Source organism: Symphalangus syndactylus, chromosome 23 (genome assembly GCF_028878055.3).
Source record: "Symphalangus syndactylus isolate Jambi chromosome 23, NHGRI_mSymSyn1-v2.1_pri, whole genome shotgun sequence".
In the NCBI taxonomy this organism is placed as follows: domain Eukaryota; kingdom Metazoa; phylum Chordata; class Mammalia; order Primates; family Hylobatidae; genus Symphalangus; species Symphalangus syndactylus.
In genome coordinates, this window is record NC_072445.2 from 53,351,033 (window position 1) to 53,612,500 (window position 261,468).

Here is a 261,468-nt window from a genome sequence, read left to right on the forward strand (position 1 = left end):
GGAAGACCACCTTCCCACTCCATTCCCTTTCTAGCTCCGCATCCAGCTGAGAGCCACTTCTACCACTCAATAAAATCCTCCACATTCACCACCCTTCAATTCATTCATGTGACCTTATTCTTCCTGGATGATGGACAAGATCCCAGGTGTGGGTACAAGAGGCTGTCACACTGACCCTCCACTGAGCTGTGTAACACTTAAGCCAACCGTGGATGGCAAAGCTAAGAGAGTGCACTCTAACACATGCCTCTGGGGCCTTGGGGTTGGCAGGCAACCCCTAGCTGCTGCCATGGGCTCTCACGGAGTTCTGCTCCTGCTGGTTACCCAGAAGCACTTGTCCTGGCCCCTGTACCCACTCGCCTGCATGCTCCCACTTCTGTAAGGGGTTGAGAGCTATAGGCTGAGTCCCACGAAGGGGTCAAGGGAATGATCCTGTTTCATTAATGCAAGGCTTACTTTACTTTTTTAAAGTTAATGAAGTATGAGCTTTTTTTTTTTCACTGAAGATGAACACTATTAGAAATATCTCTGGTGAGAGGTTGCAGCTTTTTTGAGAGAGACTTCTATAAACTATAGAGTATGGGGTTAATTTAATTTGAGAAAATGGTTGTCTAGTCAGTTGGTAGAAGCAGCCTGTAGACCATATTGCTGGCATAATTATTTTAGATGCTAACGAATGAGAGAACATTTTGATAACTCCATGAAAATCTCTCAGATTTTAGTTGTTAACGATGGGACATCATTCCCTGAATTCCACATTCACTAAATAGGCTTCCATTAAAATATTCCTTTTTTATTCTTCAGATACTTGTATATCAGCTTTGAGCAGTAGGGTAAGTGTTGACTACTTATTTGGTGAATTTGTACAGGTAATTTGGATAACTTAGATTTTCAAATACTATTTTTCAGTAGGCATGTATAGTTGCTTTTTGCTTAACTTTACCAGATAAATACCAAAATCTCTGTTTCGATTTGCCATTGTAGTCAGAGCTAAAGAAACAACTCATAATGGTGGTGGAAGTTCCTGGTTATTTCAGCCAGCTTTTCTCTTTATCCCAGAACATAAAGAATACAAATAATTTACAACTCCTTTAAAAATCATATTGCTATAAATTGATATCCTATTATTGAAGATAACATGTCATGCATAGTTCTTGTAAAATATTTCTTCAGACCTCTATACATCTTTTAGTAATGCTACAGGACAACATCTTTAAATATATGTAAAAGATCATAAATTTTATCATGCTTGATTGCAGAAGGTAATCAATTTCCTGGAACAGAGAGTCTGCATTCTCCTAACTCTGATATGTTCTCTACAGCTTTTAAATTGAAGAGGAATGCCTGCAGCAGGGGCTATCACAATATCAGCTGCATGCAGGGCGGGCTGCTGGAGGGCATGTGTCGTTAGCATCACCCTGTGAGGGGATGCGTACTACTCATTATGTGTGGACATTATTATGCCCCACAGGGACAATAAGCAGGAAAGATCAGTCTTCCCAAACCTCATTCTCCCAAAACAAATCTACAGAACTTCTATATTCATGGGAAGACTTCCTACTGTAGGTTTATTGACTTTTGAGTGAAAGAAATGAGGTCACAGAGTTATTATTAAAAATAAAAAAATTTTCAAATGCACACCTCTGATCAGTTGCTTGGATGAATTATTGAACTCAGGAAAGTACTAACTGATTTTCAATGAGAAAACCTTTGTAATATTGGTGAATGCAATTTAAAACCTGGCATTATAGTTTATTAAGTGGTGCATTTACTTCATCTGAATCTTCAGGTTATTATGAGGGTATCATTCTGCTGATGAAAAGAGTCAAACTCTGTAAAATATTTGAAGAGATTTATTCTGAGCCAAATATGAGTGACCATGGCCAATGACACAGCCGTCAGGTGGTTCTGAGAACATGTGCCCAATGTGGTTGGGGCACAGCTTGGTTTAACATATTTTAGGGAGACATGAGACAGCAATCAAATACTTTAAAGATATACATTGGTTCTGTGCAGAAAGATGGGACAATTCGAAGCGGGGAAGGTTGGAGGTCAAGGTCTTAGGTAGATTTTAAAATTTTCTGATTGGCAATTGGCTGTAAGAGTTATTATCAGTAGAAAGGAATGTCTGGGTTACATTAAGAGGTTATGGAGACCAAAATTTAATCGTGCAGATGAAGCCTCCAGATAGCAGGTTTCAGAGATAATAGACTGTAAATGTTTCTTTTTTCTTTTGTTTTCTTTTTTTTTTTTTTTTGTGATGGAGTCTTGCTCTATTGCCAGGCTGGAGTGCAGTGTCGCCATCTCAGCTCACTGCAACCTCTGCCTCCTGGATTCAAGCCATTCTCCTGCCTCAGACTCCCAAGTAGCTGGGACTACAGGTGCATGCCACCACACCCGGCTAATTTTTGTATTTTTATTAGCGATGGGGTTTCACCATGTTGGCCGATAGTGTCGATCTCTTGACTTCGTGATCCACCCACCTTGGCCTCCCAAAGTGGGATTACGGGCGTGAGCCACTGCACCAGGCTGACCGTTAATGTTTCTTATCAGACTTAACATGTTAATGCTGGAGGGTCGAAGGTAATGTCCAATCCCCACTTCCCATCCTAGCTTGAACCAGTCTTTCAGGTGAAATTTTAGAGTGCCCTGGTGGAGGAGGAAGTCCATTCAGATGGTTGGGGGACCCCAGAATTTTATTTTTGGCTTACATTCTGGCCTTATAATTTTATTTTTGGTTTATAGTTCTTTGACTATTGACAGTCCTAAAAAAACAAGGAAATAAAGTAGACTTAGGACTCAAATATTCAAAGTTGCAGTTTTAGGCAAGAATTATCTTTAAATATAAAATAATACATTGCCGGCTGGGTGCAGTGGCTCACGCCTGTAATCCCAGCACTTTGGGAGGCCGAGGTGGGCAGATCACGAGGTCAGGAGTTTGAGACCAGCCTGGCCGATATGGTGAGACCCCATCTCTAATAAAAATACAAAAATTAGCCAGGCATGGTGGTGTGTGCCTGTAGTTCCAGCTACTCGGGAGGCTGAGGCAGGATAATTGCTTGAACCTGGGAGGCAGAGGTTGCAGTGAGCCGAGATTGCACCACTGCACTCCAGCCTGGGCAACAGAGTGAGACTCTGTCTCTAAAAATAATAATACATTGTATTGGAGGGAAACTGAAAAAAAATTCTCTAACAGGCAAACATTGCCCTTTGTTAGTTGTATATTCTGTGCCAAGTTACTAAGCAAACAGTAGGGGAACAAAAACCATTTGGAGAAATTTGAGCTGGCTTACTCTTCACTTGTAGCACAGATACAAGCTGCATCATGTACAGAAACATTGAAATGGTTAAATATGCAAAAGAAATCTGTGACAGATTATAAAATCAGCTTGTCTCAGTTGAAGCAATTAAAGCCCTTAAAATTGCATCTGTATCTGAAGTGGTGCTGAAAGTGCCAATGGTTTAAAATAATTCTTTTGAAATGAACATTTTTAATGAAATTCACTTTTGGACTATTAAGTTTATGCAATAATTCCTAAGGATTTGGTAGAGAAGACAAGGGAAGGCTCCAGATCCATAGATCTGTGAAAGGAAAATATTTTGGGCCCCCAAAATCACTAAGCTAAAGGAAAAAGTCAAGCTGGGAACTGCTCAGGGCAAACCCGCCTCCCATTCTATTCAGTCACCCCTCTGCTCACTGAGATAAATGATATCTGATTGCCTCCTTTGGAGACGCTAATCAGAAACTCAAAACAATGCAACCTGCAGTGGTTTACACCTGTAATCCCAGCACTTTGGGAGGCTGAGGTGGGTGGATCACCTGAGGTCAATTCCAGACAAGCCTGGCCAACATGGTGAAACCCTTTCTCTACTAAAAAGACAAAAATTAGCCGGGCATGGTGGTAGCTTCTAATCCCAGCTACTCAGGAAGGCTGAGGCACAAGAATCACTTGAATCTGGGAGACGGAGCTTGCTGTGAGCCGAGATGGAGCCACTGCACTCCAGCCTGAGCGACAAGAGCAAGACTTCATCTAAAAAAAAAAAAAGAATGCAACCATTTGTCTCTTATCTACCTATCACCTGGACACCTGGAAGCCCCCTCCCTGCTTTGAGGCTTTGAGTTGTCCCGCCTTTCCAGACTAAACCAATGTTCATCTTACATATATTGATTGATGTCTCATGTCTCTCTAAAATGTTAAAAACCAAACTGTGGTCTGACCACCTTGGCCACATGTCGTCAGGACCTCCTGAGGCTATGTCACAGGCATGCGTCCTCAACCTTGGCAAAATAAACTTTCTAAATGAACTGAGACTTGCCTTGTCTCAGATTTTTGGGGTTCACATTTTGGTAACCGTGAAGAGATTCTGAGTAGAAGTGCCCCTGACCTTTGACAAATCTATTGGTGCTTGGTACCAGCTTGAGCTATCTTTATGGCTCAAACCAATAGGACAATTTGCTGATGCCTGGAAGCGCCCCCTCTAGAGAATCCCTGATCTCCCAAAATTGGATCGAGATCTAAAGTTTATTTTGCTGTAAAATTCCTTTTCTTTTCTTTTCTTATTTTTTGAGACGGAGTCTCGCTCTGTTGCCCAGGCTGGATTCCAGTGGCGTGATCTTAGCTCACTGCAACCTCCACCTCCTGGGTTCAAGCAATTCTCCTGCCTCAGCCTCCCAAGTAGCTGGGATTACAGGCGTGCACCACCACACCTGGCTGATTTTTGTATTTTTAGTAGAGATTTTTCACCATGTTGGCCAGGCTGGTCTCAAACTCCTGACTTCAGGTGATCCACCCACCTTGGCCTCCCAAAATGCTGGGATTACAGGTGTGAGCCACTGCACCTGGCCCATACAATTCCTTTTTTTTTTTTTTTGGAGTTTTACTTGTTTCCAACTCAAAGAAGGCAAGTTTTTCCTGCTTCCGTGATGATGGAAGGCAGTTAACTCCTTTATGGAGTTTGAGCTTGCTTCCAACAGGGAGGATGAGGGTTTTTTCCTGCTTCTAGGGTGGTAGAGAGTAGTCTACAGCCTGAGAACCATCCTTAGGTAAGTAACTGCATTGTGCTTTGTCTCAGTTAAAGTTAAAATTAACAATCAGCTGGTCTTAATTTCTCCTTACCATTAGAGTGCTCGGTAATGATGTAAGTTGTGCGATCATTTGTTTTGCTTGCCTCTTTTTTGCTGTTGTTTGTTTCTATTTTTGTTGTTGTTTTGGTCTTTTTCCCATTGGGTTTGATCAACTCTACCCGACTTGATCAAATCTGAAGGAAGTTCCTCCTAATTTTGGGGAACAAGGCCTCTGAAGTGGCTAAATTCCACCACTCCACCACACACACAAAAACGGTGGTGTGGTTGGGGGAGAAAAATGGCCAGCAGAAGGAAAAAAAAAGGAGGAAAGATTTTTTATTTTGACTAATAAGGAGCTTTATTTACGTACAAGTCCACTTTTTTTTTGCTAGCCAGGCCAAACTAAAAGAGCAGTGGCTGTACTTCTGAAATAGCAGCAATTTGTCCTAGCTGAAATATGGTAATGAGATTTAAAAAGATTTTTTCTAAAGGAACTCAATGCTTAAAAGTCAGCTGAATTAAAAACTAACATCCAAGATTGTGTGTGTGTGTGTGTGTGTGTGTGTGTGGGCATATGTGTGTGTTTGTATTTAAAAGGCTTTCATGTTTTTGTTTTTGTTTTTCTCCTAAGACCTTGTCTTTTTTTTGAGCAAAAGTTTTTTCTTCTCAGTTGGCTGAATTCTGGTTTCTTCATTTACTTCCGCTGTCTCTCCTTTTTCTTGCACCGTCTGCTGCATGGGGGACCTAAAATAGTTTATAACAGCCTCAGGTTCCTTAAAGAAAATGGAGAAGGCGCCGCCAGACTCCCTTTGGGGGAGAAACCTGTTTTTCCTTATGGAACCCCAAGAATGTAAACTGGTAAGTTCCTCTCAGTTTTTTTTTTTTTTTTTGAGATTGAGTCTCACTCTGTCACCCAGGCTGGAGTGCAGTGGCTTACTGCAACCTCTGCCTCCCGGGTTCAAGCGATTCCCCTGCCTCAACCTCATGAGTAGCTGGGACTACCAGCGCATGCCAGCACACTCAGCTAATTTTTTGTATTTTAGTAGAGATGAGGTTTCACCATGTTGGTCAAGATGGTCTTGATCTCCTGACCTTGTGATCTGCCCACCTCAGGCTCCCACAGTGCTGGGATTACAGGTGTGAGCCACCGTGCCCCGCCAAGTTCGTCTGAGTTCTTAAGCTGCTTACTTTTGTATTGTGTTACCTGTTTTTTTGTTGTTGTTGTTGTTGTTTGTTTGTTTTTTGACTAAAATAGTTATTGCAACAGAGGTTACTCTTGGATTTTAAGGAAGAGTGTGGTTTAGACACTTAGAAATGTCTTTGCTTAAAAAAAATTTTTTTTAAGTGCACTGTAAAAGCATCACATGGTTTAACCTCAATAATTCTTCCTTTTTGTAGACCCAGGATTCAGTGTGGGCTCTGCCCAGAGCTCAGAGATCCGCTTAAAAGATAGGTAGTCCCTATCTAAATAAAATGAGTCTCCTTATACAATCCTATGATAGCTTTCTGCAACTTTATGTTTGATTTGATCAAATAAATGATTAGATTTTTAATCTCCCTCTAGCATCACCAGACTTTTTCTCTCTGTACCTTGTGATGTAAATTTTGCCATTTGATTTGCACCTGAGTTGTTTCCTTTAATATGAAAATTTAAGGCTATTTAGCTGACAACTGCCTAGAGTTGTGAAACAGGTTATCGAGAATCTGAAAGTCTAAGATAGGAAAAAAAAGGTTTTTATAAATCTATAAGATGTACTTCTATTGGCATGCCTAATACATCTATGTATTTATGTGTTGTGTACACAATATTTCACAGCTGAAAATATATAAAAGAGCTCTAGTTAATTGGCTTAAGAAAAAAAGCACTTGAATCAAATAGTTTATCACAAAAAAAGACTAGACAAATGCTTTTTCAAGTTTACATAATTTAAATAAAATCTTTAATAAATAAGCTAGCTTGAAAATTATTGGTAAAGTAATATTAGAAATGTCTTAAGAATTGCCAGCATACATTTTTGTTTGCATTTATTAATCAAGCAATTTCATACTTATCCCTGCCAAATACTGTAAGGTGTCAAAATTTGGCACAGGGGTTACAAAACTATAAATCCAGCCCAAGACAGAATGATCTTTGCTTGTGTAATATTTAATAAATAAGATATTAATACTGGTTTAATAAAAATAGCAACATCTTGAATTTACTCAGACTACCATAATTTCCAATCTTGTGGCTTTAGGCAGTCTAGTCCACAGGCATTAAGGTTGGTTTTGAGAAAGGACTGTCATCACCTTTGTTCCAAAGCTAAACTATAAACTAAGTTCCTCCCAAAGTTAGTTCAGCCTACACTAGGAATGAACAAGGACAGCTTGGAGGTTAAAAGCAAGATGGAATTAGTTAGGATAAATCCTTTTCACTGTCTCAGTTATAATTTTGCAAAGTTATGGTGGTTCTATAACTTTAAATAATGAAATCACAATTTTTATACATAATCTAGGTAAATGATTAAAATAAAATAATTAGGTAAATGTAATGGGATAAATACTTGCAGAAAAACTCATCATAATTTAGAATTTAAAGTTATATTAAATTAAATAATAGATATTTCATTATTTGGTTATTTTTCAATAAAAATATATTTGTAAGAAAATCTTTTTTTTTTTTTTTTTTGAGAAGGAGTCTTATTCTGTCACCCAGGCTGGAGTGCAGTGGCATGATCTCGGCTCACTGCAACTTCCACCTCCTGGGTTCAAGCAATTCTCCTACCTCAGCGTCCCCAGTAGCTGGAATTAAAAGTGTGTGCCAGCCACCATGCCTGGCTAATTTTTCATTTTTAGTAGAGATGGGGTTTCACCATGTTGGCCAGACTGGTCTCAAACTCCTGACCTCGTGATCTGCCCACTTTGGCCTCCCAAAGTGTTGGGATTACAGGCGTGAGCCACCGTGCCTGGCCTCTTTCATATTTTTTATTACAGCAAATGGCTGGTTTTAAATCTATGATAAATGTGAGGGGGCCATTAACTGAAACCAGAAAGGCAGATAAGGAATAGATAGATATGTGTGAGAGATGTGCGTTAATTTTAGCCATGTTGCATGAGTTTGGGACAGGCAGGTAGAAATACTCTGTGGACACTTGGGAGTGAAGGCTCTGGGGAGGTGGATTTGGGTTGGGAATGTAGATTTGGGAGTCTTCTACATAGAGGTATTGAAATTAGGTATTTGAGCATTTGAGAGGGAAACAAAAAATGTAGGAGGGAGGGGAGCCAGAGAAGCACACTGTGAATCACAACATCAAAGGGAGTTTAATAAGATGAAGGTAGTGTCGAGAATCTCAGCCAATGAAGGATGAGATGAAGCCACGGGATTGATGACCTCTGAGACTGAGGCGTATGTTGAGACTAGAAGCTAAACTACAGTAGTTATACAAAGGTGTGCGTTGTGTTCTAGCCCAGGGTCTCAGCTTTCTCATCTTTAAAATGAAGGGATCCCCTAGATAAACCCATCTAGAGTCTAAGAAGTTGCAGCAGACATTTTCAATGAAGGAGAGAATAAGTGAATCAAACTACACGTATTTCTTGCCAGTTCTATATGTAGGGAGGAGTGGTTAGAATTGAAGCCGTACTTCAAGATGGCTTGCTGTGAGAGGTCGACTATCAGTAATAGATTATCTAAGGGGAGAGTATTATCAAAAAATGAATTTTCAAGACAACAAAGCCCTCTTTTGAATTGTCACTTTTATCCTGTAATGCTACAAAGTAACGAGATGTAGGAGTGCCCGATCTCAGCTCACTGCAAGCTCCGCCTCCCGGGTTCACGCCATTCTCCTGCCTCAGCCTCCCAAGTAGCTGGGACTACAGGCGCCCGCCACCATGCCCGGCTAATTTTTTGTATTTTTAGCAGAGACGGGGTTTCACCGTGTTAGTCAGGATGGTCTCGATCTCCTGACCTCGTGATCCACCCGCCTCAGCCTCCCAAAGTGCTGGGATTACAGGCATGAGACACCACACCTGGCCCTGACACTGATTTTCATTTTGACTTTTTGGGGATAGATGTGACAGCAATTCTGCTAAGTACAGATTTCTTAATGCTTTGACAATATTTATTAGGTCACAGCATTGGTAACACAGGAATTCAAAAGGTGCAAGAAACAAGGCACACTGGTGATGCAGCATTGTTTTTGGTAATTGCTTATACATTGCCAAAGGTTTTTCAACAAATTTAACCTTCTCTTATGTTACATAAGTAGATGGTTTAAGGCAGTGGTCCCCAAGCTTTTTGAACCAGGGACCAGTTTTGTGGAAGACAACTTTTCCACAGACGGTGGGGGGGGTGGGGCATAATTTCGAGATGAAACTGTTCCACCTCAGATCATCAGGCCTTAGATGCTCATAAGGACCAGGCAATCTAGATCCCTCGCATGCACAATTCACACCAGGGTTCACACTGCTATGAGAATCTAATGCTGTGGCTGATCTGGCAGGAGGCGGAACTCAGGTGGCAATTCTGGCTCGCCAGCCCTTTACCTTCTGCTTTGCCACCCAGTTCCTAACAGGCCACGGACCAGTACCAGTCCACAGCTTGGGAGTTGGGGACCCCTGGCTTAAGGAATACAGGGCTGGTAAAATAATCGTTGAGCCTCAAGTCCAGATTTTCAATACATATGGTGAGGCATGCTAAAAGACTGATGTCAAGTATGAGGCAAGTTGACAGATTCTAAGAATTATGGGTGGATTTATTTCTCAATACAAAATTATCACTATATTATGGGTATATAATATATCCATTTTAGGATCTTCTCAGTTTTTTTTTCTTTTAGGAGTTTCCTTATACATTTATTATGTTATTTATAGTTATATGTTTATAAGGTGTATATGGTATTTATAAAATCACTTATGTTCTGGGATGTTTACGTTAACAAAGATCTATGAGGAGGATTTTCTCAGTAAAGAGGACTTGATTTACAAAACTGAATTCTAGAATTTTCTGACAGTCAATCCAATTGCAAATGGCTTTATCTGATATCTATCTCAAAGGAGACATCATTCATCAGGGAAGCTGATGGCATCCTGGATAAATTCTCTAATTCAACCCAAAGGACTCAGCTGTCTTTTCTAAGTCTGACACATGAGCAAGGGGCAAATCAAAGTAGAAAAAAAATCATTTTAACATCCAGAATTCATCACAGTATTTAAACAATTAGAATTTTACTTTATTTCAGAATAAGTTTACAGTTGAAAAATGATTATTTACTAAAGCCACATTATTCATACAGACAAAACTTTTATAGCAAAACCTTGGTACATGAGCATTAATAATTTGAATACTATATGGATATAGAAGATATCTAAAAAATGGAAACGATGTATTCCAAAAGCTATAAGAGGCACAATATATATGCTTGTACTGGGCCTGCAAGCATTATACTATAATTCATTAAATGTGATCCAAGAAGTTGCAGATTTTTCAGCACTATGTACTGAAAAGATAAAAAGGAGTATCATAGCTACTCTTACGCTGAAGAAGCATCTACTATCAAGACTACAAAATAGGAGCAGCAAGCCAAACCAACAGATAATGCCTTAGGTTTTAGGAGAAATAATACATGTATGGCTTTTTCATGTTCATTTTTGAGCCTGGTTAGCAAGTCTGGCAGGTGGAAAAGAGGAAATTAGTCTATAAGAAAACATTAAAGACATAATTTACAAGGCATCTGATATTTAACATGTTCAAACTTGGAAAATAATAACTGAGCTTGATTTTAGAGCAAAGTTGCGAGGTATTACATAGCAAAAAAATGATTTCTTCTGTTTAATGTTTTGGCATAAGAATCTCTTATGCAGAAGAAAAGTAAGTTTTCAAATGACATGGTGGAAAAATATGTAAGATGAATAATTAGAATTGACTTTCAGTTTTCAGTAACTACAGAGAATATAGGTCTTCCAAGGACCAAGGAACTGAATTTGGTCCTTAATATAAACTCTACGTCTTTTAAAAGCGTAGGTTGAAATATGTACTCATGCTGACAGTATCCACGCTGATAAAGGTGAACATATGGTAACAATAAGAAAAAACGTGTACATTTTTCAGGGCACACTACTACTTCTACATTATATTGAAATTGCCTAAAAGGTAAAAATGTACATCTTAGAGTCTCAAAGGTTTTATTTTTTAACTAGCAATGAAATATAAGTGTAAAAGTGAATCATGCAGTCTTTTTACCTATCAGTTACTGTGTTCATGATATGAGGGGAACAGAATTCTTTTTTTTTTTCCTTTAAATCCATAATGTTCACAAGTCATCATGTGGAACTAAAATCACACACAAAGGCAAATCATGAGGAAACGTTAAATATTTCAAAATGCCCACAAGGCGTGCCAGAAACAGTGCTGTGTCTATAGCACAGAATCGTTGGAGGCCAAAGCTAAAGCAGTAGGGGCTACTGCAACTTCTAGCTCTTTACTGCTGCTTTTTTGTTTGTTTGATAGGGGGGATTCACGTGAGGGGGTTCGGTCTCTCGGGAAGTTAGGCCATAATTTCTGCAGGTTCAGTGATTAACTTGGATCCATCCCATGCTGTCTTGAACTGTTCAGGAACGGGAAATTCTCTCTGGAAAAGGGCAAGAACAACAAAGTTATTTAAACTACAACCAAGTTATTTAAACTAAGGCTTCCTTTTGCAAACAGATGGAGAGGCTGATTTGTGCCACATGATAGGCAAAGAAATTCGATCGAATTTCAAGCTGTGTCATGGGGAGGTCTTTGTCACGTGGAGACTTGTGTATGTCATGTGTCAGTTCTGTGACTTCAAGCCAGTATCATCATTAAAGCTAAAAGCATCATTTATAACAAACCAGGCATCCTTCTAAGCACTGGACATAGATGAACTCAGCAGATCTCCTATAATAACCCTATGAGCTAGGTGTTCTTGGGGATGCCATCTGTAGGAAACGGAGGCCCGAGAGATTAAGCAACTGGCCCCAAATGATGTGGCCAGTAACAGCGCAGCCAGAATTCAAATCTGGGCTCTATCTTACCTACTACTCTCCACTAAACTTTAACATGCACGTGAATCAACTGGGATCTTATGAAAATGCAGATTCTGGCCGGGTGCAGTGGCTCACGTCTGTAATCTCAGAACTTTGGGAGGCCAAGGTGGGTGGATCGCCTGAGGTCAGGAGTTCGAGACCAGCCTGGCCAACATGGTGAAACCCTATCTCTACTAAAAAAATACAAAAAAGTAGCCAGGAATGGTGGCACGCGCCTGTAGTCCCAGCTACTCGGGAGGCTGAGGCAGGAGAATCGCTTGAACCCAGGAGGCAGAGGTTGTGGTGAGCTGAGATCATGCCACCGGACTCCAGCCTGGGCAACAAGAGTGAAAACTCTGTCTCCAAAAAGTAAAATACAATACAATAATAATAATAATAAAATGCAGATTCTGACCCAGGATCTTATTAAAATGCAGATTCTCCCTGGCTGGGCTCCGTGGCTCATGCCTGTAATCCCAGGACTTTGGGAGGCCAAGGTGGATGGATCACCTGAGGTTGGGAGTTCGAGACCAGCCTGACCAACATGGAGAAACCCTGTCTCTACTAAAAATACAAAATTAGCCAGGCGTGGTAGCACATGCCTGTAATCCCAGCTACTTGGGAGGCTGTGGCAGGAGAATCACTTGAACCCAGGAGGCAGAGGTTGTGGTGAGCCGAGATTGCACCATTGCACTCCAGCCTGGGCAACAAGAGTGAAACTCTGTCTCAGAAAAAAAAAAAAAAATGCAGATTCTGATTCAGGATCTTATGAAAATGCAGATTCTGATTCAGTAGGTCTGGGGAATGGAATAAGAATCTGCATTTCCAGCAAGCTCCCAGGTGATGCCAATGCTGCTGGTTCCAATCACATGGAGTAGAAAGGTTTTATCTCAGAGGTAGCTCTCTACTCTTTGATAAATTGTAAAAATGAGCTTAGGGTTATATACACATTTGTTACACTTCACCAAGGCACTCTACTTCTCCCATTGGAAAATACACATACAAACGCGTACACACAAAGAATAATACAGAATAGTCAAAATAAAAGTCTGAGTCAACACTCTCCTTTCCCCGACAGTGATTCTCCAGTCATTTCAGAAGAGGATAGAAGACCTCCTCCAAGGCAAGGAAGAAGGACAGAAGACCTTCAGAAGAAGATAGAAAACCTCTACAAGGCAAGGAGGCCTTGGACCTGTCTCCTGGGCCTCCTCGGACTTCCAGTCCATGCAGTGCTTGTTGAAACCTCATGTGTCTGATAAGCTGATGCCCATGCTCATAAGCTGTGGTGTTTCCATGGAACACACATGGGTACCTATCTTCCTAGATGTAGGATCTAACTGTTTCTTTGGGATGAAGCCATTCATTCATTCAAAAGGAAAGGCCTGGGCCAGGCATGGTGGCTGACACCTGTAATCCCAGTACTTGTGAGGCTGATGCCAGCTGATCATCTGAGCCCAGAAGTTCGGGACCAGCCTGGGCAATGTAGCGAGACCCCACTGTATAAGGACAAGCTTTACATAGTGTAGTGCTGCTGAAGAGCCACTCTGATTCGGCATCTCTTTTGGCAGAGTTGCAGAGAAGGATTCCCAGGAGTGGGGATGGTAATCTCACCCTCTCCTTTGTCTCTGCCTGTCCTCAGGGACACTGTTTCTACAAAACATACAAAAATTAACAGGGTGTGGTGGCACATGCCTGTAGTCCCAGCTACTTGAGAGGCTGAGGCAGGAAGATTGACTGAGCCCAGGAGGTCGAGGTTGCAGTAAGCCATGATCGCACCACTGCACTCCAGCCTGGTCAATAGAGCAAGACCCTGTCTCAGACAAACAAACAAGCAAACAATAAATAAATAAAATAAAAGGCAAAGCCCTTGCTATAATGAGTGATTATTCTTCTTGAGTAAAATCTGCAATGGAAAAATCTTGAAGTAAAGAACCCACAATCTGAATAACATGTGTGTGTTTGTGCAGCCAATATTCCTTCTGGGGCTCTTCTGGATGGGTAGATGAGGCTTGGTGTTTGTTCTCAAGAACCAGGCCAAGTAGAGAATGTGCCAGATGAAGGCACCTCTTTGATAGTAATTGCACTACAGGTGTCCCAAATCTGTTCCTGGCAGTGAGGGGTTAGTAATATGCTAACGAGTCTTCTCTGGGAGACCGATTTCTTTCAGGACGAATCATCTCCTCCATCCATTCCCACACCATAATGCCCATGGCAGGTCCTCTGTGTTGTTCCCTACCAGCTCCAACCAAGAATATGTGAAGAGGGCCACAAGGTCATTGACCTGTAAGAGGCAAGATCTTGGTTTTTTTTTTTTTTGAGATGGAGTCTTGCTGTGTTACCCAGGCTGGAGTGCAGTGGTGTGATCTCGGCTCACTGCAACTTCTGCCTTCCAGGTTCAAGTGACTCTCCTGCCTCAGCCTCCCGAGTAGCTGGGACTACAGGCGTGTGCCACCACGCCTGGCTAATTTTTTGTATTTTTAGTAGAGACAGGGTTTCACTGTGTTAGCCAGGATGGTCTTGATCTCCTGAGCTCGTGATCTGCCCACCTCAGCCTCCCAAAGTGCTGGGATTACAGGCGTGAGCCACTGCGCTCGGCCAAGACCTTGGTTTTTAGCATGAACGCTCAGGTTTTGACTTACACTCATCCTTTAGGCCAGTGGATCTCAACGTTGGCTCCCCACTGGAATCACCTGGGAAGCTTTAACAATTACAGGTGCCTGGCTCCCACGCCCACAGATTCCAGCTTCATTAGTCTGCAGTGTTCATCCAAATCCCACTGCTTTTCTTAGCAGATCCAGTCCCATGCAGCTGAGCCTTCTGCTTAAACAGCTGCAAAGACCAGGCCTCCCTCCAATTTTTGGCTCTCCTACCCTGAAGCTGTTGGCATCACCTCTCCAGGAATTTTTTTAGGTGGAGGGCCCAAGAGAGGACTCTTCTCTATCTCAGGGTTAGACTGTCTATACACACTTACTAGGAAAGCATGGCCTGAGGCTTGCAGAGTTTTGTTTTTTCAAACTGAAATGATGAATTCTGGCCTGTAATGTATGACACGTGGCTGAGCAGAGCTGAAGAACTTACTGCCAGGTGGGGAAGGGAGAATGTGGCAGCAGTCACACTGTCTGCTTAAGGAGATCAACCTGTGTGTTGATTGCTGTGTAGGCCCTGGCAATTGATGCCTCAGGCCGAGGGAGCTCCTCTTCCAGATATTTGCCTGCTAAGTTGTGTTTTCTCCCATCCTTCCCTGGTTCACTGGCTCCCTGCACAGGCAGACTTAGAGGGAATTTTCTCTGTTTTTGTTTGTTTGTTTGTTTGAGACTGAGTCTCGCTCTGTCACCCAGGCTGAAGTGCAATGGCACAATCTCAGCTCACTGCAACCTCCGCCTCTCAAGTTCAAGTGATTCTCCTGCCTCAGCCTCCTCAGTAGCTGGGATTCACATGGCTAATTTTTGTATTTTTAGTAGAGACGGGCTTTTGCCGTGTTGGCCAGGCTGGTCTCAAACTCCTGACCTCAAGTGATCTGCCCGCCTCAGCCTCCCAAAGTGCTGGCATTACAGGGGTGAGCCACCGTGCTTGGCCTTCTCTGTATTTATTTCCCCACTTTCAAGTAGCAACTAGCAGATCCATCACACTTCATGAACCAGGAAATGTACTTATTTATTAACACTCCCTTTTCAAAGTGTGAGAATATGTGTATGCTTCTTTGAGAAAGTGCTTTGTTGAGGAGAGAAAGCTGAGAAAATAAATAGTGGCCAAGTCTCTTAGGCTAGTGTTTCTCAGAAGGGCCATTGGATGGACTTAAGGGATATGCCTGTTAAAATGCAGATTCCTGGGCCTCACTCCAGGCCTCCTGAATCCAACCTCCAGGTGGAAGATTTGGGAACTGGCATTTTCATAAAACTTCTCGATTCTCACACTTAACCTCTCACTTAAGCATAGCTGCACAAATAGCCCTACTTATTGTCTTTTCTCTGTCTTCACATTTTTTCCCCTAAGTATTTATTTCTCCTTCTTTCCTGTTTACCTCCACCAGAGCAAAGGAAAATATTTAGTCCTACATAAGACGAACTCAGATGCATTCTGTGCTATTTGATAAACGTTGGTCCATTAAATGAATTATTAGTACACTACCTTGAGAATTGGAAATCCAGGAGTGAGTACAGTCAAGAAGCTAATAGGCGGGAAGAGATGTGGAAGACAGCTCCCTGAATTCCTCGCCTGCCTGTGAATTATGCTACAAATAAAGCTCGCAGGTTGGTGGCTGATTAATCAGTCTCTAAGAATGTTAATAATGAAGGCTCCAGAAAAATTCTTGACAGGCTTTTGAAAGGTACTTACATAATCACCATCCTGAGGGATAAGTATGTTCATTTCAGATGACTTGGCACTCACGATCTCACAGTCTAAAGCATCTTCACTGAGGTATATGTGGCAACCTTCTGTCTTATTAATGGAAATTGTTGGCACTCTCCCCATTACCTGAAATAGGAAAAAATACCTGGGACCAAAGCAAAAAACAGAAATAACAATGCCCTCGAATAAATACAATCTCAATTCCTCTTGGCTTCAGCTTGGGCTTAACCAAGCATTAGAATTCACTGGGTCAAAGCTGGGGAGGTGGGTTAATGGCAAAGTCTTCAGGCAGAATAGGATAGGTGTCATTCGGGGACAGAATGAAAAGACCACACAAGGGGATTCTCAAACCTCAGGGTCTCTTTCCTGAGACAAAATTAAGGGATTAATTTGGAAACAGCAGCTAGATGTTCAGAAAAAGCCTCACAACTCTGTTAGTGGATTCGAAACATGTATTTGATTTCATGATAAAAGAAACAAGATGCATTCACATTCATTTGCTTGAAATATTACTTTTGACACATCTCTATGAAACTAGGATTAAAAGAAGTTCTAATGTTGTCACTTACAAGTAAAACTATTCTTGAGTAAAAACGGAGTAGATTTTTCCTGAACTTAAATAAGAAACACTACCATTCTTTTCACAGAAGTCCTTTGCCAGATAAAAATCTCACAGTGGCTGAATTTGAGGCTTACATGAGATGAATGTCTAGGTATTTTGAAATGTATTCATTTCAGGAGACAAAACTGGGGGCTTGGCTCAGGACATTCATTATATAGATAAATAGGATCATACAAAAGAGGAGGCCATTCTTTGTATTGTTTATAAATATCGAAGTGGTATAAAAATTCTGATCAGTTTTAAATTTCTCTTCTAACGGTTTTCAGACATCCCCCCAAAATCTCCAAAAGGGCGAACTGTTTCCCCAAAGACCATATTACAACTCTATGATTTTCCATCTTGTCATGGTAATTAAAGCGATAAAGACATCTCTTCTTTCACCGTGGAGAAAAGGCTGGATTGCAAACCAGGAGCAACTCTTGTTGATGGTGTGAGTGATGTAAAGAATTCCTTGTGCGGAGTCTGGCCAGGTCACTCTAGTTCTCTGTTTCCTCCTCTCTTTCCATAGAAACTGAACACTGAGTTGGAATTGAGCCCCATTGCAAAAAAAAAAAAAAAAAGGCAGGGGTAGTTCAAGGTCAGGTACACATAGGGCTCTACCACAAATAATAATACGGCACATATATCTATATTTCAAGAATGTATCTGCAGTAATGTTTTGGTAATTTCTAGATGTCCTTTCTAAACTTTTTATTTATTTTTATTTTTTTGAGATAGAGTCTCGCTCTGTCACTCAGGCTAGAGTGCAATGGCACCATCTTGGCTCACTGCAACCTCCACCTCTGGGGTTCAAGCGATTCTCCTGCCTCAGCCTCCCAAGTAGCTGGGATTACAGGTGTGAACCACCATGAATGGCTGATTTTTTTGTATTTTTAGTAGAGATGGGGTTTCGCAATGTTGGCCAGGCTGGTCTCAAACTCCTGATCTCAAGTGATCCGCTCGCCCTGGCCTCCCAAAGGGCTGGGACTACAGGCATGAGCCACTGGACCTGGCCAGATTTTGGATTTTTTGATTAGGGATGCTCTATGTGTACTGGAATTTTAAGAATACCTCTGGTATGTCAGAATTTAATTTCCACAGCATTTTGGGCAGTACTGCATTTGAGTATGTAATAAACACGTCTTTCTTCCCTGGTAGCCTGTGAACACTTTGAGAACAGAGATTGTTTCTTATCAGGAGAGCTGGGCCGAAGAATAGCTCCTCTGCTGAGCGATGGGTGACGTGTATTTAAACGTGTTTCTGCATTAATATTGTTTTTCATGAACTTCTTTCTCCATAAAATTTAAAAAATTTCCATTGATTATCTTAGTCTCTTCTCTCCCCCATAATTTGTACTATCATCCTAGGATAGTTTGCCAAAAATAGGAATGCTGGGCCAAATCATATGAACTTTCATCCATTCCCCTTCTCCCCTCTTTTCAGTCTTTTAGTGTTATTGAAGTGAAATCTGCAAACATAAAACTCACCCATTTAATTTAATTTATTTATTTTTTTTTTTTTGAGATGGAGTGTTTCTGTGTCACCCAGGCTGGAGTGCAGTGGTGTAACCTTGGCTCACTGCAACCTCTACTTCCTGGGTTCAAGTGGTTCTCCTGCCTCAGCCTCCTGAATAGCTGGGATTACAGCTGTGTGCCACCACACCCAGCTAATTTTATTTTATTTATTTATTTATTTTCTTTTTTTTTTTTCCACACCAAGCTAATTTTTGTATTTTTATTAGAGACGGGGTTTCACCATGTTGGCCAGGCTGGTCTCGAACTCCTGAGCTCAGGTGATCCACCCACCTCGGCCTCCCAAAGGAGGGATTACAGGTGTGAGCCACCACACCTGACCAAATTCACCCACTTTAAGTGTACAACCCAATGATATTTAATAAATTTACAGAGCTGTGCAATCATCACTACGATCCAGTTTGAGAACATTTCTATCAGCCCCCAAATATCCCTAATGCCCATTTATAGTCAATCCCCATCCCCACCCCCAGGTAACTGCTCATCTACCTTCTAGTCCCATTATGACCAAGCCCTTTTAAAACAATGTATTAAGTGTTTTAAATAGGTCGTGATATTCACTTGGTTTGAACATTCAAAAGTTCAAAAAATATTCAGAAAAATGTCTTTCTCTTGTCTCTGAGCCACATGGCCAAGTTTCCAGCCCTCCTGCACAGGTCACCATGGTTTATCCTTTCAGAGAGTATTTTTATAACACATGTCCATATCCTTAAAAATTATGATATATTTCAAACACAGAAACATATAGAAATAATATAACACGTACATAAGTACGTATATGTCCAACCACCAAACAGCTTTATAGACTATTACATTTTGGCTTATTTGCTTTTTTTTTTTTAGGACTAAAATTTAGCAATATAGTTGAAGCCCCCAGTCTGTACCATCCAACGCCTCATTCACCTTCTTCCTTCCCTCTCCAGATGTAACTCCTGTTCTGAATTTTGTGTTTGTCATTCACCAGGTCTGTCCATTAGGTGAGATGCCTGGGATGGCCACATGGAACTCTCATAAGCATATTTAATATGTATGTTATTGTTTTGCATGTTTTCAATTTTTTAATAAATGGATACATTATACAGAGCCTGCAATTCTGTAACTTGCCTTTATTGCTCAATGTCGTTTTTCAGATTTACCTATTTTTTTTTTTGAGATGGAGTCTCGCCCTGTCACCCAGGCTGGAGTGCAGTGGCATGATCTCAGCTCACTGCAAGCTCCACCTCCCAGGTTCACGCCATTCTCCTGCCTCAGCCTCCCGAGTAGCTGAGACTACAGGCGCCTGCACCATGCCGAGCTATTTTTTTGTATTTTTTAGTAGAAATAGGGTTTCACCGTGTTAGCCAAGATGATCTCAATCTCCTGACCTCATGATCCGCCTGCCTTGGCCTCTCTAAGTGCTGGGATTACAGGCATGAGCCACCATGCATGGCCTCTACTGCATTTTCTAAAACTTATTTGTGGTAGAAAGAAATGCTATTGATTTTTGCATGTTCATATTATACCATCTTGCTGAATTTTTTTTTAGTTTTATAGTCTCTTCAATCTCTTGGGTTTTATATAAAGGCACTTATTTTGTTGGGAAATAAGGACATTTTTGTCTCTTCCTTTTCCAGTTTTATCTCTCTCGATCATTATCTTATTGCACAGGTTAGAACTTTTTTTTTTTTTTTTTGAGATGGAGTCTTACTCTGTTGCCCAGGCTGGAGTGCAGTGGTGTGATCTCGGCTCACTGCAAGCTCTGCCTCCTGGGTTCATGCCATTCTCCTGCCTCAGCCTCTCAAGTAGCTGGGATTATAGGCACCCGCCACCGTGCCTGGCTTATTTTTTGTTTTTTTTAGTAGAGACAGGGTTTCACCATGTTAGCCAGGATGGTCTCGATCTCCTGACCTCCTGATTTGCCCACCTTGGCCTCCCAAAGTGCTGGGATTACAGGCGTGAGCCACTGTGCCGGGCCAGTTAGGACTTTTAATGCATTATTGAACAAGAAGCAATGACAGGAGGAATTCTCTTCTTGTTTCTGACTTTATTTTCTTTTTCTTTCTTTTTTTTTTCTATGCGTATTCATTGCTGCAGAATTTTAATGGGAATTTTGAAGTTTCAAATGAAGTGTAATTTTTGCTATAGGAGTTCCACAGACTCAGTTATGAAATGTAGTATAACCCTTCTGACTTTTATCTAGGGTTATCAGATATAGATATATCTATAGATATATGTGTGCATATATATGTATTTACATGCGTACATTTAGAAGAATGAAATCATGCTCTACATAATGGTATAAGACAGTTACTTTCTCCTAATAAAATACAATAAATGTATTTCTAGATCACTTTAAAAAATGGTTACAGTGGGGCCGGGCACGGTGGCTCACACCTGTAGTCCCAGCACTTTGGGAGGCCGAAGCGGGCGGATCATGAGGTCAGGAGATCGAGACCATCCTGGCTAACACGGTGAAACCCCGTCTCTACTAAAAATACAAAAAATTAGCCGGGCGTGTTGGCGGGCGCCTGTAGTCCCAGCTACTCGGGAGGCTGAGGCAGGAGAATGGCATGAACCCAGGAGGCGGAGCTTGCAGTGAGCCGAGATCGCGCCACTGCACTCCAGCCTGGGCGACAGGGCGAGACTCCGTCTCAAAAAAAAAAAAAAAAAAATGGTTACATGGTTTATAGTTCTCCTAGAAGAGGTCCTTCACATCCCTTGTAAGTTGGATTCCTAGGTATTTTATTCTCTTTGAAGCAATTGTAAATGGGAGTTCACTCATGATTTGGCTCTCTGTTTGTCTGTTATTGGTGTATAAGAATGCTTGTGATTTTTGCGCATTGATTTTGTATTCTGAGACTTTGATGAAGTTGCTTATCAGCTTAGGGAGATTTTGGGCTGAGACAGTGAGGTTTTCTAGATATATAATCAGGTCATCTGCAAACAGGAACAATTTGACTTCCTCTTTTGCTAATTGAATACCCTTTATTTCTTTCTCCTGCCTGATTGCCCTGGCCAGAACGTCACGTTGAATAGGAGTGGTGAGAGAGAGTATCCCTGTTTTGTGCCAGTTTTAAAAGGGAATGCTTCCAGTTTTTGCCCATTCAGTATGATATTGGCTGTGGGTTTGTCATAGATAGCTCTTATTATTTTGAGATACATCCCATCAATACCTAATTTATTGAGAGTTTTTATACCATTCAGGACATGGGCAAGGACTTCATGTCTAAAACACCAAAAGCAATGGCAACAAAAGCCAAAATCAACAAATGAGATCTAATTAAACTAAAGAGCTTCTGCACAGCAAAAGAAACTACCATCAGAGTGAACAGGCAACCTATAGAATGGGAAAAAATTTTTGCAATCTACTCATCTGACAAAGGGCTAATATCCAGAATCTACAAAGAACTCAAACAAATTTACAAGAAAAAAACAAACAACCCCATCAAAAAGTGGGCGAAGGATATGAACAGACACTTCTCAAATGAAGACATTTATGCAGCCAACAGACACATGAAAAAATGCTCATCATCACTGGCCATCAGAGAAATGTAAATCAAAACCACAATGAGATACCATCTCATACCAGTTAGAATGGCGATCATTAAAAAGTCAGGAAACAACAGGTGCTGGAGAGGATGTGGAGAAATAGGAACACTTTTACACTGTTGATGGGACTGTAAACTAGTTCAACTATTGTGGAAGACAGTGTGGTGATTCCTCAAGGATCTATAACTAGAAATACCATTTGACCCAGCCATCCCATTACTGGGTATATACCCAAAGTCGTATAAATCATGCTACTATAGACACATGCACATGTATGTTTATTGCGACACTATTTGCAACAGCAAAGACTTGGAACCAACCCAAATGTCCATCAATGATAGACTGGATTAAGAAAATGTGGCACCTATACACCATGGAATACTATGCAGCCATAAAAAAGGATGATTTCATGTTCTTTGTAGGGACATGGATGAAGCTGGAAACCATCATTCTCAGCAAACTATCGCAAGGACAAAAAACCAAGCACCGCATGTTCTCACTCATAGGAATTGAACAAAGAGAACACTTGGACACAGGAAGGGGAACATCACACATTGGGGCCTTTTGTGGGGTGGGGAGAGGGGGGAGGGATAGCATTAGGAGATATACCTAATGTAAATGACGAGTTAATGTGTGCAGCACACCAACATGGCACATGTATACATATGTAACAAACCTGCATGTTGTGCACATGTACCCTAGAACTTAAAGTATAATAAAAAAAATGGTTACACAGTATTCCATTGTATGGAATTCAGAAGTTTTAAATTTTTAGGTAGACATATCTGCCTATCTGTTTGAAAATTTCCTCTGTTTCTTCTTGGTTTAAGATTTTTTTCTCCCTCCACAAACATGATGAATATTTAGAACTTCCTATTTTCACGTTTTATACTTAATTTACTTGGTTGTGTATTTTGGATGTGATGTATTTACATTAAAAAAAATGCTAACTCCTTATATATGGTTTCACCATTGCTACCTAAGCTTAATTTCTGTAAGAATGAAAGGGAGCTTGAAATATACTCTCTAAAATTAAGGTGTGTTTGTGGTATGTGTGTTAGGTTGCATTCTTTCCAAGATACTTTTCAATTGTAATACTATGATTGCATGACTGTGGCTGAACATGTACTCTCACCTCTGCCATCAAATATTACTTCACTGTTGTTACTTCTAGTTTTTTAAAATTAAAAATAATGTAAAGTGGGAAAAAGCATGGTTCTTTTCATAGGAACTCCCACCATCCAAAATAGCTCTTCAGAAAGTGTGGTCTCATTAAGTTTCTATGAACCACGATAATCCTTGAAGTACCGGGCTTTTTCTGAAGATGAGTGACCTCCTTAAAATTTTCATGCATAATAGTTTGGAGAGAAGGCAGTGTTATTAAATGAATAAATGTAGTGATCAGAAATACTAAACTGGGGCTGGGTGCTGTGGCTCATGCCTGTAATCCCAGCACTTTGGGAGGCCGAGGCAGGCAGACCACTTGAGGTCAGGAGTTTGAGACCAGCCTGCCCAACACGGTGAAACCCTGTCTCTACTAAAAATACAAAAAATTAGCTGGGCCATGGTAGTGGTCACCTGTAATCCCAGCTACTCAGGGGGCTGAGGCATATGTGAATCACTTGAACCTGGGAGGTGCAGGTTGCAGTGCGCCAAGATTGCGCCACTGCACTCCAGCCTGGGCCACAGAGCGACTCCGTCTCAAAAAAAAAAAAAAAAAAGAAAAAGAAAAAAAAAGATAGAAGTTATAATTGGCCAAAACCAAGAAGTCCTTTAGATTTTGGCATATCACAAAATTCCATGTGGCTAAATCAAAATTATTAAAGATTTTAATTCACAGATTTTCTTCTGTTTTGCAAATTCAACTCCAACCCTACTTCTCAGGTTGTTTTTCTGATGATTTCACTGATTCTTTAGAAAAACTTTTCCTCCTCATGATCTAGGACCAATTTTTCCTGAGAAAAAAGTTCTCTTTGGAATGGTGCTAATCATACTAGGAGAGTGTCACAGTATTTTTATTTATGCATTAGTTGATTTACTCAAATCATATACTCATCAAACATTTACTGGACGCCTACTATGTGCAGGTACTGTGCAAGTTTCTGGGGCTATGAAGATTACTTAGCTGTCCTTTTTTTATTTTTCTTTATTTTTTCGAGACAGAGTCTCTCTCTGTTGCCCAACTGGAGTGCAGTTGTGCAATCTCAGTTCACTGCAACCTCTGCCTCCCAGGTTCAAGTGATTCTCCTGTCTCAGCCTCCCAAGTAGCTGGGACTACAGATGCCTGCCACCACGCCCGGCTAATTTTGTTTTTGTATTTTTAGTAGAGACGGGGTTTCCCTGTGTTAGCCAGGATGGTCTCCATCTCCTAACCTAGTGATCCGCCCGCCTCGGCCTCCCAAAGTGCTGGGATTACAGGCATGAGGCACCATGCCCGGCCTCAAGGCTCCTTCTTGCAGGCAGAGTGGACGGTCTGTGCAAGGCCGCAGCTTACAGCGTGGTTGGAAAGGCTGCTTATTACAGCGTGGTTGGAAAGGCTCTGCTTACCTGGATTTGAATGTCCTGGGAGTTGATCACTTCCACAATGCCCACCACATTGTCAAACACCAGGCCGAGCTTCTTACAGTTGTCTGCGGGGAGAAAAAACACACCAAAAAACCAACTCCACTAAATACATACAGCTTGTTTATAAAACATCATAATAACCATAGAGCCATAATTCTGCCCTACCAATTATAATGGAGTTTACTTTCCCTTTTATCTGAAGAGTTGATTTTTCGCATTTGAAAATGTAAGCCACTTGTTTCAGCTCAGTCTCTGAAATCACAAGGTCATTCCTGTCCTCTTGGTACTCCTAGAATTAAGACAAATACAAATATTAAACATCAGCATATATAAACAGAATCCACTGCACACTGAAATTACTACGAGCTCAGCATGAAGTATGGCTTTGCAATATATTCTTTCGGAACCATCTCCTTATAGATGAAACCACAGGTCTTACTCTGTCATTGTTAGGATGGGAAAAACGGAACCACTTCTTGGAAGCAAGTCAGTATCTCTTTGTAAACATCAGGCATCAGGCACCCTAGCAGGTGGGAGGCTGGAGCAGGGATGTGAGAGCTTTTTGCTGAGGCCTTGATACCAAGTCTGGACTTGATGCTGCAGCAAAACCTGCTGTGTCAAACAGGAGTTGGACAAACAGGCTGGTGAAGGGTCACAGCAGTGGTCTAAGCCCATTGTGTTTTCAAGGCGATGACAACTCTCCAGGGACTTCGGTCCTTCATCTTTAGGGAAGCCCTCCAGATCAGAAGGAGACAACAGCTTTCACTCCCATTTGAAGTGTCTATGTCCTGCTCATACACTTAGCCCGGGCAGTGGGGGGTGGCAGCAGTAGGGTACAGAGGTATCAATCCCTTCCATCCATGGGACTGAACGAAACATCTCACAGCACATCAGAGTGGGGCACAGACTTCCCAGTTCCATATATTAATGGTCTGTCTTGCTGCCTGATTAAAAGCTTATAGAAAGAATAGCTAAATTCATAGAGACAAAAAGTAGAATGGTAATTGCCAGGGGCTGGGAAGGGTGCAGGGGGAGAAATAGGCAGCTATTGTTTAAGGGTACAGACTTTTGGTTCCGCAAGATGAAAAGAGTTCTGCGGTGGGTGGTGGTGGTGGCAGCACAACCATGTGAACAGACTTAATGCCACTGAACTGGACAGTTAAACATGGTGAACAGCCCATTTTATGCTACGTGTATTTTACCACCACTTACAAAATAATTTAAAAAGTTGAAGAAAATAATGCATGAGAACCTGTGAAAATAAAGTTTATAGAAGCATTCAGAAACACCCTGGTTTCTACTCTAGCCAGTAGTTTTTGCCTCTGTCACTTCACTTTGGTGGTTAATGGGTACAAACGTATAGTCAGAAGGAATAAATTCTAACTTTCGACAGCAGAGTAGGGTAACTATAGTTAACAACACTGCCTTATATATTTCAAAATAGCTAGAAAAGAGGCCTCAAAATGTTTCCATCACATAGAAATGATAAATCCTCAAGGTAATGGACACCCTAAATATCCTGACTTGATCATTACCCATTCTTTTTTTTTTTGAGACAGAGTCTCACTCTGTCACCCAGGCTGGAGTGCAGTGGCATGATCTCGGCTCGCTGCAACCTCCACCTCCCGGGTTCAAGTGATTCTCCTGTCTCAGTCTCTCAAGTAGCTGGGATTACAGGCACGTGCCACCATGCCTGGCTAATTTTTGTATTTTTAGTAGAGATAGGGTTTCACCATGTTGGTCAGGCTGGTCGCGAACTCCTGACCTCAGGTGATCCTCCCAAAGTGCCGATCATTTCACGTTCTATACATGTAACAAAATATCACAGGTACCCCATAAGTATGTACAAATGTTATGTATCAATAAAAAAATTTAAAAAAAAATCCTTCAGATCTTGGTAAATGGTTTGGCTGTTGGTCCTTTCATTGGTGCGTGTCAGGAAAATAAAGGTTAAAATGCTTCACTTACTACTCTCCATTTCTTTCCTTCCAACTCCAACACTGGGGCATGTTTTTGAGAAGGATAAGATTTAGGAGATGTGGGACTTGGAGTGTGACTTTTGGTGGGAGATCGAGTTTGCCCTCCTTGAGTCCGCAGGCTGGGATTTTTGTATGTCTTCTGGTCATCTGTGACATGGCGGAGCCCTAGGAGGACAACACACATGGACACATTTATTTTATGCAAAGGGAAATGGCTCTAACTTGCTAGATCAACACGATGTAGATAAAGAGCACAATAACTTTTGGTAAAATGCCACTTTCAAAACAGTCTAGTGCTTTCTCCAAGTCAGGATGCAGGAGCTGAGTCCTGTACAAGTTTAGAGTTGACAGAAGCACTGTAAGTTGTTTTTTTTTTTGAAATGGAGTCTCGCTCTGTCACCTAGGCTGGAGTGCAGTGGCGTGATCTCGGCTCACTGCAACCTCTGCCTCCTGGGTTCAAGTGATTCTCCTGCCTCAGCCTCCCAAGTAGCTGGGATTACAGGCACGCACCACCATGCTCGGCTAATTTTTGTATTTTTAGTAGAGACGGGGTTTCACCATGTTGGCCACGCTGGTCCTTGAACTCCTGATCTCAGGTGATCTGCCCCACTTGGCCTCCCAAAGTGCTGGGATTACAGGTGTGAGCCACTGCTCCGGCCAAGTTTATTTTTTTATTTTTATTTTTTTAATTTGAGGAACCTCTTCTGTTGGGAGATAAAATAATAGATAAAAATTCTGCAAAGAGCAAACCACCTCATGAAAAAGGATCATGTCTTACTTCTTCTCTTACGGCTAAATCATTCTCCAGACACAGCCTAAAAGGCTAGGCCATTCCAGTGAGTATATATCAGGATATGGAATTGACTTTATGAATCCATTCCTTTATTTTGCAAATGAGTTTCACAGGGCACAGCAGAACCAGTTGGAGCCAGAGAAAAATTTAGAATTTTGGAGTCTTAGCTCCAAGCCCAGCATAGTGGGATATAATTCTTTGACAAGCCTGCACACTGCTTCAGGACAGAGGAGCTAATGTTTGCCATTTTTATTTATTTATTTATTTAGAGACAAGGTCTCACTCTGTCACCCAGGCTGGAGTGCAGTGGTGCGATCTCAGCTCACTGCAGCCTCCACCTCGTGGGCTCCCACCTCAGATTCCTTAGTAGCTAGAACTGCAGGTGTGTGCCACAATGCCCAGCTAACTTCTGTTAATTTTTGGTAAAGATGGGGTCTCACTATGTTGCCCAGGCTGGTCTTGAACTCCTGGGCTCAAGCAATAGGCCTGCCTTGGCCTCCCAAAGTGCTGTGATTACAGGCGTGAGCCACCATGCCCAGCCTGCCATTTTTATTTCACTTGATCTTGATGCCTTGGTTGTGGACAATGATGTGGAAGCACTGGGGGCTAAAGCAAGGATGCGGCACAGTGGCCCATTTAGAACCCAGAGTCTCTGAATACTTCTTTCTGGTCTACACAGTGACCCCCTGAGCCCGTCTGCATGGACATAAGGAACATAGCAGGCTCCTGTCTTCCCAGCACCAGCTCCCCCTCTCCCTGCATGCTGGAGGCAGGGATGGAGTGATGTATCCATCACTGGGGCTCCAGCGGCTCTTTGTGTCTGGGAGCCAGAGGGAAAGCGAGGCAGCTTCAAGGTCTTGTTTTCTCCCTTACCTTTTGTAATTGCTTCTCCCTGGTTAAGTTGGGCAAATAAAGCTGAGCGTGAAGGAGAAGATTCCTCTTTTTTGCCTTCATTCTCAAAAAGTGGAGGTGGCCCTGGAGGAGGCGGAGGAGGAGGGGGTGGAGGAAGGCCAGGCCCAGAGGAGAGGACAGAAAACACTGATACTGTGGATGCTACAGGACCCTGAGAAGACAGAAGACAGAGCGTTGCATTGAGACTGCGCCCTTGCTGGGATTTTGCCTGAGTGAGTCAAAACCTGCTGTCAATGAGGGAGTGGGGTTGAAACCTGAGCAAAGGCTCCCAGAGGGCACACCTGTGCATCATGGGTCTGTTTGGGAGGATCTGAACCATGGCAGCTCCAGCTTGGGAACGTGGAACATGACTTAGCTGTGTGGCCCTGTCAGTAGGATCTGTGTGGCAATGAGCCCTGCTGCCAAATCCGAGGCAAACGAGCCATACTCCCAAGTCCAGGTCCAAGGCTCAGGATCTAAATGACACTGGGCCTTGGCCAATTTAGAATCACAAGAAAAAAGTGATCCAACTGATAAAACGATTAGCTCTTTTGAGACACTGGAAACTGTAATCACCAATGGGGTGTGGGGAAGGGTAAAAATATTCAGTGGTGATTGGATGTTTCCGAACCTTTTTAAGCAGTGAAAGAGAGATACAGAAACACTCTGGACCTGATTTTCCAAATATGCCTGCCACAAACTGACCCCCAAACAAGGAGCATATGTGACCGAGATGCTTGTCAAACCCGAAGGTAATGAGGGTCCAGGATCCATATGACTTTTCATCAAATGTTGGCTGTTAGTGAACCAACTAAAAATTAGATTCTTCCTGATCCGAGAGCTATGGTTATTCTTATTTTCACTGCTGTGTAAAGCACAACCTTTATTTTCAGTATGAAAGCCTAACAAATTCAAATGGCAATAAGACGTGATAGACAAGAGAGACTTGCTTTAGTTCAGTTTTGCTTTTTTTTAAGGAGACGGTCTCACTCTACTGCCCAGGCTGTGTGCAGTGGCGTGAAAATAGCTCACTGCAGCCCCAAACTCCTGGGCTCAAGCGATTCTCCTGCCTCAGCCTCCTGAATAGCTGGGACAACAGGCATGTGCCACTCTAACTGGCTAATTTTTAATTTGTTTTTTGCCACTCTAACTGGCTAATTTTTATTATTATTATTTTTTTTTGGTAGAGATGAGGTCTCACTATGTTGCCCAGGCTGGTCTTGAACTCCTGGCCTTAAGTAATCCTCCTGCCCTGGCCTCCCAAAGTACCAGTTTTAATATTTTGGAAAATATCCAAAATATTGTATATCTGTGATATTTTCACAGAACTTAAAATTGGTAGGATAGAAACACACATATACCACAAACTTGGCCTATATACTGTTTTACTTTTATTTATTTATTTTTGAGATGGAGTCTTGTTCTGTTGCCCAGGCTGGAGTGCAGTGGCATGATCTCGGCTCCCTACAACATCAGTCTCCCAGGTTCAAGCAATTCTCCTGCCTCAGCCTGTCCAGTAGCTGGGATTAAAGACATGCACCACCAAGCCCAGCAATTTTTTCTTTTTTTTTCTTTCTTTTTTGAGACGGAGTCTCGCTCTGTCGCCCAGGCTGGAGCGCAGTGGCGCAATCTCGGCTCACTGCAAGCTCAGCCTCCCAGGTTCACGCCCTTCTCCTGCCTCAGCCAAATTTTTGTATCTTTAGTAGAGACAGGGTTTTGACATGTTGGTCAGGCTGGTCTCGAACTCCTGACCTCAAATTATCCACCCACCTCAGCCTCCCAAAGTGCTGGGATTACAGGTGTGAGCCACTGTGCCCAGCCCTGTTTTACTTTTGAACCCTCAAGTAGAACTGTATACCTATAATAGGAAACTATAAACAAATTCAATAGTCACGAAGCTTAAAAAATTGGGAGTAATGGAAATGTGGCTTGGACTCATCAATTTTCAATATCAAATATGAAAGGTAAAACATTACGTAAGTGCCAAATGTTAATGAAAACAGAATATCCTTATTGTCATAAACAATTTAGTATTATGCAGTATCAAAATCAGCGATTCTTAATCTGTAGTAGTTTTCAGTTAAAAACAAAACAAAACAAAACATGCTGGCTTGGGCATGGTGGCTCACGCCTGTAATCCTAGCACTTTGGGAAGCTGAGGAGGGTGGATTGCTTGGATCACTTGAGCCCAGGAGTTTGAAACCAGCAAAGTGAGACCCTGTCTCTACAAAAAATACAAAAAATTAGCTGAGCATGGTGACGCATGCCTGTAGTCCCAGCTACTGCGGAGGCTGAGCTGGGAGGATCACGTAAGCCTGCAGTGAGTTGAGATCAGCCACTGTACCCCAGCCTGGAAAACAGAGAGTGAGACCCTGTCTCAAAGCAAAACAAAACAAAAAAACACGCTATTTTCAAAGTACTTATATAATTCCTATTAAGTGTAGAATTACCCTGAAAATAAAATATAATTGTCTTATTCAGAATGCATGTTTTAGAAACCCTGCAGGCTGGAGGGCTCATTTCCTGAAGATTTAATTTGCAATGGTCTTTGTTTCTAAGAAAGAGCAGCCTAATTCCATCAGGTTTCTTAGGTCAAGTAGAAAATGATTTCACAGTTCCTGAGACTGACCATTTTTCTCACCAGTATTTGAAATGTTTTCTATGTTACTGGGATAAAATTTGAGAATTTGCTCTGAATCAGAAAGAGAGTATAATATAAGCTTTGGACATCAAACAGTATTCTAGTCCTCAGACACTGAGAACCACGAAGTATTACTTTTACTCATAAGCACATCATAACTCATACAGCCGGTGAAGGGACAGCCCCTTCCCCCAACATCTGAAACACTGCAGCTTTATAGTCCTATTTTGTGTAAAGGGAAGACGATGCTAGCTTCTAAATCTTAGAATGATTTAGATGGTTCCCTAGCTCTCAGAATTCAGAGTCTCTCTCCAAGAGTCATTAAAGGACACTGAAACTAAAAAGCCACATATTCAGCTTTTTGGAACTTTGATACATTCAGATGGCTGGCCCAGGAATGCGAGACAAAGGATTTAATGCTACAAAGTAGAAAATAAAAGCCAAAACATAAGGGAACTCAGGACCAGTTGAAACTCCGTCTTGGACTAATCCTTTGTATGTCCTGGCTCATTCCCATATCAGCCCCAGCAAGAGCACAATACCGGGCTCTTGTTTCCAAGGTTACTTTTCAATTAGTATTCAGGCGCTTTACCCTACAGTGGACTCGAAATCAAACTGATTAGATGTTCCCTTCACTGGATCTCCGTGAGCTGCCCCTTGCAGAGTCACTTATCTTTGCCTCCGTCTCTTCTCATTTTGTGGGAGATTACAGCACATGACACGGGAACTTTCTACATTCTCCTCTGTCTGGCCACAAGTGGAATCACAGCCTGACACTGTCTTCAGATGTCCCAAGAAAAAACAGAGAGGAGGCTGGGCGCAGAGGCTCACACCTGTATGTAGTCCCAGCACTTTGGATGGCAGAGCCGGGTGGATCACCTGAGGTCAGGAGTTCAAGACCAGCTTGGCCAACATGGTGAAACACTGTCTCTACTAAAAATACAAAAATTAGCTGGGTGTGGTGGCTCACGCCTGTAATCCCAGTACTTTGGGAGGCCAAAAATTCCAAAGAAGACTAGGTTGTGTCACAGAAATACTCTTGTGGGTGGAGGAGGCAGCGACATAGGCATCTGTATTTTTTGACCTTCCCTAGGTGATTCCAATCTGTAGACAAGTTTGGGAATAACCATTCTTTTCTATATGCTGAAATTAATCTTAATTATGACAACCATATCACTGGGACTGTACTGAAATATCTCTTTAACAGAAAATATGGCAGGAAATCAGAAAGGCTGTTTCAATTCAATATTAAATGGCCAGTCAATGGTAAAGACATTATTGAATCACATATCTGCTTGATTCTAAAGACTTCTTCAGGGAAATCTTTTATGCTATATTTGGACTTAAAAAAAAAAAGTCATGGCCAGGCACGGTGGCTCACGCCTATAATCCCAGCACTTTGGGAGGCCGAGGCGGTGGATCACCTTAGGTCAGGAGTTCAAGACCAGCCTGACCATCATGGCGAAATGCCGTCTCTACTAAAAATACAAAAATTAGCCCGGTGTGGTGGCAGGCACCTGTAATCCCAGCTACTCAGGAGGTTGAGGCAGAAGAATCACTTGAACCTGGGAGGCAGAGGTTGCAGTGAGCCAAGATCGCACCACTGCACTCCAGCTTGGGTGACAAGAGTGAGATTCTATCTCAAAAAAAAAAAAGTCATTAGCCAAATTAAGGAAGGTCTGGGCTACCTTGACTCATATGTAGCGCAGCCTGTGGGCCTCCAGATAGAATACATATGACAGAAGTATTGGGAAGTGGTGTAATATCTGGCTCAGCTTTTATCTCCACAACCGCTTGTTCCATCCCCCGATGCATTTTAGCAGTTGACTGAGCTCCTACAGCACCTCTGGAACCAGTCTTGATCCTATGGGAATATAAGATGTCTTGTGCTTTGACAATTAAGTCACCCTGGATGCTGGCTTTGTTGTGACTCTGTGCCCTGCTTCTAGAAACTGGCCTCTTGCCTCATTCATTTTTCCTTAGTACCCACTGGTTGCAGTAGTGGGGTACATGTACCCAGATCTTGACTCTCCGTCTAAGGCTCAAGTTGTTCTGAGATAGGGTTGTGACCTGTCTTTTGGAGACTAGAGATTGAACAACACGATCCCTCAGGGTGATTTCCTTTTAAAGATAGACTCTCATGGCAGAGGTAACGTATCAGGTTGTCTAGACTGGATGAGAAGGAAAGGATCAGATCAGAACCTGTAGCCTTGGGTGTCCATCGAGTGATCCACTACTTCTCCATCGCAGTGGGCAACTGTAGGAGAACAGGCTCTGTGGGACAGCAGAGCTCACAGGAGAGGGGGCACGGGCAGAGGGCATATTTTGTATCCTTTACAATCTGAGTTAGGTCAGTCTAGAGATACAGAAGGATCGCTCCCAGAAGGGCAAACTTGTCTAGGAGGTGCCAAGAACGAGGGCTAGGAAGAGCCTCTGAACTAACAGTACCTGCCCAGGAACCCGACTGAGATGGGTAAGACATGACAGGGTTCTCTTCTGTACCATTTACCAGTGATAGTCTTGAGAAACTGCAGCCATAGCCTGCAGACTGCATTCGGGCCTCTGCAGAATGAACACAAGCTATGTGGTTGGATCTGCACATGGAGAGTTCAACAAAGACACCAAATAAAAGATGTTGTTTACTTGTAAATTATCAGAATATTTCTGGTCCTTCTCAAAAGAAGCCTTTTCTTAATAACAAATTCTTTTACAGTATGTTTTATCCTAACAATTAGTTTCATTTTATTTCTACAATGTACAATCATACATCTAAAAGCTTCCAGGACCTACAGGATTCTGATGTCACGTGACTTGCACAAAGCCACAGGGACAGGAAAGTGAAGTTGAGAACTGAACGGAGGTATCCCGGCCTAGGAGCCTGAAGGGAGACAGACTTAACCTTAGTTAAGGAGCAGTGATCCATACACAAATGCTTTTTTAAAAAACAACTTTGTTATGTTGATGAAATGAGTCACTTAAGTATCTTAACGCCTCAGACTGGGAATAATGAAAAAGTACATTCTATTGGAGTCATTGTAACAATGGCTTACAACTTAAAAAAATGAGGCTGGGCGCGGTGGCTCACGCCTGTAATCCCAGTACTTTGGGAGGCCGAGGTAGGTGGATCACGAGGTCAGGAGATCAAGACCATCCTGGCCAATAGGGTGAAATCCCATCTCTACTAAAAATACAAAAATTAGCTGGGTGTGGCGCACACGCCTGTTGTCCCAGCTACTAGGAAGGCTGAGGCAGGAGAATCGCTTGAACCCAGGAGGCAGAGGTTGCAGTGAGCTGAGATCACGCCACCGTACTTCAGCCTGGTGACAGAGGGAGGACTCCATTTCAAAAAAAAAAAAAAGAAAAAAAGAAAAGCTGCACATCTATGATTTTAAATGCCCATATTCAGAGTACAAAAGTTCACTTCTGTTGCAAGAACACAGCACAACGCCTAAAAATGCTGCATTTAAGGTCTATTAAGATTAATTTTGAGAGCAGATATTCAATTATATACTTTTTTTTAAAATTGGCACAAAGACTTTTTAAAAAGCTACTGTACTGCAAATCCCTTTCTCTAAGTTAATTTCAGCTGTCCTGGGAACAGCTGCCTCCTCTATTTTTAAATATATGAACTGTAGCTATAAAATAATGAAACCAATATGCAGCGTGTGGAAGGTTTGTGATTTTTTTGGATACATATACTATATATAAGTATACTCTATTTAATATAGTTCTATACTAATGTACATCAAAATTTGCTTTCATTAAATGTTACTTCTTGAAATACTAATCGCTTTATTACTTTAGATTTTATTAGGAAAGGGAAAACACTTCCAAGTTCCTTTTTTTTTTTTTTTTTTGGTGGGGGTGTCGAGATGGAGTTTCACTCTTGTTGCTGAGGCTGGAGTGCGATGGTGTGATCTCAGCTCACCGCAACCTTCACCTCCCGGGTTCAAGCGATTCTCCTGCCTCAGCCTCCCGAGTAGCTGGGATTACAGGAGTGCACCACTACGCCCAGCTAATTTTTTGTATTTTTAGTAGGGACAGGGTTTCTCCATGTTGGTCAGGCTAGTCTTGAACTCCTGACCTCAGGTGTTATGCCCGCCTCAGCCTCCCAAAGTGTTGGGATTACAGGCGTGAGCCACCACGCCTGGCCAACACTTGCAGTTTTTTTTTTTTTTTTTTTTTTTTTGAGACGTAGTATCGCTCAGTTGCCCAGGCTGGAGTGCAGTGGCGCGATCTCAGCTCACTGCAACCTCCACCTCCTGGGTTCAAGTGATTCTCCTGCCTCAGCCTCCCAGTAGCTGGGATTACAGGTGCCCGACACCACGCCTGGCTAATTTTTTTGAATTTTTAGTAGAGAAGGGGTTTCACTATGTTGGCCAGGCTGGTCTCAAACCCCTGGCCTCAAATTATTCACCCACCTCGGCTTCCCAAAGTGTTGGGATTACAGGCGTGAGCCACTGTGCCCTACCTAAACTCTAAGATTTTCGAACCCAGCTGGGCGTGGTAGCTCACGCCTGTAATCCCAGCACTTTGGGAGGCCGGGGCTGGCGGATCACCTGAGGTCAAGAGTTCGAGACCAGCCTGGCCAACATGGTGAAACCCTGTCTCTACTAAAATACAAAAATTAGCCAGGCATGGTGGCACACACCTGTAATCCCAGCTACTCAAGAGGCTGAGGCAGGAGAATCACTTGAACCCGGGAGGCGGAGGTTGCAGGGATCCCAGATTGCGCCACTGCACTCCTGCCTGGGGGATAGAGTGAGATTCTGCCTCCAAAAAACAAAAAAAGATTTTCAAACCCAACAATAGAGGTAGTAGAGAATTTGGTTTGAGTAGAATCTAAGTCTTAATAGTTGGATTAAAAGTGAATTGAATAACTAAGGCTGCTTTGTCAGTCCACTGAACAAACATTTACCAAGGGCTACCTTGCTGGGAATGGGGTACTCGATGAGGAAACAGGCATATGTTCTGTTTTTTAAGAAGCTCATAATCTAGTGGAGGTGGCAAATGCACAAAGAAGTAATTGTAGATGAAGTGTGGTATGAGTCACACATCACATGAATGAGGGATGCTGGGGTGCAAAGGTGGAAGTGACCAGCTGTCCTCAGGACGGTATGGGTGATTTGCAGGTATCTTTATCCTAAAAGGAGAAGCTGAAGGGCTTTAAGCATGGGGGGAATGTATATAGATAACATTGATCTCCAACTTTAAGTACAGGTCAGGCAACCTATTAGTGTTCTTAACCATTTTTAAGAAGCAGAGGCCACTCTTTTTCTGGCTGGAACCATGGAAGGTGTAGAAGAGAAGAAGAAGGTTCCTGCTGTGCCAGAAACCCTTAAGAAAAACCGGCTGGGCGCGGTGGCTCACGCCTGTAATCCCAGCACTTTGGGAGGCCGAGGCGGGTGGATCACGAGGTCAGGAGATCGAGACCACAGTGAAACCCTGTCTCTACTAAAAATACAAAAAATTAGCCAGGCGCGGTGGCGGGCGCCTGTAGTCCCAGCTACTCTGGAGGCTGAGGCAGGAGAATGGTGTGAACCCGGGAGGCGGAGCTTGCAGTGAGCCAAGATCACGCCACTGCACTCCAGCCTGGGCGAGTGTGAGACTCTGTCTCAAAAAAAAAAGAAAAAGGGAAGGAATTTCGCAGAGCTGAAGATCAAGCGCCTGAGAAAGAAGTTTGCCCAAAAGATGCTTCGAAAGGCAAGGGGGAAGCTTATCTATGAAAAAACAAAGCACTATCACAAGGAATACAGGCAGATGTGCAGAACTGAAATTCGAATGGCGAGGATGGCAAGAAAAGCTGGCAACTTCTATGTACCTGCAGAACCCAAATTGGCGTTTGTCATCAGGATCAGAGGTATCAATGGTGTGAGCCCAAAGGTCTGAAACATGTTGCAGCTTCTTCCCTTTGTCAAATCTTCAACAGAACCTTTGTGAAGCTCAACAAGGCTTCAATTAACATGCGGAGGATTGTAGCGCCATATATTGCATGGGAGTACCCAAGTCTGAAGTCAGTAAATGAACTAATCTATAAGTGTGGTTATGGCAAAATCAGTAAGAAGCAAATTGCTTTGACAGACAAGGCTTTGATGGCTCCATCTCTCGGTAAATACGGCATCATCTGCAGGGAGGATCTGATTCATGAGATCTATACCATTGGAAAATGCTTCAAAGAAGCAAATAAATTCCTGTGGCCCTTCAAATTATCTTCTCCACGAGGCGGAATGAAGAAAAAGACCACCCATTTTGTAGAAGGTGGAGATGCTGGCAACAGGGAGGACCAGATCAACGGGCTTATTAGAAGAATGAACTAAGGTGTCTACCATGATTATTTTTCTAAGCTGGTCAGTTAATAAATAGTACCTGCTCTCAAACTGAAAAAAAAAAAAAAAAAAAAAAAAAGCAGGAGACCAAAAAAGTGAAAAAAATATCACCTGACGGTCTCTTTGAACAGGTGGATTATGTTGCTTACAGAACAATTTTTGTGAAGATGTTTCTTCCACAGAGCTAGCTTAGTGGTAGCACTGGTGTGAGCCACCTGTCTTTACATATTTGTGGAGATTGTACATAAAGCCACAAAATGAAACAGCTGACATGCCGTGGCACTGTTCATGGGCGTTTCCTCTCCCTCATCCCTCCTTTATGAGCCCCTCCTCAAACTGTCCTTCCTGGACACAAACATACACTCCCTTCTGTTTGTCGGTTAGATTCTCTTTAATTGCCCATCTCTGAACCATCCTGGCCCAATAACCACCCGGCTTATCATTAATGATCTCTAGGTAGCAGTGACAACTTATAGGTGTCCAATTATACACTTTAAAAGCAGTTTAGGCCCAGTGCAGTAGCTCATCCCAGTAAAGTAAAGTAATTCCAGTACTTTGGGAGGCTGAAGTGGGAGGGTCACTTGAGCTCAGGAGTTAGAGATCAGCATAGGCAACATAGTGAGATCCTGCCTCTACTAAAAGTAAAAAAATTAGCCAGGTGTGGTGGTTATGTGCCTGTGGTCTCAGCTACCTGGGAGCTGGGAGGGTTGCTTGAGCCCGGGAGATTGAGTTGCAGTGAGCTATGATGGCACCACTGCACTCTAGCTGGGAGACAGAGACCCTGTCTCAAAAACTAAAAGCAGTTTCAAAATCACAAAGCCATTTCAATCACAAGTACACTTACATCTTCATGCTACAACTATAGAGACTAACAATGCCTTACAACGGAACTTGTTTTTTTTTTTTTTGGTCTCACTATGTTGCCCAAGCTGGTCTCCAACTCCTGGGCTCAAGAGAGCCTCCCACCTCAGCCTCCCAAAGTGACAACTGAATATTTTAATAAAATACTGTTTATTAATTTTTCCAAAGACAAAGAATCCCAAATGGCCTTGTGTAATACGGAACATAAAACACGAACATGATAAGCCTCTCATATAGCATAATAGGAGGGAGTGATTAAAAGAAAGAACTGCCAGTTTTAGAACAGACCTAATGTTTTATACACATAAATCAGATGGTCTTCCTTCACAAATTCATATTCTAGGGTGTGTTTATATATATATATATAAATATATATATATATTTCCTTTTTTTTTTTTTTTTGAGACGGAGTCTTACTCTGTTGCCCAGGCTGGAGTGCAGTGGCCCGATCTCGGCTCACTGCAAGCTCCGCCTCCCAGGTTCATGCCATTCTCCTGCCTCAGCCTCCTGAGTAGCTGGGACTACAGGCGCCTGCCACCATGCCCGGCTAGTTTTTTGTATTTTTAGTAGAGATGGGGTTTTACCATGTTAGCCAGGATGGTCTCGATCTGCTGACCTCGTGATCTGCCTGCCTTGGCCTCCCAAAGTGCTGGGATTACAGGTGTGAGCCACCGTGCCCGGCCAGGGTGTGTTTATATTTTCAATGTCAAAACTAATTTCTTTCTATTTTATGTAAGATGTACATTGATCAATAACTTAGTGAAACTGACACCTTTCCAAATTTGTTAATTTCCATAATAACTTGCAAATTTTACATTCATATTTATAGCACACTTTTATTAGAAGACAACTATAGTCAAGTAAAAAGGCTGCACATAAAACTAAAAGATGATTATCCTGTATAATGTGAGTGTAACTGAATTTATGACTTTTGTCTCCGTTCTCTTATTTTTATCACTTACTGGAATTAAACATTTTTTTTGTAGAGATGGGGTCTCACCACATTGCCCAGGCTGGTTTCAAACTCCTGGGCTTAAATGATCCTCCTGCCTTGGCCTCCCAAAGTGCTGGAATTACAGGCGTGAGCCACCACACCTGGCTCCACTTCTTAGAATTTTGAGACTTCTGTCAATAAAAACAAAGTTTCTGGGGGCCTTTCCAAGAACACAGAATTGTTACTAATACCACAGTGAAGTGCTGTATAATATTTTAAATGTATGTTTATTAATAATTTTTAAAAAGTCAATTTGGGGAAAACACAACACTACTGGAATTTCAGATTTCCATGAAAGTACTAACGGTACTTAAATATAGTCAAAATAAAAAGACAGTCCCACAAATATGAAGGAATTGTGGGGCCCATTTGGATCCGTTTTCTTCAGAGGCAAAGCTCCAAACGCCCTTATCCCAAGATACAAAGACCAGGGGAAAGGTCATAAAAACTCAGATCTCATGGTTTTGTCGATGATTTCTGATGGTTTCATGACTCTCCACTCCTCCCACCCTCCTGTGGCCCCTGTATGTCATTCGTTTGTTGACCTGGAAAGATCTGAGCCTTGGCAGTAGATGAAAAAAAGACAGAAGAGAAAGCAAAGTTGCTTTGGAGAAGTAACAACAGCTTAAAATCAGAAAACAGCCTGGGAATAACATGTGCTGTCTATATTAGTACCTGTAAACCAGTAACTAAGTGTTTTTAGGGTTGTTTTTCTCTTAATTTATGCAGATGCTCCTTGACTTATAATGGGGTTTCGTCCCATAAACCTATTATAAGTTGAAAATATTGTAATAGTCAAATATGCATTTAATACACCTAATCTATTGAACCTCATAGCTTAGCCTAGCCTAATGTAAAAGTGCTCAGAACACTTACATTAGTCCACGGTTGGGCAAAACCTTCTAACACCAAGCCTATTTTACAATAAAGGGTTGAATATCTCAGGTAATTTATTAAATACCGTACTGAAGTCAAAAACAGAATGCCCGTATGGGTACTCAAACCGCTACCTGTATACCCAGATGTGGCCCTTCTAAAAACATAGGTGGTGATTTCTGTTCTACATGCTCAGAGTAAAAATTTTTGATAAAAGCAGACCAAGCCCTCAGAGCAGAGTCCAGAAGAATATAATGAACACACGGCCAGGCACAGTGGCTCACGCCTGTAATCCTAGCACTTTGGGAGGCCAAGGCAGGTGGATCGCTTGAGGTCATTACAAAATATATAAAAATTAGCCGGGCATGGTGGCACAAACCTGTAATCCTAGCTACTCAGAAAGCTGAGGCACAAGAATCGCTTGATCCCGGGAGGCGAGACTGCAGCGAGCCGAGATCGTGCCACTGCACTCCAGCCTGGGCGACAGAGCAAGACTTTGTCTCAAAAAAAAAAAAAAGAAAGAGAACAAAAATGAAAAAGAATATAATGAACACAATCTAATATGCTCAAGTGATCTATATATTCTGCATAAATTGCCTTGATATGTGGCCGTAATTATTAGTTTGGCTTTGCTGACATTTAGATCAAATCTGGAATTTCCAGATTGTCTTTTCTTCTTGTCTGCCAGCTTGAGAATACAATTTCTCATAAAAAAGGAAAGATAAAATTAAATTTTCCATGGGAAAACTTTCCAGGGTTAAAGATAGCAGAGTATACTCATCAAAGAAACAAACTCAAGAGGCCCAACAGTTATATAAAGACCAAGAGGGACATGTGGCTTGAATTAGCTGGACAGCTACTTCATATGGCCAGAAGTAGGCTGAACTACCACTAAATTCAGGTTTTTTTCTTTCAGATTTCAGGGGCATACAGAAACGACTGTACTTTCTCCAATTATCTATACTTAGTAGATAGTAGGGGTGGAGGTTAAGGCAAAATAATAGCTGTTAGAAAGATTAGTTACCTTTGGCTCCATATTATATATACATTTTGTTTATTTAGGGATGCTCAGTTTGCATCAAGGGTGCAGACTGGACCAATAAACCGTGGCCAGGGCTTGTCTGTGTATTGTATTTTTTTTTTTTTTTTGAGACAGAGTCTTGCTCTGTCACCCAGGCTGGAGTGCAGTGGCGTGATCTCAGCTCACTGCATTCTCCGCCTCCTGGGTTCCAGTGATTCTCCTGCCTCAGCCTCCCGCGTAGCTGGGACTATAGGCATGTGCCACCATGCCCGGCTAATTTTGTATTTTTAGTAGAGACGGGGTTTCACCATGTTGGCCAGGCTGGTCTTGAACTCCTGACCTCAGGGGATCTGCCTGCCTCAGCCTCCCAAAGTGCTGGAATTACAAGCGGGAGCCACTGCGCCCAGCCTGTGTGTTCTGTGTTATGAAGGGTTTGTTTTACCTTTAGAAGATAATCTGCACCTTCCCCCATTTCCCTTTTTAAGAAAATAGTTTTTGCTTAAGTTAATACTACCTTCTGTTTCCTGAGTTTATACCAACTGAGAATGAAAGACAGTGGGTGACAAGGGACAGGAGCAGAGGAGGTGTGGGCGGCCGATGGGTGTTCCTGAATAAAATGCATTGTCCATTCCATTCTATCACTGGACAGAAGGAAAGACACATTTTGGCTGGGTGCGGTGGCTGACGCCTGTAATCCCAGCACTTTGGGAGGCAGAGAAGGTCGGATCACCTGAGGTCAGGAGTTTGAGACCAGCCCAGCCAACATGGTGAAATGCTGTCTCTACTAAAAATACAAAAATTAGCCGGGCATGGTGGTGCGTGCCTGTAATCCCAGCTGCTCTTAAGGCTGAGGCAGGAGAATAGCTTGAACCGGGGAGGTGGAGGTTGCAGTGAGCTGAGTTCACATCACTGCACTCCAGGCTGGGTGACAAAGCGAGACTCCGTCAAAAAAAAAAAAAAAAAAAAAAAAAAAAAAAAAAAAGACACATTTTTATGCAGCTTTTGAAAAACAGACATGATCTATAGTTAATGGACTAATGCTTTGGAAATTTCATTGTGATGACAAATGAATACAGTGGATTTAGCAAATGTGTTTGAATCCTATCTGTTTTCAAGTCACTGCTGTCCCAGAACCAGGGTACCAGTCACTGCTACTGATCTCAGGTTGAACTAGAAATGGAGCCTGCATTCAATGAGCTCATAGCTTAGGAAAAGAGGATACTTCTGTGTTCCCAGATGTGGCAGGCACTTGGCTCCCAGACTTTGAGTCTTTGCTCAGGGTGTGCCTAGTTTGGAAGGCTCTTGCCCAATTGACTATCTGGAAAACACCCTTCAAGCCTCAACCAAAATGTGTCTTTCCTCCTTTTGTAGGGTTTTTGGAACTCTTTTAGGAGGGAATTCCATGTTTCAGTGTGGCACAGTGCCTGAAACATGGTAAGTGCTTCATAAACATGTTACTGAATGAGAAAATAGCTGCTGTATAAGGTAGGAAATGCTAAGCATCACAAAAGAAACGGAGAGTATAAGAAGTGCTATGCAGTTGCTGAGGATGGAAGGATAACTTCCAGCTTGTGGCAGGCATGGTGATAAGCAGAGGTTGGAGAAGCTTCTTTTTTCTTTTTTTTTTTGAGATGGAATCTTGCTCTGTCACCCAGGCTGGAGTGCAGGAGTGCAGTGTGTGATCTACGCTCACTGCAGCCTCCGCCTCATAGGTTCAAGTGATTCTCTGCCTCAGTATCCTGAGTAACTGGGATTACAGGCATGTGCCACGACACCTGGCTAATTTTCGTATTTTTAGTAGAGACGGGGTTTTGTCATGTTGGCCAGGTGGGTCTTAAACTCCTGGCCTCAAGTGATCCACCTGCCTCGGCCTCCCAAAGGTGCTGGGATTACAGGCATGAGCCACCGCACCCAGCCCAGAGAAGCTTCTTGAGTGAGGACTGTTTCAGTAGACCTTGAAGGATGGACAGGATTTGATGTAAAGAAGCAAGAGGAAGGGGATTCTAGGAGCTGGGGACATGAACACTGTCATTACGATAAATGAAATGGAATTGTTAACAATCACATAAGAACTTATGGATCCACATCAGTGTCGTCTTTCAAAGCCTGATCTTCGGATGCTACAGACTTCTTCATGAAACCACTACTACTCAAAAAAATGTCTTTTTGGTTGCCTTCAGACCTGTTTACAAAAACGTGCACACCAAATACTCACTGATGCCTTTATACTCTGCTCCTTTGGACTGAAAAGAGTATTACTCGAATTGATCCCTCTCAGAAGAGGGTCTCAATGGAGTTTGGCCATGTGACAAGATAAAATTCATTGTTAAAGAAAGATTATTTGCCACTCCTGAATGACCCCAAAGAGATGGGCCAAGGGTTTCATCTGCTGTTGCCCTTTCTTACTCCAGCCTTGGGAGGGACAGTGAGATGGAGCAAATCACTCAGCTGTGGCAGTGACTGCTGGGAGGCTCCACCTCGGGAAGTGGGGGTGGACTAGGGAGCAAAGGCTGGGCAGTTAGACGCAGAGTGTGGCATCTCAGTGACAAATGACAATACAGGGGTGCCAGCAGCTGGGGTCACTCAAGTTTTCCTCACACACAGTGACCCCCTGCTTTGCTCTGGGGGGCATCTCTGCCTGCCCCCCTAAACCACCACCTCCTGATGTTCCTAAGAGGGGGTGGAGGAAAGAATGGACAACAGGACACACTCAGTTGCACCACTGCCTTCAACGCCATGAATTAAGGAATTTTAAATGAATATTTTCCCAGAATGATGGCTTAAATAAATTAGAAATGTATATTAACTTGCTAGCCCTTATTTTAGAGAGTTTTGAATTCTTGATTATGAAAAAGTTTTGGTAAATAAAATAATACTGACCATTAAAGTAGGCAGCTTTAAAAACTACTACTATTTTGATTGATGGAGAGAGAGATTTAAATACTCTAAAATGGCCAGGCATGGTGGCTCAATGCCTGTAATCCCAGCACTTTGGGAGGCCAAGGTGGGAGGATCATCTGAGATTAGGATTTTGAGACCAGCCTGGCCAACATGGTGAAACCCCATTTCTATTAAAAAAAAAGTACAAAAATTAGCCAGGTATGGTGGCACGCACCTGTAATCCCAGCTACTCGGGAGGCTGAGGCAGGAGAATCGCTCGAACACGAGAGGCAGAGGTTGCAGTGAGCCAAGATCATGCCATCACTGAACTCCAGCCTGGGTGACAAGAGCGAAACTCCATCTCAAAAAAAAAAAAAAAGAAAAAAAAGGAAAGAAAAGAAAAGAAATACTCTAAAATATTTATGGATTCTTACTGAGGTATGAGGCAGGCTTGACAGGGGGTGGGCAGGACTTGAATGCCAAACCAGACTGAAGACTCGCTGCAGTGGGGGAAAGTGGTGAAAGCACCTCTCCAGAAGACATGCCCACCAGGGCCACGTCAGTTGACCACTGCCATAGCAACATCTGGAAGTTACCCATTTCCATGGCAATGACATGGAAGTTATCACCTCTTTTCTAGAACTTTCTGAATAACCCACCCCTTAATTTGCCTGTAATTAAAAGTGAATATAAATAGGACAGCAGAATGGTCCCTGAGCTGCTACTCTGGGCACAGTTCCTATGGTCCCTCTGCTGCTGCTGCACACTGCTGCTGCCATAGAAGCTGCTGTCTAATACCGCTGGCTCACCCTTGAATTCTCGCCTGGGCAAAGCCAAGAACCCTCCCAGCTAAGTCCCACTTTTGGGGTTCACCTTCCCTGCATCATTATCAACTGACACTAAAACTCAAAGGTATTTATGAGATAATAAAAACAGTTCTAAATAGAACACATTTACTTAGAGCTTCACAGTACAGCTCTTAATGACTGTGTGTGAAATTGGAGATATTTGACTATTTTTCACCTAAACTTATTCTATTGAAGATATAGCACAGATTAAAATGAAAATTCACAAATACCCCAAATTTCAAAAGGCAGAAATTGAAGCCATAAGAAATAATCCATCAAATTAGACAACTGGTCCAGAAATAATCAAGAGATCATTACAGGAAAAGTCCTTACTCCTTTTTTTTTTTTTTTTTGAGACAGATTCTTGCTCTGTCACCAGGCTGGAGTGCAGTGGCGCGATCTCAGCTCACTGCAACCTCTGCCTCCTGGGTTCAAGCCATTCTCCTGCCTCAGCCTCCTGAGTAGCTGGGACTACAGGCATGCGCCACCATGCCCAGCTAATTTTTGTATTTTTAGTAGAGACAGGGTTTCACCATGTTGGCCAGGATGGTCTTGATCTCTTGACCTTGTGATCCAACCGCCTCGACCTCCCAAAGTACTTTGATTACAAAAAGTTTTTACTCCTTAATTCTGTGAAACTGCATCTGCCTCCAGTCCTCCAGAAACTGCTCTTGGAAGGTTACTAATAACATGGTAAACATGGCTGATGACAGCCTTTGTCCAATCCTTATTCACCACAGCTTACTGCAGTTGTTATCACTGGCCAGCCTGTTTTTCCTATAGCTTTGAGACCCTCCATTCTTTTAGTTCTCCTATCTCTTGTCTCCTTGATTAGTTTACCCCATTCTTGAAATAATGGTGTTTTCCAAGGTTTTGTCCTTGATCTTACTCTTTCTTTTTTAATCATCTTATTCATTTGCCAGTCATTTCTAGGTAGATGACTCCCAACACGTACATCGGGGTCTCCCCCTCCAGTGAATTCCAGATCTGAATCTCACCTCCTGACTCCACGTGTTTGGACGTCTCTCCTATACCTCTCGCACCTCAAACACAATGCAGTGAAACCCCAGGTGAAGATTTTTCTTCCTTCCCTACCAGCTCCTCCTTGCGATTTCCCTATTTTTATATTACCACGATTGTTTCCCAGACTTCCAGATTGGAAATTTTGAGTTAGATTTTATGTCCCTCGTCCTCCAACTCAGTGGCCACTCCATCTCTTTGCATTGCCATTGTCACACTCTAGGTCACATACTAACTATCTCACCTTCTAGCCATCCCCTAAAGTCTCCTAACACTTATCAGGGCCTCTAATCTCTTCCCCTCTCCATCTGTCTTATGCAATTCATAAGTCATTATTCACAGTGTGTTGCTTTCTGCATAAGAACCCATGCAGGCCAGGTGCGGTGGCTTACACCTGTAATCCCAGCACTTTGGGAGGCTGAGGCGGGTGGATCACCTGAGGTATTAGCCAGGCATGGTGGCATATGGCTGTAGTACCAGCTACTCTAGAGGCTGAGGCAGGAGAATCACCTGAACCCAGGATGCGGAGGTTGCAGTGAGCCGAGATCGTGCCACTGCACTCCAGCCTGGTGACAGAGTGAGACTCTGTCTCAAAAACAAAAAACAAACAACAAAACCTATGGCAAAAGAAACAACTTCAAACACCACATGACCCCACCTTCTTAGCATGATGCATAAGGATTTCACCATCTGGCCCCAACCTGCCTTTCTGGCCTCACCTTTTGCCACATTCAGCTCTGTAAAACCACCAGCCTTTCTCTCAAAGTACATTGTTAATGTCTTACGTACACATGCTGAATTCTCTGCGCCAAAACTGCCCTTCCCTTTACTGTTTGCCTAGGGAACTGCTGCTCACCCTCACGATCCAAATCAAGTGTCAGCCCTTTTGTGGCTCTTCCTGCCCACCCAGGAAGGAGTCTAATTCACAAGGCTTATTTTCAAATCTAGCTTTGTATTGCTGTTATTTATTTATGCATCGTAATAAAAACCCTGCTGCTTCACGGAAGAACTGTAGTATCAATATAATGCCTGGTGTGTGTTTGGTACATGGTAAGTAGCCAATAAATAGTTACCAAGGAAGTGAATTACTAAATAAATGAACGTGTAAAAGTGAATGATTTCCCTATAACAACTCCTTTGGCCCAACTTAAATACAGTAGAGCAGTGCTTTTCGAACTTCACTATGCATATAAATTACCTGGGAATCCTGTTGAAAAGTAGGTTGTGATTCGGGAAGGCTGAGGTGGGGCCTGAGAGCCTGAGTTTTCTTTTTTTTCTTTTCTTTTTTTTTTTTTTTTTTTTTTTTGAGACAGAGTCTTGCTCTGTCACCCAGGCTAGAGTGCAGTGGTGCAATGCAGCCTCACTGCAACCTCCGCCTCCCAGGTTCAAGCGATTCTCCTGCCTCAGCCTCCTGAGTAGCTGGGATTACAGGTCTGCACCACCACGCCCAGCTAATTTTTGTATTTTTAGTAGAGACAGGTTTTCACCATGTTGGCCACACTGGTCTGGAACTCCTGACCTTAGGTGATCCACCCGCCTCAGCCTCCCAAAGTGCTGGGATGACAGGCTTGAGGTACCACGCCCGGTCAAGGGGCCTGGGCTTTCTAACAAGTGCCCAGGTTGCTGTTGGCCCCAGAACCACGCTGCACTACAGGATGGGCCATATCTTCCACGTTGTCCTGGTCTATGCAAGCGTCATGCCTTGTGTGGATTCCCTAGCACACTGCTCCCCCTATTCTATCATGCTGCACTGCTTATCTTCTTCAGCTAGAATGTGCGTTTCCGTGCACAGGAATCATGTCCACAATGCCATCTACCCATCTTTGTATTCTTAGCCCCTTGCCCAGAACTCAGTAGATGCTTAAGCCATATTGGTTTAATTATGTGGTCTCTGTCAGGCTGAACTCACAGCCACTTCCAACCTAACTTTATTATCTATTTGTGCATTTGAGGCTCCTTTGTTAGTTGATGACACTTCTTTTTTTTTCTGAGACAGAGTCTCGCTCTGTGGCCCAGGCTGGAGTGCAGTGGCGCAATCTCAGCTCACTGCAAGCTCCGCCTCCTGGGTTCATGCCATTCTCCTGCCTCAGCCTCCCGAGTAGCTGGGACTACAGGCACCCGCCACCTTGCCCGGCTAATTTTTTTTTTTTTTTTGTATTTTTAGTAGAGACAGGGTTTTACCGTATTAGCCAGGATGGTCTTGATCTCCTGACCTCGTGATCTGCCTGCCTCGGCCTCCCACAGTGCTGGGATTACAGGCATGGGCCACTGCGCCCGGCCAGTTGATGACACTTCTAACCCCTGCTGAGCAATGTGGAACGCTTCCATAGGAGAATGAGAGTAACTGGCCACCCAGAGCCCCAGAAGGGACCTAGAAGCCCAAACTGAGCTAAGTAGAACGAAGCAGCTGTGATCAAGTACACTGGCCAGAGCCACTCCAGGGGAAGAGCCATAGAGAATAGTGAGCTTGGTCTCATCCAACACATCATCTGAGGCGCTGCCCATTCACTTTGATTAATACCCCTAAGGTGTGGGTTTGGTATAAGTTCTAAATAAAAATTTGGATATAAAAGCTTAAGAACAGTGTTCTCTTGTAAATAGCAAGAGGAAGGTAAAGAGGCCTGAAGACTTGAAAACGTACAAGGCATACATATTCATATTTAATGCCATGCCACAGAGTCTACATTATTTATAATAAGTCAGGATACCCTCTGGCTGAGTTTTAATTTGATCAAAAGTAAGCTATTAAACTTTAACTTTGTTAACAGACATTTGGCCTTTACACCAAGAAACAGAAAGAAAAGAAATATCTACCTGGAGGAAAAGAAGTGATCCTCAAGCGTTTTGCTTTGGGAAAAACGAAACGCCACCTTGTCTGTAATTGTAACCACCCCCAACAACTTGCATTTTCCTGGAGGTTCAGGATAGGCTAGGATGGATGATAGTGTATAGGACGGATTTTTAAAACCCGTATTATTAAGAATTACATTGGCTGGGTGCAGCAGCTCATGCTTATCATCCTAGCACTTAGGGAGGCCAAGGCAGGCGGATCACTTGAGCCCAGGAGTTTGAGACCAGCCTGGGCAACGTGGTGAAATCACGTCTCTACAAAAAAAATATAAAAATTAGCCAGGCATGTTGGTGCATGCCTGTGGTCTCAGCTACTTAGGAGGCTGAGGCAGGAGGACTGCTTGAGTCCAGGAGGTCAAGGCTGCAGCGAGCTGCAATCGTGCCACTGTACTCCAGCCTGGGCATCAGAGCGAAACTCTGTATCAAAAAAACAAAACAAAACAAAAAACAGTAACAACAAAAAAAATAGAACTACATCACTATTACATAAGACTGTATATACATTCATCCATGTGCAGTTTTATTCTACTCTACAAATAATTATATCCTATTTGATCCCAAAGCTAAAGTAATTCAGAAATATAGGAAAGGACAGAAACATGTCAACAAGTTTAACAACCGAATGTTAATAAAATAATCATATTTATCCTAATCATAGAATTCTTTACATGACCTTTATCTGAGCAGAATTTTCTGAACAGACCCTTTTTTTAGAACAGAATAATAGTCTGCATTTATAGATTCACAGAAACGAACAGTTTCGTAGGAAAAAAATCAATTATTTGAGTAATTATAAGTGTAAAGACTAGGCCTTAGTCTTTCGACTTTAGTTATCTGATTTGAAGGAAATGCCAAGGAATATTACAGCTCTGACCAACTGCGAGGGATCCTAAGTAACAGTGCTGCTAATGGGTTTGTGCCCAAAGATCAATTTGTTCAACAAAGTGCATTTGAAACTTAGCACTGAGGAAATGACACAAACTCATATGAAAAAGAGGTCCGGTCCCAAAGATGAAACTAACTGAAAACGGCAAGTAGTTTCTGGTGTGGGGTCTTTCTAGTTGACAGCTGTCTTAATGTTGGAAAAAAGCTCATAGAAATGACAAGATTCCATTTACCATGGTAAATGTAAGAAGACATTCCAGACAGATTACTCCACAGCTGCTTCCTCCCACCCAACTCACCCCCACCCCACCCGGCACACTTGCACACACACATAGACTCTCTTCCAATCACTGGTCTCAAAGTTTGGCATTTCACCCTGACAACTGAACAGGGCAGCAGTTGCCTGACACAGCTGCGGTCTGGAGGCAGAGGTTAGGAGATGGGATCAGGGACTTTCAGCTCCAACTGTTAACTCAGGGAAGGATGATTTTGTAGAGCTACGTGCCCTTGGACAGTCCAGGTCTCAAACAGCATGCTGTCAGTCACTAAAAACCCCACAGAGTGCAAATCTCAAAATCCAATTTGAAAATAGAAAAAAACAACAATGACTGAAATTACTTGAGATGTTAAGTCATCATAAACTTTTCACAGTGCAAGTAGGAGTTTTGTGCAATGGACTGTCTGTTAAGATGGAATGGTTTTTTTTTAAAAACCTCTGGGCCAGATGCGGTGGCTCACGCCTGTAATCCCAGCACTTTGTGAGGCTGAGACAGGCAAATTCCTTGAGCTGAGGAGTTCGAGACCAGCCTGGGCAACATGGCAAAACTCTGTCTACAAAAAATAAAAAAATTAGCCAGGAGTGGTGGTGCAGGCCTGTAGTCCCAGCTGCTCAGGAGGCTGAGGCAGGAGAATCATTAGAGTCCAAGAGGTCAAGGTTGCAGTGAGCCATGATTGTGCCGCTGCATTCCGGCCTGGGTGACACAGTGAGACCCTGACTCAAAAAAATAAAAAAATAAATTAAAAAAAAATCTCTGAATACTGTGGTGTCCATGAACATCAACACCACATCTTTCTGTATTCTTTCATGATATTTATCATTTTATAAATACATAGTTTTTACAGAGCTGTGATCAGTGGGCAAACAAATGAAATGGTCTTGTTTTATTTTTTCCTCCCAAAGACCATTCAATCAGATGATTCTAGTAGTCCTTTTCTCTTCTCTGCAAGAATGCTGCAACTCTGGCTATGACTGTTTATCCTTCATTTTGCTGGAATGTCAACAGGCCATTGTAAGAGAGGAGAAATTAGCTTGATTTATGCTATGGACTATGCTTTGGACTCTTTAGGTAGTTTTTAATAATTCAAAAGAAATTTGATTTTAAAATTCAAAAATATAATTGTTATAATATACTTTTTAATAGCTTCCTAAACCTTGGAAGAATAAGACAAAAAATCAGGAAATATATTTCTAGGCATATGTTTTAAAGCTTGACAAAAGATTTTTAGTCATTTTTAATATCTGACCAAAACTTTATCATTTTACTCTTCCATTAAAGAAGTGAAGTAGATGCTTTGCTTTTACCATTTTGAATAGAATTTTCCCCTGGCATATTATGTGAGCACATAATATGTATAATATAAATAACAGCTGTCATGGCAATCCATGATGCCTGATGTGCTCTATGGATCATATTTATTTTGTATAAATGTAACACGTTTTATAACTATTTATTTATTTATTTATTTTGAGACCAAGTCTCACTCTGTTGCCCAGGCTGAAGGGCAGTGGCACGATCTTGGCTCACTACAACCACCGCCTCCCGGGTTCAAGCAATTCTCCTGCCTCAGCCTCCCAAGTAACTGGGATTACAAGTGCCCGCCACCATGCCTGGCTAATTTTTGTATTTTTAGTAGAGACAGTGTTTTGCTATGTTGGCCAGGCTGGTCTCAAACTCCTGACCTCAGGTGATCCACCTGCCTCAGCCTTCCAAGGTGCTGGGATTACAGGCGTGAGCCACCACACCTAGCTTATAACACATTTTTAAAAATGTGAGATGTGACTCACTAGTGGGGTCATGAAATCAATTTATTGGGTCTCAGCCAGAATTTTATAAAAAAATGAAATAAAAAATAAAATATCTGAATGTGTTGTATGTGGTAAGCGCAAGTATTGTTTTGTGAAGCTTGAACATAATATTCACTTTAGAACAAAGAAAAACAACTACATTTATATTTTTCTGTAATTAATCAATTCTTCTCTTTTATATTCATAAACACAATTACTCAGCTTTGCACATTGCATTAAAGGTATTCAAACCATTTAAAAGTAATTTTCTATTCATTTTCCATGGGCACCATTAGAGAATTAACAGGCTAGCATTTGTTGACACTATTTTCCATAAATGGATTCTCATTCCTCTGGCATTCATCTACCATGAAATAATAATAGAACCAAGGGCTCCTGATTTTCATTTTACTGTTCTCTAATAATGATCTAACTCCATTGCAAAGATGTGACACTTTCTCTTTATGATACACGGCTCTACAACAAAACACTATCTCATTGGAAATCGATAAAAAATAATTCCAATTAGTCTACATAAACACCCATCCATATCCACACATACCCTTACTTATTAAAACCCTTCACATGTTTTTGAACTCTCTTCTCAAAAGTCACAATGTTGTGGTCAGAAAAAAAAAATAATCCACTTAGTTGTATTTTGCACTGTGCATTTCAGTGCTATAGGAGAAAATAGGCAAAGTAGAATATAAAAAGAAACATTGGTCTTGAAGGGTCAATGTTAACATTTGTATAAGTGTTGGAAAATAAATGTAGAAGGCCCCACACTCTCTTGAAAAACCACAAACTCTCCTTTAGCATGAAGCCTGCTTACTATACCGACAGGGACATCCAGCACGGAGGGTTAGGTGCTGGGGTACTGCTTTCAGGACAGTGAGTTTTACCTCTGAATGGAATTCACAAAGAAGCTGTTTCATTCAAGTTAACATTAATTTTTTTATTTTATTTTGATTTCCATAGGTTTTTGGGGAAGAGATGGTGTTTGGTTACATGAGTAAGTTCTTTAGTGGTAATTTGTGAGATTTTGGTGCATCCATCACCTGAGCAGTATACACTGTACCCAATTTGTAGTCTTTTATCCCTCAGTCCCCTCCCACCCTTTCCCTCAAGTCCCCTAAGTCCACTGTAACATTAACTTCTAATGGAAAGGAGTTTCCATGAAAAGCAAGTGCAGAGATTCAAAATGGCAAGAAACATTCTAAGAGTCCCCTCACTGATCACTTAGTTCAAATCATTTACTGAGCACTTACTCTGTGCCAGGCACTATACTTGGGGCTGGAGACAGAGATGAGTTTCCAATCTAGTGGGAGAGTCCCAAAAGCACACAGTAAAGCACCATTCCACATGCTAAGGATATGGCTGAGGTATACTCAAGATGCAAAGGAGGCAGACAGAGAGCAGAGCCACTCAACCCAGATGGGGAGCTGATGGAGATCAATGGAAGTTTCTTAAAGAGGTGATGTGTGAGGTGAGCCTTGCAGAAGAGGTAGGGGTACTTCCCCGGGGGAAATTAGGTTATACAGCAGGATATAGGTTCATTGCAATAAAGGTTACACAGTATGAGTTTGGTAAATTTTGAAACAACATCAGTTTCATTTGGTGCAATCCAAGCACTGACTTTGTTCAGGATACCACAAGGAGTGAGGGGTTGCTGGAACACATGGTGAGACATGGGAGAGGATGTGAGAGATAAAGCTGAAAGGGGCAAAGGTCAGCGCAACATCTCACATGGGAATTAAAGTGGGAACAGACACAAGCCGGGATCTTATGCTGCTACTAAGATACCAAAGTCCTAGGATCGCCTAGGTATTCAAAAATACTATTCAATACACTTTAAAACACTAAAAGAGAAGTTAAGAACATTTAAAGGACATTTTAATCATAATTCCACCTCATTAAAATTATATCTATCTTCCTTTTTTTTTTTTTGAATAATTTCAACCTTTAGGTTCAGGGGATACATGTGCAGGTTTGTTACTTGGGTATATTGTGTGATGCTGAGGTTTGGGGGTGTGAATGATCCCGTCACCCAGGTAGTAGGCACAGTACCCAGTAAGTAGTTTTTCAATCCTTGGACTCCTCCCTCCATCCTATCTCTAGTAGTCCTCAGTGTCTGTTGTTCCCATCTTTACGTCCACGCGTACCCATTATTTAGCTTCCACTTGTAAGTGGGAACACATGGTATTTGGCATTCTGTTCCTGTGTTAATTCGCTTAGGATAATGGTCTCTAGCGGCTTCCATGTTGCTGCAAAGGACATGATTTTGTTCTGTTTTATGGCTGCATAGCTTTCCATGTACACCTGTCTTCAAACCTTCTTGTTCTCTTCAATTTCTATCACACATTTTTTTTTTTTTTTTGAGACAGAGTCTTGTTCTGTCACCCAGGCTGAAGTACAGTGGCACTATCTTGGCTCACTGCAACCTCTGCCTCCCAGGTTCAAGCGATTCTCCTGCCTCACCCTCCCGAGTAGCTGGGATTACGGCGCGCACTATCACGCTCGGCTATTTTTTGTATTTTTAGCAGAGACGGGGGTTTTGCCATGTTGGCCAGGCTGCTCTCGAACTCCTGACCTCAGGTGATCCACCCACCTTGGCCTCCCAAAGTGCTGGGATTACAGCCACCATGCCCAGCCTCTATCATGCAATTTCTAACATATACGTCATCTTAATACTCATAAACTTTTGCAATTGACTTTATTGCTTAATATTAACTGGTAAAGCATTTTAATGGCTGTAGAGTGTTTCACTGCATTCTTACTGTGGACTACTTAGCCATTTCCTTTTTTTTGTTGTTGCTGTTTGTTTGAGATGAAGTCTCACTCTGTGGCCCAGGCTGGAGTGCAGTGGCACGATCTAAGCTCACTGCAACCTCTGCCTCCCGAGTTACATGAGTCTCCCACCTCAGCCTCCCAAGTAGCTGGGAACAGGCATGTGCCACCACAGCCAGCTAATTTTTGTATTTTTAGTAGAGATGGGGTTTCACCATGTTGACCAGGTTGGACTCGAACTCCTGACCTCTGGTGATCCGCCCACCTTGGCCTCCCAAAGTGCTGGGATTACAGGCGTGAGCCACTGTGCCCAGCCAGCCATTTTCTTTTCTGTTTCTTTTCTATGTTATGTAGGCAGTTCTGAAATTTCTCCTACAACAAATGACATTTCCATAAACAGTTTCGACATGGTCTTTTTTTGGACAGAGTTTGCTCTGTCACCCAGGCTGGAGTGCAATGGTGCAATCTCGGTTCACTGCAGCCTCTGCCTCCTGGGTTCAAGCAATTCTCATGCCTCAGCCTCCTGAGTAACTGGAATTACAGACGTGCATTACCATGCCTGGATATTTTTTATATTTTTAGCAGAGACAGCGTTTCACCATGTTTGCCAGGCTGGTCTTGAACTCCTGACCTCAATGATCCGCCCAGCTTAGTCTCCCAAAGTGCTGGGATTATAGGCGTGAGCCACCGTGCCTGGCCCTCTACATGGACATTTAATCTTATGTTTTCCTTGAGGTAAGTTTTAAGGCGTGAGATCACTGGGCTACAAGGTGTATATATAGTTGTGGCCTTTTTTTACACAGGTGGAGGAAGGCCTGGTACTCACTGTTTTGCTCCATGTGAGGCCCGTGGTGTGGTGTTCCTTGATGTATGCTTGAAGCTCACTCCAAATGTTCAAATATGACTTCACCCAATCCACATGACGCAAATCACTTTGTTGTGAAAGAGAGTGGAAGAAAGCAGAGTTAGGATCTAAAATAAAATTTTAAAAAGATTGTGGGGGCACATGGTTATCTAGTGACTAGGGGCCCTGGAGCCCGGAGCAATTGTCCTTGCAGCCCAGTCACCGTGAAGGGCTTCAGAAGGGAACCCTAGGAGGAACCTGGCCCAGTACTCTCCTGAGGGGAGGGGGCAGGTGGCCGGATGCCCTGAGCTCCAGGTATGGAGCAGAGGGACCACAGAGAGGGGACCCGACAGAGCTAAGCTGACTTAAGTAGGGTGTCCTCACACTGTCCCAGTCAGCCCTCACGTGACGGGGGCGTGGAGGGGAGACTGTTTCTTTCTGCACTGCTTCTGATGCGAAATGAGAGACAATATGCTCCCAAGAATGAGAATGGTATTAAAAAGAAAAAAAAAGTCATTGGGTTCATTTTCTAATAATTCTGTTGAATTATTTGGTTAAAAGTATAACCAAATTGGAGAATTTTAGCCATTATGACTGATAAAGAAGTTGGTATAGGAAGAAAATTGATCTCTTACAAACAGTTTACACCCCTTACTTCTAAAGGGACATTTACTTAAATTCTCTTAATTTAATACTTTGAATGACAATACAAACCAGGCAGGGCATCACCAGTATTTTTATCTCTATTTTATTGAACCAAGGGCTAGTAAAATGCTTACCTTTTATAACAGGATTAACATACAAGATTGAAAGAATTGTTAGAAATATTAAGCTTATAGATAGGTAAAAATAGTTGCATTTCCTTTTGGCAATCTTAACCTATAATATATTTTTTCTCACTTATAGAACTGACATTTGAGTTAAGAAAAATTTAATTATGTTCCTGGGCCATTAATCTGAAGATAATCACGAATGGAAATCTCTATTATTAAAGCTCTTGTAATAATGACTTGTCTCTAGACATATTTTGTTTTCCTTGAAAAGCCCTAAAGTACCACCAGCATGTTTAGAATCCTATTGTATTAAGGCATGCCATTTAGAAAGAGTGAAATTGGGAACCGAAGTCATAATTATTCACTCCACAAACAGAAAAAATGTGAGTGTGGTTTTGTTCTACATTTTTAGATGTACTGATTATTTCATCAAATGTATGAAAAATCTCATTGTCGCTTTATCTCACCTTCAAAGTCAAAACTCAAAAACTAAGTGTAGCTCCAATGGTCTCTCTTGTTAGTTTCCTAAGTCTGTAGGGTCTTGTAAGGGTCTTAGTACAGTGCCTCACACATACGAAGCAGTATACACATAGCTATTATTAGAGCATGAACATTACTTCAATATAAATGTACATACATATGTCTATGTTTATGTGTGTATGTACATACAACACACATGTATGTTTGTGGACATTATAGAAATAGCATGTTGACATTCAATATGCTTTCTTTTCTTTTTGTTTTTTAGAGACAGGGTCTTGCTCTGTCACCCAGGCTGGAGTGTAATGGTGAGATCATAGCTTGCTGTGGCCTCAACCTCCTGGGCTCAAGTGATCCTCCCACCTCAGCCTCCCAAGTAGCTGGGACTACAGGTGTGCGCTACCATGCCCAGATAATTTTTAAATTTTTTTGTAAAGGGCGGGGGTCTCACTATGTTGCCCAGGCTGGTCTCGAACTCCTGGCCTCAAGCTATCCTCCCTCCTCAGCCTCCCAAAGATCTGGGATTACAGGCATGAGCCACCATGTCTGATTCAGTATATTTTCCATTAAAAAATTTAACAATGGATGAAGTTCAAGTCTATATGGGCAAATTCTTTTTTTTTTTTTTAACCAATGCAGTATTATTTTGACTTGAAGAACGTTCTAGCAAAACTTATAATAAGGACTAAGAGTATCATGCCCTTTTACCTGAAATCAGTCTTTAAGGGGTAACAAATTGAGCAGGACCCAAATACACATTAGGAGCTGCAAACCTATTTTCAGTTTTCATATACTCTGGAAGAAGCTATGGTAGGGGAATGTGAATTTTAATGATTATGACTCAGAGAGGCCACACCTCTATAAAGCTAAAATAAATGACTTGCTCTATTCATATATTGAAAGAACCAGGCTGGGCAGGGTGGCTCACTCCTATAATCCCAGTACTTTGGGAGGCAGAGGCGAGTAGATAATACGTGGTTAGGAGTTTGAGACCAGCCTGACCAACATGGTGAAACTCCGTCTCCACTAAAAATGCAAAAAAATTAGCTGGACGTGCTGGTGCATGCCTGTAGTCCCAGCTACTCAGGAGGCTGAGGCAGGAGAACTGCTTGAACTCGGGAGGCGGAGATTGCAGTCAGTTGAGATCGTGCCACTGCACTCCAGCCTAGGTGACAGAGCGAGACTCTGTCTCAAAAAAAAATAAAAAAAAAGAAAGAGAAAAACAGCCAATGAGCAGTCAAGCTGGTGGTAAGTGTTGCACAGATACTAATTCCGCTGCTCACAGTCCTGTTTAAACCTCAGGCAAGTCTGCCTTTCTACTCCTCTATCTAGGTCCTATCTGCCCAATGGGCAGCAGCGACTCACAAATGACTGCGACACAGAGACGGCACTGCGGGCTTGAGTCCACCGGTAAATGGGTGTTGCATGGTGTGGAGTATGCTGCTTAGCCTGCTTTCAGAAGCTCAAGGGTGACCTGGGAGTGCTTTGACTACTCCTAGCAGTAAAACGAATGCATTTGCACTTCCAGCTGCATTTCTTCAGCTTCTTGTACAGTCTTGAGGTGGTCCACTGAGCTTAACTGAGTCATCTTTGGTACTACTGCAAGTACATTTTCTACTGAATTGCTAGAGTTAACACAGAGGGGCAAATACTGAACCCTCTTTGCGAACAAAAGCATGTAGAAAAGCCCAACCCTTTTGACTATGCTGCTACATGGGGAGAACCCCTCACACCCACAGCCCCAACATATACTCAAGGAGGGACTGGGAGAAGGACAGGAGCTGATGAACTAAGATACTAATTAAAATAGTCTGCAAGGGTGGAAGGTAAAAAGGCAGAAACCTAGGTAGTGCTTGAGCTGTCCTGAACTGGCATGTGTAGGTGTGTGTCTGTATATCTGGAACAAAAGAAGTCACCATGGGTGTATGTTCATGCTGTCATATGATATCCAGGTTTGGGAAATGAAACTTGCTCTTTTCTGAAATGTTATTTTTATGTCAGAAGAACAGACCACCTTGCATTTCTGATGCCTTTCTCATGCGTGTCGCACAGTTCTAAAGTCTCTAATACAACACGGCAACATTTGGAGGCATATCATGGGGCACAATTGCCTTGATGCAAAAAGTCTGTAACTGAGCACAATTGTTTTAACCAAAGTTTTCTCGGGGTGGACAGAGCCCCTAAGAGGAAAAGAGGCGCACTGAAGGCCTTGGAATTAGGAGTTCTGTCTGCTAAAGCTCCTCTTCCTAAAAGCAACCTGGAACGACTAAATTCTGTGAGGGGAATACAATGGCTGTTTGTTTTTCTTTTTGTTTTTTAAAATATAACAGCTTTACTGAAATATAATTCACATCCCATATACTTCAGCCATTTCCAGTGTGCAATTCCATAGTTTAGCTCAGCAGAATTATCACTCAGTTGAGCAATCACCACCACAATCAATTTAGAACATATTCATAACCCCCCAAAAGAAACCCTATACCCATTAGCAATTAATCCCCAAAAGGGAATCATTACTTAAAACTTCAAAAAAAAAAAAACTTAAACTTTAAAAAGTTTAAGTTTTCCCTAAATTTCTCCAGCCCTAGGCAACTGTTAATCTACTTTCTGTTTCTATAGATTTGACTATCCTGGAATTTCATATAAATGTAATCATACAATACGTAGTCTTTGTGCTTGGCTTCTTTCACTTAGCACAATATTTTCAAGGTTCATCCATGCTGTTGCCGGAATAAAAGAATGAAGTATCAATACTTCATTCTTTTTTTTAATGGCCAAATAATATTCTACTGTGTGGATATACCATATTTTATTTATCCATTCATCAGCTGATGAACATTTGGGTTGTTCTCACCTATTGGCTATTATGAATAATGCTACAATGAATATTGTGTACAAGATTTTGGGTGAACATATGTTTTCAGTTCTTTTGGAAATACATCTAGGAGTGGAATTGTTGGATATGGCTCCATTTTTTTTTTTTCTTTTTGAGATAGAGTCTCACTTCGTCACCCAGGCTGGAGTGCAGTGGTGCAATCTCAGCTCACTGCAACCTCCACCTCCCAGGTTCAAGCGATTCTCCTGCCTCAGCCTCCTGAGTAGCTGGGATTACAGGTGCCTGCCACCACGCATGGCTAATTTTTGTATTTTTGGTAAAGACAGGGTTTCACCATGTTGGCCAGGATGGTCATGAACTCCTAACCTCAAGTGATGCATCTGTCTCAGCCTTCCGCAGTGCTGGTATTACAGGTGTGAGCCACCACACCTGGCCTGCTTTTTATAGTAAAAAAATATTGTTACATAGTTCTTAACCTGAGGGATGGATGTATAGGTATTTTTTTGTATTGTAATCCTTTACATCTCGTGTGTATTTTATAAATATTCTTTTGTATCTACTCAATATTTTTAAAATTAAAAAATCTACAAAAAAAGTGATGAAAATTTTGAATATGTAATATTAATTAATGGCCTGGAAGTATACTAGGTATTTATATATTTTATGCAATTTTTCTATATTCCATATAAAATTTGTCTTATATTGTTGTAGACCCTTTTCTTCTGGTTCTAATTTTCAGATCTGCATTAGTAAAATAAAGGGGTGAATTGAGGCCAGGCATGACGGCTCATGCCTGTAATCCCAACACTTTGGGAGGCCGAGGTGGGCGGATCACGAGGTCAAGAGATTGAGAGATTGAGACCATCTGGCCAACATGGTGAAACTCCGCCTCTACTAAATTACAAAAATTAGCTGGGCGTGGTGGTGCGTGCCTGTAGTTCCCTCTACTTGGGAGGTTGAGGCAGGAGAATCGCTTGAACCCGGGAGGCAGAGGTTGTAGTGAGCCAAGATCGCACCACTGTACTCCAGCCTGGCAACAGAGTGAGACTCCATCTCAAAAAAAAGAAAGAAGGTGAATTGAAGCAATAATCCAATAATGCAGGTTCTTTAATTTCCTTCCACCTGAACAGCCTGGGTCAACACATGTGACGTCCCCAGGTTCCTCTGCATTTGCTGACCAATGGTCACTTCTGTTGCTGCCATCTAAGAGCTCAGAGGGAGATCCACTCTCAAGTCCAGGGCCAGAAGCAGGTAGAACCTTGTTGCTCTTATATTTGCCTCATCTCTTCCCTTAGTTCCTAGGCACCAGCCACATCACATTTAGCCAGCTGTTTAGAGTACAAGGCATGACCTTATCAGAGGGGGAGGAATCTCATGATATCCCTTAAATAGTTTAGGATACATTTTCCTGGACATTTCTTCAGCTCTGCCATGTCTGCGTTAGGGCCTATTTTCTGTTCTGACTCCAGTTTAAGTTACTCTGGGATCTGTTACTTGTGCTGTCAAACGCAAGGTCCTTTCACGCTGGTTCACCGGGCAAAGCCCCTTGGTTTAGGCTCATCTATACTTTCAGCAGCACTCTGAATGGCTGCTAGTCTTACAGGTATCCCTGCTTCCACCCCAGTTGTTTCATATTAACTGAGTCTCTGGTTTCCTTCTCACTGCTCTGGTTTGTTGTTTCATCTCATTTCTGTTCTTGATTCACACTTCATTTCCTGATTCCTCCTCTCTTCTATAGCTCATCCTCCAACTCTACTTTGATCCATGTAAAGGTTCTGTACCATATAGGGTTGCTCCATCACCAAGCTCTCTGATTATTGTGGGAATACATAAGATAGTGACATGCATTCAAGTGGGGGAGAGTTTATTCATTACGAGAGAACTAAGGCGGACTTTCTAAAACCCATATATTATCTGGATAATTGATTCCACTTTCCACCTGACTTTATCTGCAAAGATTAGATTTTCCTTTAAAATTTATAGTACATTAGTGTAGAGCCTTGGAAAGGAATCAGTAGTTAACTGGACTGAGTTTTAGGGACAAATGTCTAACAAGTAATCAACTGAAAATTGGGTGGGTAAAGGAAGGTACGTACCTGTGTTTGTAGTCCTTTAAGACCCTGTTAGTGTAAAAGGTGGCTGCGTCATTCATCTCCTTGACATAAGGACCGGGTTTGGGGGACTGAGAAAACAGGACCGTCACCCAAGCATAGAAGGAAAAAAAAATAGGATAAGAAAGAAAATGCCTTAAAGAAGAAGAAAAGCAACGGAGACTTGAAAGTGGGAGGCACATGTTGCTTTGTAAAGGATGATAAAAACACTTTCTACTGTATCTCAGAACAGAAAGCATTGAACTTTAAACAGGGTAGGAGAAAGCGGATGCATTCAGCCTAGGAAGAAGCTTCCTTCAGTGCAAGGAGCATGAAGGTAGTAGCTAAGCTACGAGTTCTCCTAAATACTCCAAACGTGTGATGAGGTGAAGAGGCAACATTGCACCTGGACTCACCACAGCTATCCATCCAAGGGCAGGGATGCTTTCGCTGACGGCCGAAAGATGATTAAACATGTTACTCCCCCGGTTTCTCTCTCTGAAAGTTTGGATTTCCTGAATCTTTTCTGATATGGGTTTCAGAAGTGCGGCCACGTCATTCTGTAAGCAGTCAAACATCGGGGGCTGTTACTACAGACAGAACAGATGCATAGCACCTCTATCCATGTTGGCCTAAGCAGGAGAATTCAGGACCTGCCATCTGTCAAGGGGTCTAAAAGAAACATATAATCATCTCTGAGAATAGCATGCATTTGTTCTTGGTTATGGTAATGCTGCGCTTTTACTGTCTGAAGTATGAAAAATGCAGATTTTTTAACATTATTAACGCTGTGGCTTGAGATGTGGAAAAAACCTAGCAGTATGGCACAGCCCCCATTTTGAAGACTCCTTCATGGAAGACAGTGAAATTGAGTGTTGACCATTTGTATTTCAAACGGCAAATAGATCACACACAGCAATAACCCCGGCATAAAGTTGGGTAAGACCGGAAGGTTAGTAAAATGACATCATCCTATTCCTGTGGGAAAATGCTTTGGGCGAGGCTTCCTGGTTTCACCACAGTTACCATAATCCATGTGAAAAAGTGGAAATCTTTCACCGAGGCAACCCCCCTACCCTTTTGTTTTTTGAGACGGAGTCTCACTCTGTCCCAGGCTGGCGTGCAGTGGCGCGATATCGGCTCACTGCAACCTCCGCCTCCCAGGTTCAAGCAATTCTCCTGCCTCAGCCTCCTGAGTAGCTGGGAAAACGGGTGCCTGCCACCACGCCCAGCTAATTTTATTTTTAGCAGAGGCGGGGTTGGCCAGGATGGTCTTGAACTCCTGACCTCAAATGAGACATCCCCCTTGGCCTCCCAAAGTACTGGGATTAGAGCTATGAGCCACCGCACCTGGCCCTTTTTAAGAAAATGTGATGCTTATCATATTGATAGTGACTTTAGTCTTTGTTGGCATTCTACATTGTCCCCAGTCCGCTTGGCCTATGGCTACAGGTCACACTCAATTCTGCTAATTCAACAACTGACTTTTCCATTCATACAAAAATGACTTTCAGAATTACATGAGCTGGCTGGCTGGGTGTGGTGGCTCATACCTGTAATTCCACCATTTTGGGAGGCTGAGGCGGGAAGACTGCTTGAGGCCAGGAGTTCGAGACCAGCCCAGACAACACAGCAAGACCCCACTTCTACAAAAAAATGTAAAAAATGAGGTGGCTGTGGTGGTGTGCACCTGTAGTTCCAGCTACTCAGGAGACTCCAATCCTGGGAGAATTAGAATTACCCAGGAATTTGAGACTGCAGTGAGCTGTGACTCACCACTGTACTTCAGCCTGGCGCCAGAGTGAGACCCTATTTGAAAAAATATGTAAATAAGTAAAAATAAAAAATAAAAAACAAAATGACATGAGCTGAGTTATGAAGTATCTCAGAGCTAGATTCTCCAGAATACCACAGTTGCTTTAAACATCTCCTCATCTACATCCTTAGCATTCTCTAATTTCTCTAGGTGTTGAAAAGCAGATAGAAGGTTGTTTATCAGATTTTCATGTGTGCTCCAAAGAAACAGCAAAGGTTCTATACTTCAGCTCTGTGGAAGCAGTTAAAGAGCTTTAAGCAGTATTTTAGTAAATCTTGTTTGCAGGAGGTAAAATAGAAAAGCTCCTTACAGCTCTTTAATTTCTGAGATTTCAGAGCAATGGTTCCCAGCCTTGGCTACACATTAGAACCACCTTGGGGGTTTTAAAAACCACTAAGGCCTGGGTTCCACCCCTAGCAATTCTGATTTAATGGGTCGGGGGATGGCCTGGGTGAGGGCAGGGGGAAATTGTTTAAGCTTCCCAGGTGATTTCAATCATTGCTGCAGCGGTGGCTTCAGACCCCAGAGGACAGTCATTTCTGCCAGGGACAGCAAACTATTAGGAAATAAATTATGTGCAGCTGCAGTAGCTTTTAGACTTTACCTCTCCTTCTAAACCCCTTTATATACCCTCCTCTGAAAAGAATGTTGAATGTAAGGGCTTTGGAATTAGAATGGCCTTGGTTCAAATAGCTTTGGTGCCTACGGAGCCTTGAGCAAATTACTTAATCAGATCCTTAGTTTCCTCATCTGTAAATTAGAGATAATACCTACCACCTACAGGCTACAGGAGATACTGCATTTTAAAGCCCTGGCACATGGGAGGTACACAATAAATAGAAGTAATTATTATTTCCATGATGCAGTTAACTCATACCAGAGGTAAAAAGGATGCTGTCCCCTGTAATATGTGATATTCATTTGTTTAAAATAAATATGCATTCAAGATATGAGAAGCTCCAAACAGACATCTACACAGATTAACAGGATTTTAGGATTCCAGGAGTCTACACTGGGTCACCTAGTTCAGCTTTTTGACAAATCCAACAGAATAGGTCACAATTAGTATTTAAAAATCATGAAAATAGAATAGAAAATATCAGAGGGCATTCACATGTAATAAGGATGGATATTTTGGTATTAAACACTTGTTTTGGTTATGAAGTTTGTGTGTGTGTGTGTGTGTGTGTGTGTGTACTGGGTTGCCAAATAAAATGTATTTCTTTTTATGGATCTAGCCTAAAAGTTTGAGAAACATGGCCATAATCCAATTCTCCTATTTTACATATGGAATACAAGCTCAGAGAGGTTAATTTACTATGTCAAGACCAGCTAGCAATGATTAGTGGAGCTGGAGCCAGAAGCTAGGTCTTCGGGGAGCCCCTGAGACAATTCTCGATACTGGGTGCTGAGAAAAATATGGTTAGTTCTCTACATACAGTTCTCTACCAATAAGACTAGGGAAAGGTGTTAAGAGCCGAGGCGGGCGAATCACGAGGTCAGGAGATCGAGACCACGGTGAAACCCCATCTCTACTAAAAATACAAAAAATTAGCCGGGCGTGGTGGCGGGCGCCTGTAGTCCCAGCTACTCGGAGAGGCTGAGGCAGGAGAATGGCGTGAACCCGGGAGGCGGAGCTTGCAGTGAGCCGAGATTGCGCCACTGCACTCCAGCCTGGGCGACAGAGCGAGACTCCGTCTCAAAAAAAAAAAAAAAAAAAAAAAAGAAGAGATTAAGAGCAAAGGTTCTAGAATGAGACTTCTTGGGTTCAAATCCTTGCTCCACAGTGTACTCAGCTCTGGGGCTTTATACCAATGGCCAAACTTCCCAAGATTCCCTTGTCCCAATCTGCAAGCTAGGGTTGACAACAGTACCTGCTTCACAGGGATGTTAGGAGGAGTAAATGAGAGAACATGTCATGCTTGGTAAAGGGTCAGGTATACTTTGGGGGCACAACAGGTGGCTGGTGGTCTCCAAGGTACCTGCCAGTTACAAAGCCTCTGATTGGCCAAGTTCACTGACTAGCTCTTTCCCATCCCTTATATGCAAACACAAGGAGAGCGGTTTCCTAACTGACATATGCTGAGGGACAGAGGCACACTTCTCTTTGGGGGAAACAAAGAAATACAGGGAAAGAAAGCAAAGTGCTCTCAAGGTTCCGAGTGGACTTTTTAGCTATCCCGTACTGAAGGAGGGGAAAAACAAAAACATTTGCTGCAGAAGCTAGTCAGCTCTTGTGGAAAAGCCATGAATATCTTCCTGTCTCCTCTCTTTCCCTTCTGACCACTACAAAGCAAAGGGCTTATGGATTTGGTGAAAAGACCTTGAATCAGAGTTGTTAGGAGCTGCACTCTGTGCACCCGCCCCCCAACCAAATTCATATGCTGAAGCCTTAACCCCCAGTAACATATTTGGAGAAAGGATCATAAATATGGTGGGAATGCAACCATATTGGAAGATAGGGTCTTTAAAGAAATGATTAAATTAAAATGAGGTCATTAGGGTGGGCTTCAATCCAATATGACTGGTGTCTTTTTTTTTTTTTTTTTTGAGATAGAGTTTTGCTCTTGTCGCCTAGGCTGGAGCACACTGGCACGATCTTGGCTCACTGCAACCTCCACCTTCCAGGTTCAAGCAATTCTCCTGCCTCAGCCTCCCAAGTAGCTGGAATTACAGACACACGCCACCACACCCAGCTAATTTTTGTATTGTTAGAAGAGACGGGGTTTCAGTTTCACCATGTTGGCCAGGCTGGTCTCGAACTGTGATCCGCCCGCCTCGGCCTCCCAAAGTACTGGGATTACAGGTGTGAGCTACTGCACCCGGCCTGACTGGTGTCTTTATAAGAAGAGGAGATGAGGACAGAGACACACAGAGGAGAGAGGCGTGGGGAGAGACCAACCCTGCCGTCACCGTGATCCTGGACTTCCAGCCTCCAGAACTGTGAGGAATTTCTGTTGTTTCTAATCTACCTGTCTGTGGTACTTTGTTAGGGCAGCCCTAGCAAACCAATGCAGGGGTAACGGCAGTTCAGGGACTCCTTCCCTCTAAACTCTCAACAATAGAACAAACAAAAACCCCTCTAAACACTCCTGGCCCCAAACACAATTATATCATGCTTGTTTGTTAATGGCTGCCAAAAATCAGTTTTAAATACCCTCCCTGGAGCTTCATTTTTTAGAAAGCAAACATCTCCTTCTTTGGGGGATTCTTTTCAGTCCAAATTCAACACCTGATCAAAGGTGTGGCATCAGTTTCCCCAGAAGGCAGCTGATTTTTAATGATGGCAGAACTACTAAAAAAAAATCCTAATTTTCTCCAACAATTTGCTAAGTCATAATGTTCTTAATGTAATGACATTTTTGAGAAAGGCCAGAATATCTGAATTGTTGATGATACCTGGCCCACTGCCCCAAGGGGAAAAAGAACCAGAAACTGTATATTTATAACGTTAGAGAGATTTATTAAGGCCATCTTTGTTTATCTCTCACTTCCCTAGAACAAACTCTAAAGTCTGAGGAGACAGAGTCTTCTGGAAGATACTTTATATTGGTTATCTGATGAAAGCATCATAAAGATTGAGAAAGTTTTCTTTTGCTTTAGTTTGGCAATTATGTGAAGAATTGTCATCATTAAAAAAAAAAAGCAATGTTGACGGAACTAAGTACAACAGCTATTTGCACAACTCTAATAAACATTAGTGCTTTTATTCTGTGCCAATAGATTTCTCCTGTACTTTAAAGAAGTCTTATCTTCACCAGTTCATCCTGACTTGCAAGGCTGGAATCAAAAATAGAAGAGAACATTAGAATGATGGTGTGACTTCCATCAAAGCTGGAGCTGGTTGTGTGGGATGTCAGACGAAAAGTCAATGGGGGGGTCTATGAGAGGTACTTCAACTTGTTTCAGTATTAAGCATATATTAGGTACACTCACTCAATACAGGCTGATTTGCATTGATGTCAATTAAAATTACATAAGGGTTTTCCACTAAAGAAGCAGCTCATCTAAGAGGTGTCCTGGTTTTCTGTCAAGGGAGTGCATTGGTGGTGGTAGCTTCCCGGATATGTCTAGCAGCTAGTGTGCTTTGCAATGACTTTTACATACATGTCACTCAGATTACTTTTTGTTAACGTCTCACTGAGGTTTCTTTGATTCTCAATAATTTCTCAGAATTCATGTGAAGATGAGCTGAACCTGCTCCCTGGCCTTCCCCTAGTTTCTGTGGCTTTGACAGAAGGTGGAAAGGGCCAACATGGAAGAGACGCATGAACAAACTGCACGTTTTCAGCAAACGTTTCCAAGGGTTATCTTAGCTGGATGCGACTGTACTTTGGAAGAGTATTTTAGGTCTCCATGTCTTTATGACCCTAGCTTCTGCTTTAAAGTTGAATAACTGAGTCCCGTTATCAGCTTCATCTCTGTTTAGCTCCCAAAGTGAGGGAATTGTTTTGCAAAAGTAAAATGAGTTTTATCAGCAAGCTTTGTAGAAACTTTACCCAAAAAGGAAAACCAGATTCCCACTCATGCTGTTTTGTTAAGAGACGGCACAAACTCTGGGAGTTTGACCTCAAAGATGTATCACTGAGCAAAACAAAATAGGTCTGTTATTTCTGGAACTCATGGTTCTCATGTAGTTCTGTATCAGGTGAAAATGGTTCAGTCATTGTTACTTCTTTTTAATGAATTTCTTTTTCTGATTATAAAAATCAATATATGCTCTTCGCGAAACACTGAAAAATACAGATGTAAAACATAAGTGAACAATAAACATTCTGCATTCCACCACATGGAAAAAAAGCAGTGCTAAAAGTTGGTGTTCATTTTTTTTTTCCTATAGATGTAATTATTCATCGCTTCTCGGCCTTTTGGCTAAGATCAAGTGAAGATGTAATTACTGGAGATATTTTCAGAAATAATAATAATTACTTTTTAAGTAATGGCGATTCAAACCATCAAGAATGATTCTAAGAGTTTAATTCAAACAGTTTAATGAAAACAAACAAGCACACAAATAAAATCCCATCAGTACGTTCCTGGCGTGTACTGTGAGAACTCTATCATTTGAGAAAGAATGATTTCAAGGTAATGACATTTGCATTACCACCACAATTCAAACAAACTTAATAGCATTAAAGTAAAATTTTGAAAAAGGTTTGGGTTCCACCTACCTTTAAAATTCCAGGAAAGCTCATATCAAGCATTATGCATTCGTAAACCACACTACCAAATATTAATCATTATTACTTTGGCTTATGTGTTTTTGTGCAAAGTTTCACCAGTTTATTCCATTTGGATGCATGTGTGTATGTGTGTGAGTGCACAGCACAGAAAATATATGGAAAGATACACATCAAAAAGTGTCAACACAGAACTTTTATTTAATTTTATTGGCTTATTTATATATTCTAAATCTTCTAACATGTACATACATTTCCTTTGCAATTAAGGGAAAAGTTTTAAAACATTTTAACCAGTTTCACACCTTCAAAAGTAGAAAATATTTCACATAGGAGCTGTTAAGTTTGCATGTGTCAACAAAATATTAAACCTCCTTCCAATCAGGGAAGAAGCTTTAGGAAAACACATGCGGAAGTTGCCAGAATAAATTATACAGGTGAAGAAGAATAAAGTTTTCTCAAGCAAAGGTTATCCAAATCAGGAACAGTATTTCGGGAGGCTGAGGCAGGAGAATAGCTTGAACCTGGGAGGCGGAGCTTGCAGTAAGCGGAGAACGGGCCACTGCACTCCAGGCTGGCAACACAGCAAAACTCCATCTCCAAAAAAAAAAAAAAAAAAATCTCTCTCTATACATAGAGAGATATATATATTTGGACACACACATATATATTTGGACACATTCTAATAATTGAAGCAATTATTTTCACCTTTTAAAGTCAGCAGCAATTTTTTACAAATCAGAAATGTTCAATTGAGTTAACTTTTGCTTTGGTGCAATTGTAGGTATTTCCCTTGGCTAGTTCCCTTCTTGTTGAGTCCCATTAAATAAAAATTTTTTACTGTCCAGGAACATTTTGGAGATTTCAGAATACATCCATGGAGATATTTTCAAAAACACTTGTACAATTTAAACAATTTAAAATGTTTGCAAAACCTAGTGAGCACCACTCATGTACATGATTTTACAGCAGTTGCCATTATATTGAATAATAACAGATTCCTTGGGAAATATTTTTACATCTTTATAAGACTTGATGGTTCATATATATTCCTTATTTTAGGGTTGCTAAACTTTATGTTCCTTATATACTATATTTGCATTTATTTATTTATTTATTTATGACAAGGTCTCACTCTGTCACCCAGGCTGAGTGCAGTGGTGCAATCTTGGCTCACTGCAGCCTCAATCTCCCAGGCTCAAGAGATCCTCCAGCCTCACCCTCCCAGGTAGCTGGAACCACAGGCATGTGCCACCAGCCCTGGCTAAGTTTCTGATTTTTTTGAGGAGACTGGGTCTCCCTGTGTTGTGTCCAGGCTGGTCTTGAACTCCTGGGCTTAAGCAATCCTCCCACCCCAGGCTCTCAAAGTGCTGGGATTACAGGCATGAGCCACCGTGCCCAAGCTATATTTGCTTATATTCTTTAAAAATCATTCTTCAAGAATATAAAACCTGGTGACTTAGTCTTCCAAAGGATGCATTGCTTTGGATAGTTACATTGTCCTGGTATCTCAGAGAGAAGCTTTTTAACATGCATAAACTCCTACTTTAATTTTTTTTTTTTTTTTGAGATGGAGTCTTGCTCTGTCACCCAGACTGGAGTGCAATGGCGTGATCTCGGCTCACTGCAACCTCCACCTCCCAGGTTCAAGCGATTCTCCTGCCTCAGCCTCCTAGGTTGCTGGGATTACAGGCGCGTGCCACCATGCCCGGCTAATTTTTGTATTTTTAGTAGAGACGGGGTTTCTCCATGTTGGCCAGGCTGGTTTCAAACTCCTGACCTCAAATGATCTGCCCGCTTCAGCCTCTCAAAGTGCTGGGACTACAGGTGTGAGCCACCGGGCCTGGCCCCTACTTTAATTTTTAATGCTAATCTTTCAACAATCTCATTGGCACATTTTTTTTTTTTTTCAGTAATAGTTTTTGTTTTTAAAGCAAGCTGGCCGGGCGCGGTGGCTCACGCCTGTAATCACAGCACTTTGGGAGGCTGAGGCAGATGGATCACGAGGTCAGGAGATCAAGACCATTCTGGCTAACACGGTGAAACCCCACCTCTACTAAAGATACAAGAAAATTAGCCGGGCGTGGTGGCAGGCACCTGTAGTTCCAGCTACTCAGAAGGCTGAAGCAGGAGAATGGCGTGAACCCAGGAGGTGGAGCTTGCAGTGAGCCAAGAGCAAGACTCCATCTCAAAATAAATAAATAAAATAAAATAAAATAAAATAAAACAAACTATTTTAGACACACAGAAAAACAATAATAATGACAGGCTCCCATTTATAATTTAATTTAATTTCTCATGGGGGCCCAGGAAAATCATTATGATGCCCCTTTACTGACATCTTCAGGAGAACTAGAAAGGAAGAGATCTGGAGCCTGGGACATAGAACTATTTAGATAAGACCTCTGGGGCAGCACTGAAGTTTGACATGAGATTGTTCTACTGCTCTATAAAGGTAGAATAATACACTTGCAGTTGCAAATTGGGCATTTTTAATATAATATCTTTTCTGCAAAAGTGTTCAGCAAATCATAGGCTAAAAAGCCTTCTCTGAAGTCATTTTTGTACCCTTCAGATAGATAATAATGTACATTGTCATTATCAATATGTTTTAACTTGTCAGAATCATTCAAAGTCTCTAGGATTTTGGGGCCACTGACACAATGAACAGTAGACTTTTTTTTGTCACTTCCCACTTACTATTCTTTGTCTTTGCCATTGTTCACAGATGTGATTCCCATCTCTCATCATTTCTAGATTTTGTGCTGCAGAATTTGAGGGAGTGCTCACTCTAAAACCTACAAATTATACATCAGAACAAGAACACAGTTCTGTTGACATGATGTGTGGGCCACAATTTTCTCTATGCTGTCAATGTTTGACACTTCTCCGAAGGATAGGTTATGTGAGAGGAAAAGTCAAGTTGAATGGAAATGTAAACATTTAACACAACAACCCATGATGTTACAATAGCCTCACAATAGCTCATGTCCTGAATCTTAATGCAACACTAGAGCTTGGGAGACCATAAAAACAGAACAAAATAAACAAACAAGAAAATGCTTCACATTAACTGTTCCCTCAGGTTGAGATTTATAGTTTTCATTATAGTTGTTCTGATAGATACTTGACTGGTAGTGCAAAAAGCTAACAGTCCAGTCAGAGAAAACATATCTTTTCCATTCATGCATCAGTGTGCAGCTATCTAATGAATATGGGAGACAGAGGAGGCTCTAGTGTATTTCCCTTGTATAAGGGGACTTGACAACATGAACTCCAGAAAATGCTGGATTCATGGCAGGGGCATGGGTTTAGCGGAATTATCTGAGATCCAGGAAGGAAGTAGTGGATCAATACTAGGCAATGACAAATAACGACATACAAAATTGCTGCAGAGAGAAACCAGACGTTTTGGAGAGAAAATTAAGTTGAAAACCAAAGCTTAACCTAGTTGTCTACAATAAGTGAGTATAACAGAACAGATCAGGTGGCTAAGAAGTATCTCATTTTGTATTTTGTTCTTATTTCAGCTTACTGGTTCAGCTGAGAAGATAGCAGCTCTTACCCTAACGGGGAGGTATCATCTGGCTTCTGACAGCGATGAATTTTATAATCACCTATAATTTCACTTTGTGAGATTCTGCACATAAAAGCTGAGGAGCAGAAGGTCTCACCTATGCTTTACTTAAACCCAGAGGGACTTCACTAGAAATCCCTAGGGACAAAAATTGGAGAACACTGCTGAAACCATTCGAATTCATCAGCTTTATAAAATCTATGACAACGTATATTGATCAGAAATTAGTTCTTTGAAATAGCAAGAAAAAAATTCTTCTGAACTGCAATTCATTTTTCATTCTGTCAACATTTGATGTACATTGACTATATGCCAAATACCATGCTGATTGGTTTTCATCTGTTGTCTCTACTTTCTAATGATAAATCTCAGTTTAAACTACCAAATCCACCATCTGAAAGTTCCCAGCCCAGTCAACTGAATTTGCTGGGTCACTGTCTCTCCCCTCTTAAGTGGCCCATGGTAGAGGGATGGCCAGATCTCTTCTCTGAGATTCATTTATGTAGAACGTGGCTGAGAGGATGTAAATCTACAGTTTCCACCTCAAACTCAGCAGATGCAAAGAATTTCAACAACTCCCCTGTGAGTGTTAAGATATTCCACAGGGTAGATGAGCCGTTGTACCGAGCCACTGATGCTTAGCTCCAGTGATCCTTAATCGGAAACTGCTTTCTCTTTTAAGGGTAACATCATCTTCCTAAGATTCCATTGTTTGTTATTCTCAGGAGCAAAGAGTTGGGCGTGGCGGCTCACACCTGTATTCTCAGCATTTTGGGAGGCTGAGGTGGGCAGACGGCTTGAACCTAGGAGTTTGAGACCAGCCTGGGCAATAGAGTGAGATCGCATCTTTACAAAAACAAAAACAAAAAAAAAAAAAAAAGAAAAGAAAAAACAGAGCAATGCATCCCATAGAGCACTAGCTCATTTGGTGAGTAGCTCAACATGAGCCATGCTTCCTGGTCAACAGGGTTGGGAGGATTCTGCATATGGCGCCCCCTCTTTTGGTGGCCCACAATTCACTTCAGAATACTGAACAAGATACTAAAGAAACCAGTTTAACTTTACTTAACCTGATGTTTTTCAAGCTTTTTGATCCATGGAGCTTTTAATTCCACCCACAGTTTTCTAAGGAACTGGTATTCTGTGAACAGACCCAGGGAGGCCTGTGGGGTAGCTTCAGGGTTTCATGGAGGCCTGCTGGGCTGCTCACTGTGTATTCATTTGCCCTTTCCTCTCTGGTTGTCTCACTCATAACCATGGAGATGCTTTCAAGGGCATTTAACAGAGGTAAAGCAGCCTGTTTTCCCTCACTTACCACACACACACACACACACACACACACATACGCATGCACAGCAGTTGCTTTCAGGAGCTATAAACATCTCTGGATGGGCTGCTGGCATAGCCATCCCCCCACTGCACTGGGATTCTGTCCTCTGTTGCTGTCTTTTCTGCAGGTCATTTGTTGGCCAGCCCTGTCCCCACTTCTAACAACTCCCACCATTGACGGTTACAGTCTCTTTCCTGTCCTTTCTCTGTATTTTCTTGCTTTCTCTTTCACGCACCTAAACTTGTGTGAAAAAGCAGGCTTTTTAAGGAAGAAAGCCACTAAATTGCAGTCCTTTTCTTTTGCAGCACACACTCGTGGCCAATGACCTTTCATCTTCGAGTCTTGAGCTGAGATGCTTCTTTGTTGTCCAAGGGGGATTTTTGGCCACTTCCAAGTCCAGAGGAGTCCCACAGCTCCGTATGCCATAAATCCCATGGACTCCAAGTCTTATCAGTGCTTGTAGACTGCTGAGCCTGGATTTTGACATTGACCCCAAAGGAAAAGTGTGGCTAATGGTGTGTATAAATCCAGCATGAAACGTGATGTACAGCCAGAACTACTTTCTATGAGGCATGTGCTGGAAGGACCATTCTTTGATTTTTGACTCAGTTCTTAGATGTAAAGCTTATAAATCAGGACTGTGTAATAAAATGAAGACAATTTTGCTCACTATTATCGGTAAAGAGAGTTATTTTGTTACCTGCTGGTTCATTTGTTTCTCCATTTATTCAATAAATATATACTGGTGACTTTTATATGCCAGAGCTGGTCCAGGTGCTGGGGTAGAGCAGTAAACAATACAGACAGCACTCTGATGTCCCTGTCCTCTTTTGTTTGAGTGGCAAGGGGCATGTATTAGTCAGGGTTCTCCAGGGAAACACAATGAGTAGGATGTGTTTATTTATTTATTTATGACACGGATTTGGCCCATGTGATTATGGAGGCTGACAAGTCCCAAGATCTGCAGTCAGCTGGCTGGAGACCCAGGAGAGCCAATGGCATAACTTCCAGTCCAAGTCTGAAGGCTGGCAGGCTGGAGACCCAGGAAGAGCCAATGATCTTTCAATTCGAGTCCAAAGGCAGGGAAAAAACAAAACAAAACACCCAATTTCCCAGCTCAAAGGTAAGAATTCTCTCTTACTTAAGGGAGGGTCAGACTTTTGTTCTATTCAGGCCTTCAACTGATTGGATGAGGCACTCCAACTGATTGGGAAGTGCAATCTACTTTACTCAGTCTACCAATTTAAATGTTAATCTCATCCAAAAACACCCAGAATAATACTCAACCAAATATCTGGACACCCCAGGGCCCAGTCAAGTCGACAGATAAAATTAACCATCACAGGGGGAGAGAGACCCAGAGAAGTAATTATAATAAATAACTAAATTATATAGCATGTCAACTGTTAAAAACCATGGAGGGAAAAAGGTAGAACCTAGAGAGGAGGATCAGAAATATATATGGGGGGGTGGGTTCCCATTTAAAATACGATGGCCAGAGCAGGTCTCATTGAGAAGGTGACATTTGAATAAATATCTGGAAGTGGCATTAGCCATGTAGACATCTGGAGGAAGGGCTCCCAGAGAGAGGAAACGGCCACTACAAAGATCACGAGGTAGGAATTTGCCTCCAGTGTTTAAGGAGCAAGCGGACCTGTGTAGCTGGAATGGAGCGACTGACGGAGAAAGGGCCAGGCTTTGAAGTCAGAGAGAAAATGACAGGGTGTTGGGGCACCAATCATGGGAGCTGCTGAAAGGATTTTGGCTTTTATCCTGAATGAAGCAGAGATCACCATGGAGTTTTGAGCAGAGGAATAACATGATGTGGTTTTCTTTTCTAAGGATCGCTCTGGCTGCTGTATTGAGAATAGATTATTGGAGGGTAAACGCAGAACAAGGGACATCGTATCTGAGACTACTGCAATAATTCTGACAAGAGATGAAGGCAGCTCAGGCCAGAGTGAATGTAGTGGCGATCGTGAAAAGTAGATTTTAGACCGGATGTCGGGTATCAAAGCAAATGAGGAGTCAGGAATGACTCCTTGGTCTCTGACCTGAACAACTAGAAGGATGGAGTTGCCATCAACTGAGATGGAGGAAATGGCAGAAGAAGCAGGCTTTAGCGCAAAAACCAGGAATTCCGATGTAGACATACTGTTTCGGCTGCCCTCAACCAGGCATTCCCAGGGGCCACAACTGATGAGAAATATCTGCAGGGCAGCTGCGACAGGCATGCTTCCCCCCCAGCCCCCCCTCCCAGCTCAGTTTGTTTCTGGTCTCCACTCCTCAGTGTGTCTTTGCTTGGGAACCTCTTCTCACATTTTCAATCCAGTATACATGATTCATAAATGTGCTATATGTTCCTGTATTCAGTACAATTCCGTTCCAATTCAGAACAACACAATGTGTACATGCTCTATTCCTCACCTACAAGAATGGCGCTTCTGGCCCTCAATCAGCCAGGGGTGAACTCTGTATTGTTTCTCTCCTGGGGTTGACTTGTGCTGAGTCATTCACTCTGGCCAGCAGCAAAAGTCTGTGAGACAGCCAGCCTCCATTATGGGTACAGTCTGTGGTTGGTGGTAAAATTATTTTTGTTTAATTTCCCAGGTCAATTACTCATTGTATCCTAAAATTTGTTGGCCTATAGAGAGAAACAACCTTTAGCCTTGGTTTCATCTCTACCATATTTTAACAAATTGAGGTGAGAGAGAGGTGCACTACTTAAAATGGCTTATTTGGGTTATATGAGTGGATGCTGGCGGTCTAGCTTGCATTTTTATACTAAACACAGTGTCATGTAACAGGAATGAATGAACAAGGGAATGAATACACAAACTAACACTGAAGTGACAAATAAAAATTAAGCTTCTGAAAAGTCCAATGTGATCTGGGTAAATCAGAAATAAAATGTACCTCTCTAAAGATGGTAATAGTTTATCTTGTTTTGATACAGATTTTTCATTCATATGTGAATAAAATGATCAGATACTGTCTTTTATGTCCTCCTCTGTTTTCCTTCATAAACATTTTTTTCTGCCTGATGTGCACTAACTCTGACCTCATGTTTTCTTGTCCTTTTTATCTGTTATAATATTTATTGAGCACCTGCTAGTTTCCAGGCATAGTCCTAGGGACTTGAGATACATAAGTGGGGAAAACAGGTCTTTCCTTTGGGGTTTACAAGCAGTAAACAGACAGTAAACAACAGACATACTAAAGATATCGTACTATGAAAAAAAGGAGTGAAGCAGTACAAAGGGGTCAGGGGAGCAGGGGAGATTTTATTAATGTAAAAGGCTTATGTGAAAATATTTAGCTGACTACAATGTTTGACTGAACATTTGGTTGATGCTGTTTGATCCAGCCAGCCTGTCACATGCTAGCAGCTGATCAGAACGGAGTATGGAACATCAGTGAGGAGAAATCAGGAAGTGGACAGGGATAAAAGCTGCTTTTCCCCCCAACTGGATGACCTGAATTCAGCCACGCATAGGCTAAAGTTCACTTTCAATTCCAGCCACTTTGGACGCCGGCACACAGTCCAGGATATAAGATGCCTGGTGCTGATTGGCAGCACAGAATAATGCCTGCCAGCTGCATTTCCATGTTCCTGCTGGACCCTCTGGTGCCTCACCAATCTTGTTTTTCTCTTTCAGTTAACTTTCCTCAGTTCTGCTCCTTCTGACTTCCAGCCCATAGGCTTACTTGTGTCTTGATTTTTTTTTTGTGACCCCAAAATACAAAGTTAAAATCAAAATACACGCACCCCACCACTGGCAAACATCACAAGAAGTTGGGAAATTTATAGAGAGAAAAAATAGACAACCATTTGCCATGGTTGGTTATAGAAGATTTCTCTGAGTTTCTAAGATGTACCTTTCCAGCATCACACATGAGTACTGCAAAGCACAAAACACAGTTCCTGCAAAGACCAGTAAGGTCAAACCCTTTCCTTCCTCCTGGCACATTAAGTACTCCTTCCAGAATAAACACAGGGACAAGGCTGGGGCCAAGAGCAGCTGAGCTGAATAGACAATGGGATTTATTTGGTCCTCATCAGCAGGTCATGCTAGGAAGCCCGCAGAAATCTGTGAGAGTCCTGTGGGATGACTATCATCTTAAGATCAGTTTGTGGGGAGGTAAGAAATGAAAATTTACTGATTGCTTACTATAAATCAGGCACTGTACTTTGTATTCTATATATTATGTAAACATCATAAAACTTTGGTGGAAACATTAGCATTATTATCCCTGTTTTATGAGTGAGTGAACAAGATCAAGAAATATTTAGTAACTTGCCCAAGATCATCTGGCTAGAACTGAGATTTGGACCAGATATGTCTGGCTCCCACAGCTAATACTCTTAGGCAAAACAAAAAAAGCATTGGCTTCGGGACAGGAAACATCTGGGTTTAAACCGTATCATTCACACTAGTCCGAGCCCCAGTATTCTTCCTATGTCATCAGTAAGGTTCTGATGACGATTACCTAAGAAATATGTGCTTCATGTCTGACACATAATAGAGGCCTAAAAATGACAGCTGCTATTATTGTAATTATTCAAGCAATTTTACTGACCTCAAATACTGAAGAAAAAGCATATCATGGATAGCTGGACAAAATGGAATAATTATTGCTGAGTTAAACACTGTAGCTGATGAAAGAACTGAGAACATGGTGCCCACGATATGCGGTAAGAAGGACCTGCTTACAATGCAGGCCCTTTTGAACAGGGTGGAAACTTAGGTCATCTCTTTTTGAGAATCTCAGGCAATTTACTTACGTGACTCTGGGACATACCGGAAAAGGTGGAGAACAGATGGGGCACCCTGACAATCTCTGGGGCACTGGGGGACAGTCCTTGGGAAAAGCTGTATAAGTTCAATGCAAGGGTGCTAGAAGAACCCCTGGATCAGAAACTCGCATTTATGGGGCATGATGTTAATGACACTGAGCCTCTACCAGCTCAAGGCAGAAGAAGAATAGAAGAGAAACAGATTTCTTTTAGTAGCACACGTCCTCTGGTTTACCCAGTGGAGCTATGGGCACAGCCTGAAGAGTTTACTTGCATGGGAAACAGACATGTCAGCAGGAGGGCTGAGCTTATAGCTGACATTCAGCCAAAGGGCACAAGGGCAGCTTCACCAGCTGTTAAGGCACCGTGATCCTTTGTAGTGGTTGGCAAACAGCCACTTTCCAAGCCCTTTGGGTACCCCCTGCTGCCCTGGCTGCCCCAGTGTCTCTTCCAGGACTCTTCAAAGTCCCCACACTCCAGTAATCCTGGCCTAGTAGGAGGCCTCCAGGATCCTTCTCCAAGGCTCTCATTCTGTTTGTTCTGATTGGACCCATGCAGAATCTTAGGACTACAACCGAAAACTCATGGGCAGGAGCTCTGCCCGCAAAGGAGTGCTGTTGACACGGCAGGAACACCTAGCTTTGTGACTTATACCCCACCCAACCCAATACTCCATTTTAAAATTGCAAGTGTTTTATAATCCTCTCTTTTCTAGCCTGAAAGAGATTCACAGATAATATAAACTACGTGTACACATCACTTTAAGAAATCCATATGGTGTCTAATTGTAAAATAAAGGAGAAATAAAAGGAAAGTAATTTCAAGACATAAATGCTTGGCCACAACAGCACCAGGAAGATATGATGTAGTCTCAAAGTTGCAACTGCACATAGAATCCTGCAGAAAGAGACAGCCACAGATGTGGACTCATACAGGTGAGCATTTTAGCAACTCAAATACAAGAAGTCTTTTGGAGATATCTGGAGATGCCATTTTCTGACATGGAAAATAACAAATGGTAAAGTTCAAAACAAAACAAAGTGTCATCTTCCCTCAATTTGCACTGCAGCTGCATTCCAGGGTAATTTAGGATATATATTAAAATTACTATGCATATTAATATAGAATATGGAATGAAATTAGGTTCTAAGCTCAGATGATTAAAAATGTTTTTCACCTACATGCATACGTGGTGGGTGACAGTCAAGTAAGAGGAGGGATAATGCATTGTGTTGTGTGTTGCTGAGCTTGTGGCATCTGCCCACCAAATGCCAAAAGAAACCTCCTGTATTTGACAACCTCACGCATTTCCAAAATGCCCTTTTGGAGGACGTTAGCACCCCCGTGGAGAACTCAAGATCTGGCTAAATGGCACAACTATCATGATGGACCTACTAGATTACAAACTCCAGGAGGGCAGATCTGTTTTGCTCACTACAGTTTTCCCAGCTCCAGACCAGGATCTGGCAAATAGAATCTCAACTAGTGTTTGTTAAATGAGAGAATGGATGCAAAACCCTGGCTAGTAAGGGGCAAGGCAACACATTTCAAGGAGCTAATCCCAACAGGCAAGCAGAGAGGCACATGGAAGAGTGTAGTAGCAACTGAACTCTCCCCGTGATGGTAGCTGACACTGGGTAATGCCAACTGTGGGACATTCGGTCATTCAACACCCTTTGGGGAACCGTGTGGGACTCTGAGGACTTAACACTGTTGCTTGTTGGAAACTGTACTGAATGGTAGTTACTGTGTTGTGATTTTCTTTTGTTTTTTTCTTTTGGTTTGTTTGTTTTTTGAGACAGGGTCTTGTTCTGTTGCCCAGGCTGGAGTGCAGTAGCATGATCTCGGCTCACTGCAGCCTCCGCCTACCAGGCTCAAGCAATTCTCCTGCCTCAGCCTCCCGAGTAGCTGGGATTATAGGTGCATGCCACCACACCCGGCTTATTTTTGTATTTTTAGTAGAGATGGGGTTTCACCATGTTGACCAGGCTGGTCTTGAACTCCTGACCTCGTGATGTGCTCCCCTTAGCCTGCCAAAGTGTTGGAATTACAGGCGTAAGCCATTGCACCCAGCCTGATTTTCTTTAAAGGCAGTTTCTCTGTGGCTCATGGTGGCCATCAATTTTATTAATTTTGGAAGGGAAGTTAGTTTGTAGACTTTCTGGTGGAGGTATTTTCCTGTGTTTGCAGGAGTGGGCCAAAGGCAAAACGGGTAATGGTAGGACGTCCTGCCAGCACAGACCCCTCAGCACAGTGGGTTTCCACACAGCATGGGCATCAGAGTCAGTCTTGGATTTTAGTCTTGACTCTGCCCCTTATTAACTGAGAGAATATCCACCTCATGGAACAGATATGAAGCAGCAGGTGCACCATGTTCATGTTCATGAATCCCTTAGATGTCCAGAGGGTATAATTCAAGACCAAGTGTGCTAACTTGGCGTGCAAACGTTGATGACAACAGAACTAACACAAACTGCAGCTCTATAAGGAGATGCTCTGATGTGATTGAAACTATGGCTTCCACAAAGATAGATGCTAATTCTCTTAGTGACTTTGTAATTCAGTATTATCCTTATTTTTCAGCAGAGGAAAGTGAGGTTTAGGCCGATTTAACATTTGTCTCTGAGCTGAATGTGGGCTTGTGATACGAGTGGGCTTTTTTTTTTAAAAAAACGAGATGTGAAATTCACTGAAGAATTACAATAAATGACTAAATTTATCACAGTTACCATTTTCCTGGCCCTGAGCTATTCAAAGATGAATGAGATGGTCTCTGAACAAACGGTTACTGTGGGGCTGTGGGACCGAGCCATCGAGGGCTTGGGAGGCTGCTGGTCTGACTGTGGGTGGCACCAGGTAGGACAATCCAGAGGGGAGGTGTTTACTGATTACTTACGGATGAGAAGAAATCTGAAGGGAAAGGCTGAGAGAACAGCAGACAAAAATACCAAAAAGAGCACAAAGCCAAGCTATGCTCAGGAAACAACAAATTTTCCTGAATGGCATGCAGTAAGAATCAGGTCTGATGTGGTGGCTCATGCCTGTAATCCCAGCTCTTTGGAAGGCCGAGGTGGGAGGATCAGTTGAGTCCAGGAGTTCAAGACCAGCCAGGACAGTATAGTGAGACTTCATCTCTACAAAAATTAAAATAAAACTAACTGGGCATCCCTGCTACTTGAGAGGCTGAGGCAGGAGGATCACTTGAGCCCAGGAGTTGGAGATCAGCCTGGGCAACAAAGCAAGACTCTGTCTCTACAAAACAAACAGACAAACAAACAAAACTAGCTAGGCATAGTGGCACACACCTGTAGTCCCAGCTACTAGGGAGGCTGAGGTGGGAGGATCACTTGAGCCCAGGAGTTTGAGGCTGCAGTGAGCCATGATGGCACCACTGCACTCCAGCCTAGGTAACAGTGTAAGACCCTGTCTCAAAACAAAACAAAACAAAAAAAACTGAGCCAGGGCGGTGGCTCATGTCTGAAATCCCAGCACTTTGGGAGGCCGAGGTGGGCGGATCACCTGAGGCCAGAAGTTCGAGACCAGCCTGGCCAACATGGTGAAAACCCCGTCTCTACTGAAAATACAAATATTAGCCGGGTGTGGTGGCGGGTGCCTGTAATCCCAGCTACTCAGGAAGCTGAGGCAGGAGAATCGCTTAAACCCGGGAGGTGGAGGTTGCAGTGGGCCAAGATGGTGCCGCTGCACTCCAGCTTGGGCGACAAGAGCAAAACTGCATCTCAAAAACAAACAAACAAACAAACAAACAAACCCACCTGGGGGCATTCTGGATGATGAGGCTGCTGAGCCAGACAGGCATTTGCTCTTGGGGAGCTCTAAGAGGATTTAATGCAGAGCAGTGGCCTAGTTGGAAGTTTAGAATAACTGACCTGTCAGGGAGGAGAGAGTCAAAGGCAGGGCAGGGGGACAGCACCAAGTCAGAGCAGACACCAATTGGGAGTGTTTCTCAGGGGCTTGATAAGTGACTGGGGAAGTCCACAGCAAGGGGGACAGGAGGAGACGGCTCCGAAAGGCAGGTAAGGGACAGGGCTTCCAGCAGGCATGAGGATGGCTTCTTTTCTTCAGTATCTTCAGCACCTGGCACATAGTACGTGCTCAGCAATTAAGTGCTGAGTTAATGAATGAGGTGAGCAAGAAAAGTGATGGCAGTGGGGGACACAGAGGATGATTCTGAGTTCCTTGCTTGGAGGTTGCTGTTTAAAACTGCAACTGCCTCCTGCCAATGCAATCAAGGAGAACTGCAGGGCTCCATGAGCAGAAAAGACACAGCTGAGTCCTCCGCAGTGGCTCAGCCTCGAAGCCGGCGCGACCGTGACAGTGTGTTGCGTGAGCACTTCCAGATATCCTGGCATGTCCACAGGACACGAATGTGGGTTCCAGCACATCTTACTGGATCCTAAGTGGAAGGGTGACTTCAGTTGGCCTTTGGATTATAGTAACAGAGTGGGTAAGAGAAAACGTGTTTAGATCCCTAGCCTTTAAACATCTAATCGATGGTATTTTGAGGCTGATTTCTAAAGAATAATCTTGGTCGTCTTATGATATCCTGGCCATGCTTAAACACTGTCAGTTATTTACTTATTTGTTTATTTTTTGAGACAGGGTCTTGCTCAGTCACCCAGTCTGGAGTGCAGTGGTGTGATCTTGGCTTACTGCAGCCTGGACCTCCTGGGCTCAAGTGATCCTCCCACCTCAGCTTCCCAAGTAGCTGGGACTACAGGTGTACACCACCATGCCGGGCTAATTTTTTTGTATTTTTAATAGAGACAGGGTTTTGTCGTGTTGCGCAGGCTGGTCTTGAATTCCTGGGCTCAAACTATCTGCCCGCCTTAGCCTCTCAGTGCTGGGATTACAGGCATAAGCCACCACACCTGACCCACTGTCAGTTATTTATCTAGGTTTTTCCCTTGAGAAAATTTACTTGAGCTTAAATTATCAACTGTCACAACTTCCTTGAATTCTACTTCCCAAGATTTTGCAGAGTTTTTCTATCTCATTGGTTTGTTTAATGTATTTTTTTGAGAGACAGGGTCTTGCTATGTTGCCCGGGCTGGCCTCAAACTCCTAGGCTCAAGGGGTCCTCTGACCTCAGCCTCCCAGATAGCTGGGACTACAGGTGCATGCCACCATGCCTGGCTTATTTTACTGGATTTTAGAACATGTTTGGCCACAAATATATTAGAGGTGATTGTTGTGTATGAGGGACTTTAGGCTTTCCGAATTGGTATACCCAATGTTCACTGCTTCACCCTTCGAGAGTTATAGTGCTGTGGATTGTGGGAACACAAACAGGATGTCCTTCTCCCATTCCATCCTTCCCCTCCTCATCCTCAGAAGCCTCTGCACTAAGTGGTGGCTTGGCAGAGCCTGCCGTGGAGAGGTAGTTTGAGGGCTACTTCTGTAGAAGGTTCTTATGCATCTCTGGTTCCTAACAATGAAGGAAAAGAGTATTTGAAGTAGGACAGCAGGAAGCCAAGCCTGGAGAAGACCTGGCTGGCATTTAGATTTCCATTTGAAAATGCATATACTTTTTGGAAAAGTGTGACCTTGTCAATAATTACTAACCCCTGTAGTTATCAATTAATCCTTTTCCGGGGTCAGTGGAAATCAGCCCAGAGTAATAAACAGACTGACAAGAAAGGAAGATGAGTGGGTGGGAGGTGGGAGTTCACATGGCAGGAAAGGGTTGGGGTGGGTCCAAAGTCACCATTCCTGTCATTTTCCAGCTAGCCCTAGACCTGATTCTCACTGGTTACCAAACCTGGGAAAGCTGGGTGGCACCGGTAACCAGAGGCTGGTGCCCCAGGCTGGAAAAAGCCCAGTTGATCACTGCAGGTTCTTGGCAAGTTCTGTAACTGAACATCTGCGGGCTTTGATCTCTCCATCTGTACGTGGCATATAACATTACTACCCACGTGCTCTAGCATGACATTTTGAAAATTAACTAACAGGTGATAAGAGAATTTTGAGATCCTTTAATTAAAAGGTCCCTCATAAATATTCACATAAAATGCCATCAGTACTGTTTATAACAGGACTGAGAAAAAAACCCCTCAGGACTGGGAATCTAGTTATTTCACTATTTCTATTTGCTATTCTACTTATCTCAAATTCTCTCCCTGACGAACACCCCAACATCACAAAACAAATACCGTCCCTTCTACTCTCCTGTTGCAAGTAAAGAAATTGGACAATAGTGTTTGAGTTTTGCATTTTGGAATCATTTCAGAGAATCTTCATATTCTACCTATAAAGAATCATTTTCAAAGACAGTGAAATAAAATCATCTTTGGTGAAGAACAATTTGTAGCCAGAGAAGCAACAGGACGAGGATCCTGAGACAATGACACAATGCATCTTCACCTGTAGAAGAAATGGCTCCAGGTGTCCAAGGCAGCTGCCGAACGGTCTCAAAACCACTTTCTCTACTGGGTTTTATTACCATAGACAATGCTACATAAGACAAATCTGCCACCGTCACATTTCCTGGTCAGCCACCTATGTATTGCTTGCACGGACCCGGCTCCACATAAGCACTACCCTCAGACTTGACTGACACAGCACACATGCTCAGCCCCAAATGTATTCCATTTGATTTTTCAATTTGTAAACCACCCAGAAAACATGTTAGATAGAGATGAAAAGTGAGGTGTTTACAAACTGGCAATGAAATATGATATTTATCCTGTCAGCTGAAATGAGTCTGACAGATGTATTTTTTTGTTAAAATTAAAATTGTGAGCCATATCACATTACCCTTACGATGCCGCCAGATGCGCAGCGTATGTCTGACAAAGAGGCATCCCTGTGGTCATTTGAGCCAGGCTGCGGGTTCCAACAATTCATGACACAGGAGCTTGTGACAAGGCCTTGCCTGAGAAGGGGGAGCCCCACCCAAGCATTGAATACACAGACGCAGACTCGTGAAACTGCTATAGAAATGATTCTTTTCTATCCTTCTCTGCCCACAACATCTTCACTATCAGGGAAGAGCTCTGGAAAGGAAATGAATGGAGCCCATCATCTTTGATTTCGGTCTGCCAAAAAAATAGAGTCCATCCGTCTTTGATTTTGGTCTGCAAAAAAAAAAAACAAAGGGAGTCCATGGTCTTTCATTTTGGTCTGCAAAAATAGTTCTCATCTCAGGCTGGCAGACCAAGGACATAAGCTTGGGAGTGTAGCAGTTGCCACTCTGCTCTCTGGGACTCTTCTCACTGGACTCATACAACTCCAAGCAGGAGTGACCAGAAACAGACAAGAAGCACACAGGAGAGAACCTACGGGGCTATTTCCAGGGCAAGCTCCTCTGGGTTTTTTCAGGGTGCTCGTGTGCAGAGTTCATGAGTGCTCCTTATCACTGAACAGTGGGCTGGTGGCTCCTGGTGTGAAAACACCCCCGTCAGCCATGCCGGGGAGAGGAATCTCTCAGCAGCCTTGATGGTTGGGCTTCTGGAAGCCTTTGTGGCACAGTGGTGGAGCTGGGCATGTGAGAATTCTCTATGAAGGGGCCCTGGGGCTCCATGAGAGTTTGCATTTCCATCTTTCATACCTTTCCTTTAGGAACCAGTACTTGGTTCTTTCTCACAGGGGCCTAAGCCCTGCCTTATCCCATTGTAAGAATGAATCCCAGTCCAACTGTGTCCTTTGACATCACCTTGTCTGCACCCTGAGGAGCTGGTCTAATCTGGGTATGTCTCCCTGGAGTGTGATCAAATGCACACCAATGCTGCTCCTTCACTTTTACGTGAGTTCTACGTGTGCACGTGAAGTCTCAGGAAGTCACTGAGCTTTTCATATGACTGTCCACAAAAATTAGACAGGAAAACAATGGAGGAAAAAAAGGAATTCAAGAAAATTGCTGAATGCTATCTATGTACTCTGCACTTTTGGGAAGGAGTTTCACAGATGGTAATCCCTCCTTATATTGTTATCTGTAAGATTTTAGAAAATAAGAAAACAAGACACAACAAACACAGTATGATAGGCTTCATAAACAATAAAGAAATCGAATAAATGAAATCCCACCAATTGGCAGCCTGACTCCTATGAAAACACACTTTTGTAACTTAAAGGGGCAAATGGGCCTGGAACTCTCCACCTGAGCAGGTCTGAATGGGCTCACGATGAAAGCTTCCAAAGAGAGAGAGAGAAGAAGCAGTTACTGGTACAGAGGAATATGTGATGGTGTAAGCCAGGACATGCTAGAACAACTGGCCCAAATGACGCCTGCATTACACAGATAATAACAGTAGAACAATGCCTGACAAATCTAGTGTTACGGGCTGAGTGGTGTGCCCCCACTAATTCATATGATGATGTCCTTACCCCAAGTACTTCAGAATGTGACCTTATTTGGAAATAGGGTTGTTGCAGATGTAATTGGTTAAGATGAGGTTGTACTGCAGTAGGGAGGGCCCCTAGTCCTGTATGACTAGGTGTCCCTATGGAAAGGGGAAATGTAGACACAGAGACAGACACATAGGGAGAAACCACATGAACATAAAGACGGAGTATGATGTATTTACAAGCCACGAAACACCAGATTGCCAGCAACCCTCAAGAAGTCAGGAGGGAGTCTCAGAAGAGATTCTTCCCTTGGGTTGTCTGAGGGAGCATGGCTTTGCCCATGCCTCGACCTTTTTTTTTTTTTTTTTGAGATGGAGTCTCGCTCTGTCACCAGGCTGGAGTGCAGTGGCGCGATCTCAGCTCACTGCAACTTCTGCCTCCCAGGTTCAAGTGATTCTCCTGCCTCAGCCTCCCAAGTAGCTGGGACTACAGGCGCACGCCACCATGCCCAGCTAATTTTTTGTATTTTTAGTAGAGATGGGTTTTCACCATGTTGGCCAGGATGGTCTCGATCTCCTGACCTCATGATCCCTCCACCTCGGCCTCCCAAAGTGCTGGGATTACAGGCGTGAGCCACCACGCCCAGCCTACACCTTGACTTCTAACCTCCAGAACTATGAAGGAATATGCTTCTGTTGTTTAAGCCACTAACTTTGTGTTATTTTGTTCCAGCAGCCCTAGCTGACGAATACACCTACAAAACAGAATAAGGAAGCTCAAGCTTTGAAGGACAGAAAGGAAAGATTGTGATGAGTATAAAATTAGGAACAGAGATAACAGAAAATTTATTGGACTGAAATAGAATTTTGGCACGAACATCATGAGAATCCAGAGAAAGCCACTCACTCAGTGGTGGGTGACTTCCCATGCCCGAACTCCCCTTCATATGCATGTCTGTCACCTTAAAGAAATAGAAAGGCCAAGGCAAAGCTTTAAAGTGATCACAGGTAAAGAGAGCTGGTATTTAATGACATGGAATAGTAATTAGATTTCTCTCCTTAGACTTGGGAGGAGGAGAGGACGGGTGGAAAAGCTATGACAAGGTCAAGAGAAGGTACTTGCCCAGGGTCATTTTGCTCTTTGAAGGCAGAGAAGGATATTTTCAGACTTAGAAAAACTGACCAATTAAAAATATGGTGGCGGGCGCCTGTAGTCCCAGCTACTCAGGAGGCTGAGGCAGGAGAATGGCGTGAACCTGGGGGGGTGGAGCCTGCAGTGAGCAGAGAACGAGCCACTGCACTCCAGCCTGGACAACAGCGAGACTCCATCTCAAAAAAAAAAAAAAAAAAAAATGAACAGTGTGTCACATAGAAACGTATCCATTTTGCCACTGTAGGAAACAAAACTAGACAGAGATTTATAAGGACATATTTGAGAAACGAATCAGAATGTTATGCAAGGATTAACAGAATATAATGGAAATGGTTAGTAAATTAGCAAATAAATTCTTGGAACTATCAGGTATTAGCAGAATCTCAAAAAGGATCTCAGATAATAACTACAAATAATGAACAGCTGAAGAGGAACAAAAGATTCTTTTTGTTTCCTAGAAAAGAATCCAAGTTTACTTAGTTAATTGAAATAAATAGAAGCAGTTAAAATGGTTTTTCTGGAATATATTGTTGTTAAAATGTTAACATCAGACTGCTTAAGATTATCCTTTGACCAAGTTCAGAAAGAAAGAAAGAGTTTAAAATCTGCCATAAAAACTACAGAAATGAAAAGAGAAAGCAAGAACGACTACAATAAAGATACATTTACTTGGGCTTCAGGACAAATGATATACCAAAAAGCACGTGTGAACAGCCTAAACTTGCTTATTAGAATTAAAAAGTAATTGACTGGATTAAAAAATAAAATTCAACAATCTTGTTTAAAAAATATACATATTTATGCTGGGTGCAGTGGCTCACGCCTGTAATCCCAGCACTTTGGGAAGCCGAGGTCACCTGAGATCAGGAGTTCTAGACCAGCCTGGCCAACATGGTGAAACCCTGTCTCTACTAAAAAAAATAAAATAAAATAAAAAATACAAAATCAGCCAGGTGTGGTGGCACACACCTGTAATCCCAGCTACTCGGGCAGGAGGCTGAGGCAGGAGAATCACTTGAAATCAGGAGGCGGATTTTGCAGTGAGCCGAGATTGTGCCATTGCACTCCAGCCTGGGCAAAAAGAGCAAACTCTGTCTCCAAAAAAAAAAAACAAAAAACACATTTAGCACCAAGTCATCTTGGCAGATGGGGTGGGGGAGAATGGACTGAGATTGAATCTGTTTGTGTGAATACCAGAGCAAAGACACTTCAGGCGCTCCCATTTGTCAGGCACAATTTCTCATGCATGAATCCTGCTTCTCTTGCAAGTCCCAGTTCAAGGGACCCCTTCCTTGTGACCTCTTCTCCAACTCCCCTCCCCAATCCCTATGCGGTGTTCAGGGCTGCTACCTAGGGCCCCCCACCAGCTCAGTACCTATTACAATACCCTTATTACAATATACAAGGTTTAGGTTTATCTTTTGCCCTCGTTAGCCTTTGAGCTTTTAAAGAAAGCAGTTCTTGGTGTCTCCAAACCCAGCTGATCAAATTATGGAATCCACTACACCTGTTAAAATGAAGACTATACAGATTAGGAAGAGAAGGATGGACATTTTGGGCCCTTACATGAACAAAGACACATTATACATGTTCATAGCACTTGGGTTGTCCAATGTGATTGGGATAATGGATTTGCTGTGGGGGAGAAGTTTTGGAGGAGAGGACTCATAGGCTGAAATAAGTTGCAAAGGGCCTTTAATGTCATCCTCTGCAGTCTGGAATTGATTGCATAGGCAATGGATTATGGCAGCATTCCTGATTTGCTTTGTTTTCTGCTTGTTTGCTTTGTTTTGTAGCAACAGTTACGATGATAAGAATGGAAGACAGACTGGAGGTGGGGAAGCTTTGAGGCAGAGACTGGTTGAAGAGGCCGTACTGTAGTGTCTGTCAGAGAGTGGTGGGATTGTTTTTCTTCTATGTCTTTTCTTCATTTCACAGATTTTGAAAAAGCAAGCTTGTAATATCCTTATATTAAAAAAATTAAGCTGGGCGCGGTGGCTCACGCCTGTAATCCCAGCACTTTGGGAGGCCGAGGCGGGCGGATCACGAGGTCAGGAGATCAAGATGATCTTGGCTAACATGGTGAAACCCCATGTCTTCCAAAAAAAAAATACAAAAAATTAGCTGGGCGTGGTGGCAGGCGCCTGTAGTCCCAGCTACTTGGGAGGCTGAGGCAGGAGAATGGCAGAATGGCGTGAACCCAGGAGGTGGAGCTGGCAGTGAGCCGAGATCGCGCCACTGCACTCTAGTCTGGGCAACAAAGCGAGACTCCATCTCAAAATAAATAAATAAATTAATTAATTAAAAAGATCTTTTTCTCTTCTTCTCTCTTTCTCTCTTCTACCCCTTCCTTTTTTCCTTCCTTCTTTCCTTCCTCCTTGCCTCTTTTCCTTCTTTCATTTTTACTTCCATCCTCCCTTCTCCTCTTCTTCGCTCTCATCCTGCCTTCCTTTCCAAATTAGAGCAAATGGGAATGAAGTGAAGTTTTCACATCCCATAGATTCTCCTGGTTAGGGCATTGTCAGGACTCAGAGATCGGCTGGATGTGGGGGCGAAGGAAAGGAGGAGTCACAAGGACTTAGGAGTTCTAGTTCAAGAGACAGGGTAGCTTGAGGTTCCATCAACTGGGAGAAAGAATGAGGAGGGAGCCCAGCATCTAGGGGAGGTGTATGTGGTACAGACGCACTGCATTTGAGCTCTTGGAGGACACCCAGGCCCAGGGCCGTGGAGCAAGAGCCTTCAGCTGGAGACGTACAGTGGGCACCACGAACAGATGAGTGACGGACCCCACCATGGGAATGGATGAAACTGACAGGGGAGAGACCAGGTTTGAGAAAGTCCTCTTCTGATGACATAGAATGAATCTTAAAGGGATATGTACACTCTTTTTTTTTTTTTTTTTTTTTTTTTTTAAGACGGAGTCTCGCTCTTTTTCACCCAGGCTGGAGTGCAGTGGCGCGATCTCGGCTCACTGCAGGCTCCGCCCCCCGGGGTTCACGCCATTCTCCTGCCTCAGCCTCCCGCGTAGCTGGGACTACAGGCGCCTGCCACCTCGCCCGGCTAATTTTTTTGTATTTTTAGTAGAGATGGGGTTTCACCTTGTTAGCCAGGATGGTCTCGATCTCCTGACCTCGTGATCCGCCCGCCTCGGCCTCCCAAAGTGCTGGGATTACAGGCGTGAGCCACCGCGCCCGGCGGGGATATGTACACTTAAGGCATAGAGGGAAGAAGAGAAGTCAGAGCAAGAAATGAAGTAAAACAGACAGAAAGCATAGTGTTATTACCCAACAGAAAGAAAAACTTTGAGGAGGGTGATGGTCAGCAGTAAAAATTCTTCAAGGAAGCTGAATGGAATGAGGACAATTAGGAAGCAAGCAGGGCACTGGGAAAGTCTTTTTTGGTCAAATGATAAGGAGGAAAGACAGAGGACAGGAGATTAAAAAGTGACAGGGAAGTGAGGGCATGACATCAGGGAGGACAGAGTGTTCCTAAGAAGGCTGGCAGTAAAGAGGAGGACAGAGACATTTTAGGCAGTGAAGGAAGTTGTTTTTGTTTTGTTTGGTTTGGTTTTTTTAAACAGAGAAAACTGATTTGGCTTGTAGACTAAACAGAAGGATCCAGTAGGGAGAGAAAGAAGGAAATGATTGATTAGATAAGGTTCTAGGGAAGGTAGGAGATCACATCAACAACATGAAAAGGGATATTTATAATGTTATCAGATTTAAAAAGTATTCTGAATAAAAAGTAATTGAGAGGCCAAGTGCGGTGACTCACGCCTGTTATCTCAGCACTTTGGGAGGCTGAGGCAGGTGGATTGCTTAAGCTCAGGAGTTTGAGACCAGCCTAGCCAACCTAGCAAGACCCTGTCTCTACTAAAAACACACACACAAAAAAAATTGGCGTAGTGGTGCATGTCTGTGGTCCCAGCTACTCAAGAGGCTGAGGTGGGAGGATCACTTGAGCCTGGGAGGCAGTGGTGGCAGTTAGCTAAGATCACACTACTGCACTCCATCCTGGGTAACAGAGCAAGACCTTGTCTCAAGAAAAAAAGCAGCTGAGGGGTCACTATAGGATTGCAATAGATACAGCCTATCTAAAAGAGTAAATATTTATGCCCAAAGCAACATAAAATTTTATATATTATACATAATTATTATTAGTGATATATAATTAATATATTTTGTATATTATATATTTCATATATATGAAAAGTGGAAAATGCAAGAAGTAAAATTAGTAATTACATAAGCTAAAACTCTGCTTAGGACATACCTGAACAACTAAACAAAGAACAGAAGCAAAGTTAAAAATTGTAATCATTAAGAAAAAACTAACAGTTATGTGAAACAACCTAAACAACAGGATTACATTTAAATCACAGTTTCTTTTCAAGAAAAATAGATCTTTCCCCAAAATTAATCACAAAGATCTATGCTATTCCTTATCTACATGGGAACAATAGTTTTTTCATAAGCAATCCATAGGTCAGGAGATAATTATGGGGAGGTTTTAATGATGATCTTGTTAAGTATGAATCTCCTCTGTGCATCCCCTAAGTATGGGGAGAAAACCCTCTTCCAGACTCCTTGAGTTTCTCTTACTGTAAAAAGTAATTAGAGTTGGCTTTCCACAAACAGAAAGACAAGAGGAGGTTTTCAGAGACTCATTTAATAAGTGATCTTGGGAAAAGACCTTAATCATCTCAAATTTCTGGGGTCTGGCTGGTTGTGGATGGTTTATTCATTTTGTCTCTTGTTGAGCACTCGTTATGAGCACTGGACACAGAGCTGGGCATTCCCTGTCAGAAGTACTGACTAATCATATTCTATTCTATCAGCTTCTCCCTGGTACTTACTGGCCGTCATTTCAGTGATTATTCACTACCTAAGTCAGCACTTAAACTGATTTGGAGACTGGGAAAACCCAAGAGCATCAAGAGTCAATGTAAGGGAAACAACTAAGTTTAGGGAACCTGACTCGAAATAAAGGCACAAAAATAAGTCAAGGAAATGAAAGTGGCCAGATGACATGCTGTAACAGCGCAGGCAGCCCTGCATCTCACACTTACACTCTTTCATTACTGCCTTGTTACTAATTAACACCTACACTTCAGCTTCCCTGCCTTGGAGGCTGCAAAAGATGGAGAAAGAAAGAAGAAAATAAGGCCGGGCGCGGTGGCTCACACCTGTAATCCCAGCACTTTGGGAGGCCGAGGCGGGTGGATCGCCTGAGGTCAGGAGATCGAGACCAGTCTGGCCAACATGGTGAAACCCCGTCTCTACTAAAAATACAAAAAATTAGCTGGGAGTGGCCACACACCTGTAGTCCCAGCTACTCAGGAGGCTGAGGCAGGAGGATCACTTGAACCCGGGAGGCGGAGGTTGCAGTGAGCCGAGATTGCGCCGCTGCACTCCAGCCTGGGTGACAGAGCGAGACTCTGTCTCAAAAAAAAAAGAAAAGAAGGAAGAAAATAAGACCAAAGTGGTTCAGAGAAGTATTGTGGGAAAAAGTTCTAAGGTGCACAGTCACATGATCAGCTCACAACTCCCTCATTCTAACTGACAAGCCACAGGGATAGGATTATCTTTCTCTACCCGCTCTCCTCACATACTTCCGGTTGTTCTCGTCTGTCTCCTTTTCCCATTTAAGCCTTGGGAGACGGCAGAACAAAGAAAAGTTGAATGAAAAGACCGGTGCCAAGGGAGCCCTCCCCAGTGCACTCCTGGGTACAGCCTCAGAATGCTGTGATTCTTTGATTGTTACTTTTGAAAAAGATAATCCAATCTCAAGTGTGGTATTAGAGAATTACAGAATGATTTTGAACATATCTGTCCAGGCCAGAGAAATGCTGTCAAGAGAGGAAAAGACAAGAGCTCTCACTTAATCACAAAAAAATGTTTTAAAAATATGGGTGGTCCAGTGCTTTTCTACGAAAAGACATTTCAAATTCTAAAGAGTCAAATAAAATTATTATTGATGATTATCTACTATGGTCATCCATCATCAGCTTCAGATAGGTAAGTTATGATGTAGACTTTTTTTATGAGCTATATTGCAGTTAGAATTCATTAGCAACTCTTATAATCGACGTGAACAGTATATTTTAACCACTTTACAGGACATGGAGCCACATTTTCCCATTTTAAATAATTAGAAAGGTTTTAGTTGTATCTTGGTCTGTATGATGTATAGTTTGTCCTGTCTGTGCTTAATTTGCTGTCAAGCTGGTAAAATATGAAGCTTCAAATTACAACCCTGCTCCTATGGGAAATATAATCCAATTATGACTATCCAAGAGGAATCCTGTACACATTCAACTATAGGATATTCAGCCAAAGAAAATGATGGGACTCCTGTTGTTCAAGTCATTTAAATCCAATTTGTGTGATGTGTTGGTCATTATTCTATATAGAGAGTCCATCTGCACAGAGACAGGATAAACCCTGAAGTTCTTCTGTGCTGCAGTTTCTGTAGTTCAAGCTGCATAATTACCATCTTCAGAGGACTGACATTGGACATTCACAACAATTTCATTGCCTGAAGAAAGTACCGTTTTTCACAATTTACATGAAAACTCTGCACAGGGAAGAATCCATCTAATTGGAACATTTTTCAGCAGCATTTAAATATCAGGCCAGCTGGATCTCCACAGCCCATGTGAATTTAATCAGCACATTCTTCCCAGAACCTATATTCTATAATCATTGAAGGCTTGAGCGACATCTGTCACCCAAATCTGGTTGCCGTCATTTCTCATCGTTAGTGCCACACATCTAGAAATGAACCATTCCGTGGTCCCTTCAAAGGCATTCATTTAGTAAAAGGGGGTGTAAGAGAAACAAACCTTTGAAATGAAATGCCTCACCAACACCATCTCACTTGTTCTTCTCTAATCTTCCCATTTCCCATAAGGAATACTCTTTCAAGGCTGATCCAGGACTTACGTGTTACCAGTTATGCTGTCAATTGATAACTAAGTCCTTACCAAACATCAAGTTCCTTTTCAGTAAAAGATAACAGCATCACCAAACAACAATGTCCCTCCTTCACTCAGTTTCCTTCCCTGCACCACTGTAATCCATGAACCTAGCTTTCCTTTCTTTCTTTTTTTTTTTTTTTTTTGAGATAGAGTCTTGCTCTGTTGTCCAGGCTGAAGTGCAGTGGCAAGATCTCAGCTCACTGCAACCTCCGCCTCCCAGGTTCAAGCAATTCTCCTGCTTCAGCCTCCTGAGTAGCTGGGATTACAGGCGCACGTCACCACATCCGGCTAATTTTTGTATTTTTAGTAGAGACGGGGTTTCACTATGTTGGTCAGTCTGGTCTCGAACTCCTGACCTTGTGATCCGCCTGCCTCGGCCTCCCAAAGTGCTGGGATTACAGGTGTGAGCCACCGTGCCTGGCCGAACCTAGCTTTTATTCCTCAAACAAAACAAGTGACTCGGAACCCAAGCCTCTCTTCTCATCAAACTTGGCATCTAATAAAAAATATTGTGAAGACCACAATATGTCAGAAAAGCAAAGAGATACCAACTCTAAAGATCCCTGAGGCTCTGCAAATCTTGTAGAGGGGATGGATATGCACAAAAAATAACAGTAGAAGTGTTTCTAAAATAATTATTTCAGAAGTTACTTGTGGTTTGACAGAGACTGCTATATAGGTGCTGAGGAAGTTCAAATAACATCACCCTGACCTTATTTTCCAAAGTATGTTCTCATACAAATGAAATAATAGATGTAGACGTGCTAAGTGCTCTGACTACTATAGAGTAGGCATGCAATAAATACTTAGTGAAAGAAAAGCCTGAAAAATGAATTAATGGAGTTGAGGAAATTAAAGAGGGCTGCAGTATGTAAGATGAACAAGGCCTGACAAAGATCTGAAGCAACTACCTACAGGCAAATTTATCTAACAAACGATTCCAGATATGGAAACACTAGTTCTCAAAGCAGTGGATGCACCAAAACCTGACAAGACCATTTTTTTTTCCCTGTTTAGTTTATGGGAAAAAAAAAATCAAACAAGAAGGACATTTTCGAGGTGTTTGCCACTATAAACTTAAATATGAAGCTGCACTAGGGGAAGGGATTTGGAGAATAGAACAAAAAAAAAACTGTTTTTTTCCTCTTTCTTGATTAGTTTGAAAAATGTCTTTCCTCTTAAACAGTCATCAGCTAATCAGGGGAGGGGCTAAAAAATGGAAAATGGTAAACTTTGGTCTTTATTGTTCTGGCAATGTTGACTAGCTCATTCAAAATTTTATGTTTTTAAATCTCTGAAAGGCAGAGTGTATTTCAATTAGCTTGGTATACAGCAGTTTTTCTTCTCCTAAAGACAATTATATAAAATTTATTTAGATTATTTGTAGTTTTAGTACTTATGGAAGTGCCTGCATTTTCAATTAAGAGCTAAATATACAAATTAAAAGTACTGCACGGTGAAGCTTCAATCGAGCCCTCACTGGTTGGTGCACATAAACACTAATATCAAATGATGGTTTTGTCATGTGATCCACCCTCCCCAGCACATACAAATATAGAACATGACCATAAAAAGTAACGAACCATGCCCTCTGCTAAGTAATTTATGACAGCAGATCCAGACTGGAATGCCAGCTGGAATTACCTTCTCCTTGCCTTCAATTTTCACATATACAGCTTTGTACAGATGATAGAAGCTATGTTCTGCAAAGAGGATCTAAGTTAAGGCTGCTGAAACAATTAACAAATAGCAAATCCAAATAAAAGGTCAAAATATGTTTGGCTTTTAAAAAGATTTGTTGAATGACACAGTGACCTCTTTCTAAATTACTTTTTGATTCAGGTCATGAGAGAAAAACTTGCAACCCTTACAACTTTTTATATCACATTTGATGGTGGCTAAGCAAGCAAATATTGAGCTTCGCAGCAGAAAATGATATATCGCTGATAATTATTTTATTAAAAACATAAAGTGATCTCAATATTTAACTAAATGGAGAATAAAAAATTCCCTAGTCAAATATTGGTACATACACAGTTTTATCATTTATGTAGCATTTGCCATCAAGGCAGTCTGGAATTCTAATGAACTCAGTATAGAATAGTTGATCAAACAAAGGATATTATCCTTCTTTATTAACCTTTACCCCTCAGATAATCTCTCGAATCCCCAGGGTGTGATAACCACCTCACTTCCTTTGGGCAGCCATTCATTATCTAATTCATGTCTTATACAAAGAGAGATGAGCTAATGTGCCTTATCAGATTAAAAAAAAAAAAAAGGTGACCATGAGTGATGTTCCAACAGGACAGGATCTTAGCAAATCCCTTCTGCCTCCACAGTCCTGGGTTTCTAAATACCTATAAAGCTACCAACTCATAGTCACAGCTCACAGGCTCACCCACAGCTTTATGTTGCTAAAGCAAACAGTCTGGGCAGAAGAATGACAGAATTACTCTCTTTTCTGATTACCTCCCTCTCTGCATCCTGATAAACTAATGATTAGCTTTCCTGTTGGGATTCAGCCCTGACTGGGTAGCTTCAGGCTGTCAACTCAAGCAGACGCTGATGATATCACACAAACCCCTGCCTCTCCTTCCTTCCCTGGTGTTTTATTGTGTGTTAACCAGCATCTACATCCAGCACGGGCAGTAGCCCTCACATGCTAGCCACCATGTAATTACCAAGGTAATTCTCTTGCCATTGGAAGGCTCATAGGAAAAGGAAAAAAGGCTTCTTTTTGCCTCATTTCTCCAGCTTCTGCTACTCAGAAAGCTGCTGTTTACATAAAAGCCATCTTGTAAGTATCAGAATGCAACTGGTTTTTACCTATACTACATAAATTATATTTAAGCAGATATTTTAGTTGAACTTAAACTAATATGCTTCTCCAGAAATTAAAAGCATATACTACCTTTGGGTGCTTTTGTGTTGGTAGTGAAGACAGCCAACCCATTCAGCACTATCAATGGAGCAAAAACTTACGCATATTTATGAAGTGAGACTATCGAGGTAATTTGGAAAAGGCCATAAACTGAGTCACTGGCTTAGATTCTAAGGTGCTACTCCTTCCTGAAACTGTCAATCCAGACCACTGGGAAATACCACGGCTAAATGGCTAAACGGAAACATAACTAAGCATGATACAAAGAATGAAACTTTTTTACCTTTTACTTCTCTTATAGTTTTTTTTTACTTCCAAGATCAATGAAACAGATATTTAAAAATCCATTAAAAATTCTTGCTGTGCACATATAATTAACAGTAGTTACTCAACAGAAAATTTTCTTGATGCCTTTGTATTAAGAAAAACCCAACTTCATAGCAATATTTCAAAATAGACATTTCATTTTACATTAGGGCCAGAATTACTTTATTGCATTATGTTATCTGTCATATGGCCCTTGACAACAGAACTTAGCAGCCCTAATCATGGCCAAATCTTTCAGGAAGATTCAGCAATTCTGATTGAGCAATGCTATGACATTTTCTGGGCATGGACTTAAGAAACACTTGGGAGTTTGGCTCTGTGCTCCTTCGTTTGCTTTTCCTTTGCAATTTCTAGACTTGCCACTATCACCAAGTAATTTACCCAAGGTATGCGCTGAGATCAGTCACATGATTACTTTGTTTGGCATTTTTAAATACTGGACAATAACTTGACACCTTATAGTTATGGTAAAACATTTTATAGGCAAAAAGGATAAACTCACTGTAATTAAAAGAAAATTTGAAATATTGCATACATACATAGATACATCTATTCATACCCAAGTGCAATAAAAATTCAGCTGTTAGATTTCAAAGTCTTTCTTGTCTTTCCCTGGACAGCTAGAGAAGTGGGGTATTACTCTGGAAAATCCCTATGAGTTTTTGGAAAGACAATACATTTCCACAGAGAAAGAGCTCATTTTAGCCAATCCAAGTGACTCACTCTGGTGGATTGGCCAAACGCTCACCAAATCTGTTACTTCTTCCTTCCAGGCATAGAGGTGGGTTAAATTCCCGTCTCTTTTGCAGCTAGGAATGACCAGAAGGCTGAATGAAGGTGAGGTGACATAGGCCATTTCCAAGCCCAGCACATAAAACCTTCCTGCATTCTCTTTTCCAATTCAATGGCTGAGGACTTAGAGGAGTTGGGTGCCCCAAGATGGAAGAAGCCTGGTCCCTGAACGACCATGTGGAAGACTGGCAACCAAAAACACTGGAGCAGACCTTATGTGAGCAAGAAAAAACATCTCTTCTGTTAAGCCTTTGAGATTTGGGGACTTTTTGCTAAAGCAGTCAGACAACACTGACTAATAATGAACTTTTCTACTCAGTCACATGACCCTTGCCTGCTTTTTCTCATTTAATCCTTACAGTAACCCTTTGAGGTAGGAATTATTTGTTATCCCTATTTTAAAGACAAGAAAACACAGGCTTAGAAAGTTTAACTGCCTTTCCCCAAGTGGGTAACTTGACAAGTTGGTTTGCTTAGAGTGGGTCAGTGGATTACCAAGTTAATTCTCCAGTAGATACCGAGAAAAAGATAGAAGATTCTCAAACTTAGAAGACACAGATGAATTTGTTTTTCTTGCATTTGGATTAGCAGAGCTAATGAGTAGAAAATGTGAAATTCAAATCCAAGCAGGCCCAAGTTCAAAGTTTCTGCTCTTGACCACCCTCACAAATTAACATGTTTTATTAAAATCCTGAACATATTTATGCCCACTAATAATCTGGATCTCTCATGCATCTAAATAATTAGCTTAAGTCCTAAGATCACTGCTACTAGGCTTTTTTGCTTAGTTTAATGTGAACAAAGTATTAACAAATTTGATGACTGCTCCATGCCTTAGAAAATCCTTATTGAGAAAATGCTGAGCGGGGGACTGTGCTGGGCATGTGCATTCACTCAGAGATGGAGAAATGGCCAAGAGGGGTCGCTAACTCTCCTTCTCCTTCTAATTTTTCAGATTGTATAAACAATGAAAGAAAAGAGAATCAGTTTTAGATGCCTGCTTTATGCACAGGAAGGCACTATTTCCCTTTAAAGTACAAGTTCAAATAAAGACAAGAAAAGGAGAGGGAGGATAGTAGAAACGCTCTCTCTTTCTCTCTCCTCCTTATGGAGGAATACAGAACTCAGACTTCCTAGATAGAATAAAACCCACTGGGCAGCCAATGACCGTAAATCATCTTCCCTGAAGTTGAAAAACTTAAGATTATTTTTTTCTCTATGTGCAGGTACATATTGATTCCATGCAAATACACACAAACACACAGACACACACAGACACACACACACAGAGATCATTTCACTGTCAGGTCTCAGCAGCACAAGAAATGCTGGAGAAAATAGGGAAAGTGTGAAGGCAGCAGAAAGCCTGCTGTACTTAAGGCCCACCAGCTGTAGTTCTCCACCCTCCGGGTGCTTCTCTTTTGCTCCTACAAACTACTCAGGGTTAGACTGGTGGGACATCGGTGGGAGACCTCCCAGGAATTCCCCGAATGATAGTCTTCCTTGGGGTGGTGCCCATCAAGGCATCAGATGCATGGTTTACAAAAGGTTACCTCTGCAGCTCGGGCCAGAGTTTTGGAGTCACCCATGGTTAAAATTGTTAACACTCTTGTTTTCTCATCTCTCCCAGGTGAGGTGAGGTGGCCTCAGGCCAAAAAACACTTGTTCATGTCAACTAAACACTTTCTACAGTTTTATTTTGACATACAACTCTTATAAATGACTGTGTAGTGTGGCTCTTACATGTAGTGTCTGCAAAAAGGACTCTGGATAGTGAATAAAGGAATGGGCCCAGGTCTACATCCTGGGGCTGGATTATAAATGTATCACTGAATATTGTTTTTTATGTTTGAGAACTTTAAATAACATATCTTCCCTACGCTCACCTGCTGTAAAAGTAAATGAAGAGTTGAGCAAGCCAGGGTGGGGGCTTCTTGGCCATTTTCCATGTGAGAATCCTTCCATCAACTGGAAGAGGATGGGCTTGACAAATTCTAGACTGTAAGAACTATAAGTACTATAAGAACTGGGCCATTCTTTTGCCCAAAGATTATTTATGTGAAATACAACAAGGGGAGACAAGAAAAGCTGAGATGTTTTGCAAATGTTTTATAATATGTTTTATGTCATGAGCACGTAATAAATCAATGAGAAGGGTGCTTCTGAACTTCAAGGTGTGACCACTAGTGCATCTTAAGATCAGTTCAGTGGGTCATGACCACAGCACAGAATAGACTAGAAGAAAAATGTCAGAATGCAGTGCACGTGGTAAGAATACTGTTTTGTGAAACTGGGTGGTGAAGTAAAATATCCTTTTTTCTGTGGGTCAAGGCCGAAATGTTGGAATGTCCTAGTATTAGAGAATGCAAGAGATCTGTTTCCTCATTGCCAAAGTGAGAAAGGAAATTTGAAATTGGGGGTCACCATTGTCAATCAGGGCTGTTGAAGAATCCCTTATCCTGCTTCTGCCAGGATAGATGGAAGGGTGAAGGTGGAAGAACTGAAGGGCACATTCTGGTCTGTGGCCTGCGGTCTTATTAAAAAAAAAAATTCAACATGGATAGAACTGGAGATTGTTATGTTATGTGAAATAAGCCAGGCACAGAAAGGTAAACATTGCATGTTCTCACTTATTTATGGGATCTAAAAATTAAAATAATTGAAATCATTGACATACAGAGTAGAAGGATGGTTACCAAAGGCTGGGAAGGGTAGCAGGGGAGCTGAGGCAGGGAGGTGGGGATGGTTAATGGGTAAGAATATAGTAGTTAGAAAGAATGAATAAAGCCTACTATTTGATAGCACAACAGAGTGACTGTAGTCAATAATAATTGCACATTTTAAAATAACGGAGAGTAGGCCGGGTGCTGTGGCTCACACCTGTAATTCCAGCACTTTGGGAGGCCGAGGCAGGCGGATCACGAGTTCAGGAGTTCAAGACCAGCCTGATCAACATGATGAAACCCCGTCTCTTCTAAAAAATACAAAAATTAGTTGGATGTGGTGGTGCGTGCCTATAATCCCAGCTACTCAGGAGGCTGAGGCAGGAGAACTGCTTGAACCTAGGAGGCTGAAGTTGCTGTGAGCCAAGGTAGCGCCACTGCACTCCAGCCTGGGTGACAGAGCAAGACTCCGTCTCAAAACAAACAAACAAACAAAAACAAAAAATGCTAAGAGTATAATTGGGTTGCAACACAAAGGATAAATATTTGAGGGGATGGATACCCCATTCCCCATGACGTGGTTATTATGTATAGCATGTCTGTATCGAATCATTTCATGAACCCCATAAATACATATGCCTACTATGTACCCACAAAAAGTTTTAGAAAATTATCTTAGAGTTCAGCAACAAGGGAATTGAGAGAATCCCTATTAGTTTTCTATTGCTGTGTTACAAATTACCACAAACTTAGTGGCTTAAAACAATATCCATTTATCATCTCACAGTTTCTGTAGATCAGAATTCTGGGCCAAGGCAGAGCTAGGTTCTCTCTCAGGGTCTCACAAGGCTAATATGAGCCACAACCGACCACTCATGTTGGTTTAATTTTGCCTTATGCTGTGGCAGCAAGAGTGGTCACCTGCATTCATTAGCAGGATCCAAGGGACTCCCTGGAAGGTTCTCCAGCCCTGAAAGATCTTCCCTCCCCAATGCCCAAAACTCATATTAAAGATTCATTCTATACTCTTTTCTCTCAGAGCCCTGTTACAATGCTAAGTAAATAATTATATGAGTCATTATTTAGTAACTCATCCACTAGATATTAAGCTGACTTGCAACAGATAGCTATATAGTGTGCACAAGGAATAAACCTCTGCAGTTATCCATCACTAAGATTTTAGAGATGTTTGTTACTGTAGCATAACACGGCCTACTTTGCTACAGAAATGGTAGGGGAAGAGAATATGAATTTGAGACCTGAGTGCCAAGGGATTCTGTGCTTGTTGGGATTTTGGATGGCAATGACTAAAGTCTTGCTGCTCAATGTGTAGTGGGAAATCAGCAGCACCAGCATCGCCGGGGAGCCTGTTAGAATGACAGACTCTTGCACCCCACTTGAGACCAACTGAATCAGACTCTGCACTTTAACAAGATTCCAGATGATTCAAATGAATACTGAAGTTTGAGAAGCAGTGGTCTAGAGACAGTTGGAAATGAAATTCTGAAGCACCTGAAATAAATCTGAGCTTGAATTGTAACAGTGAGAACCATCCATACAGCACAGGATCCAAACAAAGTGTGGTCTCCGGACCAGGAGTATCACATCACCTGGTGACTTTTTAGAACCGCAGAATCTTGGGACTCAACCAAGACCTACTGAATTGGAAGCTCTGTAAGTGGGGCCCAGCAGTCTGAGTTTTGACAACCCTCCGGGGAACTGCCATGCACGCTAAAGTTGGAGAATCGCTGTTGTATGTCAATGAGAGCTGAAATTACAGCAGTTAATTCTCTTCCTCCTGAAAGAAGGAGGACAGTAAGACACAAATGGTTATAATAATTGTTCCTACGAGAAAATATGATCTGCATTATGATACTGATCTTTAAGATGCATCTTCTAGAATACATACTGGGTGGATTAAGGTCTGGCCATAGACTGTTTTCACAACTGTGGCGATTGTGTATGACAGACGCAGTTGACAGCAATGACTTGAACATACCCTGAGAGTGATCTTGTATGGCAGATCCACCTGAATGTGTGTTCAGAGTCTGCGACTAAGGAATCTGGGAGTGGCCAACCTGGAGATCCATTGCTCTTCTATGAGGAACATTTGAGCCCCTGGTGCTTGCCAGGGAACGCCGTGGAACACTGGCCATATGGGGGATGGAGGCCTTTAGTTTTAGGTTAAATGAAGGTTACCAGGTGGAGGTTGTTAGAGGGAGGATGTTACATGAAAATGCTATATAAATTACACGCCTTTTGCAAGTGGTTGTAGTTCTCCTGTCCAGCCCTCTGCTACTGGGTTCTCTCCCCTGCATGCAAGTCCCCAATAAAACCCCAGGTCTCGTTTGCTGGTTGTGGGTCTCTTCTTCAGCCCCTTGAGCCTGTGCTGTCCCCACTGGAGTGGATAGGGGTTCCGAACAACATGTGGTGATCTCTCAGGTCTACTTTTCTCTCAGGTGGAAGTAGTAGGACGGTGTTCTGAATAAAGAGGAAAGGGAAGTAGAGGGAAGGGCCAGGAAGGGAGGTAGCCATCATAAGCCTGCTCTGCATTTTGCTGGTCCTGGTCCAGGCCTTATTGCACATGGAGCACTGTGGTAAGTGCTGCCAGACATTTCCAGTGCATGCCTCCCTGGGAACCAGTTTCCCTCCCCTTTATCAAGAATTCAATAGAGCCAGGCACAGCAGTTCACGCCTATAATAACAACTCAGGAGGCTGAGGTGGGAGGATCACTTGAGCCCATGAGTTTGAGACTGCAATGAGTTAGGATTGCACTACTGCACTCTAGCCTGGGTGACAGAGCAAGAACAAGAACCCATCTTTAAATAAAGAAAAGAAAAAAAAAGAGAGAATGCAGTAGAGTAAGAAAGGGAAACTGTAGATATGACCCAAGAATCTGCACAGCCACATGCTAGGCCACACAGTGTCCCTGACCATGGCTCATGCTGGAATGCCACAGACCCAATGCATTCATTCATTGTTCATTCACTCACATTTTCATCCAATATTTAGTGAGTGGTTTTTTGTCTAAGGCCTGCAAAGCCATTGGAGAGGCCACTTGTTCTGAGGCTTAGGGAAGGGATGGAGTGGTAACCCAGTGAGGAAAGTCACAGTTCTTCTTCTACCTGAGAATCTCAATTGGACCACCTCTCCTTCCACTTCACAGAAAAGGCAGGCTAAGGCTGAATCCACAACACATCACTTTGTGATTTCCCAGTTTCACTTTGCTCTTCTGCAAAGCAGAGATTGAGAAGAGCAAGGAGGAAAATGCATCCATGGTGGAATACGAAATATTTTCACCCCTACAGATCCTCCTACCTAGGCTGTGAGCTAACTCCTTTCACGTGGAGGGAGGTGATATATCCATTTCGGGTGGGGGCTTACAGCTCTGGTTGAAAGTCAGAATCACCCATGAAGCCCATAGAAATCTCAAAGCCCAGGCCACTCCTCAGACCAACGAAGTCAGAGTCCCTTGGGTTGGGACCCAGGTACTGGTATTTTTTAAAATTTTGCAGGTGATTCTACTGCACAAGCATGGCTGGGAATGTCCGTTCCAGGGAGGGTCTTGGATCTCCGGTCTTGCCCCTTTATGGAGCTGAGTGTCATCCCCTGAAGGTCAAAGTTCTGGATTCCCAGGATTCTTAGCTCAAAATTTTCAATTTCAGGAGTTTGTTTTATAATTCAAAGTGAGCTATTACATTTAAGCTATTGTGTCATAACGTATGCTCAATTTATTTTTTATTTATATAAATGTTCTTAAACTTCAGATGCAGAATATTTAGCCAAAAGAATAATTTTTATTTTTTTTCTGATAAAACAAAGTATGCTGGTAGTAGGACTACTTTTTAATGAATAATTTCATTCGTGACACAATCAGCATGGTCAAAAGTTATTATTATGAACCCTTGGTAGAGGGAACGCAGTTATTTGCATGACACAATGTCAGTAGTTTGGGCAGGTGGTGATCACGCTTTGGTTAGAGAATCGGAAATTTACAGGGCCTGGGGAATGAGACGGACCTCCGCCAACCATTACTTTGCTCTTAACATCTGTTCTCACAATTTTATTCCTTCTGTATTAAAATTTACCATGGGCCTTACTTGGTAACTTTACGATAGATTAAAAGTTGTTAAAATTACTACATTGGTAATATTGTTGCAGTTAGCATCAGATCCTCTCACACGTCTAAATATCTTTAACCTAAGAAAAGTTCATTCATATTTATGGTGGAAGAGAAAGGCGAGGTGGACTAAGTTCTTATAGAGTCATGAAAATTCTTTCCAATTTTGGTGTTTTGAGAATGAGGATTAGCAGCATGGGCATCATCCAGGAGCTTATTAAAAAGCAGAATCTTGGGACACAATCCAGGCCTGATGAACCAGAAACTGCAATGCAGCTCCGTAGATGACCCATAAACACAAAACACTTAACCACCGATTTAGCCCATCTACGCTACTTAGGAAATAGGAGCTAATAAAATCCATACATGGAGGTTAGAGATGATCATAGATGTGAACAGTCTTTGGTAACAAAGCAGCTCAAAATCTGAGCTAAAAATTAGTTATAAACACTTCCTTGATTATAAAAAGGTTGAGACTAGTATAAAGATGATGACACAAGTCACCTCACCTTTTAAACTGGTAATGTCCATTTGTTACAGTAAGAATTTGGCCATAATGATATATTAGTAGTAAGAAGACACACTGCTTTTTTTCTTTTTTTTTTCGCAAATGGCATACTTAAAAAAAAAAAAAAACTTGTCGACTATTAATGAGATTATGAGAGAGAAGAATTGTTCTATACCATGATCCAGATTAGAGACAGAACCTACACGTGCTATAAGTCTCATTTTTAGGAGGTCGACTATAATAAATGCTTTTGTTGCCTCCTTGTTTTCCATCTTACACTGCCCATACCCTGGGACACCTTCCCTCTCAGGACACTCTCTTACCTCGTGGGGTTGTTGGTACTGAGAGGCCATCAGAAGGAAAGCCCGCTGGGCCTGGAAAGCGCTGTGCACCATTTCTGCCTGGGAACAAAGAGGAAGATGGCAGTTTCAATGTTTGACTCCTAAAAATTGTTACCATATAATCTGGCAATTCCACCCATAGGTATATACCCAAGAAAAATGAAAATATATCTTCACACAAAAACTTGTAAATGAATGTTCATAACACCATCATATACAAACCAAAAGATGGGAACAACCTGAATATCCATCAACTCATGAACCAAAAAAACAAAATGTGATATATCCATACAACAAAGTATTATTCAGCATGAAAAAGAGACAAGGTACTGACACCTGCTACGACGTAGGTGAGCCTTGAAAACATTATGCTGACAGAATGAAGTCAGTCGCAAAAGAGTACATTTGTATGATCCCATTTATATAAAATGTCCAGGAGAAGCAAATCTATAGAGACAGAAACCACTACCGATGAATGGGTGCTGGGGCTGCTGGGAGGGAGGAATGGGGAGTGAACTGCTAATGGGTATGGGGTTTCTTTTGGGGGTGGTGAAAATGTTCGGGAAATAGACAATGATGATGGTTTCAAAACTTGGTGAATATACTGAATCATACCCTTTAAAAAGGTGAATATTATGACATGTGAATTATATTTCAATAAAGCTGTTAAAAAATGTTTGAGCCCCAAAGCGCATTCGTTTTCAAAGGCTGTCTCTCTCTTAGCCTCTTTCACACTGTGCCCAAATTCTATTCTACACCTTCTAGAGGAAAGAGAATTGTCCCTTAAGCCATCCCCATTTAGATATGTTCACTGAAAGCCAGTGGCTTATAATCATTAAGATGGGCCCAGGAGAGATTTCAGTGCCATTTGGGCCCTGGTAGAGGGGGCCCCACCTGGACTCAACACCCCATAAGGAGACGTGCAAGCAGGAATGGCCTCAAACACATATTATCTTACCTTCACCCTTGACTCATTCAACTAATTTGTTAATTTTTGGGGGTTTTTTTGGTTCTTTTTTCTTTTTTTGTTATGTCAATTTTTTTTTTTTTTTGAGACGGAGTCTCACTCTGTTGCCCAGGCTGGAGTGCAGTGGCACGATCTTGGCTCACTGCAAGCTCCGCCCCCCGGGTTCATGCCATTCTCCTGTCTCAGCCTCCCGAGTAGCTGGGACTACAGGCGCCCGCCACCAAGCCTGGCTAATTTTTTGTATTTTTAGTAGAGACAGGGTTTCACAGTGTTCGCCAGGATGGTCTCAATCTCCTGACCTCATGATCCGCCCACCTCAGCCTCCCAAAGTGCTGGGATTACAGGCATGAGCCACCGCGCCCAGCTTGGTTAATTTTTTAAATTAAAAAAATTACAGAAGTGTACCACGAAAAAATATCCAGATCACCCAGAATTAACCATTTTGGCATTTTTTTCTAATTTTTAAGAAAATTCATGCAGTTATTCTTGTAAGATAAAGCATACTGACTTGGAATAATTTTTTTTAATGCAGAAAGTTTCAAAGATTAGGCAAGGCATGGTGGCTCATGCCTGTAATCTCAGCACTCTGGGAGGCCGAGGTGAGCGGATCACCTGAGGTCAGGAGTTCGAGACCAGATTGGTCAACATGGTGAAACCCTGTCTCTACTAAAAATACAAAAATTACCCATGCACGGTGATGCACGCCTGTAGTCCCAGCTATTTGGGAGGCTGAGGCAGGAGAATCATGTGAACTTGGGTGGTGGAGGCTGCAGCGAGCCGAGATTGTGCTACTGCACTTCAGACTTCAGACTGGGTGACAGAGGGAGACTGTCTCAAAAAAAAAAAAAAGAAAAAGAATGTTTCAAAGATTACAGGGTTTTTGTTGTTGTTGTTTTGTTTGTTTTTCTTTTTTTGTCTGTTTGTTTTAGAGACAGGGTCTCACTCTGTCACCCAGGCTGTGGTGCAGTGGTGCAATCTTGGTTCACGGAAGCCTCCAAGTCTTGAGCTCAAGCAATCCTCCTGCCTCAGCCTCCTGAGTAGGTGTGGCCACAGGCACACACCACCACACTTGGTTAACTTTTAAATTTTTTAGTAGAGATACGTTCTTGCTGTGTTGTCCAGGCTGGTCTCAAACTCCTGGGCTCAAGCGATCCTCCTGTCTTGGTCTCCCAAAGTGCTGGGATTACAGGCATGAGCCACCACACCCAGCAAAGATTAAAGTTTTTAAAAAATGCCTCACAACCTACAAATAATCATTAAATGAATATCATTGTAACCACCTTTTAAGAATATATGCAGAGAGACTTAAAAAGCTACATTTTAATTATGATTGAATAGTAGAGATGAAAATGAAAAAGAACTGTTAAACTTCAAAGAAAAGTTTCTGCACCACAGTAGTTTTTATGTCCTAAAAGATCATTCTAAGGTTAAAAAAAAGATTATAAAATGTTGAAATTCGGATAATTATGTGTTTGCATTCTAAAATGACATGTTATAATTCTAGATAGTATTGACTGACTTCTTGCTGGGAAAGATGAGAACATAAGTACTTACACTTTTTCCATCTCTGATCCCTATCTTCCATAGTTTTTAAGTTATTATTTTTATTTTCTCCAAACTGATAGCATTCATATTCGATCTGTAATATTAGTGTACATAGTTGTTAAGTATTAGTTCTGCATTTAAGCAAACCTAATGATTCTCACCATAACTTCTCCGTTTCTGAGTTATTTATTTATTTTTTTTAATTGGCCAGGCATTCATTATTGTGTATTTTCTTCAACAAGCTCTCAAAGTTGTTTTAGTTCTTTCAGGTTGAAGCAGTCTCCCTGTTGTCTTTATATTTTAACAAGATCTTGATGGGATATAATATCCTTGGGTCACTTTCTCTCTCCATTTTCAGAGAGCGTGGCCCCAGATGTAGCAATGGTGACATCTGAGACTAGCTTAATTTTTTTCTCCCTTGTAGGAAATTGACTTACTCTGATTTGATATCTCAAGAATTATTTCTTTATCCTTGAGGTTTAATAGCTTAACTAAGATATGTTTGAGTTTTGAACATTCCATAGTATATTTCCTGGAATAGATTTGGTCCTTTCTTCATTTCTGGGAAATTTTATTACATCTTTCAGTGTCTCTTCTGTTCCTTTTGTTAGAGTCTCTATTCAGGGACCCAATTATTATCTTCACAGTGTAGAATATTTGAATGTCTTAATATCTTTTAGAGTCTCTCTGTCTTTAATCTCCTTGTTTGTTATCTGTATTCTCTGATTATAAGAATACTTTTTCTATTGTTAGTAAACAAATTTTCAACAGGTCTCATATATGTTACCATTTCTAATTTATATATCATTTTTGCATTAATGTATTTAATTCTTGATTTGTCAGACTTTAAATTTCCCTTTTCATTTCATTCCTGTTTTATCACCTTGTCTTTAGGCTATTTTAAAAATACTTTTTAAACTCTTGTTAAGTTCTAAGAGTACAAGTTATCTTCTTATTAAGCCATTGTGAGGAACCTGTTTCTGTTCCTTAAATACTATTTTCTTCAAGGGTAAGCCCATGTCTTTCTACTTTGCATGCTAGCCCCTTTTCTGACTTATTACTTGTAGCTGCCACATTGGCTCTTCCCATCTTGCACATATTTTAATTTTTTCAGATATTTTAATTTTTCTGATAAAATGTGGGTGATTCCTTGCCGTCATATTGGAGATCAGCTTCTTTGCCCTTTCAAGCCAGAATCTGGGGGCTAAATGCTTTCTGCTCTCTATTCTTTAAGGCCTGCTAGTACAGGGAGAGGAAGAATTTGGCTGAGGTGATGTCCAGTCTTTATTTGTGTCTTCAAGTGCTTCTCATTCTTCTGGGAATTTGCTAAATGCCCCAAATCAGGATTCACTCCACCTACTTGGAACACACGCCATTCGGACGGAGTGGTCCCTTCCGACTTTAGATCATTTCTCTGATTCAGAACCTAGACATGAGGGCTTTACATCTATGAACAGAAGCAGTCCATGATGTTTTTTTTCTTGCTTCATATTCTCCTTTCCTGATTTCATTTCCCCTAAGGAATGTCTTTAAGGGGGCTTAGGGACAGGGTTAGAAATCAAAAGCCACTCAGCCACCGGTTACTAAAATGTATTGCTTTAGGTTATGGGTTTTTTGTTTGCTTACTATTAGTGAGATGTTTTTCTTTAATTCTTCTTTTTTTTTTTTTGTTCCTTTGCGGGGAGGGAAAAATTCTGTGATTCGGTTTTATTTGGTCACAAGTTTATATTCTTCTATACATAATTTCATTTTTAATCTCCTCCTTTTTAGCTCCACATCTGTTTATGGGCAGTTTCTATCTCTCTGCAATCTTGGATATGAACTGACTTCTCTAGTAGATAGGCAAGAACTAGCTTAATACATTTTCAAAAACGGATACCAAAACGACAAAACAACAAGAGGATTAGGTTAATTTCATCCCCGTGTTAATATCAGATAATTTTCTGGGCTGGAAGGGTAAATGTGTTAACTGGAAAATGACTAGTTTTTGTCAAACCACTTCATATTAACGTTTTGGCATCTGACAAATGTTCCAAAATATAAATGAAATGAACGAACATCTTATTCTTGTTTCTAACATTCCTTGTCACTTCTCATCCAAGGATATTTTTTCCCACTGAGACGAAAATGCTTGAAATCAAACCAAGATTTGTAGACTATTTACATTTAAAATCACAAATTCAATCATCATTAACACAACAGATATAAGTCTCCTGAATGTTTAAATTAGTGTATGTTTTTCTCAAAGCCATTTTGGAGGACACCATCTTCTTTCCCTTTGTCCTGGTAGCCTGATTGCTGGGACTATACTGCTCAAGATCTCAAATTTTGGATATTCATTAGGGAAGAACAGAGGGCTTTCAAATCTCACTGTCCTAGAGGCCATTATGACATTATGAATGGGAAGCTCTGAGCTATGCAGTATTTTTCCACGTATCAAAACATATATTTCAGTGATTCAGAAGGACTTTTGTCGGTCTCTAATGACCATGTTTCCAAATAAAAGACTACAAAATACAACTTTGCACAGCTTGGCTATAAATAAAATAAGTGCACTTTTCCCCAGCAATGATAATATAGAGGTAACATCCTCATCTATAACAAGCCTTGCAGAGCCGATTGAATTGTAGTTGCTGTGGAAACAGTAATTCGGATGGTCTGACTTCTGCAGTTAAAATTGTAGCTCAGAGGTGGCATTAACAATATTTTTGTAGTTATCCCAAGATGAGCATGATCATTAGCCTTTTTACTTTCCCTAGTAACAACATTTAGCCTGTTGCTAATAGAGCAATTTTCCGGCAGGTCTGATGAGCAAAGATGGCCAATTTCATTAATTAGTCTCTTCCTCCAAATGGTGTTTCATGGGAACAATAGAAGTTGAGGTTGGGGTGGAGAATGGCCCAATATTGAGATATCTGCTTCAACTCTCCCTTCCATTTTGCTTATGTAGACAAAACCTTTCTGAGAATTTGACTGTGTACTTCTTTCAGCTTCCCGGAACTCTGGGAATAATTAGCAGACTCTAATCTACATTCGTTTTTATCAGTCGACATGTCAAAGGACTTTCATTCCAACTTCCGATCCACTTGCTTCTTCCTTCTGGAAAGTTCCATGAGTCCCTTCAACCAGACAGCATCCTATTTAGGAGCAATTTTACTGAACCTGCTGAGTCTGGTAACTTGAAAGGGAGAATTTGGCTCACTCAGGCAGTTCAAAACACTGTGAAAGAAAAAGCCAAACGTAGGGGTTTTCAGTAACGACAAATAATCGAGGGGTTTTGCTGAGTTTGTCCATCACATGTGTGCAGGGCTCGGAAAGCCTGGGCAACCTTTGTGGGTGAACATGTGCATCTATCTGCCTGTGAGCATGTGTGTGCAGAGAGGAAAGGGATAATTTTGGCAAGGTCAAGTCTGTGCATTCTGTTTGAACTTTATCAGTTATCACAACAGCAACCGAGGTTCTCAGACAGGCTGGTGGAACATCTATTGCTGTGTGGTCTTAGGATGAAGAATAGGGGAATGAATTTCAGAAATCAGTTTAAAACCATCCTTGGGAGCCAGCAGACACTAGTGAAATATGACTTATTTCCATCTAATCCCCTCAGGAAAGACAGCTGGCTCCCTAGGGAAGCCCAGTTGATTTCTGGATACTCATCAAAGCTTTGCATTGTTTCACTGGAAGTGCTACAGGCTGCAAAGTCCCATGTGGATGGCAAAATGAACAGGCACAATGGGGGGAAAGGCCACAGGCAATATACTTGGAAGATGGAAAAAGCATCCACACTGGGTGCTTGTGCTAAAGGCATTTCCAGATCCTTCTGAAACTGCATCAGCCCTCTTCTTGAGAACCAGATAGCAAAGGGAAGGGGCCCCTCTTCCTCTAAAGATGGGGGAATGGGCATCTGTGTACTCAGTGCAATTTGCAGGCCCTACTGCCAATGCCATCCCCACATACCTCCCCAGTTGGTCTACTGATGCCCTGTTTTTCGTAATTAGAGACACTGTGTTTTCAGATTTGTTGTTTAGGGTCCTCTACTCTACCCTAAAGGAAAAGTCCCTAGAGTTTCTGCCAATGAAGAGGTAAAGAAGAACCTGACAGATGAAATTGAGACAAGAAATGAGCCCCAAAAGGAGGTAATAGAATGCTAAAGACAAATTTCACCCATTTCATGATTTTGCTTAAAACAAGACTGAAGATGCCTGATTTTGTAAACATGAACATAAGCACCAACCCCGTTTCTATATCTTTTCAGATTAAGAAAGATATCTGAGTTGACATATGCATCTCACAGAAGGCTTGAATCAGTGGTTCGGCGTGTCCATCAGAATCAACTGGAGGCTTCCTTAAAACTGATTGTTCAGTCGCATCTCCGGAGTTTCTGATTCAGTAGATTTGGGTTGGCCTGAGAATTCGCATTTCTATAAGTTCTCAGGTGAGGCTGATGCTTCGAGTCTGGACACTGCACTTTCAAAACCACTGGCCTAAATGATACCTCATATATTTTGTCTCTCAATTCTATTCCATTTTCATTAGCAGATGAATTAACAAAACAGCTCAGAGGGCATCCACTACAAGACTGTTAGCAGCAGCAAATCTGTACAAGTCAGCAGCAACCACGCAGTGTTGCTTCCTCATAAGGAAGAATTCAACCGAGGGGCACAGGTGGAGAGAGACACTGAGGCAAGTTTGAGAGCAGGAGGGAAAGTTTATTAAAAAGTTTAGGCTGGGCGCGGTGGCTCACGCCTGTAATCCCAGCACTGTGGGAGGCCAAGGAGGGCGGATCACAAGGTCAGGAGATCAAGACCATCCTGGCTAACATGGTGAAACCCCATCTCTACTAAAAATACAAAAAATTAGCTGGGCGTGGTGGCGGGCACCTGTAGTCCCAGCTGCTTGGGAGGCTGAGGCAGGAGAACAGCATGAACCCGGGAGGCAGAGCGTGCAGCGAGCTGAGATTGCACCACTGCACATCAGCCTGGGCGACAGAGCGAGACTCTGTCTCAAAAAAAAAAAAAAGTTTAGAGCAGAATGAAAGGAGGTAAAGTACACTTGGAAGAGGGCCAAGCGGGTGACTTGAGAGTTTCAAGTGTGTGATTTGCCCTTTGATTTGGGGTTCTACATGTTAGCATTCTTCCTGGGTCTGTGTCTTTTCTCCCCTGATTCTTCCCTTGGGGTGGGCTGTCCGTATGCACACCTGCCAGCCCCTGGGAGGAACCACGGGCAGTGTGTTATTTAAGTTGTGCGCATGCTCACTTGAGGCATTTTTTTTTTCCCTTACCAGTAGAGCATTCCTAGAGGAAGGTCATATACCAGTTAAACTCCACCATTTTGCCTCTTAGTGCTCATGCTTGAGTCTCCTTATAAGCTTAGATCTTATCTGGACCTTATCACTAGTTTCAAGTTTTTCCTATTTATTGGGAGATTGCCTTTCCTTGGTGCCAGCTGCGACCAATTATTATTTTAGTGAGACAGTTAACAACCTCTGGACCATCACCTGATGGTGGCCTGACATTCCTGGAGCGGGGGCTCTCCTGCCCTGCTCATGTCTGACTAACAACCTACTGTAACAAAACCATGCACTCGTATCATCCGAAGGGGCTCATTTCGTTCAATCCTTGCATTTTTTTTTAAGTGACAGGATGAACGTCTAGAAAAAATAAAGCTCTCTGCCCAAGTGTCAAAGCTGAAGCAAGAATTCCTAAATCCTGATTTTTTCCAAGTTCTCTTTTATTGCCCAGAGAGGCTGGAAGCATAGAAAACGGAAAAGTTTGGCAAAAGAAAATGAAAACAATGCAGATCATGAGAGCTGGATATAATTGCGTCAAGCCAATGTTCTTTTGAAACGTATCAGCAAGACTGACTTCAGAGCTACTACTACTTACCTAATGGAAGAAGACAAGTGGGCAGAGTTAAGCCAGTCATGGGAACTATCACCACCCAAAAGTATTTATAAAGCAGCCACATGAGCACTTTGCCTCTCTGCTGAACACAGGGCAGCCATGGTAATGGGAGATTACAAAAGAAGAGTGAAAGGAAAGAAAACAAGACCTCAGGGTAAAAATGTGCTAATGGTGTTTGGGAGCAGAGGCTGCAGGCCGAGGACAGAATGCCTCATCATATCCCTACTCAGCCAGCGCCTGGACACTTATGTTTTTATAATCACTTCAAGAGCTCTCATTTCTTATAAAAGGCTTGGATGAGTCTAGAATTTTGCCTGGCCTCCAAAGCCCTGTACAATTGGACCCTCATCTTCTAGCGTCACGGCCATGACTCCTCTCCAAGTACCCACTGCTCCAGTCAGGGTGGTCTCCCATGCATCCCAGGGATCTGCTTGAAGGAGCCCTGAGCCGGACTCAGTGGTTCATGCCTGTAATCCCAGTACTTTGGGAGGCTGAGGTGGGTGGATCGCTTCAGCCCAGGAGTTTGAGACCAGCCTGGGCAACATGGCAAAACCCTGTCTCTACAAAAATTAAAAAATTAGCCAGGCATGGTGGCACTTGCCTGTAGTTCCAGCTACTCAGGAGGCTGAGGCGGGAGGGTTACTTGAGCCCAGGAAGCTGAGGCTGCAGTGAGCCGTGATCATGCCACGGCACTCCAGCCCGGGCAAGGAAAATAAAAAAAAAAGAAAGAAAGAATAAAAAGAGAAAGAGCCTGGGACAATAAATGTATTTATTTACCCAGAGACAGGTCTCTGCCTCTCCAAAAAAGAAATCAAGACCTGGAGAGGTTAGTGAATTTCCCAAGATTGGTGGACAAATGTAAGATTACAGTTGGGTCTACTGACCTGAGCCTACTGCCCTCTCCCTAATCCCATACTAATCACCACTGTGGGTTAACTTTGTGAGAATAGTGTCTTCACTGCTTCCTCAATGGCACTCTCCATCCCTAAAGAGCCAAGATTTCCAGTTCCCTTCTTCTGTATCCTCTGCTGAGCCTAGCATGGGGTTTTGCATACAGCAGACAACTTACACGTATTAACCGTTTGATAAGGATTCCGTTCACTGTGGCCAAGGCAACGTGACTGAAAATTAAGTATGAGAGCTTACTTTACTGGTGAGGGCTCAAAGAACAACAGATGGGACATATGACCATCCTCAAAAACAAGATGCAGATGGATTTCATAGGCATTCGCCTTTTCCTGATACACAGTTCCAAGTAATACCAATCATGCAACGAATCAATAATGGTAAGGCAGGAAAAAGGCAATTCCTTAGTCTACACCATCTAGACCTCAATAGAGAAGTTCTCCAAAGTCAGCAGTAGTGTTCCATGCCATCATTGGTTTTGTCCTAGTCTGCTCCCTCTAGCATTCTTACAAGTCTCTACTTCAAAGTCCCACCTCACCTTCCAATCTCAGTTTCCACCCTGCCCATTGCCTGCCACACAACAGGTGCTCAAGATCTGCCGAGCAGATGGAAGAATGACTGGAACAACATGGTCAGAATTTGAACAGAGTATAAATTATTAAAAGTTAAACCCAACCAATGTTGATTTACAAGTAGTTGATGGAGAAGCCGTAACATCCTTGTATCTTCCCAACTTTTGCTATCAGTCCTGTGAGTTAAAATATGTGGCCCCCTCCTCCACTTTTTTTAAAAACTAGAAAGGACTTATTCAGGCAATATTATGGAACTTCCATTCCAGTTCATCTCCCCATGAACTGACATGTGTGGGGAGACTACGGGTGAGGTGAGGGTGAGTGTGATAAATACTTATGTGAGAGGGGCTTAGAGACAGTTATCTGGGGGAAAGGACAGTGAAACTGTGATATGGGAAGTCACTAAGAAACTCTCTGATAAGTGCTGTTTTACTTGGATTGCTTCTGCTTATTAAAAATAGCAAAGTCTTCTAAAGATGCTTATACTAACTACATACGATTTTATTCTTTGTGCTTATTATTGTTATTTTTAGCATATTTATTTGGGGATGGTTGGAGGTGTCATAGAGATGGAGGGGGGCATTCAACCAACATCCAAACTGCCCTCTTTGTGCTGTCATAGCCAAGAATAAAATAAAGAAGTACGGAATGTTTCTTTGCTATGACTTCTTGGGTTCCCATGGACTTTTTCCTATTTTGCCTGATAAGTTTGGGAAATTACTCTCTTCCCAGTGTGCCATTAGGAAACGGCACAAAGAAGTAAGCCAGAAGTGCCATCGACAAGGAAACATATACGTCTGCTTGTGCTAAAACTTATTCTGAGGGTAAAATCTGTTTTGTCAGTAACACAGTCTAACACGAAGAGTTAAGAAATGAGAAATCAGATTGCCTGCTATTTGTGGTTGAATCTGAAATTGCCATGGTGAGACAGAAGGGCCAGCTTTTCTTGGTCTGTGACTGGTCCCATTATTAGTTGGCATTTTAATATCTCGTCTGAACTACCTATACCCTGCTAGTGCTTGGCAGGTGTTACTTGCCCTATACACATAGCCAGCACAGATTACACTGTGATTCTTTCTTATCAAGGAGAAAACAGACTGTACAACGATTGAGTTTTTTAGACTCTGAAAAAATGTCCTTATGAAATAAACACGCCATGGTATCAGTGGAAGTTACCTTCAAGTAGTGGGATTCTGAATGGTTTTTGTTCTCTTTTTGAAATATGGATTATCCATTTTTCCTATGTCAAACATTTTTTTCATTATCAGAAAAAAATCTGTTGAAAAGACCTGAGTGAAACAGAAACTTACTACACAATTTTATAATCAAAAAGTATTTTCTGGGCAGGGCGTGGTGGCTCACGCCTGTAATCCCAGCACTTAGGGAGGCTGAGGCGGGTGGATCACCTGCGGTCAGGAGTTTGAGAGCAGCCTGGTCAATATGGAGAAACCCCATCTCTACTGAAAATACAAAAATTAGCTGGGCGTGGTGGCAGGCGCCTGTAATCCCAGCTACTCTAGAGGCGGAGGCAGGAGAATCGCTTGAACCCGGGAGGTGGAGGTTGCAGTGAGCAGAGATCACGCCACTGCACTCCAGCCTGGGTGAGAGAGCGAGACTCTGTCTCAAAAAAAAAAAAAAAAAGTATTTTCTGAATACCTACTATGTGCTGAGATGCTAAATTAGATATAAATCAGGGGAAAAAAGACAGGAACACAGAATCATTAGTGCATGTGAGCAACAAGTGATGAGGTGTGAACTGTGTGGAGCAGACAGCAAACATCCAACCTGGACAGGAGGTTCGTTGATATGACCCATGGTTGAAAAGGTAAGTATTCCCATTTGCTCAGCTTGACAAAACACAAGAAACATTTTCACAAAAAAGAAAATGAAAAGGGAAATGTAATTTATTTATTTTTTTTGGATAGAGGATTTCCTTTTCTCTAAAATCCAGAAAGTACCCTGCTTGGTCCTCAGTCATTTGGAACCACTGTCTCCCTTAACACAATTCTCGGGCTCCTCAAGACAAGAGATTTCATAAAGGCTACAACTCAGCCACAGCTGCCTTTCTGAAGTGTCCATGTGTGCACAATAAAATGAAGTCTAAATTTACAGTCTGACGGGAGGAAGGAAGCAGTAATGTCACACTCCACTTACTTAACAAATATGTTGGCAATATTCCATTAAATCGTAAAGACAAGTTAATTTAAAGACTCTGGCCCGCTCAAATACCAGCCAAATCACAGTTGATTTCAGGCTCTGCCTTAGCCAAAGCACAAATCAAAAGGGCAATAATTTTATATTAGATAATTGTTTAAAATTAGCATTTTTAATGCCTTTATATTTTACTGATTTTTTTCAATGATTTTACTCTCATTGGCGGAGAAAGGAGGCATGCTTATTGAATAAGGCTAAATAGTTTTGCAATCTGGGAAGGAAAGATGAGTAGGTAGATTGAGAATGTCAGTGTTAGACCACCGGGTACATTTATTTAAAAAATAATTATTCAGGCACTGATAATAAATGAGGTTTATTCTTCATTAATAGGACTGTTGCCTTGGCAACTTCCAGCTCACAAAATTATTTACATCAGTGCACAGTTCTGACTAAGAAACAGCTCCAATGTGTCTTTTCTACATCCAGACCTAGAATCTTCTATTATATATTTCAGCTGCATTATTGGTCTCAGTTAAGGTGACCTCAATGCCCCACCAACCCCATCCAAAATATGTCATATCCAATCCCAAAGAGGCAATTTAAACAAATTTCATGGTGCATCAAATAGATCAAAGGTAGAATTAGAGCTGGGCATGGTGGCTCACGCCTGTATTTCCAGCACTTTGGGGGGCCGAGGCAGGCAGATCATGAGGTCAGGAGATCGAGACCATCCTGGCTAACATGGTGAAACCCCATCTCAACTAAAAATACAAAAAATTTGCCGGCCGTGGTGGTGGGCGCCTGTAGTCCTAGCTACTCGGGAGGCTGAGGCAGGAGAATGGCGTGAACCCGGGAGGCGGAGCTTGCAGTGAGCTGAGATTGCGCCACTGCACTCCAGCCTGGGCGACAGAGTGTGACCCCGTCTCAAAAAAAAAAAAAAAAAAAAGGTAGAACTGATACATGGTTTTCTTTTGCAAAAACGATGATTTATGTGGGTTGTTTTATTTTCCTGCTTGTTCAGCAGTCGGCAAAGTATTTTTAAACAATCAATGTCATGAATATTAATGTGCATTCAAATCATGCACCATTTCCCTAAAACTCCTATTTTCCTAGTTCATAATTATCACCAAATAGCCTAAAGCATTTAAGACACTGTGAGAGTATGAATCAGTACAACATATACGTGGGAGAATAATTTGGCAATAAATATTAGGGACCACTTGCGATTAGCCAGGAATTTCTAATTGTAGGAATTTTCCTTGAGAAAATAATTATATAACTATAAAATAATTGGCTGGGCATGGCGGCTCATGCTTGTAATCCCAACACTTTGGGAGGCGGAGGTGGGTGCATCACCTGAGGTCAGGGGTTTGAGACCAGCCTGGCCAACATGGCAAAACCCCGCCTCTACTAAAAATACAAAAAATTAGCCAAGGATGGTGTTGGGCACCTGTAATCCCAGCTAGTTGGGAGGCTGAGGCACGAGAATCACTTGAACCCAAGAGGCAGAGGTTGTAGTGAGCTGAGATCGCACCATTGCACTCCAGCCTGGGCATCAAGAATGAAACTGTGTCTCAAAAAATAATAATAATAAAATAATTGTACAAGGCTTTTAACTGCAATTTGGTTTACAATAGGGTCAAAACTGAAAACAAGTCAAATGACACTAATTTTTTAAATGATTATAAATACCACTAGATAACCATCCTTGCAGGGATAGGACCAGGGTAGAGCTAGCAAGGAGCCCATGGTATGGAATTTAAGACGTGCTCTCTCTTTAGGTCACACCCTGCAATGTTCACTTGTGTCACCTTAGTCCAAGCTCTAAATTCTTGTACATACATTACTTCACCTACATATAATTTTGATTGTTTGAATCCATTACGGTGTAACACGTGAAGAAATACTATACAGGCATTAAAAATGATGATGTAGGCCAGGCGCTGTGGCTCACGCCTGTAATCTCAGCACTTCGGGAGCCCAAGGTGGGCGGATCACTTGAGGTCAGGAGTTCGAGACCAGCCTGGACAACATAGTGAAACCCTGTCTTTACTAAACATGCAAAAATTAGCCTGGCGTGGGGGTGGGTGTCTGTAATCCCAGCTCCTCGGGAGGCTGAGGCAGGAGAATCGCTTGAACCTGGGAAACGGAGGTTGCAGTGAGCTGAGATCGCACCCCTGCAGTCCAGCCTGGGCAACAGAGTGACTTTGTCTCAAAAAAAAAAAAAAAAAGATAATGTAGACTTCAACTCATTGACATGGAAAGACACCCAGAAGACATGGTCTAAGTTAAATAAGCAGGTTACAGAAACAGTATGTGCAGAAAAGTCTGCAAAATCTATAATGTAAGACCCATCATTGTAACTTAAAAAGCCCAACATTGAACTCTTCTAAATAATTTATTATTGCAATTTATATTTTAAAAGATCAAAGACTGGAAAGAATTTAAAACAGTGAGTAGTTATCAGGGCATGGGAATAGGAAAAGAAAGAAAACACCATTGCATGTTTAAATCCATTTGCTTTTCTGACAGGCATGAATATTGTCATTCTCGTGAATAAACTGCATTTTCAAATTCAGTCATTGTATAGCCACAAAACACTTGGCAGACTGGCTCCTCTCCAAATTCTCTAACTTGTTTTTCTGTCACTTAAGGAATCTAAAGCACTTTATCAACATATTTAAGCCAAATCTTTTGACTTAGAGAACCAGCAAATCCTTCATGGTTGATGAATCTTGGGTCTTCACAAATAAAGGACACTTGGCTACTAAGGCCGCTCAGAAAAATCAGAGACAACAAGGTACTCCTTATATTAGAATCCACTGTGACACGAAGCATTATGGCATTATCCTTTCATTTTGTGTTATTTAAGTCATATTCTTATCCAAGTTTTCATGCATGTATATATGCCTTGTGTCCCCACATAGAAAATATATTCCAGAGGACTAAGCCAGTAGGTGCCTATATAGAAGGGCCTTTATTACAACAGAAGCTCAGCAATTACTGCTTAATAATGAAGGACTGAAATTACTGTAAAGCAGTGTGATGTAGTAGAGAAACCACAAGCATGAACTTCAGATAGGCCTGGGATCGAACTCAACTCTACCCCTTACTACACACATAGCCATTCCCAACTTACCCAACCTTTCTGAGGCATGGTTTCATTACCTCGAAAGATACACTAAAAACTCTTGGCTGGGCGTGGTGGCTCGAGCTTGTAATCCCAGCACTTTGGGAGGCCAAGGCACGTGGATCACCTGAGGTCAGAAGTTCAAGACCAGCCTGGCCAACATGGTGAAACCCAGTCTCTTCAAAAATACAAAAGTTAGCCAGGCATGATGGCGAGTGCCTGAAATCCCAGCTACGCCGGAGGCTGGGGTGGGACAATTGCTTGAACCCAGGTGGTGGAGGCTGCAGTGAGCCAAGATCATGCCACTGCACTCTAGCCTGAGCGACAGAGCAAGACTCCGTCTCAGAAAAACAAACAAAGTTCTCCTAATGATTAAGGAAGTAATGTTTGTTGATAGCTGTGCCCAGGACCTGATACCTAGCAGACCTTCCACAAATGCTAGTTTTCCTTCCCCTTGTAAAAAATTGCCTCTCTTACTAATATGGAAAACAAAAATAAGGCAAGAAAAGAAAGTTGATCTCTAGTGACTGGACTGTAAAATTTAGCTACGGGCCAGTCATGATGGCTCACGTGTCTAATGCCAGTATTTTGGGAGGCCATGGTGGGAGGACTGCTGGAGACCAGGAGTTCAATACCAGTATGGGAAACATAGTGAGATCCCCTGTCTCTACAAACTTTTTTTTTTTTTTAATTAGCTGCCTGTGGTCCCAGTTACTTGGGAGCCTGAGGTGGGAGGATCTCTTGAGCCCAGGAGTTTGAGGCTGCAGTGAACTATGATCATGCCACCGCACTCCAGCCTGGGTGACAGAGGGAGACTCTGCCTCTTAAATAAAAAAGCTAAGAACCAGATTTGGTCATTCATGAACCAGGCCCAGCCAATATTAACTCATCTGCATTGAGAACTCACTATGACCGCTCAACCATGAGAGGTCCTTGCTAAACACTGGTTCCTCATTCCTCGTGGATTCCCAGGCAGCTGGGACCCCTGACCAATAGGCTGCCCTGTAGCCAAGCTGTGCAGGACTGGTCGCACCAGCTGGTCCTCACATTTTCTCTTTACTTTGTTTTTTGCTGCTTGGTGAACTGCCTTTCAGGCAGTATCTTGATTCCAAGGATTTTTATTCTAGCACCAAATATTCCTTTTCCCCTTTTCTGATGATAACAGCAACACATGCTTGTTGTAAGAAGTTCAAAAGACATGGATGTTTAAACTGTAAAAACACTCAATAATCCCACCCCACAAAGGTGACCACCGTCAGTAATTCAATGAATATCCTTCCAGAATTTATTTTTAACAAGACAAATCTCTCTGAAGTGCATATACCACCTCCCTACTCTTCTTTCTTTCAATTCCTACTTGGTTATCCTCAGAAAATCTCTTTTCCTGTCTTTTTGTCCCACACGTGAATTCCAAGGTAACCCTAATAATGGTTGCTAAGCACCAAAGCAGCATAACTATATACTCATACAAAGAAAAAAGAAAAATCTTCTTTGGTATCGAAAGTAGAAAGGAATCAGACCCAAAGTCAGCTGAAAATACATGTAGAAATCCCTATTTATGTCTTTGACTTTCTCTAATTAAACTCACATTCCCCTAGGTATCAGCATTCATAACAAATGACTACTTTTCATTTCATGTTATTGTTTTCTTGTTTCATTTAACTAAAAGCATGGTGAAATAAATGTTTTAGTATTTTGCATTATGTAAGTACTGCTCAGTAACCTATAGAGAAGGTTTTTCTTCATAATGTCTCATCTATCACAGACTGATACCTTTGTAAAATAAGTAAAAATGCAGTACTAGAAAAATGAAATTTAAAAAACTGAAATACAAAGTATAGTATAAGTCTAAGTTATTTCAATGACTAGATTTAGCAGACTTAATTCCTCTGTTGCACTGCTATACAAGTTTTCAAAGTGTAACGCATAATTTCTGTACTTATCTCATGGTACAAACCGTTAGCGAATAGTTTTCGAGCTGCAGCCTCTGTGCACAGCATGTGCGGCGGTGCTGTTCGATATCTTCATGGGAGCCCAACCACCCATGGTCTATGGGAAAATGTCTTCCAAGTTTCTAAGAAATAATTTACAAATGAGCTTTGGGGAGAGGGGAGCTCACTGAGAAGTTTGGGACTGCCTGTATTTGTATATATTGAGATAATCAACTGAATTTTTCACTTTCCATCCAGATGTTTACAATGATATAAATACAGTGAAAGATTCTTGAAACCAGTGAGATCTGATTATTAGAAATACACAGTAAAGTCCCCACCAAAAGTTTAATTTCCCAACTTATTCTTTCAGACTCCAAAGTCATTTCTTGCCCGATCTCTCACTTTGAATGTTAACAATTGAGGGGGAAGCAACATGCCACAACCCAATCCAAACTGGAAAACCAAACAAAATTCTATTTCTTAACCTGACCTTCGGTTTAATATATTTATAGAGGGCAGGCGTGGTGGCTCATGCCTACAATCCCAGCACTTTGGGAGGCTGAGATCGGTGGATCACCTGAGGTCAGGCGTTCAAGATCAGCCTGGCCAACATGGTGAAACCCCCTCTCTACTAAAAATACACAAATTACCTGGGTGTGGTGGCTCACGCCTGTAATCTCAGCTACTTAGGAGGCTGAGGCAGGAGAATTGCTTGAACCCAGGAGGTGGAGGTTGCAGTGAGCTGAGATTGTGCCGCTGCACTCCAGCCTGGGTGGCAGAGTAAGGCTCTGTCTCCAAATAGATAAATAATAAAATAAAATACTTATAGTAAGGTTCACATAAATATCTTGTCTCAGGTGGAGCTAAAGGTGTTTCTATTGGCAGTGACTATAAGTCAATATATTGATGAATTTTCAGGTAACTTATGAATCTTTGTCTCACTTTCCTAAATTGCCTCAGAGCCCCAGTCTTTCAATGGCTCACTTTCCTCAACTACAAAAGAGCAACGAGAATGAAGGGAATGAGGGCGGTACTGGATAAACTGTCACAGCTGTAATAAATTCAGGACTCGTGGTGTGTGTGTGTGTGTGTGTGTGTGTGTGTGTGTGGAGAGAGAGAAACAAAAATCTATAGAGACATGGCAATCTAATAGTCTATGTATTTTTCCCCTTCTTTTCACAGGTGTTGATAATAGCCTATGTTTCTCAACATTTCACTTGCTAATTTCATGACTTAAAACCTGGGCTGTGATGACTTTTTTTTTTTTTTGAGACAGAGTCTTGCTCTGTTGCCAGGCTGGAGTGCAGTGGCGCGATTTCGGCTCACTGCAACCTCTGCCTTCCAGGTTCAAGCGATTCTCCTGCCCCAGCCTCTCGAGTAGCTGGGACTACAGGTCCCAGCACGCCACCACACCCAGCTAATTTTTGTATTTTTAGTAGAAACGGAGTTTCACCATGTTGGCCAGGATGGTCTCGATCTCTTGACCTTGTGATCTGCCCGCCTCGGCCTCCCAAAATGCTGGGATTACAGGTGTGAGCCACCACGCCTAGCTGATGATTTGTTTTTTAACTACTGGTCTAGGTTTGGCTTGATTCAAGCTGTCAGCCACAGTAAATTCATCTGTCCATCGAGTCCATTGTTCCTTAATAATTTGATTCATCCATTTAAATACTTGTTTTCACTTATTTATTTAGAAAACACTTATTAACTATTATGGGCACAGTGCTACACAGAGAGAGGGCTGGAAGAAAAGAGCATAATTCTGGAACCTTGTAATAAACCCCAACTCTCAACAGGTGGGCCCAAAGTTATGAATCATGCTACTTTGCCTGTATATTGGTTTGTTTTAACTAAAAAAATTGAAAGTCAAGTATCAGCATTCCAAGTATCTCACTATTTAAAATATTTTTTAAAAGGGCTTTCTAAAAGAGAAAGGATTTGTACTGCAAACACATGTGAGTTCTCTTTTATATCACTAAAACATCTTATATTTGATACATGAAAAAGACTTGGTGGGTAATGTGTTATAACGTGTGTGTGTGTGTGTGTGTGTATAAAATCTGGCATGTTTTAAAACTAACAGTGTTAAACCACAATGTAAAGACAACCAGAAAAGGAAAAAAAATACTGAAGGTTGGAAAACATATTCTGTACTTGCTTTATGCATAGTAATATAATAAATCTGCAAACACATTCCCTAGAATCAGAGTGATGCTTCAGCCAGTGTGCCCATATATTTGACTGAGACTGTTTTTTCTTACATGTAGCCAACACAATATCATGAGGAATTCATAGATGAGTGGAGGGAGCACGCGAGCGCGCGTGCGGTGTGTGTGTGTTTTGTGGGAATGGGTGCATGAATAGAAATAACAAGGTAAGCTAAATGAAATCAGTATGTAAAGAGGTCATTCCTTTTGTACGAGAGAATTGCTGAAGCAGCCTCCAGGCAAACAACAGAGTTATCCTGAAGTCTAGACAGAAAACAACAACAAATTTCCAATTATGGGCATAGTTTTAGAAAGAAGGAAAGATAGGGAAAAAAGGAGGCAAGGCAAGACAAAGAACATATATTCTGCAGTATTCAGTAACATGATTAATTCAGGACATTGGGAACAATCCTCTAAAAGCATATTTTTTTCTTCTTTTTTTAGGACAGAGCCTCCTCTGTCACCCATGCTGGAGTGCAATACCGTGATCGTGGCCCACTGCAGCCTAGAACTCCTGGGCTGAAATGATCCTCCCGCTTCAGTCTCCTGAGAAGCCAGAGCTACGGGTGCGTGCCACCATGCTCAGCTAATGAAAGGGTATTTTTGAGGAGAAAATGTTGGGAAGAAAGTTGCTGGTTACTCTCAAGAGTTTTATTTTAATAGTGATGGGGTTAGCCGGGCCTAGTGGCTCATGAGATAAAGTTTAGAATGGTCACTTCGATATAACTAAATAGCCTCCTGAACTACAAGAATGACTCAATATGAAGAAATATTAATATATTAATGTAATTTATTAAAAGAGCTAAGAAGAAAAGTTATATTTTTAGCATCTCTACAGATGCTGGAAAAGACCTTTGAAAAAAATTCAACAATCTTCTTGCTTAACTATGGGAGACACCATGGAATACTATGCAGCCATAAAAGAGGATGAGTTCATGTCCTTTGTAGCGACACGGATGAAGCTGGAAACCAGCATTCTGAGCAAACTATCGCAAGGACAGAAAACTAAACACCGCATGTTCTCACTCATAGGTGGAAATTGAACAAAGAGAACACTTGGACACAGGGCGGGGAACAACACACACCAGGGCCTGTCATGGGGTCGGGAGATGTGGAAGGGATAGCATTAGGAGAAATACCTAATGTAAATGACGAGTTAATGGGTGCAGCACACCAACATGGCACATGTGTACATATGTAACAAACCTGCACATTGTGCACATGTACCTTAGAACTTAAAAGTATAATAAAAAAAAAGAGAGATACAGAATTGAACATTAAAATGACCACACACACACACACACACACCACACACAGTTTTTTTCAGCCCAAAACAAGCATCATACTTAATGGGCTGGCATTCCTGCTAAAAGATAAGCCTCTGTCAATATTTTAAAAATACTGTCTTAAAGGTAATAGTAAATAAAAAGACATGAAAGGTATAAAAAGGAAGAGGTCAGTAATTACTATTTGCAAATAACTTTATATTTAAAAAGTGCTGGATAATCAACTGAAAAGCTCCAATAAACAGCAACAAAAGTGAACTTTCAGAAAGGTAGCCAGACACAAATTAACACACAGAAATCAGCAGCCTTCACATATACAAAGAACCAATTCAAAAATACACAGACAAAATTAGCCCATTTACTAAAAATAACAACCCCTGTCCTCCAAAATAAACTCAAGAATCATGCCAAAACTCTGCAGAAAAACTTAATACTACTCCTGAAGGATACAAAAGTGGACTTGAATCAATGGAGAGACATATCCCGGTTTTGGATAGGAAGACCCAACATCACACAGATGTGAACATTTTAATACTAACTTATAATTTTAGCCGATTCCAATAAAAACTCCAACATTTTTCTTCTGGAAATAGACAAGCTGATTTTAAATAAAAAGGCAAAGACAAGCAAGACCATCCAGGAGAACTCTGGATAGGAAGAGCCATGGGGGAATTAACTCTATTACACATGAAACATACTCTAAATCAGGGGTCCCCAACCCCCAGGACACACAGACTGGCGCGGGTCCATGGCCTGTTAGGAAGTGGGGTGCACAGCAGGAGGTGAGCAGTGAGCAAGCCAGCAAGCAAGTGACTAGAGCTTCGTCTGTATTTATAGCCACTCCCCATTGCTTGCATTACCGCCTGAGCTCCACCGCCTGTGAGATCAGCAATGGCATTAGATTCTCACAGGAGCGTGAACCCTATTGTGAACAGTGCCTGCAAGGGATCTAGGTTGCACGCTCCTTATGAGAATATAATGCCTGATGATCTGTCACTGTCTCCCATCACCCCTAAATGGGACCATCTAGTTGCAGGAAAATAAGCTCAAGGCTCTCACTGATTCTGTCTTCTGATGAGTACATAATAATAATAGAAATAAGTGCAATCTCTCTCCTTGGTCTACAGAAAAACTGTTTTCCATGAAACTGATCCCTGGTGCCAAAAAGGTTGACTACTGCTGCTCTAAATCCTCAGTGACTAAAGCAGTTGGAACTGAGACATGAACAGCACAATGGAATAAACACAAAGTCCAAAAACAGACCTGAAGACATACAGGTGTTTAGCATGTGATAAAGGCAGCATTTCGATCCATGGGGGAAATGGACTGATTAATGATAGTGATGGGAATTGCAGGAACCTATCTGGAAAAAAAAAAAAAAAACAGCTGGACCCATGCCTTACATCATTCACCAAGATAAACTCAAATGTGGATCAACTTTATGTGTCAAAAATGGAGCCATGAAAGTGTTAGAAGAAAAAGCCTTTTTTTCCCTCTCTCTTTTCTCTCTCTCTCTCTCTTTTTTAAGATGGAGTCTCACTCTGTAGCCCAGGCTGGAGTGCAATGGCACAATCTTGATTCACTGTAACCTCCGGCTCCTGGGTTCAAGTGATTCTCCTGCCTCAGCCTCCCAAGTAGCTGGGATTACAGGTGTGTACTACCACACCCGGCTAATTTTTGTATTTTTAGTAGAGACGGGGTTTCACCATGTTGGTTAGTCTGGTCTTGAACTCCTGACATTTGTCATCTGCCCATCTTGGCCTCCCAAAGTGCTGGGATTATAGGCGTGAGCCACCACACCTGGCAGAAAAATCCTTTTAAATGACAACTCACACTCTAGAAGCCATAAAAAAAAGATATGTTTATAATAAATCCTACTACGTAAAAAAACTTCTGGGCCAGGCGCGGTGGCTCACGCCTGTAATCCCAGCACTTTGGGAGGCCGAGGTGGGCAGACCACGAGGTCAGGAGATCGAGACCATCCTGGCTAACACTGTGAAACCCCATCTCTACTAAAAATACAAAAAAATTAGCTGGACTTGGTGGTGGGCGCCTGTAGTCCCAGCTACTCAGGAGGCTGAGACAGGAGAATGATGTGAACCTGAGAGGCAGAGCTTGCAGTGAGCCAGGATCATGGCACCGCACTCTAGCCTGGGCAACAGAGAGAGATTCTTTCTCAAAAACAAAAAACAAAAAAAAACAACAAAAAAAACTTCTGGATGGTCAAACAAACAAAAAAACCAACATAAGCAATGTCTTTTTTTGTTTTTTTCGAGATGGAATCTCGTTCTTTTGCCCAGGTTGGAGTGCAGTGGCACGATCTCAGCCCACTGCAACCTCCACCTCCTGGGTTCGAGCAATTCTCCTGCCTCAGCCTCCTGAGTAGCTGGGATTACAGGCACCCACCACCAAGCCCAGCTAATTTTTGTATTTTTAGTAGAGATGGGGTTTCACCATGTTGGCCAAGCTGGTCTTGAACTCCAGACCTTGTGATCCACCCACCTTGGCCTCCCAAAGCACTGGGATTATAGGCCTGAGCCACCATGCTCGGCCAGCAATGTTATAATCTAGTCATAATGTCATAATGACAATGGGGAAAAATATTTGTATCTCTCACCACAGACAGAGGCTAATATCCCCAATATGTAAAGTTCTCTAGAAATCAATAATAAACCAATGACTTTCTTGCTCCTGCCTATGGACAAAAGAAATGCATAAACAACTCACAGCAAAAGTGATATAAGTGACTTTTTTTTTTTTTGAGATAGAGTCACGCTCTGTTGCCCAGGCTGGATGGAGTGCAGTGGCATGATCTCTGTTCACTGCAAACTCCACCTCCAGGATTCAAGCAATTCTCCTGCCTCAGCCTTCCAAGTAGCTGGGATTACAGGCATGCGCCACCATGCCCAGCTAATTTTTGTATTTTTAGTAGAGACGGGGTTTCACTGTGTTTGCCAGACTGGTCTCCATCTTTTGACCTCATGATCCGCCCGCCTCGGCCTCCCAAAGTGCTGAGATTACAGGTGTAAGCCACTGCGCCCAGCCTGTGGCCCTTAAACATATGAAAAAGTGCTCAACCTCACTCATCGTAAGAAAAATACAAATTGAAAACGACACAGAAATATCGTTTGTCACCTATCAGATTGGCAAAACTCCACTGACATCCCCCTCTGTAGGTGAGTTTGGGGAAACAGACACACTCATCCATTGCTGATAAAAGTATAATAGGCATATTCCCCATGGAAGGCAATTTACAATAGATCTCAAAAGCACAATGCCCTTCCCTTCACCCAGCATCCTGCCTATCCCTGTTCTGCTACTCTAGACCCACTCTCTACCCTGCTGCACCCTCCTCTGTGCTCCAGGTCGACCATTAGACCAGCGGTCCCCAACCTTTTTGGCGCCAAGGGTCAATTTCATGGAAGACAATTTTTCCACAGACAGAGCAGGATGGTTTGGGGATGACTCAAGTGTATTACATTTATTATGCACTTTATTTCTATTATTATATTGTAATATATAATGAAATAATTATACAACTCACCATAATGCAGAATCTGTGGGAGCCCTGAGCTTGTTTTCCTGTAACTAGATGGTCCCATCTGGGGGTGATGGGAGACAGTGACAGATCATAAGGCATTAGATTCTCATAAGGAGAACAAAACCTAGATCTCTCGAATGTGCAGTTCACCATAGGGTTTACGCTCCTCTGAGACTCTAATGCTGCCACTGATCTGACAGAAGGCAGAGCTCAGGTAGTAATTAATGCGAGGGATGGAGAGTGGCTCTAAGTACAGATGAAGCTTTGCCCGCTCACCTGCCCACCACTCACCACTCACCTCCTGCTGTGCAGCCTGGTTCCTAACAGGGTCAGGGACCCCTGATATCCACAGGCTCCTTGGCTCCTGGATTCTCAACTGGGTTCAGTCAGTGGAAGGCTTGATAGGAGACTAGAGCAAGAGAGGCAAGCGGGAGGTGGCCTCTATTCCCGTGGTTCTTCCTGCTGGCCTCCATTGCATGGCTGTGTCTCTCTGTGGAAGGTTCTGATACCCGCCTCCCTCTCTCTTCCTCTCCAAACCTCGGTGTAGCAGTGATTCCTGTGATTGGTAGTCCTGGGTCCTTTATGATTTCTTGTTTCCTGACTGCCTGCTCACAGCTTTGGAAATAGTCCCTTTATTAAACTCTCCTCAAACTCCCTTGTTTGGGCCAGGCATGGTGGCTCATGCCTGTTATCCCAGTACTTTGGGAGGCCAAGGCGGGTGGACCACTTGAAGTCAGGAGTTCAAGTCCAGCCTGGCCAACATGGTAAAACCTTGTCTCTACTAAAAACACGAAAGAAAAAACAAATTAGCTGGAAGGGTGGCACGTGCCTACAATCCCAGTTACTTGGGAGGCTAAGGCAAGAGAATCACTTGAACCTAGGAGGAAGAGGTTGCAGTGAGCCGAAATCGCGCCACTGTGCTCCAGCCTGGGTGACAGAGTGAGACTCTATCTCAAAGAAGGAAGAAAGGAAGAAAGGAAGAAAGAAAGGAAGGAAGGAAGGAAGGAAGAAAGGAAGGAAGAAAGGAAAGAAAGAAAGGAAAGAAAGAAAGAAAGATTGATTCCCTAGTTTAACCACGCCAAGATTAAGAGTTTAGTTATCTTAACCTTAGAGACTCGCAGGATCTGTCCATGAGTATCCTTCCAGGACCCTGACTGATACACCCTGGAATCCCATTTTGGAGAATTTATCCACAGATATACTTGTGTACATAGAAAATTCTGTGCATACATGCTTATGCACTGTAGCAAAAGATTAGAAACAACCCAATGTCCAGCAACAGGGACCTGGTCAAATAAACTGTGATAATCTACAACGAGGAGTGTTTTGAAGCCGTAATAAACAGTGAAGAAGCTCTAGATGGAATGATAGAAAAGATCTCTAGAATATATTGTTAAGTGAAGAAAACAAGGTGTGAAGCAGTGTATATAATTAGATGACCGTTTAGTAATAAAAGGAAAATAAGAATAAATGTATTTTCAAAAACAAACACTGGAAGGATACATAAGAAACTTGAAAAGTCGTTACCTTCAGGGGTATGGAGGGAAATGGGATGAACACGTACATTAGTACACGTTACTACACAAAGTACATGTGGTGCTTTTCCTGGCTTCAATTTTTTAACCCATGCAAACATTTACTCTAAAAGTTAAATCAGGCCGGGTGCAGTGGCTCATGCCTGTAATCCCAGCACTTTGGGAGGCCGAGGCAGGCGGATCACTTGAGGTCAGGAATTTGAGACCAGCCTGGCCAACAGAGCGAAACCCTGTCCCCACTAAAAACACAAAAATTAGCCAGGCTTGGTGGTGCGGGTCTGTAGTCCCAGCTACTCAGGAGGCTAAGGCAGGACAATTGCTTGAACCTGGGAGGCGGAGGTTGCAGTGATCTGAGATCGCGCCATTGCACTCCAGCCTAGGCGACAGAATGAGACTCCGTCTCAGAAAAAAAAAAAAAAAAAAAAAAGAAATTAAATTACTAAAAAAGCAGAAAGAAAAGCACTGAGGCAAGAGTTTGGCAGAAAGTGTATTTGCTGTCCAGGAAAAGAAAAAGGGCAGGTATCATCTTAACCTTAGAGACTCATGGAATCTGATTTGTTGTTTCAGCAAGGCATCCTGGTGATTTTTTTCATTGGTAGAGTAAATGGGAAACCCTGTGGCTGGTGAGGCCTGGTGGCCCTTCGAAGTCTGGTTTTGATTCCAAGTCCGGTTTCTTATTGGCCAGTCCCCAAAGCTCTAAGTGTGTTTATGAAAGTAGAATGTTCAGTGAGATAGATGCGGATTGTATGCTCTAGAAACAAACTTTAAGCAAAAAAGGAGTCACAGGGATGTCCAATTAAGGCCTGAGATTTAGCAGGAGACGGGCTGTGAATCAAAGCATGTTTGGTAGAAACGTGTTCTACGCTGAGAATAAAAGTTCTCCATGTTCTTGGGAAGACATGACAACAGAGGCTGATCTATCTGTGACTTTTCTGAATTCTGCAAAGTTGGTGCCAACAGCATAGTGAGTAATGCTCAGGCCGAGCCCATGCCAGTGCAAAGGAGCAGAAATGAAGACCCAGAGGGACAGAGTTCTGTCCTGGAGGCAGCATTCTCCTGGTCACTAAGAGGCACAGTAGCCTTCCACCCGCTCCTCTGCCCTGGGCCTGAGCCTGGTCATGGAGACCTATCCTCCTCTTCTAGAAAGAGGGAGTGAGGAAGGAGGCAGGTCAGTGCGGTCTTGCTTCTCACCAGGCAGCCAATTACCACAGGGTGGTGGGAGACACAGCTGCCATGACAACTTGTAGGACCTGAAAGCACAGACACGTGGAGGCCTAGAGTCCTTTTAGATGAAGGAGTCAGATGTTCGTCTATACCACAAGGAGAGAGCAGGAAGAGAAGATGTTTTATCTTCAGTGTTCTGTGTATCCTTTTTCTGACATGGTTCCTTCTGTTTGCTTCTCATGGTGTTTTCCCTGGCATGGCTGAAGATGCTTTTTATAATGGTGATGAGGCCACCCTACTGCAGGTTAAAGTAGGCACCTGCCAAGGTGACAGACAGAGACTCTGGAGACTAGATTCCTGGCTCTGCCACTGCATTGCTGAGATCTTTAACACACCACGCGCCTCTCTAATTTGCAGTTTCCTTCTTTGTAGAAGATAGAAAGATAGATGGATGGAAGCGAGAGAGGGAGGGAGGGAGGGAGGAGAAAGGAGGGAAGGAAGGAAGTAAAAGAAAATAAAAGCAAAGAAAGAAAGGGAGAGGGAAGGAAAGGTGGAAGAAAAAAAGAGGGAAAAAAGAAAAGGAGAGAAGGAAGTAGGGAAGGAAAGAAGGATGAAAATAAATGGAAAGAAAGGAAAAGAAAGAAAAGAGGGAGAAGGCCGGGTGCGGTGGCTCACGCTTGTAATCCCAGCACTTTGGGAGGCCGAGGCGGGCGGATCACGAGGTCAGGAGATCCAGACCACGGTGAAACCCCGTCTCTACTAAAAATACAAAAAATTAGCCGGGCGTGGTGGCGGGCGCCTGTAGTGCCAGCTACTCGGAGAGGCTGAGGCAGGAGAATGGCGTGAACCCGGGAGGCGGAGCTTGCAGTGAGCCGAGATCGCGCCACTGCACTCCAGCCTGGGTGACAGAGCGAGACTCCGTCTCAAAAAAAAAAATAAAAAAAAAAATAAGAAAAGAGGGAGAAGAAAGGACGGGAAGAAGGAAGCAAGAAAAAAAGCAAACACGCAAGCAAGCAAGGGAGTGGATGGGTGGATAACTGGAACGGATGACCTTAAATGCTTCCTTCTCTAAAAATTCTGGCCATCATTAACGGCTAAGACAGTAAGAAAGAAGATGCCCGATTTAAAGCCTGGATGAAAGCTAGAGGCAGAATTCTTGATGCAAGTCATTTTTTGTATCTCTGTCATTTGGTGAAATTGAAAGACATACAGATTCTTCGGGCTTGCAATTGCCAAGATATTCCACATCTAGTGGTAATAAAAATTAATGTTCAAATTAAAACAGTGAACAGGAAACTGGAAGTTCATGGGAAGAGCAAGTTGGCTGAAGGCAGAGTGGGGAGGTGAGGAGATCGACGTGGAATGGGCTGGTTTGCTGAGTCAGCCCCACAGTGGTGCTTCTGATAAGATTTTTTGGGATGGGGATCCTGGATAGACACAGATTCTAAAGCACCAAACATGTAAATGGACACTTTTAAAATGAGTACAGATGATCCATAAATATTTTCAAGAATCAAAAGAATTGAAAGAATACAAGATATCATCCGTAAAATAAACATGCAGATATTTTGTACCATTTATTCCAGAGATAAGGGTATTATATGTTTCAGAGATAAGATTCATGTAAAGGAAGATGTGACAACTCATAGGACTGGAAAGCACAGACTGGTAGAGGCCTATAGGTCCTTTAAGATGAAGGAGCCAGATGTTCATCTATACCACAAGAGAGTGGAAAGATGTTTTGTCTTTAGTGTTCTGCGTATTCCTTTTCTGACATGGTTCCTTCTGCTTGTTTCTCAGGGTATCTTCCCCGGCATGGCTGAAGATGCTCTTTATAAAGGTGATGAGGCCACTCTATTGCAAGCCTTTGGAAACCAAATAGCTCCCTCATGCTTTCAGGCTGAGAAAACTGATGAGTCAGGTGCATGGGCTATTGAGAGCCAGAGACCCCGATAAATTATGTCGTCCTGCCTCGTTAAGGAGCAGATGAAGGGACTAGCTCAAGGTCATGCTTTCAAAAGCAGGGCCACTCGAAATCCAAATATTAATACAAACTGCCAGTGCGAGTCAGAGGAAGACAGACTTCTCATTTTGTCACTCTTTGAACTCATTAACTGAACAGCATGGCACAAAATGAGCAACCTATTTTGTAGATGATTTAAATAAATGGTAAAGACTAGGAATATCTAGCATAGTGACTATGACCCATTAAAAGTGAGGCTCTAATAACTTTCTGATCATGTTCATCCTTTATAGAAGTCAGGGAACTCAAGGACAGAACGTTATACAGCATGTGATTTAATCATAGTATGCTTTATGTGTGTTACGTTTAGTTGAATTTTATTGCCCTTTTGTTCAAATTGTGGTTCTTTCATTTTAAATAATTAAGAATTTTTTTTTAATGATATCTTTTTGTAAAATAGTTTAGGTTCAGGGATACACATACAGGTTTGTTATGTAGGTAAATTTTGTGTCGCGGAGGTTTGGTGTACAGATTATTTCACTGCCCAGGTGATAAGCATAGCCCCTGATGGGTACTTTCTGATCCTCACCCTTCTTCTGCCCTCCACCCTCCAGTTGGCCCACTGTCTACTGTCCCGTTCTTTGTGACCATGTGTTCTCAATGTTTAGCTCCCACTTATTAGTGAGAGCATGTGGTAACAGCAGTTTTTTAAATCCATTTCAATCAAGAACAGGAAATAAATATTCCAGATTCCTAGAAACATTTAAAATGTAAATTTTAGAAATCTCCAAAAAGGACTTGGGTTAGGAAAAGCTATGATTTGCAGTTGCTTCATATTTGTCACATCAATTAGAAACAGACCTGAGATCAGTTCTGCCATGAATCCTAACAATAGGATAGCTTTGTTAAAAAATAACCCCTAATGGCCAGGTACAGTGGCTCACGCCTATAATCCCAGCACTTTGGGAGGCTGAGGCAGGCGAATTACGAGGTCAGGAGTTCAAGACCAGCCTGGCCAACATGGTGAAACCCCGTGTCTACTAAAAATACAAAAATTAGCCAGATGTAGTGGCGTGCAGCTGTAATCCCAGGTACTTGGGAGGCTGAGACAGGAGAATCGCTTGAACCCAGGAGGTGGAGGTTGCAATGAGCTGAGATCACGCCACTGCACTCAAGCCTGGGCAACAGAGCGAGACTCTGTCTCAAAAAGAAAAAAAACAAACAAACCCAAAGTCACATAAATCTATTTATGGATAAATGATGTCCAACCGAGGGCTAGGTATTATATAGGCCCAGTTTCTAGAGGATCTGCTTCTTTGACATTGCGAACTCTATTTACCCAACATCTATTATAAAATCATGCATGTATGCAATTATGCATTAAATTATCTATTTTTTTTTAAAAGGGGTGCAAGCTGTGTCAAGGTTCTTGGGTTGAAGAGTAGTTTAAATAAGCCCTTTGGTTTAGGTTGCACACAAGAAGACTTTACAAGTTCTAATCTTTTCTAAACCTGTTATGCTCTTCAGTTCAGCAGAGATTCCTGATTGTAGCTATTAGTTCCCCTTTTTTGTGGTCTGTTCTGTCAATAGACTATAGAGTGTTCAGTAAATTAAGCCCAACCAGCAGCCAACACATCGAGACAGACGTTAAATCATAGCTTGGCTGCCCTTATTCCTTACTGGTATCTGTGAAATGGCTTTTAAGCACAGGCACAGGATTTAACATGATACACATTTGTGTCACTCTCAAATTTCCATCCTGTACAATCAGGTATGTGAGGGCTTTTTTCTAGGCAACAGGTGTGTTCTTGGAATAAAGTTCAACCCCCACTTCTGGCTGATGTGAGAGGCAACAGCTGCAAGCTTAATACCAATGACACATGGTTCTATAAGCGAGAGAAAAAATAAATGGCATGTTCAAAGTATTAAAGTCATGGGCAGATGGACTATAGCTGCCTGTACTTTTCTTTGTGTTGTAGAGCTGGAGTCTAAACTTTCAGATGACAAGTGTTTCTTTCTTTCTCTCTTTCTTGCTTGCCTTTCTTCCTTCCCTTTTATTCTTTTCCTTCCTTTCCTCTATTTTTTAAAAACTAGTGAGAACATAAATTTTCTTAAGCATTCATTACTGAGAATATTCCTTCATCTGGGTCATCCTGTTTACAGCCTGATGAACGAAGAGATGAAAAACTTAACATTAATCAAGCTACACTTTATAACTCACTTTGTTCTAAAAAGAACTTAAAGGGACTGTTTACTATGAAATTTGAAGACAGCATGCAAATCTTACTTTTTTAAAAAATGCAAAGTTAAATATACTTCTTTATAGGTCTCATTATTCTCTTGTAAAAAGCTTCTATCTAGAATGTTTGAGATACTCCTAATGAGTTATAATGTACTGTGTACCTCAGAAGCCTAATGTTGGCATTAATTAATAGTAACCACAATGATGCAATGATTACTGTGTTAGTGTTCAAGAGAGAAAATGTTCATCAATCACTCAAGCCTCTTTTTCAGTGTATTGCAGATAATATTCCTTTGTGTATGCTAGCGTTCAGGAGTTATCACACTTCAGAATACAAGAGGCTCAGCCACTCTCTTGCTGCCTGCAAGGTTTCTTGTAAACAAAAACACTGAGGAAAAAAACAGACTAGAGTAGTAACGATAGAGCTGTGGGATACATTTGATGCGGATGCTTCTTAGTGCCTAGGTTTTTCCAGAACTCATATATATCAAGGTTTGTCTCTTTCACCAAGGGGTACTTCAACAGAAATGGAGAAGTATCTTTGTTTTTCTCAGATGTGGCAAACAAATACATTGCAATGTAATGAGATAAGCACCTATTTAATTACAATCGTGGAGCCTCTGGCATAACCAGAGTCACCGGATCCCCTGGGAGACTGGTGTTGGGTGTTGCATATGATGTCTAATTGGGAGGGGAGCAAAGAGAGAATCCGTTTACACTTTTTTTTAAAAGCCCCAAACCACAACTTTATTCAAGAATCAGATTTTCTATGAATGTATACTGAAAATGGTTTTGCCAGGATTCTGTCATTGCTGAGAAATCTATAGGTAGATGGATTTGGAATTCAATCCTTAGTGAGAAACAAAGGCCAAAGAAAAAGAAGAACCCAGTGATACATTTCTTTTTATGTTTTTAATTGGTCTGGCTATCACATTAGATTTTCACTAAATGCATGCAAACAATGACTAACCCTGGAGCTGACATTAATATTTTTTAAAATATGAAAAGTGTCTAAAACTGGCAGGCTAGCTTAAGTAACTTTAAAGTTCTCTTCCAATCCAGAGATTATCAAATTCTGTGTTTCTGCTTTTCCTCAAGCTGTACTTTGTTCAAAATTATGGTAAGATATACATAACATAAAATTTACCATCTTAACCATTTTCAGTGTACAGCTCAGTAGTATTAAGTATATTCACGTAGTTGGACAATCTCCAGAACTTCTTAATCTTGGAAAACTGAAACTCTGTACTCATTGAACTATTTCCTATTCTCTCCTCCCTCCAGCCTCTGGCAAACACCATTCTACTTTGTCTCCACAAATCTGACCACCCTAGGTACTGCAAATAAATGGAATCATATGGTATTTGTCTTTTTGTGTCTGGCTTATTTCACTTAGCATAATGTCCTCAAGGTTCATCCATACTACAGCATGTAACAGCATTTCCTTCCTTTTCAAGGCTGAATAATATTCCATCGTATGTACAGACCACATTTAGTGTATCTGTCAACGCACACTTGGGTTGCTTCCACCTCGTGGCTATTGTGAATAATGCTGCTATGAACATGGGTGTCTCTTGGAGATGCTGCTTTTAAATTTGGGGGATATACATAGAAGTGAAATTGCTGGATCTACGGTAGTTCTATTTTTTTTTAAATTTTTTTGAGGAGCCAACACACTGTTTTCCACAGTGCCTGCCCCATTTTACATTCCCACCAACAGTGCGTAGAGGCTCCAGTTTCTCCCCATCCTCACTAGTACTTGTTAATTCCTGTTCTTTGGATAGTAGCCATCCCAATGGATATGAGGTGATATCCTCAGGCCGCATTTTACAGAAAGAAGAAGGGTGGCTGGTGACTGAGTCAGCTCAGCCAGGGGAACTTTTTTAAAGCATAAATCAAATCGCCCTGAGTCCTCTGCCCGGTGACCCCGGGTGGCTTCCCATCACAGTGGGAAGGAGAGCCAAGTCCCTCACTGTGACTAGAAGAGCATGTTGTACTCTGAGCCCTTGTTAACCCCCTCCCTTATCTTTTCCCAGGCCTTCTGTTCTGCTGGGAACACAACAAGCTTGCTCTGAGCCTTCACTCTTGCTGTTCGCTCTGCCTGGAATTCTCTTCCCCACATCACTCCACAGCTCACTACCTCTCTCCATCAGATCTCTGCTCAGTGTCACCTCAGATACACCTTCCTATCTCAAGCAATAGCCCCGCTTACAGCACTCTAAATCATGACTCTGCTTTCTTATTCTTTTCGTACTTAAAACTACCTGAATTAGTTTATACATTTGTATATATCATCTGTTTCCCAGACTAAAGTGGAAGTTCTGTGAGAGCAGGATGTGGCCTATCTTGTTCATCCCCATGCTCCTAGCTTCCAGAACAGTGCCGGACAATACTCTATCCATAGGCGTTGCAGGAACAATTAAATCAATAAATGGGTAAATGAATGTTTTAGCCACCATCTGCCTAGCCAGAGTAAAAAATAAATAAATAAAGATCTCCTCAGGCTGTTAGAGTTGTCAGAGGCTGGGCTGGTAAGTTTAAACTCTCTACTGAGAACAGGGGAGGAAAGTACTTACATGGGTCTCCACGTCCCCAGCAAGGATCCTACTGTTCTTTAAAAACTCGGCCACCATACTGTCCATCAGCTTGTCAAAGGCTTCCACAGAGGGTGCCACACCTTGGGGAAAAGGAGCAGTTTGTTATTCCCTGGCCGTTGAATGAAAACCTGGGACTAGCCGGGCACAGTGGCTCACACCTGTAATCCCAGCACTTTGGGAGTCCGAGGCGGGCAGATCACCTGAGGTCAGGAGTTTAAGACCAGCCTGGACAACATGGTGAAACCCGTCTCTACTAAAATTACAAAAATTAGCCAGGCGTGGTGGTGGGCATCTTTAATCCCAGCTACTCAGGAGGCTGAGGCAGGAGAATCGCTTGAAACTGGGAGGTGGAGGTGATCTCAGTGAGTCGAAATCGCGCCACGGCACTCCAGCCTGAGTGACAGAGCAAGACTCCATCTTAAGAAAAAATAAAAGAAAAAAAAGAAAACCTGGAACTGTCTTGCCACAGGCAATATGGAAGTTTAATATCATTAATGTCATTCTCACTAATTCATTTGCTAAGTCATTCCTTCACTCAATCAATGTTTTTCGTTTTTTTTTTTTTTTTTGAGACTGGGTCTCACTCTGTCACCCAGGCTGGAGTGCAGTGGTGTGATCTTGGCTCACTGCAACCTCCTCCTCCCAGGTTCAAGCGATTCTCCAGCCTCAGCCTCCCAAGTAGCTGGGACCATAGACGCATGCCACCATGCTCTGTTAATTTTTGCAGTTTTTGTAGAGACAGGGTCTCACCATATTGGTCAGGCTGGTTTCAAACTCCTGGGCTCAAGTGATCGGCACACCTTAGCCTCCCAAAGTACTGGGATTACAGGCGTGAGCCACCATGCCCAGATCTCCATCAATGTTTATTAAACATTTCTCAATAGCTCAGGAAAACACTGTTTTCTTATTTTTCATCCTCCTGAGTAAAGACGCTACATAATTTCATTTCATTCCCTCCAAACCCAGGGAGGTAGGTAGCACCATCACAGATGAGGAAATGGCTGCAAACACAGCACCTGACAGGGCCAGAGTTACAGACCAAATAAAAGGCAGATCCAAAACCTGAACCCAGCCGATTCATCCAAAGCCAGTGGCCCTTCTTCCATAGCCACCTGCTCAAGTGCTATAAAGACCTTAAAAACAGTTACCAAGATTACCCAGGGCAATCAGAAGGTAATAATGAACTCTGGGCAAGGAGAAAAAGAAAGCTGATTTCACTCATTTTCTTCCTTCTTCACTCCCCGGGGGGGTGTGGGGACAACCATAGTGGGAATGAAATTGACTGCTGAGCCCATACCTGTTGGGTTCAGAGCTGCCAAATTACTGGCAAAGCTCAAGTGGCAACTGCCCAACAGGTGTGCTCTGCATTTACTTCCCTGCCTTTTAATTAACAGAAAAAAAATCTAAGTCCCTGATTTCATGTCCCTAATATTGAGAAATACAATGCTGAGAAACTATGAAAACTCTAACCAAAACCTAGGATTCCTTTTCTCATGTTGTACAAATATATCATCCATGCTCACAAAACTATTAGGAGAGTGTCTTTCTTTTTCTCTTTTTCCCAATTACCCATTTCCACAGGCCCAAAGGATGATGGAAACAAGTTATTTACACTCTCTGCAGGTGTGTTCTAACTTCTGAGCAAGATGTTGAAGCTAGACGTTGAAGCTGAGTTATCTTAAAGTTCACAGCACAGTATGTAACAACTTCTGGAACATAAAAAGGACACAAGCCCAAAGGCTCCTTACGGATCGGTTTGGAAACAGATAAACCTGTTTGTTGCTATGGAAGAGGCCCGAGGCGGGGTGGGGTGGGGGGGGGGGGGTCTCTGCTGACTATTTAAAGTGGGAGAAAGTTTCAGAAAAGTGACAGAGTCCTCTACATAGCAGAAGGTACAATGATAAAAGGGAATATTTTCCAATTTCCTTTCAACGTTCAGCTCTGTTCACACCTCCTGCGGGCAGACCTGCCTTTCTCTCCAAACTGCATCCTTCGAGCATCCCTTAATCAAAGAATTTGGGGCCATGAATAGTAATGCATTGAGACCAAAGATTCTGGAGCATTAGGATTGTGTATAATTCATCTTCAATTTTCTTGCACCTAGCACAATGTTTGTCGCATTATAAAAACGCAAAAATATTTCTTCAACTGTTGAGCGGAACTTAACTGATTATCATCAGAGAAAAAAAACACTCACCTTCTAAAGCACATCATAATATCAGTAGCACAATAGAGTGGTCCTTTGATCTATGCTTGTTATGCATTTGTAAGAGATTATGTTCCTTCTAAAAGTTTTTTTTTTTTTTGAGACGGAGTCTTGCTCTGTCGCCCAGGCTGGAGTGCAGTGGCATGATCTCCGCTCACTGCAAGCTCCGCCTCCCGGGTTCACGCCATTTTCCTGCCTCAGTCTCCCGAGTAGCTGGGACTACAGGCACCCGCCACCACGCCCGGCTAGTTTTTTTCATTTTTAGTAGAGACGGAGTTTCACCGTGTCAGCCAGGATGGTCTTGATCTCCTGACCTCGTGATCCGCCCGCCGCGGCCTCCCAAAGTGCTGGATTACAGGAGTGAGCCACCACGCTCGGCCCGATTTTAAACATATTTAAGTTTCCTTTAAGTTAAAAAAATAATAATAACTTTTGTTATAACATTGTCGTAATGATGTTTACATGTAAGGTAAAAGGTTGTTCTGTGGATTTGTTAAAAATAGAATTTAGAAAATTGTCAAAACTTACTAATTAAGAAGAAATGGAAATGGTGTTGTTTAGAATTAGTAAAATGTTTTAAGGATGGATATCATTCAGACAATTTACTAATTATCCTACTTCATTTCAAGTAGGAAGTAAATTATGGGCTAAGTTGTTTCAGAAGAGCTTTGCTTTAATAACTGGTTTGGAATGATTTGTTATATGAGAAAATATTTGTTTAAACACTTAAATAATTTAAATAATTTAATTACATACCCTCTAATTCTACTTAGCCTATTAATTTTCCTAGAAAAAAATCTTTTTTTTACAAAGTACCAAATTCAGTCTTGTACCTCTTTGAATAAGTGAAGTTCAAATTATTGAGTTTTTTTTTCTTTACTCAATAATACTATATAATCTCCTGGTAGTTGGATTTTAACTTTGTTTTGTGTATTCACAGGCTTCATGTTTGTGGTCAGTAGTTTAGAGAAATGTCTTTAATCTTCTGATGCCAACAGTATAATGAAACAAAGTTACTGAAGAGAGGGTGAAAATATTTTCTTACAAATAAGGTTCATTGAATCTCATACACCAACTGTATACAGTTAACAAAAAGAGGCTTAAAATGAAATCATAGATGTGTCTCAGTTGGTGCGGAAAAAACTTACAGGCTCCTGGCAGCCTTCCTTAAAACAACACCCCCTTTCAATTCATTCAAAGCATTTTAATTTTCATTATGTTCAGGGGGGAAATAAACCAGCCAGCACATTTGTGCTCACACAGTAATTTTTGTCCCGTGGTATGTAATACAGGCATGGGTCCAAATTCGCCTGAAATTCTAGAAGCACCAATGTAGGTCTTTCCTGGTGAAAGCTTTTTCTGAAGTCCCTTCTTCCCCACGGCTTTTCTCAGCCCAAAAAAACCTGACAGGATTCAATATGGGTCAGATAAGGAGGAAGTGCCCATGTGACAAGAACAGGGTTGCCATATTAAATGCAGATTGCCTGGTTCAATTTGAATTTCAGAGAAGCAATGAATAAATGTTTGCTGTAGATGCGTAACACGCAGTATAGCCCATGCAGTATTTGGGACATCCTTATACCCCCCGAAAAAGTGTTCCTTATCTGAAATTCAAATTTAATTGGTTGTCCTTTATTTTTATTTGTTAAAAAAATTATTAAGTAAATTATTTGTAATTTTTATTTGTCCCTTAGTCAAGAAGGAATTGGAAAAATTATTGTAGATAACTTGGAGAGCTTGCTATATGTGGTACCCTTTTTGAGAAAGTAGCCAACCTTTTATTTTTGATGATATAATTAAAAAATGTTTTACAGTATGATATTAGGATATAGTTTTAAAAGCATATTTGGTTGGCCAGGTATGGTGGTTCACGCCTGTAATCCTAGCATTTTGGGAGGACGAGGTGGGCAGATCACGAGGTCAGGAGATCGAGACCATCCTGGCTAACATGGTGAAACCCCATCTCTATTAAAAATACAAAAAATTAGCTGGGCATGGTGGCGGGCACCTGTAGTCCCAGCTACCTGGGAGGCTGAGGCAGGAGAATCGCTTGAATCTGGGAAGCAGAGGTTGTAGTGAGCCGAGATCATGCCACTGCACTCCAGCCTGGGCGACAGAGCGAGACTCCATCTCAAAAAAAAAAAAAAGAAAAAAGCATATTTGGTTAAGAATAGGCAAAAGTAAAACACCGTGACGTAGTTATGTTACATCAAAGTCATATTTGCCTTCACATAAGACTAGCTTCTTTCAAAACTTTAGTTCCTAAATTTAGTGATTTGTTCATTTTAAAATGAAAATCTACAGAATGATAATTCCTTCCAATTTACATTCTAATCGAGAACATTAGTTTCTTTTTTGATAATTACATAGATAATATATTTAGTCATTGAGTGCGGGACAGCAGTATGAACGCTAAACGAAAGAAAGATGAATATGCTCTTAAGAGGCACTGAGTCTGGGCACAGTGGCTCACACCTGTAATCCCAGCACTTCGGGAGGCCGAGGCAGGGAGATGCCTTGAGCCCAGGAGTTTGAGGTCACTGTGAGCTATGATTGCACCACTGCACTCCAGCCTGGGTGATAGAGCGAGACCGTGTCTCTAAGAGGCACAGATACTGATAATTTTTGGGGATTGTGGGTTGAAAGGTTTTCTTCCTTTCTTTTTTGTCAGGGATTTCTTGCCTCTGGTTAATGTTATAGTCACATACAATGGAAGGAGTAGGGAAGCTGAAGGATAACAGAAATGTTCCTTGAGAGTGAAATGATGGAAACAAAATGAAGTGACCCACAAGAAGACCAGGAATGACAAGTTTGTGACCCTACCTCCAATGACACCATTGACTTCCCCGCAGTCCCCAGGGGGCCTGTGGGACTCTGCAGACAGCGACTCCAGGCGGCTGACAGCTCGTTCCAGTCTTTCCACCAGTCCCTGCATGTTGGCCATTCTAGAAAAGCACAGGCACAAACGGAGGCTGCGTGAGCATCAGGGAGGATGAACAAACCAACACCATCAGTCTCAACAACAGCGAGGAGGAAGACACAATCACTGGGGATGGCTTCATTTTTATTTTTTAACCATGAAATTGTATGTATTATTGTTGCTTTTTGATTTCAGTAGCTTTGGGGGTGGGTACAAGTGGTTTTTGGTTACATGGATAAGTTCTTTAGGGGTGATTTCTGAGGTTTGGATGCACCCATCACCTGAGCAGTGTACACTGTACCCAATGTGTAGTCTTTTGTCTTTCATCCCCCTCCCACCCTTCCCCAAGTCCCCAAAGTCCATTATATCATTCTTATGCCTTTGCGTCCTCATAGCTTAGCTCCCACTTATAAGTGAGGAACATATGATATTTGGTTTTCCATTCCTGAGCTACTTCACTTAGAATAATATGGCCTCCAGCTCCATCCAAGTTAGTGTAAAAGACATTATTTTGTTCCTTTCTTTGACTGACTAGTATTTCATAGTGCATATATACCACATTTTCTTTATCCATTCATTGGTTGATGGAGACTTAACGTTGGTTCCGTATCTTTGCTATTGTGAATTGTGCTGCTATAAATGTGTGTGCATGTGTCTTTTATCTACCTACAGAGTATTTCTAAATATCTGAAAAATATGTGAAATTCAAAAGAACCTAAAACTTGGAACAAAAAAAAATTGGCATTATATTGAGCGTATTTTCTATTCCATTAGTGATTACTACAAGCCCAATATGTAATACACAAATATTCACTCCCTTTATACTGTTTCCAAGTGCCTGTGTGGATGCTTCCTTGTTACATGACACAATCTATGTACAGCACTTAACTTTTTAAAAGCCCACAAAACATATAAGGAAAAATTAATATTGCCAGCTCTTCTTCTGCTAATGGTGAGAACATATTTTCACTATTTCCAATAATTCCTTCTGTTAAAGTATAATTCTCCAGGGGAGAATTAACCCACCGATAATCTTTATTTACTCAATTACGTAAAACCAAACAGCCCAGCCCAGGAGAACTGAGTTTATGAATCTGAGCATCATTTAGCAGGCAAAGAGGCCATCACCTCCAAGAGCTAACTGTTTTCCACTTATTACTCATTGGTTTGTTTTGGTGTTTCTGTTGCTGAATTATTTTAAATTATAATTATTCTGAATGTAGGGTTTTAATTTAAAGTATGAAAATATTTTCCTTTTGTAACGCTGCTGGTTATGTTTAAGCAAAATTTAGTCTTAGGTGGGGTGGTTTGTAGAGACAGGGATCTTTAGTTACTCAATACTCTTGGCTGGGATAAATAGGGACTAAAGCTGATTAGAGGACTGGGGATAAAAATGGGGCAGGGTAACCAGGTGCGGTGGCTCACGCCTGTAATCCCAGCACTTTGGGAGGCTGAGGCAAGTGGATCATGAAGTCAGGAGTTCGAGACCAGCCTGGCCTACATGGTAAAACCCCGTCTCTACTAAAAATACAAAAATTAGCTGGGCGTGGTGGCACACGCCTGTAATCCCAGCTACTCGGGAGGCTGAAGCAGGAGAATAACTTGAGCCCGGGAGGCAGAGATTGCAGTGAGCCGAGATTGTGCCACTGCACTCCAGCCTGGCGACAGAGCAAGACTCTGTCTCAAAAATAAATAAATAAAATAAAATAAAATAATAAAAATTAAAAAGTTAGCCAGGCATGGTGGCGGGCACCTGTAATCCCAACTACTCGGGACACTGAGGCAGGAGAATTGCTTGAACCCAGGAGGTGGAGGTTGCAGTGAGCTGAGATCACACCACTGCACTCCAGCCTGGGTGACAGAGCAAGACTCTGTCTAGAAAAAAAAAAAAAATGGCAAGGGAGCAGGGTATCCATGCTTCCTGCTTCCAAACAGAAAATTAAATGAGTGTGCATAGGGTAAGTACCCACTAAAATTATAAACATATTAAGATTATTGGCCCTAGAATTTATATGTCATTAAGGCAACCTCTGAGGAATGAAACCCAATCTAATTTGTTCAGGTTACGGAGATCTAGCTGATAGCCACCTTAACCCCGGCCATATCAACTTATGGCTGCTTTTGGCAAAATCAGGCTGCTGCCCCTTAAGAGAAGACCACATGCCTCCTCTTAATCAGTGCCTGGAATTCTTCTCCCTCTTAAGAACCTTCCAAACATCATTCTGAGCAAAAGAGGAACAGCATGCTTCTGAATCAGAGACGCTGCTGTCCTAAAGCAGGAGTAAATAAATTTAATTGCTCTCAGATGGATAAATATTTTATGTTTCTGCTGGGGACCAGGCAATACATTTCTCTTATGTGTTTTGTAGTCCATCAGTTTTGAGCTTAAACACAGTGATGACGTGCCACTGCCGTTTTTCAAAAGCAAGGTTATACTTATCAAAACTTGTATAGCTCTGTAATTCTGTCTGAATGTCAGATGGTCATCAGCTATGGAGGGCGGAGTTTACTGTCTATTTTGGAAAGTCATCTCTCCTGAAACTGGCAGCAGTTACTCTTGCAAAATATGGGGCAGTGTTCTCTGCACAGCTGAAATCAGCATCGAATCCTAAGGGAATTCAAAATTAGAAATTTCTCATCTATTCTTCTCCTCTTCACGTCAGAGCTTGTGCTTCCATCGCAATTGAAGGAAAAAAAAAAAGAAAGAGAAATGTAATTGAATCCTTTACGTAATCCTCTTGCAAGGGAGCTGGGTATCCTGTAGGTGGGTGAAGGCCATTTGAGAAATGATGAAAGCCCCTCAAATCTTTTAATAGTTGCCCATCTGTTCACAGTTATCTATGTTCCCTGTTACTCAACTTGCCAAATGTTACCACCGTAGACCTAGCCTGCGATAGAAAAAAAAAAATGTTTGCTTTGTTAGCAAGCCCCTATTCCCAACAGAACGGCACCAGCCACCTCCAGCAGCTCACAGATGAAGCTGTCTTGAGAAGGCCTGTTACATTTCACACTTAGGACTGCCGTCTCTGACTGTGGCTTAATCAGACTCCCTGACAAGACCCAAACTCGCACTATCTCATAGTGCTCCGTATGTTGAAAGACAACAGGAGCCAGCCCACAAACTGCAGGGCTGGACAGATTGGTGTGGAATGCAGTTGAAAAGCGACTCAGATGTCACTCCATGTAAAATCACCACGAGCAAGACTGAAATCCTGCCACAGCCTCTAAAGCGGTCAAAATACAGCTCATGCAAGGAAGCTGGAGAGATGTTTCTGGGTTTAAAACTTTCAGAACTGTTACTAAGATAAACTGAAGAATAAATAAAAGAAAGACTATACCAGGAGACATGTTAGCATTCCCAAGGAGACTGATGGGGCCCAAGATGATCGGTATGATCATGCTGCCTTCTCTCCAAACTCTCTCTGTCTCTCTCCCTGTCTCTCTCCCTATACACCCTCAGCCACTAGCCTGGCTCTCAAGAATGAGGAAAGAGCAGAGCTGCAGATTCTCCAAATTCTTCCCAGGCAGTCCCATCCGCCTTAGCATTCCAAAGTGGATTTAGCCAAGTTTTGACAAGGAGGTGGCAGCCAGGAATTAAGAATTAGGTTGAGGAAACTCATAGGGTAGTCAAAGCAAATACAGACAGCAAGGTCAGGGTAAGGAATGAGTCAGAGCCAGGGGGATAGACCGAGGAGTTTGGTTCAGGAGGCCAGCAGAATAGGGGGATACAGCAAGATGGCAGGAAAGAAGATATTGTAAGAACCCAGTGAAGAACAAAAAGAAGCCAGATTCACAGCTGGAGAATGAAGAGACTGGGTTAGATGACACAGCTCAAACTTGGCCCCCCAGATCTTCGCTAGTCATCCTATTCAAGTAGAAGCCAATGGCAAGGAAAGGTCAAAGGATACACACAAGCACCTGACCAGAGTGTGAGTGTGTGTGGGGAAAAAAGAGGAAGGAACATAACATCGCACAACTTTCTCCTTTTCATGATTTGTTTTAGGGGCGGGGCCAGTGGCTCACGCCTGTAATCCTAGCACTTTAGGAGGCGGAGGCTGGTGGATCGCTGGATCCCAAGAGTTCTAGACCAGCCTGGGCAACATAGAGAAATCCATCTCTACATAAAACTGAAAAATTAGCTGGTTGTGGTGGCACACGCCTATAGTCCCAGCTGCTTGGACGACTCAGGAAGGAGGGTCTCTTGAGCCTGGGAGGTCGAGGCTGCAGTGAGCCATGCCCCACTGCACTCCAGCCTGGGTGAAAAAATGAGACCCTGTCTCAGAAAAAAAAAATAATAATAATCAGGTTTAAAAAACTGTACTTGAGATTGATGTCAATTCCTTGTTTTGAATTAATTTTTTTGTATTCTCTTTTAAGTTTCATTATAATGAGAAGTGCAGCCATCCTCCTTTTTGGTCATTTTTTTTTTTTCTTATCTGAATTTTCCCCTCACTTTTTAAGGTTGTTTGTTTTTTGTTTTGAGACAGAGTCTCACTCTGTTTCTCAGGCAGGAGTGCAGTGGCACAATCACAGTTCACTGCAGCCTCCACCTCCTGGTCTCAAGGGACCCTCCCACCAAAGATCCTCCCTAGTAACTAGGATTACAGTGCATGCCACCACATCTGGTTAATTTTTTAAATTCATTTTTTGCAGGGACAGTGTCTCCTTATGTTGTCCAAGCTGGTCTTGAACTCTTGGGCTCAAGCAATTCTCCCATCTCAGTTTCCCAAATAAAGGGATTATAGGCATGAGCCATGGCATCCAGGCTAATTTTTATTTTTATCAAAGCTAGACATGCACATAATTTAAAGAATCAGTAGTTCTATACTCTTCCATTCTGTGTCATAAATGCCAACCATTTTCAATAATTTTAACTGTTTCTTTGATAATCGCAGCCCCCCCATCTCTAAATAACATGACTCTATCTCTGTGTCTTGTTTGGTTTTCTTCAGTATGGGGCATTATCTACTGAAGTGCCACCAAAAATACACGGGTGTACTTTTTTCTTGCCCAGTCCCCACTACCACCTACATGCGTATTGCCTTTTGTCTTGTCCTCCCAATAGTGTCATATCACAATTTTTCTGTGATCAATATCCAGTGTTAACACAGTTATGACTATTTGCATCTGAGCCATGAGGTATACTATACACAAGGTTGCCATTAAGTATAAAGGCAGAGAAAGTCTGGAACATGGTCAATAATGAATGCTAGCTGCAGCTATTAAGTCATCCCATCTCATTTTGCTGTCAGTGGGAATAGTTATATTTGAAACGTCAAGCAGTCATCTAGAAGATCTGGTCAATGGAAATGACTAATGGAAAACTTCAGGTCCGTATAGCCTTATTTTTGTCCCCAACATTTCATTTTCCTCTGTCCATGTACTTATTCCTCCAACATGTTTAAAAGAGTTTTCCCAAGTCTACGTGTATGTGCGGTTACCATAAAAATTGTGGCATGTAATTTGTTTTTTTCATCACATATTTTCCCTATGAAACATTTTTACAATGACTCTTTTGCTTCTCAACAGCAAAGGATGAAGGCCCAATCTCTTTGGGGTCATTTTTGGAAAATAGCAGCACTCCTTCATCCCTTAAAACTTTCAGAACAGTTACTAAGATAAAGTGAAGAATAAATAAAAGAAAGACTATACCAGGTAGCATTCCCATTTCTTCACCCAACCCATCTTATGCTCATTGGTGAAGGGTCTGTTAAGCCCTTAACTAGCTCAATCTAACCAGTTATAAAAGCAGCTTTCATAGATGCTTTGAACATTGACACTCCATGGCCCAATGTAAATGGTGATAAGCCTAGAATAACAACCTATGTGCCTGGATTACCTGTTTTGCATCTGTGAGACATACTGCCCAATTAAAAACCTGCCTTGTGCTTTCCTGTCAGCACATGTACACCTCGCTTCCCAAGGAGACCGGCTGCAAGCTTTTCAGGGGCTGAGGTTGGATCTTACTCTTCTTTGCATCTCCCACTGAGTCCAGCATGGTGCCCTATACCTAGAGAACCATAAATACTTTTTGATTGACTAATTAATTAGCTACCACTCACTGCCTTTTCTTTGCCTACCCACTCACTGACACCATCCCAGATCAGGCTGAAAGCCAGATTTTCATAGGAGAAATTTTCATTTAAAAGAAGCTGCTAGATTAGTTTTTCCTACTTGGAGCCACAGTGGCTCCCTCCCATGACTTGAAAGAGCACACTTGCTCCCTCTAATGTAAGCCTTTGGGTCTCTTTCATGGCTCCTTTTTCTTCAGGATTTCAAATTGTGTTAAAACTCCGCATTGTCTAAAGGGTTTTGTAAATTCCTCACAACAAGTTCACAAAACAAGTAAGAGATAATGCTACTTGGATAACATTTTCATGTTAATAAAAGAGGTGGGTCTTTCAGGTTTCCTGATTGCTAGCTGAAAGTTCTCCTCACTAGAACAAAAATACAGAAATAACGGTAGTGAGTGTTTCTCTTCCAGTTCTGCAAGGGAGACCCAGATCCAAGGGCTTCTGAAGATCATGAATCTAAGATTAAATAGGAAATAGACTTTTCTCAGAAGAAGACATTTACATGGCCAAGAAACATGAAAAAAGGCTCAAAATCACTGATCATCAGAGAAAAGCAAATCAAAACCACAATGAGATACCATCTCATGCTAGTCAGAATGGTGATTATTAAAAAGTCAGGAAACAATAGATACTGGTGAGGCTGTGGAGAAACAGGAACACTTTTACACTGTTGGTGGAAATGTAAATTAGTTCAACCACTGTGGAAGATAGTATGGCAATTCCTCAAGGATATAGAACCAGAAATACCATTTGACCCAGCAATCCCATTACTGGGTATAGACCCAAAGGATTATAAATCATTCTGCTATAAAGACACATGCATACATATGTTTATTGCAGTACTATTTACAATAACAAAGACGTGGAACCAACCCAAATGCCCATCAATGACAGACTGGATAAAGAAAATGTGGTACATATACACCATGGAATACTATGCAGCCATAAAAAGGAATGAGATCATGTCCTTTGCAGGGACATGGAAGAAGCTAGAAGCCATCATCCTCAGCAAACTAACACAGAAACAGAAAACCAAATACCCCATGTTCTCACTCATAGGTGAGGGTTGAACACTGAGAACACATGGACACAGAGAGAGGAACAACACACACCAGGGCCTGTTGGGGGATGGGGACTGAGGGGAGGGAACTTGGAGGATGGCTCGATAGGTGCAGCAAACTACCATGGCACAAGTATACCTATGTAACGAAGCTGCACGTTCTGCACATGTACCCCATTTTTTAAAGTGTTTTTTAAAGAAGAAATAAAGAAAAAAAAAGGAAATAGACTTGAGGTGACAGGAAACTGGAGACTTTCAAACCTTTTCTCATAGTGAGCCTGGGCAACTGGTTTATATGTGAACTCTGCAAAAAATAAAGTTAGAATGGACTAATTTTAATTTCTCTATAGGTCCATCAAAATTTAAAATATTTGGTAAACTACCATCAAATCAGACTGTCCTAGATTGTTAAACTCTTTTTTTTTTTTTTTTTGAGACAGAGTCTCACTTTGTCACCCAAGCTGGAGTGCAGTGGCACGATCTTGGCTCACTGCAATCTCCGCCTCCTGGGTTCAAGTGATTCTTCTGCCTCAGCCTCCCAAGTAGCTGGAGTTACAGGCGCCCAAGACCACGCTAGGCTAATTTTTGTATTTTTAGTAGAGACAGGGTTTCGCCTTGTTGGCCAGGGTGGTCTCAAACTCCTGACCTCATGTGATCCGCCCGCCTCAGTCTCCCAAAGTGCTGGGATTACAGACGTGAGCCACTGCGCCTGGCCAATTGTTAAATTCTCTTTACTGTAACCATATCAGTGACTTTCTTTTATTTCCCAGGAAACTACCAAGCACTGGGAGAAGTAACCCTGTGATTCACTATTACTAATTGGGTAATGGTATGTACAGGAGAAACAAACCATCACAGTATTCATTGATTCATTTTTTAACTGGCTCATTACATATGTTTGTTTCATTCACTCAATCAGTCAGTTCCCACTATCTGCTAGGCACAATGCTCATATCTAGAAAACTAAGGCTGATTAAAAAACATTTCCTGCCCTACTGTAGTGTGAGGGGGCTGAAAGCAAACCCTGCTCAGTCAAGCCAGGGAGCTGTTTAACTAAGAGATACATTCACGTTGCCAAGGTGCCCGCCTTTGTATCTTTTGCTTACTCTCCTATAGAGCATTTCTGGAGCCGGCTTCTCGCCAAACAGCAAACAAAAAGCACCATTTTCTTTTTATTGCAAAGATGTTTCAAGAGTCTCTGATTTTTGAGATGGTGTAATCAGAATAGCTGAGACCAGAAAGTTGTATTAGAAAAGGAACACTCTCAATGTTTCATGAAACTGGAGAAAACATGTATGAGATCCTGGTTAGCCAACTGACTCCTCTAGGGCCTCTAATCAGGTCTCACTGCAGGAGAAAAATGCTTCAGCTTGACCTTCAGAAAGATCTCACCCCAGCTCTCTAGCTACAATTCCCCATGCTCCTGAGATACCCACAAGCCACAGGGACAACTCCCCAAGTCCCAAACATGTCCTACCCTATCCCTCTCCTATGCCATGATTCTGCTGCCTATAAGGTTCTTCCTAGCACCATTACTTTCACTCCCCAAATCCCAGCTCCTCCAAGAGATCTTGCAGTGACTCACAAATCAGAGTAATCTCTGGAGAGGTATTTACTCCCTGACATCTCCATCGACTATCGAAACCACATATACAATTTCCTCGCCATCCGATTTGCCGCCTCCACTGTGGTGGTTTCACCCCTCAGAACCATCCCTAATTTGCCTTGTATACAAATATTCCTCCTCTAAGTTGAAATTAGAAATACTTACTCCCTGACATTTCCATTGAAACCACATGTACAATTACCTCGCCAACCCATTTGCCCCCTCCACTCCGGAGGTATCACCCCTCAGAACCATCTCTGATCTGCCTCGTAGTTTAAGCATTTGTCCTCTAAGTTGAAATGTCTGAAGATAAAAGGCTAGGACTCCTAGCTTAATGTAGTGGAAAAAGAACTCTGGGGATTAGAGAATCTTAATTTGAGACCCAGCCCCTTCACTGACAACCCACGTGATTCTGGAGGTCTTGAGTCTTCTAGTAGACAGTCTACTTAATCTGTCTGAGTCTCAGTTTTCCTATTTCCAATATACAAATTCATTCCTTCTTCCTCCTTCAGTGGCTTAAGAAAATCGTCTGCAAAGGTGTTTTGAGCTACATTCGGTACTGGCTTGGGGCTACACAGGTGGATGAGACACAGACTGTGTCCTCAAGGCACAATCTCCTTGAGGAGTAGACAGTTCAGCCACTGGGGGCCGGCCAGCTGTCCACGGCACTGAGCCACAGGGAACTGGGCTACTGTGGCAGGAGGGAGCCCAGTGAGAACTGAGGCCATGGAGAAGGCTAAGTACACCCCGAAGCCTGGCTCTGTGCACTGACTTGGGGTGATGGGGCTGAGTAAGGCAGAGCCATAAAATAAAGGACTCTGAATGCTGACCAGGACCAGGATAAACCCTGTGCTATTCCCCTATCACGGAGTGGAAACTCGCTTGGCTAAACATGAGATAGAAACCCTTCACTGAAGAGGAGCTCATTCCCCAGGCCCCTCTATAGCCCTTTCTAAGCACCTATGCATTTGAGGAAGCTCTTTCTGTTCCTGTGTCCCCACGTTGCCCCTTTGCGCTTGTTTACGCCATGGAGGAGGTAGAGTTCAAAGAACTGCTTCTAGGAGTCCCCTAAGGGCCACACGCTGGCACTGTGAAAAGAAGAGCCATGAAGAACCTGCTGGCCAGGCCACTACAGACTGGGCAGGGAGGTCGTGAACCATTCTCCCTCCATCAAGTAAATGTATTACTCCCCTTGTATCCAGAATATATAAAAAAACTTTTACACTCAATAAGAAGACAAATATGCCAGTTTAACAATCAGCAAAATATCGAAATAGACATCTTCCCGGAGAAGACAGGCAAATAGCCAAGAGCACATGTGGAAGGGCTCAACATCAGTAGTCATCAGGAAAATGCAAATCAAGACTCCAATCAGATACCACTTCACACACACTAGGATGGTTACAACCTAAAAGACAGATAATAAAAAGTGCTGGTGAGAATATGAAGGAATTGGAACCCTCAGACATTGCTGGTGAATATGGAAAATGGGGCAGTTGGTTTAAACTGTTTGGAAGTTTCTTCAAAAGTTAAGCACATGTTTGCCATATGAACCAGCCATTCCACTCTATTTCACTCAAGAGAAATAAAAATATATGTTCGCACACAGACTTGTGCACAAATGTCATAGCAGCACTGTTCATAATAGCCAAAAAATGGAAACAATCCAAATGTCCATTAACAGTGAATGGCTAAGCAAAATATGGCATATGTATTATAATGGAGTATTATTCAGCCATAAAAAAGAATGAAATACTGATACATGCTACAAAACAAGTGAACTTCAAAAGCATTACACTAAATGAAAGACAAGAAGACTGTGTGTTATATGATTCCATTTATAAGAAACATCCAGGAAAGGCTAATCTATAGAGACAGAAAGTAGGTTAGGACATTTAAAATGGGTCAATTTTATTGCATATAAAATTATAACTCAAAAAAGGTTTAAAAACAAACAAGTGAAAAAGGATTGTGCCTCTTTGTAAAGAAAGATACAGTTAAAAACCATTAAATCTGGCCAGGCATGGTGGCTCATGCCTGTAATTCCAGCACTTTGGGAGGCCGAGGCAGGCGGATTACGAGGTCAGGAGATTGAGACCATCCTGGCTAACATGGTGAAACCCCATCTCTACTACAAAAATACAAAAAAATTAGCCAGGTGTGGTGGCGGTCACCTGTAGTCCCAGCTACTCGGGAGGTTGAGGCAGGAAAATGGCATGAACCTGGGAGGTGGAGCTTGAAGTGAGCCGAGATCATGCCACTGCACTCCAGCCTGGGCGACAGAGCAAGACTCCGTCTCAAAAAAAGAAAAAAAACATTAAATCTGAGTAACTTTGCTGTTCTCATCTCCCAATGGTCAGAAGTGGTGGTGAAACTTACCCAGAGACTGCTCCAAGTGGCCATACTCCCCACTCCTGGAACTAGTTGTACGGGCCAAGGCAGGTGAGAGAATAAAACGTTGATTCCCACCACTCTTTTTTCTCTGTGTAAGAATCACTGGGGGAGAGGTGAGGCTTCTTAAATGCGGGCTCCTGGGCCCCACTCTCAACAATACTGATGTAGTAGTTCTGGGTATTCCCAGGAATCTGCCTTTTTAAGAAGCACTCTTCAGAGTACAAGGGCCCACACTTTGAGAATTACTGTAACAGAGGCATGCAGGAATGTGGTGGGAGCATGTGGGAAGGGGAGCTCAAGAAAGGCAGACATGCAACTGAGCCCTGGGAAGTAGAGAGGCTACTAAAGTTATGATAAGAACCAAATTAAGTCTCAAAGATGAGAGGATGGTATTCAGAAGAAGAAAAATAAGTAAAGGCATCCCAGCACCTATGTCTCGCATATGCAAAGGCATGGAAGCATGAATGACGAGTAAATATTAATTGAACATTCATTATGCGCCAGGAGCTATCTAACAGAGCATGAGAAACAAGGGATTGATGAGTAGTTAGAAGGGGTGGTAGTGAGGGCTGGGAGGGGAGTTGGGAATAAAGTGACAGCGGGTTGAAGAAGATCTAAGAGAAGTTTACATTAGGCAAGATTTGAGAAAAGATTAAATTGTTGGAGGTTTGGAGAGAAAGAGAAAAGCTAGGATATCTTAGATGTTTTGCTTCAAGGAAGGTGGTGCCAATCAAAACAGAGATAGGGAGTGGAGGTGCCCAGGGCAGAGGAGTTCAGAGTTAGAGGATCTGCATTTCAAGTGCCTACAGTTGGCAGTTACGAGTAGGGACCTAAAGCTCAGGGGCCTTCTGGAAATATGTCGTAAGTATTAGCTACCCAATAATAATACATGCCTCAGGATTCTTGGGAAGGTGAAAGGAGAGCATGAAGTGAACTTTGCAACTACAAAATGATGCCTACATGTCATTATTATAATTTCCCTCTGAATGGTCCACAGCACTCACCACTGCGATCTGTACCCAGTGAGTGCTCAATCCCTGAATTATCATGGCAAGTGTTACTACCTCCTCTATCTTCCAGACCCAATGATGGTAACATCTCATACACCACACTTCCTTTTTTTTGAGACAGAGTCTCACTCTGTCACCCAGGCTGGAGTGCATTGGCATGATTTCAGCTCACCGCAACCTCTGCTTCCTGGGTGCAGGTGAGTCTTCTGCCCCAGCCTTCCGAGTAGCTGGGATTATAGGTGCCCGCCACCACACCTGGTGAATTTTTGTATTTTTAGTAGAGATGGGGTTTCACCATGTTGGCCAGGCTGGTGTCGAACGCCTGACCTCAGGTGACCCGCCTGCCTCAGCCTACTAAAGTGCTGGGATTACAGGCATGAGCCACCACACCCAGCCTCACACACCGCACTTCTCAAACCAGGCCACAGAGCAAGCACACTGCAAAATCACTGCAGACTGCAAGCAGGGGGATATCAAAAGCACCATGGACTGAAAGCATAAAAGAGGCTATCATTTCATAGGGCCAAGCACGGTTGCTTACAACTATAATCCCAGCACTTGGGGAGGCCGAGGCTGATGGATCACGAGGTCAGGAGATCGAGACCGTCCTGGCTAACATGGTGAAACCCCGTCTCTATTAAAAATACAAAAAATTAGCTGGGCGTGGTGGTGGGCGCCTGTAGTCCCAGCTACTCGAGCTACTTGGGAGGCTGAGGCAGGAGAATGGCATGAACCCAGGAGGCGGAGCTTGCAGTGAGCAGAGATCATGCCACTGCACTCCAGTGTGGGTGACAGAGTGAGACTCCGTCTCAAAAAAAAAAAAAAAGGAGGCTATCGTTTCATATAGTCAGTTACTTCTCATGAGTAGAAATGTTTTACTTTATTAAATTCTGTCATTTCAATGTGAAGAATGCCTTGTCTCTCTGGAATGATGAGTGCTATGGTCCGGTTTGTTTGACCCCCTCCAAAACTTATGTTGAAATCTGATCCCCAGCTAGAGCCTAATGGGAGGTGGGAGGTGGGAGGTGGGAGGTGTTTGGGTCGTGGGGGCAGATCCCTCATGAATGGCTTGGTGCCATTCTCACAATAGTGAGTTCTTGCTCTATTCATTCCCAGGAGAGCTGGTTGTTAAAAAGAGGCTGGCATCTGGCCGGGCACGGTGGCTCACGCCTGTAATCCCAGCACTTTCGGAGGCCGAGGGGGGCAGATCACGAGGTCAGGAGATCGAGACCATCCTGGCTAACACGGTGAAACTCCGTCTCTACTAAAAATACAAAAAATTAGCTGGGCGAGGTGGCGGGCGACTGTAGTCCCAGCTACTCGGGAGGCTGAGGCAGGAGAATGGCGTGAACCCCCAGGGGGCGGAGCCTGCAGTGAGCCGAGATCGCGCCACTGCACTCCAGCCTGGGCGACAGTGAGACTCCGTCTCAAAAAAAAAAAAAAAAAAAAAAAAGAGGCTGGCATCCATCCGTGAGCTGTAGAGTGGCAAGAAAAAAATGAGCCTGGCACCTCTCCTCTCCTCCTGCTCCTTCTCTTGCCGTGTAATCTGTGCATTCCAGCTTCCCTTCGACTCTTGCCACAAATGGAAGCAGCCTGAGGCCTTTACCAGAAACAGACGTTTCTTGTACAGCCTGCAGAACTGTGAGCCAGATAAACCTCTAATCTTTGTAAATTAGTCTCAGGTATCCTTTATAGCAATACTAATGGACTTAGATAACGAGTAATAAGGTTTGTTGAAATTCCTTGCAATCTCAAAATTTACCATCATTCATTGTAATTATATGCAATTAAATAAAAGATTCAGCAACTCTCTTAAAAGAAAATGAAAAAACAAAAGCCCTAAAGATCAGTTCTTAAGTGTTGGGCCAGTTTTATGAATAGAAATTACCAACAAATCCAAGTGTGATCATTTGATGTAAAATAAAATAGCCAGGTCATCAATTTGGCCCAAGCATTCCTCCAGCCCCCTTTTGCTTCTTCATGTGTCTCTAGCTTCCTGGGTCTACTTTCACACTTGACTTTGATTTTTTTTTTTTTTTTTTTTTTTGAGACTGAGTCTTGCTGTGTCTCCCAGGCTGGAGTGCAGTGGCAGGATCTCAGCTGACTGCAACCTCCACCTCCCAGGTTCAAGTGATTCTCCTGCCTCAGCCTCCTGAGTCGCTGGGATTACAGGCGTGCATCACCACATCCAGCTAAATTTTTATATTTTTTGGTAAAGATGGGGTTTCATCACGTTGGCCAGGTTGGTCTTGAACTCCTGACCTCAAGTGATCCACCTGCCTTGGCCTCCAAAAGTGCTGGGATTACAGGCGTGAGGCAATGCACCCGGCCATTTTTTTTTTCAAGACAGGTTCTCACTCAGTTGCCCAGGCTGGAGTGCAGTGGCACAATCATAACTCACTGCAGCCTTGAACTCCTGGGGTCAAGCGATCCTCCTGACTCGGTCTCTCAAAGTGCTGGGATTACAGACATGAGCCACCACACCCAGCTTCAATTTATTACTTCAACACAATCAATCAGGGGTTTCAACTCATGCTGTTGACCGCTAAAAAACTACAGGTTCTTCTTTTTTTTGCTCTTTGAACCTGGGACCCCAAAGTAAAAGGGGAAACAGAGAAAGTGGGTAAAGTGGAAAGAAAAGAATGGTGTGGAAGAAACAGAGGAGAAAAAGGAAACAAGAGAAAGCTTCAAAAAAAGGAAGGGGCTACCAGGGACACTCAAGGTGGAAGAAGCCCAGTTCAGCCTCTCTCCAAACTGTGTTCAAAACACAAAAGGCAACTATCTGATTCCAAAAGACAAAACAATAGTACATGAATTGAGAAGAACCAAAATTGAAAAGGGTACCCATTTGGGAGTAAAATGCTTTTTTTTTCTCATTTTTTTCTTCAGGGTCGACCTGAAATCAGAATTGTGTGGGGGTGCAGGTAGCGAACACTCCAACAGAAACTCCTCTTTTTGGCCAGAGGAACTGGAAAGGGGGCCCTGACTAATAGAAGAGTGTGAGGAAAGCCCAGGTTTTGGGTTTTGTTTGCATTTTTCTCTCCCAAGCGTTGCTGTAGTCACAGAACTGTGTGGCAGAACAGTGAGCAGCAGCACAGGCACCTGAAGGTTTTTTTCTAAAGAAAACTGCGCCGGGAGAGGTTGCTCACACCTGTAATCCCAGCACTTTGGGAGGCCGAGGCAGGTGGATCATGAAGTTAGGAGTTCCAGACCAACCTGACCAATATGGTGAAACCCCGTCTCTACTAAAAATACAAAAATTAGCCAGGTGTGGTGGCATGGGCCTGTAATCCCAGCTATGCAGGAGGCTGAGGCAGGAGAATTGCTTGAATCCAGGAGGTGGAGGTTGCAGTGAGCCGAGATCGTGCCCTTGCACTCCAGCCTGGGCGACAGAGTGAGACTCTGCCTCAAAAAGAAAAAGAAAAAGAAATCTGGGCTTACTGACAGAAAACTAGAGGAACAGGGGACCTCATGGTCCACAGAGTATGGGGAGAATTCCTGGTATTTTATTCCTTTCGCTACTTTGCCCTGAGGATGGCCCCAAGTCTTGGAGAACTCTACAGCAGCATAAGCACCTTAAACTTTAAAAGAAATCTAGTCTTTCCAGAACAGGAAAAAAGGATCTTGGGGTAGAGGTGTGTGGCGAGAATCCCAGAGAGAAGAGAGCTAAAGAAGGGGATGCCCTGGCTCTGTGTATGAACCAGCACAAGTCCCTGAGCTGTGTATGTGTGGGACAGTCCCAAAGGCTTTGCAAACTGAAGTAGACATAAACCACTGCTCAGGCTGGGCGCGGTCGCTCAAACCTGTAATCCCAGCACTTTCAGAGGCTGGGGTAGGGAGATTGCTTGAGCCCAGGAGTTCACAACCAGCCTGGGCAACATAGGGAGACCCCGTCTCTACAAAAAACTTAAAAATTAGCTGAGTGTGGTGGCGTGAGCCTATAGTCCCAGCTACTTGGGAAACTGAGACAGGAGGATCACTTGAGCCCAGGAGGTGGAGGCTGTAGTGAGCCAAGATCGTGCCATGGCCTTCCAGCCTGAGTGACAGAGTGAGACCCTGTTTCAAAAAAGCAAAACATTATGCTTTTGTGCTTTAAATAAAAATGAAAATAATAAATAAAACAAAAGAAGAAATCATGACCAAAAACTTCCAAACTTGGTGAAAGCTATATATTTACAGATCCAAATGTAGTAGTTGCCCTTTACCCAGTTTCACTTTCTGTAGTTTCAGTTACCTATGATCAACAATGGTCCAAATATAGGTGAGCACAGTACAGTAAGATATTTTGAGAGAAAGAGAGGAGAGAGACTCCACGTTCACATAACCTTTATTATGGTATATTGCAATAATGTTTTACTTTATGATTAGTTATTATTGTTAATCTCTTACTATAGCTAATTTATACATTAAACTTTTTAAAATTTTGAGACGGAGTCTCACTCTGTCGCCCAGGCTGGAATGCAGTGGTGCAATCTCAGCTCACTGCAACCTCTGCCTCCCGGATTCACGCGATTCTCCTGCCTCAGCCTCCCGAGTGCCTGGGACTACAGGCACTCGCCACTACGCCCGGTCTATACCACACCTGGCTAATTTTTGTATTTTCAGTAGAGATGGGGTTTCACCGTGTTAGCCAAGATGGTCTCCATCTCCTGACCTCATGATCCGCCCACCTTGGCCTCCCAAAGTGCTGAGATTACAGGCATGAACCACCACACCTGGCCATTTTTTGTATTTTTAATAGAGATTGAGTTTCACTATGTTGGCCAGGCTGGTCTCGAACGCCTGACCTCGTGATCCACCCACCTCGGCCTCTCAAAGTGCTGGGGATTACAGGCGTGAGCCACCGTGCCCAGCCAAGACCTTTAATTCTTAAATGTCTTCCTTAGGGACATCCAGTAAAACAAGGAGTCACTAGAACTATGTCAATTAATGAACTGGTTCATTTACCAATACTGAGCTAGAAAGGTTTTGCCACAATTACTGACCCTTGGTTTTTGGTCAGAACATAGCAGCAGGGTGAGCTACAACAGGCATCTTCAATTTTTTTACTTGTTTATACCCTGAAAGAATTTTGTAAAAGCCTCTTGCACATTTTTAGATTGGCATATAGAAACTGGCACCAAAATGTGAATAGTCGCAAAGAATGTAACTTCCAACATTGTGTAAATATGGACGTATAAAGCTATCTTATATGTCCAGTGAAATTCATTCTTACTCATTTTAAAAGAATACTGGAACAGGCTGCTCTTTAATAGTCACAAATTTTGCATAATTCCATTTTCTCCTTGCACTTGTATTTCCACACTTCTTGCCCTACAGAAGTTTATCCTAATTTTACGTATGTTGTGCTTTAGTCTACTTCACTGCTTAGGCTACCTTACTTTCCTGCATCAAAAACATTTAAATTTAAACTCTAATTCAATGGTCAAAATGTTTTTTAAGAAAAGCTATTCTGATACTGTGTCTGGAATTGACGGGTTCTTGGTCTCCCTGACTTCAAGAATGGAGCCATAGACCCTCACAGTGAGTGTTACAGCTCTTAAGACGGCGGGTCTGGAGTTTCCTCCTTCTGGTGGGTTCGACGTCTTGCTGGCTTAGGAGTGAAGCTGCAGACCTTCGCGGTGAGTGTTACAGCTCTTAATGCGGTGAGTCTGGAGTTGTTCATTCCTCCCAGTGGGCTCGGTGGTCTCGCTGGCTTTCAGAAGTGAAGCTGTAGACCTTCGCCGTGAATGTTACAGCTCATAAAAAGCAGTGTGACTTCAAAGAGTGAGCAGTAGCAAGATTTATTGCAAAGAGCAAAACAACACAGCTTCCACAGGGTCAAAGAGGACCCGAGGCGGTTGCCACCGCTGACTCAGGCAGACTGCTTTTATTCTCTTATCTGGCCCCGCCCACGTCCTGCTGATTGGTAGAGCCCAGTGGTCTGTTTTGACAGGACGCTGATTGCTGCGTTTACAATCCCTGAGCTAGACATAAAGGTTCTCCATGTCCCCATCAGATCAGTTAGATACAGAGCATGGACACAAAGGTTCTCCAAGGCCCCACCAGAGCAGCTAGATACAGAGTGTCGATTGGTGCATTCACAAACCCTGAGCTAGACACAGGGTGCTGATTGGTGTGTTTACAAACCTTGAGCTAGATAGAGGGCTGATTGGTGTATTTACAATCCTTGAGCTAGACATAAGGGTTCTCAAGGCCCCACCAGAGTAGCTAGATACAGAGTGTTGATTGGTGCATTCACAGACCCTGAGCTAGACACAGGGTGCTGATTGGTGTGTTTACAATCCCTGAGATAGACATAAAGGTTCTCCACATCTCCGCCAGACTGAGGAGCCCAGCTGGCTTCAGCCAGTGGATCCTGCACCCGGCCTGCAGGTGGAGCTGCCTGCCAGTCCCGCGCCGTGCGCTCGCACTTCTCAAGCCCTTGGGTGGTCGATGGGACTGGGCGCCGTGGAGCAGGGGGTGGCGCTCGTCGGGGAGGAGGCTCCGGCCGCACAGGAGCCCATGGAGGGGGTGGGAGGCTCAGGCATGGTGGGCTGCAGGTCCCGAGCCCTGCGCCGCAGGAAGGCAGCTAAGGCCCGGTGAGAAATTGAGTACAGTGCCGGTGGGCTGGCACTGCTGGGGGACCCAGTACACCCTCCGCAGCCGCTGGCCCGGGTGCTAAGTCCCTTATTGCCTGGGGCCGGCAGGCCGGCCGGCTGCTCCGAGTGCAGGGCCCGCCAAGCCCACGCCCACCCGGAACTCCAGCTGGCCCGCAAGCGCCCGCGCGCAGCTCCGGTTCCCGTTCGCCACCTCTCCCTCCACATCTCCCTGCAAGCTGAGAGAGCTGGCTCCTGCCTTGGCCAGACCAGAAAGGGGCTCCCACAGCGCAGCGGTGGGCTGAAGGGCTCAAGTGCCGCCAAAGTGGGAGCTCAGGCAGAGGAGGTGCCGAGAGCGAGCGAGGGCTGTGAGGACTGCCAGCAGGCTGTCACATCTCAATACCACTGTTACTATTAGTAGGATGTGACTTAGAAAACAACACAAGTATTACAAATTTTGACAAATAATTACTAAAAGTAAATAAAAAGCAACTTTATTGGAAATCTCTCTTTTGAACACTTATTTTTCATTACTTTATGGATATGTGCATGTGTATACTTATTAAAATGAGTCAAGGTGGCTGGGTGCAGTGGCTCACGCCAGTAATCCCAGCACTTTGGGAGGCCAAGGCGGGTGGATCACCTGAGGTCAGGAGTTTGAGACCAGCCCGACCAACATGGTGAAACCCCCATCTCTACTAAAAGTACAAAAAATTAGCCGGGCATGGTGGCTCGCGCCTGTAGTCCCAGCTAGCCAGGAGGCTGATGCATGAGAATCACTTAAACCCAGGAGGCAGAGGTTGCAGTGAGCCAAAATCGTGCCACTGCACTCCAGCCTGCGCGACAGAGCAAGACTCCGTCTGAATAAAAAATAATAATAAAATAAAAATAAATAAAATGGGTCAATGTTGAGCATCAATTTAATTCTTATTTTTTGTTTTTATCAAGGTAATGCTGGGAAACATAATGAGGAGATGGAAATGGGAGGAATTTTGTTATAGAAATGTCACTTAAATTTCGAACTCCAACATCACATGGTAGTGAAATATCAAAATTTATTTTAATTGTCAGTGTAAGGAAAAATTGAGAAGACAAATTTCATGAGTACCCTACTACTTATTCATCTGCGTCATCTCAGTCATTGATTGCATTTGACTAAGCTATTTTACAACTCTGTAGAGATATATGTTAAGTTGCAGAAAACTGATAGTAAAGCAAGTCATACAGACATGCAAATAAACTTTATCCTGTGGAAGTCCAATCACCTTCCCTCTCCCATTGTGGAAGAAGCCAGTTTTACATGTATTAAGCAAATTCATTCCAGCATTCTTATAAATGATCTCCTTTAAACCGACTGCAAAACCTTTCTGGTTCTCTCATTTTTTAAATAAGTTTGAAAATGTCTATTTTTTATTTGTGTGAGAGTCAAAATTTCATTCTCTTTTAGAGTTTATCCTTTAATATCGGTTTACTATTTGATTAGATTGGCCTTCACTTTTTGTTTTTTAAGATAGATTTAGAAAACACATGATTTGCCAAAGGGTCTCTGCTCAGGCATTAGAGTCATTTGCTTTCTCACCCCTGAAACGAAATTTATATTCAGAAATTTCCCCCTTTTTTGTCCTCCCCATTCCCTAGAGTTTTACATCCTTGGAGAAAGCAATTTACTAAAATGGGTTAGACATAAACCATTCAGTAAAATGGATTAAGAAAATGGGGTAGACATATGCTTTTCACAAGGAAAGCGAGAGGAAGTTGATTATGGAAAAGCAGATGGGAAAGAGAACTTGTGTCTCCATTACAGGTCCATTCTCATCAAGATTAGTCTTAGGAAAAAGCACATATGGAAGAGGAGGATTTGGACCTTTATATTCTCAAAGCACCTGTGCACATGTACCTTTGGCAAGGCTTTGCATATAGTAAATGCACACAGTTTAAAGATTGCTGAACCAAAATAAGAAGCATAAAAATGAGTTCCATCCCCAATTATATATTATATAGAGACTCACACTATTAACAAGCCTCTTTTTAAAGTTTTCAATTACTGAAGACTTTCAATTGATAATAGTCCACCTTCCATTCAGAAAGAGGCATTGAGGGGAGTGAATTCCTAAAGAAGAGAGAGGCTGTTCTGAAGCAAGATGGAAGGAGGGGGAGTGGAAGGTTGTCTACAGTGAGATCTTTGAACACAGAGAGGAGTACTAAGAAACAGAGAAGAAATTCAAATGGAGGAGAAATACAAATGTAAACTTAAAAAAAATTGCCTAAATAATTGTGGATCTGCATTGTACCCTGAAAATCTCTAGCCACAGCTTCTAGCATGACTGCCGAAAGACCATCTGCATTTAGCCTACCTCCTGTCAAGTAACCAATTAGTTGAACCTGTCCATCAATCAACCTAACTCATTAGGCCAGACATTTGGTTTTCCTGCCACTGGAGAGGGGTGAGTAGCAATACCAGGACAGTATACACTCGATGGAAAGATCACACTTATATCATATTGATCTATCACTTGCACAGTTTGGGTAATACACAGGTTACTATGTTAGTTTCTTTCAGGCTGCTGTAACAAAACACCACAGACTGGATAGCTTATAAACAATAGAAATTCATTTCTCACAGTTCTGGATGTTGGGAAGTCCAAGATCAATGCAGATCAAGGCCCACTTTCTGGCTCATAGATGGCACTTTCTTGCTGTGTCCTTACTTGGCGAAAGAAGCAAAGGGTCTCCCTTGGTTCTCTTTCATAAGGGCACTAATCCATTCATGAGTGCTCTGCCCCATGACCTATTCATCTCCCAAGGCCTTCCACTCCTAATACCATCACAATGGCAGTGAGGATTTCGACATGTGAATTTTGGGAGGACATAAACATTCAGACCATAGCAGCTTCGAAACTAAGATTACAAATGGACGCCTCCAACTCCAGTGTATCACACTATAACCACACTGAACTATACATCCACCACCCGGAAGCCTATTTTACCTGGTTCTGAAAAATCTGATCATCTCATTTTCTTAGTGTGGTCCAATTTAACTGCTCTTGTTGCCTTAGGATAAAATAATTCACTTTCATAAGAATCCAGTGATCTTTTTTTTTTTTTTTTGAGATGGAGTCTCACTCTGTTGCCCAGGCTGGAGTGCAGTGGCATGATCTCGGCTCACTGCAAGCTCCGCCTCCCGGGTTCACGCCATTCTCCTGCCTCAACCTCCCGAGTAGCTGGGACTACAGGCACCTGCCACCACGCCTGGCTAATTTTTTTTGTATTTTTAGTAGAGACGGGGTTTCACCATGTTAGCCAGGATGGTCTCGATCTCCTGACCTTGTGATCCGCCTGCCTCAGACTCCCAAAGTGCTTGGATTACAGGCATGAGCCACCATGCCTGGCCAAGAATCCAGTGATTCTTCTCTCACTAAAACTAAACAGAAACAAAGTAGGAAATGATGACAATCATCAGAATAGATCCTTTGAGACTTACGTTTACAGCTTAAGTGTCATCTTCTATTCATTCTGTCTTCCTTCACTGATGTTCATTTTTGCATCCCCAGATGCTAGGGATATAGCAGTCACTCAACATAGGGGGAGTAAGTCAACCAATGGATCCCAGAATTTCTCTGGATTTCCAAATGGAATGATGCAAAGTAACAGAGGTTATTTTCTCATTAAACCATGCACAATAATAGGACAACAAAGCTGTCTATGTGCTACAGGTCTGTTTTGTTGTGTGTGTGTGTGTGTGTTTGAGATGGAGTCTCACTCTGTTGTCCACACTGGAATGCAGTGGCATGATCTTGGCTCACTGCAACCTCCACCTCCCAGGTTCAAGTGATTCTTCTGCCTCAGCCTCCCAAGTAGCTGGGACTACAGGCACATGCCACCATGCCTGGCTAATTTTTTTTTTTTTTTTTTTTGTATTTTTAATAGAGACGGGGTTTCACCGTGTTAGCCGGCATGGTCTCGATCTCCTAACCTCGTGATCACCTGCCTTGGCCTCCCAAAATGCCACTAGACACTACAGGTCTGTCTTTGGTGTCTCCAGCATCTAACTTCTCCAGGAACCATCTTCCTCTTCAGAACTGCCATTTAGGTTACCTCCCTTCTATGTTCAGCCTCTTGTAACCCTCTCCGCAGTGAGCGGAGATTGTGCCACTGCACTCCAGCCTGGGCGACAGAGCAAGACTCTGTCTCAAAAAAAAAAAAAGTTTGAAATCGTAAATTGTATATGTATCTTAAAATAGTAAAAGTAATTTTAAAATTCCTTATAATGGTTTATTCTGACTTTAAGGTGCTTTCCCCCTTCTAAGGTCAAGGAGAAATGTCCTGAATGAATGGCAAAAGCTCACTGCCTAAGTCAATGACAGATCTAGATCTGCCCGAGGCTCATTGTTATCAGAATTACCTAACTAAATCGTATCGGAAATACTAGACCACCCAGCAGGATATACAATACGAGGCAACTTTTAGTGAGGTTTAGTAACCATTCATATACTTTGATTAAAGTAATGTTCCTTTGATGTAATAATAAAGTTGTCTTCCCTCCCATCCTAAACCCAGGTGATATAAGGAGATGAAGATGTCCGTGAGTGACCGGGTTAAAAGGCTCTGCTGTGAAATTCAGTTGTGAAATTTTGGATTTTCCACACTTCTTAAAACATTGGGAAATACATTTACAACTAGAATGTAAATAGGATGAGAAGTCAGAACGTCAGATCTAGTCATTTTATCTTGGTTTGGGGAAATGAGTAAGTGGTTACATGCCATCAATGTGTAAGTCAAAGGAAAATCAGGTTTCCTTTTTTTTTTTTCCATTAAAATACATGGCACATTCACGGTGAAGAACTCTTGCACATGTGTGCCAAGACACGGAAAAAAAGTTTTCAAAGCAGGATTCTTTGTAATAGCAAAACACAGGAACCAACCCAAACGCCTGTCAATGAGAATGGTGAAATAAATCATAGAATATTTGCCAAGAAATATTACATACCTACATGCCACAACGTGGGTAATTCTTTTTTTTTTTTTTTTTTTTTGATATAGAGTCTCCCTCTGTCGCCCAGGCTGGAGTGCAGTGGTGCGATCTCGGCTTACTACAAGCTCCGCCTCCCGGGTTCACGCCATTCTCCTGCCTCAGCCTCCGGAGTAGCTGGGACTATACGTGCCCGCCACCACGTCCGGCTAATTTTTTGTATTTTTTAGTAGAGACGGGGTTTCACCACGTTAGCCAGGATGGTCTCGATCTCCTGACCTCGTGATGCGCCCGTGTCGGCCTCCCAGTGTTGGGATTACAGGCCTGAGCCACCATGCCCGGCCCAACGTGGGTAATTCTTAATGACCTAATGTTGAATTTTAAGAATGCGAGATTAGGCTGGGTGCAGTGGCTCACACCTGTAATCCCAGTACTTTGGGAGGCCGAGAAGGGCAGATTACCTGAGGTCAAGAGTTTGAGACCAGCCTGGCCAACATGGTGAAACCCCTTCTCTACTAAAAATACAAAAATTAGCCAGGCATGGTGGCCCGCGCCTGTAATCCCAGCTACTCAGGAGGCTGAGGCGGGAGCATCTCTTGAACCTGAGAGGTGGAGGTTGTAGTGAGCTGAGACTATGCCACTCCATTCCAGCCTGGGCGACAGAGAGAGACTCCATCTCAAAAGAGAATGCGAGATTATAAATACCTCTTTTTATAAATCAAAAAACAAACCTAAACACTGTTGTTTTAGAATACATACACATGTGATAAAACTGTTTTACAATAAACCAGAGAATGATTAACACAAAATTCAGGGTTGGGATGGACATGAGAGCAGACACAGAGGAAAAACACAAAGATGCAACTGGATGCTAACAATCTAGTACTTTTTCCCCCAATTTTCTGTTTATTTTCTTTAACAATTTTATTGAGATGTAATTCACATACCACACAATTCACCCATTTAAGGTGTACAACTCAATGGTTTTTAGTGTATTCACAGATACGTGCGACTATCACTACAGTCAATTAGAGGATATTTTCATGTTTCAGCTCAAAAAGAAACCCTGTGACCTTTATCTATCACTTCCCTACCCAACCCACCTCCAGCCCCTTCAGCCCTAAGCAACAAAAAATCTACTTTCTAGCTCTATACATTTCCTTGGTCTGGACATTTTCAAATGAATAGATCATACAGTATGTGGTATTTTGACTGGCTTCTTTCACTTAGCATGATGTTTTCAAGATTCATCCATGTTGTAGCATGTATCAGTACTCCACTCCTTTTTATGGCCAAATAATATCTCGCTGTATAGATATACCACCTTTTATTTATCTACTCATCAACTGATAGTCATTTGGTTTGTTTCCACCTCTTGGTTATTATGAATGGTGTTGCTGTCAACATCTGTGTACAGGTTTTTTTGTGAGCATATGTTTTAATTTCTCTTGGACATATATTTACAATTGAATTGCTAGGTCATATGGTAACTCTATGTTTAATTTGAAGAACTGCCAAACTTTTCCAAAGTGAGGGCACCATCTTATATTACCATCGGCGGTGTACAAAGGTTCCAATTCCTCCACATCCTCACCAGTATTTGTTATTATCTGACTTTTTGATTATAGCCATGGTAGTGAGTATAAATTGGTATCCCATCGTGGTTTTGATTTGAATTTCTCTGATGAATAATGATGTTGAGTATCTTTTCATGGGTTTATTGGCCATTTGTATATCTTCTTTGGAGATAGCTATTCAGATCCTTTGCCCATTTTTAAATTGGATTATTTTTCTTTTTATTATTGAGTTGTAAGAACTCTTTATATGTTGTGGATACAAGTCCCTTATCAGATACATGATTCCTAAATATTCCCTCCCATTCTATGAGCTATCTTTTCACAACTATCTAGTTCTTAAGCCCTAGTTTATAAACCTAGTGGTGGGTTCGCTGGTGTTCAGTTGAATATAATGTTCATAACTTACCTAGACTTAGCATATTATTTTTACGTATAAAATGTTACATAATAAATTAAAAACAAAACCTCATGCATAAAGATGTTAGGAAATATTCAAAACAAAACAAAACTCCATAATGCTCAAAATAAGTTAATGCTTTTCTGGAGGGTATTTAACTTAACTACCAAGGTATAACAGGCACTCAAGAGAATGTGGCCCATTAATCCTTTCAATAGGCTCCTCTCCAGATTCTAGCACAGAATCAATCAGTGGGAGTAGCAAACTACTACTAGAAGGACAAATCCATTCCCCTCTCTCTTACTTTTGTGTTTTCTGCTCCTCCCTCAAGCTAAGAATAGTTTTTACAATTTTAATGCCTGGAAAAAAACAAGAATATTTTGTTACTGGTGAAAAGTTCAAGGTTCAATGTCTGTAAATAAAGTGAAACACAAACATACCATTCCTTTAGGTATTGTCTTTGGCTGCTTTCAAACTATAACCATGGAACTGAGTAGTTGCTGAGGAGACCATACGGCCTGCAAAACCTACATGTTTACTATCTAGCTCTTAACTCAAAGGTTTACCAAACCCTACCCTGTATCAACAAATTAAATTACTTCTCACATTAACGATGGGGAACAAAAACTTACTTCCTACTAGCAAAGACCACCTTGATAATCACCTTCCTGATATCTCATAGTCAACTTCTTTTTCTCTTTATCCTTAAGAAGTATTTATATGACACTTTGATTGTAAGGTTATTAAGAATTTTTAAATTTCGGGATTCATGGAGAAGTCGCCTTTCCTTGCAAAATATGCAGTATATTCAAGAAGTCATGCTCCATCTACACTTAAGGTACTGAATTAACTATCTGACACAATTTTATTGTCTATCCATTACATGCTGTGAGCCAAATACTGTTTGGTGCTGTAGGAACTACCAAACAACCCATCCTTGCTCTCAAGAGGCTTGCAGTCTAATTAGACTCTAGTAACTATAAATCCAATTCTCTGAAGTTCACTCTACCGTTGTAATTTTACACTAAGTGGGCTTAGATAGTTTACCAAGAATTCTAAGGAACATTGCTTAAATGAAATCTACAGAAGCAGTAAGGAAATAGGAGTACTCAGTAAACTACAGTGCTCAAGTCCCAGAAGCTTCTGCATTTCCATGACTATAAAACCAAAGGTCCTAGATGTTTTTACCAAGTGTTCATCTCCACTCTGCTGTTTGGACCTAGTCCTGGTTCAATTTCCTAAATGCAGTCACCCATACCTACTCATTTTTAAGAATGCATCCATTCAAATATTGCTACAACTTGCAGCGAACACCACTCTGATGAGAATAAAGAAAAGGCCATCTGCAGGTTGATTTTTGGCCCTAAAAGTGATGACAGGGCGGCTACTTCCACGAACACCCCTCTACCCAAAGCAGTCAGAGAGCCAGCGGCGGGTGCCGTTTTTCCGAGCCGTTCCCCCAGTCTCAGTTGCCTCTGCATTTTTTAGAAGTGACTCATCGCCTCAAGTCAGGTTCTGCAGAGGGGAAGCCAGGTCTGTTTCTTTCCAGCACTTTCTGATCGAGGTGGCTCTGGTCAGAGCCGGCGCAATGACTCCCACCCCCACCCCCCGGAAGACTTACAGCCCGGCGTACGAGACCCCCGAAAGTTAGAGCGGCCGGGCGGGCGGCGGCGCTGGGGTGGGGAGGCCGCGGCCGCCCGCCAACCCCGGGCAGCTCCTGCCCGCACCCCGCCTTCCGAGCGGCCAGGACGCCGGAGCTGGGGAGGCGGGGGCAGGGCGCGCCGCTCCGCTGACCCAGATGGGAGTCCGCCCGCGCCCGCGCCCCGCGCCCGGGTCGCCGGGCCCCAGACCCCGCGCCCGCGCCGCCTTTATTCCCCGCGCGCTGCCGCCACAGCCGCCGCGTCCCAGCCGCTTCCCCACCCCACTCATCGGGCGCAACTTGCCAGCGCCCGCCGCCAGGCGCCCCCAGCACCTGCACCCCGACCCCTCCCCGCCTCGCCGGGCCCCGACCGCTGCAGGATTACCTGCTTCGCTGCCCTGGGGTCCCGTCCTCGGCAATGCAAATCCGTGGTCGGCCACTCGCACCCTCCTCCCGCGGCCCTCCCCTTCTCCTCCCCTCTCCCTCCTCCCAGCTGAATAGGAGCCGGTGTCAGTCACGCTGCTCCAGGGGAGAGTCGCCGGCAGCTTCCGGAGCTCCAAATACAGACGAGCTGAGGGGGGAGAGGGAGAGCAAAGCCAAGCGGGTGGGGAGTGGAAATAAAGGGGAGCAGAGAGGAGAAGGGGGTGGAGGAAAGGAGGGGCAGATGGGCCGTGGGAGAAAAGACAGGGAGATGGGGAAGGCAGAGCCAGGGAACGCCAGCCTGCCTGCCAAGCGCCAGTCTATGCGAGAAATGGATTCAGTGCATGAGGCAGTATTGCAAAGAAGTCTGGAAAGATCCGGAGGCTCCTGGCTGAAGGAGGCACAGATAGGTTGGATCCCCGAAGATTTGTGCAGAGAAATGGGTAATGGATCCTTAGGAATCAAGAGACGGCATGTGTGTCCCCAGACCCAATATGAGGATAAAGGCTCTGGGAGGAGAAGGAGCTAGACAGCTAACGCTTTAGCAAGGCATCAAGACTGGGTGCACTCATAGTGCATGTGATGACATTTTTAAAAAGTATTTTATAAACAGCAACTTTTAAAATGTCCTGATTATTTAAAAATTAAAGTAACCAAACCCACTCGGCTTCTTAAGATGTGCAGCATATTTGTGGCCACTTCCCCTTTACATATTGATTATAATTACAAAATTGGAGGCTTTTCTCTTAACGTCATTAGAAGGAAGGCATTGATTTTCAATTTTCATCAAAGTTTATTTCAGTCTAAAAAAGTGACTTGAATCTCTTTATTGAATGAATGCCAGGAAAATAATTGCAGAGAAGAGAAAAAAAGAGGGGAAATGTAACCGATATCTTCTGAAAGTAAAATCTCCAAACAATAAATATGAGATGAATTTCTTAAAGGCCAGTATTCTCTGTCGATGTTAAAATTGCACATAAGTTGGTTCTGTACATTATAAGGCTTATTCTGACCCCATAGGTCAGCACTTATACAAAGGTCATTCCAATTACACATTGCTCTCTGCTGACAGTAATGAGGTGCAATGAGTCTTTGCTTCCCTTTGTCTGGAAAGAAGGGAAACAAAATGACATAAACATTGATCATTGAGTGTGTACATTGCATAAAGCCAGAGCCAGCACCCTCCCTATCCTGTGGATACCTTGCATATGGCGGGCATTCAATATGTTTGTATTAAATAATGAATGAATGGATGGATGGATGAAGTATGTATGCATTTAGAACATTTGTGTTCCAGAAATGCGGAAAAAAATATATATCCATAAGAATCAATGTGTGCAGGATCACAGGGAAGTTCCAAGCATCCATTCATATGACGTTTTTTTAGCACTAACTTCAACAAACATTAGCAGAGTATTTCATTAGCTAAATCTATTTTTTATTGGAGTATAAAGTATTATGGAGTCTAAGAGTGGATGAGCCACAAATCCTGTCTTTAGGTTGATAATATAGTAGGAAGATGTGAAGAGTATAAAAATAACCACAGTTCTAGGAATGTCATAAAAAAATTCTAAAAGAAGTATGAACAAATTTCCATGGATGTTCAGAAGAGAGGAAGGTTGCTTCTAGACTGGGGATCAGAGAACACTTTCTGATGGACATGAGAGTTGAGTCTTCATGCGGAAATTAGACATGAAGAGTGGATTGTGGAGGAAAAACCCTCAAGATGATGGGCAGGGACAAAAGTGGAGAGGTAATAAAGGATGGCATGTATGAAGGACAGTCTGTGAGTTTAGCTGGAATGGAGGGTTGTGGAAGCCAGGTATGGAAGGAAGGTTAGGCCCTGGCTGGTAGAAGCCTTCAATCTCAGCCTAAAATGTTTGAAGCCTAAGTAGTAGGCACTGGGGGACTATTGACCATTTTTGAGCATAGTCATGATAACAAGGGTTAATTTGGTGGTGGTATATAGGACTAGAAAGAGATAGGAGGCAGGGAAATCCACTGAGAAATAATTAGCTAGTCTGGAGGGGAAAGTAACGAGCATCAACTTGAAGCCTGAACTCTTCCCTGAACTAGCCCTATCATAGCATCTGTCTGCTATATGATGTCTCCCCAAAAGGGCTAGCCCCCAGTGAACACTTCTTCCTCACAACTCTTTGATACTTATTGTCCGTATTTTCCAACTAGACCTATACATTCCAAGAAAGTGGGGATTAGGTTTGTTTGGTTAATCGCTATTTTCTTAGGCCAGACACATGAAGATCATTGACTACATATTTGTTGATAACATTTTCTTGTACAGTATTGGGTCAGAAAATAGTGGAATTGGAAAGAAGAGGACAGTAGCTGGGCTTTTCTAAATCTTTTCAGTTCCCCTTGAGATTCCAGCCCAAACCTGCCTTTTTCCTTAGCCCATGATCTCATGATGTGCCAGACAAAGAGGCTGATAACTGTGTTAACTTCTGCTCCTTCAACTTTTCTCCCCTCTACCTCAAAATTTCTCCCGTCATCTCCTTTGTCCTGTATATTTCTTTTGAGTTGATGTCTCCTTCCTTGTCATTGCTAAAAGTATTCTGGTCTCTTTTTCCACCTTGTGCCCTTGTCCTTGCATTCTGAGCCACCTCCTCTGCACTGAGTTTGTCCGCATGGATTACACTCCAATTGCAACAGCCAAGGCTGAACTCAAGGGCTGATAACACAGTAGACTCAGGGGAAAAATCCTTTTTCCCTATTTAACCTATGGTTAGAATGATTCTATTGCTCTTTTACCTTTGTTTATACAAAATAAAACTTTTCAATGAACTCTTTTATATAAGGGGCTTTGCTAGAATCTCAACAGAGGAGGTGACCCAGGACCTCAAAATTCTATAAAGCTTATACAGTACAGCAGTCCCCCCGTATCCACGAGGGATACGTTCAAAGACCCCCAATGGATTCCTGAAACCACAGATTCGTATTGAACCTTCTATACAGTATGTTTTTTTCCTATACATATGTACCTATTATGTTTAATTTATAAATTAGGTACAGTAAGAGATCAGTGATAACAATTAATAATAAAATAGAACAATTATAACTATATACTGTTGTAAAAGTTATGTGAATGTAGTCCTTCTCCCTCTCTTAAAGTATCTCATTGTACTATACTTGCCCTTCTTCTTCTTGTGGTGATGTGAGATGATAAGATGCCTGTGGGATTTAATGAGCTGAGGTGAATGACGTAGGCACTGTGATGGGGCGTCAGGCTACTATTCATCTTCTGATGATTATGTCAGAAGACGAGTCACCTGCTTTGGGTGATTTTATCAGTTTATTCTTGCATTGCTGTAAACAAATGCCCAAGACTGGGTAATTTATAAAGAAATGAAGTTTAATTGTCTCATGGTTCTGCAGGCTGTACAGGAAGCATAGCGGCTTCTGCTTCCAGGGCGGCCTCAGGGAGCTTTCAATCATGGTGGAAGACAAAGGGAGAGTGAGGCATCTTAAGTGGCAGGAGCAGGAGCAAGGGGAGGGGGGAGGTGCCACACACTTTTAAACAGCCAGATCTCACGAAAACTCACTATCATAAGGACAGCACCAAGGGAGGATGGTGCCAAACCATGTGAAACTGCCCTTATGCTCCAATCACCTCCCACCAAACCCCACCTCCAGCACTGGGGATAACAATTCAACATGAGATTTGGGTAGGGACACAGATCCAAACCATATCAGTGACACTGGGTCATGGAGTCATTACCATGGCTATGGTTGGATGCAGGAGCCGATGATGTCAACAGACAGATAGCCTGGACTGCAGGGGTATCCAATCTTTTGGTTTCCCTGGGCCACAGTGGAAGAAGAATTGTCTTGGGCCACACATAAAATACTAATGATAGCTGATGAGCTAAAAAAAATTATATATATATATAATTTATATATATATATAAATTATAAATAAATCTCATAATACTTCAAGAAAGTTTACGAATTTGTGTTGGGCCACAGTCAAAGGCATCCTAGGCCACGTGTGGCTTACAGGTCCCAAGTTGGACAAGCTTGTTAGACAGCATAAATATACTGGGCAAAGGGATGATTCACAAATGGACAGGATGGAACAGGATGGCTTGAGATTTCATCACCCTACTCTGAAAGGAGCATAGTTTGAAATTTAAAATTGTGTATTTATGGAACGTTCCATTTAATATCTTCAGACTACAGATGAGCACAGATAACTGAACCAAAGAAAACAAAACCACAGGCTGCTGTATCAGATGGCATCCTGGCTTCTATGATCTCTTCTCCAAATCTTCTCCTGAGGGCCTGTTTGACTTGAGACACAAACGGCCTCATTCATCAGAATCATCTGGGTAGATCATGTTTGGTAGGTTTAGCCTTTTGGAAATATCTTCTTTTTTAAAAGACCATCTTATGATGGCCGTACCTTAACTCAAATTCCAGGTATTGAAGTCGGGGTGGGTTAGAAGAAGGTATTTGAGAAGAGGAAGGAGGTGCCTGACACCACTCAAACCACTGTGTGTGTCTCTAATAATCTACCTTGTGGATAAGATTGTCCCCACATAAAAATTTTATGTAACTAAAAATAGATAAGACCACTGATCTTAACAAACATAATCATCTTTTTTAAATGCCACTGACTTTTAGAACTGTAGCTGAATGCTTCAGTCCACTTGCATCTCTTCCTTAAATACCTTTGAAATTTACAGTTTATTCATTAAATTAGAAAGAAATTACTATCTTAAATTTCTTCTGTTTTCTGTTTTCTAAGTGTCCCCTATCAACCCGTAAGTGCCTAAAAGCAAGGCCATAGATATCGCAAATGTCTTTTATGTTATTACTCAATCCTAAGGAAAGGGCTGCTACCAGCCCATGTGGTGTCTCTTCCTCTTGTCACCTGTTAGCAAATATCCTCCATTCATCAGTAAGCCACCTGCACACCTATACATAGTGTTCCTGAACAAGGACAGTTCATGATATGCAATCAGTGGTGAGTCTATAGTTTTATTAGTTTGCTTAATGAAACGAATCCAGATTTAAAGTTGGGACTTGTAGAGAAATAGGCAGGTTTATCTTTTTGTTTTGTTTTGTTTTGTTTTGAGATGGAGTCTCGCTCTGTCGTTCAGGCTGGAGTGCAGTGGCGTGATCTCAGCTCACTGCAAGCTCCGCCTCCCGGGTTCACGCCATTCTCCTTCCTCAGCCTCCCGAGTAGCTGGGATTACAGGCGCCCGCCACCACACCCGGCTAATTTTTTGTATTTTGAGTAGAGACGGGGTTTCACCATGTTAGCCAGGACGGTCTCGATCTCCTGACTTCATGATCCTCCTGCCTTGGCCTCCCAAAGTGCTGGGATTACAGGCGTGAGCCGCCGCGCCTGGCTGGCAAGTTTATCTTAAACAATGTAGGAAATAAAACGATTGCCAAAAGCATGTAACATGTTTTTATAAAAATTACAATTATTGAGAAGAAATACAGTAATGGTTTTGATAGCAAAATTAATAAGAGAAAAGCCAGATGTCAAAATTTAGAGACAGTCTGAGGAAGAGAAATTATTCGAGAGAATGTAAGAGACCTGTAGGGCAATTTGAATCCAGAAAAAGCTACCAATATGATATTTAACACTTGTACTCTGAGTATAAAGAAGGCTTCAGAGGGTGAAATTGCCTGAGGCCGATGGTTAGGTTTTATTAGTAAGAAAGCAAGTTTATTTATTTTCCATTTTAATATAGAATCTTAAAAGTAATGAAAATATAGAACAGATAAAAATATCACATCATCCTAACAGCATGTATTTGTGTATTCTTTCATTTCTTTTCATATCTCTTCTATGTGGTATATTTTGTAGTTGTAAGTTAAAAGAGAAGCCATAATCTATAGTTGAAATCAAGAATTCGATTTCAGGCTGGGCGTGGTGGCTCATGCCTGTAATCCCAGCACTTTGGGAGGCCGAGGCAGGTGGATCACCTGAGGCCAGGAGTTCGAGACCAGCCTGGCCAACATGGCTAAACCCTGTCTCTACTAAAAATACAAAAATTAGTGGCCGGGCACGGTGGCTCAAGCCTGTAATCCCAGCACTTTGGGAGGCCGAGGCAGGCGGATGACGAGGTCAGGAGATCGAGACCATCCTGGCTAACACGGTGAAACCCTGTCTCTACCAAAAATACAAAAAAAATTATCTGGGCGTGTTGGCGGGCCCCTGTAGTCCCAGCTACTCGGGAGGCTGAGGCAGGAGAATGGCGTGAACCCGGGAGGCGGAGCTTGCAGTGAGCCGAGATCGCGCCACTGCACTCCAGCCTGGGGGACAGAGCAAGACTCCGTCTCAAAAAAAAAAAAAAAAAATTAGCTAGGCGTGGTGGTGGGTGCCTGTAATCACAGCTACTTGGGAGGCTGAGGCAGGAGAATTCCGTGATCCCAGGAGGCAGAGGTTGCAGTGAGCAGAGGTCATGCCATTGCACTCCAGCCTAGGCCTGGGCTACAGAGCAAGACTCTGTTAAAAAAAAAAAAAAAGCATTAGATTTCAGTTTTAAAGATAAAATTGTGAGTATTGAGTAGAATCCTGCCCCTCTCATTTAATCAAGGCAGAAGTAAGTTTTTATACTATTGCTAGAAATGGGGCAGCAGGCGAGGGCAAAGAAAGAAAACTGAGAGGTGTGGAGAAGTCTACCCAGAACTTAGCCGAAATTAACAACCCCCTCTGAAGTGAAACAAATGCCCAAATATCACACACCTGGCACATAGAAGGCTCTCAATAAATATCACTTGAAGTGAATATTGTGACACATAACACTTAGGAAAAAATAGGGAAAATATGTATTGCCTAGAAGAAACTTTGATTGTCCAAAAGCAATCTTAAACAATAAATGAAAGTCAGTGGTGTATTATGAATTTAATATTGTATATACTGTGCATATTATATACCTGGCACCATTAAATACAGAATATTTATAATGTTTAATATATACAAAAAAGAGTGGATTAACCTGTAATTCCATGGAATCTCTAAGACAGCCAGTGGAAAATTCCGAAACAGTAACTCTCCCTCCAGTCAGGGAGATTCCTAGTCAGGGTACGTACAAACGTTTTACAAAGACCAGTTCTAGATATACAAGTTTCTGCCTGTTTTAGTTCCATAGTCATTGTTTTGTTGATGACCAAAACAAGAGGGATTAACTTTGAATAATTGTCCTGGCCAGACCTCACTCTTGGAAAACAATACTCTATTGAGTGTATGGGTTCCTCAGTTTTTGGCAACAATGCAATCTGGATGAAATATTTTTGCAATGATCCTTAAAAATAACAATAAGGTTGGCTGGGCACGGTGGCTCACACCTGTAATCCCAGCACTTTGGGAGGCCGAAGCAGGCGGATCACGAGGTCAGGAGGTTGAGACCATCCTGGCTACCATGGTAGAACCCTGTCTCTACTAAAAATACAAAAAATTAGCCGGGCATGGTGGCGGGCGCCTGTAGTCCCAGCTACTCGGAGAGGCTGAGGCAGGAGAATGGCGTGAACCCGGGAGGCGGAGCTTGCAGTGAGCCGAGATCGCGCCACTGCACTCCAGCCTGGGTGACAGAGCAAGACTCCGTCTCAAAAAAACAAACAAAAAAATAAGGCTGATTTTTTAAAACCTGATCCTTCTTTCTGATACCTCAAGTGTTTTGTTGATCTGATCCAGTTGTTTCTCATTGAACGTACAGGAAAACATCATGAGTTATTTAGATGCTCAGTCTACAGGAAAGGAAGCTCTAGGAGCCCCCTTACCAATTCTGGTCAGAACAACGAACATTCTCCTCCTTCTCTCCCCCACACTTCCCATCCAGGATTATCTCTATCATCTTGTGACTAAAGGAGAAAATAGCTCCCCAGCTGTTAGTGGCTTTCTCAGCTGCCGACATGAGAACTTGATCACACAGGGGAAATTCCTGAATTAAGGAAATGTATCAGCACGCACACTTTGATTACACCATGCGGGCTTTGGGGTAGTCATCTCATCAGTGCTCGCACAAGAATATCTGAGGCTACAATAAAGACTCAGCTTATGGAATCTCAAAAGGTTGAACTGGGACGCAGAGAGTAGAATGGTGGTTGCCAGGGGCTAGAGTGGGGCATGGAGAGATGTTGGTCAAAGGGTACAAAGTTTCAGTTAGAGAGGAGGAGCAAGTTCTGGAGATCTATTGTGTAGCATGGTGACCACAGTTAATAATATATTATATACTTGCAAATTGCTGAGAGGGTAGATCTTCAATGTCCCCACAACAAAAAGTAAGTATGTGAGGTATGGGTATGTTCACTAGCTTGATGTAACCATTTCACAGTGTATACATATATAGAAACATCACATTGTACACACTGGGTAAATACACAGACAGTCCTGACTTAGGATGTTTGACTTCACCATGGGTTTATCTGGGGTATTAAATGCATTTTCCATTCACAATATTTTCAACTTACAGTGGGTTTAGTGGGACATAGCCCCACTGTAAGTCAAGGAGCATCTGTATACAATTTTTATTTGTCAACTATATCTTAATTAGCTTCTGCCATCCTGCCCTCCCTTCCTTCCTTCCTCCCTCTGTCCCTCCCTTGCTTCCTTCTTTCCTTCCTTCCTTCCCTTCCTTTCTTCTCTCCTTCCCTCCCTCCCTCCTTCCTCCCTTCCTTTCTCTTTCTTTCTCTTAAAATTTATTCAAGCCTTTAAATTTTTATTTTATTTTGTTTTTGAGACGAGGTCTCACTCTGTCACCCGGGCTGGAGTGCAGTGGTGCAATCTTTGCTCACTGCAGCCTCTACTTCCTAGGCTCAAGCAATCCTCCTTCCTCAGCCTCCCGAGTAACTGGGACTACAAGTGTGTGCCATCACTCCCAGCTAAATTTTGTGTTTTTTGTAGAAATGGAGTTTTGCCATGTTGGCCAGGCTAGTCTCAAACTGCTGGGCTCAAGTGATTCACCTGTCTTGGCTTCCCAAAGTGCTGGGATTACAAGCATGAGCCACCACACCTGGCCTTCCTTCCTTCCTTCCCTTCCTCCCTTTCTTCCTTTTTTTTTTTTTAAATGGGGTTTCATGCTGTAACCCAGGGTAGAGTGCAGTGGTGGGATCATAGCTCACAGTAGCCTCGAACTCCTGGGCCCAAGCAATCCTCTTACTTCAGCCTCCCAAGTAGCTAGGACTACTGGCATGCACTATGCTAATTTTTTAATTTTTGTAGTGATGAGGTCTCACTCTGTTGCCCAGGCTGGTCTCAAACTCCTGGCCTCAAGTGATCCTGCTGCCTCCACCTCCCAAAGTGTTGGAATTACGGGCATGAGCCACCATGCCCAGCCACTCCTGTTCTTTTGAATAAGATTTCATATGGTACTAGATCAGAAGCAGCTGGGTTTTCTATGCTTTAGAGACAGCATATGTTCACTCATACCATTTCAGAAGTTCTATGGGCCCCATCAGATCTGTTAATAGTGAGTGGAACAGTGGTGTGAAGAAGGGAGCTGGGGCCCTCCTTGGTGTTGGCTCTTTCCCCAGGCTTCTACTTTCCAGGGATTCATAAGAGCTGGACGCTTGGCAAACTGGAGGCGCAGTGACTGAGACAAAAAGAGGTGAGGATTCCCATGGAGCCCCACAGCAATGTGCATATGCAGGCAGGCCCAGGAGCAGGCAGCAGGAAAGGCAGAATGCACCATGCGGCCAGTGAGGACAGACAGAACCAAGACAGCCCACGGTGCCGGGGTGGCGAGCATGGCTGGCCGGGCTGCGGGCATCACTGGCCCATGGAACCAGGGCCTGAGTGGAACAAAATCTTTCAAGTCAACTTTCCATGACCACATGGCGGGTCTCACTGAAAGTAATCTTGAATTGAAATTGAAAGAGTCTGGTGAGGCTACCTTTTTAATTTCACGTTTTAAGAATAATAAAAGCATTAATGGGTGAAATTCTGCATTTTTGGAACTTCAGTAGCCACCTAACTACAATTCTGTGGATTTCTCCTAGTAGCGACGAAATAAATTCAATGGCACCTCTGCAAAATGCCTGGGAAGAGGGGCAGTATCTGGGAAGAGAGAGAATTCTATGGCACAGCATGGAATAAACTTGGTATTTCCAGTTTCTGACCTAATGAAGAAGAAAAATTCCAGGGTCTTGAATCTAAGTTGATTCTAAAAAAAAAGAGTGATGGGCAGGGCACATTGGCTCACGCCTGTAATCCCAGCACTTTGGGAGGCTAAGTCGGGCAGATCATGAGGTCAGGAGCTCGAGACTATCCTGGCCAACACAGTGAAACCCCATCTCTACTAAAAACACAAAAATTAGCTGGGTGTGGTGGCGTGCCTGTAGTCCCAGCCACTCAGGAGGCTGAGGCAGGAGAATCACTTGAACCTGGGAGGCGGAGGTTTTAGTGAGCCGAGATCACACCACTGCACTCCAGCCTGGTGACAGAGCTAGACTCTGACTCAAAAAAAAAAAAAAAAAGGGATTAATCTCTTACTTCTCACATATGCAGCAGTGAAAATTCATTCTTTATGCAACAAAACTCATCTTCAGCCAAACCTTGAATAATTTACTACAACTTTATAAAAAGTGTCAAAGAAATCTGTAAGTAAGACCTATCTGCTCCATATTTTTAAAAAAGCAATTGGCTGGGCGAGGTGGCTCATCCCTATAATCCCAGCACTTTGGGAGGCCAAGAGGGAGGATTGCTTGGACCCAGGAGTTCAAGACTGGCCTGGGCAACAGAGGGAGATTCTGTCCCTACAGAAAATTTTAAAAAAATAAATAGCAAGGTGCAGAGGCACAGTGTCTGTGGTCCCAGCTACTCAGGAGGCTTAGGTGGGAGGATCACTTATGCCCTATAGGTTGAGGCTGCAGTGAGCTGTGATTGTGCCACTGCACTCCAACCTGGGTGGCAGAGAGAGACTCCGTATCTAAAAATAAATAAAGCAGGCCGAGTGCGGTGGCTCACACCTATAATCCTAGCACTTTGGGAGGCTGAGGTGGGCGGATCACTTGAGGTCCAGAGTTCGAAACCAGCCTGGCCAACATGGTGAAACCCCATCTCTACTAAAAGTATTTTAAAAAATTAGCTGGGCGTGGTGGCATATGCCTGTAATCCCAGCTACTTGGGAGGCTGAGGCAGGGGAATCACTTGAACCCGGGAGATGGAGGTTACAGTGAGCCAAGATCGCACCATTGCACTCCAGCCTGGGCAACAAGAGCAAAACTCCATCTCAATAAATAATAAATAAATAAGTAAATAAATAAATAAAGGAACTATAGAAAAGCCTAAGTAACTGGATGGGGCCATTCTAACATTTTGAAGGTTGATACACTTTCTAAAATCATGAGTATATATTTGAAGTTTTGTTGTTGTTTGTATTATGTACATTTATTTGGAAGATGATTCTACTATGAATGAAGATCTTTTAGGGTCATAAAACTCATATTTTCAAATACAATAACTGCATTTTCCTTTATTGTAATATATAATTCAGAAGGGACTTCAGTGTCTGAATTTCCTGCGTTCAGGTATTTTGCATGAAGTCTGATGTGGTCATTAATGAAGACTTCAAAGAAAGGTAACTGTAATTATAAGCCTCTTGAAATCTAAAAACAGTTGGTGTAAGGAAGTAGCTATCTTGCTGAAATGTTTCATCATCATTTCCTTGATTACGTCTAACCAGAACCTGAATAGAACTTTCTAAGAATGGCAGCATCATAAGCCTTTTATTTTTGTGATCTGATTTCAAATATCCATTGAGAGATTTTTGCCCCATCCCCACCTCCACCCTCCAAAAAGAGAGAACTGGTTGCAAATTGGAGCAAATGCTGCCATAGATTTGCACTTTCCAGGATTCTTCACATGAGTAAGAGCTCCATGGCCTCCCACAGAGTGGCCCAAAATAGACAATTTTCCGTGGTCCACTGGAATGTTGGCATTTATCAGTGGAGGAACCTTAGCCATTATGTAAGAATACATTCTGTAGTTTTTCAACTCTCCACATACAATCCAGCCCCAGTGCTTAAAGTCCCAGATGTCTTTTCCCTGGTTTCTGGAGCAGTGATGAACAGTCTGCATTCTGGAGCGGGGCTTGATCTTGGCTGACTCATGGTAGCATTTGCTTTGTGTATTTTAAGACAGGCCATCAGTGTTCAAATCTATCATGTTCAAACATGGTCAGCAAACCGAGAGCAGCAGGGGCCAAGACAACTTTCTTTTTTCTTCTTCTTCTTCTTTTTTTGAGACGGAGTCTTGCTCTGTCACCCAAGCTGGAGTGCAGAGGCGCGATCTCGGCTCACTGCAACCTCTGCCTCCCGGGTTCAAGTGATTCTCTTGCCTCAGCCTCCTGAGTAGCTGGGATTACAGGAGTGAGCCATCACACCTGGCTAATTTTTGTTATTTTTAGTAGAGATGGGGTTTCGCCATGTTGGCCAGGCTGGTCTGGAACTCCTAACCTCAGGTGATCCACCTGCCTCAGCCTCCCAAAGTGCTGGGATTACAGGCGTGAGCTACCGCGCCCGGCCACCAAAAGAACTTTCTGTGATGATGGAGGTGTTCATGTCCAAGTTGGTGGAGGAGTTCAGGTGTACTTTTCCCTCTGTCCCCCCACTGTATCCCTCATAGAATAAGTCTCCTCTACATCTTTGTGAGGACACAGAAAACTAAAATAGCAGGACCAGGTATGTGGCTTACGCCTGTAATCCAGGCACTTTGGGAGACTGAGGTGGGTGGATCGCTTGATGTTAGAAGTTTGAGATCAACCTGGGAAACATGGTGAAACCCTGTCTCTACAAAAAATAACAAAAATTAGCTGAGTGTGGTAGCATGCGCCTGTAGTCCCAGCTACTTCGGAGGCTGAGGGAGGAGGATTGCTTGAGCCTGGGAGGTTGAGGCTGCAGTGAGCTATGATTGCACCACTGCACTTCAGTCTGTCAACACAGCCAGACCCTGCCCCCAAAAATAAATAAATAAAATAAAATAGCAATTGGACAGGGACAGAACAATGATAAAGAGACTTCTAGCAAGAAGTGCTTTATAGTTGTTCTGTTCAACATGGCAGCCACTAGACATGTTGCTATTATCATTAAATTTTAAATTAGTTCAATTAAAGAATTGAGATAAAATAAAATATTTAACTCCTCTTTAGCCACATTCCAAGTGCTCAATGGACACATGTGGCTAATGGCTTCTGTTTTGGACACTACAGCATTTAGCTGACCAATAGGTTGTAGGAGAAACAGTTGAGAGGAGAAAAGGTTCTTCCACTCCATGCATCTCCAGCACTTCTTCCTCATCACCGTTATCTCATGCTTCAGAGATTTTAAAAAACACAGGCCTGGGCCGGGCACAGTGGCTCATGCCTATAATCCCAGCACTTTGGGAGACCAAAGGGGGTAGCTCACTTGAGCCTAGGAGTTTGAGACTAGCTTGGACAATATGGAGAAAACCTTTCTCTACAAAAAATATAAAAATTAGCCAGGAGTGGTGGCACACGCCTGTAGTCCCAGCTACCTGGGAGGCTGTAGTGGGAGGAGCCCTTGAGTCTGGGAGGTCAAGGCTGCAGTAAGTCATGTTCATGCCACTGCACTTTAGCCTGGGTGACAGGGCAAGATTCTGTCTCAAACAACAAAAGCAACAAAAAACCCCCACAGGCCTATAGTCTAAAGCCATCAGGAGGGCTTCTTGTTTATTAATTTTATCTAAGGAAGTCAAACACTTGGCAGATATTGTTAAGGTTCAGGTTTTATTAAAGCATAATTTTTTTTTTTTTTTTGAGACAGAGTCTCGCTCTGTCGCCCAGGTTGGAGTGCAGTGGCGCGAACTCGGCTCACTGCAAGCTTCGCTTCCCAGGTTCACGCCATTCTCCTGCCTCAGCCTCAAGAGTAGCTGGGACCACAGGTGCCCGCCACCACGCCCAGCTAATTCTTTTTATTTTTAGTAGAGACGGGGTTTCACCATGTTAGATAGGATGGTCTCGATCACCTGACCTCATGATCCACCTGTCTCAGCCTCCCAAAGTGCTGGGATTACAGGCGTGAGTAAAGCATAATTTGATAGCAGGTTTTATTAAAGCACAATTGTCATAAAATAAACTGTACATATTTAAATTCGATAATTTAAGTGTTGACATCCGTATGCACCTAGGAAACCATCACCAGCATCATGATTATGAATACATCCATTGTCCCCAAAAGTTTCCTTGAGTCTCTTTGTAATCCTGTTCCCACGCCCTTTGTGGCCCCTCTCCCATCCCCAGGCACCCACTGATGCACTTTCTGTCATTATAGATTCATTTTCACGTTCTCTAATTTTATATATGGGGAACCATACTGTTTGTATTAATATTTTGGCTGACTTCTTTCACTCCACATTATTATTTTGAGATTTATCCATATTCATTATTTTAAGTTGCTGAGTAGTATTCCATTTTATGGCTGTATCTCCCATTGTTTATTCATCCACATGTTGATGGCGAATTGTTCCAGTCTGGAGCTACTACAAATAAGGCTGCTATCAACATCTGTGTACAAGTATTTGGACATATGCTTTTCTTTCTCTCAAGTAAATACCTATGGCCGGGTGCGGTGGCTCACGCTTGTAATCCCAGCACTTTGGGAGGCCGAGGCGGGCGGATCACAAGGTCAGGAGATCGAGACCATGGTGAAACCCCGTCTCTACTAAAAATACAAAAAAAGAAAAAATTAGCCGGGCATGGTGGCGGGCGCCTGTAGTCCCAGCTACTCGGAGAGGCTGAGGCAGGAGAATGGCGTGAACCCGGGAGGTGGAGCTTGCAGTGAGCCGAGATTGCGCCACTGCACTCCAGCCTGGGCGACAGAGCGAGACTCCGTCTCAAAATAAATAAATAAATAATAAATAAATAAATAAATAAACACCTAGGAGTGGAATAACTGGGTCATATGGTAGGAGTATTTTGAAACTTTTTTTTTTTCTTCGAGACAGTCTCTCTCTCTCTATCACCCAGGCTGGAGTGCAATGGTGTGATCTCAGCTCACTGCAACCTCCACCTCCCAGGTTCAAGTCATCCTCCTGTCTTAGCCTCTTGAGTAGCTGTGATTACAGGTGTGAGACACTGCACCTGGCTGAAACTTTTAAAGAAACTGCCAAAAAGCTTTCCAAATTGGTTGTACAATTTTGGATTCCCACCAGTCTTGTATGTGAGTTCCAGTTGTTCTGTATCCTCACCCACGCTTGGTATGTTCAAGTGTTCCAATGTCAGACATTCTAATAGGTGTGTTATGGTATCTCTTTGTGGTGAGGGTTGAATTTTAAAATTAAAATTAAAAGTTTATATTGCTCCCCTTCTAAGTATTTTTTTTTTTTTTCCTTTGAGACAGAATCTTGTGCTGTTACCTAGGCTGGAGTGCAGTAGCACCATCTTGTCTCACTGCAACCTCCACCTCCCAGGTCCAACCAATTCTCCTGCTTCACCCTCCCAAGTGGCTGGAACCACAGGCACATGCCACCATACCCGGATAATTTTTGTATCTTTAGTAGAGAAGAGGTTTTGCCGTGTTGGCCAAGCTGGTCTAGAACTCCTGACTTCAGGGCATCTGCCCACCTTGGCCTCCCAATGTGCTGGGATTACAGGCGTGAGCCACCGCGCTTGGCCATTTCCTTCTATTTCTAATTTGTGGAGTGTATTTTTGTCATGAAAGGGTGCTGAATTTGTCGAGAATTATTTTGCTACATCAACTGAGATGACCATGTAGCTTTTTTTCCTTCATTCTGTTAATGTAGTATATTATCATAATTTTTATATGTTGAAGCACCTTGCCTTAAGGGTTTGATTGTTTGTTTTTGAGATGGAGTCTCACTTTGTCACCCAGGCTGGAGTGCAGTGGCGCGATCTCAGCTCAGTGCAATCTCCAACTTCCAGGTTCAAGCAATTCTCCTGCCTCAGCCTCCTGAGTAGCTGGAATTCAGGCACACGCCATCACGCCCAGCTAATTTTTGTATTTTTAGTAGAGATGGGGTTTCACCATGTTGGTCAGGCTAGTTTCGAACTCCTGACCTCGTGATCCACCCACCTCAGCCTCCCAAAGTGCTGGGATTACAGGTGTGAGCCACCGCACCCAGCCAAGTTTTTTATCTGTAGACTGATATTGATGGGTAAGCCAGTACACTACTTACTGTAATAAATGAATTTGACTCCTTAAAAAACATCAAATTTTGTATGTCTTTTTTTGCTTGCTTATAAATTTTTCCTTATAAGATTATTTTCTAAAGTTTATAAAAATTCATCATTCTCATTTTATATAATTTAAGATATTTAAGAGAGGCATAAAGTGTGTTGGTAATAAAAAAACTAGAATGAACTATTTGGAGAAACTACTTATTACTTTAAAGAGAATTCTTGAGATGATTTCAAACTTGTGAAACAATGTAATTATATAACACTTTAATAGATCTATTCAATTATAGTGATAGATATGTAATTTTCTCATTCTGGGAGGTTTTTTTGCTCTTGGTATTTTGGAATTTAACTTTCTCTTGAAAAGTGATAAAGCTGGCACAGGTGTGTCAAGTGATGTCTTCATCAGTCCTACAAACTAGAAAAGTAGAAGAAATGTGCCTTTAGAGCAGCATTGTCAAAGAGAAATGTAACGTGAGCCATGCATGTACCTTTAGTTTTTGAAGTAGCCACATTTTAAATAAAACAGGAAAAAGAGGCTGGGCGTGGTGGCTCACGCCTGTAATCCCAGCACTTTGGGAGGCAGAGAAGGGCAGATTAGCTGAGGTCAGGAGTTTGAGACCAGCCTTGCCAATATGGTGAAATCCCATCTCTACTAAAAATACAAAAATCAGCTGGGCATGGTGGCATGCACCTGTAGTCCCAGCTACTTGGGAGGGTGAGGCAGGAGAATTACTTGATTACTTGAACTAGGGAGATGGAGGTTGTAGTGAGCCGAGATTGCACCACTGCACTCTAGCCTGGCGACAGGGCGACCCTCTGCCTCAAAAAAAAAAAAAACCCAGGAAAAAGAATAAAATTAATTTTAATATACTTTTATTTAGCTTAGTACATTCTAAACATTATATCAACAGGTAATCAAATTAATTTTTTGTGAAATTAATTTTGAGATCAATTTTTTACAAAATCTTTGAATGTGGTAGGTATTTTCCACCTATAGCACATCTCAATTTGTACTGGGCACGTTTTACGTGCTTAGTGACAAATGAGGCTAGGGCCATAGCGCAACTTTAAAGTTCTCCACTTTCTGAATTAATATTAGCAGAATTTTTGTATCCATGTAATTAAATTAAGAATTGAATTATGCAATATTTAGATATATTTCAGTGTAATATTTGTGAAGGAGAGAGAGACTGAGGGTTGATGATAAATGGAATGATTATCCTACTACTTGTTTGGCATTTAGGGCCTATGGATAGCCCTCAGAATTCTGGGATAGATGCTTTATTCACTGGTTGTCAACTGTTTTTTTTAGTTAGGCTTCTAGCAGTGTTTACTTAGTGCCTAATGTATTTGCCACTCATTTCCAATTTGTAATATTTGGCCTCAATTAAAACATTTACTTTTATTATTATTATTATTATTATTTTTGAGACAGAGTCTCGCTCTGTCGCCCAGGCTGGAGTGCAGTGGCATGATCTCTGCTCACTGCAACCTCCGCCTCCTGGGTTCAAACAATCCTACTGCCTCAGCCTCCTGAGTAGCAGGGATTACAGGCGCACCCCACCATGCCTGGCTAATTTCTTTTTTTTTTTAATTTTTAGTACAGACGAGGTTTCACCATGCTGGCCAGGCTGGTCTCGAACTCCTGACCTCGTGATCCACTCGCCTTGACCTTCTTAAGTGCTGGGATTACAGGAGTGAGTCACCACGCCCGGCCTGTATTTTTTATCTTTTGAGATTGAGTTTCGCTCTTGTCATCCAGGCTGGGGTGCAATGGCACAATCTCCACTCACTGCAACTTCTGCATCCCGGGTTCAAGTGATTCTCCTGCCTCAGCCTCCCAAGTAGCTGGGATTACAGGCACCCACCACCATGTCCAGCTAATCATTGTATTTTAGTAGAGATGGGGTTTCACCAGGTTGGCCAGACTGGTCTCAAACTCTTGACCTCAGGTAATCCACCTGCCTTAACCTCCCAAATGTGAGGCACCGTGCCCAGCCTAAATTTAATTTTTAATAGGTGACACAAACGTCAGAAAGATAAAATGCAAATGGTAGTGTGTTTCTTTTTTATCCTTGTCCTCTGTCTTCTCAGCTCCCTAGTTTCCAGTGCATACCGGTTGTTACTAGGTTGGTGCAAAAGTAATTGCGGTTTTGCCAATAATATTTGTTTCTCCTTTATCCTTCTAGCTAATGAAGCTTAAGCTTCATTTGCCTCAGTTCCTTCCAAGTCCCTGGCTGGGGTTCCAGGCAATGTACTCACAAAGAAATATATTTTTGTAACCTTTTAAAAATAAGATATTTTCAACAACAATAAGTTAAGGCCATTGTCTCTTTCCATTCCAACTTTCTCTCCGTTACAACTTCCTTCAAAGATTTTGTACAAAAAAGTCATCTCAAAAATCAATTTCACAAAAAATTAATTTGATTACATGTTGAAATAATATTTAGAATGTACTAGGCTAAATAAAGCATATTAAAATTGATTTCAGTCTTTTTCCTGTTTTATTTAAAATGTGGCTACTTCAAAATTAAATGTACATACATGGCTCACGTTACATTTCTCTTTGACAATGCTGCTCTAAAGGCACATTTCCTCTACTTTTCTAGTTTGTAGGACTGATGAAATAATCACTTGACACACCTGTGCCAGCTTTATCAAGGAAGGAATGGTGGTGATATTCAATTTTGGGATCTAGCCAGGAAGAAGTTGACCTAGGGATACATTAAATTGAATAAAATTTTTATTGGATAACTCCAATATCTATAATACATATCTTTGTTTCTATTGTCTGTTTTTTTCTCTTGGCTTTTAGTAATTTGATTTTATTGCTAAAAATACTTAGTAATTTTTCTTTGAATGCCAGACATTGTGTATGAAAAATTCTAGAGGTGCTAGAGATGTTATCATTTCCCAGATGGGGTAAACCTTTAATTTGTTAGGCAGATATTATCTTAGACAGGGGCTGGCAAACTCTTGTTGTCAGGTGCCAAATCATAAATATTTTAGGTTTTGTAGGCCAAGAAGCAATCAAGGATCTTATGTATGATGTTATCTATATAATATGAGAAAATAAATTTTCTTGCATTTTTCAATGATGAAATTCAAAATATAATCATAATAATTAAGAACTTTTTGTAATACAGGTCTAATCACAATAATGCAATTCTTTTTCTGAGATGATATTTTGCTTAATTAGGGTTCAAATTTAGTATTCCCTAACATCAGTCAACTGCAAATGTTCTTATGTTTATGCTGATCTGTAATGAGACTTTCTGTATTTCATGTTTGAAAATGGCTTTTTACGCAGACAGGTACTGCCAAATATTGGTATCAATAACAAACACAGACCATATTCATTGCTTGAAAGGCATTTATAGAATCCTATGAGAGTCTTATCTCATAGTTTAAGATCAGAAAATACATCTGCTGAAAATTAGCATATTAATGCAGATCTTCCTTCTTATTTTAGCTTTTGCCAGCACAGAAGATATGCAAAGCATTTTGATATTATTTGTAATTTAAACATTAGTTGTCAAAATGATCTTACCATGGTATAAACTTTACAGATACGTACTGTTTTACCTGGTAATTTTAAATTGAATTCATTAAGAAATATCATCAAATCTGCAGCAAAGCTAGTATCAGAAAAGATGAAAGTTCACAAATCTATAACTTAAGCTTCCAACTTGAAAAACTAGAAAAATAAGAGAAAACTAAACCCAGAGCAAGCATAAGAAGGAAATAATAAAGATTAGAATGAAAATCACTGACATAGAAATCCCCGCCCACAAAATAGAGAAAATAGATAAAATCAAAAATACAATAAAACTAACAAACCCTTATGTAGATTGACAAAGAAAATAAGAGAGAAAACACAAATTACCAAAATTAAGAACAAAGAAGAGGCTATCACTAATGATTCTATCAAAATTTGAAAGAGTATAAAGACTATTACAAGCAATATTATGCTAACTAATAAGACAAACTTTGAAATTGGGCAGGTGGGGAGAGAGTTGCAGAAAGACACAAATTCCAAAAACTAATTGAGGAAGAAATAGGAAATGTGAATAAACCTAAAACAGAAAGAGAAATTGCACCAGTTATTTCTAATAGAAATCTAATTAGCAGTTAGAAACACTGTATTCCTACAAAAAAATGCTCAGGTCCAAGTGGCTTCATTGGTGAATTTTATTAAAGTAATACCAATTTTCACCAAACTATTAGAAAATAGGGAGGGAGGGAACACCTTTAAACTCATGCTATGAGACCAGTATTACCCTGACAACAAAGCCAGAGAGTGCAGTCGCAAGAAAAGACGATTAGCCAGTATCATGTACATACATGAAAAAAAATTCAAAAAATATTAGAAAAATGAATTCAGGAACAGAATTCAAGTGTATTAAAAAGGTTATACATCATGAACAAGTGTGATGCATTTCATGAATGCAACGTTGGTTCAACACCTAAAAAATCAATTAATGTAATACACCATATTAATAGAATGAATAGTAAGTAGCAAAAATCACATGACTATCTCAATTGATGAAGAAAAACATGAAAAATATCCAATACCCATACATGAATTAAAAAATCTCAACAAACTAGAAATAGAAGGGAATTTCCTCAACATGATAACAGGGATCTATGATAAACCTATGGCTAAAATCATATTACATAGTGGAAGACTGAAAACATTCCCCCTAAAATTAGAGGGAAAGCAGGGATGTCCACTCTCACTGCTTTTGTTCAACAATATATTCTTCAATATATTCTCTAGTCACTGCAGCAAGTTAAAAAGCAAACAAACAAACAAAAACACAAAATGCATCCAGTCTAGGTTGAAAAGAAAGAAGTAAAACTGTTTATTTGTGTTCATTTCTCTATGTAGAAAATCCTTTAAAATCCACAAAAAAGGAAAAGTAATAAACTATGTTAGCTAGTTTGCAGGATATATGATCAATATACAAAAATCAATCGTGTATCCATATAGTAGAAATAAATAAAAAATCCGAAAATGAAATTAAGAAAATAATTTCTTCTTCTTCTTCTTTTTTTTTTTTTTTTTGACAGAGTCTTGCTCTGCTGCCCAGGCTGGAGTGCACTGGCGCGATCTCAGCTCACTGCAAGCTCTGCCTCCCAGGTTCACACCATTCTCCTGCCTCAGTCAAAATGTTAGCCAGGATGGTCTTGATCTCCTGACCTTGTGATCCACCCGCCTCAGCCTCCCAAAGTGCTGGGATTACAGGCGTGAGCCACTGCGACCGGTCAACAATTTCTTTTTAAATAACATCACAAATAATAAAATACTCACAAATACATTTAACAAAAAACATCAAAGTCTTGTATATTGAAAAGTAAACATGGTTGAGAAAAATTAAAACTTTAAATAAACAGAGAGACTGCATACTCATGAACTGGAAGATGCAATACAGTTAGCTCTCCGTATCTGCCTGTTCCACATCCATGATTCAACCAACCATAGATGGAAAATATTCAGAAAAAATAATTAAAAATAATACAACAATAAAATAATACAAATAAAAAATAATACAACTGGGCACAGTGGGTCACGCCTGTATCCCAGCACTTTGGGAGGCTGAGGTGGGAGGATTGCTTGAGTCCAGGAGTTTGAGGCTGCAGTGAGCTATGATCGCACCACTGCACTCCAGCCTGGGCAACAGAGCAAGATGCCGTTTCTTAAAATACAAACAAGCAAACAAACAAAATAAAACAACAAAAAACCCTCAACACAGTATAGCAACTATTTACATAGCATTTAGATTTTATTAGGTATTATAAGTAATCTAGAGACGATCTAAACTATAGGGGAGGATTGCAGAGGTTATATGCAAATAGTATGGCATTTTATATGGACTTGAGCATCCATGGATTTTGGTAGCAGGGGAAAAAAGCTGGGGGGTGTGGCGGTTTCAGGGGTTGCCGAGTGGGAGGTGGGTGTTGTTGTGGAACCAATCCCCCACAAATACAGAGGGACAGCAGTATTGTCAAGATAGTCATTCTTATCTAATTAATCTATAGATTCTACACAATCCCTATCAAAATCCTAGCATGCTATTTTGTAGACACTGACAGGCTGATCTTAAAATTTATATGGCAATACAAAGTATTATCTAGGATGGCCAAAACACTTTTGATTAAAAACAAAGTTGGAGGATTTACACTATCTGATGTCATGACTTATAAAGCTACAGTAATAAAGACAGTATGGTGTTGACATAATGATAAGTTCATAAATCAGGAGTTGGCACACTGTTTTTATGAAGGGCTGTAGAGTAAGTATTTGAGGCATTGTGGTCTCTGCTACAATTTCTCAACTCTGCCATTATAATGCAAAAGCAGCCCAGACACGTGGAAACAGATGGGAATGGCTATGTTATTAAAATGTTACAAAAAAAAAAAAAAGTAGTAGGCTGGATTTAGGCCACTGACCATATTTTGTGATCTCTGCCATAGACCAGTGAAATAGAATTGAGAATGCAGAAATGAAGGTGTCAACAAAGGTGTCATGACAAATGGAGAAAGGAAAGTCTTTTTGTCAAATAGTGATGAGGCTTACTGGATACCCACTACAAAAAAAAGCAATACCTCAATAGATTATATATATACATATAAATCAGCAAACATGGAATCTTATCTCACACTATACTCAAAAATTAGCTCAAAAGACATCATAGCCTTAAAAGAATTGAAGTGGTACAATCTCTATAAAAACACATGGAGGGCCGGGTGCGGTGGCTCACGCTTGTAATCCCAGCACTTTGGGAGGCCGAGGTGGGCGGATTACAAGGTCAGGAGATCGAGACCATCCTGGTTAACACGGTGAAACCCTGTCTCTATTTAAAAAAACACAAAAAAATTAGCCGGACGTGGTGGCGGGCGCCTATAATCCCAGCTACTAGGGAGGCTGAGGTAGGAGAATGGCGTGAACCCGGGGGGCGGAGCTTGCAGTGAGCCGAGATTGCGCCACTGCACTCCAGCCTGGGGGACAGAGCGAGACTGTCTCAAAAACAAAACGAACAAACAAACAGCCAAAAAAAAAACTATATTAAATGGGATCAAACTATGTATGTATTTATGGAGGAAGGAGTATCACTGGTATTCGAGCAATTCTAAAGTCAAAATTGTCCAGGCACGGTGGCTCACACCTGTAATCCCAGCACTTTGGGAGGCTGAGGCGGGTGGATCACCTGAGATTGGGAGTTCGAGACCAGCCTGACCAACATGGTGAAACCCCGTTCCTACTAAAAAGACAAAAACTAGTGGGACGTGGTGGCGTGGGCCTGTAATCCCAGCTACTCGGTAGGCTGAGGCAGGAGAATGGCGTGAATCCGGGAGGTGGAGGTTGCAGTGAGCTGAGATCACACCATTGCACTCCAGCCTGGGTAAAAGAGCAAGACTCCGTCTGAAAAAAAAAAAAAAGATATAAAATTATATTTCTTCTTACAACCACTTAGCTTTAATTGTTATTAAAGTTTCTTCCTGATATAAAAATACAGATTAAACTTCACAATGATGGGAAACACTTCAAGATAAATATTAGAATAGATGCAATTCTCATTCTTAAAATACTTTTTAGAAAGAAAGCAAATTTGGACAGCTGATCAAAATAGTTGGCAAAAAGACAGGAAAAATAAACAAATACTGCTTTATTTTAATGTGCCAGGTCCAAACCAGCCTTAAATAACTCTACAAAATCTTTTATGAAAAATGATTCACTCCAGGAGTCAAATGTCATAGGCATATTTTCCCCTAAGTACTGGCCAAAATTGGCCCCCTCACTTCCAATTGAGGGGGCTCACTTGACGCATAAGGGCCTATTAGCATGTCTCTTCTCCACCCCAAGTTCAATGATGCTCATTCTAGTAGCTTGAAATTGACCACTGTGGAAGTATTTTTGCCACAGAAATTGGAAAATGTTACAAATCACTTATTTTCTTAGTTTTTAAAAATGTCAAATTTTATTTTAGATTCAAGTGGTACATGTGCATGTTTGTTACACTGGTACATCGAGTGATGCTGATGTTTGAGGCATGATTGATCCCGTCACCTAGGGAGTGAGCATAGTACCCAATAGGTAGTTTTTCAGTCCCCACCTCCCTCCCTCCCTGTCTAGTAGTCCCCAGTGTCTATTGTTCCCATCTTTGTGTCTGTGTGTACCCAGTGTTCAACTCTCACTTATGAGTGAGAACATGTGGTATTTGGTTTTCTGTCCTTGTGTTAATTTGCTTAGGGTAATGGCCTCCAGCTGCATCCATATTGCTGTAAAGGACATGATTTCATTCTTGCTAACGGTTGCTTAGTATTCCATGATGTATATGTACATTTTCTTTATCTAATCCTCTGTTGATGGGCACCTAGGTTGCAAATCAGTTATTTTTTTTTTTTCTGGAGAGTACTTAAATAACTACTAGCATACCTCTGACCACTTGCATCAATTTTTACAGTTGACTGCATTACACACCTAGAAACAAATTCCCCCCCATTTCATACTCAACATGAATGCTGCAATGGATCTGTTTGCTTTTTCACTTGCATGTCGTTTTTCTCCCTAACTTAACACCACCACCACTACCACCACCAACAACAACAAAATCAAGGTAGCCAGTAGCAATTTTTATGGCTTAAAAAAATTAAGCTGTGAAAATATTGGCATGAGTAATCTGATGGAAGGGTTAAGAATATATTTGGCTGTGCACAGTGGCTCATGCCTGCAATCTCAGCACTGTGGGAGGCCAATGCAGGCGGATCACGAGGTCAGGAGATCAAGACCATCCTGGCTGACATGGTGAAACCCTGTCTCTACTAAAAAGTAAAAAAAATTAGATGGGCGTGGTGGCGGGCACCTGTAGTCCCAGCTGCTCAGGAGGCTGAGGCAGGAGAATTACTTGAACCCGGGAGGCGGAGGTTGCAGTGAGACAAGATCACACCATTGCACTCCAGTCTGGGTGAGAGTGAAACTCTGTCTCAAAAACAAAACAAAACAAAACAAGAATAAATTCTTGGCACAGTACTTTGGAGCCAGGACAATGTACTGATTGAAATTTTAAAAGAAGCCTCAAAATGAAATCAATTGAATGAAAATTAAGATTTTTTATAACTGATTCCAAGGAGAATTTGAAAAGAGGAGATATATACATAAGCCATGAAATAAATTTGCAAATAGATGCAAAACTGGCTATTTCTGCAGGGTGGATAAAACAATTGTGTCTCCACCAAGTGGAATTTATTTGCAGGTCTATTGACAAAAATGTTTGCAAAATCTTTTATCTGTAACTTGCATAGTTGTAAGATAGCTCAAAGTCAATGAAAGACACATGCTCCATAGAACCAGATAACCCAAGGGCACACCATAAGCAGAACACTGTTTTCCATTGAAGTCACTCAGTAATCTTTTGGTACATTTCAAAGTCTTTCACACATGTTTTCTACACAGATGATATAAAACCAAGAAAAAACAAAAGCTTCTTTTATCTTTTCTTTTAAGACAGGGTCTGGCTCTGTCACTCAGGCTTGGCTGCAGTGGTGCCACCATGGCTCACTCCAGCCTCGACCACCTGGGCTCAGGTGACCCACGATCCTCCCACATCAACCTCTTGATTAGCTGAAACTACAGACACATGCCACCAAGCCCGGTTAATTTTTGTATTTTTTGTAGAGATGAGATTTCGCCATTTTGCCCAGGTTGGTCTCGAGCTCCTAAGCTCAAGTGATCTTCCCACCTTGGCTTACAAAGTGCTGGGCTTACAGGTGTGAACCACTACCCCCAGGCAAAAAAAAATTTTCATTGATATATAATTGTGCATATTTATGGGTAAATGTGATATTTTGATACATGCACACAATGTGTGATGATCAAATCAGAGTCTTTAGGATATCTTCCCTGAAACACAACATTTCTTTGTGTTGAGAACATTTCACATCTTCTCTTCTAGGTATTTTGAAATACACAATGAATTATTAACTATAGTCATCCTACTGTGCTGTCGAACACTGGAACTTATTCTTTCTATCTAACTGTATGTTTGTACCCGTTAATCAAACTCTCTTCATCTCCACCCCACCACTCTTCCCTGGCCTTGGTAATTATCATTCTCTTAGTTTATATTTCTGATGTCATTCCAAACAGAGCAATGATGTATATTTAATTTTTGGATGTGAAGATTCATCTTTCACTTGCAAGAGCAGAAGAACAAAATGGCTATTGAGAGCTCAAATCCCCTCCCGGACTGTCTGTCTCATGTGGTATAATAAGAGCACACTAGATGGGAGGGGACATATCAGATATGAGGGACCATCAGATGGAAGTGGGAGGCCAACAGCCTTTGAACCCTCAGTGGGTCTGACCTCTGGGGTTGTCAAATGAAACGTCAAGAAACATTTCAAAGATTTTCGACATTTCTGAAAATTTATTTGTAAATTCTTCTAAACCTAGGAAAATGTTATTTTTTTCTTTCATCAGATCATCAAATTAATTTGTGTCTCCCAAATGAGCCATTAATTTTCTGAATTTTTTCTCTCTGGGCTGCCTGATCTAAGAGTTACATATACTTTGCAGGAGCTCCCTCTCTTTTATTTATCTTCTATGTTTTTCATCCTAAAGTTCAAATTCCCTTTTTACCACCAATAACATCAACACAGTAAAGAAATTGTTGAAATGTAGCTCTCATGCTGTGATCAAAGCTATTTCTCTCAAGGTGATTCATATCCGCAGACTCTCAGAAATGTGCAAACATTTATGTCGTTACTAATACACCAGCAAAGCTTCAGCTGTACCAAAGGGCAGAAATAAAATTAGAGAACTGAGCTAATTAGCATTGAATGTACAAAGAGGAACCGAAAGTTATGTTTCATATTTACCCCTTGGGAATGGGAGGGTGGGCTTTATCAAGTTTAAAACCCAAAACATTGGCAGGGTTCTCAAGTCTTTTGAGATTCAAACAGTATTGCCAGTATTGAGATTCAAACAGTATTCAGTGTTACCAATGGCAGCATGCAATGCCATTCTTGTTTTTTGTTTGTTTGTTTGTTTTTGTTTTTGAGACAGAGTCTCGCTTTGTCGCCCAGGCTGGAGTGCAGTGGCGCGATCTCGGCTCACTGCAATCTTTGCTTCCCAGGTTCACACCATTCTCCTGTCTCAGTCCCCCGAGTAGCTGGGAGTACAGGCGTCCGCCACCACACCCGGCTAATTTTTTGTATTTTCAGTAGAGATGGGGTTTCACCGTGTTAGCCAGGGTGGTCTCGATCTCCTGACCTCGTGATCTGCCCACCTCGGCCTCCCAAAGTGCTGGGATTACAAGTGTGAGCCACTGCGCCTGGCCACCGTTCTTAAGAAATATAAAAATTGGCACCAGAGAACCAATTGCTTTGCATCTGGGAAAAAGGATTTAATGCATTTGGCTTTTGAGCTTTTCAGCAACAAAACTGTTTCTCCTCTGACTGAAAATAGCTCTGATAAAAAGGTTTCTCGAGACAAATTATTTTAAAAGGCCTTGATTAGATTGTGTTTACCCTTAACTTAAAATCATGGACTCCAGTGAAGCTTTGTACAAAATTGCATTCGTGTCTGTACTGTCTTTCTGCAGAATTTAAAAACCAGAGCTCTTTGAGCTGCCACCTCCACTCCCTCAATGTGTCTGGTAGAAGTAATTTCATGTTTGCAGGGAAATTTGTCACATTTGCAGGGGAATTTGGTCTGTCTACCTTTTAAAAATCTTTGCAGAGGTTGTTGAATGGGTGTGGTAGGGTGGAATAGGAGTGGCTGTCTTGATCCATTCTGTCAATTTTTTAATCTTCTTTCCTAGTTTTTTTCACAGCATTGCTAATACTGGCTACTAAAAGCATCTTTCATTCCTTATGCTTAGCAGCTGATCTACTTTGGGAATAGACAATTGTGTTGCAGCAACAGAGAGGCATCAAAGCCTACCAAAGGTTGGCATGGAGTCTTGAGCCAGAACAAGGTTGAATTCTGACTTTTACTAGCAGTGTGACCGGTGACAAGTTACTTCACTCTATCCTCGGTGTTCTCATCTGTATAACAGAGATGATAATGGTAAAACCTACCTCAATGGGTTATTTTAGAGATTAAATGAGCGCACTTTTATGAAGTGCTTAGAACACAGCTTGGCATTTAGTTTGTGCCTTATAAGTGTACTTTGAATTGATCAGTTAAGTTAAAATAATTGCTTTTCATTGTGAAGATTTGGAAAAGAGCTAAATATCCATCAGCAGGAATCTGGTTAAATCAAATATAGTACTACATTTGTACAGGAGTGTATAATGCACACATTAAAAAGAATGTGACAAGTTGCCCTAACATGGAAAGTTGTCCAAAATCTATACACATACATATACATACATGCATAGAGAATTAGGTGTGGAGAGCATGCAGGTAACTATTATCTACAATTGTTTCTGAGAGGCACAAAGAGACTTGAAAATTCGGGAGGCTCCCTTTTTGTTATGCCTTTTACTTTTACTAAAAAAAAAAAAATGACCCAAATTTCAGTTACTTTTAAAAAATCCGGTTAGGCTGGGCAACTGTAATCCCAGCACTTTGGGAGGCCGAGGTGGGCGGATCACGAGGTCAAGCGACCAAGACCATCCTGGCCAACATGGTGAAACCCCTGTCTCTACTAAAAATACAAAAATTAGCTGGGTGTGGTGGTGCGCACCTGTAGTCCCAGCTACTTGGGAGGCTGAGGCAGGAGAATTGCTTGAACCCAGGAGGTGGAGCTTGCAGTGAGCCAAGATTGCACCACTGCACTCCAGCCTGGGTGACAGAGAGAGACTCCGTCTCAAAAAAAAGATAAAAAGAAAAAAAAGAAAAAAGTATTATGTATAGAAGGCAAAAGCTGAAAAACTGAAGTGTTTGAGTATTAGTAGCTACAGTGGGTGTGTACTTCAGAGATGAAATCCATCAGTGAAAAAGAAATTTACATGGTTAAGTTTGGATCCTGGCTCTGATGCTATTACAGTATATATTCACTTTGTGAGGTAGTTCACATTTCTGAGTCTCATTTTCTTACTCGGCAAAATGAAGATAATACTTGAATGTATGATAATACCAAAAAAAAAGAAGTTTTGCTGCATATACCCAGAGCCTAGAATAGCACCTGACATATAATAAGTACTCACTAAATCTTTGTTTAAAAAAACACAAATTAATTAAATGAGGTGATGTAAAGATAACTGAATGCAGGAGGTAGCCAATATATTTTATTTCTCTTTTTCTGGTTCCTGCAAGGTATTTGATAAGGTTCTTCATAGTTTGTTCCTCATGAAGATGGAGGATTATGGGCTAGACGTAAGGATTAGCAACCGGTTCAATGGCAATAATCAAGGGGTAGATTAATGGATCACTAGCATTGAGTTTCAAGGCTTAGCATAAGACTCTATCCTTGTTATCTACTTAAATTTTTTTGTCATCTACTTGGGTAAATGTATACAAGGTGTGGCAAATCACATATTTGCAAGACACTGAGCTGAAAGAAAGGATATATGTAAGAAAGAATCTAGAGATTTTGATATATTGATATGAGGGACAGAATTAAATAGAATGGAATTTAGCAGGATAAATTTAAGGTCTTGTTTTGGGTCCAAAAAAATCCCAAAGTGTATGAACATGGTGGAGGAGACTATGTTTAAGTGACAGAGGTTTTCATCTTCAATAAACCCAATACCTATCAACTTTAGAGATTGTTTGTATCAAGCAGGTCATGCAATCTTGAGTTGCATTCACAAGAGAATGGTATTATTCAAGTTAGGGCATGGTCCCAATTCACTGTGTCATTTCTGGAAGGTTGCATTCTACTTCCAGAGTCCTGGTTCAAAAACAATACGCAAAAATGAATTTGAGTTGAGAGATGACTGATTAGAGTAGTGAAGGGACTTGACACTATGTGTGAGGTTTGACTTTAGAAACTGGGAAAATTTAGCCTGAAGGAAAGACTTAGATAAGGATAACATATTGCTAACCTGTCTTATGGGAAAGGTATTACATTTGATCTATAAGGCACCAAGAGATAAACTATGATTGTCTGGGAGAATTAATAGACAGATTTTGTCTCATTATAAGGAATAATTTTTATGAGTAAAAACTGTCCAAAGATGGAATAAGCAATAGTGATTTTCTTCATTGAAAACATAATGCATGTCCTTTTAAAAAATGAGAAAACAAAAAAATGTTGAAATAGGCACATGGTTAATAGTTTGAAACCTCATCATCTGTTAAAATTCGAGTATGCTAGAACTAAACTTGGCAGATGTCTATGCCGAGGTTGGCCCATAACTCCACAGTGAAGTTAACTACAGGATGGCACTTAGATTAATATGTAAGGCCTCTTCTGGCCAGGCACGGTGGCTCACACCTGTAATCCCGAAGGCCGAAGCAGGCAGATCACAAGGTCAGGAGTTCGAGACCAGCCTGACCAACGTGGTGAAACCCCGTCTCTACTAAAAATACAAAAATTAGCCAGGCGTGGTAGTGGGCACCTGTAATCTCAGCTACTCGGGAGGCTGAGGCAGGAAAATCACTTGAACTCGGGAGGCGGAGGTTGCAGTGAGCCGAGATCGCACAACCGCACTCCAGCCTGGGCGAAAGAGCAATACTCCGTCTCAAAAAAAAGTAAGGCCTCTTCCAATACATTTAAGACCTCTTTCAAATCCGGGAGGCTATGACTTATAAATAATAAATGCAGGAAATAGCCGGGCGCGGTGGCTCACGCCTGTAATCCCAGCACTTTGGGAGGCTGAGGCGGGCGGATCACGAGGTCAGGAGATCGAGACCATGGTGAAACCCCGTCTCTACTAAAAATACAAAAAATTAGCTGGGCGCAGTGGCGGGCGCCTGTAGTCCCAGCTACTCGGGAGGCTGAGGCGGGAGAATGGCGTGAACCCGGGAGGTGGAGCTTGCAGTGAGCCGAGATTGTGCCACTGCACTCCAGCCTGGGCGACAGAGTGAGACTCCATCTCAATAAATAAATAAATAAATAAATAAATAAATAAATAAATGCAGGAAATATAGATTCTATTGAGATTGTAGCTGAGTTACTGACCTTGGTTCTAGGCCTCCCATGAATACGTGAGTATTAGTGTGAGTCTTGGACTCTATAAGGCTCCATTCACAGCTGGTTAACTAGAAATGGAAAGCTGATTCAGTTGCCAGGCAACTCAGATTTGGATAAAGATGCCTCCCTGTTTTAGTGTACCACATAAGTAGATAAACAAACATTCTTTTAACTATGACTCAATCTTCCCCTGTAGGTACACTTATAAAATGGATCAAAGGACCAAGGCAGATATTTAGGTAATTCAGGGTAAAATTTTCTATAGATAAATAATCTGATCATTTAAAAGCCCCAAATGGCTGACCCACGTGAATAATTTCCTCTATTCTACACCTCAGTGTGTGAGCAGGACAAAGTCTCAGCTGTGCACTGTCCTTGAGAAAGTGATGTATGGTGGAGCACCAGAGACAGACAAAGAAGACCACAGAACTAGTGGTAAGTGTGCAACTGTTTCTTCTATAATTTGATCACCTCCACAATGGAATTGATTTGTGAGTTCAGATGTCTTTTTTTTTTTTTTTGAGGCGAGTCTCACTCTGTCACCCATGCTGGAGTGCACTGGTGTGATCATAGCTTACTGCAGCTTTGACCTCCCAGGCTAAAGCGATCCTCCCTCCTCAGCCTCCTGAGTCGCTGGGGCCATGGGTGTGTGCCAGCACACCTGGCTAATTTTTTAATTTTTTTAGAGACTGAGTCTCACTATGTTGCCTAGGCTGGTCTCAAACTTCTGGCCGCAAGCAATCCTCCTGCCTCGGCCTCCCAAAGTGCTGAGATTAGAGGCATGAGCCCCTGTGCCAGGCCAAGATGTCTTTTTTTTTTGAGACAGAGTCTCCCTCTGTCACCCAGGCTGGAGTGCAGTGGCACGATCTCCACTCACTGCAAGCTGTGCCTCCCAGGTTCACCCCTTTCTCCCGCCTCAGCCTCCCAAATAGCTGGGATTACAGGTGCCCGCCACCATGCCCAGCTAATTTTTTGTATTTTTAGTATAGATGGGGTTTCACCATGTTAGCCAGGATGGTTTCAATCTCCTGACCTCCTCATCTGCCTGCCTCGGCCTCCCAAAATGCTGGGATTACAGGCATGAGCCACCGCACCCAGCCCAAGATGTCTTTTAAAAAAAAATCTTGGACCTGCCGGGCACGGTGGCTCACGCCTGTTATCCCAGCACTATGGGAGGCCAAGGCAGGTGGATCACAATGTCAGGAGATTGAGACCATCCTGGCTAACACGGTGAAACCCCGTCTCTACTAAAAATACAAAATATTAGCCAGGTGTGGTAGCAAGCACCTATATTCCCAGCTACTTGGGAGGCTGAGGCAGGAGAATCCCTTGAATCTGGGAGGTGGAGGTTGCAGTGAGCTGAGATCCCACCACTGCACTCTAGCCTGGGCGACAGAGGGAGAATCCATCTCAAAAAAAAAAAAGGTCCTTGACATAATGTTTATTCATTGTTTCCTAACTTTGTAGGTATTAAAAATAATGTCACACTAAATATACACAATATATATATCCAACCAACATACCTGAAATGATGCAAATGAACTTCTGAATACAACTATTATTATTGTGATGCTTAAAAGCTTAAGCCAAAAAAAAAACAGTTTTCATGAGACAGTGGTGATGAAATATTGATATTTATAGATTTAATTTTAGCAAATCATTAAACTAAAAACTTTTTGCTTTTTTGTTAATTTTTTATTTATTTTTATGTTTTATTTTCAGAGACAGGGTCTCACTTTGTCATCCAGTCTAGAGTACAGTGGCATGAACATAGTTCATTGTAGCCTTGAACGTCTGGGCTCAAGCAATCCTCCTGCCTCAGCCTCCCAAGTAGCTGGGACTACAGGCACGCACCACTGCACTAAGCTAATTAAAAAAAAATATATTTCCGCCAAGCACGTTGGCTCATGCCTGTAATCCCAGCACTTTGGGAGGCCAAAGCAAGCCGATCACGAGGTCAAGAGATCGAGGCCATCCTGGTCAACATGGTGAAATCCCATCTCTACTAAAAATACAAAAAGTTAGCTGGGTGTGGTGGCAGGCGCCTATAGTCCTAGCTACCCATGAGGCTGAGGCAGGAGAATCGCTTGAACCTGGGAGGTGGAGGTTGCAGTGAGCCGAGATTGTGCCACTGCACTCCAGCCTAGCAACACAGCAAGATTTCGTCTCAAAAAAATAAATAAATAAATAAAAACTTTTTTCAACAATTCACTTACGTGCTTGCATTTAAAAGATGGTGAAGCTTCAAAATAATAAAAAGTGTATTTCAATTTTTTGATTAAAAAATAACATATATTCTTTCTATAATGAAGAAAATCATCATTGTTTATAATAAAAAAGAATTATGAAGTGCCCAATTATTCTAAGTGGAGGGCATGGCAGTTGCCTAAACCATGCTAAAGAAGCCCTGGTTTGTGCCCTCGTGGTGGGAGATGAGAAGTGAGGATGGAGTGGAAACTGAGTGCTGAGGCCGAAGGCTCTCTATTCATCGTCTGTTTTAGAGATAGAAGAGCTGGAAGCCACATCCCAATCACAGCTGAGGAGCCTGCAATGATGGCAGCTACAACCTTCTTTCCATCTCCCTACTCCACACACCCTACTGAGCCACCCCAACCCCACACCCCTAACCTATGCTTCACTCTTGTGATTTCTAAGGGGTTTGTGTTGCCAACAGCCCTGGAAGCCACCGGATCTGACAGGCACAAGAGGAAGGCTGTTGATGGAAGTTTTATCTTAGCCTTGAAGGACAAATTGTATGAGGGAGAAAAACGAGGCTGGATAAACATAAGGAAAATCAAATTCACTGAAGTCCACCTGGAGAATAGTACATTCTCCTCCCCCTAAAATGCACAAGTTAGGGGCTCGATTTTACTATGTACATTGTCATAATGGGTATTACTATCATCCTTTTTACAGATAAAGAAATTGAGATGCAAAGGGGTAAATAGCTGAGTCAAAATTTATTTTCTCAGTCTTCTGAACATAAAGCTATCACTTTGCCTTCTGCTAAAGATTGTTTAGAGAAGACAGAATGAACAAGAGAAGAGGCTTCATTTAATTTAAATCACCACCATTCCTACCTTTCTCTCCCTTAGATGGGCAGAGTTGACATCTACCTAAATCAGGGCCCTTCACCTTTCTCATTCCTCTTGCAGGTTCCTAAGATCATGAGCTCTTTAGGGAAAGGTCGTATCTGAGTCCTTTTTGTATCCCTAAGATCTAGCATAGTGCCTCACATCCAGCAGAGGTAGGGAATGAAGCCTATGGGGAGAAGCATACTGCCATACTATCTCTACTGAAAGATATGCAGGCTGGGCACACGGTGGCTTATGCCTGTAATCCCAGCACTTTGGGAGGCCAAGGTGGGCAGACTGCTTGAGCCCAGGAGTTCAAGACCAGCCTGGGCAACAAGGTGAAACTCCATGTCTACAAAAAGTACAAAAATTAGTCAGGTGTAGTAGCCTGTGCCTGTGGTCCCAGCTACTCGAGAGGCTGAGGTAGGAGGATTGCTTGAGCCGGGGAGGTTGAGACTGCAACGAGCTGAGATCATACACTCCAGCCTGGGTGACGGAGTGAGACCTTGTCCCCCCCAAACAAACAAAAAGCAAAATAAAAACCCCACAAAAATCTATGCTTTTGATTCTTTGTAACGTAAGTAGGATGTGTTGTGTGCTCTTTAAGATGCCTTCTGACCCTAACCTTCTGCATTGACAGGAAAGCTTACATTTGTTTCCGTAGACAATTGCAACAATATACTGGACTACGTAGTTCATATCATCAGTAGCACTTGCTAGCCCTTACAGAGCTTAGATTTGAGATGCATAATTTACCACTTTAGAGGACTCTCATGTGCTCACAATGAATTAAGGAAAGCATACGGAAAACATGCCTGGACATTATCGGCAAATAATTATGGGAACTGGGGAATCAATTTATAGAAAACACAATGATTTATTAAAATTTGGTGGAAGCCAGCCTGGAGACCTACTAACGAGTATATAATAAGTAACTTTTCCCTAGGAAGGAGATCCTTTATATGTCAAAAGGATTCTATTTGCTTATGGAGGTGTGAAAATGATAATTTTCAGAATCCAGAGATATATGGGCTTCTCTTTAGGAGGATATTATGCCAAGGTAAAATGAGAACCATAATACCAATATGTTTGTATGTACACACAGGAGAATTTTTAAAAATCCAATTAATTCTTAATTTAATACGTTGTCTTAGTAACTACTATTTCAAGATGCTCAGTGCTTACAACATAACTCATAGCTTTACCAAGGCAGGAGAAAAATAGAAAAAGACAGAACCTTAAAATACCTTTGCCAATTAAATCCTGAATTATTTTTGACTCTGAGAATAGTCAGTCATTTACTTAAGCTGCGAAGGATGATAAGGAACACATTGAATCTTCATGCCTCCACTTACATTTTCATTATTTCATAACCTTGAATGTGTTTTGGGGTTCCATACAATCGCCTTTACCTCCAAATCCAAGATGTTAAAAATAGATGTAAAGACCAGCTTACTATCAGATCTTTATCTTGAAGGCTAAAGCCAAAATAATGGAGTTCATGACCTGAGTCACCAAATTCCCATAATCCCAGGGCAATTTCAAGAAATCCATAAAATGTGAAAAGCAAGTGATGAGATAGAGCCACAAACTGCACACCAAAACAAGCTCATGCTTTCTTATTAACTCTTTGCAATGAAAGTTCATTGTTGAAAGTCAAAATGCCTGGATAGGTTCATGGCAAGCCTCAAAGGTTTACTTAAAATTCCAAAAACTGCCCTTTAATAGGCCTCTTATAGTTTCTTATGGCAGGTCCCATTCATTGGCTACTAAAAAGCTATTCCCAACCCCCTTTCCCTTGCCATCCCCACTCCAGAGGCTTAACAACCAAACATTTAGCTTCCTATAGCTTTTCATCTAGCTAGGGGTAATGACATGATGGCACTGGGTCCATGAGACATAAGCAGAATCCTGCTGGGGCATGTCTAGGTGAAACTACTGTCCCCAGGACAAGGGATAGATGTGCCTAGGAGAGTCTTTCTTCATTTCCTCTTATTCCTACTTTGAATGCAAACATGACATCTGGAACTTTCACATTATTTGAACATCATGAAGCCACAAGCATAAAGGAAAGGCCAAGAAACTTTCAGGGACCCATGCCACTGGACTAATAAATGCCAGCAGCCACCTACCTCCATGCTCTTTTTTTTTTTTTTTTGAGACAGAGTCTCGCTTTGTCGCCCAGGCTGGAGTGCAGTGGCGCGATCTCAGCTCACTGCAAGCTGTGCCTCCCAGGTTCACGCCATTCTCCTGCCTCAGCCTCCTGAATAGCTGGGACTACAGGTGCCTGCCACCAAGCCTGGCTAATTTTTTGTATTTTTAGTAGAGACCAGGTTTCACTGTGTTAGCCAGGCAGATCTTGATCTCCTGACCTCGTGATCCGCCCGACTTGGCCTCCCAAAGTGCTGAGATTACAGGTGTGAGCCACCGCGCCCGGCGCCTTCATGCTCTTAATAGGACAAAAATCAACCCTTATTTGTTTAGAACACCATCAGTTGGATTTTGTGTTCCTTGCAGCCAAAAGCATCCCTAGCTGATAGGGTATTTTACATACATCATTGATCTTTCCCAGAACACCCTGAAAGGTAGCCATTATCATCCCTATTTTATAAGTGAGGAAACAGAGGCAGAAAGAATTTAAGTTACTTACCCAAGGCTGCACATTGATCTCAATCACTTCAGTAGTATTTCCCAGTTATTATTATTTTATTTATTTATTTATCTTGAGACAAAGTCTCACTCTGTTGCCCGGGCTGGAGTGCAATCTCACCTCACCACAGCCTCTGCTTCCTGGGTTCAAGCAATTATCCTGCCTCAGCCTCCCGATTAGCTGGGACCACAGGTGTGCACCACCACACCCAGCTAATTTTTGTATTTTTAGTAGAGATGGGGTTTCACCATGTTGGCCAGGCTGGTCTCGAACTCCTGACCTCAAGAGATCTGCCCACCTCAGCCTCCTGATGTGCTGGGATTACAGGCGTGAGCCGCTGCACCCAGTTTTTAAATAGGGTTTCATTTACTGGCTAACCAGTAAGGCTGCATGCACTTATTGCACTCTCTTACTCTCTGTGTGTGTGTAGGCACAACTGTGTGTATTTGTGTGTGTGTATTCTAGTGTTCCTACCAGAGAATTTGGGTTCTAGTCCAGTTCTACTACAACTTGCCTTCAGGGTGTGTCCTCTACTCCGTTTCCTCTTCTGTAAAATCATGGACTGGATTAAAGTTCAAAAGTCTCTTCCAGCTCTAACGTTCTGTGATACCATCATTTTCTCACAAGATTGTGAGCTTCACAACACTAAGTAGGGATTGTAGTGTTCTGGGGGGTTTTCTAAGCTTAAATTACTCGGCCCGTGACAGATATGCAGTGATTCCATTAAGTCTGAGCTAAGGTTTGAATGTCCCTCCAAAAGCATGTGTTGGAAACTTAATCTCCAATGCAACAGTGATGGGAGGTGGGGCCTAATGAGGGGGTGATTAGGTTATGATGGTAGAGTGAAGTGGGATCGTGGATTCTTTTTTGTTTTTTTTGGAGACAGAGTCTCGCTCTGTCACCCAGGCTGGAGTGCAGTGCTTGATCTTGGCTCACTGCAAGCTCCGCCTCCCAGGTTCACATCATTCTCCTGCCTTAGCCTCCCAAGTAGCTGAGACTACAGGTGCCTGCCACCATGCTTGGCTAATATTTTTTTGTATTTTTAGTAAAGATGGAGTTTCACCCAGTTAGCCAGGATGGTCTCGATCTCCTGACCTCGGGATCTGCCCGCCTCGGCCTCCCAATGTGCTGGGATTACAGGCATGAGCCACCGCGCCTGGCTGTGGATTCATTTATAAAAGGAATTACATGAGTCATCTCTGCCCATCTAAGAGAGAGAAAGGTAGGTAGGGTGGCAATTGTTGCCTTGCCTCTTGTTTTTACAGTAACTACCCCTACATTGCCTTTGACCATTGAGTGCCAGCACTTGGGACCTACCATCTTGGAATCTAATTATTACCATTGCATTTATGTTTTTCAATTAAGTGACTACGGTTCCCACTCTAAGGTATGGTCTACAGGGAAGAGCAGTCACAGAGCTCTTCAGGGATTCGGGGGCTGTCCTTACAAATCCATTTCTCAAGGCATTGGTGAAAGGTATGTCTTCTGGGCCCTCCTAGTGTGGGTGAGGTTTCACGTGGCAAATTCACTCTAGCATTATCAACCTTTGAATCCCTTCCTGTACGGTAAACCACAGGACATCAGCCATTCCTAACTTGCTGTTGATGGGACGTCTTTTGATCCATGTTTCAACCAAACAAACTGTTAGCACCTTTCTTACTCCTGAGCTGCAACATTAAATGCAGAATCTCTGCTTAGTGGGTCCGTATTAACAAATTTCAGCCTGATCCAACTGTGGGTTCCCTCCACCATTATCCCACACCCTTAATATCCATTCCCACATGTGTTCTCCATATTTCTGCTTTATAAATTAGAAAAGTCTAGTAGCCCTTTTGGAGTGTAGCACACCTTCTCCTGACTCACACTTGGTATTTCGCCTTTAGGGACCTGATGAAACTTGAGTTTAGTTACAGTTCTAGAAGCAAAAAAGTGTGGTGGGGTTGGGTCCTGAGGAGAATCAGCATTATCTTGTATGGCTACTGCCTCAGGGGAAGCCATTACTATTTCCGGTTAATCCCCTCAAAGGGAGCAGAAAGGTCGATACCACTGTGTGTGGGGACACTGCTGCCTCTGAGGGTGGGAGTAGAAATGGGGAGGTCACTTCTGGCCAGTGAGACTCATCAAGTTCATCAGGGTCTTCCTACACGTCTTCATCACAATTTGCAGAATTCCACTATTTCCTAATCAATGCCCTCATTTTAACAGTAGATAGTCTGTGAGGCTGAGAACTCAGCTTTTCTTGCAATTCAACCAGTCATGTGATGAGGGTTTGTGTTTGATTTTTGGCAATTTCAGACTTGTAGTTACAGGAGAGAAGATTCTGACTCAGGACACACCTAGAGACTCTTAAGTCACTTACGTGGACTGGGAGTCAGGAAATCCAATCCGGGAGATCATCCATTTCCTTCATCACTCTATCCAGTGACGCTAGGACCAATCAACCAACATCATTATGACAGGTAAAGCCCACTGGGCTTCTGGGTCGGGTGGGGTCTTGGGGAAATTTTCTGTCCAGCTAAAGGATCGTAAATGCACCAATCAGCTCTCTGTGTCTAGGTAAAGGTTTGTAAACACACCAATCAGCACTCTGTAAAAACACACCAATCAGTGCTCTGTGTCTAGCTAAAGGTTTGTAAACACACCAATCAGCACTCTGTAAAAATGCACCAATCAGCACTCTGTGTCTAGCTAAAGGTTTGTAAATGCACCAATCAGCATTCTGTAAAAATGGACCAATCAGCAGGATGTGGGTGGGGCCAAATAAGGGAATAAAAGCTAGCCACTTGAGCCAGCAGTGGCAACTCGCTCCCACTTGCGTCCCCTTCTGTGCTTTGGAAGCTTTGTTCTTTTGCTCTTAGCAATAAATCTGGCTACTGTTTACTCTTTGGGTCCACACTACCTTTATGAGCTGTAACACTCACCACAAAAGTCTGCAGCTTCACTCCTGAAGCCAGTGAGACCGCGAACCCACCGGGAGTAACGAACAACTCCAGATATGCCACTTTTAAGAACTATAACACTCACTCTGAAGGTTTGGGCTTCACTCCTGAAGTCAGTAAGACCATGAACCCACCAGAAGGAAGAATCTCCGGACACATCTGAAGGAACAAACTCTGGACACACCATCTTTAAGAAATGTAAAGCTCACCGTGAGGGTCGGCAGCTTCATTCTTGAAGTCAGTGAGACCAAGAACCCACCAGAAGGAACCAATTCTGGACACAATTCTATTTCTTGATTTTCCACAAATGTTTGAGAATGCTATGTATAGAGTCATTACATTCTTTGCCTCTTATAAGTAGTAAATTACAAGTATCAAATGCATTTATTTTGCATATCTCTAAAACAGTTCAGGCCATGGACTATCAGTGCCCTCTGTACTACTAGAAGTAGAGTCCCTAGCATTTTTAGGTCTACTCACATTAACGAGTCACTTCCAGAAGCCCCAGAACCAATTAAGGACATTTACCTTAAAATTATGTTCCTTGGCAGGGCATGGTGGCTTACACCTGTAATCCCAGCACTTTGGGAGGCCAAGGCAAGTGGATCACCTGAGGTCGGGAGTTCGAGACCAGTCTGACCAACATGGAGAAACCTCATCTCCACTAAAAATACAAAATTAGGTGAGTGCAGTGGTGCAGTCTGTAATCCTAGCTAGCTGGGAGGCTGAGGCAGGAGAATCGCTTGAACCTGGGAGGCAGAGGTTGCAGTGAGCTGAGATCGCACCATTGAACTCCAGCCTGGGCAAGAAGAGTGAAACTCCGTCTCAAAAAAAAAGAAATTCTGTTCCTCTAGTACCACTGCGGGTAACAAAGTCTGTATTAGTAATGGTCCTTTTGAGAGACAGAACCAGTAGGACATAAATAGAAAGATGGATGGATAGAGAGATCATAGATGATAGATAGATAAATGAGAGGAGATTTATTAGGGGAATTGGCTCATGCGACTATTGAGGCTGAAAAGTCCCACAACAGGCTGTGCGTTATTTGATATACATACTATAAATGCTATTTAGAGAGTAAATAGTAGTGGCATACGGGCAGCAGAAGACTCCAGAGGAGAATGTTTCAAGGTACCAGGGGCAAGATGATGAGCATGTAAACTACAACATGGTAACGGGGAAGAAAAGGAATAGACAATTGCAAGTGGTGTCAAGCAGGTACAAAGATAGTATTTGACAACTGATTAAATGATGATTGGGCAAAAGTGTAACACCTGGAAGCCAAGCACAAGGAGGAAGTTTTGTGGAGTCAGATGCTGAGTTTTGTTTTGGAGGTGTTGAACTTAGAATGCCATGCAATATCTGAGGGTAGGCTGTCCAGTAGAATGTCAGACAAATATGGGTTGGTGCTTGGAGGATAGAGAATCATCAGCACTTAGGACAGTGGTTCTCAACCCTTTGAAAACCAGCATCTCCTTTTAAAATAAATACTTAGTATCACTTCTGCAATGTATAGGTAATATGCAGCCACACCTTGTTTTATTGCACTTCACTTTATTGTGCTTTGCGATACTGCACTTTTTACAAATTGAAGGACTGTGGAAAACCTGTGTTGAGCAAGCCTATCAATGCTATTTTTCCAACGGCATGTGCTCGTTTTATGTCTCTGTGCCAGAATTTTTTCTAGCAACAAAGCATTATTAAATTAAGGTATGTACATTGTTTTTGGTTTTGTTTTGTTTTTTTGAGATGAATTTCGGTCTTCTTGCCCAGGCTGAAGCGCAATGGCATGATCTCGGCTCACTGCAACCTCCACCTCCCGGGTTCACACCATTCTCCTGCCTCAGCCTCCCAAGTAGCTGGGATTACAGGTGCCCAGCACTACGCCTGGCTAATTTTTGTATATTTAGTAGAGACAGGGTTTCACCATGTTGACCAGGCTGGTCTTGAACTTCTGACCTCAGGTGATCCACCCGCCTCAGCCTCCCAAAGTGCTGAGATTACAGGCAAGAGCCACCACACCTGACCCACATTGGGTTTTTTAGACAATACTATTACACACTTAATAGACTATGGTATAGTGTAAACATAAGTCTTATATGCATTAGAAAGAAAAAAATGTGTGTGACTCTTGCTTTATTGCAATATTCCCTTTATTGCAATATCTTTATTGCAGAGGTCTGGAACTGAGCCTGCAACATCTTCGAGGTATGCCTATGCACATATAAATTCTTTAAGAATTCCAATAATACCATGTAAAGGAGACATAAACGTAAAGCAATTTATTCTTTAAAATAAAAATTAAGGCCAGGCACGGTGGCTCATGCCTGTAATCCCAGCACTTTGGGAGGCCGAGGCAGACGGATCACGAGACCATGCTGGCTAACACGGTGAAACCCCATCTCTACTAAAAAAAAAAAAAAAAAATTAGCCAGGCGTGGTGTCAGGCACCTGTAGGCCCAGCTACTTGGGAGGCTGAGGCAGGAGAATGGCGTGAACCTGGGAGGCGGAGCTTGCAGTGAGCTGAGATGGCGCCACTGCACTCCAGCCTGAGTGACAGAACAAGAGTCTGTCTCAAAAAAAAAAAAAATTAATATCTACATATTCAGGCATGACTACACTTACAGTTCATAAATATATGTTATATATGTGTGCAATGTTAGTCGCTACAGAATTCATTCATTCTTTCATTCATTTAACAACTGTTCATTGAGTCCCTTCTAAGTTACAAGTGCAATTTTAGGTACTGGGGAAACAGCAGTGAAATGAAAGAAACAGTGTCTGCTCTCATAGAATTTACATTCTCTTAGAGAGCAAGACAGACAAGAAGCAAATAAATAGGTAAATAATAACACAATTTCTTATGGTCATAAGAGCTATGAGAATACAGACTATTGGGATAAGGAGTGGTATTGGGGGAGGTCTACTTTTGGCCGCAAAGTCAGTAAAAGTCTCTCTGAAGCATTAAAGATGAAACACAGAGGTAGCTTCATGGAGGAATTATTGCCCCAAGATGGAGAGAAGGTAAGTGTGTTTGAGGATCAGCAAGAAGAACATAGCAAGAGGACAATGTTTTAAGATGACCTAGAAGTAAGCATAAGTCATATCATAAAGGTCAAAATAGGAAGCTGAGGTTTTTTTGTTTTTTGTGTTTCTTTTTTGTTTGTTTTGTTTTTCTCTTGAGATGGAGTCTCATCCTGTCACCCAGGCTAGAGTGCAATGGCACGATCTTGGCTCACTGCAATCTCTACCTCCTGGGTTCAAGCGATTCTCCTGCCTCAGCCTCCCAAGATTAGAGGCGTGTGCCCCCACTCCTAGCTAATTTTTTGTATCTTTAGTAGAGATGGGGTTTCACCATGTTGGCCAGGCTGGTCTTGAACTCCCAACCTCAGGTGATCCACCCCCTAGGCCTCCCAAAGTGCTGGGATTACAGGTGTCAGCCACCACACCCGGCCAGGAAGCTGAAGTTTTGTTCTAAGTGCCAGATGAAACCATCAGAAAACTTTAATCAGAGGTATGAGATGATCTTATCTACTTTTTTTTTTGAGACGGAGTGCAGTGGAGTGATCTCAGCTCACTGCAACCTCCATCTCCCTGGTTCAGGTGATTCTCCTGCCTCAGCCTCCCAAGTAGCTGGGATTACAGGTGCCCGCCACCATGCCCACTAATTTTTGTATTTTAGTGGAGATGGGGTTTCGCCATGTTGGCCAGGCTGGTCTTGAACTCCTGGCCTCAAGTGATCTGCCCACCTCGGCCTCCCAAAGTGCTGGGATTGCAGGCATGGGCCACTGTGCCCGGCCTGATCTACTTTTTAAAAGTATATTCTTCAGACTTCCCATTATGATAGCATGGCAGACTAGATTTCTCAAATGACTCTTTCATGGAAAACAACGAAGAATTATGAATAATTATGTATTTTTAACATTTCAATGATCTGGCAAACACGTGAAGAATTTGCAAATGCCAAAATGAAATAAAAACGGGAATCCTAGGAGGCATATTCCCGAAACTGGCTTTTATCCTAAGGGTATTTTCTCAATTACAGTGAACTGTAGCAAAACGTTGATTGACACTTAGGGCACACAAGAAGGGAATGAAGTCTCAGGACCATCCAATGTGGGAGTCGATTAGAAACTCCTCATATAAAGCTCAGCTCTCAAAGGCATGCATCTTAAGGAGTGAATGAGAAATAAAGCTACAGTGCAGAAAGAGAAAGCAGACGTTCCCATACAGTGTTGATGAAAGTATAAAATAGTATAACCACTTTGGAAGATGGTCTGGCAGTTTCCCATAAAATTAAACATAATCCTACCCTATGACCCAGCAACTCTACTCCTGAGGTCTTTACCCAAGAAAAATGAAAACATATGTTCAAAAAATGACTTGTATGGAAATGTTCACAGCCGCTTTGTTTATAATAACCCTAAACTGGAAGTGGGCCCAAGTGTTCATCAACACAAGAATGGATAAACAAACTGTGGTGTATATATATATATATATATATATATATATATACACAATAGAATACTAGCCAGCAATAAAAAGGAATGAGATACTGATACATACAACAACATGGACAAATTTTTTAAATTATGCTGAATGAAAGAAGCCTCACACAAAAGAACACAGACTGTATGATTGTATTTATATGAAATTCTAGAACAAGCTAAAGTAAGAAGGAATAAAAATCAGAACAGGCTGCCAGGCGCGGTGGCTCATGCCTGTAATCCCAGCACTTTGGGAGGCCAAGGCAGGCGGGTCACGAGGTGAGGAGACTGAGACCATCCTGGCTAAAATGGTGAAACCCCATCTCTATTAAAAATACCAAAAAAAAAAAAAAAAAATTAGCCAGGCATGGTGGAAGGTGCCTGCAGTCTCAGCTACTTGGGAGGCTGAGACAGGAGAATGGCATGAACCTGGGAGGCGGGGCTTGCAGTGAGCCGAGATCGCACCACTGCACTCCAGCCTGGGCAACAGAGCGAGACTCTGTCTCAAAAACAAAACAAAACAAAACAAAATCAGAACAATTGATGCCTCTAGTTGTTGGAGGCAGGGGGCAGGGGGCATGGGACTGACTCTGGGAGGGGGCATGAGAAGACTTTCTGGGGTTATGTTGATGTTCTATATCTTCATAGGACTGAAACTTTTACAAGGTAAAAAGATTTGTGCATTCTGGCTGGGCAGTGTGGCTTACACTTGTAATTCCAACACTTTGGGAGGCTGAGGTGGACGGATCATTTGAGGTCAGGAGTTTGAGACCAGCCTGGCCAACACAGTGAAACCCTGTCTCTGCTAAAAAAATACAAAAATTAGCCGAGCATGGTGGCGCACACCTGTAGTCCCAGCTACTTGGGAAGCTGAGGCAGGAGAATCGCTTGAACCTGGGAGGCAGAGGTGGCAATGAGCTGAGATCATGCCACTGCACTTCAACCTGGGTGACAGAGTAAAACTCTGTCACAAGAAAAAAAAAAAAAACAGTCTGGGCACAGTGGCTCAGGCCTGTAATCTCAGCAATTTGGAGGCTGAGGCAGGCAGATCACCTGAGGTCAGGAGTTTGAGACCTACCTGGCCAACATGACGAAAAATACAATACAAAAATTAGCTGGGCATGGTGCTGTGTGCCTGCAATTCCAGCTACTCTGGAGGCTTAGGCAGGACAATCTCTGAACCCAGGAGGTGGAGATTGCAGTGAGTCGAGATCATGGCATTGCACTCTAGCCTGGGCGAGAGTGAGACACTGTATCAAAAAAAAAAAAAGACTTTGCATTTCATTGCATTTACATTTTGTACTCCAAATAGAAAAAAACTGGAAACAAATATTAACTTAATTATATGTATGCTGAAGGGCTTAGGGGTGACTTTATTTTCAAATGCACCAAAAAACATAATGGAGTGATGAATAGAGGGATGAATACAGAGGTGAGAAAAGTTTTTATGATAAATTAATGGAAGAAAAGAAGTTATGGAAATGTGCCAGTCTTAACTTTGATAGAAGTCAATGGAAGGCAAAAACTAATTCATATTACCCCAAAGGAAACATTTAATTTAAATCGTCCTCGGTTATTAGTGCCTATAAGGCAATTGGGAGAAACAAATGCAGGAAGAATGCTGGTTCAACCCAAGGCCCAAAGGATCCTCTTAGATAAAGGATTCTCAGAGGAGAAAGAGCTCACAAGCACAAATCCCTCAGAACATAAGGAAAAAAGTGGCCATAAATGGGAGCCAGCAGAAACAACGAATTGAAAAAACACAAAGACCTCAGGGTTTTTTTTGTTTTGTTTTTTTGAGACAGTCTGTCACCCAGGCTGGAGTGCATCCGGCTGGAGTGCCGTGGTACAATCTTGGCTCACCACAACCTCCACTTCCTGGGTTCAGGTGATGCTCCTGCCTCCCCCTCCCGAGTAGCTGGGAGTACAGGCATGTGGTATGCCTCCTGGCTCAGTTTGGTCTCACTGACTTCAAGAATGAAGCTGTGGACCCTAGCGGTGAGTGTTACAGTTCTAAAGGCGGCGTGTCCAGAGTTTGTTTCTTCTGATGTTCAGATGCATTTGGAGTTTCTTCCTTCTGGTGGATTCGTGGTCTTGCTGGCTCAGGAGTGAAGCTGCAGGCCTTCACAGTGAGTGTTACAGCTCTTAAGGCGGCACATCTGGAGTTATTTGCTCCTCCAGGTAGGGTTGTGGTCTCAGTAGCTTCAGGAGTGAAGCTGCAAACCTTCTCCATGAGTGTTACAGCACCATGGACCCAAAGAGTGAGCAGTAGCAAGATTTATTACAAACAACAAAAGAACAAAGCTTCCACAAGGTCAAGGGAGACCCAAGCGAGTTACCACTGCAAGCTCGGGCAGCCTGCTTTTATTCTCTTATCTGGCCCCACCCACATCCTGCTGATTGGTAGAGCCGAGTGGTCTGTTATGGCAGGGTGCTGATTGGTGCGTTTACCATCCCTGAGCTAGACATAAAAGTTCTCCATGTCCCCATCAGATCAGTTAGAGTATCATACAAAGGTTCTCCAAGGCCCCACCACAGCAGCTAGATACGGAGTGTCGATTGGTGCATTCACAGACCCTGAGCTAGACACAGGGTGCTGATTGGTGTATTTACAATCCCTGAGCTAGACATAAAGGTTCTCCACATTTCCGCCAGACTTAGGAGCCCAGTTGGCTTCACCCAGTGGATCCTGCACCGGGGCTGCAGGTGGAGCTGCCTGCCAGTCCCGCGCCGTGCGCTCACACTCCTCAGCCCTTGGGTGGTCAATGGGACTGGGCGCCGTAGAGCAGGGGGTGGTGCTCGTCGGGGAGGCTCGGGCCACACAGGAGCCCATGGAGGGGGTGGGAGGCTCAGGCATGGTGGGCTGCAGGTCCTGAGCCCTGCCCCGTGGGAAGGCAGCTAAGGCCCGGTGAGAAATCGAGCGCAGCACCGGTGGGCTGGCACTGCTGGGGGACCCAGTACACCCTCCCCAGCTGCTGGCCCGTGTGCTAAGTCCCTCATTGCCCGGGGCCGGCAGGGCCTGCCGGCTGCTCTGAGTGAGGGGCCCGCCAAGCCCATGCCCACCCGGAACTCCAGCTGACCCGCAAGCGCCGCAAGCAGCCCCGGTTCCCGCTGGCGCCTCTCCCTCCACACCTCCCTGCAAACTGAGGGAGCCGGCTCCTGCCTTGGCCGGCCCAGAAAGGGCTCCCACAGTGCAGCGGTGGGCTGAAGGGCTTAAGTGCCACCAAAGTGGGAGCCCAGGCAGAGGAGGTGCCCAGAGCGAGCGAGGGCTGGGAGGACTGCCAGCAGGCTGTCACCTCTCACTGGGATTACAGGCGTGAGTCACACACCCGGCCAACCTCAGGTATTTGAATCATCAGACAGCGTATGTTTAATGTGTTTAAATAAATATGAGAGACTTACCATCCTAAGAAATAAAAGACTAAAATTTTATCAAGCAGATTAGATTAAAAAATCATCTGGAATTAAAAATTTTATGGCCAGGAGCTGTGGCTCACATCTGTAACCCCAGCATTTAGTGAGGCCAGGGTGGGTGGATAGCTTGAAGCCAGGAGTTCGAGACCAGCCTGGGCAACACGGTGAGATCTCATCTCTGTAAAAAATTTAAAAATTAACCAGGCATGGTGTTGCTACTCCAGAGGCTGAGGCAGGAGAATTGCTTGAGGTCAGACGTTCGAGGTTACAGTGAGCTTTGATCATGCCACAGTATTCCAGCTTGGGAAACGAGTAAGACCTTGTCTCTAAAAAGTAAACAAATCAGTAAATAGGTATATTTATTTACTTATAAATAAATATACTTATTTATATAAATTTATATATAAATTTATTTATATATTTATATATAAATATAATATATTAATTTATTTATATATTTATATATAAATATAATATATAATATAATATATATAATATATATATTTTTATATATGTTTATATATAAATTTATTTATATATTTATATATATTTATATAAATATATTATTATGTATTTATATTTATATTATATATATTTATATTTATATATAAATTATATATAAATTTATATAAAATTTATACATAAATTTACATATATACATTTATATATAAATATATAAATAAATTTATATATAAATATAATTATTTATATATATTTATTTATATATAAATTTATATATATTTATATATATAAATTTGTATATATGTTTATATATTTATATATAAATTCTACATATATAAATTTATATATATTTATATATTTACATATAAATTTATATATAAATATGTAAATTTATATATATACCTATATATATACTTATATATTTATATATACTTATATATATTTATATATAAATTTATATATATTTATATATGTTTATATATATTTATATTTTTATATTTATATATATAAATTTATTTATTTTATATATTTATATATATATTTATATATTTATATATAAATTTATATATTTATATATAAATTTATATATTTATATATTTATATATATTTATATATAAGTTTATTTATATATTTACATATAAATTTATTTATATATTTACATATAAATTTATTTATATATTTATATATAAATTTAAATATATTTAAATATATTATCAATTTAAATATATTTATATATTTATTTATATATATTATTTATTTATATAAATAAAAAGCATAATAGAGTAATATAAGTTTAAAACTCTGTGGATGATCAGCAGATTAGAAACTGAAGAGAGTTATTAGTTAACTAGAAGATATCCAAACTGAAGCTCAGAGAGGCTGAGATAGATACCATAAGAAGAGGCTAAGAGTCAAGGAAGAGGGGCCGGGTGCTGTAGCTCACGCCTGTAATCCCAGCACTTTGGAAGGCCTAGGCGGGCAGATCAGAGGTCAGGAGATGGACACCATCCTGACTAACATGGTGAAACCACGTCTCCACTAAAAAATACAAAAAAAATTAGCCAGGCGTGATGGCAGGCGCCTATAGTCCGAGCTACTCGGGATGCTGAGGCAAGAAAATGGTGTGAACCTGGGAGGCAGAGCTTGCAGTGAGCCGAGATCGCTCCATTGCACTCCAGCCTGGACAACAGAGCGAGACTCCGTCTCAAAAAAAAAAGAAAAAAAAAGTATCTTGAATATTTTTAGAAAAGCTCAATTGTAAACTTAGAATAATATACTTTATGAAACTATATTCAAGACTTAATTAAAAATCATTACATTTTATTTTTACTTTCTGTTTTTGAGACAGAGTCTGGCTCTGTCATCCAGGCTGCAGTGCAGTGGCACAGTCACAGCTCACTGCAGCCTCAATCTCCTGAACTCAGGTGATCCTCCTGCCTCAGCCTCTTCAGTAGCTGGGATTACAGGCAAACAAACACCACCACTGATTTTTTTTTTCTTTTTTTTAGAGAGAGGGTATTGCTATGTTACCCAGGCTGGTCTTTAACTCTTGGCCTCAAGTGATTCTGAAACCAACCCAATAGTCGCAAAATAGATTTTTTGTTTGTTTTTGTTTTTGGTTTTTTCGGACAAAGATAGATATTGACTCTGGCCTTAAAGCTTGAAGCTTACATTTGTTTTATCTGAGTTCTTTCCTCAGGAAGGGACCTTCAGGCCTCTCCAAAAAGTATAGAACTGAAACTCCCCAGATGACCACATCCAGACAAAGAGATGCCAGATCCCTCATTCATCATGATTGCTTCCTTGCCCCTCCCTAGTTCCTGTTTTCTTATACATTGTTACATTTGTTCCCTGCTATGTAAATCCCCTATCTGCCCCAACAGTAACATACTTAGGAGTCCAACTCTCCCCGTGGGGTCCAAGCCATGACCTCGGCATGAGCAACCTTAATAAACAGCTTGCCTCCGTCTTCCTCAAAAAATGAAACTCTCTTTCTTAGGACTAGCAGGTTTCTTTAGAATATGGATTCCCAACTTTGCCTTCCTGGCTCGGCCCCTCTACAAAGCAGCCAAAGGCCCCCTCAGTGAGCCCCTAAGCCCCACACACAACATACTTCCCAGTTTCTGTAAACTCCAAACTGCTCTCGTCACTGCACCTGCCCTGTCCTTACCTGACATCTCCCAACCCTTCGTTCTCTATACCACCGAAAACCAAGGAATAGCTCTCAGGGTCTTAGGGCAACAAAAGGGAAATCCTCCTTCCTTTGCCCTGTGGCATACCTCTCTAAAGAATTAAACAACACTGTCAGAGGGTGGCCAACCTGTCTTAGAGCATTAGCAGCAGCGGCTGTTTTGGCTCTGGAAAGTAACATTTGGCCAAAACACCACCGTCCACAGCCCTCACAACTTATAGGATCTCCTCTACTCTCGGGCGTTAAGCTCCCTCTCTCCTTCCCGAATTCAGTCACTCCATGCCCTCTTTATTGAAAATCCTGAATTCAGCCTCGCCAAAAGCGCCCCCCTTAACCCATCAGCCCTACTCCCCATATCCTCTTCCCCTCCTACTCATTCTTGCACTGACATTCTGGATCACCTGCAGCCACACTTCCCTAACATCTCCGAGCCTCTCACTAACCCAGATGACCAACTATTCATAGATGGCTCCTCTTCTGGAGCCCCCAGCTCTCCCAAAATTGCTGGGTATGCAGTAGTTACCTTAAACCATGTAATTGAGGCTAAACCCTACCCCCAGGAACCTCCTCCCAGAATGCAGAACTCATAGCTCTCACCAGAGCCCTAACCCTCTCCAAGGACAAACGGGTCAACATATACACAGACTCTAAGTATGCCTATCACATTCTTCATTCCCATGCCACCATCTGGCAAGAGAGAGGATTCCTTATCACCAAAAGAACCCCCATTACTAATGGCCCCCTTACTTACCAACTCTTTCAGGCCTCACACCTCCCAACTGAAGCAGGAGTCATACACTGTCAAGAACATCAAACAGGATCAGATAAAATCTCAAGAGGAAATAAAAAGGCCGATGAGGCAGGAAAACAGGCCTCCCTTTCTCCTCTCCTTGCCCCCATCCTCCTTGTCACCCCAGCAGTCCCACCCAGATACCCTCCCACCAAAAAGTCTTCGCTACTACAGCAAGGAGCCTCCTTCAAGGGGACTGGATAATAAAAAATCAAAAGCTTGTTCTTCCCCAAGAGCAAACCAAGGAAATTCTAACACCTCTTCACCAATCCTTCCATATTGATGCACGCCCGCGATACCTACTCCTTCGCCCTTGTTTCTCCTCCCCCCATCTATTCACCTTACTAAAGGACATAACCTTAAACTGTCGTATATGCTTGTTACTTCCTCCCAAGGGGCCCTTTGCCCTCTCCTCATCCCTACACACCAGCTCAGAGGAACACTCCCAGGGGAGCACTGGCAAGTAAACTTCACCCACATGCCTCCCGTCAAAAAAAAACGAAGTATCTTCTTACCCCCGTAGACACTTTTTCAGGTTAGGTAGAAGCATTTCCTACCCCTTCAAAAAAAGCTGCAGAAGTCTCTCAAATTCTCATATCAGAAATCTTCCCTAGATTTGGTCTCCCTCGCTCCATACAATCAGACAATGGGCCTAGTTTCATCTCCCAAATTACCCAACAAGTCTCCCAATCCCTTGACGTTCAGTGGCGCCTCCATATCCCATACCAACCCCAGTCATCCGGAGAAATTGAGCGGGCAAACGGAATTCTCAAACTCAGTTAACCCAACTCACACTTGAGGTCAAAAAACCTTGGACCTCCCTTTTACCCATAGCACTGGCTCGCATCAGAGCCAGTCCAAAAGCCCCCTCCTTCCTCAGTCCATTTGAGTTAATGTATGGACGCCCTTTCCTCTTACAAAACAGACCCCCTCCTAACTCTCAGTTAGGAGAGTACCTTCCAGCACTCTCCCTCATGCGTCATATTCTCTGCGAACAAGCTGACTCGGCCCTCCCAAGGCCCCACCAACCAGACACTCCTTCCAGGACAGTATGTCTTTCTAAAAACCGTTACTCCAATGAGTCTCAAACCAAAGTGACAAGGCCCTTTCCAAGTCCTTCTCACTACCCCCACTGCAGCCAAACTTTCAGGACACAACTCTTTGTACCATCTTTCCAGGTTAAAAAGGGCCCTTGCGGCTGACCTGCCACCAACTAACCAACCAGCTGTTCCCTGCAAATACTCCAGCATTCTTCTCGGACCAACTTGATTCCGCCTAGCATCCATCCCAGAAGACCTCACTCTTCCCTCATGAACCATAACAGATAAGTTGTCGCCCCCTACCATTAAGTATCCAAACCCTTATTAATGGAAATCATCTATTACGCTGCCCTTGCAGGAATCAGCCTACTTACTCTACTCTTTGCCATAGGACTATATACTGTCTCGCCTCCTGGGTGGGATTTCAAACAAAAAATCTCAGTATCTGTAAACTTTTGCCTCATAATCCTCCTTATAGCAGGTATAACAGCCACCAACAAATAGTTGCCCCTCCTTAATGTCCTGTCTTTGCCCGTCCTGCTGTTTCACCCTCTTCCTTCACCGCATCACAGAAAACATCTCACGGTCCTACACAGAACATCCCACCCTCACGGCATTCCTTGACTGGATCACCGATCTTGTATTTCAAGGGGATTTACAGGAATTCACTCCAGATGAAGCCGAATTCTTTACCTTTACACTTGCTGTCTATTTACTTCTTCTTCCCTCCTCCTCCTCACTACCCCTTCACTTTCAGCGCACCATTCAACAGGCACATACGATACTCAAACTAACCCCTCCCTGGGCAAGGCCTGCTGGTTCTGTGTACACCCCTCAGAAACCATATCAAAGGATGCCTTCCCAGTTCCCCTCAAAGACTGGGTTCTCACCAATATAGCCCCCGCTACCAAAGTTTCGGAGGAGTAAATGCACTCAAAAGTTACAAACTTAATCTTAGCGCACGTACTTCAAAACACAAGGTTATCTTAGGAGCACTTACCGCAGACTCAAAACTCAGCCAGCAAGCATCCCTATGCATAAAACGTGAACTTTCCTCAGGAGTCCCCCTAGGCACCCTCTCCTCTAGCTTATGCAACTATACCTCTAACACTCACTCCCCCGACAGGCATCCAGTCAACACTAACAAACCCCACACAAATTCGCAAAATCTCCAACCCCCCTTACACCCAAGTCACGGGAGAAACATCAGGATTCTGCCATAACCGACACAGGCCCTGCATAGGAATCACAGGGTGGAGCACTTGTCTGACCCCATCCCCACTTCCGAATGCATGAAATCCCCTGCCTACCACACCCTCAGACAGACTACTTACTGACACGAAACGCTGCTTTCTACACTTAGAAACTCAACAGCAGGAGCTAGCCAGCTCACCTCAACACACCCCCTTCAACCCCTAACCCAAGCGGCTCTAGCCTCCTCCCTCCACACCTGATGCTCAGAAAACAACATTTTACATCCCCTTTTTGCCATACACTTCCACTTCCGCCTCCCTAGCCAAGGCGTATTCTTTCTTTGCAGCACCTCCACCTACCTCTCTCTTCCCACCAACCGGACAGGCACCTGTACACTGGTCTTCCTCAGCCCTAAAATAGGCATAGCTCCAGGAGAAAACCTGCCCCTCCAAACCCTAAATACTCAAATCCCACATCGCAGGCACCGAGCCATACAGCTTATCCCACCACTCGTAGGCCTGGGCATCACAGCAGCCGCAGGCACAGGAGTAGCAGGAATCACAACTTCCTCTTTATTACCATAAAACCTTATCAAAAGGCCTTTCGGATGGTATAGATGACCTTGCAACTTCCATATCCACCTTACAAGCTCAGCTAGACTCCCTAGCAGCAGTCGCCTTACAAAATCACAGAGGTCTCGACCTACTGACCGCCGACAAAGGAGGACTCTGCATTTTCCTAGACGAAGAATGCTGCTTTTATTTTAACCAGTCAGGCTTAGTTCAAGATGCAGTAAAAAACTCAAAGATCGAGGCCAAACGATCAGGGAAAGCAGCTCCTCTACCTGTCCCTCTTGGCCCTCTTGGCCCTCTTGGTCTCTCAGCACCTGGGCCCTCTGGCTACTCCCTCTCCTTGTACCCGCTATAATCCTTTTTCTTCTCCTAATCTTCGGGCCTTGCTTAATATGCCTCTTCACCCAGTTTTTACAGAACCATATCTGAGCTTTTGCCCATGGAACCATACAGGGCATGATGTTACTCCAGGAGTATCAACAATTTCAAAACCAAAGCCAACCCCTACCTTCCAGCCTTTCCCCTAGCCACCGCCCCCTCTCAGTTTGAAGCAGTCTGATGAAATCAACGCCCCTTCTCTATCATCTATTAAAAGGCTGGAATGTTAGGGTCTACCCAGCTGAACTGTTTACCCCTCCCACAGACCTAAGCCCCAAAGGCCAAAAAGCAAAACCCCCTATCCCAAATCTGCCTGTAACTGTTTGACCAGAGGCCAGCTGTTCCAGGATGCAGTTAAGACGTCGTCTACCTTGCATAACAGAACTGGCAAGAAAAATATCTCCAGGAAGCGGCCAGACACCTGGCACATAGGACCCCCCCGCCCCGCTTTTTTTATTTTTCCTTCACCCTGACCCAGTTCTATGCCCTATAAAACCCTGCTATAGCCTGTAAGCGGGGCTGCCTCCTCGGCTTTTGTCAAAAGTAGCCTGACAATAAATCAGCTTGCCTGAACTTGGGTCTATTGGCCTCATTCCTTTCCTGGCTGTCCTTCCAATTATCCCTTATAATAGTGATGTAAACAATTATAATATCCTCTGTTATCATAGAGTCATGCAAAAGTTATAGAAGTGTAAAAAAACAGTGATGAACTTTCTGGGGAGAACAGGTGAAGTTTCTTCGGTAGGCTGTATTACTGTTTACCAATGTCTGCTTGTTTGTCCTCCCTGGGAGGAGTCTGCTTTCCCAGTCCATTCAAGTCAGGCTTGGCATGAGAATTGCTTTTCCCAGTGGAATATGAGAAGTGATGTGGATCATATCTACGCAAGAGTTGAAGGGCAGTTTGTGCTTTGCTGAATTGCTTTCCCCCTGTCACTGACCAGCCCCATCCCAGGAAGTTTGTGCTGGCTTATCCTGAGTCTCTAAGAAGATGCCGTGAAGCAGAGTGGTGGCCAGCCATGCTGGACTTCTAGTATGAGCAAAATTCAAGCTGTTACAGGCCCCTGAGATTTGGGAACTTGTTCACATTGTATACCTTTGAGGGCTGATCAGTAATGTTAGGCTGAATCTTCCATACAAAGAAATGCAAGGCCTTAATTTAATAAAATATTAGAGGGGAGTTGGCCAGGATCACCAAAAGCATATCTTTCACGGGCAAGGAAACTCAAGATAGGTCCTGGGAAGAAGAGAACATTACCTTACACCTCTGGAACTTTTTGCAAGCTGCTATTATAACAGAAGATATTATAATTGTTTAGATGACTATCACCCTAACTAGACCAGGGACTCTTTGTTCCAGAGAATACATTTTCTCCCTCAGCAAGTGAGACAATTTTTGTCTTGTTACCCTTTTAGGTTAGTTACAACTATGATAGAACTAAACTTATATATAATAAGACATATTATAAGCAAAGAGTGTCCCATTCTAAAAAAGACAAAGCAAACCCTCAGCTTTACACAGACAGACCCAAAAAGCTATAAGTAATGGCAGCTTTAAAAAAATTTTTAAGGTTGTTTAGCTTTTTGCAGTGAGAGTAGAAAAGTCTCTTCCTTGTTCCAGACTGCTCCTTTGAATTTCTTAAAAAGAAAACACCAGTGTCTAATAGGAGGTGAATGAGATGGGTGTGAAAAGGTATCTTGGGAGCAAAGAAGTTAGCTGAGAGATCAGGCTTTGGGGCTTTCGGGACATATTCTGCAACTCCATTTGGGTGACAACCTAAAGCATTTCATTAGGCATCTTATAGCTTTTTTTTTTTTTTTCTAAGAAAATCTCTCCTGTTTGTTTATAAAACTGATTTTTTTTTTCCGGGTAAAAAAAAATAATTCTAGGGCCGGGTGCGGTGGCTCACGCCTGTAATCCCAGCACTCTGGGGTCAGGAGATCGAGACCATCCTGGCTAACATGGTGAAACCCTGCCTCTACTAAAAACACAAAAAATTAGCCAGGCATGGTGGTGGGTGCCTGTAGTCCCAGCTACTCAGGAGGCTGAGGCAGGAGAATGGCGTGAACCCGGGAGGCAGGGCTTGTAGTGAGCCGAGATTGCACCATTGCACTCCAGCCTGGGCGACAGAGCGAGACTCCGTCTAAATAAATAAATAAATAAATAAATCTAAACATTGGCTCATTTGAAAAAGATACAGCATTTTAAGTCTCTGGCCTTGGTGGGGCCTTAAAGGCTGCCTGGTATTCCTGCTCCATTTCCCTTATCGCTCCCATACCCCAAGACTTTTATTTTAGATCTCGTTCTCCCTCTTCAAAACACGTATTTCTGGTACTCTTGAAGTTTAAATTCTGGGTGCAGTTGAAAATAAATAAGCAAGTAAATATACTTTTCAGATAGGTGATAAATATAATGATATAGAATACAGTAGAAAAAGAGATAGTGACAGAGGTGAGAAGGAGGGGGCAGTATTTTTGATGGGCCAGTCTGGGAGGTTTCTTTGATAAGATGGCATTTGAATGAGAACAAGAGGATGTAAGGATATACCATGTGGACATTTGAAGGAAGATCATCCTGGGCAGAGCGAACTGCATGTGCAAAAAGGTCCTGAGGCAGAAGTGTGCTTGATATGATCAAGGAAGTGCAAGGAAGAAAGTACAGCTAGTGTGGAGAAAATAAATGGGAGAGTGGTACGACATGAGCTCAGGGAGGTGGCAGGGAGAAGCCAGAACATGCAAAACCCTGCAGAACATGCAGAACCTTCCTTACCTTTGCCATCCTCACTCTCACTTAATGACTACTGATTTCATTTAAAAATTGAAACAAGGCCGGGAGTGGTGGCTCACTCCTGTAATCCCAGCTCTTTGGGAGGCCAAGGCGGGCAGATCACGAGGTCAGGAGATCAAGACCAGCCTGGCCAACATGGTGAAACCCCATCTCTACTTAAAAAATATATGTATACAAAAATTAGCCGCCATGGTGACACACGCCTATACTTGAGAGGCTGAGGCATGAGAATCGCTGCAACCCAGGAGGTGGAGGCTGTAGTGAGCTGAGATTACTCCACTGCACTCCAGCCTGGGCAAAAGAGTGAAAATATGTCTCAAAAAAAAAAAAAAAAAGTCCTGGCACGGTGGCTCACGCCTGTAATCTCAGCACTTTGGGAGGCCGAGGCGGGCAGATCACAAGGTCAGGAGATCGAGACCATCCTGGCTAACAAGGTGAAACCCTGACTCTACTAAAAATACAAAAAAATTAGCCGAGCATGGTGGCGGGTGCCTGTAGTCCCAGCTACTTGGGAGGCTGAGGCAGGAGAATGGCGTGAACCTAGGAGGCGGAGCTTGCAGTGAGCTGAGATCGTGCCACTGCACTCCAGCCTGGGTGACAGAGCGAGACTCTGTCTCAAAAAACAAACAAACAAAAAACAAAAACAAACAAAAAAAACATTGAACTTGGCCAAGTCCTGTGGCTCACGCTTGTAATCCCAGCACTTTGGGAGGCAAAGGTGGGCGGATCACCTGAGGTCAGGAGTTCGAGACCAGCATAGCCAACATGGTGAAACCCCATTTCTACTAAAAACACAAAAATTAGCCTGGTGTGGTAGTGCATGCCTGTAATCCCAGCTACTAGCTGAGGCATAAGAATTGCTTGGACCCGGGAGGCAGAGGTTGCAGTAAGCCGTGTGCCACTGCACTCCAGCCTAGGCAATAGAGTAAGACTCCATTTCAAAGAAAAAATAAATGAATGAATCAAAAGAGAACTTGTACCTCCCAGTCATACCTACCAACCTACCTACATGTGTGCCCTTACAGTTTGTTTTCTGTCTTCTTACCGGGACGACTGCCCACATTCCAGCCTCTCCAGGTGAACCCTAGATCATCCCCTCTGCCTGTCAGTGACACTGTTCCTGCAGTTGTCTATGCTCCTGCATCATCAGTATTCTCACTCTACTGGCTAATTCTTCTTCTTATATAAACACATTACAATCTTCCGTCTTAAATTGCCCTCCTTTGATCCCCTCCATCCCCTGCTTCCCTTAATGGAAAATTTCCCTTTGTCTGTCTTGTCTGCGCTTGCCATCTCCTTTCTCTTTATCTCATTCATTCATGAACCCAACATAAGCCGACTTTTGCTCCCATCCCTTCACAAAATCTTTCTTGTCAAAGTCACACTAATACCCTATTGCCAAATCCCGTGTTTATTTCCCCGTTCTCATCTTTCTTAGCCTATCATAGCATTTGACACAGTTGACTACTTCCTCCTTCTTGAGGCAGCTTCTTCACTTGACCTCTCACTTTTCCTTAGAGACTCCTCAGTGTCTGTCTTAGTCTGTTCGGGCTTCTGGAACAAAACGCCATAATGCATGGCCAACATGGTGAAACCCCATTTCTACTAAAAATACAAAAATTAGCCTGGTGTGGTAACGCATGCCTGTAATCCCAGCTACTCGGGTGGCTGAGGCATGAGAATTGCCTTGTAGCTTAGAAACAACAGAAGTTTATTTCTCACAGGAGGCTGGGATGTCCCAGATCAAGACACTGGCAGACTTGGTGTCCAGTTCCTCATAGACAGTGCCTTCTATCGTGAGGCAGTTTTCTGGAGCCTCTCTCTCTCTTTGAGACACAGACTTTGTCTGCCAAGCTAGAGTGCAGTGGTGTGATCACAGCTCTCTGCAGCTTTGATCTTCTGAGCTCAAGCGATCCACCTACCTCAGCCTCCTAAGTAGCTGGGACTACGGGTGCACGCCACCACGCCTGGCTAATTATTTTATTTTTTATAGAGACAAATGACCGTATGTTGCCCAGGCTGGTCTTGAACTCCCAGCTTCAAGTGATCCTTCTACCTCAGTTTCCCAAAGTGCTGGGATTACAAACATGAGTCACCGTACCTGCCTGTGGAGCCTGTTTTTATAAGGGCACTAATCCCATTCATAAGTGGTCCATCCTTGTGATCTAATCACCTCCCAAAGGCCCACCTCCTAATTCCATCACATTGGGGATTAGGTTGTCAGCATACGAACTTGCAGGGACACAAACATTCGTTCCATAGCAATCTCCTTCCCTGGAATTCCCCTTTCTTCCTTACCTTTCAGTGTTGACAGCTGAAATGCTAAGGACTCAGTTCCTTCTCATTGTCATTAACACTCATGCTGAAGGAGATCTCATCCAGTTCAAAGCATTTAAGTAAATTCCTATCTTTAGGATTCATACACAATAGGCTAGATTTTTCTGCACACTACCCTCAAATCTCAGTCATTTAGAACAACAAAGCTGTTTCTCTTTCGCTGTAAAGTGTCCGTCATGAATCAACAGGGGTATCTGTTCATCATGGTCGCTCAAGGACGTGGTAAATCATACTCTTTTTTTTCTGAGATGGAGTATCGCTCTGTCGCCCAGGCTGGAGTGCGTGGTGCAATCTTGGCAATCTTGGCCTCCCTGGTTCAAGCAATTTTCTGCCTCAGCCTCCTGAGTAGCTGGGATTACAGGCGCCCGCTCCCATGACTGGCTAATTTTTTGCATTTTTAGTAGAGAAAGGGTTTCACCATCTTGGCCAGGCTGGTCTTGAACTCTTGACTTTGTGATCCACCCACCTCGGCCTCCCAAAGTGCTGGGATTACAGGCGTGAGCCACTGCGCCTGGCCGAGAATCATACTCTTTTTTTTTTTTTTTTTGAGATGGAGTTTCGCTCTTGTTGCCCAGGCTGGAGTACCATGGCATGATCTCAGCTCACCACAACCTCCGCTTCCAGGGTTCGAGCGATTCTTCTGCCTCAGTCTCCCAAGTAGTTGGGATTACAGGTGCCCACCACCACGCCTGGCTAATTTTGTATTTTTAGTAGAGACGGCGTTTCTCCATGTTGGTCAGGCTGGTCTTGAACTCCCGACCTCAGGTGATCCACCCCCACCCCCAACTTGGCCTCCCAAAGTGCTGGGATTACAGGCGTAAGCCACCGTGACCAGCCCATACTCTTAAAGCTTAAGGATTCTGCCTGAAGTGAGACAGCCACCTCCACCTTCATTTCATTGGCTATGGCAAGTCACATGGCTCTGCCTAACTTTAAGGGGGTAGACAAGAGGGTCCTACCATAATGGAAGGAGTGAATTGAAAATATTGGTGGGCCAGGTGCAGTGGCTTATGCCTGTAATCGCAGCACTTTGGGAGGCTGAGGCTGGGTGGTTCACCTGAGGTCAGGAATTCGAGACCACTTTGACCAACATGGCGAAACCCTGCCTCTACTAAAAATACAAAAATTAGCTGGGCGTGGTGGTGCACACCTGTAATCCCAGCTATATGGGAGGCTGAGGCAGGAGAATCGCTTGAACCTGGAGGCAAAGGTTGCAGTGAGCTGAGATCTTGCCACTGCATTCTGCCTGGACAATAAGAGCAAGAATCCAGCTCAAAAAAATATATATATATTGGTGAATAGCTTTAATGATTACGACAGTTCTCACAGTTTTGTCTCAGACCCTGACATCTCTGCTAAACTCTACACCGGTGGATCAAACTGCCTGCTTGGCATCTTCTCTTAGATACTTAATAAGCAATGCGGCCGGGTGCAGTGGCTCACGCCTATAATCCCAGTACTTTGGGAGGCCGAGGTGGGTGGATCATCTGAGGTCGGAAGTTTGAGACCAGCCTGACCAGTATGGAGAAACGCCGTCTCTATTAAAAATACAAAATTAGCCAGGCATGGTGGCACATGCTTGTAATCCCAGCTACTTGAGAGGCTGAGGCAGGAGAATTGCCTGAACCTGGGAAGCAGAGGTTGCAGTGGGCCGGGATCGTGCCATTGCACTCCCACCTGGGCGATGAGAGTGAAACTTCATCTCAAAAACAACAACAACAACAAAAACCTACTCTTTATTGAATGCTTATTACTTGCTTTGCTCTATGCTTTACATTATCATACTTTATGAGACATTTCCCCCATAACAGAGAAGGAATGGAGACTCAGAGAGGGTGTGTAACTCTCCTGAGATCACACAGCTGGCAAGTGGTAGAGCCTAGACCCAGTCCCAGGTCAGTCTGCCTCCAAGTTCATGCTTCTAGCCATCATGCGCTAACGAATTTGTCCTGCCATGATTTTGGCAAAATACCGAGTGAGCAATCTATTAATGCACTCTTAAATTAGAACCTAAAAGTAAGGGAGGATTAATAATTAACTGTTGCCATAAAGAAGAACTGGGCGGACCTAGAAGATTGTGAGCTTTAAATGGAATGGAAAATATATTTGGGAATTCGGATGATTTAGGGTCTTCCGTATTGGATCTAAAACCACCCAGATCAACATTTCTATACTTAAACAGTGACCTGATAACAAGCCCAACGTGCCAAAATAACTCAGTGCTCTTGATCAGTCTTAAAGACAAACAAACAAGCAAACCTCAGGTCAAAGCATGTTTTTGACCAGACTTTGACCTTACTGAACTAGGCTGGCCAAAAGGGCATTAGTATGTTGAATGTGTCTTCTAAAATTGCTTCTGATCTCAGCTATTGGGTGATGTAACTGGAAAGTTCAGGGAGTGCTGCGTCATGCTGAGCATATTCTGTTTCCCTGGAACGAGGGCCTCATTGGCTCTGTCTTCTCCAAACAGCAACATGTCTTATTAATAGGGTTCTTTCTCCACAGGGCCATAGATTATTGATGGAGCTCACTGTTAGGCAAGGCCTCCTGTCACCCTAGACAAACACAACACAGCTCTTCAGCCTCACTTCAGCGGGCACAGATGTCTCCATATAGCAGCCCACGTGCGTGCCCGCCCAAGGCAATGTGAGGGTGGCTGTCGTTCAAGCTGCTGCTCAAAGGCAGAGCGCCTCTTCTCAGGCTGAGTGAATAGCAGAGGTATCAGGTGAGCTTGAAAAGGGAGGGGAGGGACACTGGCAATTATTGTCATTGTTCTAGACAGACATCATTGCTGGATGTCCCTCAGGTTGGCCGGGAAGCTCTCGCTGGACCCCAAATCCTGATTGTAACCTGGTTGCATTAAAATACCTTCTCTTCAAGCTCTTTCTCATGTCTTGCTTCATTTAGGCATTTTATTACATGCAAAACTGCACTGAAATGCACAAAGCACCAGGTCTATTGTAAGATAAAGTAGGTTACCAAAGGAATGCTTGTTTAATTATTTTTCCTATCGTCTTTTCATACATACTTTAAAAGCTCCTCTGATAGGAGTGTAGTAGGAGGGACTTGAACTAAAATTGTAGTGTTATTATAACTGAAGGAAGGCACTCCTGAGGTTACCTAGCCCAAACTCCTTGAAGAAACTTAAGACAAAGAAATAGACTTGCCCTAGCACATAATGATGAATACTGGTGGAGCATGAATTGAACTTGGAGCCTCTAGCTTCCCAGTCCCATGCTGTTCTCATCATACAGCCTGCTGGCTTCCTCTGAGCCTGGGCTCCTACCTTGTATTGTTAGGATTCCCTCTGTGCTCCTTAGATCTGGCTATTTCTCCTCTGGTGTATATCACAACTCTAGGAATTTGGACTCCCATCCTAGTATCTGGCAAGTTGATTATTAGGTTTAGAAAAAGCATCAGTCTCCTAAAAAGTTGGGTGATGAGTCACATATAATAACTATTTAACATATCCTACTAACATTTGCATTTCTGTTTTATTATTAAAGCTAATCTGTAGGCCAAACGCAGTGGCTCACGCCTGTAATTCCAGCACTTTGGGAGGCCGAGGCGGGTGGATCACCTGAGGTCAGGAGTTCAAGACCAGCCTGGCCAAGATAGTGAAACCCCATCTCTACTAAAAATACAAAGATTATCTGGGCATGGTGGCGGGCACCTGTAATCCCAGCTACTCGGGAGGCTGAGGCAGGAGAATCGCTTGAATTTGGGAGGCAAAGATTGCCGTGAGCCAACATCACGCCACTGCACTCCAGCCTGGGCAACAGAGCAAGACTCCATCTCAAAAAAAACAAAATAAAAAAACGAATCTGTAATACATCTGATACTAAGAAGTAACCTCTTGTGCAGACACATCCAGGGGCTCTGTCACTCATAACTTAACACACCAATTCCTGTTATTCACAAATAAGCAACAGCCACAAAAAGAGGAAGAGAACTTATATTTTATAAATTAGACATTGGGATGAAAAAAGCATTAAAGATAAATGAATTTATGTTGGGGAAAAAAAAACTTTGTTAATATGGCAGTTTTAAGATGACATCAAATACCTCTTACTCTTTTTACCAAAAGGTGGGGTCAAAGTCCCTGCCATTGAGTTTGGGTTGGGACTCACCTGGAATTGATAGAATGTGGTGGAAGTGATGCTATGTAACTTCTCAGGCCAGGCCTGGAGAGGATGTGCAGCTTCCACCTTGTTGATGGGAAACATTTGCTTTTGGAGTTCTGGGCTGTTCTGTGAAAAGTCGTCTAACAGCCCTGGGGCAATCATGCTGAGACGCTATTGTGGAAGTGATCTTCCAGCCCCAGCAGTTCAGGCCACCAGGCATTTGAGTCCTCTCAGCCATTCTAATCATCCCACTGATTGCAGAGTAGACACTAAAGAGCAGAGAAGATCTGTCCCCACTATGCCCTTTCTGAATTTCTTATCCACAGGCAGCAAGCACAAGAAAACTGCTGTTTCTGGACAGGCGCGGTGGCTCATGCCTGTAATCCCAGCACTTTGGGAGGCTGAGGCGGGTGCATCACCTGAGGTCAGGAGTTTGAGACCAGCCTGGCCAATATGGTCTCTACTAAAAATACAAAAAATTAGCTGTGTCTGGTGGCACAGGCCTATATTCCCAGCTACTGGGGAGGCTGAGGCACAAGAATCACTTGAACCTGGGAGGCGGAGGTTGCAGTGAGCTGAGATCACACCACTACACTCCAGCCTGGGCATCAGAGCGAGACTCTGAAAGAAGAGAAGAGAAGAACAGACAGAAGAGAAGAGAAGAGAACTGGGTGGGGTGGCTCGTGCTTGTAATCCCAGCACTTTGGGAGGCCGAGGCGTGCGGATCACCTGAGGTCAGGAGTTCGAGACTAGCCTGGCCAACATGGTGAAACCCCCGTCTGTACTAAAAACACAAAAATTAGCCGGGTGTAGTGGTGCGCACCTGTAATCCCAGCTACTCGGGAGGCTGAGGCAGGAGAATCGTTTGAATTCGGGAGGCGGAGGCTTCAGTGAGCCAAGATCGCGCCATTGCACTCCAGCCTGGGCAGCAAGAATGAAACTCCGTCTCAAAAAAAAAAAAAAAAAAAAAAGGAAAAGAGAATTGCTGTTTCTACTTTTATTTATTTATTTTTAAATTTTTTTCGAAATGGAGTCTCACTCTGTCACCCTGTCCACCCAGGCTGGAGTGCAGTGGAGCAATCTCAGCTCACTGCAGCCTCAGCCTCCTGGGTTCAAGTGATTCTCCTGCCTTAGCCTCCTGAGTAGTTGGAATTACAAGTGTGTGCCACCACACCCAGCTAATTTTTGTATTTTCAGTAGAGATGGGATTTTGCCACGTTGGCCAGGCTGGTCTCAAACTCCTGACCTCAAGTGATCCACCTGCCTCGGCCTCCCAAAGTCCTGGGATTACAGGCGTGAACCACCATGCCCAGCCTGTTTTTATTTTTACACAACCAAGTTTGGGGATGGTTTATGATACCTCAGTAAGTAACTGGAACAGTTAAATAGTTCAACGCTTCTCTTTGTTTAAATTTATGATTCTTTATACCATGTTGCATGCTATTTTTATTTTGCCACCTTTAGCGAATACCTTGCCTCACTCTTTGATACACTTTCATGTTCCTGTAGCCTTTCTATAGTTTTTATGCTTGGATCCGTATCAGTGTTAACTAACATCTCTTCTGTGTCTGAAAAAAGAAGAATCTATAGACATATACTGGGTGTATCTCACTCGACCTGAGTTCATGAAAATGATTAAAATTTTACCATTACCATTGCAAATAATTCCTCTGGGATGATTATAAGAAAGATAAGTGATCTATAAAATAGTGAAAATTTTAATTTTAAGAAACCAGCTTCAGCTGGGTGCGGTGGCTCACAGCTGTAATCCCAGTACTTTGGGAGGCTGAGGCGGGCGGATCACGAGGTCAGGAGATCGAGACCATCCTGGCCAACAAAGTGAAACCCTGTCTCTACTAAAAATACAAAAAAAAAAAAAAAAACATTAGCTGGGCGTGGTGGCGGGTGTCTGTAGTCCCAGCTACTTGGGAGGCTGAGGCAGGAGAATGCCGTGAACCGGGAGGCGAAGTGTGCAGTGAGCTGAGATTGTGCCACTGCACTCCAGCCTGGGGGACAGAACAAGACTCTGTCTCCAAAAAAAAAAAAAAAAAAAAAAAAAAAAACCCCAGCTTCCACCATTTTAGTTACTCCTACTTCATTCTAATAGAGATTTGAAAAAGTCAGTTATTCAAAGACCTAGTAAAAATTAAGAACGTCAAGGACATGTTAGGAGTCACAGACTGGCTATTCCACAGAAGCAAAATCCCAGCAATGTGTACTGAGCTTTTTATACAGAGGAAATGCCCAGCAGTGCCCAGTAAAGGTTAGATTTTAGTATTGATATCTTTGTATTAGAACAGGAAGGGAGAACATTATTACGACAAAAAGACAAAGCATGATTCTAGAAATGAAAAATTATAGCAATTTTCATTTTAAAATTTTAATTTGTAGACTGTACTCCCTGTATCATTTGTCTGCCCCAGGGCTATGAAGGTCTGAGCCAACTCAGTTAGATTACAAAGTTCTGGAATCAGAGGATCTCAAATATGACACCAGTTTATCTTTTTTTGTTTTTTTGAGATGGAGTTTCACTCCTGTTGCCCAGGCTGGAGTGCAATGGCACGATCTTGGCTCACAGCAACCTCTGCCTCCCGGATTCAAGCAATTCTCCTGCCTCAGACTCGCAAGTAGCTGGGGTTACAGGCATGCGCCACCACGCCCAGCTAATTTTGTATTTTTAGTAGAGACGGGATTTCTCCATGTTGGTCAGGCTGGTCTTGAACTCCCGACCTCAGGTGATCCACCCGCCTCAACCTCCCAAAGTGTTGGGATTACAGGCGTAAGCCACCATGCCCGGCCCAACACCAGTTTATCTTTTACAGTTACAGAACCTCTAGCCTTCTAATACAAGCTATTTCTATCAGGATCTGAACTGTTATCTAATTAGCAATACTAAGATTTGAATTTTCCCGTTTCAGCTTGGAGACGCATATGCTGTGTATCAGTTCAGCTGCTCCTTTAGGTAGACTATAATCAATGCAGATTTCTTCAGAATAAGTTCAGATGCGGTGATTATTTTTGCTTGAGAAGATGCTCCCAATGAGTAAATACAGCTTAGATAGACCTTAGCTGCTGATTTTCCCTTTACCCCAAGAACCTGGACTTCATTGAATATATAAAAAGTTTCTGCCAGGCGCGGTGGCTCACACCTGTAATCCCAGCACTTTGGGAGGCCAAGGCGGATGGATTACGTGAGGTCAGGAGTTCGGGACCATCCTGGCCAACGTGATGAAACCTCATCTCTACTAAAAAATACAAAAATTAGCCGGGCATGGTGGCAGGCGCCTGTAGTCCCAGCTACTTGGGAGGCTGAGACAGGATAATTGCTTGAACCTGGAAGGCAGAGATTGTAATGAGTGGAGATCGTGCCATTGCACTTAACCTGGGCAACAAGAGTGAAACTCTGTCTCAAAAAAAAAAAAAAAAAAAAAAATTTGAACTTACTTTATATCATGGTGGCTATGTATTTCTGTACAATTAAGAGATTTACCTTTAACATTGGTTGATATCATTCTTTGGGAGAATAATCTGTCTTAATGGTGTACTGGCAACAAAAAGATATTTCAACAAATTTGTTCAAATTTCCTGGATTAAATGTGCTCCCCCAAAGGGAGCAAGTATATTACCCAAGACACTTGTATTTTTTTGAGCATTTTCTTGAATGGGAATGAAGGAGTGACAATTGCTGAGCCAAAAACTCTTAGCAGTGCCTGGCAGTGTGCCATTCCAAATCCCCCCTCTCTGCTGTGCAGAGATCCACAAGACTTATTGCATAGTTATAAAAATCCTCAAATACTGATATACTATATCTCTTAATCACTCAGAACTCATCACATTAAGAAAATCTAGGCTGGGGGCGGTGGTGCACGCCTGTAATCCTAGCACTTTGGGAGGCTGAGGCAGGTGGATCACAAGGTCAGGAGATCAAGACCATCCTGGCTAACATGGTGAAACCCCATCTCTACTACAAATACAAAAAATTAGCCAGGCATGGTGGCGGGCACCTGTAGTGGTCCCAGCTACTCGGGAGGCTGAGGCAGGAGAATGGCGTGAACCTGGGAGGCGGAGCTTGCAGTGAGCCGAGATCGCGCCACTGCACTCCAGCCTGGGCGACAGAGCCAGACTCTGTCTCAAAAAAAAAAAAAAAGAAAATCTGGTAACTCCGCAGAACCATCAAAATTCTCTTGTAAGAATTATCCTGTGCACTGACAATCACATTGAGTACAGAAGCTTGGAATCAACCAGAGGTATTGGCAGTAGCCAAGTGAAGCCAAACAGTTTCCAATAAAATGAATTTTTTCTCCAGCTTCTAGCATTTACATATCTGTGCACAGTGGGGATGCTGGTTAGCATTGTATCCAACTGAGAGCATTACAGAAACTCAGTGAGGCTGCAGCCACAGAGAATCTGCATTTCTAAGGAGAAAAATCTCTTATTTTGGACAATTAAGTGCCCTGTGGTTATTGCTTGCATTTCTGTGCACAAGCCTCCGGGATGTCTCACCCTTTCAGAAATGCACGAGGTTGATTCATGCACAGGCTGTAAGAAAGCTAGGATGAAATTTTTTTCTTGATAGAACTTCAGGGCCAATTTTGAAAATGCATTGTTAAAATGGTTATGTTTCTTCTCCACATCATCTTGCTGAAATGCCTCATTTTGAGAGAACTGAGAGACCACCACTGTGCCAAAAGTGGCAGCTGGGAAAGATTGTTTTTTTTTTTAAATACAGATAAAGGAAGCAAGGGCTGAGAGGTAAGAAAGACAGCTGGGAGATTTAAGGGACGTGGCCTCTAAGCAGCTGAAAGAGACAATGGTCTAGAGAGGGACTGTGGGCGAGATAAGAGGCTTTGTGCACGCTGAAGAACTATGCCAAAGATGATAAGAAATGCAGCTGTTACGAAAGTGTGAATGATCAAGATTCTCGGTATGCCCCGGACATAGACATTCAACATGTGCACTTAAAGGACAAGTCCTGGTAAAAGGAGTCCTTTTTACTCCTCAAACTCTCTTAGGAGCAGTTTTACTCCTCAAACTCTCTTAGGAGTTATGATACTGTGCCAGGCTCTCACTTGGTGATTCCTAAACTGCGATGGGTCCTGCTTCTGCCATTACGACTTCAAATCTCCTTTTCTCCTTCATCTTCTCTCAGTTTAAAAACAATTTCTGGCCAGGTGCAGTGGCTCACGCCTGTAATCCCAGCACTTTGGGAGGCCAAGGCGGGCAGATCACGAGGTCAGAAGATCGAGACAATCCTGGACAACATGGTGAAACCCCATCTCTAGTAAAATAAAAAAGATTAGCTGGGTGTGGTGGTGCATGCCTGTAGACTCCAGCTACTAGGGAGTCTGAGGCAGGGGAATTGCTTGAACCTGGAAGGTGGAGGTTGCAGTGAGCCGAGATCATGCCACTGCACTCCAGCCTGGCGACAGAGCAAGACTCCGTCTCAAAAAAAAAAAAAAAAAAAAAAAAAAATTCTTAAAAATTTGTTTTTAACTTAATTTAATTTTGAGACAAGGTCTTGCTCTGTTGCCCAGGCTGGAGTGCAGTGGCACAATCACAGTTCACTGCAGCCTTGACTTCCCAAGCTCAAGCTATCCTCTCACCTCAGCCTCCTGAGTAGCTGGGACTACAGGTGGGTGTCACCATGGCTGGCTAATTTTTAAAATGTTTTGTAGACAAGGCCTCCCACGTTGCCCAGACTGGTCTTTAACTCCTGGGCTCAAACAATCCTCCCACCTTGGCCTCCTAAAGTGCTGGGATTATAAGGGTGAGCCACCGTGCCCAGACTAAATTTTTTTTATTGCTATATAATAATTGTACCTACTTATGGGGTACATGTGATATTTTGATACTTGCATACAATGTGTAATGATCAAATCAGGGTATTTTTCTATGGTGGCTTCTCAGCATATTCATCACCTGGAACATTCATCATTTCTTTGTATTGGGAACATTTCATATCTTCTTTTTTTTCTTTTTTTTTTTGAGACGGAGTCTTGCTCTGTTGCCCAGGCTGGAGTGCAGTGGCACGACGTTGGCTCACTGCAAGCTCTGCCTCCCGGGTTCATGCCATTCTCCTGCCTCAGCCTCCTGAGTAGCTGGGACTACAGGCGCCCACCACCACGCCCAGCTAATTTTTTGTATTTTTAGTAGAGAAGGAGTTTCACCGTGTTAGCCAGGACGGTCTCCATCTCCTGACCTCGTGATCTGCCTGCCTCGGCCTCCCAAAGTGCTGGGATTACAGGCATGAGCCACCACGCCCGGCCTCAAATCTTCTTTTCTAGCTATTTTGAAATATACAATAAATTGTTGTTAATGATAGTCACCCTACTGTGCTATCGAACGCTGGGACTTATTCCTTCTATCTAACTATATATTTGTACCCATTAATCAACTTCTTTTCATCCCCCTACACCCTTCCCAGCCTCGGATAACTATCATTTTATGCTCTACCTCCATGAAATCAACTTTTTAAGCTCCCATATATGAATGAGAACATGTGATATTTGTCTTTCTTTGCTTGGCTTATTTCACTTAACATAGTGATCTCCAGTTCCATCCATGTTGCTGCAAATGACAGGATTTCATTTTTGTTATGGCTGAGTAGCATTCCTTTCCTTCCTTTTTCCCTTCTCTTTCCCTTCTCCTTCCCTTTTCCCTTCTCCTTCCCTTTTTCCTTCCTTTTCCCTTTTTCCTTTCCCCTTCCATTTCTCCTTCCCTTTATTTTCTCCTTACCTTCTCCTTTCTCCCCTCCCCACCCCTTCCTCTCTCTTTTCCTCTTCTTTCTTCTCCTTTTATTTCCCTTTTTGAGACAGGATCTGGCTCTGTTGCCCAGGCTGGAGTTCAGTGGCATGATCTTGGCTCACCGCAACCTCTGCCTCTAGGGCTCAAGTGATCCTCTCACCTCAGCCTCCCAAGTAGCTGGGACTCCAGGCGCATGCCACCACTCCCAGCTAATTTTTTTTTTTTTTTTTTTGAGACGGAGTCTCACTCCCTCACCAGGCTGGAGTGCAGTGGCACGATCTCAGCTCACTGCAACCTCCTCCTCCCAGGATCAAGCAATTCTCCTGCCTCAGCCTCCCAAGTAGCTGGGACTACCGGCATGTACCACCACGCTCAGCTAATTTTTAGGATGGTCTCTATCTCTTGACCTCATGATCAGCCCACCTCGGCCTCCCAAAGTGCTGATTTCAGGCGTGAGCTTCCGCGCCCGGCCTGAATAGCATTTCATTGTGTGTATGTACTTTTTCTTTTCCTCTGAGTTTTAAAGGAGTCAGGCAAGCAATTAGTGGTAGATGACTTGAACAATACACCTTTAGTAACTATATTGTCGATTTAAATACAAAGTTATTATTAAAATAGGCGGTTTATTAAAATCTTATGATTACTTGATATTCTTTGACATAAACTGAGATATACTCTTTTTTGATTTTATAGGAGTTCGTCATAGTAAATCACAGCATTAGTATATTTTCCCCACAAAGGCACAAGTGGATTGAGGCCAAGATGACTACTCATAATAATCCTTAGTATTATCACCAAACAAATGTTGCCAACAGAAATGAGAGAAAATAAGCATGGAGATGTTTATGTTCTGTGATCCTTATTAACAGTTTTGATCATGTCTACAACTCACCTCAGAGTCCTTAGATTTGATCTTGATCCCAGAATTGAAGGCATGTTTATTTAGCTTTCATTAGAATTTCTAAGACAATTCCTAGTGACGTAGAAAAAGATGCTAAAATAATCCAGGGGCAGTTACTCTTTGCCATCAGACAGATGCCCATTTCAACTCACAGTTCTACCATTTGAGTTGTGACTTCGGGCAAATTACATTAACTCTGTAAAATGGAGATGACAATTCCAGGCCTGCTGTGAGGTTGTGAGGATGTAAGCCAGTGCATTCGGCATCTGGCACAAATGAATGCTCAGTAAATGGTAGCCAAAATCAGGATATTTAAAGTAAAGGAGTAACAATGGTTAAAAAAAAAAAAAGAAAAAAGGGTGTTCAACTGATGTTATTACAACCAATATTCCTTCTCAAATATTGATCTATAACACAGAATGACTCTTTAAAAATGAAAGCAAGGCTGGGTATGGTGGCTCACACCTGTAATCCCAGGATTTTGGGAGGCCAAGGCAGGAAGATAGTTTGCACCCAGGAGTTTGAGACCAGCCTGGGCAACATAGTGAGACCCTGTCTCTAAAAAAAAAAAAAAAAAAAAAAAACAAAACAAAACAAAAAAATTTGAGAAACAAAAAGAAAGCAATAGCTGCAGAGAAAGCCCCAAGCCAGATGATCTGTGAGGAGGGTTTTATACCTACAACTACCGCCTGAGTCCTCTTGGGACTTCAGATACTTCCTTTAACTTCACATTTGCCCAGTTGCACTCTTCCAATGTATTATCTTTCCACCGGGGCATTGGTTTATGCCAAGCACATTGCCAAACATCGTAGATGACAAAGCATATAGAGTGCTTTGAAAATACTATTGATGAGGCCGGGCGCGGTGGCTCACACCTGCAATCCCAGCACTTTGGGAGGCCGAGGCGGGGGGATCAGGAGGTCAGGAGATCAAGACCACCCTGGCTAACACGGTGAAACCCCATCTCTACTAAAAAACACACAAAAATTAGCCAGGCGTGGTGGTGGGAGCCTGTAGTCCCAGCTACTTGGGAGGCTGAGGCAGGAGAATGGCGTGAACCCGGGAGGCAGAGCTTGCAGTGAGCCGAGATCGCGCCACTGCACTCCAGTCTGGGTGACAGAGCAAGACTCTGTCTCAAAAAACAAAAGAAAAAAAAGAAAATACTATTGATGAAGTAGACACAGTGTGGAAAATTTGCATTGGAAGAATTTTTTTTTTAATATGATCTTCCAGTGATAAGTGGGCACAAAAGTAGTTAGAAGTTAGGCTGAAGGTCAAAAGGATAGATTCGACTGTGGTCGAGAATAAATCAAATGTGTTCAGGGCCATCCTGAAGGCTGCTTCAGCTCCCCTGGAATCTTCTGTCTCCATCCTCCCCCAAAATTCAAATCTACAAGTAGGCATTTTCACTCCGCTAAGTCAGTGTTGCCCGCTCATGTGTAACAGGAGGCTCAAGACAGAGAACCAATGGCTCTACTTAAGGCACAGCAATGGAAACTCATAGAATTCACTAGAAAAAGGAGTGGTCAAAAGAAGTGCAGTGAGGTGGTGTGCATGTGGGATTTGGTTTCAGGCCACCTGATATGGTTTGGATGCTCGTCCCCTCCAAATCTCATGTTGAAATACGACCTCCATTGTTGGACATGGGCCTAGTGGGAGGTGATTAGGTCATAGGGGCTGGTCCCTTATGAATGGTGGTGCTGTCCTCATGGTAATGAGTGAGTTCTCACTCTATGAGCTCAGGTGAGATCAGGTTGTTTATAAGGGCCTGGCACCTCCCCACACTCCTCTTACTCCCACTCTTGCCATGGTATGCACTGGCTCCCCCTACATCTTTTGCCACAATTGGAAGCTTCCTTATGCCCTCACCAGAAGCAGACATCTGCACTGTGCTTCATGTACAGCTTGCAGAACCACGAGCCAAATAAACCTTTTTTCTTTTTTCTTTTTTTTTTTTGAGACGAAGTGTCACTTTGTTGCCCAGGCTGGAGTGCAGTGGCGCGATCTCAGCTCACTGCAAGCTCTGCCTCCCGGGTTCAAGCGATTCTCCTCCCTCAGCCTCCTGACTAGCTGGGACTACAGGCACCTGCCACCATGCCCGACTTATTTTGTTTTTGTATTTTTAGTGAGATGGGGTTTCACCATGTTAGCCAGGATGGTCTCAATCTCCTGACCTTGTGATCCACCTGCCTCGGCCTCCCAAAGTGCTGGGATTACAGGCATGAGCCACCGTGCCCGGCCATAAACCTCTTTTCTTCATAAATTACTCAGTCTCAAGTATCCCTTTATAACCACACAAAAGGACTGACAGCTTACCATCTTGGAATCCGGGTTCTGCACCATACTGACACCGTGACTGTGGGCAGGTTTTTTTCCTTTGAAAAATGGGGGATACTATTACCTACCAATCACTGTTGTGAGGATTAAATACAAGTACCTGGCACATGGTAGGTGGTCAGAGGCACAGGCCTCTTTTCTCACATCCCATTGCACTTTCCATTTCTCCCAAAGCCCACTGACAGGAGTAGGCCAGTGTCAAGTCAGAGGCAGCACTGCAGGGCAAATACAGATGTGAAGAGCTTGAGTTTCCCAGCCACAAATGGCTTAATGCATTGATTCAAAGTATACTGGAGAGCAAGGTACATACATTTTCTTTAATCTTTCCCCTCTCTTTCCACTCACTTGCCTGCTTGAAATGGGAAGTGACAATAGATAAAAGAATGCCAATGTTCCCTGTCCCTGGAGGCCCAATGTCCATTACTGAGCTCTAGCTAAACGTACTAGAGGTGCCATAATGGTTTCTAAAAGTTTTCAGTTACAAAGAATACACTCCATTAAAAAAAAGCCTAAACCTTTATAAGCATGGTACAAGAACTCAGCTGGTAACTAAAAATAGAACTACCATATGATCCAGCAATCCCACTTCTGGATATGTAGCCAAAAGAATTGAAATGTCAAAAAGATATCTGTGACTTCATGTTCATTGCATTATTCACAATAGCCAGGACATGGAAACAACGTAAAGTGCCCATCAGTGGATGAGTGGATTAAAAAAATAGTGTGTGTGTCCACACACACACACACACACACTGGAATACTATTCAGCCTTTTAAAAGGGGAAATTATGTCTTTTGCAGCAACATGGATGAATATAGAGGATATTATGCTCAGTAAAATAAGTCAGGTACAGAAAGACAGGTATCACATGATCTTACCTATATTTGGAATCTAAAAAAGTTTAACTTATAGAAGTAGAAAGTAGAATAGTGGTTACCAGATGCTGGGGGGTAGGGTGGGAGGGAGTTGGATGGAAAAATAGAAAATGCTGGTCAAAGAGTACAAAGTTGCAGTTGAACAGGAGGAATATATTCTGGTGATCTACTGCATAGCAACATGGCTACGATTAATAGTAATGTGTTGTATATTTCTAAATTGCTAAGGGTGGATGTTTAATCTTCTCATTTGGCCAGGCATGGTGGCGAATGCCACCTGTAATCCTAGCACTTTGGGAGGCCAAGACAGGTGGATTACTTGAGCCCAGGAGTTCAAGACCAGCCTGGGCAGCATGGTGAAACCCTGTCTCTACAAAAAAAAAAAAAAAAATTATCCGGGCATAGTGGTGTGTGCCTGTAGTCCCAGCTAGTCTGAAGGCTAAGGTGAGATCACTTGAACCCAGGAAGCTGAGGCTGCAGTGAGCCATAATGGCGCCACGGCAGTCCAGCCTGGGTGACAGAGCAAGGCCTTGTCTCAAAAAGAAAATAAAAACAAAAATAAATGAAACTTTCTCACCACAAAGAAATGATAAGTATGTGAGGTGAGGGCTATGTTCATTAGCCTGATTTGATCGTACCAGAATGTATACATGTACAGAAACATCACATTGTACCCCATAAATATATGCAATTATTATTTGTCAATTAAAAATAAAATTAAAAAAAGAACTCAGTTGTTACCTTCCTATTTTATTAGAAAACAGAAGGAAACAATGTATCTGTTTACTCTCCTTTGAGTGATCCTCCACTCCCTATCATCAGATGAAGTCTCCTGTCACTCAGCAAATGACCACCCCTTTCTACCCTCCATGATCCCCTTAATGGCAAGCCCTGGCCTCACATGATCCAGCCCACGTGACTCCCACTCCTTTTTCTCACCTTCTTTTGCCTATTTTTAGGAGATGCTTTTTGATTTTTGCTCTCCCTTTATAAACGATTTGCCTCTACATACTTTTCACACTCCCTTTTCCTCAGATTTCAAAATGAACACAAGTGAATGCAGAATGAAAAATGCCTGTCCTAAGACTCTCCACACAGCATCCACCGTATCTCTTTTGCCTCACCTTGAGACATCGGCAGGACAGGCGGCAGAGCCAGGAGTATATAAAAAGTAAGTAAGTTCATACCTGGTTGGGACTATCAGATAACCATCATTTAAAAATAGAGCTAAAAGGTAATTTTCTACTTGGCAATACTATGTTTTTGCATTTAGAACTCATTTTGGAAGTCAGTTTGATATTTGCCCTTTTATGAACACATTATCTGAGGTATTAAATGAAAAGAAGTAACGATTTATACTCAATCCATGTTATAATGTAATTGGAATTACCTCTAATAGTGGCGGAATGGAAAACAATGTGTACCCTCCAACTCACTTAAAATATATTAATAGCTTGGTGGTAGCCTCTTGTATATAAAAAAGGAATGGTATTTGTCTTCCAGGGGACAAATGACAGAAGACACAGGGACCTCACAGACTTTCTTTCTGAACAAGTTGGTCAAGAAGGACCAAATATTGTGCAATAAGATAGAATTATTTTATATCAAAGCTATAAATGTGTATCATTTTTCTTATCTACAAATTCTAAAGGGCTCATATAGGCATTGTCTCATTTCTTAGTTTGATTTACAATTGGGACTTCAAAGCTTGAAATGTAAATGATTTAGCTAAAATCATGATTGAACTTCTAAAATTCAACTCAGAACAAATACTCAAAATGAAACCTCTTCTGTACCAAGTGCTTAAGCAAAACAAAGTTAGAATTTCCATGGAAACAGCCTGGAACTCTGGAAGTAGAAGAGAGGACAAAAGTAAGCATGAAAATGCATTTATTTATTTTTTTGGTTCCTCTTCACCTCTGCCCCTCCAAACCTCAAGCTGTCATCTTAATGAACGCTTTCAAGCCTCAGAGGGAATTAAGAAGAACAATATTTGACAGGAGTGAGGAAAGAACTAAATATAGTTCCCTTGTGAGAGAAATGTATTCCATAATCTCATCTACTTCTCTTTCCCTTATCTGGGTAATCTCTCCATCTTTCAACGTTATTTTTGTGCTGCTTTTATTGTACAGCCAGTTTAGCTGTTCCTTGGTTGGGATAGAATAAAGATAACATGAGATACCATTTTGTCCTCTTTTGGAAGGGTCATTTAATGAGACAATTGAGATCAGTTACCAAATTAATATTGTACATATTTCCTCAGTATAATAATTTCCTTGCTCAATGCTTTGGAACTTCTAAAATGCTCTCATCTCCCTTAATTTATTCAATGAACACAACCTGAGAAGTAGATGGAATAACTATGCTGACTACTATCAACCCACATTTTATCCATTTAGAAGGGTTTAAGATCACCCCGATGATAAGTAATGAAGCCAGGACTCACCCAGCACTTTGGATCTCAGCCCCATTACTTTCTCTAACTCTACAAGTAGCGTGCCTGACCAATCATTATGTCATGGCTATTCTCTCCTTCCTATTAGATATTAAAAACTTCTATTTGTTTCTTTTTAGAAATGTATTCGTGGCTGGGCGTATAATCCCAGGACTTTGGAAGGTTTCTAAAGTGGGAGGATCGCTTGAGTCCAGGAGTTCGAGACCAGCCTGGACAGTATCGTGAGAATCTGTCTCTACAAAAAATAAAAAATGGGCCAGGTGCGGTGGCTCATGCCTGTAATCCCAGCGCTTTGGGAGGACAAGGCGGGCAGATCACGAGGTCAAGAGTTCAAGACCAGCCTGACCAACACGGTGAAACCCCATCTCTACTAAAAATATAAAAATTAGTCGGGCTTGGTGGTGTGTGCCTGTAGTCCCAGCTACTCAGGAGGCTGAGGCAGGAGAATTGCTTGAACCCAGGAGGTAGAGGTTGCAGTGAGCCGAGATCACACCATTGCACTCCAGCCTGGATGATAGAGCAAGACTAAATGAACTGGGCATGTGGGTGCACACCTGTACTCCCAGCTACTTGGGAGGCTGAGGTAGGAGGATTCTTTGAGCCTGAGGGGTTGAGGCTGCAGAGAGCCACAATCATGACACTGCACTCCAGCCTGGGCAACAAAGCGAGACCATCTCAAAAAGAGAAAAAAAGAACAGAAAGAAAATTTATGCTTTAGCATTATGAAGTAAAAATCTTGCTCTCTATAACTGCTAATGTTGCTACTGCTGCAGATAAGGAAGAAAGGTACAGCCTGGGGTAGGTGGACTTTTGGCTTTCCTGAGTACGCCTATTTTTGACAAGCTTTTCCCAGAACTGCCTGACCTATTTTTTATCAATAAATCAAAACTGCTTCATTTTAAAGTTCAGCAATAGACAGCTCATTGAGGACAAAAGTGACCTTCCATAAATCTGAAAAATTAAAGCACATCTTTTGGAATGAAATAACCATTGATGCATTGACTGAATTAAGTAGCTTAGAAATTGTTTTAGTGGTCCTAGATAATACCTTGGGGTACAGTAATCTCTCTCCCTAGGGACAGGCTGGTAACTATTTTTCCTTGGAAAATTAAAGTTTAAGGTTGTTGATATGTCTAAATAGGCTAACAGTTATGATATGGAATGGAAACTATTATGTGGAATCTGTTATTACTGCTTTCTGTTGCTTACAATTACTGAAAACTAATGGAGTTCAAGAAAAGATGTCATGGATTTGGGAAATATCAGGACCAAGAAATCAATAAACAATCCATTCCAGGACGGGCGTGGTGGCTCACGCCTGTAATCCTAACACTTTGGGAGGCCAAGGCAGGCAGATCTCTGAGGTCAGGAGTTTGAGACCAGCCTGGCTAACATGGTGAAATCCTGTCTGCTGAAAACACAAAAATTAGCCAGGTGTGCGCGGTGGGTGCCTGTAATCCCAGCTACTCGAGAGACTGAGGCATGAGAATCACTTGAGCCCAGGAGACAGAGCTTGCAGTGAGCTGAGATCATGCCACTGCACTCCAGCTGGGGCAACAGAGCGAGACTCCGTCTTAAAATAAATAAACCAAACCAAAAAAAAAAACAACCCCCACAAAACCAACCCCAATTCACTCCATAATTAGCATAACATACACTTCTAGACTGTCAATATGACACTCATTTAATGTTCTAACACATACCTTATTAGATATAACCACATCATTGTGGATATAAATTAAAACATCCCAATAGGTGACTTCCTCTGGTTAGCTACCACTATTGGGCCTTACAACAATTGCTACTATATATATATATATATATATATATATATATATATATATACACACACACACACACGCATATATATATATATATATATTTTTTTTTTTTTTTTTGAGTCTCAATCTGTTGCCCAGGCTGGAGTGCAGTGGCGCGATCTCCACTCACTGCAACCTCCACCTCCTGGGTTCAAGCGATTCTCTTACCTGATTCTCCTACCCCAGCCTCCTGAGTAGCTGGGACTACAGGCACGTGCCACCATGCCTGGCTAATATTTCTATTTTTAGTGGAGAAGGGGTTTCACTGTGTTAGCCAGGATGGTCTCAATCTCCCGTGATCCGTCTGCCTCGGCCTCCCAAAGGGCTGGGATTACAGGTGTGAGCCACCGCGCCAGGCCACTACTACATATTTATTTACTATGTATCTGGCTCTGTGGCAAGTAGTTGGTGTGCTTTGTAAATTTAATATTTAAATAATCATGCGAGACAAGTATTATTGTCACAATACTATAGATGAAGAATGCATTAAAAAAGTGAATTACAGACCAGGTGCGGTGGCTCACGCCTGTGCACCTGGGAGGCTGGGGTCAGGAGATCCAGACCATCCTGGCTAACACGATGAAACCCCGTCTCTACTGAAAACACAAAAAATTAGCCAGGCATGGTGGCGGGTGCCTGTAGTCTCAGCTACTCCGGAGGCTGAGGCAGGAGAATGGTGTGAACCTGGGAGGCGGAGCTTGCTGTGAGCCGAGGTCACGCCACTGCACTCCAGCCTGGGTGACAGAGCAAGACTCTGTCTCAAAAAAAAAAAAAAAAAAAAAATGGTGAATTACAAAGAGCAATTGGCTTCACTCACATTGCTGAAAAGTGGGAGTCCAGCCCAAACCTCAGTTTAGCTGACCCCAGCACCACTGGGCTGCTCCCACTTCTGACTAGTCCTCTCTACTACTGGCCCACGCCTTCCAAGCCATCTTTCAGCTAACCAGTTTTCAGTGATATGAAGTCCTTTAGGGCTCCCCTGGTGGGCTAGGGGATGACCTATATCATTTGCTAAGTATAAGGTAGATACTGAGTTAGTGAAACTTACTTTAAAGGCACAAAACCAGGACATCCAAGAGAGTATTATGCTCACTGAAAATGTTACGTATCAATCACGGCTATTGATTCAAGTTCAAAAGAGAAATCATTCACCTTTACTACAGAATTAGAAACAGCCAATGCAACAGAAGTTTTTAAAAATTATATTTAATACAAGTGAATAGATTAGAAGATCTGAAATGTTATAAAGCAATATACACAACGAATAAATAATTTGCACAGGAGAGTCATGTCTACATTACATAACACTGTCTAGTATGGGAATACTTAAAGTAAATCCAGTGATAATGGATAAAGTCCATAAAAATGCTAACCTGTCTTCCCTTGTATGAAATTGTTCAAGTATAAAAATCCAATACAGTGTAAAATAGTATTCAATTTAGTTTAAGAATAAAAATTGCAAGTATTGCAGTTTCAGAAGAAAAATGTAAAGCAGCATTTAAAAACTACATTAAGAAGAGTGTTCAACTAATGAATTACCGATAAATGAGATCTACACAGGCAAAATCAGAGGAGGAAGCATGACTAGCAATATATCTTGTTTAAAAAAAAAATCTAAAAACTAAACTAAAATGTGTTAATGTAAGAGTACTCTCTTATACAGTGCACATATGAATTTAAATAAATCCAAGTCAACATCTTTAGTTGAATAGGTTAATATTTAATACGCTACATCTAGACCTACTAAATAATTTATGCCATGAGATGAATACATAATTTTACAGTGTCACATCTAAAGTTCCTTTCTTTAGAGTGCAGCATAGTAAAACTTAAAAATAAATATCTTAAATAGCATTACTATTAAGGCACAGTATAAACCACATTATCATTAACCTTTGAAGAATTGTAATCTCAGTAACCTTGTTGTCTCATGTACTGTAGTCACTAATAAATAGTTTTAAATATGACTCTGAAATAGATACTAAAAAGTGTAAAATTACTTAAAAAGGGAAAAAAAAATAAATGTCCTTAAGACAGTTCTGCAAACTTTGCCTGCCTTTATTCATAAGCCACGAGTCGACACAATAAATAGAAAGAGAAGGCTGTTGTAGTAAAAGCCTGATCCTATTTCAGAATCAGAATTGCTGACACCAGCAGATACAAGTTTCCCAAAATTGAAACAGGATGGGGAGAGGGATTAGAATGTGACAAGCTCATCAAACAAGCACAAGTGATGTGTTCTTTCCAGAACTGTGTGTGTTATTGATTGTCTGTACAGCTGTTGCACCCATTAATTCCACATCACTTGTTCCACAGTTCCACTCATCCACAGGACAGATGAGAAAATAGCTTTGGTGCCTGTCCACCATTTTACCCACTGCCACGCTCCTAGATTGATTGTTCGATGCCCATTTTTGAGATAGTAAGAACAGGACCTTCCGACTTGAAAAAAGTTCTATAGGCCTTAAGTGACTGCTAAAAATGACAATCAGTGCTTTCGCCATTTTGTTTGTAAAAAATCTGCTTTTAAATGTAATTCAAGCTACATATTGCTCGCTCTGTATTCCCTGGTTCAACTAGATTCAAACAGCATTTTCTAACTTGTAAAAGGCAGTTTGCTTCCCTGATACTATAAAAAGAGCAAAAATAAAAATCCCGTTACAAAAGTGAAGTTCCGTTGTTACTCCTGGCGTCATTTCGTAGTGGCCTTTCATTTACTCAGGATCTTTGGGATTGATTTCCAAAATTGTGCCCATTCCCCTCATTCTTACCTCTTTCTCATCTAGAACACTACCTGGAGTATAAAAAAAATAATAACTCTGCTTCACAATAGCATGGCTGTTTTTTTTTTTTTAAAGCTGTTAAGTCAATGTTAACTCTCTTATTAGCTACTAAAAATTGGAAAATTGGGAGGGAAAGAGAAAACAATTCAACTTTGATCAGATGGCTGGTCTATTGCATTCGGTCTGTCTGCAGCTGCTGAGGCTGGTACTGGCCAAATGCTGCAGCGGCAGCAGCTGCTGCAGCGGCGGCGGCAGCTGTCCCAGGTGCCGCTGCGGTGATTGGCTGCTGGACTGCGTAGCCATAGCCCCCAGCAGTAACATATCCTGCAGCAGCTGGAGAGGCTGCATAGGGGTACTGGTCATAGGCAGCAGCGGCAGCGGCAGCAGCAGCAGCTGCGGAGTATTGTGCATATGCAGCTCCAGTGTAATCAATGTAAGGGGTGGTGGAGGCGGCAGCTGCTGTCGGCTGGACATGTGGAATGACCACTCCCGGCTGCACAAAAGCCTGCGGATAGACATAGTGGGCAGGTATCCTGTTGAGAAATGGAAAACAAAGTCAGGTGGTAGTCATCTCCTATCCGTAGCATGTTGTTCAAAGATAAAACAAACTCCAATTTAGTGGTTATTATGAGCATAGGGTTGCCACAATATCTACTTTCTAGTGGTCCATTGAGAGTACTCAGGCAGTAGCCAAAGTCATAGAGTGCCCCCAGAAGAATTGGACCCCAAAAATATGATGACACCCTCCCTGCTAGAATTGTCATGTATGATTATTTGGAGCTGTTAAATACAGTTTATCAAGAGTTTGGAAAATAAATCAAGATTCATGAGGGCTACACACATAAGAGATATTTAACAAGTGCTCAATTGATGAAGACTTTGGAAAATTTTGTAATGAGTTCATAAAATAAAAATGTTTAATTAAGTAAATAGAAAAATTGTTAGCCGAGAATACTGGACTCAAAAGGTAGTCCATAATTATTCACTTCTGTGGGGTGATCACCAGTTTGTCGAAATTAACATAAACATTAACAAAATCCGTATGTTTATTATCATGGCAACCCTACTTGAAATTGCTATGCAGACTCAGCACACATTAATCTCTCTGCAACCTCAGTCACCCTTATTAAAAATAATAATTAAAAAAGGAAGCAGGCGACAAAATAAAAAAAGGAGTTTAAAAGTTCACAAGTGTGGTAAACACAGCAGAATCACACTTCTCAAACGAACTGTAGTGCAGCTCACTCTGTCACAAGAGGCTGTCGTGGGAAGCTACAAAAATGCTATTAACATTCATGGCAGTGATTCCCAAAGAGATGTGCAGCACACTTATTTTCTTTCTTTCTCTTTTTTTTCCCCCATAAAATTCATAAGGACACGACGGTCAACCAAACCTGTTTGACTATCAGGCACCTGAGGGTCAGCCAGCTTGTTTATCTCTATGCAAGACAGACAGAAGGGGTTTTGGGGAAATGATGAGGTTGAGGGAAAAGGCAGGACAGGGAAGTACAACTAAATATTTCTAAAATTAATAGAAATTTAAAAGGTTTACATAACAAGAAAACTTTTTTTGCACATCTACTAACTCTCGTTTCATCCTCCAAATCAGCAGAAATACGTTAGTGTTATGTTTGAAATCTGCCCTATTCGTTGATATTTTGTACAAATCATATCAATTGTATAATCATGTGTTATCCTGCAAAAGTTCAAGAAAGTCAAACAAAACCAAGTATCTTTTTAAAATTATACATCCACAGATAATACAAGACAGACTCCAATGACGTTACTTAAAAGTTAATGTGGTTAAAAAAATAAATCACAAGAGGTATTTAAACAAAAATTCCATGCATCTCCATTCTCACTCTTGCAATTTATTACTGCCCATCTGAAACACTACCATGAATATCTGATTTATCTTCTTCTTTAAAATAATCTCCATTAAAGCCCCCTATATTTATATCTAAAAACATGACACTATAATGCTATGTGGCTGTTGGCAAAGCCAACTTATAAGAAGTACAAGGACAAGTAACAATCTTCCAATTTCAAAGAACTCAAAACAGAGAACAGCACGTGTAGATTTTTCAGAAACATAGATTTTGCTTTGCCTTTTCAGAGTTTTACTGAGAGCACTCATTAATGAACATCCATGGAAAAGATGAATTTATCTCAGAGGATAGTGGACTTTGGCCCCAATGATAAAAATACACTCAATTTTACCAGACTTGTAGATGTTTCCCAGTGCCAGGAGAAACGACGTCATCAAGTGTTTCTGAGGACACTCAGAGATGTTCTTAACTGCTTGTCAGAAACCAGGCTCGTGGTCATGCACACACTCAGAACTTTGCTGCAGGTCAGGTGACTGGCTCACTCGCAGTAACAGGTGTGGCTTTATGAAACACTGTCCCCGGGAGGCTGCCGCGTCCACAACGTGTAGACACGGCTAAGAGAGCCTACTCTTATGCCAGTTTACATGTGGTGATGGACAGCAGGGGCTGCGGCCGGGCTATTTTTGATCCTGTCATGCGACAAGGGTTTCCAGTGGGTAAAATGTCTTTATAAGGCCAAAGTAAAACATCTATCAGCTGCAAAGGCCAGCCAGTGCGGATCTCACTGACACCGAAACCTTAACCCCTTGTACTCTCTCAAAGTTCCAACAACAACACTGTGGGTGCTAGGTTGGTATCTCTGAATAAAGGTGTTAAGTGAAAATGTTTATCCTACAAAAAGGCAGGACAAAGTGTTGTGAAGAATGCATTAAAAGACAGGCAAGGTTGCTTAGGGGGCTTTAGCTCTGCGTTTACTTTGCATTAGGAAATAGTTTTGATTTCACAATGTCAAACAATGAGAATATAAAGAAAGTTCACGGGATTATCAGACACCTACATGAAGTTTGGCAAAGGTTAAAGAGACATCTGGAAGGCAAATGAAAACCTAGAACATTTTAAGGCTTAGGGAAAAGGAGAATCCGAAAGACCTCGGAGAGCCTAAAATATTCTGGGTCAGGAAGGAAGACAGAATTGGACTGAAGGTTCAAGTGGCACTTTGGAATGAAATCCTGAATTAGGAGTTGTTTTTAATAGTCTGAGACCCATTAAGGTGATCTGGGAATCTCCCTCCTATTAGACATTTACCAATGTCGTTTCCTTAACCATAAAATATGCATGCCTAGCAGTTATAAAAAGCACAAGTGCAAAGAAGATACTTCTGGTAATTTTCAAAGAAAATTTACTACATTTTCCTTTTCTTCCCATCTCTTCAGGTTCCACTGACATCTCTATATGACTTTTGAAGCAACATCCTAACTAGTTTTGAAGCAATATCCTAATTGGTTTCCTTTTCCAATCTATCTCAAAGCAACTGATGACAAGGTCTCCATCTCATTCATTTGCTCAAAGTAATCCTTGGCCCCTAAAAAATCAAACTCAGTGCAAATTTCTTAAGCCTTGGCATTCTAGGCCAAAACACCCAGACTGCCTCTGGCTCCAAAACACCTTTCTAGTATTTCCTTCCACCTTTCCTAGAACCCAGGTCAACTGGGCTTCTTTGTGTCTCCTGGACAAGCTTCACATTCCCAGATTCTTACCCTTTATTCATGTCATCCATCCCTCACCCAGATGTCAATCCTTACACTGTCTCTACCTGCAGAAATCCAAATCCCATTCACCCTAGCTCTAGCACTCACTACGTGTAGAGCTTTCAGAAACTTGCTTTATCTTTTAGTCTCATATTTTTCTTTTTTTATGCTATCTTGTCTTAACACAGCCTCATATTTTGCAGACGTGAAATGGACTAATCATCTCACAACCCTGGATTGCTGTGCATTAAATAAAATTATCTTTGGAGAGGGTCTACAATGACAAATATAGTAGGCACTCAATAAAAGAGGTCCCTACCCTCTACCATTCTTTAAAACCTAGGTCAACTTCTACTTCCTTCACGAAGACTTCTGAATCCCACTCACTGTCCTGATGTTCGTCTTTTATCTGAAGCCACATGGACAGCCCTTCTTGGTGCTTATTGGCTTTCTTACTGGATTATGAGAGAATAGAGTTTTGTCTTTTGGGGCTACAGCTTGACAAAGAGGAAAGAATGCAGCTTCTGAGGTCAGGCAGACCATGATTCTGAATCTAGAATCAGACTCTTAACACTTAGCAGTCCTGTGATCAGGAGGAAGTTAATTAACCTCTCTGTCTTAGTTTTGGAAAAGATATTAACAATGCCTTCAACAAACACTTACTGTGAGAATTAAATTATGTAATTTATGTAAATCCCTTATCATTACAATCCATATGGCAGATGTTTGGTTAGTGTTAGTTACAGTCCCTCCTGCCCTCCTTAGTGGACACTATAAATACTAAGCACAGTGTTACCACACACAGCGTAAAATTGAGCACTTAAAGGAGTACTGAGTCAATGTTTAAGTGTATGTTCAACCTGATCTAAACTAGCCCAGAAATTTGTTTTTTTTTTTTTTTTGAGATGGAGTCTCGCTCTGTCCCCCAAGCTGGAGTGCAGTGGCACAATCTCAGCTCACTGCAAGCTCCGCCTCCTGGGTTCACGCCATTCTCCTGCCTCAGCCTCCCAAGTAGCTGGGACTACAGATGCCCACCACCATGCCCAGCTAATTTTTTGTATTTTTAGTAGAGACGGGGTTTCACTGTGTTAGCCAGGATGGTCTCGACCTCTCAACCTCCTGACCTCGTGATCCACCCACCTTGGCCTCCCAAAGTGCTGGGATTACAGGTGTGGGCCACTGCACCTGGCCACTAGCCCAGAAATTTCTACTCACAGATCTGTAGCCTCCCCTCTCCAAGGTTTCAATAAGGAAATGCTTCTTTCAACCGTAAACTATAAAATATTGTTCAGCAAGTTTACAAGTTTTTCCACATCTGCCCACTGTGCTACATCAGAAATTCCTTTTAGGCCAAGGTTTTGTCTACAAAGGCCCAAAGTAACCTGGGGGCCATTTAAGGACCACATTCAAAGGAACAGTTCAGTTACTAAAATTTCAAGTAAGTCAAGTCAAATTTGAAATTCTCAAATTTCTTTCCAGGCCTAAAATAGGAACATGTAGCAATTCAAACAGAATTTAGGATGACCAGGTGTGATTTGTGAGGTACAGACTCTGAAATTAGAGCAGTGTTGAGAACCTCTTAAAAAAGAAAGAGAAAGTTCACTTGGTCCACCTGGAATGCTATCTATTTCTAATAAGAATCTCAAGTTCAAACAATTTATGCACACAGTAATAATCACCATCCTTTATAAAGGCAGTTAATATTAGAAGAGGTGAAAAACAAAAGGTTGCTATCAAAACACACTTGCTTTGAAATTTCCATGACACATCTTACACTGGTGGTTGTAATTTTCCTTGTGTTACCTTCCTTCTTAAGAACTGATCTATAAGGACTTCCACAATCAGTCCAAATTCCTATGCCCAGCTCTCAAGACCCACCTTAGACAGTCTGGTTTCTCCACACACTGAGTCTTCTCCTCTATGCCTCTGCTTCGGCTCACTCCATCCTATACCCTCCAGGCATATCCAGTCTTCCTTTTACCTGCCTAAGACATACCCAGTGGTGCAAGTCTAGTGCCAGTCTATCTGCCACGCACACCACAGCCTTATTCAACTCCACCTTATCTATTTTCTTGCTACTCTGAATTCCTTTTGTAGTTGAAACAATACCAAGTCATTTAGCAATTAGTAATTCTTGACTGGTTTTTGCATGACTTTTGCTTCCCAAACTAATGTGCAATTCCCTCATTTTGCATCACCCACTGGCACAGTGAAAAAATTAACACATGCAACTACCTGTTGATTGATTCAATTTTATAACTGTTTCAAGATTATTAGTATGAGCTCACCACTAAGCTCACGTCACACCTTCAGATATATGCTCTCCTCCCTAATCCCACCTTAAACAGTTAGTCTAAATGAATTACCCACAGAAATAGCTGAACCCATCAACCCACCATTTGTTTTCAGTATCTGGGTTGGCTTGGATGGGGATTTGCTAAATAGCTATTGATATAGGAAGGCCCTTTCTGATCATATTGAACAGAAGACTCTTCCACAGCTAAAAAAAAAAAAAGTAGTAGTTGGCAGTAACAGTGAGGTACCGATATGTTAGAGTTGTAAGGAGGTGGTCATGGGAAATCTAACTTGACTCTTCCAAGTCAAGTTATTGTTACTTTCTTATTAAAATCTATTCTTAGAGACACATATGGTAGACATCTATCTATGTAGACAGATTCCAGCCTTCCAGGTTACACAGGTAGATAGTTAGGTCCTAAGCTAGAGAAGAAATTATTATTGAGGATAAAACACTCTTTCAACAACATGAACATTTAAAAAGAAAATTTAAGTATCCTGCGTTAGAGTTACAGGAATGTTGATCAGGTAGAATAGAGCCAAAACAGAATCTAGTGTCCAGGATAAATTGAGGCGAGGGGTGATCTCCCACCCATATAACCTCTGAAAGGAAGAGAAATGGGGACCTTGGAACAGGAAAACTGGTAATCACAAGACCTAAAGACAACACAAATATGAACAGGTGTTCACCTGAGTTAGATCTGAAAGGTGCAAGTTAGTGCTACGCTACTCAAAAAAACTGGCTTGTTAATAAAATCTGATGAGAGTTGTTGAACCTTTAAATTAGACGGCCTAAAAGTGGATACATATTGCAAAAGAAGGAACCCCATTCCCAGAAAATTTCCCATAAAACAGAAACTTAGGACATGCAAGCAATGAATCTGTATTCTGACAAAGAGAAATCACACAATTTAGCACTCACTACAAAAATATGGTTAAATGGAAGTCACAGGCTACAGCTTAAAAGCAAGAAAAAAAAAGGCCCTTTGCTTCCCATGGCAAAGTCAAAAGTCAACACCCCTCACCACCACCACCAAACCAAAACGCAAAGAGCCCCTTCCCCGAGGAAAAGAAAACACTTTCACTACAGCTCTTTTCAATTAAGTACAAAGCACACAGTTTAGCTATCAACACCACTTCATTACTGTAATAAATAAAATAAAGCACACGAAGGGCTATTGACTATTGTGAAAAATAAAAACAACAACACCAACATCCATGCATCGTTAATCACCATCTGAGCTTGTGTGTCTGAGTCTACTGGTTACAGAGTTTAATTCCAAACAGAACTATTCCACCTCTTATCATGGTATCCTTCTGATCAGTTAGCTTAACTGTATACGAGCCCTGTCAGGT

The 261,468-nt window shown here is 42.3% G+C and overlaps 2 protein-coding genes, 1 long non-coding RNA gene and 1 pseudogene across 6 annotated transcripts in view; 2 read left to right on the forward strand and 2 right to left on the reverse strand.

Moving 5' to 3' along the window:
- Window positions 1-10,250: 10,250 nt before the first annotated feature.
- Window positions 10,251-172,839, reverse strand: CAP2 (cyclase associated actin cytoskeleton regulatory protein 2). 3 transcript variants are annotated; one of them, XM_055264095.2, is made up of 13 exons: window positions 172,635-172,837; window positions 144,849-144,970; window positions 139,799-139,899; window positions 106,159-106,236; window positions 61,821-61,964; window positions 61,411-61,496; window positions 55,208-55,313; window positions 28,310-28,499; window positions 26,633-26,808; window positions 24,830-24,953; window positions 24,647-24,729; window positions 16,424-16,564; window positions 10,251-11,670 (listed from the first exon to the last, which is right to left on the reverse strand). In XM_055264095.2, the coding sequence occupies exons 2-13, from the start codon at window positions 144,967-144,969 to the stop codon at window positions 11,587-11,589; spliced, it is 1,434 nt and encodes a 477-aa protein (XP_055120070.1). In that variant the 5' UTR covers window position 144,970; window positions 172,635-172,837; the 3' UTR covers window positions 10,251-11,586. The 3 variants fall into 3 exon arrangements, with proteins under 3 accessions (XP_055120070.1, XP_055120071.1, XP_055120073.1); XM_055264096.2 differs by lacking the exon at window positions 106,159-106,236 and having other exon boundaries at window positions 172,635-172,839; XM_055264098.2 differs by lacking the exons at window positions 55,208-55,313; window positions 61,411-61,496; window positions 61,821-61,964 and having other exon boundaries at window positions 172,635-172,838.
- On the forward strand, window positions 36,258-37,373 carry LOC129473523 (large ribosomal subunit protein uL30-like; annotated as a pseudogene).
- Window positions 45,659-56,234, forward strand: LOC134735680 (uncharacterized). The gene is made up of 3 exons (XR_010119044.1): window positions 45,659-45,844; window positions 52,573-52,606; window positions 56,132-56,234. It is a non-coding gene; the product is annotated as an uncharacterized lncRNA (long non-coding RNA).
- Window positions 172,840-252,647: 79,808 nt separating the features above from the next.
- RBM24 (RNA binding motif protein 24) overlaps window positions 252,648-261,468 on the reverse strand; it is a 12,572-nt gene continuing 3,751 nt past the window's right edge. For both annotated transcript variants that reach the window (XM_055264101.2, XM_055264100.2), the window contains exon 4: window positions 252,648-254,773. In XM_055264101.2, the coding sequence (XP_055120076.1) occupies window positions 254,410-254,773 (364 nt within the window). In that variant the 3' untranslated portion in view covers window positions 252,648-254,409. The remainder of the gene's footprint in view (window positions 254,774-261,468) is intronic.

Coding starts and splice junctions, on each gene's coding strand:
- CAP2 (XM_055264095.2), bottom strand. CDS start 144,969: ATGGCCAACATGCAGGGACTGGTGGAAAGACTGGAACGAGCTGTCAGC. Junction 139,900..144,848: donor AGTCAATGGTGTCATTGGAG/GTAGGGTCACAA, acceptor CTTTTCCCCAAG/GTGTGGCACCCTCTGTGGAA. Junction 61,965..106,158: donor AGTACCAACAACCCCACGAG/GTAAGAGAGTGT, acceptor GACTGCTTACAG/AATGACGTGGCCGCACTTCT.